Source organism: Dendrobates tinctorius, unplaced genomic scaffold (assembly GCF_039654945.1).
Source record: "Dendrobates tinctorius isolate UK_male_01 unplaced genomic scaffold, ASM3965494v1 ptg000051l, whole genome shotgun sequence".
Classification (NCBI taxonomy): domain Eukaryota; kingdom Metazoa; phylum Chordata; class Amphibia; order Anura; family Dendrobatidae; genus Dendrobates; species Dendrobates tinctorius.
Genome location: NW_027361719.1, coordinates 6650388 through 6938745, shown reverse-complemented (window position 1 = coordinate 6938745; position 288358 = coordinate 6650388). Strand labels below are relative to the sequence as shown.

Sequence of the window (288358 nt, the reverse complement as noted above, 5' to 3'; positions counted from 1 at the left end):
AGTTGCTGGACAGCTTGTCCAGACGGTCAAAATAGCACAGCGTGCTAGGCCGCAAAATGTCTTCCAAAGTAGGAAGAGAGCAGTGTGGCACTTTTTTGAACAAAATCCTCATGATCAGACCAAGGTTATCTGTAAGAAGTGCGCACAGACCTTTAGCCGAGGGAAAAATCTGAAAAATTTGAATACCAGTTGCATGCTTAGACATTTAACCAGCATGCACTTGCAAGCGTGGACACAACACCAAACCTCAAGTACCACATGTGCAACTGATCACAAAGAAGGTAGTCAGCAACGCTACATTGTTTCCCCCACTGTAAGTCCACCGGTTAGCACAGCAGCAAATGTTGAGGTGTCGTTGCAAGGCCAAAGCAGTCAGGGAATCCCACTGTTATATGAACGAAAGACTGAATCTAGGCCATCAGAAAGAACACCAACTCCATCAACATCATCAACCCTCTCTCAGTCCGCCCTGTCCACCGCTAGTTCCACCATATGCAGCTCTCAAGTCCAGCTCACCCTCCCAGAGACTATGAGTAGGTCAAGAAAGTACTCAGTCTCTCATCCACGTACACTGGGTTTGAACGCCCACATTGCCAAACTAATCTCGTTAGAGATGATGCCCTAATCGGTTGGTGGAAAGCGCAGCTTTCCGCGAACTCATGGCCTATGCAGTACCACGCTATGACCTACCCAGTCGCCACTTCTTCTCTCGCAAAGCCATCCCAGCCCTCCACCATCATGTGAAAGACCGCATTGTCCATGCACTCAAGCAGTCAGTGAGTGGGAAGGTGCACCTCACAACAGATGCATGGTCCAGTCGGCATGGCCAGGGCCGTTACGTGTCCATCACTGCACACTGGGTTAATGTGGTGGATGCAGGGTCCACAGGGGACAGCGGCGGTGGGACAGTGCTGCCTAGCCCACGGTATAGGAAACAGTTGGCTGTAGGCGTTCGACCCTCCTCCTCCTCCTCCAGAAGCGAAAGCTCGTCCACAGAGCGCAGTCGTACGAGCACTCCATCTGCAGCTGCCACTGTTGCACACGAGGTGTCCCCCTATCGAGCAGCTAGTGGAAAGCATCAGCAGGCTGTGTTGCAGATGATGTGTTTGGGCGACAGACACACCGCGGAGGTGCTGGCCGAGTACTTTCAGCGACAAACTGAGTCATGTCTGGGCAGTATACATCTTGAGGCAGGCAAGGTAGTTAGTGATAACGGCCGTAATTTTGTGGCAGCCATAGCCCTTTCAAAACTCAGCCACATACCTTGCTTGGCTCACACCTTGAACCTGGTGGTGCAGTGCTTCCTCAACAATTATCCGGAGTTAACAGCCCTGCTCCAGAAGGTGCGAAGACTGTGTGCGCACATCCGCCGGTCGCCTGTACACTCCATTCGTATGCATAAGCTGCAGCGATTGCTCCACCTTCCCAACCACCGCCTCATTATCGACATTGCAGCAAGGTGGAACTCCACCCTGCACATGGTTGAGCAGCTGTGCGAACAGAGGCAGGCCATAATGCATTTGTCGGAGGATACACGGCCAGGCACTTTGAGAGCAGACATGGAGTTGACAGGTGTGCAGTGGTCGAAGCTGAAAGACCTCTGTAAAGTCCTTCAGTGTTTTGAGGAATGCACACGGTTGGCAAGCGCAGACGACGCCATCCTAAGCATGAGCATCCCACTTATGCGTCTGCTCATGCAAACTTTGACGCACCTTAAGGAGCAGGCGTCTGCAGCCAATGTTGACAAGGAGGAAGAGGAGGAGTGAATCCTTGATGACATTCAGCCATTGTCTGCTCAGGGACCTCTCCTGGATGAGGTGGAGGAAGAAGAGGAGGAGGAGGATGATGATGGGGATGATTACTTAGGGGAGGAGGATGCATCTCGTGGGACAAGTGAAAATGTTGGCGTGGCAAGGTCTGGTACAGGGTTTGTGCGTGACTGGAGGGATGTGGATTTGCCAGAAAGTGCTCCTCCAACCAGCACTCGCAGTGCATCATTGACACCGGGAACATTGGCCCACATGTCAGATTATGCCTTGCAGATCCTAAAAAGGGACCCCCGCATTGCCAAAATGATGAACGATGAAGACTACTGGTTGGCCAGCATCCTGGATCTACGCTATACAGGCAAATTACAAAACATTATGCCACAGGAGAACCTTGACCTAATATTGGCTAATAAACAAGCAACTCTGGTAAACCGGTTGGTTGAGGCATTCCCAGCACACAGCAGCGATGATGGTTCTCACACGAGCCGTACGGGCCGGGGGCAGCTTGGCAGAGGTGTTCGTGGTGTACACAGCAGAAGTGGCGTTGGAGACAGGCATTTCATGACAATGTTGTGGACTGATTTTTCAAGTACCGCTCACACAACTGGTAATACTGCATCGATGGAAAGTGACAGGAGACAGCAGTTGTCAACTATGGTTACAAACTACTTTTCCTCCCATATCGATGTTCTACCGCACAGGTCATTCCCCTTTGACTATTGGGCCGCTAAACTGGACACCTGGCCTGAATTGGCCCAATATGCCTTACAGGAGCTCGCTTGCCCAGCTGCAAGTGTGCTATCGGAAAGAGTCTTCAGTGCAGCTGGATCAATCCTGACAGAAAAAAGGACCCGTCTGTCAACCCAAAATGTGGATGATCTAACCTTCATTAAAATGAACCATGCATGGGTTTCCAAGGATTTTGTCCCAACTTCCCATGATGACACATAGGTTGCCAGAAAAATGGCTTGCTTTGGTCCTCCTCCTATTCCGCGAACTTGACCTATTTTTCCTTTTGCAGCAGCTGAATGTCCCACATCAACATATGCCACTTTGTAAACCGCCCTAACTGGGCTGCCCCCCCCCCATGGCCGGGGTCACCACCTAGCGCACAAAACCGTGCGAGTGCCGTTGCCCTGGACAGGTGGGTAGGCTGACTCTTGGGCGCGGGCTCTCGCACAGGGTCCCTCATAGTGCAATCAAGTGTCTCTGACGGTGGTGGTGCACACCCGCTGTCAGACACACCGCCGTACTATGAGGGGCCCAGTGCCAGTACCGACGCCCACGAGTGTGCCCCCCTTGCTTGGGCAGGGCCCCAGCATTTGCAATGTTTACCTCTCCCTGCTCCTCCGCTGTGTAGTCTGGGCTGTCAAATCCTTCACTGGGAGTGCCACTACAAATTGATTGAACTGAAAGATGATGGTTAAGATGTATATAGATTATAAGATGTATAAGTATATAGTTGTGTACGCCTCAAATGCATTTCCTTTTTTCCACTTTTTAGATTGCTGTGTAATCCATACTGAGAACACGGAGATTTTACATGTTTAAACTATGCTATATATACCTGCTATCCAGTGATAAAGTACCCTTTCTCAACTTTGTACAATCTGGTCAAATCCATACTGGGCCTGAGAACATCTGAGTCTGCCTCCTGATCTATAGACATATATTTTTAATGTGTAAGCTAAGCTACATATACGTGTTATCCGGTGAAACTGTACCCTTTATCAACTTTCTACAATGTTGTTGAATCCATACTGGGCCTGAGAACGGCTGCCGAGCTGTTAAGCAAGCTACAGCACCTGTGGTTTGGACACGTAATTTTTTCAGGAGTGACGGTTAGGCCTAACTCCGGAATTGCGGTTGACCTGAACTTACTGGGAAATCATCGTTCGCGGGGAATAATCTGAATCCCAGATCCCCATCACTAACGGAGTTCAGCAAGTTATCTGCACCTGTAAGCGACAAAAGCTGGTCCTTTAAGTGTAGCGTGCATGCAGCCCTGGACATGTACGGGAATGCTAGACCTGTTATTGCTCGATCTCACGTGCCAGAGCCTCGCTTATCCCTCTAGTAAGCTTGACGCGTACTGCGGGGGCATGCCAGAGTCTCGGTTGTTAACGGAATAAAGCTGAGAAATCGCTAGTACAACTACAAACACACATACCACACCACACACAGAATCGACAAAGCTTTCAAAGTGTGCATCTTTTCTTTAGGTGGCATGGTTGTGGTTTCCCGGGTGGAGTCCAATTAAGCCACAGGCTCTACTCCTGGTGGTGCCCTTTTGGACATTCCTTTAAGGTTCAGCTTTGCAATCATACTGCCCCCGGAAACCAAAAACTTTGCCTTCATGGACGCTGTTTGGAGGTTCGTGGGAATAACGCCGCCCGATCAGCAGTCGGCATATGGGTCGCCCTCCCAGGGCTGTGGGGTACTCGGTACCGGGCCGGTGTCAGTGGGATGTGTCACAGCAGCGGTGACCCGGACGGTGGCCCTGGGCGCCCATGTAAATGGCGTGGTATAATGGTAAAGAGTTTATATAGATAGTTTGACGCCACCTGTGGTGTTCGGCAACATAGATGTTAGGCCGACGCTGCATGCAGATCCTCTGGGACTGATGGTGTTGTGCAGCAAAGATGGTGAAGCTCCCCACAGGTGGAGCTGGAGTCCCAGGGAAGTGTAGATGTAGTGATGGGGGAAAGGCACAGGCAGTGTAGGTGCTGGTACCCAGATGTAGCGGTGCTGGAATAACTGTAGGACAACAGAGCGTGCAGTTCCAAAGCTTTACTCACAGTCTGCAGGTTACACAGATGCCTGCCTCCTTGCTGAGTCCTCCGGGTCAGGACCTCAGCCAACCTCCGGGACCAAAATGGAAAGCTCCCTTCCAACACTCCGCCAACATGTACCTTCCTGAACGTCTCCTTTCTAGCGCTTGTGGGGGAAGCACTCACAGGACCGTGGTTCACTGAAGCGCCTCCTGTCTAACAGATGTTCCTCAGACTTTACTTGTATGGCAGACAGCTGTAGCCTTTTCCTTTTGGCTCCCACACGTCGATGCTGAGGCCTCCGAGCCTTAGTTGGGTACAGAGCATTTATAGCTGCTACTTCCCCCGGTTTCTGCTGCAGGAACGTCAGTGTCCCTACAAACTCGGAGACCGGAATCGGGACCATGCGCTCCAGCTAGGAGTGAGCCTTAACTCTGCTCATCCTCCAGCTCCCTTTCTCACGTCAACACACTTCCCCTTCCCTGCACAGAGTGCCCTAACTTACCTCCTCCCGACCACAGAGAGCAGCTCCTCAGCAGTCAGGTTCAGAGGTCTCCCTGCTAGCCTGGAGTGGGAAATGTGTTGTGTGTTGGTTTCACTGCTAGAGAGAGCCTTCGTTGCTCCCAAGCTTGACAACACACTCCCTAGGAGAAAGGTAATGCCACAGTGGCGACCGTACTCTTGGGGACGCCACAAGTGCACTGAGGCCCAGCCACTGCTGGATGATGCTGCTGGTACATTGACCCAGACCACTACATTCCCCTCGCACTCTACACTGCCAGAATCTGACCCAGAGGAAACTCAGGTTCCCCTTCCCACATACTATACCACCTTACACGGTGACAAAGAGGAAGGTGCAGATGAAAGTGCAGGTTCCTTGAGCAGGTGGGGGGGGCATACTCATGGGCAATGGCACTGGCACAGGGCACCGCATAGTACGCAAAAGTGTCTCTGCCGGTGGGAGGGCCTAAACAGTCAAGTGCAGTGAGATGGAAGATGGGGACGACAAGGAGTTCGGAGTAGTGCTGGGATTCCCTAGCAAGGAGACTTATGTAATTGTTTTCAATGTTAGGACAGCAATTTTTGGGGAGCACTATACTCTGGTGAATGATATATGGGGCCCACCATACACTGGAGCATTCCAAAGGTGGACATGAGACACTGGAGCAGCATTTACAGGGCCCATTATACACTAGAGCAGTAGAAATGGGGCCCATTATATATGGAGCATTATTTAGGCCCATCAGACAGTGGAGCTTCATCCATTGGGACCAACATATACTATAGCATTATGTGGAGCTCATCATATACGGTTTGAAACATTATATGGGATCAATGATTCCTTATGGAGAAATATATGGGCCTCATTACTCTGTATAGCGCACTAAGCGCTGGCCATAATACTGTATGGAGTTATATACTGTCCGTTTTTGGAGGTATTGGAGAATTTAAAATGGATATCAGTCATGAGATGTAAGAAGTGAAGTATTTTTCATTGTACTATACTGCTATTTCTCTGCCGTATCGGAGCATCATGAGTTATGGTATGTGTTAAAGGGGTGCTCTTTGGCCCTGGGCCCACGAAAACCTGGAGCCAGCCCTACCCCCCCCCACAACTGTGGCCAAATAACCCCCATTTTTCAGTGCGTAACTAGTATTATGAAGTAAATTAAGGTTGACAAGCTTAAGTAATAAGAATTGATGCTTTTGGCATTCAAATGGGCACTGTAGGTGTGTTTCCTGTCCTCCTCTCAATGACGACTTTAATTCCCCATTAACTTACATTGGGTTTCGTGTTTCGGTCGGACCCCCGACTTTTCCCTATAGTCGGCCGATTTTGCTCGACCCGACTTTTGGAAAAGTCGGGTTTCATGAAGCGAAACTCAACCCTAAAAAACCAAAAGTCGCTCAACTCTAGTAATTTGAATTGGATACGCTGAGGGAGTGGGAGCCAGTGAAGAGATTTGCAAAGGGGAGAAGCGGAGGAGTAGCGAGGAGAGAGACGAATTAGTCGGACAGCAGAGTTAAGGATGGACTGGAGAGGTGCGAGGGTGTTAGCAGGGAGGCCACAGAAAAGTATGTTGCAGTAGTCGAGATGGGAGATGATGAGGGCATGCACAAGCATTTTAGCAGAGTGAGGGTTGAGGAAGGGACGGATTCTGGAAATATTTTAGAGCCTGAGGCAGCAGGAGGTGGAGAGAGCTTGAATGTGCGGTTTGAAGGACAGGGCAGAGTCAACGGTTACTCCAAGGCAGGGGACCTCCGGTACGGGGGAAAGCGTGATGTCGTCATTTGTTATAGATATTTCAGATAAGGAAGATCTGTGAGGTGGGGAAAAGATGATCAGTTCAGATTTGTCCACATTCAGTTTGAGGAAGCAGGAGGAGAAGAAGGAGGATATGGCTGATAGACACCCCGGGATTTTGGAGAGCAGAGAGGTGACATCTGAGCCAGAGAGGTAGATCTAAGTATCATAGGCATAAAGGTGGTACTGGAATATGTGGGACTTTATGAGTTGCCCCAGGCCAAGTGTTAAGATTGAGAAGAGTAGGGATACTAGAACAGAGCCTTGGGGGACTCCAACAGAGAGAGCGTGGGATGAGGAGGTAGTGTGGGAGTGGGAGACACTGAATGTGCATTTGGGAAGGTATGAGGAGATCCAGGATAGGGCGAGGTCTTTGATGCCAAAGGAGGAGAGAATCTGTAGTAAGAGGCAGTGGTCTACTGTGTCAAAGGCAGAGGACAGGTCTAGAGGGAGGAGTATAGAGTATTGTCCATTTGATTTGGCTGTAAGTAGGTCGTTAGTAGTGTTGAGCATTCCAATACTGCAAATATCGGGTATCGGCCGATATTCGCGGTATCGGAATTCCGATACTGAGTTCCAATACTTTTAGCATATCGAATACTGGAATCGGAAGTTCCCATAATGCTATGAGCCAGTTTGATTTGATTCAGCCAATGAGGAATCCTAAGAAGTGTGGGCACATCCTGTTAGGCATGTAGGCATGTTAACTAATGGCATGGCTGTGATTGGCTGCTGAAATGATGTCATGATGCACTATATAAGCCGCCGCCGCCATTTTGGGTTCACTATGCTGTGAATTCAGTTAGGGACAGGATGCTGCTCTTCTGACTCTGAGGGACAGTTAGAGATATCGATTTGCTATATTGTGCTTTACCCAGGCTACTTTAGCAACCCCTGTGTGAAGCTTTCTTTTGCCTTGCAGTGCTGTTCACAGCTGTCTGCAAGGTCTGTGTGTGTGAGTGCAGCTCACGGTGTAGTGTGTTCTGCAGCCACCTCTGGTTGTAGGCCACTCAGCGTGCGTCACTGCCTCATACATATTTTTTTTTTTACTGCTGCTCATTTTTACTGATTTCTCCTATTAGTGTGCATCCATCCGTATCCATCTACATTGGTTGCAAACACTATATAGGAGTAGATAGCGGAGCCTTTCTGCAGCCTTTCAGTGCTAGTGCACAGTTCTCTGCACTGTTCACGGCTGTCTGTGAGGTCTCTGTGTGTGAGTGCAGCTCACGCTGTAGTGTGTTCTGCAGACACCTCTGGTTGTAGTCCACTCAGCGTGCGTCACTGCCTCATACATTGTCCTTTTTTGCTGTAGTGCTGCTTATTTTTCCTGAATTTCTCCTATTAGTGTGCTTCAATCCGTATCCAGCTAGATTGGTTGCAAACACCATATAGGAGTAGATAGAGGAGCCTTTTTGCTGGCTTGTGCCCTGCAGCCCCAGCCAGATTAGTATTAGCCTATTTTTTGGAGCCTCATCTATTGCATTGTAGGTTACCTTCCTGCATTATAATAGCTCCAAAACGTTTGTGATACTATCGCTTTTACATCTTTGGTCACATCCTTTTAGTTTTTTTGAAAAAAAAACACGTAAATAAAGTTCACCAAACAATCCTAAATAAAGTTCACCAAACAATCCACTTTACAGTTGTGTAGGCCACATTAGCTCATATTAAAGTGTAGTCCACACACTTTATAAAATTAGTGTTTCTTATACCTGTTAGCAGCTGTTCAGGAATAAGCACACTAAGCCCTTAGTACTTTTCTGCCTATCTTTATCAGTCTACCAAGATGAAGAAGGCAGGCAGTAAGGCACGTGGCCGTGGGCGTGGAGTTTCAGCAGGGAGAGGTCGTGGGTATTCTGTGCCTGCTGCGGGCACCAGTGACTCAGCATCCCCCAGTTTTAACAGGGAACAGTCCTTTATGCGCTGCTTTGTAGGAGCTCGCCGCACCCCACTGCTGCGGGAGGAACAAATTGAAGCCGTTGTCGGATGGATGGCAGCTAACACATAGACTTCAATTACTTCCACATCCTCTCAGGTCCAGAGCACTGAAGAGCAACCATCTGCCAAATTCACCACCTGCCAAATTGCCCAGGCAGTCAGAGAGCCCTGGACAGGAGCCATCTCATTCTCTACTTCTGTTCTCTGAATCTCTTGGCTTGGAAAGAGGGGGCCAGCCAAGCAGCATTCTAGAATGCGAAGAAAAAGGATTAAGCAGTGATGCGCAACAGCTTTGTCTCTCTGAATCTGAAGAGGCGGGTGGGCCAGTGCCTATGGTCAGCACACCTCATTACGCATCTGATGATGAGACTCAGGTGTCACTTTCTGGTGCGTACTGTGCTGGCGAGACTACCCAGGAGAAGCAGGTGTTTGAAGAGGGTAGTGTAGATGATGAGGTCCTTGATCCATCATGGCGTGAGGAACAGGAAGGTGGTGGGAGCAGCTCTGAGGAAGAGATTCCCTGAATGGCCAAGACAGGAGGGAGAGGGAGGGGGCAGACTTGGTTGCCTGTAGCCTCCACTTCAGCACCCATTACGAGCATTCCTCTTCTAAAACCCAAAATGGGCGCTCCCAAAATTTGCAGTGTGTGGTCCTTTTTTTGACACAGTTGCAGATGACATTTGCTTTGTCAAATGCAAGCTGTGTAATCAGAAAGTCAAAAGAGGGAAAAGTGTCAGCAACCTCAATACCACAAATATGTGGAAACATGTGCGGACCAAGCACGTGGTGGAGTTACAAAGACACACTGAAGACGTAGGCCAACCTACAGCACCACCTACCACCTCTTCAGCTCGTGTTGTAGCCTCTTCCTCCAGCTCACACACAGCTGGTTCGGCTTCCTCACAGGATCGCCATGGAAGAAGCTCTGGCACTGTTGTACAGAGACCCAGTGTAATTACACCCACAGCACCACATTCCCTGTCATCCTCACACTCCCAGGCCACTCTACAGCCATCGGTAGCACAGGCATGGGAGAAAAGGCGGCCATACTTGGCAAACCATCCCAGAGCACAGGCTCTGAATGCTGGCATTGCAAAACTATTGACCCTTGAAATGCTCTCATTCAGGCTAGTGGAAACTGACACCTTCTGTAGCTTCATGGCATTGGCAGTCCCACAATACAATGTGCCCAGCCGCTTTTATTTCAGCAGGCAAGCCATCCCTGCCCTGCAAAAGCATGTGGAGGGAAAAATTAAACATGCGCTACTAAACGCCGTCAGTAGCAAGGTCCACCTGACCACCGATGCGTGGACCAGTAACCATGGACAGGGACGATACCTTTCCCTCACTGCCCATTGGGTAAATGTTGTGGTGCCGGGTACAGATCTTGAGAGTGGCGCTGTACGTGTTCTGCCAACTCCAAGGATTGCAGGAATCCAGTCTGTACACATTGACTCCTCCTCATACTCCAGTTCCTCAGAATCAGCGCTGCAGGAGCCATCACAGTCTACCTCCACATGGACCTGTGAACGCTTACCTGTTATGACCGATATGAGCACAGCCGTGGCCAAACGTCAACAGGCCATACTGAAATTAATTTCTTTGGGGAATCAAAGCCACACAGCGCAGGAGCTCTGGAATGCCATCAAGCAGGAAAGCGACGTGTGGTTTGTGCCAGCGAATCTCCAGCCAGGCTTGGTAGTGTGTGACAATGGCCGAAATCTGGTGGCAGCTCTGGGCCTAGGCAACCTCACTCACATCCCATGTCTGGCACATGTGCTCAACTTGGTTGTGCAGAGGTTTTTGAGGAACTATCCGGATCTTGATGCACTGCTGCACAAGGTCCGCATAGAGTGCGCTCACTTGCGGCGTTCCAGCATGGCAAGATCGCGCATTGCAGCTCTGCAGCGCCGATTCCGCCTTCCGGAACATCGCATCATATGTGACCTACCCACCAGGTGGAATTCAACGTTACATATGTTGGAGCGGTTGTGTGAGCAGCAGGCAGCAGTAATGGAGTACCAGCTGCATCAGGCGCAAACAAGTCGCACTGCACGCCGTTCATACTTCACCACCACTGAGTGGGTCTCTATGAAGGACATCTGCCACGTTTTGCGTGCCTTTAATTATTCCACGCAGATGGCGAGTGCAGATGATGCACTAGTCAGCATGACTGTCCCCCTTATCTGCCTGCTTCAAGAAACACTGCAAGCACTAAGGGAGGAGGTTTTGGAAGAGGTGGAGGATGAGGAGTCACAAATGCCATCTGCTTCTGGACAATCTGCGCAATGTGGTTCCTCACAAAGGCCTAGGCAGGGGACACTTTGTGAGGAGGATGAGGAGGAGTCAATGGAGGAGGAAGACATCTCTCCAGAGGAGGGAGGTACACAATGCTCTAGTAGTCAGTATGTAGAGCGAGGGTGGGGTGATGCAGAGCAGGCAGAGATGACGCCTCAAGCAGGGGACAGCGTTTCTTGGCCAGTTGGGAGTCTGCAGCACATGGTTGATTTCATGCTGCAGTGCCTGAGAAACAACCGCCGCATCGCCCACATTCTCAACACGGCTGATTATTGGGTGTACACCCTCCTAGATCCTCGCTACCGGGACAACTTACAAAGCCTCATAACACCGTTGAACCAGGAGCATAAAATGCGGGAGTACCAAGACACACTCGTGCATTCCATCATGTTCTCCATTCCACCCAAGAGCAGTGCTGCTAGTGCTTTACAAAGCAGCTCTGTGCGTCGAGGCAGTGGAGGAAGCTCTGCACAAAGAGGGAGCAGAGGCAGCGCCTCAGCAGAAACCAAGACCAGTATGGCCCAAATGTGGCAAAGTTTTGTGTGCCCGCCACAAATGTCTACACCATCACCGACGGCTCCAGTCAGCAGGAGGCAACATTTCCGACAAATGGTGACAGACTACATGTCTTGCCCTCTCAGTGTACTCCCAGACGGCTCTTCCCTCTTAAAGTTTTGGGTCTCTAAGCTGGATACATGGCCAGAGCTTAGCCAGTATGCATTGGAGGTGCTGGCTTGCCCTGCTGCTAGTGTATTATCGGAACGCGTCTTTAGTGCCGCAGGTGGTGTACTAACAGACTGTCACATGCGACTATATTCCGATAACGTTGGCCGGCTTACTTTTCTGAAAATGAACAAGGCCTGGATCTCGCCGGAATTTGCCAGTCCTCTTCCAGATTAAATAATTGGTTGGCAACAGTATCCAGGTCTCCTGTTGTGTTCATGTTTCTACCACCTGAACTGTAATCCCTGGGCTCCAACACCGCCAGTTGCTGCTTAGAAGTGCCGTCTGCACAGAGAAAAACACTAGCTCCAGTGTTAGTGGGGTTCAGTAACGCCAGCTGCTCCTCTGCTGTGTGTCCGGCAATATCTCCTGCTCCCTCCACATTCATCCCAACATCAGATATTAAAATTGCTCCAATTAGGCCTTAGCCTACACCATGATTGACCCTGTGCTACAACACCGCCAGTTGTTGCTCAGAAGTGCCGTCTGCACAGAGAAAAACACTAGCTCCTTTGTTAGTGGGGTTCAGTAATGTCAGCTGCTCCCCTGCTGTGTGTCCGGCAATATCTCCTGCTCCCTCCAATTTCATCCCAACATCAGATATTAAACTTGTTCCAATTAGGCTTTAGCCTACTCCATGATTGACCCTGGGCTCCAACACCGCCAGTTGCTGCTCAGAAGTGCTGTCTGCACAGAGATAAACACTAGCTCCTGTGTTAGTGGGGTTCTGTAACGCCAGCTGCTCCCCTGCTGTCTGTCTGGCAATTTCTCCTGCTCCCTCCACATTCATCCCAACATCAGATATTAAACTTGCTCCAATTAGGCCTCAGCCTACTCCATGATTGACCCTGGGCTCCAACACCACCAGTTGCTGCTCAGAAGTGCCATCTGCACAGAGAAAAGCACTAGCTCCTGTGTTAGTGGGGTTCAGTAACGTCAGCTGCTCCCCTGCTGTGTGTCCGGCAATATCTCCTGCTCCCTCCACATTCACACTACAACTGATTTTAAACTTGCTCCAATTAGGCCTCAGCCTACTCCATGATTAACCCTGGGCTCCAACACCGCCAGTTGCTGCTCAGAAGTGCCGTCTGCACAGTCAACATATGCTCCAGTGTTATTGGGGTTCAGTAACGTCAGCTGATCCCCTGCTGTGTGTCCGGCAATTTCGCCTGCTCTGTCCACATTCACACTACTCCAGATTTTAAACTTGCTCCAATTAGGCCTCTGGCTACACTCTGTTTCTACTGTAATCCCTGGGCTTCAACACCGCCAGTTGCTGCTCAGAAGTGTTTTTGGCACAGGTACTCTCTCCTGCCCAGCCTGATTCCAGCACCCCAGCTGTTTCCGGTTAGTGTCAACGTCACTTTGGCACCAATACATTGTCCCGTCGTGTTGCGGTCGGGTTAGCCGACTCTACGGTGCCTGCAGTTTAGGTGCTTCCTTTGTGGGCTGCGGTTTCTGGCAATAAAGGCTCGTTCCGTAGTGCCAATAGGACAAGCACCCCCTGTAGGACTGTGGGTTTCGGTAACTGCGGCCGGCTCGCAGCCTTGCAGCATTGTTTTTCAGGGGTACTTTCTGCTACCCATCCGGGTTCCAGTACCGTCAGCTGGTTCTCGGCAGTGCCATTTGCTTAGGTGCCTCCATCTCGGTATCCGAGTTCCAGCAGCGTCTGCTGGTCCTTGGCAGTGCTTTCTAGCACAGGTACCTCCTGCTTAGTAACCGTGTTCCAGTACCGTCAGCTGGTCCTCGGTAGTGCCATTGGCTCTTGTTCCTTCTGCTGCCCCTCCGGTTTCCAGCACCGTCAGCTGGTTCTCGGCGGTGACTTTGGCTTAGGTGCCTCCATCTCAGTATCTGAGTTCCAGCAACATCTGCTGGTCCTTGCTAGTGCTTTCTAGCACAGGTACCTCCTGCTTAGTAACCGTGTTCCAGTACCGTCAGCTGGTCCTCGGTAGTGCCATTGGCTCTTGTTCCTTCTGCTGCCCCTTCGGGTTCCAGCACCGTCAGCTGGTTCTCGGCAGTGCCTTTGGCTTAGGTGCCTCCATCTCGGTATCCGAGTTCCAGCAGCGTCTGCTGGTCCTTGCTAGTGCTTTCTAGCACAGGTACCTCCTGCTTAGTAACCGGGTTCCTGTACCGTCAGCTGGTCCTCGGTAATGCCATTGGCTCTTGTTCCTTCTGCTGCCCCTCCAGGTTCCAGTACCGTCAGCTGGTCCTCGGTAATGCCATTGGCTCTTGTTCCTTCTGCTGCCCCTCTGGGTTCCAGCACCATCAGCTGGCTCTCGGCAGTGCCTTTGGCTTAGGTGCCTCCACCTCGGTATCCGAGTTCCAGTAGCGTCTGCTGGTCCTTGGTAGTGCTTTCTAGCACAGGTACCTCCTGCTTAGTAACCGGGTTCCAGTACCGTCAGCTGGTCCTTGGTAGTGCCATTGGCTCTTGTTCCTTCTGCTGCCCCTCCGTGTTCCAGCACCATCAGCTGGTCCTCGGTAGTTCCATTGGCTCTTGTTCCTTCTGCTACCCCTCCGAGTTCCAGCACCGTCAGCTGGTTCTCGGCAGTGCCTTTGGCTTAGGTGCCTCCATTTCGGTATCCGAGTTCCAGCAATGTCTGCTGGTCCTTGGTAGTGCTTTCTAGCACAGGTACCTCCTGCTTAGTAACCGTGTTCCAGTACCGTCAGCTGGTCCTCGGTAGTGCCATTGGCTCTTGTTCCTTCTGCTACCCATCCGGGTTCCAGTACCGTCAGCTGGTTCTCGGCAGTTCCTCAGCCTTCTTGTACTTTCTGCTACATTTCCAAGTTCAAGCTTTTTGAAATGGTTTTTGGTAATCACTCTGGATCTCCCTGACCAGACCCTGAAGACCACCCCAAAGAAGACTAAAAAGATGACCCTGAAGAAGATGACCAAGAGGACAAAGAACATGAAGACAACCACCAAGATACAGAACAGCAAGATACAGAAGACCAAGAAGCAGAAGAACAAAAAGAAGAAGAACATTAAGCATAAGACTAAAAATCAGAGCAAAAGATATCTAAATTATAAGCAGAAGAAGACTAAGCAGTGTATGGGGGTGAGTCCGTTCCTCCTCGTGGTGCCCCTGGAAAATGCCTGCTGCTGCAGGCCAAACTGAACGCAGACAAATCCTGATGTAAATCTTTTGTGACAGGCAGAACGGAAGGTGTAATCTTCAAACTTTTATAGATAACAACTACAGGAATGCCTGTCATAAATAAGAATATGATGAAGAAGAGGAATAGGAAGAAGATGAAGAAGTAGAATATGAAGAAGAATAATAGTTGAATAAGAAGTATATGAAGAATGTAAAAAAAAAGAATAATAGGAAGAAGGTGAAGAAGAAGAAGATGAATAAGGTGAAGAAGAAGTTGATGAAAAAGATACTGCTGCTGCTAAGGATCATGAAGGAGAAAGTGTGGGAGAGTAAAAAAGAAGGTGAAGAGCATGTAAGTAGTGAAACATGCATATCTGACAAAATATAACAAAGGTTAACATAGTCAATATCTTTGTAACTCCGAACGTCTTAAAAAAATATATATATATTCCTGCTATTCCATTTGATTGGGCTAAACCTCTATGCCTTTAATGTCTCCTCCACCTCCCCCAATACATTCTACATTATTCTTAGTTGTTTTTCTTCATGTAGAATCAACCTACAAGGAAAGAAAGGGTTTATTTTAATTCCGATATTTCTGTCCCATTGACTTGCATTGGTTTCCTGTATCGGAATCAGCGATATCCGATACTTTTTGGGTATCGGTCCAATCCAATCCGATCCGATATTTCATGATATCGGAAGGTATCGCTCAACACTAGTTGTTAGTAATTTTGGTCAGGGCTGTCTCAGTGGAGTGATGGGGGCAGAAACCAGATTATAGATTGTCAAAGAGCAGGTTAGATGAGAGATGGGAGGAAAGTTCAGCGTGGACGTGCTGCTCCAGGAGTTTAGAAGCGAATGGGAGCAGCAATATTGGGCGATAGCTGGACAGAGCGGTTGGGTCGAGAGTTGGCTTTTTGAGGATAGGCGTGATTCTAGCATGTTTGAAAGCAGAAGGGAAGGTACCAGAAGTTAGTGATAGGTTGAAGAGGTGGGTTAGAGATGGGATAAGAGTGGTTGGTGAGGTTGGGGAGGAGGTGGGATGGGATGGGGTCAAGTGCACAAGTGGTGAGGTGTGATTTGGAGAAAAGATAAGCAAGCTCTCCTTCAGTGATGTTGGATAAGGAGGTTATGGGGTTTGGGCATTGGTCTGGTATACAAAGGGGTTGTGGTGGCTGAATAATAAAGACTTGCCGTTTTTGGTCTGTCTTGTTTTTGAAGTGCGTCGCAAAGTCCTCAGCAGAGATTAGGGAAGTTGGAGGGGGCAGTGGTGGGCTGAGGAGGGAGTTAAAAATATTGAACAACTGTTTGGGGTTGTGGGATAAGGAAGATACAAGGGATATAAAGTAGGCCTGTTTAGCAGAGGTGAGAGCTGATTTGAATGCAAGTGTTGCTTGTTTGAGTGCAGTGAAGTCGTCTTGTGAATGCGTTTTTTTCCAGCGCCATTCAGCAATTCTGGATGCTTGCTGAAGCTTTTTAGTGGTGTTATTGAGCCAGGGTTGTCTATTGATTCATCATACTCTGTTATGCATGACAGGGGCAACCGAATTGATGGCTGATGCAAGAGTGGCATTGTAGAAACTAGTGGCAGTGTCTGTGTTGTGAAGTGAAGATATGGAGGACAGTGGTAGGATAGAGTCAGAGAGTGTGGGAGTGTCTAGATGTGCAAGATTTCTGTGGGGGTGCACGTGTTGCTGGACATGAGTGACAGGTGAGGAGGACAGTGATGAGAAGGAGAGTATATGGTGGTCAGATAGAGGGAGAGGGGAGGTTGTGAAGTTGGATAGAGAGGAGAGACGGGTGGAGACCAGGTATAATGCGTGTCTGTCTGTGTGGGTGGCTGAGGAGGACCACTGAGTAAATCCAAAGGATGAAGTAAGGGACAGGATTTTTGGAAGCTGCCGACTGGTGGGTGTCAATGGGGATGTTGAAGTCACCCATGATGATGGTGGGAATGTCAGCAGAGAGAAAGTGAATGAGCCATGTAGAGAATTGGTCCATGAAGGCAGAGGTTGGGTCTGGAGGTCAGTATATGACAGCCACTTGGAGGTTGTAGGGAGAGTAGATGCGGACAGAGTGGACTTCAAAAGAGGAGAGGACAAGGGAGGGAAGAGGTGGGATTGGGTTGAAGGTGCAGTTGGAAGAAAGGAGAAGGCCCACTCCTCCACCATGTCTGTTGCCAGGGCGAGGAGTGTGGGTGAAGTGGAGGCAATGGTAGCATAGCACAGCAAGGGAGGCGGTGTCGGATGGTGTCAGCCATGTTTCAGTGAGGCCAAGGAAGGAAAAATTGCGAGAGGTAAAGAGGTTGTGAATCACATGGAGTTTATTGCAGACGGAGCGGGCATTCCAGAGTGATCCAGAGAGAAGGAGCTGAGTGGTGGGCGTCAAGGGCACGTATTTGAGGTTGAAAAGATTTCGGGTGTTTAAATTGGATTGAGAGCGATAGAAGGGGGTAATAATGGAAGGTATGAGCTGTGGATGTCCAGGATTAGGAGATATGTCGCCAGCAGTGAGGAGAAGCAGAGGGGCAGAGCAGGTGGGAGAAGGAGAGTGGGCGATTTGTTTTGTTTGTTATTAGGAGAGATCTGAGGTTGAGGAGCAGGTGAGCAGAGGAGGTCAGGTGGGGGGGCAAGAAGAAAGGAGAGATTATTACTTGATTAGAGGGTGCTGGGGTCTGTGGATTGTGAAGGAGAGTTAGGAGTAATGGAGGCAAAACCATTAGAGCATATGTCAGCATGGTAAGAGTAATTGTGGAGCTAACAGAAAGAAATGTAGTAATGTAAACAGAGTTTAGGCATACCTTCTGGTCACTTCTGGATAACTTCTGGCATATTTCAATTGTTATCCTTAAAATGACAGACTAGGACCAACATATGTGGGGACATCTAGCGAGAGTGGCTGTGGCAGAAGTTGCACAGTAGAAAAATATGACTGATCAGGAAATGAGAAGTCTGGCAGTGTAGGGTTAGCAATGGATGCCCCGGCAGCTGCAGCACAGTAGAGCACATGAAATTACACATTCCTCATCAGATGCCAATGGTGATGATCACAAAGTAACCTACTCTGCAGTTCAGTTGCTGCATGATTTAGTCTTTCACCTGTTTATGCTACTTGTACAGATGCTCAAATGTGTACCGCGTTGAAATCCAGCGGGTTATTACATCACAAATAAGGGGTTGTTTTGGCAGGCTGTTCTGTTTTTGCAAAGCCAGAATGACATGCTTTGGCACATAACAATGGTTAAAGTGAGAAAACACTTCTCTAGCCATAACCACCACCTACCTCAATTGATTATAATCCTCAAAGAAACATTGCACAGTTAAATTCAGGACGTGTGCTGTGGTGGAAGCGTGACTTACATTGCCCAACTGTAAGACAGCCAGAATGTTTTGGGCATTACAGGTCACAACAATTCCCAGCTATAGTTGAAAGGGAGTAAAATGAGATTTTCCACTTGAAGCTCCAGACTCCAATGCACAGGAGTATTTTAGATATATGACGTAGCCTTTATTCCATCCTTAAAATCACATAGTGAAAATACAATATATTAGGTAGACGGTTTTGGCCCTAACAAGCCTTTATCAAGCCAGAAATTCAATAGAAATTACATTACATTATTGTATTTCTGACTTGATAAAGGCCGTTTAGTGCCGAAGCGTTGTACCATCTCGGTCATTTTGGTATTGTCACTAAGCAATTTTAAGAATGAAATAAAGGCTACACATCTTATCCCCAAATTATTCTCTGGTACCTTGGTATCTTTGGAACTTCTACGGTTGTGGACCTTGTGGTGGGTGACACCGAGCTAGCACGAAGCTACCAATGCTGCATGAGAATCACTCACAGAACTAAATAAGATTTGCCACTTGACCCACAGCAGCAACTCGTCCAATGTATAACCTTTGTCCCCGGTGCTTTCAAGTGGTAAAACCACTTGGCAATGTTTTAACTTGCATGATCAAGAAAAATGAAGGTGGTATGTGGAACCAATGTTGCACCCTGTTGCTGTTGGAGATAGGTTAATATCTGCTGGGTAAGATGTGTAAGAGTTTTTTCTGGCAGTTGTGGTGTAGTAACCACTGTGTCCGCTAGGAGGAGCTGTGTGGAGGTCCCAGGAGAAGGGATGAATGGCAGAGTGTTGAGTGGCCGTTATGTATCTCAAAGTGGGTGGCCTTGAGATGAAGACTTATGTATGTTTGATCAGCAAAGACATTGCTGAGGTGCTGCGTTAATATGTGAGGGAGAAGTCTCCAGGTAACTAGAGAGTTGGGGGGGCCTGGTTACCTACAAACCCACCCAGGGGGTGCGTTTAAAGCACAGTTGTAAAGAGTGTGAAAATGCCTGAAGGACCTGTGATGAGGTCCGAGTCATGTGACCCAGTGGGCGTGGCCATGAACAATATAATGCGGCCAGGGTGAGTCACAAGGGGTGAATGCAGGGACCTGGTTCGTCCAGAGCGGAAGGTCCTGTGAGGAGAGTTGTCTCCTGGCTAACAGCCTGTGGAGTGGCTGTGTGTAATGGCTGCCAGCGTCTGAGAGTCCCTGAGAGGAGAGAGTGGATGTCTGCAGCATGGAGCAACAGCCATGAGGAAACCCTGACGTGGGTGAGATAATGATGAGGCTGAAGAGCCTGTGTATGCTGGACATTGCTAACAGAGGGGAACTCTGTAATGGACGCTATGCTGGTGAAATGAACTGCCTGTTGCTGTGATGGTTTATGCTGCATAATAAACCACATGGACTGCTATGTTTTGTTGGAAAACCTGTGCCGGATGTGATTTGTTCGCTGCCTAGCGAGAATCTCCTAACTGAATAACAGCGCTAACTCACACAGTCGAAACATCTCTGAGACCCAGAGACTTCATAACCTATTCCATTTGGGTTAGTGCATCGCTACCGCTCAAAACATTCACTTAGTGGGCAGTAAACTGATGTCTTGTTCCTGTCCATAGGAGCTGTTCCAGGTGTCTACTGTGCAGCGTACTTTGGAGCTCAAAGACAAGTTGAGAGGGCGACCCACGTTCTCATCCATGTGAGAGCACAGGGTGGGTACCCCTGCCTGCAAGATATGGATGAACTCTTTATGCATCAAATGGCCAAGTTCTCCAAAACATATAACATAGTTGTCATGGGAGATTTCAACTACCGAGACATTTGCTGGGAATCTCTCTCAGGCAAAACTAACAGGTCAAGCAAATTCTTATCCTCTCTTGCTGACAACTTTATCTTCCAAAAGGTAGAGGAGAGATCAAGGGGAACTGCTACCTTGGATCTAATCCTTATAAACAGAGAGGAAATGGTTGAGGAGGTAAAAATGGCTGGGACCCTAGGAGGTAGCGACCATGCTATTTTAGAATTTTGGATAACTGGAGGAGAAAGACATGTGAAACTCAAACTTCAAGGTTAGATTTCAGAAAGGTAGATTTTAAGGGATTCAGAAAGAGAATCGGAGGGATTCAATGGCTGGATATCCTTAACCCCTTCATGACCCAGCCTATTTTGACCTTAAAGACCTGTCCATTTTTTGCAATTCTGAACAGTGTCCCTATATGAGGTAATAACTCAGGAACGCTTCAATGGATCCTAGCGATTCTGAGAATGTTTTTTCGTGACATATTGGGCTTCATGTTAGTGGTAAATTTAGGTCGATAATTTTTGGGTTTATTTGTGAAAAAAATGGAAATTTAGTGAAAATTTAGAAAATTTCACAATTTTCAAAATTTGAATTTTTATTCTGTTAAACCAGAGAGTTATTTGACACAAAATAGTTAATAAATAACATTTCCCACATGTCTACTTTATATCAGCACAATTTTGGAATCAAAATTTTTTTTTTGTTAGGAAGTTATAAGGGTTAAAATTTGACCAGCGATTTCTCACTTTTACAACAAAATTTACAAAACCATTTTTTTAGGGACCACCTCACATTTGAAGTCATTTTGAAGGGTCTATATGGCAGAAAATACCCAAAAGTGACACCATTCTAAAAACTACACCCCTCAAGCTACTCAAAACCACATTCAAGAAGTTTATTAACCCTTCAGGTGCTTCACAGGAGCTAAAGCAACATGGAAGAAAAAAATGGACATTTTAATTTTTCCAACAAAAATTTTGTTTTATCATCAATATTTTCATTTTCACATGGGTAACAGGATAAAATGGATCCTAAAATTTGTTGAGAAATCTCTCCTGAGTACAGCGATACCTCATATATGGTCATAAACCACTGTTTGGGTGCACAGCAGGGCTCAAAGGGAAGGAGTGCCATTTGACTTTTTGAATGGAAAATATGCTGGAATATTTAGCGGTTGCCATGTCGCGTTTGGAGAGTCCCTGTGTGCCGAAACATTGGAGTACCCCCACAAGTGACCCCATTTTGGAAACTAGACCCCCCAAGGAACTTATCTAGATGCATAGTGAGTACTCCGAACCCCCAGGTGCTTCACAAATTGAGCTGTAAATATGAAAAAGTACTTTTTTTCCACAAAAATTTTCATTTAGCCTCAATTTTTTCATTTTCACATGGGCAACAGGATAAAATGGATCCTAAAATTTGTTGGGAAATTTCTCCTGAGTACAGCGATACCTCATATGTGGTCATAAACCACTGTTTGGGTGCACAGCAGGGCTCAAAGGGAAGGAGTGCCATTTGACTTTTTGAATGGAAAATATGCTGGAATATTTAGCGGTTGCCATGTCGCGTTTGGAGAGTCCCTGTGTGTCGAAACATTGGAGCACCCCCACAAGTGACCCCATTTTGGAAACTAGACCCCCCATGGAACTTATCTAGATGCATAGTGAGCACTCCGAACCCCCAGGTGCTTCACAAATTGAGCCATAAATATGAAAAAGTACTTTTTTTTCACAAAAATTTTCTTTTAGCCTCAATTTTTTCATTTTCACATGGGTAGCAGGATAAAATGGATCCTAAAATTTGTTGGGAAATTTCTCCTGAGTGCAGCGATACCTCATATGTGGTCATAAACCACTGTTTGGGTGCACAGCAGGGCTCAGAAGGGAAGGCACGCCATTTGACTTTTTGAATGGAAAATATGCTGGAATATTTAGCGGTTGCCATGTCACGTTTGGAGAGTCCCTGTGTGCTGAAACATTTGAGCACCCCCACAAGTGACCCCATTTTGGAAACTAGACCCCCCAAGGAACCTATCTAGATGCATAGTGAGCACTCAGAACCCCCAGGTGCTTCACAAATTGAGCCGTAATTATGAAAAAGTACTTTTTTTTCACAAAAATTTTCTTTTAGCCTCAATTTTTTCATTTTCACATGGGCAACAGGATAAAATGGATCCTAAAATTTGTTGGGAAATTTTTCCTGAGTACACCGATACCTCATATGTGGGGGGAACCACTGTTTGGGCGCACGGCAGGGCTCAGAAAGGAAGGAGCGCCATTTGACTTTTTGAATGGAAAATTAGCTCAATCGTTAGCGGACACCATGTCGCTTATGGAAAGTATGTAGTGTATGTCAGGTTGGTGTGTGGTGTCATATAGACCACCCACACACACGACAACAACATGATGTACACTATATTACACCACACACCAACCTGACGTACACTACGCCACACACACCAACCTGACACACTACGTCAGGTTGGTGTGTCTGGTGTAGTGTACGTCAGGTTGGTGTGTGTGGTGTAGTGTACAGCACACATACTCACCAACCTGACATACACTAGGCCATACACACCAACCTGATGTACACTACACCACACACACCAACCTGACACACTACGTCAGGTTGGTGTGTGTGGTGTAGTGTATGTCAGGTTAGCGTGTGTGGTGTAGTGTACATCAGGTTGGTGTGTGGTGTAGTGTACGTCAGGTTGGTGTGTGTGGTGTAGTGTACAGCACACATACTCACCAACCTGACGTACACTAGGCCACACACAGCAACCTGATGTACACTACACCACACACACCAACCTGACACACTGCGTCAGGTTGGTATGTGTGGTGTAGTGTACATCAGGTTGGTGTGTGGTGTATTGTACATCAGGTTGGTGTGTGTGGTGTAGTGTACAGCACACATACTCACCAACCTGACGTACACTAGGCCACACACACCAACCTGATGTACACCACACCACACACACCAACCTGACACACTACGTCAGGTTGGTGTGTGTGGTGTAGTGTACATCAGGTTGGTGTGTGGTGTAGTGTACGTCAGGTTGGTGTGTTTGGTGTAGTGTACAGCACACATACTCACCAACCTGATGTACACTAGGCCACACACACCTACCTGATTTACACTATACCACACACACCAACCTGCCACACTACGTCAGGTTGGTGTGTGTGGTGTAGTGTACATCAGGTTGGTGTGTGGTGTAGTGTACATCAGGTTGGTGTGTGTGGTGTAGTGTACAGCACACATACTCACCAACCTGACGTACACTATGCCACACACACCAACCTGATGTACACTACACCACACACACCAACCTGACACACTACGTCAGGTTGGTGTGTGTGGTGTAGTGTATGTCAGGTTAGCGTGTGTGGTGTAGTGTACGTCAGGTTGGTGTGTGTGGTGTTGTGTATGTCAGCCTAGTGTGGGTGAGTTCTGTCGTGGAATGTCTGGATATGTTTAGTCCATGGACGTGTGATGAATTCTGAAGCATTCATTCAAACACAGTCCAGGTTTGTCAGGACACGTTTCACATTGGAAACGAGTCGTTTTTCTTGTCCCCCTCTTATAGCACACCCGGCACCTTTTTCTTGTTATCCCCTCACTGGGAAAATGTTGCCCTGGTACCATACGGGAAACTTGAGTTCCAGGGGTGCTGGGGCGCGCTCCGTCCTCCTCTCCAAAAATCATGGCCTTTATCACCGCCTCCTGGAACTGAAGGAAGGTGTGGGTCTTGGCCTGCACATCGTGATAGCACGCATGCATTATACAGTGCCATTTGTACGAGGTGCACAGCCAGTTTTCTGTACCACACCTTCGCCTTCCGCATGGCACTATAGGGCTGGAGGACTTGATCAGAAAGATCAACTCCCCCCATGTAATGGTGGTACGCCAGGACACAGTCCGGTTTGTGGACCGGTGCTGGGGTACCTCGAACGGTGGTGGCCGTGGTGCCGTGACCAAGACAAAGGCGTCTCTTTTGTCTTTGAACTTTACAACAAGCATGTTGCTGCTACATTGGGCTCAGCTCTCACCCTTTCGGAGAGGCTGCTCAATTAGCGGCAAAGGGAGACCCCTCTGGTTTCTGCGCATGGTACCGCAAGCGATGGTAGATCTGGCAGAGAGGGATTGAAATAGTGTGATGCTTGTATAAAAGTTATCAACGTACAGATGGTAACCTTTATCAAGCATTGGGTGGACCAAATCCCACACTATTTTCCCACTCACCCCCAAAGCAAGTGGACATTCTGGGGGCTGGATCCTACTGTCCTTTCCTTGGTAAACTCTAAAGCTGAGAGTGTACCCTGAGGTACTCTCACACAGCTTGTAGTGTTTTATCCTGTACCTCGCCCTTTTGCTGGTCAGGTACTGACGGAACTGAAGCCACCCTTTGAAGTGGATGAGGGATTCATCCACACAAATTTCCTTTTCGGGAATGCACACTTCAGCAAACTTGTTGCTGAAGTGTTCGATGAGCGGCCGAATTTTGAACAGTCTATCAAAATTCGGGTCATCGCGGGGAAGGCTTTCAGTGTTGTCCCTGAAATGGAGAAATTTATGAATCGCCTCAAAACGTTTGCGAAACATAACCATGCCAAATACTGGAGTTTGATATAAAATATCGGTACTCCAGTATTGGCGAATTTTTGGTTTCTTCACAATCCCCATGTCAAGGACCAGTCCCCAATATTTAATCATTTCTACAGAGTCCACGGGACTCCAAGTAGAGAATGAAGAAATCTGGTGTTCGGCCAAAAATTGCTGTTCATGCAAGTTTGTTTGCTCCACCATGAGACTGACGATTGACTCAGAGAAAAAGACTTTGAAAAAGTCTATTTCCCTGAAGTTGGCAGTTTCAAACTGGATTCCTGATTGGGGAACGAAAGTAGCAATCAGTAGCAATGGATGATAGAGATGATTGGATCAGTCCATGACTTTTTCTACCTTTCGCCTTTGGCAAAATTAACACTAATATAAATTGGATACACTATTGAGGGATGGCAAAATGTTCTACACACCTTTCATGGCAATTGGAGCACTTGAGATTTGCTTTCAATAAATTTGTTGCTAATCAACTATTTTTGAAAAATTTTCGCTGAACCTGGTGAATTTTTATTTCAAAAAGTTTGATCATCTTTAGTGGATGACAATAATAGTGATGATGACACTTACTAGGTAATACATGAGCATGTGGTATATGGCTAACAGAAAGATGAGTGTGAGGAAAATGTACTGATTTCCTTGCCCCTGTACCCCCATATCTTTTTCTTACAACTCTAGAGGTATTATTATTTCTTTCTTATTTTTTTTTTTTTTTTTTTTTAAAGTAGTAGTAATTTTCCTCTAGCAAGCATATGACTGGAAAGAAAGTAGAAGGCATAAAGGAATAAATGTGACATCACTCTTCTTAGTTACAGCAAGATGATGTTACTTATGAGAGCAACACCATCAGCTTCAGTCAGTGAAGCATTTCTGCTCAGTCCATCAGAACACTTAAATGGAATTTTAGTTCAGACAATGACACTTTTTTTCTATTTATCTCCATAGTCCCCTAACCCACAGCACCCTGTTGGCTAAGGAAGATACTTCACCAGAACAAGTGAAAGATGAAAGACATTTTAAACTCCTAGTTGTGTTGCTGATTTTGTAAAGGTGCTGTCACACTTAGCCATGCACCAGCGATCCTGACCAGCGATATGACGCGGTCAGGATCGCTGGTGCATCACTACGTGGTCGTTAGTGAGCTGCCACACAGGCAGATCTCACCAGCGACATCGCAGGGGTCGGGGGTCGCTACTTACCTGTCAGACACGGCGATCCTGATGTCCTCCCGCCCGTGTCCACGCGTCGCTCGTCGGCGCCACAGGAAGTCCAGCAGGAAGCTGACGACGAGAAACGGTCCAGGACGTTCTCGCGCTATCAGCGATAACCAGCGGGGAGCCGGTCAGAGATAAGTATCAGACATAGCGATATTGCTAGCAATATCGCTGCTACGTCACAAAAACCAGTGACGTTACAGCGATATTGCTAGCGATATCGCTTAGTGTGACGGGGCCTTAAGACATGGTGATAGTGTCACTATCAGCGGTAGTAGCCTTCTGAGGGAGATGTCTGATTAAGGGAGAGATATCTTCCAACAGTGCAGATAGAATCTCCTCTACCTACGTACTGCGCAGCCATGGCTCACCGCAATCAGACAGTATTTAAACTAATATGCCTTGGACATCGCAGTCATACAGCTCAAGAGTTGTGGACTGGTATCTAGGCCAAGGTAGAGCAATGGCTGTTTCCACTAAACCTGGAGCCAGGGATGGCCGTGTGCGTTAACGGTGCAAACCAGGTGGAGTCCCTATGCTGAGGCAACCACACACATGTGCATTGCATGGCTCACATCTTCATCCTGCAATAAGCAATTTCTGTGAGTCGCTTAACACATTTTTTAGACCAGCCCGTGCACTAGCAGAAGTACAGGTCTGTCACGTTGTGAACGACTGGAGAGGATGGCACATAAGATAGAAATATTAGCATAATTTTTTGAGGATATTGTACTCCACTTTACTCTTATAAGCCCTCTATCTTTTATTTGGTGCCAATTTTTATTATTTCCAAACTTATTTAGGCATGTGATTTTCTGCCAGAACTATGCACTTTAGTATTTCTATATATAAATTTGGTTATCTTTATCATGTATTGATTTTGCAATAAGGGGATCTCATGTACCCTTTATTGGTGATATTAGGCTAACCGTTGCTCCTGTATGTAAGGGTTACCTTCTTTGTAACCATTTCTGCATTTTAAATGTTTTTCAAATCCCTATTTTTGTGGTTTTGTGTGTACCAATGAAATAAAATTTGATATTTTGTATGGTGATCCCTGTTTTTTTGTATGCCTCTTTGTTCTTGGTTGTTACTGGTTTAATTTTGGACATACTGCAGGTGGATCCCTTTCAGATTAAAATAATATAATATATGTGATGGTGCCCTCTGTTTTTGCAATGTAGGGTTTGTGACTCTCACAACCCTCCTGGTGAGCATAAATCGTTTTTAATCTCCCTATTTTCTACTTGCATGAGACCCTATTGGGTTTATTGTCTTTCCAGTTTTCCTGTGCTCGTAGTACCCCTTGATTGTCATTGCTGAAACATGTGATGTGTTAGTTGCAAGGCATTATGGGGAAACCTGCGCGGATTCACATGATGTCATGTAAGCCTGCTCTCTCTTCAGCAATTTGTGGCATGGCTTTGTCAAAGCTTGTTTTTGCCGGTATTTATGTATTTCAGGAAATTTGACTTGCAATTTTCAGCATATAAATTCAAATATTTCTATTAGAACCCCTTCCGCACTACTGATATATCCTTTTGTTTTGCTTTGACAGGCCTTGTACATGTCCAATCTTGTTGCTGAGCAGAGGTTTTTGTCTGTCTGTACATTCTGAGAGGCTAGATCCAAGTGTTCTGTAGATGGGATATCTGACATTTGTCCGTGTAGGAAGGCTACATGTGTAGTACGGGATTGATATTCTCTACCTGCCCTTCAATGTGTAGTGTGGGGACAGTCACTCTCTATGTGCCCTTCCATGTGGAGTGCATGGTCTACCACTCTCTATCTCTCAACTATGTGTAGTGTGGGGCCTATCTCTCTTTAACTGCCCTCCAGGTGTAGTCCAGGGACTGCCATTCTCCACCTGCCTTCCATGTGTATTGTAGGGTCTATCATTCTCTACCTGCGCTTCATGTACAGTATATGAACTCTATCTCTTTACCTTCCCTCCACGTGTAGTGCCTGGTTTACCATCTCTACTTGCCCTTCATGTGTAGATTAGAGTCTCTTTAGAGTACTGGACTGTGCGGCCATTCTCGGGGGGTTTGGGAAGTGCGGGCTGTGCTTTATACTATGTGGGCTGTCTTATATACTATGCGGGCTGTGCTATATACTATGCGGGCTGTGTTGTATACTATGTGGGCTGTGCTATATACTATGCAGGCTGTGTTATATACTATGCCGGCTGTGCTATATACTATGTGGGCTGTGCTATACACTATGTGGGCTGTGCTATATACTATTGGGGGTATATTATATTCTATGGGGGAGGCTCTGTTATATACTATGGGGGGTATATTATATTGGGGGTACATTATATTCTGTGGGGAGCTTGTGTGATATACTATGGGGGTATATTACATTATATGAGGAGGCTTTGTTATATACTATCTGGCTGTGTTATATACTATTTGGGGGTACATTATATTCTATGGGGGAGGTTGTTATATACTATGGGGGTATATTATATTCTATGGGGGAGACTGTGCTACATACTATGTGGCTGTGTTATATACTATGGGGGGTATATTATACATTATATTCTTTGGGGGAGGCTGTGCTATATACTATGGAGGTACATCATATTCTATGGGGGAGGCTGTGTTATATACTATGGGGGATGCATTATATACTATGGGGAGGTGGGCTGTATTATATTCTGTGGGGAGCTACATTATATTTTATGGGGGCTGTATTGTATTTATATTCTATGAGGGGTGATTGCATCATACTCTATGAGGGGGCTACATTATACTATATGAGGGGGCTGCATTACTGTATATTCTATGGGGTGGTTGCATTATACTCTGCGGGGTGGCTGCATTATGCTCTATGGGGTGGCTGCATTATACTATATGTGGGCTGCATTATACTGTATCGAGGACTATGGGGAATACATTATACTATGTGGAGGACTATGGGGAGTGCATTATACTATATGGAGGACTAAGCAGTGTATTTTAATATATGGAGGACTATGAGGAGTGTATTATATTGTATGTAAGACTATGGGAAGTGTATAAAACTATATGGAGGACTTAGGAGTGTATTATACTATATGGAGGACTATGGGGCATAATATATGGAGGACTATGGGGTGTGCATTTTACAATATGGAGGACTGTGGTCTACATTATAATATATGGCGGACTATGGGGTGTATTATACTAAACAAGCAAAATGCTGCCTATTCATTGAGTGAGTGGATTGTTTATGCCGGAACAGAAATCATTGTTCTCAGCAGCACATTGCCAGTTTAAACTGTAGATGTGCTGCTGATAACATGATACTGTATGGGGACAGATTGATCTAATAGTGATTGTTCTGTCCCCATCATTCTATTTCAGATGGTGGAAAGAGGCCGGGAAACAAGTGTTGAATGATTTCAATATTGTCGATCACACTCATTTAGCATCCTGAACTCAGCGCATGTAAACACAACCGAAATGCTTCTGTGATGTGCAATATGTTAGCATTTGGGGCCCCATTTTAAACTTTGCCTAGGACCCCACTTTGCCTAAAACCGGCCCTGACTGTTGACATGGATAGTTTTACTTGTGCACTGTCTTTTACCTGTAACCTGCTATTGTAGCATCCTAAGATGACTAAAGGCAATCGGTCAGGTAATTCAAGCTGGCAGAACCGAACTGGCAGAAAGAATCAGAGACAGGTTCCCTAATTGCAGTTTTCTATGTTTTCTTTGAACCACTGAGGCGTTTCAGAGTATGCTTAAACAGAAACTGGGAACAAGAAAACGAGTCACATGGGCAGCTTCCCGTCTGCTTCTCCTCACCGGCTCAGTTAGAAAAATAGGTCTCTATATGTGTGAATAGACTCACATTGCTGATGACTATTTCATTTTCTTGTTCCCATTTTTAAAATAAAACTTTCATACCTGTAGTTGTGGAGCCTGTCCCTAAATCATGCTGCCGGTGGTTCAAGCAGTGTGAATCACTACGCGACAGGTTTTTTTAAACAAGGGATAGGGAACCTTCTTTTTTGTGCCAAGGGCCATTTGGATATTTATAACATCATTGGGGGCACATACAAAAATTATCAACTTGAAAATGATCCTGCTATATTTGGTCAAACGATTAACTACCTCATCCATTATGTGATGGCTGGAGCTGCTTCTCTTTGGTGATTTTAGGCGATAGTGATGATGTTGCTACTTGCAACTGCTTTTCCAGATTTGCACCGATCTGAAGCACAGTCAACTCCTTGCGATAAGTTTTGTAATGAACTTGCAGCAGTAAGTTGTTCTGAACACTGATATGCTCCTTAATGTTGGAAATTCAGCACTGCTTACATGGGATTGGTGCATATACATCACATAGGATACAAACTGACTTGAGTATATAAATCACAGGAGAGACTGGGGCTGGAGTATATAGAATAAGAGACATTGGGGCTGGTGCTTATACATCACAGGAAGCATTGGGGCTGGAGTGGACATCGCAGGAGAAGTTGGGACTGAAGCATATATGCATCACAGGAGACACTGGGGCTGAAGAATATATATATCACAGGAGACATTAAGACTGGAGTAAATATGCATCACAGGAGACATTGGGGCTTAAGAATATACATCACAGGAGACATTGGGGCTTAAGAATATACATCACAGGAGGCATTGTGGCTTGACCATACCTCACAGGCAGGAGACTTTTGGGGTTGGTATGGACATTAGTGATGAGCGAGTATACTCATTGCTCGGGTTTTCCTAAACATGCTCGGGTGATCTCCGAGTATTTGGATGTGCTCGGAGATTTAGTTTGTGTCGACGCAGCTGCATGATTTACGGCTGCTGGAAAGCCTGAATACAAGTGAGGAATGCCTGTTTGTTAGGGAATCCCCGCATGTATTCAGGCTGTCTAGCAGCCTTAAATCATACAGCTGCAGTCAACAGAAACTAAATCTCCGAGTACATCCAAATACTCGGAGATCACCCGAGCATGTTTAGGAAAATCTGAGCAATGAGTATACTCGCTCATCACTAGTGGACATCACAGGAGACATTGGGGCTGGAGCATATATACATCACACAAAACATTGGGACTAAATAATGTTAGACAAAAGAAAAGTTTCAGAGGTTGCTAGTCTTTTATTTTATCTGCAATGTATGATATACAATTATGCATGCATGATGTCCTATAATACTTTTGCCTTTGATATGTTTCTTCAAATTTTACACATTCTGAAAAAAAGAAAAATATATGTATTAAGTAACCTTGTCCTGTAGGGTATTGAAGGTAACATGAAGGCTTAAAGGGGTCATCAAAATCTAACATTGATTTTAATTCTACATGTCTATCAATTTATTGTAATAATCTAATTGCTTTTTTAATATACTTTAATTAAAAAGTCTCTACCAGTCACTCTATGATTTATGTAATTGGCTTATTTATTTTTTTTAACCTACTTCTCTTTTGATGAGATTTTGTTTGAGAATACCCAGTGCATGCTAGGATACTCAAACTGGACATGATCTGGGGGCAGAAGCTTCGGTCACTGCTGCAGCTGCTGTCCCTAATCTGAAATGAAGGATCACCAGTGATGTCCTAATTTGGGGTTAGGCTAGTTTCAACTCTAGTGAGCATATGACAGCTTGTCAATTCCAACATATACTCAGTATGAATTCCCTTTTCACTGTGCAATATTTTTTAATGCACAATGACAGTGCGCTTTCTCGCTGGCTCTAATGAGAAGTGATGACACTGATCAGCAGGCAAGAGAGTGCACAGGCAAGAGAGCAAAAAGCATCCTTGCTCCCGAAAGTGATGTCTTTTTCTGGAGAGGGGCTGACAGATAGATATGTAAGATTAAATCAATAGGATTAAAATCAAATCAGACCATCCCTTTAAGAAATTTCCATAACAAATAGTGCATCAAAACAAATCACAAAAATGATGAACTTTATATACAGCACATGACATTTTTGTTTCTGCTTGTAATAACTTCTACTAATTTGAACATATTACGGTAGGTTTTTTTCTGTTTCCATTTTGAGTGTTGACTGCAGGTTGGTCTATATTTGTGAATTTTGAAATTTATTCCCAATTTACAGCTACCAACAACTCCAATATTTCATTACATTACAACCAATAGTCTTCTAAGTGTCACTGTTTTTAGCACTTTGAACTTACTGGCAAATATAATAGCAAATGATAGTGAGAAAATGTCTAGGAGCCTAATTCATTATGGATTTGAGACTTTTTGGCTCTAATTTTGGTGTTTTAGCCTGTTTTTGACCTGCACCAAATTCTCCTTTTCTGAAGTCTCAACATTTGTTTACTTGTTTCTTTATGTTCGCCAATGTGGTTGTGGTTTTGTTTCCTTCCCGATCTTGGCGACTGATTCATCAGTTGCAACTTTTTTTTGCTTTTAAAAAATCACTTGTCTGCTTATATGTATTCCAGTTTCCCCGGAAGAATCTTATGTACGCCTGAAATTTTAACAAAACATAGGACTTTTTTGCTCTAAAAAAAGTGCAAAAAATGACAGACAAAAATAAACATCATTTTTTTGCACAAATTTTTTTTAACTATGTGCACCATTTTGAAGATTTTTGTGCAAAAAAAATTCAATAAATAGCACATGACAAAAAAATAAAATAAAAGTGACATTGAAAAAAATATACAAGTGATGAGCTGGGCCCTAAGAAGGAGGTGTCTATTATCCACTAGTAAGTAACTAGTAATTGATTATAACAATGAGATGGAACTTACGCTGTTGATCCAGGAGATGTATGCAGACACTCTGGTGAACACTGTGGGTTTCCGTATAGCATTGCATCCCGAAGAAGACACAAAGCTGGTCACACCATGGACTTGGTAGGCACCACTGACGTAGCAGTTCAGAGGTCCACCGGAATCTCCCTATAAGATACATGGTGAGTTCTGGCAGCATTTGTGCTACATTTCAGATTCTAGTCATTTGTATAATACATTATAATAGTATTATAGCTGGAATATTAATATTACAGCAAAAATAGTGGCACTTATTTCTTTTTCATGTCTATTTATGTGCATTATAAATTCAGCAAATGTTACTTAATATCCAGTCTTTTCTTTTCAATTCTATTTCCTCGCTACATTATTCCGAGAAAGCACTTTTTTTTCAAATTCTGTACAATCCCTTATTTAAACATTGAGAAAATAAGATAAATAGCTACAAAACAACGGCCAGACTTACATTGCATCCAGCTTGGGCTCCATTACCACCGGCACACACCATGGTATCCTTGACAGTGCTGCCCCAGTAGGAGCTGGTAGAGCAGGTGGAGTGGGCTACGACGGGCAGAGGGGCCTGCTGGAGGATGGATGGCAGAGAGCCACCAGCTTCAATAAAAGAGGAATCATTGTTAGTATTGTTTAGCTGACACACCAGGCGGTTTTCCGTGAGCACTTTCAGGATATTTTTGATTAGAATTCAAATCCAGTTTAATATCTGTCTTTATAATGCATATCCAATGGTTAGCACGGTTGCATTGCAGTCCTGGAGTTCTAGGTTCAAATCCCACTAAGAGCAACATCTTGCAAAGAATTTGTATGTTCTCCCCGTGTTTGCGTGGGTTTCCTCCGGGTGCTCCAGTTTCCTCTCACTCTCCAAAGACATACTGATAAGGAATCTAGATTGTGAGCCCCAATGGGGACTATGATGACAATATCTGTAAAGAGCTGAAAAATGTGATGGCGCTATATGTATAAGTAAGCATCATAAATAGATAAATGCATATGACTTATTTGGTGCAGGTTTTGTATTTCCAGACATACTGGTTTCATAAGTAATAGACGTTTCAAAAACATATTCGAAACTACAACTTACTGCTGGTTCTTCCCCATCCAGTAATGGTGCAGTCGTGGTTGTTGGCAAGGACGGTACCACTTGCTGGCAGTGTGGCCAGTTTCACATAGCTGTTTATAGTAGCACTGGCTGCCAAGTGGAGGACAGCAATATCATAACTGGGAAAGGAAGCAAGGGATGAATAAGAGTCTTCCATAGATGCCATAAATCATACACAATAAGAATTGACCAAACATTTTGTTTTATTATTCTTTTAGGGGTCATGCTAACCTCAGGACCAAACAGTTTAAACTTCTACCCCCAACTATTAAGCCCTTTAAAAGATAAGTAAATTGATCCTTCTATGACTCCAAATAGCAGTTGCAGAAAGAAATCGTGTTTTAAGATTTAGTATACATGAGGCTGGACTAGCAATGGGGCATTACGATGCACTTCCAACTCCTCAGCTCAGACTGTATTCCATACCTAGCACCATCCTTCTTTAGCTGATTGACAGATCATTGTTATTGGTCATGTTTGTACCAAAGCAAACATCCTGCACTTTAACCATAGGAGGGTGGTAGAATGCCTGGAATACAGCGTGAGGTTAAAGAGCTGGAAATGCATCGTCACGCCCCAATGCCCTTCCAGAATGATGTATACAGAACTTCAGAATGTGATCTCTTGCTGCTGCTGCAACAGCTTTTTGGGTGGTCATTAATGGATCAACTGACTTATTTTTAAAGGGCTACATCATTTTCTGAATGTAACAAGCTACAATATGTCTGTACCAGTGAATTAATCGGTGAAGCCCATCAAAACATAATAAAGATTTTCCAGTGGACATAGTCACAGATATATGAATAACATATCCAATAAAGGAAAAAGACATAGGGGTACCCAGTAATAACAGTGAAATATAGTCATCTATAATTTTGTGAATGGTTTTGTGGGAGTAGAAGTTTCTGATAGGTCCCCTTTAGCTCCAATTTGCTTCTATAATTCCTTCCTTTCCAGTGGTTGAAGTTGTTGAATAAGGGTCTTTCTTCAACCATGAACATAAACAATGTAATAATCATTATACCTATATCGGACATTGTATCATTTTATATGAATAAATTGAAGGTTTTGACAGCTCTAATTCTTCCCTAATGTTGCCTGATGTGTATTCTCATCAGCCTCTAGTTTCCATCAGATACATACCCAGCAGCAACATTGTTGGTGTTCCAGCTTGCGTGGATACGAATTCCTGACACTGAGATTGTCTGTTCGGTGCCATCATTAGAGCTCAGGTTGTGGTCACCCAACACCACGCGGAATGTGTAGCTTCTAATCAACAGATATGAATAGACAGAGACAGGTGTAAGGAGGCATGCTATGTGTATACTGAAAATACCAGGGATAGAGACAGTAAACAGTGACGTACCAACAATTAAAATCAGTGATAAATGCATATTCAGGAAGCAGATATTGGCTTATACAGAGTTATGTCTAGTAGTTAAATTGTAAGTTGTCAGTACTGGTAGTTTTTGCTAAATATAACATACAGATAAAGTTTAATTGGGTTGTCTCCTGATAGACAGCTCTGGCATATCCACATGATATGTCATAAATGTCTAATAGATGATGGTCCAATGACCCGACATCTGGACCCTGCACCTATCTCCAGAAGGGGGTTCCCAGATGTCCCATTCCAGCAGGACACACGCATGTCTGTCTTCATCTACTGTTATGAGAGCTTCAAATGCGGATGAATAAGTGGACTCGAGACCTCCCATATCAGTGAATGGAGAGAGACACGAATGCGTGGCCACCTCTCCTATCACCGCAGTTGGGTACCAGTCGGAATAAAGGATCTAGCAATCCTTTTCTGGATATATGTCCAGGTCTCAGAGGTAGGACCACCATCTATCAGACATTTATGTCAATTCTGAGAGAACCCCTGTAAATGTGACATTTAATAATTCGCAATCCATTGACTATGTCAGGTTAAGGCTTCCTAAATCATGATATGTAATACATTAAATGTCATGTTAAGATTAGGTTCTTTTCACATATCATCCATTTGTAATAGATGCAATATTTACAGGAAAAAAAAAAAGATTCTTTACAAACAGAGCAGAAACAGATGCAAATTGGAAACCAAAGTTTTCATTTTTGAACGGATCCATTTTTTTTTAGTAAAAAACAAAAAAGGGATTTGTTTAAATGAGACACTTTGGTTTCCGTTTTGCATCAGTTTTTGCTCATTTTGTAACTGATCCGTTTTTCCTAGCGGTGTCTCTGAACTCCTCTAATGAAAACAGATCCGATAACTGCTGATATAACGGGTGACCATCTGTTATGATCCGTTTTATATTAAAAAAAGGATCCATTTACTATGTGTTTTTTCACCAGACAAATAAGTTATACAGAATATATTTTTTTTTGCTCAGGCTAAAACTAAATAGCAGCTGGAAGAGCGTGAAATGAAACAGATTTTATGACTCTCCTTTTCCTGTTCAAAAGAATGGGTCCCGTACTGGATCACTTTATCTACGTTGTTATGATCCCAATATAGAAATAACAACAGAGTCTACATTACAGAGGTGGTTCCTGAGAGTGGATATTACCTGTCTACGCAGTGAGCAGCGGTCAGCACACGGTTGGCACGGATCAGGGAGCCTCCACAGGTGTGGTACCAGCTGCTACCAGACAGATACTGGAGAGTTACCTGTACGATGATACACATAATAAAATATATGTTGTGTCATTAAGATTTAGAAGCCTTCCTGCCATGCAACAATAGAAATATATGCCCCATAAGTAGAGGGTTTGATAGAAGAAAGTAGCCTATGGCTTCAGGATCAGACTGTAATCATGGATCCTCATACATTTTATGCATAAAACGCTTAATTTTAAGCATTGAGAGCATGCATCCCACCGATCATAGCACTGTACTATATTGCTGAGGGTGCATACACTCTGTAATCTGACCTGTTGGGTGCAGGTAATGTTCCACTCTATGGGTCTGTGTATGTGTGAATAGCCCCATACCACCCTCTTCTGGCTTCTGCTATGTACTCTCCAACTTTTATATATTGTTTTATATGACCTGATTGCAGATAAAGAAAAGATTATTTTGCATTTACTCCAGTTGTCTGATTTGTTGTTGATGCATGGTTCAGGATAGTTTAGGAGAACATGGTAGCTACTTGATAATTTTCCAATAGGTGCTGGGTATTTACAGGTATTTTATATGTTGCTTCATGATAAAATCTTGTTTGACTACAGCAGCACTTCATAGGGACTTCTACTACTACTCTCAAGCTCAATAATGTATGCACTGTATGCTGTAAGCTACTCTGGTGGTCAGATAAAGAATGCTACTATTGCAATGGTTATTTGGCAGAGCAGAGATGGAAATTGCCTTTTAAAGACAACCTGTCACCTCCATAAATTCCATTTACCTGCAAATATAGTGGTAATATTCAAGTAAATAACAAGTAAAAACTCCCATGTAGCTGGCTTACTGGAGCAGCGGCTGCAGAGAGAAGTGACATTTTATTCTCCCTGCAGCCACTTTCTTCCAGTAAACTGACTAGTGCAGGGGCTGTAAAGTCATCGATCATTACAGAGTGACTGCAGCTGTAATCACTCCCCATCTACATTGATTGACAGTCTACTTTACACATATAGACTCTACACACATACACTGCTGAGCAGTGATTGTAAGGGTATGTGCACACGTTGCGGATTGCTGTATGGAATTTTCTGCGCGGAATCTGCTTTTTTGGCAGAATCCACAGGTCAAAATCCGAGCGTTTTTTATGCGGATTTCCTGCGGATTTTGTGCGGATTTGGCCTGCATTTTTACAACTGCGGCTTCCTATAATGGAATGGAAAAACACTGCGGAATCCGCACAAAGAATTGCCATGCTGCAGAAAAAAACCCACTGGGTTTCCGAGTGTATTTTTCCGCAGCATGTGCACAGCGTTTTTTTTCCCCATAGAATAACATTGTACTGCAAATCACTTGCGTTTCTGCAGCGGATCCGCAGCAAATCCACAACGTGTGCACATAACCTGATAACTCCCTACACCCCCACAGTGACTGGAAGTGAACCCCTGCAGCAAGCCAGCCACACAGGATTTAGATGTGATTTACCTGCAGATTACCGCTATATCTGATGGCAAATATCTTCTCTGTATGCAACAGGTTTCTTTTAAAGGTAGTCAGCACAGAATTACTGTTCAAACCAAGTATCAGAACTCAGTTCACACATAGCATAGCGAAAAAGTTCAATACATCTTCCCACCTACTTGTTTTCCCTCTATCTCCTGCTCCTTCTTATTTGGTTGACAGCTCTGGCTTTATAGAGCCAGAGAAGGGCAGAGATAGATGGAAAACAAGCAGGTGGGAAGGCGCACTTAAATGTTTGATCACACCAATGGTGAAGAGTCACTTTGTGCTGAAAGACTCACTTTAACAATATTTCCCTTTCTTTTGTAAACTGTTACAGGATGGATGGAGAGGTTCTGGACGATAGGAAACTGCTCTTAACACCCCTCCTCCCCCTCACTTACCTCCTTTCACATCTTACATCGGCTAAACATGAAAATTACTGTTGGGCTGACTATCTTCCATTAATTCTTTTCTAACGCTTACAGTAATTTTAGCATCACTTACCTGCCATGGCCAGGCGTTTTTGACTGCATTTGATCCTCCTACTACACGTGCATTGTCTTCAATGTCTTCAAGGTAGCTTGGGTTATCTTTGCAATGTCCTTGGGTAAAGTAGAATTTAAAAACATAAATTAATGTTGTAATATGTTAAGATTTTTATCACTTACCATATACATTAGTGAAGAGGACCATGTTGCTTTATTCCAGAGAAATCCACATTTTTCTTAAAGGGAACCTGTCACCTTGTTTTTCAGCTATAAGCTGCGGCCACTGCCTTTTGGGGCTTTTCTACAGCATTCTAGAATGCTGTAGATAAGCCTCTGATCTAACCTGAAAGATAAGAAAAATAAGTTTTATTATACTCACCAGGGGGGCGGTCCAATGCGGTCTGGTCCGATGGACGTTGCAGGTCCGGCGCCTCCCATCTTCATACAATGTCGTCATCTTCCTTGCTTCGTGTCGTGGCTCCTGCACAGGCGCGCTTCTGTGTCCTGTTGAGGGCAGAGCAAAGTACTACAGTGTGAAGGTGCCGGGAAAGGTCAGAGACCCAGCGTCTGCACACTGAAGTACGCCTGTGCAGGAGTCACTACATGAAGCAATCAGGATGACGACATCGCATGAAGATAGAAGGCGCCAGACCTGCGACGCCCATCTGACTTGACCGCACCCGGGTCCGTATAATAAAACTTGTTTTTGTCATCTTTCAGTTTAGATTGGGGGCTTATCTACAGCATACAGCATGTAGAATGCTGTAGATAAGCCCCTAAAGACAGTGGCCGCAGCTCATAGCTGAAAAACGAGGTGACAGGTTCCCTTTAATATGCAAATGAGCTGTAATGGTCTATGGGCCGGACACTGATCTCCCCAAGAGTCTACCTCCAGACCATATTTTAACCGAAAGAGACCGATAGTCTGCTCTGCTGATCTACATGTCTCATTCTGGTAACTCTCCCTGTCATTTATAATAAGCTCTGGAGGCAGATTCTAAGGGAGATCGATGTCCGGCCCATAGATCTTAACAGCTAATTAACATATTAAGAGAAACGTGGATTTTTCTGGAACAAGACAGCAGATTGCAGATATCAAGGCATCATTTTATTCAGCTTCCTATGACCTCCATGCCCATATAAACAGATAGGCATGGTCCTACTGACAGATTCTCTTCATATTTATGGGATTACAGGGCCAGTGGTAGACATCAGATGGTAGATGATGGCATATCTTAGATATTTTTGATTGATCTCACAGAAATATTACGGCTCCTGAGAACAGCAGGCAGCTTGGAGGGTGCATAGCATAGTCATAGATGTGTTGCAGTAAAATTAAAGAATATGTCTTACCACCAAGGACAAATGCAGCAAGTAGAAGGAATGTTAACATCTTGGATCCGTTGTAGTTTGTTGTACAGGACACAAGTAAGTCTCTACTCCCATTTATATTGCTTGCTGCCCTAAGCTTCATGTGGTGGGAAGATTGTCAGATGTTTATATCTTTATCTGTTATTTCATTTTTTGTCAAGGACACTTGGACTAATTGAGTCAGCAGTAGTTATAATAAACAAGTAGATAGATTATATTCCAATTATTTCTGGGAATCTATTGTGCTATACATTTCCGGTTGTAAGGGTGAAACTATAGGGTTAGGTATGTGGTTACACCTGGTGCCATGGCCAATTTTTCCAATTCTATTTTCTTCTTTTCCAAGATTCATATCTTATTTTTCCATCGACATAACTATATGAGGACTTGATTTTTTGCAGAACGACTTATAATTTTGAATGAAACCATTAATTTTGCCATGTAATGTAGTGGAAAGCTGGAAAAATTACAAGTGCAGTGAATAGTGAAAATAACACAATTCTGCCCTGTTTTTGGGGGGAGGGTTGTTTTTATATTGTGCATTGCAATGACCCGTCAATATGATTCTTCAAGTTACAGTAATATGGCTACGACAATTTTATTGGTGATAAAAAAAATCAGAAATTAAAAAAAAGTTTGTGTCACCTTTTCTAAACCCATAGTTGACATTTTTTATTGAAAACATTTTGAGGTACGTATATAATATTTCAATCGCTTTTGTTGCATTTTTGCAAGTAGGCGTGGTGAATAAAAAATAGCAATTCTGTTTTGTTAGCTTTTGCTTTATGGTAATTATTGTGTGATTGGAATAATTTTGAATTTTGATAGATCATACTTTTACAGAAAAGGCGAAGCAGAATGTTTATTTTATATGCCTTTATTTTTAATGGGGGAAAAGTTGAGTGATGTCAATTTTTAGTTTTTTCATATTTTTAAAAAGTTTTTTATTGTGCCTCTTATGCCAGGATCACACATGCGACAAACAGGACCAAGTCTCGCATGTTAATACCCGGCACTGCCGCCGGCACTCGGGAGCAGAGCATGCGGCTGCCTGTATTGCTATGCGGCCACAAGCTCGGCTCCTGAGTGCCGGTGGCAGTGTCGTGTACTAACATGCGAGACTCGGCCATATTTCTCGCATGTGTGATCTCAGCCTTAGGGATTTAAACTCGTGACTGTCTAATGCCTCTTTCTACAGACTAATTCAATGGTATTACACTCTATATAAGCAATCAGCCTGCAAAAAATGATAGTCCCATATAAACAGCAACAATCCAACCTATGAAACTGTCCCACTAGTTAACCCCTTTAGTGACCATCATAAAAAAACAGGCAAAAAACAATGCTTTATCATCATATTGCCAAACAAAAAATGGAATAACACACATCAAAAAGTCAAATATAAATAAATATGGTCCCGTCGAAAATGTCATCTCGCAAAAAACAAGCTCCATCAGCAGAAAAATAAGAAAGTTATACCTCTCATAATAAAGCGATGCAAAAATAATTATTTTCTCTATAAAATAGTTTCTATTGTGTAAAATAGCCAAAACATGAAAAAATGATACAATTGTGGTATCACTGTAATCATACTGACGCGAAGAATAAAACTGCCTTATTAAATCTACCACACGTGGAACAACATAAACCCCCCCAAAAAAAATTCCTGAATTGCTATTTTTTGTTAATTTTGCCTCCTAAAATTCAGAATAAAATGCAATCAAAAAATGTAATGTGTCTGAAAATGGTACCAATTAAAACGTCACCTCATTTGGTAAAAAAACAAGCCCTCACATAACTTTGTGTGCCGAAATATGGAAAAATTATAGCTCCCAAAATATGGTGATGCAAAAACTAGTGTTTGCAATAAAAAGCGTTTTTTAGTGTGTGGCAACAGCCAAACATAAAACCCGATATTAATCTGGCATTGCTGTAATCGCACTGACCCGAAGAATAAAGTTGCCTAATCACTTATACTGCACAAGGAACAGCGTAAAAAATAAATAAAACCAATTGTTTACCTGATGATTTATTCATTCTGCCTCCCAAAGATCGCAGTAAGGGCTCATCCCCATTAGCGAGAAAAAAAACGGTCCGTTTTCTGGATGAAAAAAAAGGACCGATTCTATGCAATTGTCATGCGAGTCTCATGCGATTTCAGTGTGATTTTTCAATATGACATGCGTATGACATCTGTATGTAATGCGATTTTAACATGAGGTTTTACATAGAGCAGTTCTCTCCATGTAAAAACATAATATATATGTAACATAATATATATATATATGATATATATATAATATATATAGTTACATATATATATATATATATCTAATATATAATATATTACTGTATATATTTGATATATTTAATATATTATATATATACATATATATATATAATATAAATATAATATATATATATAATACATATATATATATATATATACACATGTTAGTGACAATTGCAATTATTCTAATGTTGGCTCTATATTATGTATATGTATTTATTTAATACATGATTATTTCAAGGAACAAAATGTTTTGGGGTCCAGCTATTTATAGACAGCAACACTATACTACGGCAATTGTATATGTCTCTGACATACATATATATATATATTTTATACGTATAGATTATATATATAGTATGTATCTTATATATGTATGTATATATATATATGTATATATATATTGCATAGTAATATTGAACAAAAGCCGCTAATTCAATTGCCGGGCTTCTGTAAAATCAATACAAAACCCGACATGAAATGACACATGGTTTACATACAGTAAACCATTTCATTTCATCTATTTTTTTTATATGTCCCTGACTAATAATTAGATTAGGGTTCGTGTGTAAAATTTGGGAAGCCGGCAATTAACGGCTTTTGATCAATCTTATTGTGCAATATATATATATACTAGATTAAGGCCCGATGCTATCGCATCGGGAGGATAGTGATGTAGCGTTGACCATGTGTTGTGCGGCACTGTGAGTAGCACACCTTGAGAAGGAGATGTGGTGAACAGCCATCCCGCCTATCTCTTTAGCTGTTCACAAGAACCCAGCCCTGTTAAAAGAGAAAATAACATATCTCAGCAGCAACTATGATGCTGGACCTTGACATCCGGGTTCATATCACCAAATGAAAGACTTTTGATGATTCACATCTCCCCTCTTATACTTAATGTGTGTTACAGTAATATTGAGAATTATGTGTAAATGTATCACACCTATGTTTATATGTGGATAGGATATTTACATAGTGAGCCTCAAAGAGGGACAGTATTACTGATGTATGTAAAGTGCTATTTAAATAATAGTACTCTGTAAATAAATAAAAAATTAATTATTATTACCTAAGTTATGTAGGTATGTGTTAGCTATGTAGTTGAAATCTACGTATGTGTGCCTAAATTTTTTTTGCCGTTGTTTTTGTATTTTTATTTTTTTTTAATCTATATATACCTATACGTATGGATGTTTCTATGGATTTAAATGTGTCTATGACATATATGTGAAAGAGATAATTAGTGTATGATATATCTATCTGCTTAGAATATCTATATATATAACATATATCAAGCTATGTATAGAAGTCTTAGAAGTCTATTATCTATTTAGAATGTAACTATCATTTATATATCTATATATCTATCCATTCCAGGACCAACTTAAATAGTTTAAAGTAAGACATTTTTGTAAACGACATTTCTAGTGAAGATTTTTGGGCTATTAGGTAGCAATTGTCCTTGAAGTGGTGCATCCACCACTTTGACCCTAACGTTGCTGCGTTGCTTTACTCGGGAGAATGCAACATACAATTGTCCTTGGGCAAATACAGGTTGGAGCAAAAATATGACAACTCGATTGAGGGTCTGTCCTTGGGATTTGTTAATGGTCATAGCAAAATGACTTGTTTAACCTATATTTTCTCTCTTCAGGGTTAATCTCTTATTTTACTATCTGTGTTTTTAAGGGTTAACTATATTGCATTTAAATCTTGAGGTGTAACTATATTCACAAGGGGTTAATTAAGGGTGGGTGTTCATACAGTAATTAAGGGTTTATAAGGGGCAGCTGGTTGGGGCTCAACTCCTTTTGGAAGTGCATTGAGCAGCAAGGTGGTGTGCTGGTGAAAGGGGAAAAAAAAAAAAACAAAAAAAAAGCTCTTTTAAATCTTCTTCCTGAGCGAGTGTGAACGAGCTGAGTGTGACCTGAGCGTAAGTGCGAACTGTGGTAAGTGTGTGACTTGAAATTCAGTGAATTTAGATTCAGGGAGTTTCCAAGGGAGGTCTTACTGAATTGCTGTTATATTAATACTTTTTTTTTTTTTTTATTTATTTTTGCTTATCTTATTGTCTGGTGCAATCCCCATTAGGATGTGCTCCACTATTGCCAATGCCATCCAGTGCACGTCTTGCCGCATGTATGAAATCCTTGAACAGTCGGTCGAGGGTGCATACTGCTGTGCAAGATGTGAGCACGTTGTGCATTTGGAAGCCCAGATACTGGATCTAAATGTGCAGCTGGCAACACTGAGATCCATAGACAATATAGAAAGGAGTCTTCTGCTCACTGAGCAGACGCTCAATGGGATAGATGAGGGGGGGGATGCTAGGTTGGAGCTGCAGGACAATGAAGCAGCTAGCTGGGTGACAGTTAGAAGGCGGGGTAGAGGGAAGAGCACCAGGGAGGCTAGTCCTGATCTGGCACACCCCAATAAGTTTGAAGTTTGCTAAGTTGGCAGATGAGGGGAGTGTTAGTGCAGGAGTAGCACTGCTGCAGCAAGGCATGTCCTCTGAAAGCCGGAGGAGTGGCTGCTCCAGTAAGGGGGGAAATAGGAGAGCAGGGCAGGCCAGACAGGTTCTGGTAGTGGGAGACTCAATTATTAGGGGAACAGATAGGGCAATCTGTCACAAAGACAGGGATCGTCGAACGGTGTGCTGCCTACCTGGTGCTCGAGTCCGACACATCGCTGATCGGGTTGACAGATTACTGGGAGGGGCTGGAGAGGATCCAGCGGTCAGGGTGCACATTGGCACAAATGACAAAGTTAGAGGTAGGTGGAAGGTCCTTAAAGATGATTTCAGGGAATTAGGCTGTAAGCTTAAAGCAAGGACCTCCAAGGTGGTATTTTCGGAAATACTTCCTGTACCACGTGCCACGCCAGAGAGGCAACGGGAGATTAGGGAGGTTAATAAGTGGCTCAGGAATTGGTGTAGGAAGGAGGGGTTTGGGTTCCTGCAGAACTGGGCCGACTTCTCAGTTGGCTACAGGTTCTACGCTAGGGACGGGCTGCACCTCAATGGGGAGGGTGCAGCTGTGCTGGGGGAGAAAATGGCTAGAAGGTTGGAGGAGTGTTTAAACTAGGGACGGGGGGGAGGGTATTCCTTTTATAGGAGGGGAAGACAGTGCAGATAGAGACCTGGGCACAAATAATGACATTGGGGGTGGAGGTGGCATGGGGGGTGGGGTTAGAACAGTTAATAATTTAAGAAAGAATAGAGGTACAGAGAGATACATAAAGTGCATGTATACTAATGCCAGAAGTCTCGCCAACAAAATGGAGGAACTGGAATTAATGTTGTTGGAACATAATTATGACATGGTGGGGATATCTGAGACATGGCTGGATGAGAGCCATGACTGGGCTGTTAATTTACAGGGATATAGTCTGTTCAGAAATGACCGTACAAATAAGCGAGGGGGAGGCGTGTGTTTATATGTAAAATCATCCTTAAAACCCATCCTTCGTGATAATATATATGAATCTAATGAAAATGTAGAGTCCCTCTGGGTAGAGATAAGGGGAGGGGGGAAAAATAATAAATTACTGATAGGGGTTTGTTATAAATCTCCAAAAATAATGGAAGCTACAGAGAATATCCTCATAAAGCAAATAGATGAAGCAGCGACTCAAGGAGAAGTCATTATTATGGGGGACTTCAACTACCCTGAAATACATTGGGGAACCGAAACCTGCAGTTCCAGCAAGGGTAATAGGTTTCTGACAACGATGAGAGACAATTACCTTTCACAACTGGTTCAGGACCCAACAAGAGGGGGGGCACTGCTAGACCTAATATTAACCAACAGGCCAGACCGCATATCAAATGTAAGGGTTGAGGGTCACTTGGGTAATAGTGATCACAAATTAATAAGTTTTCATGTATCCTTTAATAAGATGTGTAGTAGAGGCAGGGCCGGATTAAGGTTGGTGGGGGCCCCTGGGCAGAAAATCTGGTGGGGGCCCCCATATCATTAACATTTTAGCCATAACAGTAGAGCGCGAACTGTAGCACTTAGATGTTCAATCTAATCTTATCCTCTTGTTCTGCCACATTTCCACCACCACCATCATTGCATTCTCACCCACCACCCCATCATTGCCCTCTCGACCATCACCCCATCATTGTCTTCTCCCCATCACTGCCTTCTCCATCACCCCATCACTGCTTTCTCCCCATCACTCCCATCATTGCCTGCTCCATCACCCCATCACTCCCATCATTGTCTGCTCCATCACCCCCATCATTGCCTGCTCCATCACGCCATCACTCCCATCATTGCCTTCTCCATCACCCCATCACTGCGTTCTCCATCACCCCATCACTGCCTTCCCCCATCACTCCCATTATTGCCTGCTCCATCACTCCCATTATTGCCTGCTCCATCACCCCATTATTGCCTGCTCCATCACCCCATCATTGCCTGCTCCATCACCCCCATCATTGTCTGCTCCATCACCCCATCATTGTCTGCTCCATCACCCCATCATTGTCTGCTCCATCACCCCATAATTGCCTGCTCCATCACCCCATCACTCCCATCATTGCCTTCTCCATCACCCCATCACTGCGTTCTCCATCACCCCATCACTGCCTTCCCCCATCACTCCCATCATTGCCTGCTCCATCACTCCAATCATTGCCTGCTCCATCACCCCATCACTGCCTGCTCCATCACCCCATCACTGCCTGCTCCATCACCCCCATCACTGCCTGCTCCATCACCCCCATCATTGCCTGCTCCATCACCCCATAACTCCCATCATTGTCTGCTCCATCACCCCATCACTGCCTGCTCCATCACTCCCATAATTGTCTGCTCCATCACCCCATCATTGCCTGCTCCATCACCCCCATCACTCCCCTCATTGCCTGCTCCATCACCCTATCACTGCCTGCTCCATCACCCCATCACTGCCTGCTCCATCACCCCCATCACTGCCTGCTCCATCACCCCCATCACTGCCTGCTCCATCACCCCCATCATTGCCTGCTCCATCACCCCATAACTCCCATCATTGTCTGCTCCATCACCCCATCACTGCCTGCTCCATCACTCCCATAATTGTCTGCTCCATCACCCCATCATTGCCTGCTCCATCACCCCCATCACTCCCCTCATTGCCTGCTCCATCACCCCATCACTGCCTTCTCCATCACCCCCATCATTGTCTGCTCCATCACCCCATCACTGCCTGCTCCATCACCCCCATCATTGCCTGCTCCATCACCCCATCACTGCCTTCTCCATCACCCCCATCACTGCCTGCTCCATCACCCCATCACTGCCTGCTCCATCACCCCATCACTGCCTGCTCCATCACCCGGCCCCATCACTGCCTGCTCCATCACCCCCATCATTGCCTGCTCCTTCACCCCATCACTGCCTTCTAGACCATCACTCCCATGTCCCATCACTGCCTCTGCCTGCTCCATCATACACACAGATATACACACACACAGACACAGACATACATACATACATACATACACTGATACACACATACATACACACACAAGACACCACCTCTCTCCTCTCACCTGTCCTCCACAGCATCGCCAGCGCTTCCTCCCTCACACAGCAGCGGCCGCTGAATGATGACGTGTGAAAACAGGAAGCGCGGCCTCCAGGCAGGAAGCAGGACGGACCCTTGCCGGCCGCTCCGTTCCTGCTATTCACTGACGGCGTCTAATATTTATCCTCGCGCTGCGTTGGCGGTCGCTGCCCAGTGGTGGGGGCCCCCTTAGAAGCTCTTGTGGTGGGGGCCCCGGGGCTGAAGCCCCGCCTGCCCCTCCTATAATCCGGCCCTGAGTAGAGGGGTTACAAGGACACTAAACTTCAGGAAGGGAAATTTCCAACGGATGAGAGATGATCTTGGTGCAATTAACTGGGACGATATCCTGAGACATAAAAATACACAAAGAAAATGGGAGACGTTTATTAGCATCCTGAATAGGACCTGTGCACAATATATACCGTATGGGAATAAACATGCGAGAAATAGGAAGAAACCGCTATAGCTAAATAGAGCTGTAAGGGCCGCAATAAGAGATAAAAATAAAGCATTTAGAGAATTAAAGCAAGTAGGTAGTGATGAGGCATTAAATAAATACAGAAGATTAAATAAATTCTGTAAAAAGCAAATCAAGACAGCAAAGATTGAGACAGAGAGACTCATTGCCAGAGAAAGTAAAAATAATCCCAAAATATTCTTTAACTACATAAATAGTAAGAAGCTAAAAAATGATAGTGTTGGTCCCCTTAAAAATAGTCTGGGTGAAATGGTGGATGAGGATGAGGAAAAAGCCAATATGCTAAATGACTTTTTTTCAACAGTATTTACACAAGAAAATCCCATGACGGATAACATGATCAGGGATAAAAATTCTCCATTAAATGTCACCTGCTTAACCCAGCAGGAAGTACGGCGGCGTCTACAAATCACTAAAATTGACAAATCCCCGGGCCCAGATGGGATACACCCCCGAGTACTGCAGGAATTAAGCACAGTCATAGATAGACCACTATTTTTAATCTTTAAAGATTCCATAATAACAGGGTCTGTACCACAGGACTGGCATATAGCAAATGTGGTGCCAATATTCAAAAAGGGGACAAAAACTGAACCTGGAAATTATAGGCCAGTAAGTTTATCCTCAACTGTGGGTAAAATCCTGGAGGGTTTTCTAAGAGATACTATACTGGAGTATCTGGAGAAGAATAACCTTATGACCCAATATCAACATGGGTTTACAAGAGACCGTTCCTGTCAGACTAATCTGATAAGCTTTTATGAAGAGGTAAGTTCCGGACTGGACCAAGGGAATGCAGTGGACGTAGTGTACATGGACTTTTCAAAAGCTTTTGATACGGTGCCACACAAAAGGTTGATACATAAAATGAGAACAATGGGGATAGGGGAAAATATGTGTAGGTGGGTTAATAGCTGGCTCAGGGATAGGAAACAAAGGGTGGTTATTAATGGAGCACACTCGGACTGGGTCACGGTTAGCAGTGGGGTACCACAGGGGTCAGTTTTGGGCCGGCTTCTTTTTAACATATTTATTAATGACCTTGTAGGGGGCATAGAGAGTAGAATTTCAATATTTGCAGATGACACTAAACTCTGCAGGGTAATTAATACAGAGGAGGACAATTTTATATTACAGGAGGATTTATGTAAACTAGAAGCTTGGGCTGATAAATGGCAAATGAGCTTTAATGGGGATAAATGTAAGGTCATGCACTTGGGTAGAACGAACAAGTTGTATAATTATGTGCTTAATTGTAAAACACTGGGCAAAACAGTCACTGAAAAAGACCTGGGTGTATGGGTGGACGACAAACTCACATTTAGTGGCCAGAGTCAAGCAGCTGCTGCAAAGGCAAATAAAATAATGGGATGCATTAAAAGAGGCATAGATGCTCATGAGGAGAACATAATTTTACCTCTATATAAGTCACTAGTGTGACCACACTTAGAATACTGTGTACAGTTCTGGTCTCCGGTGTATAAGAAAGACATAGCTGAACTGGAGCGGGTGCAGAGAAGAGCGACCAAGGTTATTAGGGAACTAGGGGGTCTGCAATACCAAGACAGGTTATTACACTTGGGGTTATTTAGTTTGGAGAATCGAAGGCTTAGGGGTGATCTTATTACAATGTATAAATATATGTGGGTACAATACAAAGACCTTTCTAATGATCTTTTTACTCTTAGACCTGTGACGGGGACAAGGGGGCATCCTCTACGTCTGGAGGAAAGAAGGTTTAAGCATACTCACAGATGCGGATTCTTTACTGTAAGAGCAGTGAGACTATGGAACTCTCTGCCATATGATGTTGTAATGAGTGATTCACTACTAAAATTTAAGAAGGGACTGGATGCCTTTCTTGAAAAGTATAATATTACAGGGTATATACACTAGTCTCCTTAATATTGCGTTGATCCAGGGAGCTAGTCTGATTGCCGTATGTGGAGTCGGGAAGGAATTTTTTTCCCCAATGTGAAGCTTACTGTTGCCACATGGGTTTTTTTTTGCCTTCCTCTGGATCAACATGTTAGGGCAAGTTAGGATAGGATATGGGTTGAACTAGATGGACTTAAAGTCTCCCTTCAACCTTAATAACTATGTTACTATGTAAAAGCAGGTTTTAGAGGAAACTGTCGACGTTTTAATTCAAAAGGTAACCCAGTTTCTGAAGGACACAAATCGATGCGTGGAATAAATACAATGTCTCCTTCAGCTGAGCCAGTAATCACTTTAGCCTGTATGATGTTGTGGAGTAAGGTAGTGACGATGAGGCGAGTGCCATTGCAGACACCTTTCTTGGTGTTGAGGTTTCTTAATAGCATCACAATGGTGCCAATTTTAAGTTTTAAGAGATGTGATGGCATTCCTGATGGTGTCAGAGAGTTTAAAAATTCAACTGGGTAGTTTTCACATTCCTCTGCCTCATCAGCATCGACAGAATCATCGCTTGTATATACAGTATAATCACCACTGATGCGATCCATTACTTTACAGTTCAGAAAATCGACGTCATCATTTTTCGGACATAGTATAGCATGTGATGCAGCAGTGTCGAGGCTTTGTTGGTCATTAACATCAATGCAAATATGGTCTCCAAAGATCTCGGTTACTATAGAGCCAGTGCAAAGCATGTCTGGAGGAATTTCAATGACATCCTCTCCAAGGTTATGTTCATTGGACAGCTCACCATTTCCAAGTTTAAGCAGCCAAGTGCTGTATTCAGGATCAGTGGAGCGCATGTTGTTGATTAGCGGTAGTCTGGTAAAATGTTGCCAATGTTGTGAATATTTAATGCAGGAATCTACAATGTCTATTCTTGTTCCATGAGCGATGACGGGAAGACATTGTCTGAAGTCTCCTCCAAGAACAATAACTTTACCTCCAAACGGTGTTTTTTTTTTTTCAGCAACACTTGTTGTCATGATGTCACATAGAAGTCTATCTATCACATTCAAAGCATGTTTTTGGACCATAGTGCACTCATCAATAATGAAAAGTTTTGTACTCTGTAAATGTTTTCCTGCATTTGTATCGTTTTTAATCTTGGAAACGGATGTTTCGTTGATCGGAATAGGTATGCCATATAGAGAGTGGATTGTTCAGCCTCCTTGTATCAAGTTAGCTGCTATTCCTGTAGTCGCTGCAGGTGAGACAATTTCTCCTTGTCCTCTTAAATGATGTGTAAGTAGATGGTATAGGTAGGTCTTTCCACTGCCACCAGGTCCATCGAGAAAAAAGCACTTTGGTGTTAAACTGCTATTTTGTAAAGCTTCAGTAATAACATCATAGGCAAAAAGTTGCTCCTGATTAAGAGTTACTTTCATCTCTGCAGCTTTTTTTTTAACTCATAATCCTTATCATATTGTTTAAGAAGGTGTTTAATATTTTTTGCTGGGCGTGGTAAATTGAAATCAGCAAAAGTTTTTCCATGGACTATGAGGACATCTTGGACATCTTTCATAGCATATCTTTCACAATCGATACACTCTTCAGTGTCACTGTGGTATGTATGACAGTAGTCTTGTAAAAAATGGTCCTTAAATTCATTCCACAATTCAAGTGGATTACTGGGGGGGCCAAAAACACAGATATAAGCAAACATGTCTCTAAGTTGGGAAGGCATGTTAAGAATGCAAGCATCTCTTAAAGTATGTCTCCAGATGCTATCATCGAATGATAATCCGAGTGCTAACGCAGCATCCTTAAAGGTTTCATGCTTAACTCCATTGACGGTTTTAATGCTGTCAAAACTGGTAGCAGCTTTTACATGCAGTAGCAACAAACGTAAATAATAGCGTTCTTGGTCTTTCACACTAACAGTATACATTCTTCCAATAACCGTGAGACCCCCTCGTTTTCTTTGTTTCCATGTGCCTTGTTTCCAAACGTAGTGTTCTGGAATTTCGCGGTAGAAATAGTTATGTGCATTGTGGTCGATCTTATTAAGGTTGAAATACGCCATAAGTGTAGAATTGGAATTGAGCTTTTGATGGATGTTGTCTGCAGAGTCATTCTCATGAAAATTGAGTGGTTGAGAATTAGGCAGATGAACGGCTAGGTGAATGATGGCATGAGATTTTTTATGCATAGGAAAAGCAAATATCTGCCACGCAGCCTCAGGTGCACTAACATATCTGGAATCCCTAAATTGGTGTGTTTCATCATGTTGGATGTTATTTTGGGAAATTTCAAGGTTGACTTTGTCATGTCCTTTGTAAACGTATTTAAATAAATATTTAACACTTTGAATGGAAGCACATATTTCTACATTAATATGGCACTTGTATTTGGTGAGTAAAAATGGGTTATATGGAACTACCCATGAATTGTCAATCGCCTTAGAATTGTGTTCATATGTTTTGCCAATGGGTCTGCGGTAAGTGGGATAGCCGTCATTTTCTTTGAAGGTATATGGTTGGTATTGTTTAGGGAAACCTTTGCTACACTTTCCAAGATCCATACAGGGAGAATTAGGATTGTGTTCTCCACAGGGACCATGAATCATGTGTTGAAGAACAATGTTATGGAGCTGAGGGTAGATTGTTTCATCAGGTATTTCAGCCCAGACTATATTGTCTATGTCCGCCTCAGTCCGTAATTTAGACAGGCTGTCAAGAATAATTAAAAGCGTGTGGGAGACCACGCTTCTGAAATTCAATGACATGCACCATTGCGGTGACGTTTCCAAATAATCCACTGCTAATGTCTTTTAAGAGGGATTCCAGTTTAATTTTAAAGACGCGTGCAACCAAGTCTGGTCTGTGTTCAACACGCTGCCCCGGTTCTAAATGTGTAGTAATCTCACTCCACTTAGGATTACATGTCATGATAAATAGATCTGGTCGACTATACTTCGTAACAATAGCCATAGCATCCTTGTAGCGCTGCTGCATGTTTCTTGGACTGCCTTCAAAAGAAGATGGTAAAATGATGGTTTTTCCAATAGGGATGCCCTTTTGAATCGATTTTTTGAGTAGATGTTCTTGAAGGAGGCAGTAATCCTCCACTTTTAAATCATTTTGGTGGTTGCGGATGTAATGTAGGCGATTAGCTTCGAGGAGTGGATTAAAGTAATTTCTGACAGATAACATATAGCAATAGTATTGGAGTTGTGTGATCCTCCGCGGACTTTTGCCTTGTTGTTTGAGTCCATCATGCCATCCTTGGTCTCCATAAGGGAAAAATATTGGATAGAGGAGGGCATCCAAATTGCTATGGAGAATGCTAATTTGTTGTGTTTTTGGAGCTAAAGGGTTGTGGGGATCAGGTTTTAAATGAATTAATATGTCTCTATCGAAAGGTGGCTCACCATTGTAATTTTGAAACACGACTGCTACTTCACTGACAGTGGGATTATTGTAGCGTCGAGGGTCTTGAGTACGACCTTGTTTAATAGCCATAGTGATGTTTGGCATGACACTTCCGTTTTGTAGAGATTTAATTTTTTCTTGTTCCTCCACATCACGTAACATTTGATAAGCTGCCACAAAAGGATTAATAGTTTGGATTTGAAGGGCAATAATGTTCATTAATGTAGGATGACATTTTTGATTTTCTTTACATCGTAAGCGTTGTTCGTTTGCGGTAGCGGTATCGAGAATGTAAAGTTGGGCAAATGCGCGCTGTTGGTCATCTGAGGGATGTAGTGTTCCAGTTCTATGATAGATCTGGCCATGTATGCGAAAACAGTATGGGCCATATCCAGGAGGTGGTGAAATATTTGCACCCATGGAGGCAAAAGCAAAGGAACTGTTAATACTTCGAATATTATCCATGAAATTTTTGCTAAATTCACTTTGCCCTTTCAGCAAATGTGTAAAGATGTCAGGATATTGTAGTATGGGTACATGGACTTTACCCTTCTGACAGCAGAGCGTAAAGTTGTTATCAGAAGGTATCTCTGCTACAAAATGCAAAGCTTGGCAATGCTCACATACATGGGTCATGTCACCACAGCTGTGTTCAGTAATACTATTTTCATCATTAGTGAAAATGTGAGGTTGTAGTAGAAGTGCATGTCCAAATGGGGGGTTGCGCCTAGTTTTGAGACCAGGGCCGCCATCAGGGCATTACTGCCCTTACTACTGTATGGGGCCCCATGAACAGTAGCAAAAAGAGGGGCCCGGATGCGCTGGCAGCCCGGGCCCTTCACTCTTGATACTGCTGTTTGGGCTACAGGAGCAATAGTTCATGGCCGATGCAAAAAAGAGACATAACAACACTGCGGTGATTTAAAGATAAACCTACAGTGTTGTTAGTGAATGCGGCGGCCAGAAATTGGTGCTGTACCTTTAAAGCAGCAGCAGGACCAAGTGCATCATGGTCCGGATCCTGGTCAGGTGACAGGCTGCGCGCTCTTCTTCATTCTCGAGCAGAGCAGCAACATGTCACGTTTCTGGGAGGCAGAAGATGCTGAAGTCGGCGATGAGGCAGAGGAGGCGGGCAGTGTGTGAGGACTTGGAGGAAGTTGCAGAGGGGAGTGAGGTGAGGAGATGGCAATCTGCTGATGTGAGTGAGAAGTTGGGAATCTGCTGAGGTGAGGAGATGGGAGGCTGCTGAGGTGAGGAGATGGGAGGCTGCTGAGGTGAGGAGATGGGAGGCTGCTGAGGTGAGGAGATAGAAATCTGCTGAGGTGAGGAGATGGGAGGCTGCTGAGGTGAGGAGATGGGAGGCTGCTGAGGTGAGGAGATGGGAGGCTGCTGAGGAGAGGAGATGGGAGGCTGCTGAGGAGAGGAGATGGGAGGCTGCTGAGGAGAGAAGATGGGAGGCTGCTGAGGTGAGGAGATGGGAGGCTGCTAAGGAGAGGAAATGGGAGGCTGCCGAGGTGAGGAGATGGGAGGCTGCTGAGGTGAGGAGATGGGAGGCTGCTGAGGTGAGGGGATGGGAAGCTGTTGAGGAGATGGGAGGCTGCGGAGGATAGGTGATGGGAGGCTGCTGAGGAGAGGAGATGGGAGGCTGCTGAGGAGAGGAGATGGGAGGCTGCTGAGGAGAGGAGATGGGAGGCTGCTGAGGTGAGGAGATGGGAGGCTGCTGAGGTGAGGAGATGGGAGGCTGCTGAAGAGAGGAGTTGGGAGGCTGCTGAGGTGTGGAGATGGGAGGCTGCTGAGGTGTGGACATGGGAGGCTGCTGAGGTGAGGAGATGGGAGGCTGCTGAGGTGAGGAGATGGGAGGCTGCTGAAGAGAAGAGATGGGAAGCTGTTGAGGAGAGGAGATGGGAGGCTGCAGAGGAGAGGAGATGGGAGGCTGCTGAGGTGAGGAGATGTGAAGCTGCTGAGGTGAGGAGATGTGAAGCTGTTGAGGAGAGGAGATGGGAGGCTGCTGAGGTGAGATGGGAGGCTGCTGAGGAGAGGAGATGGGAGGTTGCTGAGGTGAGATGGGAGGCTGCTGAGGTGAGGAGATGGGAGGCTGCTGAGGTGAGGAGATGGGAGGCTGCTGAGGTGAGGAGATGGGAGGCTGCTGAGGTGTGGAGATGGGAGGCTGCTGAGGTGTGGACATGGGAGGCTGCTGAGGTGTGGACATGGGAGGCTGCTGTGGTGAGGAGATGGGAGGCTGTTGAGGTGAGGAGATGGGAGGCTGCTGGGGTGAGGAGATGGGAGGCTGCTGGGGTGAGGAGATGGGAGGCTGCTGAGGAGAGGAGATGGGAGGCTGCTGAGGTGAGGAGATGGGAGGCTGCTGAGGTGAGGAGATGGGAGGCTGCTGAGGTGAAGAGATGGGAGGCTGCTGAAACGACCAAAAAAATTCTAGACTTCCACTTTTTTTTTCAATTTCACCACACTTTGATTTTTTTTTTCCCATTTTCCAGTACACTGTTTGATAAAGCCAGTCATGTCATTCAAAAGTACAACTCGTTCTGCAAAAAACAAACCCTCACATGGTCATATTGATGGAAAAATAAAAAGTGGGTATATATGACTGGGAAACATCTTTATTTGGGAAATTGTTCTACGCTCGCACTGCAGTGCATGGATTGGGCGCCGATCTCCTGCTCTTCATCCTCATACATGCTGTGAGTCTGCTGAGCTCTAGTCAGGAAACCCGCAGTACGTCCATGCACTGCGGTCCGAGCGCAGATCGATATCCACCGACAGCTTCATACATGTACAGAAAACAATAAAATAATCTGCAACAGAAATACAGATTATAAAAGAATGTCACAATCTGGTATCAATTATTTTAAAAAAATGTATGTGACTCATTTCCTTAAAGAAAAAGAAAAATATACCTAAAAAGAGTATTGGGTATTTTAACAAAAGATTAATAGGATACAGTACAGTAGACCTCGGCCAAAAGAGTTTACCTTGTTGTTGTGGCAGCAATTCTTTTGGCCAGAACAAAAGCTGATGGCTATATGTATGATCTGGGAAATGTTAATTTGTGATTAGTGAGGATGTGGTGCAGAAGTGGAGTTTTTCCAAGAGTGGGCGGTGGGACTCTGCAAGATTTGAGGGGTGGAGGCAGGGCTGGGGTGGAGCCTGGATGGAGTCTCAAGGGGGCCCAAAATTTTTTACAGTATGGAGCCCTGAAATTCCTAATGGCAGCCCTTTTTGAGACCAATGTATATTGGTCTTGGTTGCACTTTCTGCGGGCTAACTGTTGCAGCTTGTATGTGAAGAAACTGTGCGTCGGTATTGACTAATGGTGGTATTGATAGGGCAGAAACAGATTGCTGATTAGTTATGTCAGTGAACGGCATATAGGATGAAGTGTGGTAGTAACTTTTTCCACATGCTGATGTGGAAGCATCCTGTTGTGAGTCTACTAATAATAATGAGGAAGAAGCCGTCTGTTGTTGGCGGTGTCGGCGTGCAGAGGCTTCTTCAGCCAATCTAATGGATTTTGAGTTAGGGGATTCGTGTGTGAGACGACAGCGTTTATAAGCCTTAATCTTGTCAAGGCGATGCTGTTTTTCCTCAGGAGTCTCATTAGCACGGCGTTGTTTTTGACGTAGTGCTTAAGCGGCTTTCCTTTCACTGGCATTGCCATACTGTGCGTCGGTATTGACTAATGGTGGTATTGATAGGGCAGAAACAGATTGCTGATTAGTTATGTCAGTGAACGGCATATAGGATGAAGTGTGTTAGTAACTTCTTCCACATGCTGATGTGGAAACATCCTGTTGTGAGTCTAATAATATTGATGAGGAAGAAGCCGTCTGTTGTCGGTGGTGACGGCGTGCAGAGGCTTCTTCAGCCAATCTAATGGATTTAGAGGTAGGGGATTTGTGTGTGACACAACGGCGTTTATAAGCCTTAATCTTGTCAAAGCGATGCTGTTTTTCTTCAGGAGTCTCATTAGCATGGCATTGTTTTTGACGTAGTGCTAAAGCTGCTTTCCTTTCACTGGCATTGGCATACTTTTTGGTATGACTCATGTTGGCATAGGTAAAGGAGTCTACTTGGCAGTTATCTGGCAGTGAAGAAGGCGTCCTGGAGAATTGTAGTGTAAACAGATACTTATAGTACTTATAGTCTTCTTATAGAAGTGGGGTACAGCAACACAGGGCATGTAAACGGCGTAAGATAAATGACTTATTAACTGGTGTAATTATGCAGAAGACTTAAACTGGGGTCCTCCTGTAGTTATGCTTAACGTTTGAAGAAACTGGTGTCCTCCTAGTCGAGGAAAAATTGGCCCTGTAATTTCCCACCAGTAGTTATGAAGTGGTAGAGGCAAATTGGCCCTGTAATTGCCCAGCAGTAGTTATGAAGTGGTAGAGGCAAATTGGCCCTGTAATTAGACACCGGCAGTGAACAGGCAGAGGAGCAATGCAACACGTCCGCACAGCAAGTTGGCGTGAGGTAAATGATGAAATTCCGCGGGATCCAAGATGGCGTCGGCGAAGTCTCGCGAGATTTCACCGACGCCATCTTGGATCCCGACGTCTTCCACGCCGGCGACATGTTCTTGCGACGACGCCATCTTGGATCGACGAAATCCCGTGATCCTCAAGATGGCATTGGCGAAATCTTGCGAGATTTCGCCGACGCCATCTTGAGTATCGCGGTGTTTCGCCGATCCAAGATGGCGTCGCCGCAAGAACATGTCGCTGGCGTGGACAACGTCTGGATCCAGGATGGCGCCGGCGGAAGAAGATGTTGGGGATCGTGCCGATGCCGACGGCGATCGTGGAGCAGCGGCGATGACGGCGTGAGTATGAGAGACGGAGTGAGAGAAAGGGTCGTATGTGGAGTGAAAGAGAGGGGGGACGTGAGTGGAGATGGTGAAAGGTGAGAGGAGTGTGTGTTGAGGAGGTGTGTGTTGAGGAGGAGTGTGTGTTGAGGGTTAACATGGCAAGAGGTATGTGGTGACGGCTGGCATGGTGAGGAAGGTGTGTGTTAGGAAGGTATTTGGTGTCGGGGAGTGTGCGGGGGGCAGAAGAGGCACAGTGCTACCGCCAAAGGCAGCTTCTGTCTGGATGTGACGTCACCAAGTTACAACCGGACAGAAGCTTCGTTACAACCGGACGGAAGCTGCTTAGCGCATTTATTATTATAGATATCTGTAAAAGATATATATTAAAAGATATATATATATACATATATATTCAAATTCAAAGAAGCTTTATTGGCAGGACTAAATACACATTAGTTTTGCCAAAGCAAGTGTACAAAAGGGAATAGGGATAGGGACTGGATAGTGACTGTAGGGATGTTGGGTAGGGGCTGTAGGAAAGGTGGATGGGGGCAGATCCAGGATGGGGCTATAGAAGTCCATTGCATAGGGAAGGTGGATGAGGGGATGGGGCAGATCCAGGATGGGGGCCATAGAAGTCCATGGATATCATAGTTCTCTTTCTTGCAGTCTATGGCATTCGCTCACATATTGCGCTGCTGTCTCCACTGCTCTCTCTTCTTCCCCCAGCAGGATATATGTTTTCTCTTCCTCCTTCATGGTGATGAAATCCGGGAAGATATGTGAGAGTCTCCTGAAGTGAGTGTCCCTCACTGCTGAGTATTTGGGGCAGTGTAGCAGGAAGTGGGTCTCATCCTCCAGGGCCTCCTGGTCACAGTGTTGGCACAGTCTTTCCTCCCTGGGCTTGTAGCTCTGCCGGATTCGATGGCCAGACTGTGGGCACTGAGTCTGTATCGGCTCAGGATCTTGCGGTCTCTGGGGTCTGGGAGTTTCTCCAGATATGGGGCCAGTCTGTAGTCTCTCTGTAGACTCCAGTACATGGTCAGTTTCTGTGATCTGATGATGTCATTCTTCCAGTCACTTACGTACCTCTCCTGGCCTTCGTCTACCATCTTCCTGATTCTGGCTTTTGTCAGGTTGTTGTGATTGGTGTTCTGGTCAGGTTGGGTTTTGGTGAGCTGTTCCAAGGGTCCTGGTTTTTCTGTTTCACCTACATGTGTCAGGGCTTTATGGTGATGGGAGCTTGGATTGCTCCTACGTAGGTGAGCCGGAATGACAGTGCCCTCTTTAGAACCATTAGGTGTAGAGGGAATCTGCCCAGCTCGGCCCGGCAAGCACTGTTGGAGGTGCTCTGATGGACTTGGAGAAGGTGCTTGCAGAATTCCAGGTGGAATATTTCTGTTGGGCTTGAATCCCACCTTGACCAATCTGGGTAGGTGTGAGGACCCCAGACTTCGTTGCCATACAGGAGGATTGGGGCGATGATAGAGTTGAAGATTTTTAACCAGACCCTCACTGGTTGCTTCAGATGGTAGAGTTTCCTTTGTATGGCATAGAAGGTTTTGCATGCCTTGTCTTTCAGGGTCTCTATGTCTTATTTGAAGCTCCCTGACCAGTGAATCTCTAGGCCCAGGTAGGTATATTTGTTCGTTCCTGTAAGGGCGCAGTTGTTGAGGACAAATGAAGGGTGCTGGTCCGATTTTCTCTTTCTCTTCTGGAACACCATGATGTTGGTTTTCTTTAGGTTGACCGGTAGTGCCCAGGTGGCGCTGAATTTCTCTAAGATTTTCAGGTTGTCTTGGAGGCCTTTCTCGGTTGGTGACAGAAGCAGCAGGTCATCTGCATACAGAAGGAATTTCACCTGCGCATCGTGGAGGGTGAGACCTGGTGCTGTGGAAGATTCCAGAGTGGTAGTCAGCTCGTTGATATAAATGTTGAAGAGCGTTGGGCTTAGGCTGCAGCCTTGTCTGACTCCCCGACTATGCTGGAAATAGGCCTTTCTTCTGCCGTTCACACTCACACTGCAGAGGTTCTCGGTGTAGGAGCTTTTGATAACATCGTAGGTCTTTCCTCCTATTCCACTCTCCATCAGTTTCAGGAATAAGCCTGGGTGCCACACCGAATCAAAGGCCTTCTTAAAGTCCACGAAACAGGTGTATATCTTCCCGTTCTTTGTATTGTGGACGTGTCTCTGAATGAGGCTGTGCAGGGTGTAGGTGTGGTCAGTAGTGCGGTGGTTTGGCATGAACCCTGCTTGGCTCTTGCTGAGGATGTTGTGCTCAGTGAGGAAACTGAGGATCCTCTTGATCAGGATGCTGTTGAACAGTTTTCCCAGGTTGCTGCTGACACATATGCCTCTGTAGTTGGCAGGGTCATACCTGTCCCCATTCTTGTGGATGGGTGTGATGTGGCCTTGGTTCCTGGTACGAGGGAAGTAGCCGGCACTTAGCACAATATTGAAGAGTTTAACCATTGCCGCCTGTATTTCTGGTGGGCTGTACTTCAGCATTTCTGGTAGAATTCCATCCAGGCCACCGGCTTTTCTACATCTTATGGAAGAGATTCTCTCTGCTACTTCCTGTAATGTAATATGTGTATCCACGGGATTTTGGACATTTTTTACTTTTTCCTCCATTGCTTTTAGTTTTGCCAGTATGCTTTCCTGTTCTTGGCTTAGTTCTTCCTTTGGAATGTCTTTATAGAGGTCTCTGAAGTACTGGAGCCAGATGTTGCCATTTTGGATATGGATGTTGTTTTTCTTGTCTTTTGTGCCCATGTGGTTCCATAGTTCCCCGAAGGAGTTGTCTTGGTGGGCATCTTGGAGTTGGTTAACTTTGGTGGAGATGTAACTCTGCTTCTTCCTCCTGAGGATGGTTTTGTACTGCCTTTGTAAGGTTTCATAGGCTTCCCTTAGACCCGAGTGGTGGGGGTCTCTGTGTTTCTTGTTTGAGGCTGTTCTCAGGGTCTTCCGTACGGCTTTACATTCTCTGTCAAACCATCCGTTGATCTGTTTTTCTTTTGGTATCTTGTAGTTGACTTTTTTAAGGTCCTACAGTCTGGCCATTGCATAGAATATATTGTTGAGGTCTTTTGCAGATAGACTCACTCCCTTTGGGTTAGGCTGGTACTCGTAGTTGTAGAAGTGGTGGAGCATCCGCTGTATTTCAGGTCTGCTGGGAGCCTCTTTATACTTTAATGCCGACATTTTGTGCAATTTATAGGATGGAGGCCGTGTGAAGAGGCAGCTTTGCTGAGGCTTTTGAGTGGATGGTTTCTCTGTAGATTTCAAGTACAGAAAAAGTTGACTGTGGTCTGAAAGGTACGTTTGTGGGGAGATTATGAAGGTGCTGCTATTTGCCATGTTCATATCTGTAATGGCATAATCTACTACACTTCTCCCTACATGAGAGTTTAGTGTACACCTCCCTAAGGAGAATCCTTTGGTTCATCCATTAAAAATATGAAGTCCTAAACTTCTACATATGTTCAGGAGCTTTTCACCACTTTTGTTGACCATCATTCTCTGCTCCAAATATGTAGATGTTCCCATCCGTGGTCAGGAAGTCATTTTCTCTCCCTGTTCTTGCTTTGAGGTCTCCAAAGATGAGAACTTTGCCCAAGCCCTGATAGTGGGCGGCTTCTCTTTGTAAGATCTCGAAGCAGTCTGGATTGAAGTAGGGTGACTCTGGTAGTGGTATATAGGTGGCGCAGAGGTGGATATCAGACTGAGAGGTGAGGATGGAGCTGCTGCTCCTGATCCATATGTGGCTGCCTCCTCTCTTCACCGGTTTGATGTACTGGTGGAGCTCCTCTTTATACCAGATCAGTATTCCTCCTGAGCTCTGGCCCTGTTTGATGTTTTTATTTTTCAGGGCAGGGACAGAGATTTCCCTGTGTCCGATGGGCACCAGAGATTCGTTTTCGGCTCTGGTCCATGTTTCCCGGAGGATCTAAATGTCTATATTTCTCAGTCTTTGTATAAAGTCAGGGTCATTTGTTTTACATCCAAAGGCCGAGGTGTTGAGACTCTGAATATTCCAGCTGCTGATTGTAAGTGAAGTCATTTTTCTATATATATTGGGTTAAATACAAAATACCCCAAACACTGGTAAATATAATCAAAGGCTCAACTCACTGAAAATGTAATAACAATAAAATCTCATAAATGAGCTATTAAGCACAACAAGAGATCAAAATAGAGTTTTTCAAGCTGAATATAATTTAAGCGTTAAATGTAAACAAAGTAAGGACTGCCTGTACAAAATCCAAAAATGGAATAGAAGGGCTGCATTGTAGAGTAACACTTACATGTGATGTGAATGCCGCTGTCAAACCTGCCGCCCCTACGCACGTTACGCCACAGCTTCCTCAGGAGGCGTGAGGAAGTCCTTACTTACTTTGTTTACATTTAACGCTTATTAGGCTTATTAGTACAAAGCACTTATGCATTTTGTATTCAGTATCCTACCCTGGGCACTGATTGTATGTAACACCCTATTTGGGTATACATATTATTTAAATAGGGAGTTTGCTGTTTATTGTGCATTCTATTTGTGAAAAAACTGCTTGTTTTGCACAGAAAAAATCTTTTTAAAATTTTCAAGATGCTGGTTTAATTATACAGTGTTTATGTCTGCTGCAACTTGCATTAGCATTTATGCTCTGTTCATTATTATTCTAATAAATTATATTCAGCTTGAAAAACTCTATTTTGATCTCTTGTTGTGCTTAATAGCTCATTTATGAGATTTTATTGTTATTATATATATTGGGTGTATATACCTTGTAATGAGTATGGCTGTGTAGGACACACCGGATCTCTGACTGATTTATATGATGTCACGGGTGACTGGATACTCCGCCTCCTGCAGGGCGAATTTCTATGACACCCGTGACCCTGGATACACCGCCTCCAGCAGGGCGGATTTAAACAATGAAATGTGCAGCCGGATACACCGCCTCCAACAGGCGAATTTCAATAGTTACACGTGTATCTGGATACCCCGCCTCCAGCAGGTCGAATTTACAGAGATAAGGGAAACACCAGGGAAACCGATACAATGGAGGGCCCTGCAATAGGGAACGGGGACGTGGAGACCTCCTGCACTCCCCTGAGTCAGTGTCTCTACACTCCTGATGGTCCCTAGGCAGGTTCCGCACCTGGCGTAGAGCAGGATACCTAAAACCCCTAACTCGCCCTGCACCTATCCCTTTCTAATGAATTGGATGGTGTAGAAACTAATCTTACCACTGCACTAAAACACACATAAGGAAAGCTACAAACAGGGAAAAACCACTCAGCTTTGCTCTGTTGCTCTTGCTCCAAGCAACAGGGTAAAGCACCTGAGTGCAGCTTTCCTCCTGAATAGCTGCTACTTCACCAAAGGTTTGTCAGAGCTGCAAGGAACTCCTCACTGTTGCTCCTTCCACACCAGGACTCGGAGCTGCAAGGAACTCTTCTCTAGCTCCTTCCTCCACCAAGGATGGTTGGAAATGACCAATATCACCAACAGTGAGTGAGACCACCTGACTCTCCTTTATAGGTAAGAGCCAGAGCCATCACACCTGCTAATGATTCCCGTGTAATAATACTAGCCACCACCGGGGGAAAAACTAGAATTAAAGACACCACTGTGTAATGACCCTAATGGCCACCAGGGGGCTAAACTAGCTTTAAGCAAACAGCTTAAAGGAAAAAAAAGGTTACTTGTGCTTTTATCTGTCACAATCCTGCATGGATCGTGACAATTTATTAATGATGTTGGTTCCGTCCAGTCACATTAGTTTCCTGCACACTCTGTTGAGCAGAGTCTTTATCTCCTCCATATCTCTGCTCTGTATGTCTCTGCTCTGGATGCCTCTGTTTTTCATGTCTCTGTGTGAGGTCGGTGAACTCCTCCATGGTGGTCTCCTCCTCTGATGGTCCAATTTTGGGTGAGGGTGTATGTTTTCAGCTTCCTTTCATATAATTGCTGTTTCTTTCCTTCTTATTGTCGGGGTTTTTTTTCACAGGATTCTGGTTGGTGTTGGATCCAGGCCTAGGGTGGTCCCTGTTTAGTACAATGTCCTCCAGCTCTTTGGCCAGAAGGCTGACCCCTGATTTGTTCAGGTGCTTACTGTCATAGAGGTGATGGTGATTTATGGAGGGGTGTTGTGCCAGAATCACTCCTGGCATATATATATATATATACAGTATATATATATATATATATATATATATATATACACTCACTGGCCACTTTATTAGGTACACCTGTCCAACTGTGTGTTAAGACTTAATTTCTAATCAGCCAATCACATGGCGGCAACTCAGTGCATTTAGGCATGTAGACATGGTCAAGACAATCTCCTGCAGTTCAAACCGAGCATCAGTATGGGGAAGAAAGGTGATTTGAGTGCCTTTGAACGTGGCATGATTGTTGGTGCCAGAAGGGCTGGTCTGAGTATTTCAGAAACTGCTGATCTACTGGGATTTTCACGCACAACCATCTCTAGGGTTTACAGAGAATGGTCCGAAAAAGAAAAAAAATCCAGTGAGCGGCAGTTCTGTGGCCGGAAATGCCTTGTTGATGCCAGAGGTCAGAGGAGAATGGGCAGACTGGTTCGAGCTGATAGAAAGGCAACAGTGACTCAAATTGCCACCCGTTACAACCAAGGTAGGCAGAAGAGCATCTCTGAACGCACAGTGCGTCGAACTTTGAGGCAGATGGGCTACAGCAGCAGAAGACCACACTGGGTACCACTCCTCTCAGCTAAGAACAGGCATCTGATGGCTACTTTCAGCAGGATAATGCGCCATGTCATAAAGCTCGAATCATCTCAGATTGGTTTCTTGAACATGACAATGAGTTCACTGTACTCAAATGGCCTCCTCAGTCACCAGATCTCAATCCAATAGAGCATCTTTGGGATGTGGTGGAATGGGAGATTCGCATCAGGGATGTGCAGCCGACAAATCTGCGCCAACTGTGTGATGCCATCATGTCAATATGGTCCAAAATCTCTGAGGAATGCTTCCAGCACCTTGTTGAATCTCTGCCACGAAGAATTGAGGCAGTTCTGAAGGCAAAAGGGGGTCCAACCCGTTACTAGCATGGTGTACCTAATAAAGTGGCCAGTGAGTGTGTATATATATATATATATATATATATATATATATATAATATACATACATATCATGTATATAAGATATATAATATATATGCATATAATATATAAACTGTATATATATATATATAATATATACATATAAAATATATATTGTTAAAAAAAATATATATATATATGTCAGTGACAAATACAATTAGTATAGTGTTGCTGTCTATAAATTATAGGGGGACCCTACGCCATTTTGTTCCTGGAAATAATCATTTATTTAGTAAATACTCGCCCATAATTTAGAACAACACTATACTAATTGTATTTGACACTAACATGTGTATATATATACATATATATATATATATATATATATATATATACTAGCTGAAGAGCCCGGCGTTGCCTGGGCATAGTAACCAACTGTGGTTAGTTATAACAAATTATAATGATTATATTGCACATAAAAAACGTGCATCTAATCCTATCCTGTGTGATACTGTCTGCTGAGCCGTGTATCTAATCCTATTCTGTGTGATACTGTCTGCTGAGCCGTGTATCTAATCCTATCCTGGGTGATACTGTCTGCTGAGCGTGTATCTAATCCTATCCTGTGTGATACTGACTGCTGAGCTGTGTGTCTAATCCTATCCTGTGTGATACTGCCTGCTGAGCCATGTGTCTAATCCTCTCCAGTGTGATACTGACTGCTGAGCTGTGTATCTAATCCTGTCCTGTGTGATACTGACTGCTGAGCCGTGTATCTAATCCTATCCTGTGTGATACTGGGCTCCCCCTGCAGTCTGTGTCAGAGGGTGGTCTGTGTTGGCACGGTAATAAATTGTGTTATTTCAAGCTTTACAGAAGGATGATAACACCATAGAAATGATAAGAATAATAGGCCTCAGTTTCCACAATTGTCTACAAAGAAAACTGTTGCTGATAGCAACCAATCATAGCTCATTTTTTATCTTTTAACCACTTCACTACCGGAGCTTATTTTGATTTTTCGTTTTTCGCTCCTCTTCTTTCCAGAGCCATAACCTTTTTATTTTTCTGTCTATATGGCCATATGAGGGCTTATTTTTTGCGGGACGAGTTGTACTTTTAAATGACACCATTGGTTTTACTATGTCGTGTACTCAAAAACGGGAAAAAAAATTCCAAGTGCGGTGAAATTGCAAAAAAAGTGCAATCCCACACTTGTTTTTTGCTTAGCTTTTTTGTTAGGTTCACTAGATGCTAAATCTTAACTGCCATTATGATTCTCCAGGTCATTACGAGTTCATAGACACCAAACATGTCTATGTCCTCTTTTATCTAAGTGGTGAAAAAAAATTCCAAAATTTGCTAAAAAAAAAAAAAAAAAAAAAAAAATTGCGCAATTTTCCGAGACTCGTAGAGTCTCCATTTTTCGTGATCTGGGTGATAGCTTATTTTTTTAGTATATTTATATTATATATAATATGTATATATAAAATATTAATATATTGAATATATAATATATATTATATATATATATTATATGCATATATATTCCCTATATCTTTAATATAATATATTATATATATTATTTTGTGTGTATATATATATATATATATATATATATATACAGTTAGGTCCATATATATTTGGACAGAGACAACATTTTTCTAATTTTGGTTCTAGACATTACCACATTGAATTTTAAACAAAGCAATTCAGATGTAGTTGAAGTTCAGACTTTCAGCTTTCATTTGAGGGTATCCACATTAAAATTGGATGAAGGATTTAGGAGTTTCAGCTCCTTAACATGTGCCACCCTGTTTTTAAAGGGACCAAAAGTAATTGGACAGATTAAATAATTATAAATAAAATGTTCATTTCTAGTACTTGGTTGAAAACCCTTTGTTGGCAATGACTGCCTGAAGTCTTGAACTCATGGACATCACCAGACGCTGTGTTTCCTCCTTTTTGATGCTCTGCCAGGCCTTCACTGCGGTGATTTTCAGTTGCTGTTTGTTTGTGGGCCTTTCTGTCTGAAGTTTAGTCTTTAACAAGTGAAATGCATGCTCAATTGGGTTGAGATCAGGTGACTGACTTGGACATTCAAGAATATTCCACTTCTTTACTTTAATAAACTCCTGGGTTGCTTTGGCTTTATGTTTTGGGTCATTGTCCATCTGTAGTATGAAATGACGACCAATCAGTTTGGCTGCATTTGGCTGGATCTGAGCACACAGTATGGCTCTGAATACCTCAGAATTCTTTCGGCTGCTTCTGTCCCGTGTCACATCATCAATAAACACTAGTGACCCAGTGCCACTGGCAGCCATGCATGCCCAAGCCATCACACTGCCTCCGCCGTGTTTTACAGATGATGTGGTATGCTTTGGATCATGAGCTGTACCACGCCTTCGCCATACTTTTCTCTTTCCATCATTCTGGTAGAGGTTGATCTTGGTTTCATCTGTCCAAAGAATGTTCTTCCAGAACTGTGCTGGCTTTTTTAGATGCTTTTTAGCAAAGTCCAGTCTAGCCTTTTGATTCTTGATGCTTATGAGTGGCTTGCACCATGCAGTGAACCCTCTGTATTTACTTTCATGCAGCCTTCTCTTTATGGTAGATTTGGATATTGATACGCCTACCTCCTGGAGAGTGTTGTTCACTTGGTTGGCTGTTGTGAAGGGGTTTCTCTTCACCATGGAGATTATTCTGCGATCATCCACCACCGTTGTCTTCCGTGGGCTCCCAGGTCTTTTTGCATTGATGAGTTCACCAGTGCTTTCTTTCTTTTTCAGGATGTACCAAACTGTAGATTTTGCCACTCCTAATTTTGTAGCAATTTCTCGGATCTGTTTTTTCTGTTTTTGCAGCTTAAGGATGGCTTGTTTCACCTGCATGGAGAGCTCCTTTGACCGATTGTTTCCTTCACAGCAAAACCTTCCATATGCAAGCACCACACCTCAAATCAAATCCAGGCCTTTTATCTGCTTAATTGAGAATGACATAACGAAGGGATTGCCCACCTGTCCATGAAATAGCCTTGGAGTCAATTGTCCAATTACTTTTGGTCCCCTTAAAAACAGGGTGGCACATGTTAAGGAGCTGAAACTCCTAAACCCTTCATCCAATTTTAATGTGGATACCCTCAATTGAAAGCTGAAAATCTGAACTTCAACTGCATCTGAATTGTTTTGTTTAAAATTCATTGTGGTAATGTCTAGAACCAAAATCAGAAAAATGTTGTCTCTGTCCAAATATATATGGACCTAACTGTATATAAAATGTATATATATATATATGTTATATATATATATATATTACATATAAATTATATATCTATATATTATTTTATGTATATATATATATTATATATATGTGTGTGTGTCACTGAGGCTGGTTTCACACTTGCGTTTTTTGCGCTGTATTTTAGCGCTAAAAACCGCATGCGCTTTTTTTTCCTATATTTTGCATGGGATGCGCTTATGTGCGCATACACATGCGTTTGTATGCGTTTTTACGCGCATGCGTTTTTTTGTGGTGTGCACTCGGGTGCACAAAATGCATCCTGTTGCATTTTTTGGGCGTCCGACTTGCCTCAAAAAAACACATGCGCACGCAATGCGTTTTTTTTACAGCAAGACACCCATTATAAGTCTATGGGTGCGCATATGTGCGCATTGGCATGCTCATGTATGCGTTTTTCTGCACATGCGTTTTTTTGTTGACCATTGGTTAGACAATGGAAATTAGGGGTTTGGGTTAGAGTTAGGGTTAGTTAAGGGGGTTAGGGTTTGGGTTAGGGTTAGTATGGTTTGGTTAAGGGTTAGAGTTTAGGGTTAGGGTTAGGGTTTGGGTTAGGGTTAGTAGGGTTTGGTTAAGGGTTAGGGTTAGTATGGTTTGGTTAAGGGTTAGGGTCAGGGTTAGGGTTAGGGTATGGTTTGGTTAAGGCTTAGGGTTAAGGTATGGTTTGGTTAAGGGTTAGGGTTAGTAAAGTCATGGTTTAGGTTAGTGTGAGGGGCCAACTAATGTTGGAAAAAAACGGAAACGTGGTAAAAACGCACTAAAAACGCATACAAACGCATAAAAACGCTGCGTTTTTTTCATGCATGCTCATAAAAATGCTTGAAAAAAATGCAGCATTTGTATGCGTTGTATGCGTTTTTTCCATGCGTTTTTTGCGGGAAAAATGCACTGCAAAACAAAGCAAGTGTGAAAGTAGCCTGACGTGTATATATGTATGTATTGTATGTGTTTATATCTAGTGTTTTGTGAGCTGTCATTGTGATTTTCCAAATATATATGTATATATAGATACATCTATTCTATGTGTATACATGTATTATATCTTTTGTATTGGAACATGTCAGTGTGATTTTACTGTATAGCCGCATATGAATTACCAGCTTTTCTCCTATCTATCTATCTATCTATCTATCTATCTATCTATCTATCTCTCTCTGACATGTATATATCTGTGTATTCTATGTGTACAGGGGTTGGACAAAATAATGGAAACATCAACAAAAGTTAGTTTAATAAGTTGTAGGTCCATCTTTTGCGGCGATTACATCCTCAATTCTACGAGGTATGGATTCATACAAGGTGTGAATTGTTTCCAAAGGAATTTTAGCCCATTCTTCAGGTAAAACACCCTCCAGTTCTTTGAGCGACGATGGTGGCGGAAATCGACGTCTAACTTGAATCTCTAAAATCGGCCATAAATGCTCAATAATGCTGCGGTCTGGGGATTGTGGGGGCCAGATGAGATGCTCAACTTCATTACAATGTTCCTCGTGCCATTGTTTACTGATTCTAGCTGTATGAACTGGTGCATTATCATCCTGAAAGATGGCGTTCCCCTGCGGGAACAGTGCTTGAACCATAGGATGCAGTTGGTCACCCAAAATGCCTAAATAATCGCGGCTGTTAATTCTTCCATGAAGGGATATCATTGGCCCGGCGGATCTCCACGAAATAGCACCCCAGATCATCACAGAACCTCCGTCATGTTTTACGGTTGGGAGAAGGCAGTCTGGATGGGATGCTTCTTTCGGCTGTCTCCAAACATACACACAGCCGGAGGTCGGAAATAGGGTAAACGATGATTCGTCTGAGAATATCACATGTTTCCACTGCTTGAGGGCCCAATTCTGGAGGTTTCTACACCACTCTAAACGCTTGGAAACATTTGTCATTGAGAGCAGTGGTTTTCTAATTGCAGCTCTTCCGTGGAATCCAGATTTGTGCAGCTCCCGACGAACAGTTTTCGTGGAAAGTGGGTTCTGTAGGTGTTCATTGAGCTCAGCAGTGATTTTCGGAGCCGTGGTCTTGCGATCCTCTCTCACAATTCGCTTTAGAGTCCGACGGTCTCTCTCAGTCAACTTCGACTTTCGGCCGGACCTGTGCTTTGCTGCAGACGTTTTTCCTTCTCTTTCAAACGCAGTCATTACTTTGGAGACAGCACCTCTTGACACGCCAAGCATTCATGCACTTTCTGTTACACTAGCGCCTGCCATATGAGCACCAACAATTTGGCCTCTTTGAAACTCCGAGAGGTCTGCCATTGGTATCAGGTTTGCAACAATGTTCTTACAATTAGTTTGATATATCCGGTACTATGGGTGATCATCAATTTCCATAGTCCCCAAAGGGGATGGGCCACTCTAAGCATAATACAGAATTCACACATGGGAAGAGCATGTTGCCCAAAGTAAATAACCGTCAAAGAAGAATGAGATTAAAAATTACTTTTATTAGACATCACATAAAACCACAAAATCATAGTAATAATAAATGAAGTAATCAGTGTTTGGGAGACAAAAACAGATTCCCCAGAACTAATTCATAGCCAAGGCAAAAACAAGCTGCACCATAAGAAATATTCCTAAGAAGAAGGAGGGCAGAAAAATGCCCATGTCATGACCTCTCCCCATGTATACAATGACACGTCTCTTAGAATCCCATAAATGTTCAGAATATATACATGTCTAAATGCAAAATACAGAGACTGCAGGTAAGACAGCACTATGGTCAACATGCATGGAGACGCCTGCCAGTGGGGCTGTGCCTTCCCTTCTAAATAAAGTGACGGTGCAGATCAAAGTGCCATATCGTGCTTACCCATGTGGGTGAATATCTAAGTTCCAGGAACGTGCCTGGAACTTAGATATTCACCCACATGGGTAAGCACGATTTGGCACTTTGATCTGCACCGTCACTTTATTTAGAAGGGAAGGCACAGCCCCACTGGCAGGCGTCTCCATGCATGTTGACCATAGTGCTGTCTTACCTGCAGTCTCTGTATTTTGCATTTAGACATGTATATATTCTGAACATTTATGGGATTCTAAGAGACGTGTCATTGTATACATGGGGAGAGGTCATGACATGGGCATTTTTCTGCCCTCCTTCTTCTTAGGAATATTTCTTATGGTGCACCTTGTTTTTGCCTTGGCTATGAATTAGTTCTGGGGAATCTGTTTTTGTCTCCCAAACACTGATTACTTCATTTATTATTACTATGATTTTGTGGTTTTATGTGATGTCTAATAAAAGTATTTTTTAATCTCATTCTTTTTTGATGGTTATTTACTTTGGGCAGAATGCTCTTCCCATGTGTGAATTCTGTGTAATGTTCTTACAATTCTGCAAAACAAACAGTTAATTTACATACACATATCACACAACACAAATAATCAACTACAAAACATTACCATATGTCACGGTTTGCATGTTTATAACATGTTCAAAGATTATGATGCCAAAACGTTAGGTGTTTCCATTATTTTGTCCAACCCCAGTATATATCTATTCTATTCTTTTCTGAGCTGTCAGTGTGATGTTACTGTACATCGCATATGAATTGTCGGCTTTTCTCCTATCTATCTATTATCTATCTATCTAATATAAATACATATATACATGTCAGTGACGCACACACATATATATATATTTATATTAGATAGATCGATAGATCGATAGATAGATCGATCGATCGATAGATAGATAAGCCGGCAATTCATATGCAGCTATAATCACACTGACAGCTGAGTGACAGACACAAATATATCTGTGTATTCTATGTGTATATATCTATACTATCTATTCTATTCTAACATGTCAGTGTGATTGTACAGTAGCCGCATATGAATTGACGGCTTTTTTCAAAGGACACCGGTGCGTATAATTCAAGTGCTGTCAGATATTTTATCACACACATTGACTTGCATTGGCGATTTTCACCTGAAAATCGCAGCAAATCGCAGCATGCTGCGATTTTTTTCTCAGTCCGATGTCTTTAATTTCTGTGAAGCACTTAAAGGGTTAATATGCTTCTTGAATATGGTTTTGAGCACTTTGAGGGGTGCAGTTTTTAGAATGGTGTAACTTTTGGGTATTTTCTGTCATATAGGCCCCTCAAAGTCACTTCAAGTGTGATGTGGTCCCTAATAAGACAGTTTTGTAAATTTTGCTGAAAAAATGAGAAATTACTGATAAACTTTTAACCTTTCTGAATCTTATCCCCTCATCTCAGGGTTAAGGCCCTGAAAATCTTTGGGTACCTGCCCAGCGAGACCACCCTGAGCTATGAGGACATCAAGCAGGCTCTTGTCCGGTAGTACAACTTGACCCCTGAGACATACCGGAAGAATCTTCGGAGTATGTAGCTGGGTCCTGCAAACAGCTGGGCCAATCACATGTGGGCCCTACTGAGAACAGTCAACCAATGGACAACGTGATTGGAGCTCGCCACAATCCAGCAGCTGAAATCGCTCATCACAACTGAGCAGTTTTTGTGGAACTGCCTGGAAGACCTCCAGCAATATCTCCGTGAAAGCCAAAGGAGGCCTCTGCCACAGCGACACTGGCCAACGAGTACTCAAAAAACAGGACTCAAGAATTAAAAGAAACCTGGCTGGAGAGGGGGTGAGACGAACGCGGTGCCTGCTGTCCCTGCCTCCAAGCCCAAGGGGGCACCTGCCCATTCTTCTCTCTCCATGTCGGTGGGGGAACTCTGACTATGTCATCCATGCGAACAGCCGGGACACTACAAAACTTTGCATCCCCAGTCCAGAAGGACCCGTCTCAGAAACAGTTCAATATTGTGTGGGTGTGGGTGGTGGGAGGTCCCTTGACAATATTCAGCCTGTCACCTGGAACTATGAGACACCAGCAATGAGATTGCAGGGAATGCCCTGTCTTTCCTGAGCTGCACAAGATTTGGTAGCCAGGAAAACCCTTGCTGTCTCCGGGATTGGAGGAGTTGAACCGGCGCTGCCTGTCGCCAAAGTGCATTTGGACTGGGGCACCACGATGGTAGTGCGGGAGGTTCGGGTAACCTTGAATATTCCAACGAGTGTTTTGCTTGGGACAGACTTGGGGCAGCTAGTGTCCCATGTTGTAGACTCTGAACCCCCAAGGCCTGATGCTCAAGACAACAACGTAATGTCCACCCCTATTAATGTCCATGTGATTAACATGCCTACTGATGGGGATGTGGGGGTGGATGATGTACTGTGTCCCTCTCCCCTTGAGGGGAAGGTGATCAATGCCTTAGAGTGTACTAATGCCTTTGAGTTACACCAGCCAGCACATTGGAACCAGTTGTCCTGTGAGATTGTCATGGAAGGGACAGACAGAGGGCAGATAGCTGAGCATGCAATTGAGTGCAGGGTTGTCACAGGAGAGGTAGGGCTCCCAGGCAAGACCTCATTGCAGGGTTCCTCCATGACTGAGATATCAGAGGGCCAGGTTAGTGTGAACAGGTACCAGCCAAAAAAGCGTAGAACTTGAAAAAGGATAAAGGTTGCATCATGATTTACCAAGAATGATTACTCTAGAACATTGAAACTGCATTACTGCCATAGAAAATTTGAAAAAAGTAAAAAAAGCGCAATATAATGTTTAAATGAAATATTCATCTGCAAAATTGCAATGAAAATACAGTCAAAAAGAAGGTACTTAGCGCATAGATTGGCCAATATATGTGAGCCCAGCTGCCATTTCAAGGTGTCCTTCAAAAGTTGGGTCCCTGTCCTGACATGTCACCTCTCCTGGGCAAAAATGCCTACAATTTATGATGCAGGAATGGACCAGCTAACTACTTAAAATCACTTGTGGCTGATGGGAGTGGGAGTGCACATGTCCAAAAAGGGGTTGATACAAATAGAGAAAAAGACTAGCACATCCAAGCTAGTGTGAACAGGTGCCAGCCAAAAAGGCGTTTAACTTGAAAAATAATAAAGGTTGCACCATGATTTACCAAGAATTATTACTCTGTAATGTACAAGTATATATGAAATATTCATCTTTACATTTTTACTGTATTTTCATAGAAATTTTGCAGATGAATATTTTATTTATATTATATAGCACTTTTTTTTGTCCTTTTTCCCATTTTCTATGGTAATAATGCAGTTTAAATGTTCTAGAGTAATCTTTCTTGGTAAATCATGGCACAACCTTTATCATTTTTAAGAGGACCAGGTTAGTCAGTCTGGACTGGCGACTTGGTCAGAAACAGAGAAGTGGGCACTACCCATGGTTGCAGCGGCCATGGCCACTGTCACGCTGTCATGGGTAGCAATGGGAAAACAGGAGATATGGAACCTGGGCCCCTAAACTGCCCCTCAAGCTTGGGGTGCCCTGTCTTTACTTAACTCAGGGGTAGCCTTGATGGTAGGGAGGCCCGAGTCACCGACCTGTACCTATCTCCTGTCCAGCCCTTAGCTAACGCCCAACCCCCACCCCAGGAGGTGAACTGTAAGAGAAACAACAGATAAAGACTGACAGGGATAAAGAAAACTGCACCACAACGCAAATTATCAGGATGACAAAATATGTGTGTAGGGAAAAACACAATACAAAATAGGGAAATGAGCAAACAACAAGGTATACCTCACCAGCAACATCTACTACAAAACAGGACCAGTATGCAAGAGGCACACAAATGCTATAGTCGATATCCAGGAATGCTCTGAGACATACTTAAAGGGAGAAGGCATTCCAGCCGCCTCAGCCACTAATCAAAGAGTTAACTCCTGCCAAGCTGAACATCATTGAACAAACCACCACCGATGCTGAAACTCAGACTGAGCAAAAGGAAGGTCTAAGACTGCACATCAGACTCTCCAGTGTGAACAGAGTCTGAAGCTGGCATGACACACGCACGGTGGTAGTGCTGGGGCCCCTCGAGGGTCTGATGACTTCCTACCTTCTGACCAAGTGGCTGCTGGGTCAGACGAAGGCCAGGAGACAGGTCCCGGGGAACAGACAGAAGACGTGGCAGTCTCTTCTATTCTGGCCACGTCTAGTCAGTGGTTTCTGTTGGCATTGGACCCTGATGACAGCCTGAAAGTTCTCAATGACCAGGCAGCACAGGTTCCCGCACACTCAGACACCGAGCGTGTGGTCTAGGAACAAAGATGGCTGTACTGGGTAACGGTCAAGCAGGGTACACCGAAGGTGTTGCCTGGGGATCGACAGTTGGTGGCACCCTATCCTTTCAGGGTGTAGGTGTTGCATATTGCACATGAGATTTTGATGGGTGGACATCTAGTAATCACTAAGACCAAGGCCAGGCTAGCCCAGCATTTCTACTAGCCCAGGATGTGGCTGCCTACTAAAGTTCGTGCTACACCTGTCAGAGGGTGAGGAAGACGGGGAGGTGCCCAAAAACTCCACTGGTAACTATGAGCATTATTGAAGAGCCTTTCAGGAGGGTGGCTGTGGATGTGTTTGGCTCGATGGCCACTCCCAGAAACTCTAGGAAATGCTTCATACTGATGGCACTAGACTATGCCACTGTTACTTGGAAATGGTAGCCTTGTCATCCATTTAGGTCGACAAGGTGGCCATCACTTTAATGGAGATTTTCTGCTGAGTGGGTCTTCCCCTGGAAATGCATACCGACCGGGGAACCCAGTTCCTGTTGCAGCTGATGGAGTCCCTATGTAACCAGGTAGAGGTACAACATCTACTGACCAGCCAGTGCCACCCACAGATCAACTGCCTGTGCGAACAGTTTAATGGCACCCCAAAGCAGATCCTTAAGATGCTGGTCGACCCCCACAGGTGCAACTGGGAGTGGTACCTCCCACACCTGCTATTTGCCCACCGAGAGGTTCCACAGTTCTCAACGGAGCTCTCCCCCTTCGAGCTCCAGTATGGGCAACGTGTGCGAGGGGCCGCTGGCTCTGGTAAAAGAGGTCTGGGAAGGAGACTTAGCCACTACTGGAGTGTCAGTCATTGAGTATCTTCCATGACAAGATGCTGGCTTGGTGCAGCTGATGCACAATAATATGACGTGAGCCCAGGCTGACCAGAAGTGATGGTATGACCAGAATGCTTTTGAGAGGACCTACCATGTGGCTCAAAAGTTGTGGGTACTGGTCCCTATACTCCAGGACAAGCTTCACTCGGCGTGGGAATGCCCATACCTGGTGCACCAGCAGCTCAGCGCCGCAACATACCTGGTCACCCTGGCCTACGCCTTAAGAATGTCAAAGAGCCCCGGCACCTGTGCACTGCAGTACTTTGCTTTGCCCTCAGCAGGGCAGAGAAGTATGCCTGAACAGGAGTGCGGTGCCGAGGATTTTGTGAGGATGACGCAGGGACACGTGATCCACACAAAGCAAGCAGGAGGGCGTCATCGCAAGAAGATGGGAGGCGCTGGACAAAGACCAGTGACTCCCATCGGACCAGACCGCTCTGCAGGTGAGTATAGTAAAAGTTATTTTTCTTCTCTTACAGGTTGGGTTGGAGGCAGATATACGCAAAACACAAGCCGCGGAGACACCATCACATGTTTCTCAACGCAAGCAATGACTAGCCAGGTCTTTCCCCGGGAAGGAACAACCATGGGAAGAGCAGTCTCCACGCCAAAACATGGTATCCATCCACAGACAGCTGTTTTGGGGTATTGCCCCTCTTCAGTGTGGAGTAGGAAACTGGCCAGTAGGAGCAATGCCTAGTAGAAGACTGTGAAAAATGAGGATGAATGAACTCATGGAGATCAACATCCAACACTGCGGAGACACCATCACATGTTTCTCAACGCAGTGATTCTAGAGCATTGCCCCCATCCCTTATGGGAAATATGTAAAAATATGCAAAACACAAGCCGCGGAGGCACCATCACATGTTTCTCAATGCAAGCAATGACTAGCCAGGTCTTTGCCCGGGAAGGAACAACCACAGGAAGGACAGTCTCCAATGAAGGAAACCACCTATGCCAAAACATGGTATCCATCTACAGACAGCTGTTTCGGGGTATTGCCCCTCATCAGTGTGGAGTAGGAAACTGGCCAGTAGGAGCAATGCCTAGTAGAAGACTGTGAAAAATGAGGATGAATGAACTCATGGAGATCAAGATCCAACACTGCGGAGACACCATCACATGGTTCTCAACGCAGTGATTCTAGAGCAATGCCCCCATCCCTTATGGGAAATATGTAAAAATATGCAAAACACAAGCCACAGAGACACCATCACATGTTTCTCAACGCAAACAATGACTAGCCAGGTCTTTGCCCGGGAAGGGCAGTCTCCAATGAAAGAAACCACCAATGCCAAAACATGGTATCCATCCACAGACAGCTGTTTCGGGGTATTGCCCCTCATCAGTGTGGAGTAGAAAACTGGCCAGTAGGAGCAATGCCTAGTAGAAGACAGACATTCCATAAAGTTGAAAAGTGGCACTTTAAACTCCATTTAGCTAGATCTAATTATATGCTTAAAAAAGTAAGCATCTGCAAACTGTCTCTCTAATCAGGAAAGACTCAATTAGTTTCTGGAGCTCATAAGATTCCTGGGTTACTTTCCCATCTAGGTGCATCACCATCAAGTTGCTGATCCTTTGAACGCCTTCTGCAACATATTGGAACTCTCTGTGGCTATGGTAGAGTAGGTGGCCAGTTAGATCACATGAAGCTGCTCTGAAAAGCGCTGACGTCAGTAATGTTACTGCTCAACATAGTCACCTAGTCACGCTGCCCTCTGTATAACCCTCCGACTCATCTTTTTTTCCAGAGTTTTGTTCCTTTAAATTTCACACACTAGCGGCTGCAGCGGATCCGTCCAAAACACGGATCCATTGCATCCGTTTTTAGCAAATCTGCAACGGATCCATTTTCTCACACTTTGACGGTTTGGAACTGACGTCAAAAGACTGAAGTGTGAAAGAGGCCTTACAGTAAAAAAAAGTGTTTGCCTCCTTCCTGATTTCCTATTAGTTTGCATGTTTATTACAAGTTTTGATCAAAAAGCTTTGTGACAGGCTTTCCATGCATGTGTTGCAACTGTCACAAAGCCGCGACACATGCAGCTGCGGTGCTGAACAGCTGATTAACGGGAGCAATCCAGGTATTCAGGTTTCCAAGGCAGCTATTCGGTAAGCACTATAGCTATTCGGATAAGTGTTTATCCAAAACTATTCGTTCTACACTATTTTACACTTAAATGTTTCAGATCACGAAGAAAATATACACTGCTCAAAAAAATAATTGACCCTCCTGACCTTGAACAGGCATGCTCCCTCTCGTACGCCTCTACCATTTCCTTATCACTACAAGAGACCCACTTCAAACTTTTAACAAGATGGTATTATACCCCTGTAAGACTCCATAGAATCAACCCTGACAATTCTGCGCTCTATTGGAGGGGTTGTGGAAGGCCAGGAAATATTTTGCATGTATTTTGGCAATGTCCCAAAATTGTTCCCTTTTGGAGAAAGGTTTCAAATCTTATTGATTTTATATTAAGAACGCGACTTATTTTGTCTCCTCGTCTGGCCCTTCTTTCTCTAGACGCTGACAAAATTGACCCTACTAACAGGCTGTTGAATATGAGTCAACAGTGTGATGCAGCAGCAAAAAAGGCAAATGCAATTCTAGGATGTATTAACAGAAGCATACAGTCTAAATCACGTGAAGTCATTATTTCCCTCTACTCCTCTTTGGTCAGACCTCATCTGGAATATTGTGTCCAGTTTTGGGCACCACATTTTAAAAAAGACATCAACAAACTGGAGCAAGTTCAGAAAAGAGCGACCAGAATGGTGACCGGTCTGCAAACCCTGTCTTATGAGGAAAGGTTGCAGGATTTGGGAATGTTTAGTTTGCAAAAGAGAAGACTGAGAGGAGACTTAATAGCTGTCTACAAATATCTAAAGGGCTGTCACATTGTAGAAGGATCAACTTTATTCTCATTTGCACAAGGAAAGACTAGAAGCAATGGGATGAAACTGAATGGGAGGAGACACAGATTAGATATTAGAAAACACTTTTTGACAGAGTGATCAATGAATGGAACAAGCTGCCACAAGAAGTGGTGAGTTCTCCTTCAATGGATGTCTTCAAACAGAGGCTGAACAGACATCTCACTGGGATGATTTAGCGAGTCCTGCTTTGAGCAGGGGGTTGGACCAGATGGTCCAGGAGGTCCCTTCCAACTCTGCGATTCTATGATACTATGCACATTTTACTAGTTTCCAAACACAATATCGCTTTCCTTTGGAAAAATCCAAAACCTCCACAAATTAACGATATTATATACAAAATTAGCCTTCATCATTCCTTTGAACTGACATTTGCACATGTGCATGATCAATTTGCCAAACATGCTAGGAAACGGTCTAGATGGCTGGAGCTGTTCTCTTAAGGTCTTCAACCAGAGTGCGCCTGCCTAGGCCCCTTTGGGGTTAGGTCTTTGGCTTGGAACAAATTTAATATATTATATGCTTAAATACTTACCTTTGTAATAGTTCATTGTACAATATGCTTCTGCATTAACATGTTACATTTTATGTATTCTTTACATTTGGACGTTGTTGTCCTTCCTCTTTTCCTTTTCATCTTTCCTTCCCTCCCCTACACCTTCTTCTCCATTTATTAAAACTCCAATAAAACGTTTATTTTTGCAAAAATAAAAATGCAGAATATTTTTATATGCATATTTTCTGATATTTATTTAGAGGAAACTTGGAACAAATTCAAATAATTAAAACATGTCTAAACACTATTGTGAATTATAAAGTTACAGAAATTGCACTACAAAATGCCGTCCTCATTCAGTGACAACGCTTTTTTATTTGTCTCTTGCACTCTTGAATCTGATCATCTCTCATTATCCTTGACATCTTGTCTCCATAGCCGTAAAATCTTGGTGGAATATGTGCTCATCGCTCACTGCTCCACAGTTTAGTTGAAAAAGTGTATATATGCGAATGTAAGAAATTATTCTTTCCGGACATGTTACAGCCGAGATCCTTATATGTTTTGAGGAGATTTTCCATTAACTCGACACTGTTACCTGCTCTTAAATTTCCCCAGAAAATTAGTTACTAGTGATGAGCGAGCACTAAGATGCTCGGGTACTCGTTACTCAAGTCGAGAAAATCGTAATGATCGGGTGCTCAACCTGAGTCACGAGTATAATGGAAGTCAATGGGAAACTTGAGCATTTTTCTGGCGCTCCCCCAGAGGTCTGGAGGGTGTCTAAAAATTGCTAAAAACTATGTAAACAGTGCTGAAATGGCTTGAGAACAGCATGGGGAAGACCCCTGGAAGCATCTCTGAATCCCAGGTTGGTGCTATCGTCAGAGTATTACACCACTTTTACAGATTGACAAGAAAACATACAAAACTGAAGATAAAATGGATTTGACTGGAAAAATGTTAAGAAACATTATTTCCAGGAAAATGACTTGTATATAAAGCAAAATGTGTAATAGAAAAAAATGCTGCTCCACAACGTTGGCTATGTTCACACGCAGTGGTATTTGCTGCGTTTTTGCATGTCTGCATTGCTTTCAGTGGTGAAAAAAACATTCAACAGGAAATGTAATGTTATCATTTTAATATCTTATCTGGCCATGTGGTGTGTGAGACATGATCAGACCCATTGAAAGTCACAATTTTTTTTTTCAGGGCCATCAGCCGGCCACCATTATTTGTAGAGGACCATCAGGCGACACTTTATATTGCTAAATGGTCAGCAGGTGTCTTGTGGACAGATGAGAACAAGATAACGGTTTTTTGGGGTAAAATAGATAATTCCACTGTTTACTGTTACCATCCACTTTTCGTGTCTAACTTTTTTTTTTCCTCATAGATTGTAAGCTTGCGAGCAGGGCCCTCATTCCTCTTGGTATCTGTTATGATCTATGTGATTATAGTTATGCTGTAATGTCTATCGTCTGTACAAGTCCCCTCTGAAATGTAAAGTGCTGCGGAATATGTCAGCGCTATAGAAATAAAATTTATTATTATTTATTATTAAATGAGGCCTACAAGCAAAAGAACACAGTAGTTACAGTTAAATATGGTGGAGGTTGTTTTGCTGCATCTGGCCCTGGGTGGCTTGAAATGTGAAGATTCCCGAAGGATTTTGGTTCGCAATGTAGTGCCCGTGGTTAGAAAGCTGGGCTTGCTTCATAGTAGGCCATGGGTCTTGCAGCAGGAAGCACCCAGAAATAAATGGAAACAAAGCACTGGAGAGTTCAACTGAGAAACTGAATGGACACATTAAATCAGTTAATTATGCCTGCTTTGATGAATTTCTAAGTCCGGATCACAGTAAAAAAAAAACATGAATCGGTCAATGAGTGCAAATAAAGAAGCAACAGCAAAGTTTAGAATTTATAAGGCAATAATGCCTGACTAGATGCCTGTAATACACTATGCCTACTGCAACACCTCACCAAAGACAAATTGCAGGTAATAGAGGTATTATTGTAGAATATAGAACTGGCCCTGAAAATATATTTTTTTGTACTTGGCAGCCACGAAGTTTGGAGGAACGTAAATAATACTTGCAGCTTTGATGAATCTCTGAGTGCAGATTACCATAAAAAACATGAATCTGTCAATGAGTGTATGGAAAAAAACAACAGCAAGGCTTAGAATTGGTAATTTTTTTAAATAATTCTTCAACTAGGGCCTTTTGGTAGAGCAACATTTTATTAGACCTCTCCACCATGAGAAGGAGAGATGTTAAATGCCACTTGCAGCATGGGTCTAGAACGGTGACCAAAAGCAATTAGTGTTAGTCAAAATGTGTACAACACGTAGGTAACAGAAAAGGCATCAGATCATAAACTCAGCCAAGCCCCGCCCCCTGCCCGCCCCATCCGGTTATTGCCTCCTACTATCGCACACGGCTGCATGCGATCTGCGCACCCTATCTTTATCATAGGGTGCGCAGATCGTGCACTGGCCGTGCGCTAGTAGGATTTTGTCGTGCGCTGCGCACTTTTGAAGGCGCGCCGAGCGCGCCAAATTGCAACATGGTGCATTCGGCGCACACCGGCGCACCTTCAGAAGTTTGCAGCGCATGCCAAAATCCTACTGGCGCACGGCCAGTGCACGGTCTGCGCACCCTATGCTAAAGATAGGGTGCGCAGATCGCATGCAGCCGTGTGCGATAGTAGAAGGCGATGACCGGATGGGGCGGGCATGGAGCGGGCAGGGGGCGGGGCTTAGTGGCACCGTGCGAAATGTGCTAATGTGAAACCAGCCGAAAACTTCCCTGTCCCCATCAAGAGGGTAACTGTCCATGTTATCCTCCTCTTCCTCCTCCTCATCCTTACTTTCCTCCTCGTCTTAAAGCCATCCATGCTGAACAGATGGGATGAAGTTGGTGTGGGTAATAACGTCTGTTGAGCAGGCAACCAGCTCCTGTTCCTCCTCATTACCACCCAATCCGCATTGAGAAGATGAGATGATTCTGGGCTGTGTAGGATCACCCAGTATAGTTTCTTGCTCCATCTCAACTTGCTCCACCTGCAAAGCCTCCTCTTTAATTGTGAGCAGAGAGCGTTTTGGTAGACAGAGAAGGGGGATGGGGACGCTGATTATGGCATCATCGCCACTCACCATCTTGGTCAAGTCCTCAAAGTTTGGAGAACTGCACAGATGTCATACATACATGCACACTTCTCAGCTCTTATGTGTGGAGGCTGACCAGAATACTGACGCGCATGGTGTATCTGGTGTTCAACTACTGCCCTCTGCTGCTCACAAAGCCTTGACAACATATGTAATGTTGAGTTCCAATGCTTGGTGATATCACACAATAGTTGCTGAGCTGGAAGTTACTAATGCTGCTGCAGCACTGCCAGGGCGACTGCAACTATAGCTGACATGCAGAAACGGGCACACACAGCAGCATACTTTCACAAGTAGCTAGGCAGATCTGTTTTTGTTTTGAGAAACTGCTGAACAACTAAGTTAAGCACGTGAGCCAGCATGGTATGTGTGCGAGGTTACCAAGCTTCAAAGATGCCACCAGGTTATGGCCATTGTTACACATGACCATGTCTGGTTGTAGGTTCAGGAGTGAGAGCCACAGATCAGTCTGGTCTGTTAGACCTTTCAACCGATAATTTCTGTAAAGCGCTGTGGAATTAATGGTGCTATATAAATGAGTAAAATAAATAAATAAACAACTCCGCGGCGGTGTGAGGTTTGTCACCTAAGATTAGCTTCAGCAGAACTTGTTGCCGCTTGGCTGAGGCAGTGCTCCAGTCTTTTCAGCTTGTGACTGATGTTGATGTTTGTGAGATGGAGGGTTGAGAAGGAGGTGCAGAAACATCTGCCATGTGGTAGACAGGGTGGTGCTGGAAAGAGACTGGAAGCATTATCTGCTATCCATCCAACAACCTTATAGCAAAAAATTGGAGGAAAATAAAATAGTCTTTAAAGGGATATACTGTATATACAGTGCCTTGCGAAAGTATTTGGCCCCCTGGAACTTTTCAACCTTTTCCCACATATCATGCTTCAAACATAAAGATACTAAATGTTAATTTTTGGTGAATAATCAACAACAAGTGGGACACAATTGTGAAGTTGAATGAAATTTATTGGTTATTTAAATTTTTTGTGGAAATTCAAAATCTGAAAAGTCGGGCGTGCAATATTATTCAGCCCCTTTAACTTAATACTTTGTTGCGTAACCTTTTGCTGCGATTACAGCTGCAAGTCGCTTGGGGTATGTCTCTATCAGTTTTGTACATCGAGAGACTGAAATTCTTGCCCATTTTTCCTTGGTAAACAGCTCGAGTTCAGTGAGGTTTGATGGAGATCGTTTGTGAACAGCAGTTTTCAGTTCTTTCCACAGATTCTCGATTGGATTCAGGTCTGGACTTTGACTTGGCCATTCTATCACCTGGATATGTTTCTTTGTAAACCATTCCATTATAGATTTTGCTTTATGTTTGGGATCATTGTCTTGTTGGAAGACAAATCTCGGTCCCAGTCTCAGGTCTTTTGCAGACCTCAACAGGTTTTCTTCAAGAATGGTCCTGTATTTGGCTCCATCCATCTTCCCATCAATTTTAATCATCTTCCCTGTCCCTGCTGAAGAAAAGCAACCCCAAACCATGATGCTGCCACCACCATGTTTGACAGTGGGGATGGTGTGTTCAGGGTGCTGCGCTGTTTTTTTTCGCCAAATATATCGTTTGGCATTGTTGCCAAAAAGTTCGATTTTGGTTTCATCTGACCAGAGCACCTTCTTCCACATGTTTGGTGTGTCTCCCAGGTGGCTTGTTACAAACTTTAAACAACACTTTTTATGGATATGTTTGAGAAATGGCTTTCTTCTTGCCACTCTTCCATAAAGGCCAGATTTGTGCAGTGTACGACTGATTGTTGTCCTATGGACAGACTGTCCCACCTCTGCTATAGATCTCCGCAGTTCATCCAGAGTGATCATGGGCCTCTTGGCTGCATCTCTGATCAGTCTTCTCCTTGTTTGAGATGAAAGTTTAGAGGGATGGCCGGGTCTTGGTAGATTTGCAGTGGTATGATACTCCTTCCATTTCAATATGATCGCTTCCACAGTGCTCCTTGGGATGTTCAAAGTTTTGGAAATCATTTTGTATCCAAATCCAGCTGTAAACTTCTCCACAACAGTATCACGGACCTGCCTGTTGTGTTCCTTGGTCTTCATGATGCTCTCTGTGCTTCAAACAGAACCCTGACACTATCGCATAGCAGGTGCATTTATACGGAGACTTGATTACACACAGGTGGATTATATTTATCATCATTAGTCATTTAGAACAACATTGGATCATTCAGAGATCCACAATGAACTTCTGGAGTGAGTTTGCTGCACTGAAAGTAAAGGGGACGAATAATATTGCACACCCCACTTTTCAGTTTTTTAATTTCCACAAAAATTTAAAATAACTAATAAATTTCATTCATCTTCGCAATTGTGTCCCACTTGTTGTTGATTCTTCACGAAAAATTTACATTTGGTATCTTTATGTTTGAAGTATGATATATGGGAAAAGGTTGAAAAGTTCCAGGGGGCCGAATACTTTCGCAAGGCACAGCATATATATATATATATATATATATATATATATATATATATATACATACACACACACAATTACAAATTGGGGAGAACCCCAAATAAACCCCCCACAAGAAGACCATAAAATTTAACTTTTACTTAAAATGTAAAATATGAACAAAGGATATAAAATGTTTTTGTCCCTAATCTGCCTCTATTAGTGCGATTAAATTTAAGCAGTGTACCTGCTACTTTGTATTATTGAGGTGTATAGCACCCGTGATGCCAACACATATCTGACAGAATAGGACTGTGAATTTTAGCATCAGCGCCCCCCCAACATGTTTCACCGCGCTAGTGGTGTCATCAGGAGATGGACATAGACTTGAATAGTTCTCAGCCAAGATGGCTACAGTATTACAATGACTGGCAAGCAACATGTTCACTGGCTGTTTAAAAAGTGCCAAACATACAGGGTGGGGACTCAAGTTCCCGCTCGAATATTAAAAAAATACTTGTCAAGTAACAAGCAACTCGAGCGAGTAACGAGCATGCTCGCTCAACACTAATCCTTACTAATGGTAAGGAGATGCTGGGAGTTGTTACCAGCCATCATCAGACTGACGACTATACAGGAACCACAGCACTGAAGAGACGTATTCTGTATCACAAATAAATGTTTGCATCCAGGTACCTTAGAGGTGACTCAAGTTGTTTCCATCTCTTTTGTCTCTGTGTAGTACAAACACCATGATGAGATTTTTCAAGCAGAGCAGGTTCCTGCAGATTTCCCTCTTCTCTGTCTTCAGCAGCAGATCCTGAGATGGTGCTCTTAGAAACAAAATATATCATTATACTGCCCCATAAATATAAAATATCTCCTGTGCTGCGCCCCTGAATAAATAATTGCCCCTTACTGTGCTTCCTGTACAAAATATTCCCCTTACTGCCCTTCTCTATAGTGTTCCCCATACTACCCTCTCTCCATAATGTCCCCCCAAATTGCACCTTTCCAAAATATTTCCCCACACTTATTCTCTGCTTAATGATCCCATTCACAACCCTCCTAAATGCCCCATAATGTCTCCATTGCCCAATAATGTGCCCCATTGCTCCATAATGACCCTATAGTGTCCTTCATTATGTCACCCATTGCCCCATAATGGCCCCATAGTGTCCTCCATTGCTCTATAGGGTTCCCCATTGCCTCAAAGTGCCCTACAATGGCCCCCATAGTGTCCTCCATTGCTCTATAGGGTTCCTCACTGCCTAAAAGTGCCCTACAATGGCCCCTATCGTGTCCCTCATTGACCCACAATGTTCCTCATCTCCCCCTAATTTTCCTAATTGGCTCATAATGTCCCCCATAATGGCATCCATAGTGTTCCCATTGCTCCATAATGTCCCTCAGTGCCCCATAATGTTCACCATAGCCTCATCATTATGTTTCCCATAATGACCTCCATAGTATTCTCCATTGCCCCGTAATGTTCCCCATAGCCTCACAATGCCTCCCATAATGGCCTCCATAGCATGCCCCATAATGTTTCCCAGTGCTCTATAATGGCCCCTGGAAAGTAACACCAAACACTAAGCAAACAATTCATCTTCGACCCCTGAAATGCTTACCGGTGCCCACCGTGTCCTCTGCACCTCTGCAGCCCAGCACCAGCAGTAGTGTGATGATGTCACCAGTGTGCTGACCTCATCACTCTGCTGCACGTCGGGTCCGGTACAGACTAGTGCTGCTCTGCCGCAGTTTGCAAATGTATTCATGTCTGAAAGACTATATGAATTTAGAAAGGAGGGAGCGGCTTCTCCCCGGCAGCACAACATACTTTGGCAGGCCGGATGTTCGGCAGGCCTGTCATATACTATACATTAAAATGTACAGAATATTTATTAGTGTTCATTCAATAAAGTGCTGTTAGAAATCATCAGCACCACTCACTTTTGCTGGCGACATTACATTGACAGATGCCCACCAGGACATATGCTGGTATAATGCACCTGTTTTATTAAGTAGAGTAAAACATGATCCTTGCTGGCTATGCAAACGTTCCGGCAGGTACTTTTCAACACAACATCATTAGTGCCAAACAGCTCTCAATGAAAAGGTGAGCGGTGCCTGGGAAACCCCTTTTTGGAATTACAGTTGAGTGATAATTCTGGATGATTTTGCATATGGCAGCAGGTTTGGAGATATGTTTGAGTTGTCGTGGCTATAAAAAGTTGTGGCACACGCTACCCCCAGATAAAGGTATGTGGCTGAAACGCATGTCAGGGCCTTGTCACCATACCACCCAGACATATCATATGTATTACAGGGTGGGCAATTTATATGGATACACCTAAATAAAATGGGAAAGTTTGGAGATATCAACTTCCTGTTTGTGGCACATTAGTATATGGGAGGGGGAAAACTTTTCAAGATGGATGGGGAACATGGTGGCCATTTTGAAGTTGGCCATTTTGAATCCAACTTTAATTTTTTCAATGGGAAGAGGGTCATGTGACATCAAACTTTTTGAGAATTTTACAAGAAAAACAAAGGTGTGCATGGTTTTAGTGTAACTTTATTCTTTCATGAGTTATTTACAAGTTTCTCTTTCTTTACAGCCATTGACATGTTGCAGAGGTTAACAGGTGAGGAGCAGATAGAAATTGTGTTGATGTCTGGTGAACGCAGTACCCGGGTCATTGCAGCAGATTTCAATGCAAGACACCCTACGTAAGAAAACTGTCACGATTCCCATTTTATTTAGGTGTATCCACATAAATGGCCCACCCAAAAAAGTTTGCCTCATCACTGAGAAGAATGTTCTGTTTAAACTTAGTGTCCTGTTCCAATTTTTGCTTTGCCAATTCTGCAAATTCAGCGCGCCGATCTGGGTCAAATTGTGGGACAAATTTTAGTTCCATTTTTACCCATTTCCCAGCGTGAAAATGTAAAACGTGGGGCTTACATACAATCTTGGTGGTAAAAATGTAAATTATTTTTTCTTCACTGCCCAAAAGTCTGTGACATACTTGTGGTGTCAATGTAATCACTGAACCCCTAGATGAATTCATTCAGAGGTTTAATTGGTAAAATGGGGTCACTTATGGGAGTTTTGCTGTTCTGGCACCTCAGGGGCTCTGCTAATATAACATGGTACCCTCAAACAAGTGAAGCAAAATCTGCACTGTATTATGGAGCTACTTCCCTTCTAATCTTTGCACTGTGCCTCAAAAGTAGTTTTCAACCACATATGGGGTATCGATGAACTCGGAAGAAACTGCACAGCAAACTTTGGGATTCATTTTCTCCTTTTGCCCTTGTGAAAATACAAAATTTGTAGATAAAAAAAAATTTTGTGGGAAAAATGTGATTTTTTTATTTTCGCGGCTAAACTTTTTAATCTTCTGTAAAGCACCTGGGGGTTCAAGGTGCTCAATACACATGTAAGTAAGGTCTCAAAAGGGTCTAGTTTACAAAATGGTGTCATTTGTGTGGGGTTTCCACTGTTTAGGCACATCAGGGGCTCTCCAAACACGACACGGCATCCGCTAATTATTCCATCAAATTTTGCATTCAAAAAGTCAAATACGCTCCTTCCCTTCCAAGCCCTGCCATTCACCCAAACAGTAGTATTCCCCTACATATGGGGTATCGGCGTACTCAGGAGAAATGTTACAAATTGTATGGAGCAATTGCTCCTGTTGTCCTTATGAAAATGCTAAATATGGAGCTAAAAAAGATTTAATTGGGAAAAATTAGATTTTTTATTTCCACGGCTCTACGTTATAAACTTCTGTGAAGCACAAGGTGCTCAATACACATCTAGATGAAAACCACAGAACAGAGGAAAAAATCCTCCAATATTTGAGAAAAAAAACAAAACAGGCAGAGATGCTTACCTGTATAGACAGGCCTCAATACAAATGCACTATCAGGGTGCAGCGGACCCAAGTAGAATGGCAACTGCACAGGTGCAATAATACCTAATGAAACAGCCAGCCTACAATCAGGGATTGGCCGTGTGGCAAACCACTGCAAAAAAATATAATCCGTATGTGGCAATGTTCACACAGGGAATGTAGAGCATATGGTTCACAGCCTCTTAGTAAAACCATATAGGGGGGCTGCCCAGTAGAGTTGAGCGATACCAGCCGATACTTGAAAATATCGGATCGGAATGGATCGGCCGATCTTAAAAAAAAGTATCGGTATCGCCGATTCCGATACCGGGAACCAATGCAAGTCAATGGGGCCAAAATATCGGAATTAAAAAAAACCCTTTCTTTCCTTGTAGGTTAATTCTACATGAAGAAAAACAACTAAGAATAATGTAGAATGTATTGTGGGAGGTGGAGGAGACATTAAAGCCATAGAGGTTTAGCCCAATCAAATGGAATAGCAGGAATTAAACTTTTTTTTTAAAGATGTTAGGAGTTACAAAGATATTGACTATGTTAGCCTCATTTATATTTTGCCAGACATGTATGTCTTCTTCTTCTTTCTTCTTCTTCTTCTTCTACTTCCTTTTTTTACATTCTTCTTCTTCTTCTTCTACTTCCTTTTTTTACATTCTTCTTCTTCTTCTTCTTCTTCTTCCTTTTCTTACATTCTTCATATTCTTCTTATTCAACAATTATTATTCTACATATTCAGCTTCTTCATCTTCTTCCTATTCTTCTTCATCATATTCTTGTTTGTGTCAGGCATTCCTGTAGTTGTTATCTAGAAAAGTTAGAAGTTTACACCTTCCGTTCTGCCTGTCACAAAAGATTTACAACAGGATTTGTCCGCGTTCAGTTTGGCCTGCAGCAGCAGGCCTTTTCCAGGGGCACCACGAGGAGGAACGGACTCACCCCCATACACTGCTTAGTCTTCTTCTGCTTATAAATAAGATAATATCATTTGCTCAGAGTATTAGTCTTATGCTTAATGTTCTTCTGCTTTGTTTTTTTTATGCTTCTTTGTCTTCTCTCTCTTGTTGTTCTGCATCTTGGTGGTTGTCTTCCTGTTCTTTGTCCTCTTGAACCAGCTGACGGTACTGGCACCCGGAGGGGCAGCAGAAGGAACAAGAGCCAATGGCACTACCGAGGACCAGCTGACGGTGCTGGAACCCGGTTACTAAGCAGGAGGTACCTGTGCTACAAAGCACTACCAAGGACCAGCAGACGTTGCCGGAACTCGGATACCGAGATGGAGGCACCTAGGCCAAAGGCTCTGACGAGAACCAGCTGACGGTGCTGGAACCCGGAGGGGTAGCATAAGCTGCAAGAGCAAATGGAAATAGCGAGGACCAGCTGACAGTGCTGGCACCCGGAGGGGCAGCAGAAGGAATAAGAGCCAATGGCACAACCGAGGACCAGCTGACGGTGCTGGAACCCGGTTACTAAGCAGGAGGTACCTGTGCTACAAAGCACTACCAAGGACCAGCAGACGTTGCCGGAACTCGGATACCGAGATGGAGGCACCTAGGCCAAAGGCTCTGACGAGAACCAGCTGACGGTGCTGGAACCCGGAGGGGTAGCATAAGCTGCAAGAGCAAATGGAAATAGCGAGGACCAGCTGACAGTGCTGGCACCCGGAGGGGCAGCAGAAGGAATAAGAGCCAATGGCACAACCGAGGACCAGCTGACGGTGCTGGAACCCGGTTACTAAGCAGGAGGTACCTGTGCTACAAAGCACTACCAAGGACCAGCAGACGTTGCCGGAACTCGGATACCGAGATGGAGGCACCTAGGCCAAAGGCTCTGACGAGAACCAGCTGACGGTGCTGGAACCCGGAGGGGTAGCATAAGCTGCAAGAGCAAATGGAAATAGCGAGGACCAGCTGACAGTGCTGGCACCCGGAGGGGCAGCAGAAGGAATAAGAGCCAATGGCACAACCGAGGACCAGCTGACGGTGCTGGAACCCGGTTACTAAGCAGGAGGTACCTGTGCTACAAAGCACTACCAAGGACCAGCAGACGTTGCCGGAACTCGGATACCGAGATGGAGGCACCTAGGCCAAAGGCTCTGATGAGAACCAGCTGACGGTGCTGGAACCCGGAGGGGTATCAGAAGTTACCCCTGAAAAGCAAAGTTGGCATGCCGCAAGCTGGCCGCAGTTACCGAATCACACAGTCCTACAGGGGGTGCTTGTCCTACTGGCACTATGGAACAAACCTTTCTTACCAGAACCCGCAGTCCACATAGGAAGCACCTAAACTGCTGGCACCCTAGCCTCGGCTAACCCAACCGCAACACGACATGGCAACTTGGGGTGGCAAACTGACATTGACACTTCCCGGAAACAGCAGGCAGGGCTGGAACCAAGCTGGGCAGGAGGGAGTACCCGTGCCAAAGTCAGTTATGAGCAGCAACTGGCGATGTTGGAGCCCAGGACAAGCACTTAGCAGGCTGAGGCCTGATGTGCTGTCAATTGGGAGGCAGCAGGACAGATTGCCATCAAAACAGCAGGGGAACAGCTGACGTTACTGAACCCCACAAACACAGGAGCTAGTGTTTTACTCTGTGAAGACGGCACTTCCGAGCAACAACTGGCTGTGTTGAAGCCCAGGGACAAGCACGGAGCAGGCTGAGGCTGCATTGAAGAAATTTTAAGATCGGTTGTAGACTACTAATTTGAACCAAGCTCCACTTAGGCCTGTGGCTCCACTGTCTCTCGTATTTCCCCTGTCCTCCAACCCTGCCAGTTACAGCTCCGAAGTGGCGTCTGCACAATCCACACTTGTTCCTGTGTTACAGGTGTTCAGTCCGGTCAGTTAATCCCCTGATGTGTGTCCGGCAATGTCGCCTGCTCTGTCCACATTCCCATAATGGGAATGTGGACAGAGCAGGTGACATTGCCGGACACACATCAGGGGATTAACTGACCGGACTGAACACCTGTAACACAGGAACAAGTGTGGATTGTGCAGACGCCACTTCGGAGCTGTAACTGGCAGGGTTGGAGGACAGGGGAAATACGAGAGACAGTGGAGCCACAGGCCTAATTGGAGCACGGTTAAAAATCAGTAGTGGTACGACTGTGTAGGCAGCAGGAGACTTTGCCATCCACACAGCAGGGGATCAGCTGACATTACTGAACCCCACTGAGACACGGGAGCAAGTATCTCTTTCCGTGTGGACGGCACTTCCGAACTACAACTGGCTGTGTTGAAGCCCAGGAAATAGGAGGGTGTAGGCAGAGGCCTACTGTATTTTGAATGAGGTGACAGCAGGAGAGACTGCCATCCACACAGCAGGGGATCAGCTGACATTACTGAACCCCACTGAGACACGGGAGCAAGTATCTCTTTCCGTGTGGACGGCACTTCCGAACTACAACTGGCTGTGTTGAAGCCCAGGAAATAGGAGGGTGTAGGCAGAGGCCTACTGTATTTTGAATGAGGTGACAGCAGGAGAGACTGCCATCCACACAGCAGGGGATCAGCTGACGTTACTGAACCCCACTGAGACACGGGAGCAAGTATCTCTTTCCGTGTGGACGGCACTTCCGAACTACAACTGGCTGTGTTGAAGCCCAGGAAATAGGAGGGTGTAGGCAGAGGCCTACTGTATTTTGAATGAGGTGACAGCAGGAGAGACTGCCATCCACACAGCAGGGGATCAGCTGACATTACTGAACCCCACTGAGACACGGGAGCAAGTATCTCTTTCCGTGTGGACGGCACTTCCGAACTACAACTGGCTGTGTTGAAGCCCAGGAAATAGGAAGGTGTAGGCAGAGGCCTACTGTATTTTGAATGAGGTGACAGCAGGAGAGACTGCCATCCACACAGCAGGGGATCAGCTGACATTACTGAACCCCACTGAGACACGGGAGCAAGTATCTCTTTCCGTGTGGACGGCACTTCCGAACTACAACTGGCTGTGTTGAAGCCCAGGAAATAGGAGGGTGTAGGCAGAGGCCTACTGTATTTTGAATGAGGTGACAGCAGGAGAGACTGCCATCCACACAGCAGGGGATCAGCTGACATTACTGAACCCCACTGAGACACGGGAGCAAGTATCTCTTTCCGTGTGGACGGCACTTCCGAACTACAACTGGCTGTGTTGAAGCCCAGGAAATAGGAGGGTGTAGGCAGAGGCCTACTGTATTTTGAATGAGTTTACAGCAGGAGAGACTGCCATCCACACAGCAGGGGATCAGCTGACGTTACTGAACCCCACTGAGACACGGGAGCAAGTATCTCTTTCCGTGTGGACGGCACTTCCGAACTATAACTGGCTGTGTTGAAGCCCAGGAAATAGGAGGGTGTAGGCAGAGGCCTACTGTATTTTGAATGAGGTGACAGCAGGAGAGACTGCCATCCACACAGCAGGGGATCAGCTGACGTTACTGAACCCCACTGAGACACGGGAGCAAGTATCTCTTTCCGTGTGGACGGCACTTCCGAACTACAACTGGCTGTGTTGAAGCCCAGGAAATAGGAGGGTGTAGGCAGAGGCCTACTGTATTTTGAATGAGGTGACAGCAGGAGAGACTGCCATCCACACAGCAGGGGATCAGCTGACGTTACTGAACCCCACTGAGACACGGGAGCAAGTATCTCTTTCCGTGTGGACGGCACTTCCGAACTACAACTGGCTGTGTTGAAGCCCAGGAAATAGGAGGGTATAGGCAGAGGCCTACTGTATTTTGAATGAGGTGACAGCAGGAGAGACTGCCATCCACACAGCAGGGGATCAGCTGACGTTACTGAACCCCACTGAGACACGGGAGCAAGTATCTCTTTCCGTGTGGACGGCACTTCCGAACTACAACTGGCTGTGTTGAAGCCCAGGAAATAGGAGGGTGTAGGCAGAGGCCTACTGTCTTTGTAATGCGGAGACAGCAGGAGAGACTGCCATCTCCACAGCAGGGGATCAGCTGGCAATGATGAACCCCACTAACACTTGAACGAATGTGTTTGGCTCTGTGGAGACGACACTTCTGAACACCAACTGACGCTGTTGGAGCCCAGGATTAGGCGAGGAGCAGGCTGTGGCCTACTGGATTTTGGCAGGTGAAGGCAGCAGGAGACTTGCCATCTCCACAGCAGGGGAACAGCTGGCAGTGCTGAACCCCACTAACACTCTAACGAAGGTGTTTGGCTCTGTGGAGACGACACTTCTGAACACCAACTGACGCTGTTGGAGCCCAGGATTAGGCGAGGAGCAGGCTGGGGCCTACTGGATTTTGGCAGGTGAAGGCAGCAGGAGACTTGCCATCTCCACAGCAGGGGAACAGCTGGCAGTGCTGAACCCCACTAACACTCTAACGAATGTGTTTGGCTCTGTGGAGACGACACTTCTGAACACCAACTGACGCTGTTGGAGCCCAGGATTAGGCGAGGAGCAGGCTGTGGCCTACTGGATTTTGGCAGGTGAAGGCAGCAGGAGACTTGCCATCTCCACAGCAGGGGAACAGCTGGCAGTGCTGAACCCCTCTAACACTCTAACGAATGTGTTTGGCTCTGTGGAGACGACACTTCTGAACACCAACTGACGCTGTTGGAGCCCAGGATTAGGCGAGGAGCAGGCTGGGGCCTACTGGATTTTGGCAGGTGAAGGCAGCAGGAGACTTGCCATCTCCACAGCAGGGGAACAGCTGGCAGTGCTGAACCCCACTAACACTCTAACGAAGGTGTTTGGCTCTGTGGAGACGACACTTCTGAACACCAACTGACGCTGTTGGAGCCCAGGATTAGGCGAGGAGCAGGCTGGGGCCTACTGGATTTTGGCAGGTGAAGGCAGCAGGAGACTTTCCATCTCCACAGCAGGGGAACAGCTGGCAGTGCTGAACCCCACTAACACTCTAACGAAGGTGTTTGGCTCTGTGGAGACGACACTTCTGAACACCAACTGACGCTGTTGGAGCCCAGGATTAGGCGAGGAGCAGGCTGGGGCCTACTGGATTTTGGCAGGTGAAGGCAGCAGGAGACTTGCCATCTCCACAGCAGGGGAACAGCTGGCAGTGCTGAACCCCACTAACACTCTAACGAAGGTGTTTGGCTCTGTGGAGACGACACTTCTGAACACCAACTGACGCTGTTGGAGCCCAGGATTAGGCGAGGAGCAGGCTGTGGCCTACTGGATTTTGGCAGGTGAAGGCAGCAGGAGACTTGCCATCTCCACAGCAGGGGAACAGCTGGCAGTGCTGAACCCCACTAACACTCTAACGAAGGTGTTTGGCTCTGTGGAGACGACACTTCTGAACACCAACTGATGCTGTTGGAGCCCAGGATTAGGCGAGGAGCAGGCTGGGGCCTACTGGATTTTGGCAGGTGAAGGCAGCAGGAGACTTGCCATCTCCACAGCAGGGGAACAGCTGGCAGTGCTGAACCCCACTAACACTCTAACGAAGGTGTTTGGCTCTGTGGAGACGACACTTCTGAACACCAACTGACGCTGTTGGAGCCCAGGATTAGGCGAGGAGCAGGCTGGGGCCTACTGGATTTTGGCAGGTGAAGGCAGCAGGAGACTTGCCATCTCCACAGCAGGGGAACAGCTGGCAGTGCTGAACCCCACTAACACTCTAACGAATGTGTTTGGCTCTGTGGAGACGACACTTCTGAACACCAACTGACGCTGTTGGAGCCCAGGATTAGGCGAGGAGCAGGCTGTGGCCTACTGGATTTTGGCAGGTGAAGGCAGCAGGAGACTTGCCATCTCCACAGCAGGGGAACAGCTGGCAGTGCTGAACCCCACTAACACTCTAACGAATGTGTTTGGCTCTGTGGAGACGACACTTCTGAACACCAACTGAAGCTGTTGGAGCCCAGGATTACGCATGCCGCATGCAGAGGCCAATGGGCAGCGGTTTTTATGGAGGTTGTGGACTACTACTGATTCTAACCATGTTCCACTTAGGCCTCTGGCTCCACTGTCTCTACTATTTACCCTGGCCTCCAACCCCGCCAGCTACATCTCTGAAGTGGCGTCAGCACAATCTACACTTGTTCCTGTGTTACTGGTGCTCAGTCCCGTCAGTTGATCCCCTGATGTTTGTCCGGCAAGTTCGCCAGCTCTGTCCTCATTCCCACTACTGGTTATGGGAATGTGGACAGAGCAGGAGACCTTGCCGGACACACATCAGGGGATAAACTGATGGGACTGAGCCACAGGAACACAGGAACAAGTGTAGATTGTGCTGACGCCACTTCAGAGATGTAGATGGCGGGGTTGGAGGTCAGGGGAAATAGTAGAGACAGTGGAGCCAGAGACCTAAGTTGGGCACGGTTAAAAATCAGTAGTGGTTTGAATGTTGATGGAGCTGGTGACTTTGCCGTCCACACAGCAGGGGATCAGCTGGCATTACTGAACCCCACTAACACAGGAGCTAGTGTGTTTCTCTGTGCAGACGACACATCTGAGCGACAACTGGCTGTGTTGAAGCAAAGGGATTATAGTTCAGGTGGTAGAAAAATGAACACACCAGCAGACCTGGATACAGTTGCCAACCACTAATTTAGTCTGTAAGAGGAATGGCAAAGTCTTTGGAGATCCAGGCCTTGTTCATTTTCAGAAAAGTCAGCCGGTCAACATTATCGGAAGATAGTCGCGTGTGACGGTCTGTTAGTACACCACCTGCGGCACTAAAGACACGTTCCGATAATACACTGGCAGCAGGGCAAGCCAGCACCTCCAATGCATACTGGCTAAGCTCTGGCCATGTATCCAGCTTAGAGACCCAAAACTTGAAGGGGGAAGAGCCATCTGGGAGTACAGCGACAGGGCAAGACATGTAGTCTGACACCATCTGACGGAAGCGTTGCCTCCTGCTGACTCGAGGCGTCGCTGATGGTGTAGACAATTGTGGTGGACACACAAAACTTTGCCACATTTGGGCCATAGTGGTCTTGCCTTGTGCTGCGGCGCTGCCTCTTTGTGCAGAGTTTCCTCCACTGCCTCGACGCACAGAGCTGCTTTGTAAAGCACTAGCAACAATGCAGTCGGGTGGAATGGAAAACATTATGGACTGCACCAGTGACTCTTCGTACTCCCGCATTTTACGCTCCCGGTTCAACGTTGGTATGAGCCTTTGTACGCTGTTCCGGTAGCGAGGATCTAGGAGGGTGTACACCCAATAATCAGCCGAGACGAGAATGTGGGCGATGCGGTGGTCGTTTCTCAGGCACTGCAGCATGAAATCAGCCATGTGCTGCAGACTCCCAACTGCCAAAGAACCGCTGTCCCCTGTTTGAGGCGTGACCTCGGCCTGCTCTGCATCGCCCCACCCTCGCTGTACATACTGAGTAGAGGTTTGTGTACCTCCCTCCTCTGGAGAGATGTCTTCCTCCTCCATCGACTCCTCCTCATCCTCCTCACAAAGTGTCCCCTGCCTAGGCCTTTGTGAGGAAACACGTAGCGCAGACTGTCCAGAAGCAGATGGCATTTGGGACTCCTCATCCTCCACCTCTTCTGAAACCTCATCCCTTAGTGCTTGCAGTGTTTGTTGAAGCAGGCAGATAAGGGGGACAGTCATGCTGACTAGTGCATCATCTGCACTCGCCATCCGCGTGGATTCATCGAAGGCACGCAAAACGAGGCAGATGTCCTTCATAGAGGCCCACTCAATGGTGCTGAAGTGTGAACGGCGCACAGTGCGACTTGTTTGCGCCTGATGCAGCTGGTACTCCATGACTGCTGCCTGCTGCTCACACAACCGCTCCAACATATGTAACGTTGAATTCCACCGGGTGGGTAGGTCACATATGATGCGATGTTCCGGAAGGCCAAATCGTCGCTGCAGAGCAGCGAGGCGCGATCTTGCCGTGCTGGAACGTCGCAAGTGAGCGCACTCTATGCGGACCTTGTGCAACAGTGCAGCAAGATCCGGATAGTCCCTCAGAAAGCTCTGCACGACCAAGTTAAGAACATGTGCCAGACATGGGATGTGTGTGAGGTTGCCTAGGCCAAGAGCTGCCACCAGATTTCGGCCATTGTCACACACTACCAAGCCCGGCTGGAGATTCGCTGGCCCAAACCACACATCGCTCTCCAGCTTGATAGCATTCCAGAGCTCCTGCGCTGTGTGGCTTCGATTCCCCAAAGAAATTAATTTGAGTACAGCCTGTTGACGTTTGGCCACGGCTGTGCTCATATCGGTCGTAACAGGCTCCTGCTCTGCTGTTTCTGAGGAACTTGAGTAGGAGGAGGAGTCTATGTGTACAGACTGGAGTCCTGCAATCCGTGGCGTTGGAAGAACACGTACAGCGCCACTCTCCAGATCCGTACCCGGCTCCACAACATTGACCCAGTGGGCAGTGAGGGAAAGGTATCGTCCCTGTCCATGGTTACTGGTCCACGCATCGGTGGTCAGGTGGACCTTGCTACTAACGGCGTTTAGTAGCGCATGTTTTATTTTGCCCTCAACATGTTTCTGCAGGGCAGGGACGGCTCGCCTGCTGAAATAAAAGCGGCTGGGCACGTTGTATTGGGGGACTGCCAATGCCATTAAGTCCCGGAAGGTGTCAGTGTCCACCAGCCTGAATGACAGCATTTCAACTGCCAGAAGTTTGGCAATGCCAGCATTCAGAGACTGTGCTCGGGGATGGTTTGCCGAGTAAGGGCGCCTTTTATCCCATGCCTGTGCTACCGATGGCTGTGATGGATGGGAACGTGCTGCTATGGGTGTAATCTGACAGGGTCTCCGGACAACAGTGGCAGAGGTTCTTCCTTGGCGATCCTGTGAGGAAGCCGAACCAGCAGTGTGTGAGCTGGAGGAAGAGGGCCCAACACGAACTGAAGAGGTGGTAGGTGGTGCTGTACGTTGGCCTACGTCTTCAGGGTGTCTCTGCAACTCCAACTCGTGCTTGGTGCGCACATGTTTCCACATATTTGTGGTATTGAGGTTGCTGACATTTCTCCCTCTTTTGACTCTCTGATGACACAGCTTGCATTTGACAAAGCAAATGTCATCTGCAACTGTGTCAAAAAAGGACCACGCACTGCAACTCTTGTGAGCGCCCGGTTTGCCTTTGGAAGGAGGAATGCTCCTAACGGGTGCCGAAGTGGAGGGTACAGGCAACCAAGTCTTCCCCCTCCCTCTGCCTCCTGTTTTGGCCGGTAGGGGAATCTCTTCCTCCGAGCTGCTCCCACCACCTTCCTGTTGCTCACGCCATGATGGGTCAAGGACCTCATCATCTTCCCTCCCCTCTTCAAACAGCTGCTTCTCCGGGGTTGTCTTGCCAGCACCGTACGCACCAGAAAGTGGCAACTGAGTCTCGTCATCATCTGATGCATACTGAGGTGTGCTGACCATAGGCACTGGCCCACTCGCCTCTTCAGATTCAGAGGGACAAAGAAGTTGCGCATCACTGCATACTCCCTCTTCTTCACATTCAGGAATGCTGCTTGGCTGGCCCCCTCTTTCCAAGCCAACAGATTCCGAGAACAGAAGTAGAGACTGTGATGGCTCCTGTCCATGTCTCTCTGACTGCCTGGGCACTTTGGCAGGTGGTGAAGAGACAGATGGTTGCTCTTCGGTGCTCTGACCCTGAGAGGATGCGGAAGTAATTGAAGTCGATGCGTTAGCTGCCATCCATCCGACAACGGCTTCAATTTGTTCCTCCCGCAGCAGTGGGGTACGTTGAGGTCCTACAAAGCTGCGCATAAAGGACTGTTGCCTGCTAAAACTGGGGGATGCTGATCCACTGGTGCCCGCAGCAGGCCCAGAATCCCCACGTCCTCTACCTGTAGAATCCCCACGTCCTCTCCCTGCAGAATCCCCACGTCCTCTCCCTGCTGAAACTCCACGCCCACGCCCACGCCCACGCGCCTTACTCCCTGCCTTCTTCATCTTGCAAGACTGCTTAAGATAGGCAAAAAAGTACAAAGGGGGGCCTTAGTGTGCTTATTCCTGAACAGCTGGTTACAGGTACAAGAAACACTAATTTTATGAAGTGTGTGTGTGTGGACTAGACTTTAATAGGAGCTGATGTGGCCTACACAAGTTCAAAATGTAGTGTTTGGTGAACTTTTTTTGTGGTTTCTTTGTTGGAAACAAACTCAAAGTATGTGAACAAAGAATTGAAACTGATAGTATCACCAACTTTTTGGAGCTATTACAATGCAGGCAGGTAACCTACAATGCAAAAGATGAGGCTCCAAAAAAATTGGGTAATACTAATCTGGCTGCGCCGGCAGGGCACAAGCCAGAAAAAAAGGCTCCTCTATCTACTCCTATATAGTGTTTGCAACCAACCAATGTTGATGGATACGGATGGATGCACACTAATAGGAGAAGAAAAAATGAGCTGCACTCAAAGACAAATATGTGTGAGGCAGTGACGCACGTTGAGCGTCCTACAACCAGACGTAGCTGCAGGACACTCTACTCAGCGTGAGCTGCACTCACACACAGTCAGAGGCCTCTCAGACAGCCGTCAACAGTGCAGCTAAGTGGGCACTGGCACTGACAGGCTGCAGAAAGGCTCCGCTGTGTACTCCTTTATAGTGTTTGCAACCACCGTAGATGGAGACGGATGGATGCACACTAATAGAAGAAAAAATGAGCTGCACTCAAATAAAAATATGTGTGAGGCACTGACGCACGCTGAGCGTCCTACAGCCAGACGTAGCTGCAGGACACACTACTCAGCGTGAGCTGCACTCACACACAGTCAGAGACCTCTCAGACAGCCGTGAACAGTGCAGCAAAGTGGACACTAGCACTGAAAGGCTGCAGAAAGGCTCCGCTGTCTACTACTAGTGTTTGTAACCAACGTATATGGATACGGATGGAAGCACACTAGATTGAAATTATGTAAAAAATGCAGCTCAAAAAATAAAAGATGTATGAGGCAGCAGTGATCACACTGGGTGGCCTACAGCCTGACGTGGCTGCAGGACCCACTCCACAGTGTGAGCTGCACTCACACAGCCCTTGCAGACAGCTGTGAACACTGCTGCTAGGGCAAAGAAGGCTACAGTGGTGGTTTATGTAGCCTGGGTAAAGCACTAGATGTTTGGTGGAATCGCTATTTCTAACTGTCCCTCACAGTCTTCTACAGCAGCCTGTCCCTAACTGAATTCACAGCAGAGTGACCAGAAATGGCGGCTGCGGTGGCTTTTATAGTGCATCATGACATCATTTCGGCAGCCAATCACAGCCATGCCAATAGTTAACATGCCTACATGCCTAACAGGATGTGCCCACACTTCGGAGGATTCCCATTGGCTTAATCAAAGCAAGCAGGCTCATAGCATGATGGGAACTTCCTATTCCGATTCCGATTCCGGAATCCGATATGACAAAAGTATCGGAACTAAGTATCGGAATTCCGATACCGCTAATATCGGCCGATACCCGATACTTGCGGTATCGGAATGCTCAACACTACTGCCCAGTGCTAACTATAATGCATCCCGTGTGAACAGAGGCCACAGTTTACAGAACCATTTGGGCCCAACTGCACCCTGAAAAGATAAAAAGTGCACAAAAAACATATCAATATATGTAATGTATTGAGTAATTCAATAGTTCATTAGTTCCCTAAGGGGTCTAGTTTCCAAAATGGTGTCATTTGTGTGGGGTTTCCACTGTTTAGGCACATCAGGGGCTCTCAAAACGTGACATGGCGTCCGCAAATTATGCCAGCAAATTTTATATTCAGAAAATGAAATGGTGCTCCTTCCCTTCCAAGCCCTGCCGTGCACCCAAACAGTAGATTTCCCCCACATATGGAGTGTCGGCATGCTCAGGAGAAATTGCACAGGAAATTGTATGGTTCATTTTCTCCTGTTACCCTTGTGAAAGTAAAAAAAATAGGTCTAAAGGAGAATTTTTGTGAAAGAAAATTAAATGTTTATTTTTTCCTTCCACGTTCCAAAAATTCCTGTGAAGCACTTGAATAGTTAAAAAACTTCTTGAATGTAGTTTTGAGTACCTTGAGGGGTGCAGTTTTTAGAATGGTGTCACTTTTGGGTATTTTTTGTCATATAAGTCCTTCAAAGTCACTTCAAATGTGAGGTGGTCCCTAAAAAAATGGCTTTGCAAATTTGTAAAAATGAGAAATCGCTGATCAACTTTAAACCCTTATAACTTCCTAACGAAAAAAATGATGTTGCAAAAATTGTGCTGATGTAAAGTAGACATGTGGGAAATGTTATGTATTAACTATTTTGTGAGATACGACCTTCTGATTTGCGGGCATAAAAATTAAAAGTTTGAATATCACAAAATTTTCAACATTTTCTCCAAATTTCAGTTTTTTTCACAAATAAACACAAAACATATCAAATAATTTTGCCACTATCATAAAATACAATATGTCACGATATAACATTCCCAGAATCATTGGGATCCTTTGAAGCGTTCCAGAGTTATGCCCTTATAAAGTGACACTGGTCAGAATTGTAAAAATTGGAAGGTAAAAGCAGGCTTCAGGGTGAAGGGGTTAAGGGACAACTGTATTGAACAAACTGACACTAAAGACAGTCGGTGAGAAATAAGTCTTTTAATAAAGTAGCATAGAAAGATAATTCCGCTGGTGTTAAAACAAAGTGATAAGATCATCTGTTCTGTATTTTCTGAGATTGTCCAAGTCCAAGTAGCAATTTAGATATTCTGAAAGAAAAAAAAAAGTCACATGTGAGAATAATTCCAGGTCAATTACTTCAGCCAGCAACCAGTGGTATCTGTGCCCCTTTCTGTAGAACTACATCTTTATAAAAATACCAAGCTTCATGAAATTAGTAAATGTCTGTTCTTATTGCTATTCATCCATATGACAGGGTTGCTTATTTTTTTCCAGAAAAAAAAAAGATGATTTTTCATCGGTATAACCATCCGGCCAATTCCGTACGCAGTTCTTTATGTCCTTTATTATACATCCATCCAAGTCAATAAATAAATAATAAGTCACAAACAACTTCATATCATAATTACTGTAACGCATCAGTGAAAAATGCATATACATATGGATGGTAACCCATTTGTAATCCGCTTTTCGCGCACCCATTGACTTATACACTGTATACACAATTATTAGACAAGTCAATATTTTGACCATATCATCATTTTTATGCATCTTTTCTGACTCTGAACTGTAGAACTTGAATATTTATTGGATGAAGCAGATCAGGTGATGTGTATTTGTTTAATGCGGGAGGACGCGTCTAAAGATCCAACACACTTTATCAAGGTTTGTAGAATTGTTAGGCAGCTTGTTTTCCTAAGGTGAAATGGGCCAAAAAAGAGATTTAATTGACTGTAAGACTTGTGGTATTCTTTTTCTTTTCAGGGGGATGAAGCACTCCTCAAATTGCTATGATATTGGGGCGTGACCAACGAACAATCAAAAGTTTTGTTGTAAATAGTCAACAGGGCAAAAAAACAAGTTGAGAAGGAAAGATTAATTAAGTATCAAAGATTTGAGAAGAATCAAACATGAAGCAACCAGGAAGCCGTTATCCTCTAGTGCTGTCATATTCCAGAACTACAGCCTCCTTGGAGAGCCCAGATGTACAAGGTGATCATTGACGTCACTTGCAGGGGCATCACTGGTTTCTGCACGCTAGATATTCTTCTTACAATGCACTCTCTTGCTTCTGATCTGAGCTGGCAAGAGAGTGCACTGTCACTATGTACAGTTGTGGCCAAAAGTATTGACACCCCTGCAATTTTGTCAGATAATACTCAGTTTCTTCCTGAAAATGATTGCAAGCACAAATTCTTTGGTATTATTATCTTCATTTAATTTGTCTTAAATGAAAAAACACAAAAGAGAATGAAGCAAAAAGCAAAATATTGATCATTTCACACAAAACTCCAAAAATGGGCCAGATAAAAGTATTGGCACCCTCAGCCTAATACTTGGTTGCACAACCTTTAGCCAAAATAACTGCGACCAACCGCTTCCGGTAACCATCAATGAGTTTCTTACAATGCCCTGCTGGAATTTTAGACCATTCTTCTTTGGCAAACTGCTCCAGGTCCCTGATATTTGAAGGGTGCCTTCTCCAAACTGCCATTTTTAGATCTCTCCACAGGTGTTCTATGGGATTCAGGTCTGGACTCATTGCTGGCCACCTTAGAAGTCTCCAGTGCTTTCTCTCAAACCATTTTCTAGTGCTTTTTGAAGTGTGTTTTGGGTCATTGTCCTGCTGGAAGACCCATGACCTCTGAGGGAGACCCAGCTTTCTCACACTGGGCCCTACATTATGCTGAAAAATTTGTTGGTAGTCTTCAGACTTCATAATGCCATGCACGCGGTCAAGCAGTGCAGTGCCAGAGGCAGCAAAGCAACCCCAAAACATCAGGGAACCTCCGCCATGTTTGACTGTAGGGACCGTGTTCATTTCTTTGAATGCCCCTTTTTTTCTCCTGCAAACTCTATGTTGATGCCTTTGCCCAAAAAGCTCTACTTTTGTCTCATCTGACCAGAGAACATTCTTCCAAAATGTTTTAGGCTTTTTCAGGTAAGTTTTGGCAAACTCCAGCCTGGCTTTTTCATGTCTCAGGGTAAGAAGTGGGGTCTTCCTTGGTCTCCTACCATACAGTCCCTTTTCATTCAGATGCCGACAGATAGTACGGGTTGACACTGTTGTACCCTCGGACTGCAGGGCAGCTTGAACTTGTTTGGATGTTAGTCGAGGTTCTTTATCCAACATCTGCACAATCTTGCGTTGAAATATCTTGTCAATTTTTCTTTTCCGTCCACATCTAGGGAGGTTAGCCACAGTGCCATGGGCTTTAAACTTCTTGATGACACTGCGCACGGTAGACACAGGAACATTCAGGTCTTTGGAGATGGACTTGCAGCCTTGAGATTGCTCATGCTTCCTCACAATTTGATTTCTCAAGTCCTCAGACAGTTCTTTGGTCTTCTTTCTTTTCTCCATGCTCAATGTGGTACACACAAGGACACAGGACAGAGGTTGAGTCAAATTTAATCCATGTCAACTGGCTGCAAGTGTGATTTAGTTATTGCCAACACCTGTTAGGTGTCACAGGTAAGTTACAGGTGCTGTTAATTACACAAATTAGAGAAGCATCACATGATTTTTCGAACAGTGCCAATACTTTTGTCCACCCTCTTTTTTATGTTTGGTGTGGAATTATATCCACTTTGGCTTTAGGACAATTCCTTTTGTGTTTTTTCATTTAAGACAAATTAAATGAAGATATTAATACCAAAGAATTTGTGTTTGCAATCATTTTCATGAAGAAACTGAGTATTATCTGACAAAATTTGCAGGGGTGTCAATACATTTGGCCACAACTGTATATTGCATAATGACAAGAATCTACTGAGCATACATCGGAATTGACAACCAACACATGCTCAATAGAGCGGGGAATAGCCTAGACCCTGAAATGGAGGTCACTGATGACACTTTATTTCAGGGAGGGGGAAGTGGCTGTGGCAGTGACACCAGCCTCTATTTCCAGAGGATGTTTCGATTCAGTATCCCAGCTTGCACTGGGATTCCGAAACAAAGCGTCATCAAAGAGGAGGTAGTAAAAAAATATATATAGCAGTTAGATAGTGTCGTGAGGGAAGGGTATGGAATTTCTAATTAAAGTGTATTAGAAAAAAGTTTAGATTATGACATTAAATAGATAGGGATTTAGGATTAAAATTAATTTGTGCTACAGACCACACTTTAAAGATGAAGGAATAATGATATGGCCCCTTCATCGCCTGACAACTATTGAGAACTTGTGGGCCCTTCATAAACTGGAGAGTAACTGTGAAGAAAAGCAGTCACCTCTCTGAGCAGTGACTGGGAGGCTATGGTTGGAGCTGCCCAAAAAGTTGATCAGCAGCAGATTAAGAAACTGACAGACTCCATGGATGGACGATTTGTAACTGTTGAACAGAAGGGCGGCTATTTTGGTCATTGATATTTTTTTAAATGACAGAAATGTATTTTTGTACATTTTGAGATATTTGATGTTATTATTCTCACTATAATGGATGAAAATAAACAATTGAAATGGGAAAATTTATGTTTTTTCATTTAGTTGCATAATAATTCTGGTCACTAATAGTTACCAATAATTCTACACACATAAATATTATCGTAAGAAAGACAAAATCTCACTTTTACTTTCTTAAATATTCAGTCTTCAGGTTTATTAATCTTTTGGATTGACCGACAGCACTGGAGTTGTTCAGTAGTAAAATTACTCATCAAAAGTCTAAATTGCCCAATAATTGTGCAAATTGTGTAGTTGATGAGTTTTAGTCTAAATATGCACCAAAGTACATCATGCTGTGATTTGTTTATACGCAATCAATTAGTTCCGGTGTAAAATTGTTGAAGTCAACTACCGCATTGACTTGTATTGGGCAGTGAGCTGTCCGTATGCTGTCAGTTTCGCATACTGACAGCACATGGACATTTAATGTTTGTCTAAACAAGTCCGAAATAATAGTGCATTGAAAATACAAGAAAATTGTGGACTTAACCCCAACCATGATTATATCTGCATTTTCTCCTTTAGGTCCTACCATTTTCCATGAATAGGTGAATTCGACCGTAGCCCACTAGTGCCAACTTCTGTGCATTTTTGTACTAAGATGTAGTAGAATTTAAAAACAAATTCAAGTCTTTTAGTGTGAACTCACGCTGTTGATCCAGGAGATGTAACCAGATACTCTGGTGAAAACAGTAGGTTTAAGGTAAGCATTGCATCCCAGGGAGGACACAAAGCTAGCAATACCGTGAACTTGGAAGACACCACCGACGGCACAGTTCAGAGGGCCACCGGAATCTCCCTAAAAAGAAAAGATGGATACATAACAATTATTTCTTTTGTGATAGATAATTCTATTAGGCTAAATCAGAGATGTAGCTTGAAGCTTCTTGTTTCCAATGCTTCGTCAGGGGGCGTGCCGAAACGTGCGCTGGGGAGGGCGCTTGTCCAGGAGACCAGGAGCACTTACTTTGCAAGTTACTTTCTAATGATCAGCAATATTATACATGTTTATAATTTTTCCAAACATACTTACTCCTTGGTCTTATAGAGTATGATGTGGATACACTGACACCCCTTTATTTTCCACTTTACCTATGGATTCTTTTCTAATAAATAACACTGTTTTATATATTTTTGATATACCTGTTGTTTACACACGTTGTGCAATTTTGCTCTTTTTATTAATGTATGTGCACTTTATATTGGATGTTTTTTTGAGACTTTTCTCTTGATTTTTATACACTTTTTTACTAAGATTTTTTTGTATTTATCCACATCATTTTATTACATGTAAATTGGACATTTGCGCTCTTATATAAGCATACTGATATTGTCTATAATTCATCTGACATTTGATTTTACATTGTTTTTAATCTGTGATACTAATAAAAATTTATATAAATTATGTACTATATGGACTGAGGATCGGCTTTTTTCTTTGGGTTTTTTGAAACTTCAAGAAAGGAAGTAACAGTCCAATGTGTGACTCAGCAAGAAAAATCTGGGGTCACATAATGAAGGAGAGGAATAAAGCAACTCTAGAAATGTCAGAAGACTGTGACCTGGAAGTATTTTAATGATTGATAATGGGTAGGTTAATTACAAAAAAATCCTGGAGTGATAAGTTAATTTCAGTGAACTTTCCTCACCCTGAAAAAGGTTCTACAAAAATGTCCACAAAATTGAACAAACATTTTAGCCTTGAGTCATAAAGACTAGTCTTGATAAAAAGTGTTTTTAAATTCTCTTAATATTGGCAGCAGTGAGATTTGATCCCACGCCTCCGAAGAGACTGGAGCCTTAATCCAGTGCCTTAGACCGCTCGGCCATGCTACTGTTTTTTTAAAGGTTTTTAAATTCTCTTAATATTGGCAGCAGTGGGATAAAAGTGTGCAGTGGAGTACGGCGCTAAATTAATTAAGAAGTGTGTGTCCCTTAAAGAATTTGGCGCATTTTTCAACTGCTGTGAGCAATGTTAAAAATGGACTTTTCTGACATAATTTATAGTAAATTTGCCAACCTAACTTGGCCATGCCCTCTCTTGGTTAATCCCTGCCTGTCCTTCAAAAAGTTGTCCTAGGAAGCAAGGACAGGCGTAAAAATGGTAAAAGTTGTCAATGGTCCAAATTGTGCAACAAATAGTTTTGCACTAGAATTATTTTGAAACCTGTTTGATGAATCGAGGCCTAAGTTCCGTTCGGTACACTGTTCATAGATTTAACCAATTAAACTATATGTAAAAAATGTAAAAATAAATGGCTGATCTTACATTGCATCCGGCCTGAACTCCATTACCACCGGCACACACCATGGTAGACTTAACAGTGCTGCCCCAGTAGGAGCTGGTAGAGCAGGTGGAGTGGGCGACGACGGGCAGAGGGGCCTGCTGAAGGATGGATGGCAGAGAGCCACCAGCTAGGAAAGTAAAGCAAAACAAAATAATTACTTTTGATCCCTTTAAAAACAGGGTGGCACATGTTAAGGAGCTGAAACTCCTAAACCCTTCATCCAATTTTAATGTGGATACCCTCAAATGAAAGCTGAAAGTCTGAACTTCAACTGCATCTGAATTGTTTTGTTTTAAATTCATTGTGGTAATGTCTAGAACCAAAATTAGAAAAATGTGGTCTCTGTCCAAATATATATGGACCTAACTGTACACTTGGCTAATCAGTGACACTGGCAGAAGGTTGGGCGGGATTATGGGCAGGGGTAGGGGTGAATATTCATTAAGCATATATACAGTGCTGTGCAAATTAATTGGGACAAAGCATTTTTTAAGTAAAGTCGTAAGTTGGATACCAGTCAGTGATTCAAACCAGTTTTAACTGCTTTGAACAGGTGTGAGTGCCTGTTCAAAGCAGTTAAAACTGGTTTGAATCACTGACTGGTAACCAACTTATGACTTTACTTAAAAAAATGCTTTGTCCCAATTAATTTGCACAGCACTGTACACTTGGCTAATCAGTGACACCAGCAGAGGGGTGAGCGGGATTATGGGCGGGGATAGGGGTGAATATTCATTAAGTATATATACCCTTTGCTAATCAGTGACACCGGAAGAGGGGTGGGCGGGATTATGGGCGGGGGTAGTGGTGAATATTCATTAAGTATATATACCCTTTGCTAATCAGTGACACAGGCAGAGGGGTGAGTGGGATTATGGGCGGGGATAGGGGTGAATATTCATTAAGTATATATACCCTTTGCTAATCAGTGACACCGGCAGAGGGGTGGGCGGGATTATTGGCGGGGGTAGTGGTGAATATTCATTTATCATTTCCTTATGCTTGATTTGCCGGCATGAGACAATAAATTTGTCCAGGGCTTACAGGAACAATGCTGCCATGTACAAAAATAAAAGTTACAAATCCTGAAAGAGCTGACCAAGCCCTATTTCAGGATATTATTAGTATACTACAAAGAAATGACCTCACAGATTCCCTTTAAGAGGGTAAAAATTTTGATGGGAGTGCTTCTTTAAACATGAGTTATTCATTCAGAATATTGCTGTAAATGTATTATTTATTTATTATGCTTTGCTTTTATAGCGCCATCATTTTCCACAGCGCTTTACAGACATTGTCATTGCTGTCCCCATTGGGGCTCACAATCTAGATTCCCTATCAGTATGTCTTTGGAGTGTGGGAGGAAACCGGAGAACCCGGAGGAAACCCACGCAAACACCAGGAGACCATACAAACTCCTTGCAGATGTTGTCCTGGGTGGGATTTGAACCCAGAACCCCAGCACTGCAGTGCTAACCACTGAGCCACCGTGCAGCCCACAAAGATTTTTACCAGTGATTTGTACAAAATGAATGAAAACCATCTCTCTGTACAATAACACAACGTCATATGCTAGTTCATCTTTGCCACTAGCTGGAGAGGGCATATTTAGCTCCCATAATAAATAATATTAGATTCTGCACTCTGCAAGTTATAGTGCCTGGAATATTATATATTGTTAAAAAAATATTTTTGGGGGTATGGAAAATACAGCTGCGTTTTTTTTTTTTGTCTACTTTCACATTCACTAAAAATTGGTGGAGAATGAGCCCGGACCACTCAAAATTCAGTAATTGTAAAAAAAAAAAAAAAGCTAAATGTTTAATTTGCCATCTAACATGTACTATTGGACTGTAGTAAAACTTACTGCTGGTTCTTCCCCATCCGGTAATGGTACAATCATAGTTATGGGCCAGGACATCACCATCAGCTGGGAGAGCAGCCAGCTGTACATAGCTGTTCAGGGAAGCGCTCGAAGACAGGAACAGGAGGGCGATATCATAACTGAAAGGAAAAACATGATAGCAAGCTTTAATCAGTAATGTTATCTGTCATTCAATCCTTACACTGTCATTATGTCATTAATTAAAGGCAATCTGTCACCAGTTCTTTCTACTCCATCTAGGAGCAGCATGATGTAGAGGCCGAGACCCTGATTCCAGTGATGTATCACTTATTAAACTGCTTCTTCTGTTTTATTTGCTACAGATCTAGCACTTCTCTGAATAACCCCACCCAAACCACTGATTGTCAGCTTTCTGTGACACTGTACATAGGCAGAAAACTGCCAATCAGTGGTGGCGGGGCAGGGTTATACAGAGCTCATGAATATGGAGGGCTAGATGGCAGCAGATTTGCTTGTTCTCTAGTCTAAATATCCTGTAAATAAAACAATGATTTTATTGAAACTACAGCAAGAAGCCCAGTAAGGAATCAGGGTCTCTGTCCCTACATTATGCTGTTCTCAGATTAGGTGGCAAAAACCTGCTGACAGATTCCCTTTAAGGCCTCTTTCACACATCAGTTTTTTGCCGTCAGGCGCGATCCGGCTTTTTTTTGTAAAACCGGATCCAGCAAAATGCAATGCCGGATCCAGTTTTTCCCCATTGACTTGCATTAGCGCCGGATGGCATTGCGTTTCATCCGTTTTTTGCCGGATCCGGCTACTTGTCTCATTCCGGCGTCTGGAAAAAACGGCTACTGTAACGTTTTTTGTCTCCGGCGAAAAAGCCGGAAGCACCGGATCCGACGCTTCCAGCTTTTTGCTACAATGAAAGTCTATGGGCGCCGGAATGCGCCGGATCCAGAAAAAGACGGATCCAGCCACCGGATCCGTTTTTTTAAGTCTGCGCATGCTCAGATCCAATTGGCCATCCCCCAGGAAACAGATATAACCTACTAGACGGATCCAGCAAAAAAACGGATCCGTTTCTACAGTTCTCCAAAATTTATGCCGGATCCGTTTTTTCTAAAAATAGCCGGATCCTGCCTGACGGCAAAAAACTGATGTGTGAAAGTAGCCTAAGTCTCATTGAGAATTAGTAAAGGGGCAGATGGGGACTTGTCAAGTGTTCCTCTATACAGAGACCAATATCTGGATAAATCTAAAGGGGTGTCTGTTTTTTATTAGTTGGTTTCCCTGACGTTAAGCTAATCACAAGATGTCCTACTGCTGAGGCTCTGAGCAATTAGCTGTAATATGTAAAGGAGCAAAGTATCTGGTGTCAAATCTCCTGCAGCACCACTAAGGGAAATTACACACTTCTCAGAGGAATCAATGTGCATAGACAATAAACAAGAATAAGAGTCAGGGTGAACTGTAACTTTATAACCTGCAAGCGGCTGCGACGTGTAAATTACCAGCAATCCATCATGTCAAGGTGACCATGCAGAGTCATGTAATCATGGCACCAAGTGCCAATATGTATAACGTTTCTGTCATCTGTGGACCTTGGTCACGGTCTCTCTGTAGCAAGGAGCTCATTCTGCAGTGCTGACCATTAGTGCAGTGCTTCTCTAAGTCTGCACTGTCTGCAGTATAAGCTCTTTGATACAGACAGGCCGTGACCAAGGTCCACAGATGACCGAAACGTTGGCCATTATACATATTGGCGCTTTATACTGAAGTTCAATAACGTTAAAATCCTTTTTCTGATTGCACCTCTTGGAGTGACATGTGGGTCGCCCTCCCAGGGCTGTGGGGTACTCGGTACCGGGCCCGATGAGCTTCAATGGGAGATGTCACGGCAGCTGGGACCCGGCCCGTGGCCCTGGGCGCCCATTGTAACAAAGGGGAATGTTCGGTGTGCTTATGATGATTAAAGTTTATGAATGAAAGAGTCGTGACGCCACCGGTGGTGTTCGGCAATGAAGATGTTAAGCCGACGCTGCAGACAGATCCTCTGGGACAGATGGTGTGGTGCAGCAATGATGTTATAGCCCTCCATAGGCAGGGCTGTAGCCCCAGGGCAGTGAGATAAAGTGACACGTAGATGGTGTATTGTCGGGCGCAGGGGAAGTAGCAGTGCCGGGCAGGTTGACGCTGGAATAAGTGGAGGGCACCAGGGTATGTAGTTCCCAAGCTTTACTCACAGTCTGTTGTGGCACAAGAGCCCGCATCCGTGCCGTGTCCTCCGGGGTCAGGAGCTCAGCCAACTTCCAGGCAAGATGAAGTACTCCTTTCCAACACTCCGCCAACTTATGTGCCTTTTCTCCCTCTTAGCGCCGTTAGTGAAGTACTCACAGTACTGAGTTACACTGGAGTTCCTCCTGTCAGATGTTCCTATGAACCCTACTTGTACGGCAGACAGCTGTAGCATGCTTCGGGGACTCCTTACTACCTAGTCCCGGCTCACTATCGTTGCTGTTGTGCCCCCAAGTCTGGTGTGGGAATAAAGCGGTGACAACTTCTATTCCTCTGGTGTCTGCTGCAGGACCATTAGTATCCATACAACCTCGGGGACCGGACCCCGGCCTTGCGCTTAGAACTTGGGAAGGGTTCTCCTCTAACCAAAATCCTTAGTTCTCTTCTTCTCCTCATGTTCCGTACTAATCCTTTCCTTCTTATGGAGAGTCAGGCTTTCTATCCAAGTTCCTTTCCTGTGCCAGCGGACCCAGGTCACTGAGGTCGGCTGCAGCACTTCCTTCATCCATCCCACTCAGGGGATCTTCACCCTTCCTCTGCCTCTGCCAGACTGACTAAATCCTAAACTCTTCCCGCTCTTTTGATGCAGACTAAACTCCACCCGCCTCCCAGCACGCTTCGTGTTCCAAGCATGGAGCCACCAAAGGGTGCTTTGCTACATTACTCTGTGGTGTGGGGTGCAGGTGATGGAGCATGGTCAGATGTCTCCACCTTACCTGGATGGTGGGGCACCACACCTCAGGAGGAAGTGCAGTACCTCTGTGGTGACTGAACCCTCAGGGGCGCCACAACATGAACCATGGTTATCTTCTTCCACATTTGGGTGGACTTCCATTACCATTGTAACCGCCTCACTGAACAGTCACTGCCCAACCATTATATCCACTGATCTTAATGTGACATGGTTCCCTTTCAGTCTGCTGTGATGTAGCGTTCTGTTACGGTGATCTTTGCCTGCTCAACATCTTATCACTCTGGCCAACGTTGGACAACAAAAGAAAATAGAGCCAAACTGAAATAACACATAATTATATACATTATAGGTCTGAGGGATGGCTAATTGATGGACCCAGTAATGTCTCACGTAATCTAGTAGTGGATTTGGCATACATAATAATATGGAAGAAAGGCAATTATATAAGGTCAACTACAGCTAGACAGGAGGCCTTATGTGCTTTAGGCCATGCTCACACGTTCAGTATTTGGTCAGTATTTTACATCAGTATGTGTAGGCCAAAACCAAGAGTGAGTGATAACTCCAGAAGTGGTGACGTGTTTCTATTATACTTTTCCTCTGATTGTTCCACTCCTGGTTTTGGCTTATAAATACTGAGGTAAAATACTGACCAAATACTGAGAGTGTGAACGTGGCCTTTGTCTGAGTTAGAACAGCACAAGAGTAGGCGCATGTATCGGTCAGACTGAGGTCACATACTGGAGTAGAGGATACAGAATCGACTCTCAAAGTAATCCTGTAAGGCTTTATCAGATGGACTCACTTAGGGAACATTGACACTGACAGACACGCGGGTGTAAACGACTACTGACTGCATGGGAGATGATTAGCTGATGTTTAGTTGCCAGTTTAGGCAGGCCGACCGTACTTCCAATGGAGCAGAGAGATCAGTAATAGACTGTTCAGCGCGCATAGGCTGCCATAGTTCTCGGTAACACATATTCTGTTTCCACAGGATGATGTGCTGCCAAGAACGATGATTTTTTTTAAGCAAACTAACAGATCAATTTCTCTAATGAATGAGCGATTTGCTCATTTGTTGGGTGATTGGCAGTCTATTTATACTGCACAATTATTAGGATATCAGGGTTCCTAGGACCCTCGTTCAAAATAACCTCGCAATGCAAATGCAACCTTACTTTGTTGGAGTGAATTGTCTACATTCTATATTCAATTTAATAGTCTAAATAATGATCTGACAACATGTAAGAAGGTAACCTCCTCTTACCCAGAAGCCACACTGTTGGAGTTCCAGCTGGCATGCTTCTTGATGCTGGACACAGCAATGATCTGCTCAGTACCTTCATTCACACTAAGGTTATGGTCTCCAAGTGCCACACGGAAGTTGACAACCCTGTTAAACAGCAAGCAGCATCATTTATTTTGGATATGATTAGAACATTTATTTAGGGAAATAAAATCAATATTGTCATTTTATTGTCCAAATTAATCTGAAGTAGGTCGCTATCACAAATCATAGTATTGAAAAAAATAATCTGTATGTGTATGTGTATAAACTAATGACTTCAATACCTGCTCTAGACTATGAGTTCTGGAAACTAAACAGTTACTGAGCCATTTAGGCTATGCACCCACGTTGCAGAAATGCTGCGGAAATGGATGCATTTTGCAAGCGTTTTTAGCTTGCAGAATGCTAGCGCTTTTCCAAGCGATTTGAAGCATCATTTGGAAAAGTGATTGACAACTGTGACTAATTTTTACTATTGATGCTGCCTAGTAAAAGATAGAATGTTAAAAATAATAAAAAATATGGTTATACTCACCTCCTGGCGGCGATCTCGGGTCCTCAACGGTGCTGCCTGCAAGTTCCGTTCCCAGGCGTGCTTTGCCAGAATGACCTTTGATGTCATAGCGGTCGCGTGGCCGGTACGTCATCAGAGGTCATTCTCACAAAGCACACCTGGGAATGGAACTTGCTAGCAGCGTCGCTGAGGACTCCAGGAGCCGACAGAGGGTAAGTAAATCCCTAATTTTTATTTTAATTCTATTTTTTACAGGAATATGGTACCCAGGGCATGGAGGAGAGTCTCCTCCAGAACCTGGGTACCATCCGCACATGAAGCGCTCACTTCACGCATGGTAGGTGTAGCAATTCTGCAAAATTAATGGACATGCTGCGGATTTTTCCGCTATGCGATCCCGCATTGGAAAAATCCGCAGCGTTGGCACAGCAATTGCGGAATCCCATAGGATTGCATGGTATGCGTTTTACCTAGCGTTTAAACATTTCCGCAGCAGCAAAAACGCAGCGGAAATGCTTAAAAAACGCAATGTGGGCACACAGCCTTAAAGGCCTTTCTTCACCAGGGTGAAAAATTAAGTTATCTGCCCTGTCCTTACAGTTGCATTGAAAATATTTCCACATTCATTGCAAATAAGATTTATTAGCAAAATGTATTAATTTCTTGCTGTAAACCAAAGAAACAAGACCAGTTATTTACCTGAGAACAACTAATATAACAAGTGGTTTCTCCAAATTCACCACAAAATGCCACTTTGCTGACTACTGCAGTGTCGGAATTATCCAGCCTTTTAAGTGTCATTAGTATGTAGTAGAGCATCTAAGGCTGCGATAACCTGCTGCAAACATGATGCATAGCGAGATACTAGCTTCTGGTATAGTTCCAGATGAATCTTTGCCTGTTCCTCATGGGCAATGGCTTCCATACAGAGGCTTACTATATTCATTATACCTTATAGTATTCTATTTACCTATATGATCCCAAAATATGAAAGTTTAAAGCAATACCTGTCAACACAGTGGGCAGCGGTCAGCACACGGTTAGCACGGATCAGGGAGCCTCCACAGGTATGGTACCAGCTGGAACCTGACTGATACTGGAGGGAGATCTACATGTACAGAGCAAATATATTACAATTCAGGTAAAAGTTATACAATATTTTTATCCCAGTATACTATGGGTTAATTTCATGTCAACGTATGGTTTTCAGGGGCAGAAGTGTTTTGGATGGTACTTGCTACCAGAAAAGCTTTTACAGAGGTGACCGGGGTATACACAAGGGTACACAAGGGTACGTGCATTGAGAGCAGTTATTAGGAAGCTTTGTGAATTTACAATAATAATAATTTAAGTCTCCAGGAAAATAATATTTATTATCACAAATTTACCACGACATAGAGGGTCCAGAAGACCACAGCGCCTGATTTCTCCTACTCCTGCACTGATTTGAAGCACTTCACCTTTTTATTAAACGGTGTAAATTTATTTTGGCAGTGCAGGGGTTATTCTGCTCTGTTGAGAGCTCCTGGAGCATTTAGGCTGTCAGCTGTGCACTGTTAGCCACTCCCATCTCCTATCTAAACTGGGCCCTGGCTAGCTCTCTTTGTCAGATATAGCTTATGCTGCATGGCTGGAGATTTTGGTGGTTATAATAGGAGAAAGGCGTTTGTTGGATTTATCTGTGAATGTTGCTAGGTTTTGAGTGTGCAATAATTCCCTTTCTTCTCCTACTGTGGTCTTACCCCACCCTCCCCTCCCGATGCATTCCTCTGTTATATGTGTGAGTGTATTTGTATTCTTGATATTTTTCATTACCCCTGTTCGTATTACCTTGTTAGTCTGGTTGGTGTACCACTGTACTCTACTACTACCCTCTTCCCTGAGTTGGAGAAGGGTACAGACTGAGTGCGGATTCAGGAACTAAGGCAAGGTATGTGGTCCTGGCATCTTCACCTTCAGACGTGATCCTGGGAGCAGGACGAGCTAGAGTGCACCCTAGCGTTAGGGACAGGGAAGGATCCCTTGGTCCTGGGACTACCGGCAGCAGAGCGGTGACAACTAGTAAGATCTGGTTGTTCTCAGAATAGAGCAGAATCACACTTTCAAGATATTACAATTGAAGAATCTCATAGAAATGATTAGGGTGGAGGAGTAGTCAATCAATGCTGACAATGCAATCACGTGTAAGTCTAGCGGCTGTATAGCTGATGTGTAAGTATACCAATACATACACAAGTTTTTACAATATTTTTGTTATCATATTTCCTCCTATAAACAAACAGGCTCCCTAACAAGAGAGCAAGACATCTGTGGGGATATCACATTCCTTGCAGCTATCATACAAGAGTGTACGCTGCTGTTATTACAGCTTGTAGTCAGCCTATGCTATAATAGATATAGACCGCAGTATAATAGCTTCCCTTTAATTCAATTGACCCTAAAATGAGCATGATATTCAGAAATGAAACGAGAATCTTCACTTTGCACTGAGGGGCAAGAACCCTTAAACAACTGTCTAAATAGAGGTGCTTTTCCTGTGGGAGAAGATTCTGGTTTGGTTGAATATACTAAGACATGTGGCAAGACTTTTTTGGGTCAACAGTGACTTATAGAATGCGCTAAGCGCCTCAGTACCTAAGTACCTACCTACCTTTTTAACATATAGGCAATGGAAAAAAGAATGGATTGATTCTGCGCTGCTGTAGGAAGAAGAATAACGTATTCCAATCTAAATAGTGATGTATTTTGCCAAATAAACCACTTACTATTAGATTGGCGTCCGTCATTATTCTTCCTACGGCAAAGCAGAATCAATCCATCTGTTTTTTCCATTGCCTATGCTTTATTTCCTTGGGGGTCTGCAGCAGTCTTAAGCACTTTTACTGCTTGTGTGTCCACAGCCCAAACCAGGTGAAAGCAATTGTGCTTTTTTACGCCACAACTATTTTTCCAGATAAGACCCTATTTGCGCTTTGTCTCTCTCTTGGATTTTTTAACATATAGCACTTCAGAGTGCAGCTGCATCTTCTTGGTTATAGTGAATAGTCGTGATGAGTTGTACCTGTTCACACTTGCCTTATTCATTTTGGAGGTGCTGATCAGTTTTTTGATTTTTGTTGTATACTCTTTTCTAGCTGAACATTTCTCCCATCAGCCTATAGCGATTTTAATTACGGATGGACTTAAGGCCTCTTTCACAGGTCCGTGTTTCCAGTACGTGTGGTATCAGTTTTTCTCACGATCCCGCATGTACCCATTATATTCTATAGTGCTGCTCACATGTTTATGTTTTTATACAGACCGTGTGTCCATGAAAAGCACATAGAGATGGCAGTATGGATGACAAGGGTCAATAGAAGTCTATGAGTCCGTGAAAAACAAGTACAACACACGGATGGCATCAGTGTACCATCCGTGTGCCATCCGTGTGCTGTACATGTTTAACATTGCAAAGTATAGGACAAGCTTTGTAATTTTCTCCTTTCTTTATCCATACCGGAAAAACACGGATGACACACTAATCCAAAGCACTGGTATCGCTTTTTCACGTACGTGTTTTATGCGGATGTGTGAAAGAGGCCTAAATTTGTAGTCTTACAGCCTGGGAGAGGCATATAAGGTTTATCCTATCAAAGATGTGCACCTCGTCATGGCTGATGGGTTCTCAGGAATAATTTGTGCACTAACTACCTTCAATTTTTAATATATTTTCTTTAGCAGTTCTAATTTCATATATTCAAGGTTTGCATATTATAACACTTCAGATTGCAGCTGTATTTTCTTGGCTAAACTTATATAGTGGCTATTTTAAATGGAAAATGATGACTAATGGCTTTTTAAGCTGCTGCTGGATCTATACACTTTGCTTATTCTCTTCGCTTCGTATCATCTTACTTGAGCATGTTGTTACCATTTCTTAATATAACTACAGACCTGCCATGGCCAGGCGTTGGGTGCGGCGTTGGAGCCTCCAACTACTCTTGAGTTGTCTTCTACATCCTCTATGTACTGCACAGAGCAGTGTCCTATGTTGAAGAAAGAAAGAAAGAACAGATAGAAATAGTTGATTTTCCCTATATAAAATATAAGATCTTATAAAGGCGGAAGGCTTCTCCTAAAGTGAGATATCTGTCTATGTAGCATTTCATTTGACAATGAAAGATTAAATATCATAAGTTATTAAAATACTCTGGAGACATTTCTTTGCTTCATTTATTTTTGTAATTATTGGCAAATATATAGAATATATTCACAGTGACAATGGTGCCTTATTACATTACATGAAGTCTGCGACCAAGTTTTTGCTACCTAATCTGAGAGCAGAATAATGTAGAGACAGTGATCCTGACACCAGCAATGTGTCACTTACTGGGCTGCTTGCTGAAGCTTTGATAGAAGCAGTATCCACAGCAGGAGATTATCAATAGGACTAGTAAACCTGCTGCCAGGTAGTCCTTCATATTCATGAGCTCTGCAAAACCCCACCACACCACTGATTGGCAGCTTTCTGTATACATGGGTAGAAAGCTGCCAATCAGTGGTTTGGTCGGGATTGTACAGAGCTCAGCAGCCAGAGGACTGCTAGGTCTGTAGCAGACAAAATCTGTTATCAAAATGGCATCAACTGAAATCAGGTTCTCTATCCCTACATCATGCTGCTCTCAGATGGGGCAGCGAAAATCTGTTGACAGTTTCCCTTTAATACTCGTACAATATATTTTATACATAACCAGATCATTTTGAGTTCATAGACACCAAACATGTATAGATTATTTTTTACTTAAGTGTGAAAAAAGAAATCCAAAGTTTGTAAAAAAAAAAAAAAAGTCACCATTTTCCAGACCCAAAGCGTCTCCAATTTTCGAGATCTGCGGCTAAGTTAGAGGCTTATTTTTTGCATGCCGAGCTGACATTTTTATTGATACCATTTTGGTGCAGATGCGATCTTTTGATTGCCCGTAGTGACGAGCGAGTATGCTCGTTGCTCGGGTTTCCCCGAGCATGCTATTTTATTTTGAATACGGCGAATGGGGGGTAATTTAAACTTATATTTTTATACTTTTAAAATAATTTTTTTTTTACTAGTTTCAATAGTAGAAGCTGTGATCTTCCGATTGCTTGTGCCACACACAGCAGGGCTTCGATACTCCCTTGATATGAGCACCGACCAATGGACGGTGCTCATAGCTATCTGGCAATCACAGCCGCGGGGGTTCCACTGCAAACTCCAGGTTGCCTTGCCCACTCATCGGCAACCCATGGTCATGTGGCAATTGCGCCAATGGGCGGGAATTTGTGACACACTTCTGATGCGATCATGTTAAAGGCTGTTGTCAGAGATTGACATTGACATGTAACATGTTAACAACCACAGGTGGATCACGATTCCACCTGCGGCTGTTAGAGGCACATGTTCCAGAAAAGTTGCAGGCTCATTGCCAAAACCCGCAGAAAACAGGGGGTGGCGTCCGATGACTGGTTAGAGTCATTTGTTCAGAGTCATACATATCAAAGAGGTAGATTTTATGGCTATTATGGGTCCCATTCAGAGACGGGTCTAGAGCTGATGATCACATCCCGGTAATACTTAATGAGACCCTGTGCAGAACTTCCTTCTTCAGAGTAACTGCATTCTTAACAACTCAGCATAATGGGGAAACTATTTTTCATATTTGCAATAAGGCTTCTTGTCATCTATGGATGCCACTGAGATTAAAGAGAATCTGTCAGTGCAGAATATCTTCCCAACTTCTCCTCTTTGATTTACAGCTCTGAATTCATAGAGCCAGAAAAGGGCAGAGACAGAAGAAAAAACAAGTAGGTGAAAAGGTGCACTGAACTCTTTGGCCACACCAAGGATGCACCAAGTGCCTGGGCTTGGTTTGAAAAGTCATTCTGTTTGGACAGACTCCCTTTAAACTCTCTCACCACAGGTAGATGCGTGATATTGCGCATAAAGAACAGATTATTTTAGATAGTAAAGCAAAGAAGTTGCAGAACAATGATTTCAGTACATATTCATATACTGACTAAAGATCCAGAGATGTTTTAGCAAAGGTCATAATGTATCTGCGTTTTTCTCTTCCTTGGAAAAAAAACACAATACGCCATAAAAGCAAAATACGCGATATAGAAATCTGTAATACATATGACTTACCGCAAAGGACAAGGACAGCAAGGACAAGAAGTCTCAACATTGTGATCAGGTTCTTGTGGTCTGCAAGGTGCCTTCATTACAAGCACAACTCTTTTATAGACCTGGAGATAGGTACTGGGAATTATTTTGGATGTGACAGGTGTTATGGTTCCTGCTTTTACTTGTGAGTCATTACATGGAAACAAAGACGATTTAGATAATTTTAGATGTAACAAAAATAGAAGCAACAGATTGTAGTAATAGTAATGGTTATTTCATCATCATAATATGTATCCACAAAGGAAGATTTGTAAATCTCTTTAATGGAGAGGGTTCCCTTACATTGAGGGATACACACATAGTGCCCGATACACCATTTGCATTTTTTTAAAGTCATTTCTCTTTTTTATATTGTGATATTCCTTGCCTTTTTTGTGCCATGTCCATCAAAATGATGCACATGGTACATACATTTTGCACAAATTTAGAAATGTTTTTTTGTCCATATTTAACCATTTTTGTGACTTTTAAATCAAAGTCACATGTATTTCAAAATGTCGTAAAAAATAGCTCAGAAATTCCAGGTGTGCATTAAATCATTCATGGGTTATTGGAATACATTAGTGACAAATTTTGCAACTTTTGAGTTGCCTATAGACCATGCTATTTTAGAATTTTTGATAACTAGACAAGGAAGACCTGTGAAGACTCAAACTTCAAGGTTAGATTTCAGAAAGACAGATTTTAAGGGACTCAGGAAAGAGAATCGGAGGGATCCAATGGCTGGATATTCTTAAGGACAAAAATGTCCAGGAACAATGGGAAATTTTGAAAAATGAGATTCTCAAAGCATAATAGTTAACAATTCCGAAAAGAGGGAAGAATAGGAAGCATTTAAGGAAACCAGGATGGATAAACACAGAACATGTGCTAAAAAGGAAGAAAGAAATGTTTAACAAATGGAAAGAGGGAGACATATGTAAAGAAGAATATAATGCTGTCTGCAGAACCTGCAGGGGATGCATCAGATCATCTCAAGCTGACAATGAATTAAGGCTTGCAAGAGACGTCAAAAGCAATAAAAAAGGATTTGGGCGATATGTCAAAAATAAAAGAAAAGTCAAAGATGCTATAGGATTTTTACAAGATGAAAATGATGAAATGGTAAGAAAGGATATTGAGAAGGCCAAACTTTTAAATTCCTATTTTGCATCTGTTTTCTCTCAGAAAGGAAATGTAACATCAACTGATCTTCACTGTCCTATTAAAGGAATAGAAGAATGCAGGCTATCTATAAACAGAAAGATAGTGAGGGAGTTCATAGCTAACATAAATGAATTCAAGTCTCCAGGTCCAGATAAATTACACTCCAGAGTACTGCAGGAGATAGAACCACTCTCCAGAATCTTTGAAAATTCTTGGAGATCAGGAGAAGTCCCAGAAGACTGGAGAAGAACAAATGTTGTTCCTATCTTCAAAAAGCAGAAGAAGGTGGACCCAGGGAACTATAGGCCAGTGAGTCTGACTTCTATACCAGGAAAGATCTTTGAACAAATTATTAAACAACATGTATGTACATACCTGGATAAGAATGAAGTGATTAACCAGTCAGCATGGGTTTGTAACTAATAAGTCATGTCAGACTAACTTAATTTCCTTCTATGACAGAATCACTGACTGGGTGGATCAGAGAAATGCTGTAGATATAGTATATCTTGACTTCAACAAAGCATTTCACAAAGTATCTAACACCATCCTTACTGAAAAAATGACTAAGTATGGAATGGACAAGGAAACTGTTAGGTGGATTCATAACAGACTTAGTGATCGGACCAAAGGAGTGGTCATAAATGGCTCACATCCAGTTGGAAAAGTGTCTCATGTGGGGTACCACAGGGCTCTGTTCTGGGCCCTGTATTGTTCAACATCTTTATCAATGATTTATATGAAGGAATTGAGGGTACACTGATTAAATTTGCTGATGACACAAAGTTAGGAGGGATAGCTAATACTAGAGAAGAGAGAGAGGATTCAAAAAGATATAAATAAACTAGAGTAGTGGGCAGAAACTAACAGAATAGTTCTTAACAGGGAAAAATGCAAAGTACTACATATGGGCAATAAAATTGAAAAAACATATACAGAATGGGAGGAATAGGGCTAAGCAACAGCACATATAAAAAGCATAAACTAAAACATGAGTCAACAGTGCGATGCAGCAGCAAAAAAGGGAAATACAATTCTGGGATGTATTAACAGAAGCATACAGTCTAGATCATGTGAAGTAATTATCACCCTCTACTCCTCTTTGGTCAGACCTCATCTAGAATACTATGTCCAATTTTGGGCACCACATTTTAAAAAAGATATAAAAAAATTAGAGCAAGTTCAGAGAAGAGCGACCAGAATGGTGACCGGTCTGCAAACCATGTCCTTTGAGGAACGGTTACAGGATTTTGGAATCTTTAGCTTGCAAAAAAGAAGACTGAGAGGAGACTTAATAGCTGTCTACAAATATCTCAAGGGCTGTCACAATGTAGAAAGATCATCTTTATTCTCATTTGCACAAGGAAAGACTAGAAGCAATGGGATGAAACTGAATGGAGGAGACACAGATTAGATATTAGAAAAATATTTTTGACAGTGAGGGTGATCAATGAGTGGAACAGGTTGCCCAGAGAGGTGATGATTTCTCTTTCAATGGAAGTCTTAAAACAGAGGCTGGACAGACATCTGTCTGGGATGATTTAGTGAATCCTGCTTTGAGCAGGGGGTTGGACCAGATGATTCAGGAGGTCCCTTCCAACTCTACCCTTGTATGATTCTATGATTTTATGATACTTCTTCCTCCCAGCAGGGATGCCAGAGTATTCACTTACACGTTCACGCTTCCACAGCATCAGTTTTGTTCCAGGAACTGCACACGACACGCAAGTCCCCTGGAAGTGTGCTTAGGGTGTGTTCCCCACCTCTTAATGGGGCAGAGCATGCGCGCTTCTGAAAACTTCCCACCCAATAGCTGGGAGACACCTGATATTGAAAGAACCTTCCTCTACTGGAAGGTGCCTTAGCAACTTTAGCAATCAGTGTGTTTTCTGATACCTAGTTGTAAGGTCCCAGTACCTGCACTCTCTGAATCTGATCATATCAGTCCTCTAACCTGTTCTTGAGCCCGTCCTGCCTCTACCAAGTCCAGAACCTGATCCATCTTGCCCACACCTATTCCACTACTCTCACTAGTCCAGTCTGAACCTGCACCTGTGATCCTGTACCCGAGTCCGTCGTATATTCCTGAACTTATCTTATTAGTTTCCAATCCAGTACCTGTTCTGTTTAACAGCTGTGAAGTTCTGATCCAGAATCTGTTGTGTGTGCTAACCGAATAGCTTCTTGTTAACACGTTCCTGGCTGGCTCTCCTTCCATTCCCCTTTAAGAGTTAGCTGCAGCGGCTCCGAGGTCTGTCCTGCAGTAGCCACATGTATCCAACTTGGTTCAAGTTTAACCACAGCATTAGGGACTCTAGTGTACAACCAGGTTGTCACTTAGTTACGCCCCTGTAGGCTCTCCCCAGACCGTGGCATAGTGGTTTCACAACCACGTGAGTAACAGAAAGTGAATGATGTCAATCAAAATTATATTGCATCTGAGAAAATAGCAGTCCCTCATATGACTATACTGACTTTTTTATATAAGTTTTAGAAGAAGGTGAGCACGAAAACATACAAAAAATGAAACTTGACCGTGTAAAGAAGAGGTGAAAAGCAGCAACCCCATACAATTCTGCAGATCCCTGAAATATCTGTCCACCATACAGACTGCAAGGTTCTCTCACAAATTACAGATTCGGATCCAGCAGAATCACGTCTTGTGATCTTCTAATTCTGATACTACGTGGTACATTTCAATGCATGCAAGAGCAAGGTCCAGGGATAACACCAGAAATTTCGGGGCCCCATACTGGCAACATTTTCAGGCCCCCTTGAGATTCCACCCAGGTTCCACCACAGCTTCACCTCCAAACGTTGAATCTTCCACATTCCCACCACCCTCTCATAGAAAAACTCCACTTCTGCACCACGTCCTCACCAATCACACATTATCAGTTCCCATCTAACACCAGATCACATACATAGCCAGCGGCTTTTGTTTTGGCTAAAAGATTTTTTTTAAGCTGCCACTATGACTAGGTAGACTCTTTTGGCCGGGCCGCACTCTACTCTAACATATTAAATATTTGTTAAACTATCCAATACTCTTTTTAGGTATATTTTTATTTATGTTTCTTTAAGGGAATGTGTCACATACAGTTTTTAAAATGAACAATAATACCACATAAAAGGGACAAATACTGTCACACCATGACCAGACCATATATTGCCACCACATAGTGACGGAATACTTCCACATACAAGAGACAAATACAGCCACACTATGGCCAGACCACATGCTACTACCGAATACAAGGGACAAATACAGTCACACCATGACCAGACCACATATTACAACCAAATAGTGACCGAATACCACAATACTGATCATTGATAAAAAAAAAAAAAACACAATGCTAATTTTATCATTTACCAGGAGCTTTGTGTATAGTACACAGTGTATTTTGTCAGTGTACAGGTAATACAGTGATCACCAATATTATATACAGAAGCTCTGTATATAGTGTCAGTGTACAGGTAATACAGTAGTGATCACCAGTGATATTATACACAGGAATTCGGTATATAGTGTCAGTGTACAGGTAATACAGTGATCACCAGTGACATTATACACAGGAATTCTGTATATAGTGTCATTGTACAGGTAATACAATTTTCACCAATGACATTATACATAGGAGCTCTGTATATAGTGCATAGTGTACAAGTAATACAGTGATCACCAGTGACATTATATAAAGGAGCTCTGAATATGGTGTCAGTGTACAGGTAATATACAGTACCCACCAGTAACATTATTATTATTATTATGCATTTATATAGCGCCATTTATTCCATGGCGCTTTACATGTGAAAAAGGGAAATATAGACAAGTATAATAAACATGTGTATGTGAATTTCCCCATGGTGGGACGATTAAAGGATTATCTTATCTTATCTTAAGACAAGGGACACACAAGTACATAAAGAGAGGGGACCCTGCCCGCGAGGGCTCCCAGTCTACAGGGATGGGTGAGGATACAGTAGGAGAGGGTAGAGCAGGTCGTGCGGTGGTTCAGTAGACCGAGGATCATTGCAGGCTGTAGGCTTGTCGGAACAGGTGGGTCTTCAGGTTCTTCTTGAAGGTTTCCGTTGATGGTTAGAGTCTGATGTATGTATTGTATGCGGTTGTGAGAAGAGATAAGGGGGAGTAGAGAAGGAGATCTTGAGATGTATGTAGGAGACAGGTTGTGGATGGCTTTGTATGTCATGGTTAGGATTTTGAATTGGAGCCTCTGGGCAGTAGGAAGCCAGTGAAGGGCCTGGCATAGGGGGGAGGCTGGGGAATAGCGGGGAGACAGGTGGATTAGTCGGGCAGCAGAGTGTAGTATGGACTGGAGTGGAGCCAGAGTGCTAGAGGGGAGGTCAGCGAGTAGGAGGTTGCAGTAGTCGAGGCGGGAGATGATAAGAGCATGCACTAGTGTTTTTGTGGTTTTGTGGTTGAGGAATGAGCGGATCCGGGAAATATTTTCGAGTTTGAGGCGGCAGGAGGAGGTGAGGGCTTGGATATATGATTTAAAAGAGAGCGCAGAGTCAAGGATCACCCCAAGGCACCGAGCATGCGGGACTGGGGAAAGAAAGCAGCCATTGAAATTGATGGATAGGTCTGGTGGAGGGGTAGAGTGAGATGGAGGAAAGATGATGATTTCTGTTTTGTCCATGTTCAGTTTGAGAAAGCGAGCAGAGAAGAAGGCTGAGGTAGCAGACAGACATTATGGGATTTTAGTCAGTAAGGAGGCGAGGTTGGGTCCAGATAGGTAGATCTGCGTGTCATCGGCATAGAGGTGATACTGCAAACTGTAGGATTCTATGAGCTGTCCCAAGCCAAAGGTGTAGATGGAGAATAGTAGGGGTCCTAGGACAGAGCCTTGAGGAACACCAACAGACAGGGGGCGAGGTGAGGAGGTGGTGTGTGAGAGGGAGACACTAAATGTTCGGTCTGTTAGGTATGATGAGATCCAGGATAGGGCCAAGTCTGTGATGCCAAGAGATGAGAGAGTCTGTAGCAGGCGGGAATGGTCTATGGTGTCGAAGGCAGAGGACAGGTCGAGGAGAAGGAGGACAGAGTAGTGTCGCTTGCTTTTGGCGGTTACTAAGTCGTTAGTGACTTTAGTTAGGGCAGTTTCAGTTGAGTGATGCGGTCGGAAGCCAGATTGAAACTGGTCAAAGAGGGAACAGGAGTAGAGGTGGGAGGACAGTTCAAGATATACATGCTGTTCCAGTAGTTTTGAGGTGTAAGGGAGAAGAGATATCGGGCGATAGTTAGACACAGAGGATGGATCAAGGGAGGGCTTTTTGAGGATGGGTGTGATTGAGGCATGTTTGAAGGATGAGGGAAAGACACCATTTGTAAGTGAAAGGTTGAAGAGGTGTGTTAGAGATGGGATGAAGACTGTGGCCAAGTTAGGGATGAGTTGAGACGGGAGTGGGTCGAGGGCACAAGTGATGAGGTGTGATCTTGACAGAAGGGTGGAGAGCTGATCTTCTGTCATGGTGGAGAAGCTGGCTTTTGCAGAACATGGCTGAGCGGCTAAGAGGGGCATTGGGGGCTGCGGGCCAAAGTTTTGTCTGATCATGTCGATCTTCTGCTTAAAGAAGGAGGCAAAGTCTTCAGCAGAAATGAGAGGAGGGGGGAGGAGGTGCTGTAGGATGGAGTAGAGAATTGAAAGTGTTGAAGAGTTGTTTAGGGTTGTGAGACAGGGAGGATATGAGAGATGCAAAGTAAGTTTGTTTAGCGGCAGAGAGCGTGGACTTAAAGCTGGCGAGGGACTGCTTGTATGCGCTGAAGTGCTCAGTAGAATGGGTTCTCTTCCATCTCCGCTCAGTGGCCCTGGAAACCCGTCTCAGTTCTTTGGTCAGGCTGGACAGCCAGGGCTGCCTGTTGATTGTACAAGTTTTGCTCTGCCTGAGGGGGGCAGCCGAATTAAGTGTTGCTGTTATTGTGGTGTTATGAAAAGTGGCAGCATCTGTGTCATGAAGGGAAGCTATGTTTGTAAGAGGGAGAAGGGACTCAGAGTGATTGTAAATTGAGGTGTTTGAGATTCCTGCGAGGGTGAGCGAGTTTATGGAGCGGGGATTGCGCAGTAGGAGAGGAGAGGAAAGAGAATGTCAGTAGGTTGTGGTCAGACAGGGGCAGGGGTGAGTTATTGAGATTAGTGAGGGAACAGAAACAAGTGAAGATAAGGTCCAGCGTGTGACCATCTTTGTGAGTGGCTGCAGAGGACCATTGAGTGAGGCCAAGGGAAGCTGTGAGCGATAGAAGTTTAGAGGCAGCTGGAGTGGAAGTGTCAATAGGGATGTTGAAGTTGCCCATGATGATGGTGGGGATGTCAGCAGAAAGGAAATGGAGTAGCCAGGTGGTGAAGTGGTCGAGAAAGGTGGAGATGGCTAGTTCTGGGGGGCAGTAGATGACAGACAGTTGGAGGTTGGAGGGGGAATAGATGTGGACGGAGTGCTCCTCGAACGAAGGAAGAGTAGCGGAGGGTGGCAAAGGAATTGGGGTAAAGGAGCAGGTATCAGGCAGGAGCAAGCCAACTCCTCCACCACATTTGTTGCTGGGGCGAGGGGTGTGAGAGAGATGGAATCCGCCATAGCAAAGCGCAGCTGGAGAGACTGTGTCAGAGGGAGCGAGCCAGGTTTCTGTGATGGCAAGGAAGGAGAGTTTGTTGGTGATAAAGAGGTCATGGATAAACGATAGCTTGTTGCAGACAGAGCGTGCGTTCCATAGTGCTCCAGGTAGGGGGACCGGGGGAGTGGGGGCTGGATGAAAAGATATGAGGTTATCATGGTTGCGAAAAAGTGTTGAGGATCGTGGCAGGATGTTAGAAATGAGTGTGGGGATGTGTTGAGGAGGGCCAGGATTTGGGGATATGTCGCCAGCAATGAGGAGTAGTAGACAGAGCATTAGAAGGTGGGAGCAGGATAGGACATGATGTGGTCGTGTGTGTCTGGAGTAAAAGGATTGTATGTGGAGGAACAGTTGTGACGAAGATGTGAGATGGCTGGGAAGGATGGAGGGGGAAATGAATAGTTCCTTACTGGGTGGAGGGATTGCAGGAGTTAGGGAGAAATAGAGTAGTATGGGGGTGATAGTAAAAAGAAGGCGAAACATTGTAGTCGTGTTATAGTTCGTTACCTTACAGTCAATTCCAGTCCAATTCTAGTCCAATTCAGAGTACTTAGAAATCTGTACTTTGAAATATGGATTTTGAAATTGATGGAGCCAACTACGTCTGGAGCAGACCCATGGTGCTGAATATATGTGCAGCTAAACACAATCAGCTGTGAGTGAAAGTGGAGTGTGACTGCCCAGGCCAAATGCACAGAGTTAAGCAAATGTCATAAAAGGGGGAAGGGGTTATACAGACCACTTAGATGTGTGGCAGAGATAACAGGAATGGAGTACAATTATGGATACAAGAAGATGGGTAAGCAATGCATACCATACAAAAACACAATGCAGTTCACATGGGGCATTCAGGAGCATGGGAGAGAGGGGTGGAATTCAGCAATGCATACCATATAAAAAGACAATACAGTTCACATGGGGCATTCAGGAGCATGGGAGAGAGGGGTAGAATTCAGCAATGTATACCATATAAAAATACAATGCAGTTCACATGGGGCATTCAGGAGCATGGAAGAGAGGGGTGCAATTCAGCAATGCATACCTGTGGGAACAGAAGAACATCTCGGTCAGATGGTGATGATGACAATACTGTAGGGGTCATGAGTTTGCCAAATGCATTCTAGAATTCTAGTCTAATTCAGAGTACTTAGAAATCTGTACTTTGAAATATGGATTTTGAAATCGATGGAGCCGACTACGTCTGGAGCAGACCCATGGTGCTGAATATATGTGCAGCTAAACACAATCATTATACACAGGAGCTCTGTATATAGTGTCACTGCACAGATAATACAATTGATCACCGGTGATATTATACACAGGACCTCTGTGTATAGTATACAGTGTATAGTGTCAGTGTACAGGTTAACACACTGACTCACCAGTGACGTCTCTAGTTGCAGACCTTCATCTTCACTTTTCTTCATCCATCACAGATCGCCATCACTTCGTCCAGCCAGGACTCATCTCTGCCGAAAATAACACAGTTATCTAGAGCACATTCCCCAATTTTTCCCCAACCTCTACACTACGCCAGATGAAGAAAAAAAAGCAACTATGTCGCCCTGCACAGAAACAGTACCTCTCCTCCCCCACACTGAAAACAGCATCCTTAAAAAATAATATCCTTTAATTAGCACCTACAGTAATAATATTAAACATTCTGGACCCTCCCATACAGCCATGTGTCTCCATATTGCCCCATAGTCATCCATAATAGTAAAATGCATCCTATTGTCATATATAGTAGTATAATGCACCCCCGTAGTCATAAAGTATAATGAACCCCCATAGTCCTATATAGCAGTAAAATGCACCCCCATAGCAGTATAATGGACTCCTATAGTAGTATAATTCACCCCCATAGTAAAATGCACCCCATAGCAGTATAATGCAGCCCATAGTAGTATAATGCACTCCCATAGTCATATATAATATAATACATCCCATAGTAGTGTAATGCACCCCCACAGCAGTATAATGCACCTCCATAGTAATAATGCACCCCATAGTAGTATAATGCACCCCCTTAGTAGTATAATGCACCTCCATAGTCATATATAGTATAATGCTCCCCCATATCCGTATAATTCATCCCCATAGCTAAATAATGCATCTCCATAGCAGTATAATGCATCTCCCTAGGAGAATAATGCACCCTCATAGTAGTATAATGCACCCCATAGGAGTATAATGCACCCCCATAGGAGTATAATGCACCCCCATAGCAATATAATGTACCCTCATAAAAGTACAATGCAGCTCCATGGTAGTATAATGCACCCCCATAGCAATATAATGCACCACCATATTGAGGTTTTGCGAAAAAAAAAGGTTTCTCCCTACCTGGCCGAGTAAAAGTCAGTGTGCTCAGCAAGATTTAACTGAGGCGCCACTGTCGTTCCGGCGTACGACAGTCATGTCATACGCAGGCCTGTGATTGGCTGGTGGCTGTTAATCTCCGCACGGCAACATATTTTAACTGAGTGTGCATCTAAGGACGCACATTCAGATACTGAAGCGGCAGCATTCTGCAGCTGGGGCACGGTGAGCAGAAGAGAGGGGGCGCACTGCGGGCCCCCTCTGCTCACCGGGCCCCATACAACAGTAAGGCCCAGGCAAGGTCACGCATCACCATCCCGAGCCTAATCAGAGCCACAAATCCCAGCCTTTCGTGAAGAGGCTGGAAGATCTGGCAATCACGGCGGTGATTACGAGATGTGATTAAGACTAAGGGAGGTGAGCATTGAGATGCGTATAAGTTTTTTATTTTTGCATCCTACGCCTATTATGCTCTGAGGTGTAAAGAGAGTAACGACTCTGTGTAATTGAATTCCTCAAGAAAATCCATGTGAGCAGGAAAATTTAAATGTTAACTGATATGCTCATCTCTACTAACAACCATAAGATGATATACTATATGAGTCTGATTCATCAAACCTTTCTAGCCAAAATTCTGGAGTAAAAGCCTTGAAAAGTGGCAACATTTAGTCTCAACTTAGAGAGGTTCCTAAATTCTGTAACTTCTGGTATCTTCACACAAATTTCTCTCAACTCTGCTGGGGCTGGAGTAGGATTTGTGGCGAGATGCATACCAAGGTGGCACATTGTCTGGCGCTCCTGATTCATCAAGGGACTTTGGTACATGTGCAAAGGCAAACTTCAATATAATGGAAGAATGCTGTTTATTAGCTGCTGTCTTACTTTACTCCCCTACACCAGTACACACTCTACCCCTGCCCCGTCCACTTTCCCGCCATATGTTAAACATTGGGAAATAAAAATTAATTTCATCTGAATTGCCCCAAACCATAATTCCAGACGTATTTCTATTCAGGAAAATGGCTACGGAATCTCATTGGTATAAAACTTCTATAGGATAGGATAACCTATGCTGGAGGTTCTTGAATGAGGAGGGGACTTTATATATGGTGGAATAGTAAGAAAATCAGGTGATCATTCACAGAAGGACTTTGATCTCTGGGACGTTACCTGAGATTGCCATTCTGTGCCCTGTCTCTAAGAATCAGCGCACTGAAATCCCTACTTTGCAGTCCAACTGGGCTTTTTGCCAAAGTCTTCTCCCCCTTATTTTCAGATGCAGTCAATCATGGCTTAGCTGTTGATCTAGCAGCCCAAGAGAAGACTGAAGAAATGTGCAGTTGGACTACGAAACAGATTTCATCTACTGTACTCCAGAAGGAACAAATATGAATATCTCTTCTTCAATGTAGCAAGGTAGCTCAAAAAGAAAACAGCAGAATCATTGGAGACCTAGGAGGTTTACAATGTTTTTTTTTCAGTAACTGAGAGGTCCTCTTTAAATAATGTGATGAGAGGTCATCAATATAAGTTCGTAGGGGGTGCGACACCCACCACCTACACCTGTTAGCTCTTCAAGGTGATGGCAGAGGACGAAAGTGATCAGTTGCTGAGTGGAGCTATAACAGTGGACAGAGCTGTGTAGTTTTGCTCCTCAACCGATCACATCTAGCTGCCGCCAGCACCGAGAACAGCTGATCGATGGGGCTGCCGAGTGTCACCCAAACCCCCAATCAATCTGATATTAATACCCTGTCCTAGGGCTTGTGTACATTTGGGAAGCGTGTGATCAGATAAAACATCAGATCGTACTTGGACCAATGTTATTCTAAGGGGTCATTGCACAAGTTCCATTTTTCCTCGGACAGAGTTTGAGGGAAAAATAAAATAGCAACATGCCTGAGTTTGATCCTATATTCAGATCACACATGGCTATGTCAATGAGCGTGTGGAAAAAAATTCTGATTTTCATTGATTGACAAAATGGAGAAATTTTGTACCCATCTTTTCCTCTGAGAAAATCAGATCACACTCTCATCAAATTCCGAGTTTTATCACAGTGCGATTACCATAATCGGACCAGTTTGTTTGGCTAGATTTACCTTCAAGTTGTAATGACAGCCAGATCTTTCATACACATTATGATACACAGTTCTTATTCTATAATCATCAGGCATGGTAAAAACAGATTTCTTTTTAATCCAAAAAGAGGAAATACTTGTTATAGGAACTGAAACCATTTCCTTTTGTGGTTACTAAACTTCTTTGTTGGCCTGTGAAACAAAGTAAAGAAATGTGCGAAGAATCACCTGCTGTAGACCTTTTAGCCACAAGGTCACCTACAAGTGGAATTAAGATACCGGTGATTACATTAGATTCACAACACCTGTTAGATTGACGAGACATTAATAAAGTCATTCCACTATATAGATTGTAGAACTGCGCTTAATAAACATTACATTTGTGTTGGTCATACACATTTCTATAAATGGCAATAATAATTTTATTTCTATAGCGTCAACATATTCCGCAGCACTTTACATTATAGAAGGGACTTGTACAGACAATAGACATTACAGCATACCTATAAACACATAGATCAAAACAGATACCGAGAGGAATGAGGGCCCTGCTCGCAAGCTTACAATCTATAAGGAAAAAGGGGAGACCCGAAAGGTGGACGGTAACAACTGCTTTTATTGCTAATGGCAGATGTAAACCGTGAGCATTTACATGATTCTTACACGATACCAGCCAAACTATGTTCTAAATTTATGTATGTAAATAGCCTCTTTAGAGCACAAGAGGACAAAGACTCTAGGACTGGATGTGGCAATCCTAAAAGTAAATTTCAAGTCTTGCCACATGACCGAAAACTCTAATTTCAGACATCTGTTTCCCAGTTTTTTCCACTCATTAGTTCACAGGACGACAACTTATTTGGCTCGGTGAGAATTCATGTAACATGACCTAGCAATTCACCAAGCTTGACCGGGTGAAGCCATTTTACAGCTTTATTACGGTAATCTGGTAGCCAATGGTTAGTAGTTTACCACTGCAAACCTTGATGTTCAAGAGCACACTTTACCTGTCATCTTTGCATTATTAGTGTCTACATGACAGAATGTTTCCCAAAATAAGGAGAGTCTTCTTGAAGTGTTTTTGTTAATCTAGCTGAAGTTTTAGAATAACCTGCTTTGTACATGAAGATTTGGTGTTGGCATCACTGCTAACAATAATGGCTGGTCACTTGATATTGTTACAAAGCATCAGACAATGGCATGTCAACCTACTTATGTTACAATATCACCCCATCAATGGCATTTAACCATATTTGGTTCACAACTGATCATATGGTGGACTTCAATGACCTTTAAATGTACATTGCAACTTTTTGGGAAAATTCCTGAAAGATTTCATGGCAGAATTCTCATGTAGAAGCTTTGAAAAGTCGTAAAATGTAGGCAAAACTCAGAGTTGGCATTTTCACCACAGTTTCTATCAGCTGACATAAAATGGGCAAAGCTGGGGCAGGACGGGGGGCATGAGGCCACAGCTCATCATACTCATACTCCTAAGCCAGAAATTTCACTCCAGCACCTGACTGGAGTGGATTTGTTGAGAGGCACATGCCCCTTGTCATACACTCCAAATTCTTGAATAGGTATGCACCTCTTTATGAATTCGGGGCTTCTGACTCCAGCACATGCCCTCATCAAGACCGGTGTGAACACCACCAGTCTTGATTAAATCGGGTCCAAAGTTCTTTGATGTTCTATGTTTTTGAGTAAATGACTATCCACTACTCTAACTCTTTAACTGCTTTTGGCATAAAATACCATAACGCCATAGCCCAAACACGTTAGATAACTGTAATACAGATTATATCTACTGCATACCAATATATTCTGTTTTGTAATCTTTGCTTCCATTCCAAAAGTAATTCCTTATCCAATTGCTATGCAAAAGAGGTGCAAGTGCAGGGGACTTGGCCATGCACTTACAGTTCTACTTGCTCTTTCCCAGCCCACTTCCATCCAAAATTCTCTGACTGACAGCTCACTTGTCTAAGTAACCTGCCAGCTCACTTGTCCAAGCAACCTGCCTTCCCATCCAAAACTCGAGAAGGCCCCACCACTCCCTGTGTCGGTCGTTTTCTCAGAGGGGGTGACATGTGCAGAAGCATAGTCTTGATCGCGATGCCAGGAATAACAATTCCTTTTCACCTCAGGTCACTGCTTGTCACATGTCCATGATGTTGTAGGGAGATAGACCGGACCACGGGTACCTGCATGCCGGGTCCAGAACTGAAAGGGCTGCATCCTCTGTTTACGGGGGAAAAGCCTGAGAGGACCTTCCCCTGCTGCATTAGGGAAGCATTAGTGATATGGAGCTTCCTGCTGATAAAGGAGGGCAGAGAGTGAGTGGGGAAAGCGAGCACAGCAGCAGATGTATAAGAGCAGAAAGTGCGTGCTGCAGGACAGTTTATAACAAACGCAGAGCAGCTCGGAATGCAGCGCGCTCTGCCTCCCCTTCCCTCAGAGTACCAGCGCTGTGACAGGCCACATAGAGAGCCCGTCGCCTGCAGAGAGAACTGTGTAGAGCAGAGCCGTGCATGCAGAGCAGAGCCAAGTCTGGTGCTGCAGAAATCACAGAGGAGTGCTCCGTCAGAGGAGTGCTCCCGCCATCAGAGGGGACAAGAGGAAAGGAGACGTACAGTGCGTGCCCGGTGACCGCCATAAAGTCAGGTGCCAGACGCTCCAGGAAAGTGAGTACCGCATGCGTGCTGCTTGAAAAGAGACCGGGAGCGTGACCTTCAGCTACCCCTGACTGTTAATTAATAGCGGCCCAGACACGCGTGACCTGACTTAACCAGAGGTTATAGTTTTGGAACTTCTGGTCCATTTACCTGCACACGCCTCAGAGAGCAGAGCTACAAGCCGGCAGTTCCCCACACTGGACTATGTACCATGCTAGACACCTGTAACAATGGAAATCTACTTGCTTCCCAGAGACTTTGTTTATAAGTCACGTGCTGCTGTTGTCGGTGCCACCGTTGGAGCACCGAGACGCTGCAATCAAGAAGACTACAGACTGTTAAGTTTTTCCCTTTTCCTTCTGAACTATCGCTCGTCCCTGTCCTACTCCGTTCTAACTCTCTGTCCCGTCCTTTGTCCTATTATACCCCTCCGTGCCCTATTATACCCCTCCATGCTACTCTCTGCGAGGACTATATTTGTTGTTAATAAAATCCTGTTAACTCTTGATCTGTCTCCTGTCATAACATACAGCGATCTGCAAGACCTGGCCTTGGAAGCAGTGACGTACATAGGAATCATGACGACCCATAGCAAAAGTCCTAATTGAGCCACCCAAAAAAAAAGATGCTTGATGGAATAGGCAGAGTCAAACCTTTCAACTTTTAAAGTCATGGAGGGACACGCTTTATTGCAGGCACATAGTACTGAAGCAGACACTGAAACCCCTTAGAGTTCTCACCCATTATTATACCCCTTTCGTAGCTCTTACAGAGTATAAAGTCTGCAAATTTGTCCCCCATACTGCATGATCCCACCATAGTGAATTCCCCCCATACACAAAATATAATGACACAACAGGACCTCCCTCACAATTTATGATGTTGCCAAATTAACCCCAACACAGTATACCTACCACAACACAGTGCTTCTAAAGTGCCCCTACACAATATGATGTCTTCAAGCCCCCTACACACTGTATAATGGTCCCCACAGGCAGTATAGGGGTCCCCACAGCCCACTCACACAGTATGATGACCCCCACAGGTACCACAGACTGTGAGGGCCCTCCACCCACAGAATATCATCCACAGCCCCCCCAAAGTATAAGGGGCCCCAACAGCCACCCACACATACAATACAAAGTCCACTATAAACCTAACATACAGTATAAGTGCTCCCACACAGTATAAGGACCCCAACACACAGCTTGATAGCTCCGCAGCCCGCTCACTCTCAGTGATGCCTCCACAAGGCATTATCCAAAGTACAGACAATAAAGGGAAAAAAACCAAACTACTCACCTTCTGTCATTTGCCTGTTGACTGCTCCAATCAGTAGAAATGAGCGAATATGTACAGAAAAACGATCGCCGAATCCGAATGTGCAATATTCATGCCAAATTTATGTTTGGCGATCACTTACGAACATTCGCTCATCTCTATTCCCACTGACTCCATAGCATTCGGCTATGTCTGGCAAATACTGCAAATTCGGCGATCGTAATCTGAACAGAATATTGAAAACAGGATTTTGGTTGCTTACCGTAAAATCTGTTTCTCAAAGTCTTCATTGGGGGACACAGGAACCGTGGGTGTGTGCTGCTGCCACTAGGAGGTTGACACTATGACATGAAAAAATATTAACTTCGCCTCCGCAGTATACACCCCTCCGACTGGCTGTAGGACAATCAGTTAGTGAAAAAGCAGTAGGAGGAGACATTATCATAACTCAATCATATAATCATTACAGATTATAAAATCATGGGAGAGCACTGTGTCCCCCAATGAAGTCTCTGAGAAACCTATTTTAGGGTAAGCAACTAAAATCCTGTTTTCTCTTTCGTCTCATTGGGGGACACAGGAACTGTGGGACGTCCAAAAGCAGTCCCTGGGGAGGGAGAAGACAAATTTCCTTCAGGTCAGAGAACTCACCACCGCCGCCTGAAAAATTCTTCTGCCTAGGCTGGCGTCCACTGAAGCATAGGTATGGACCTTATAGAACCTTGAGAAAGGTATGCACAGATGACCATGTAGCTGCCTTGCACAATTGCATGGCTGATGCTCTATTGTGTACCGCCCAGGAGGCGCCCACCGCTCGAATTGATTGAGCCTTGACCCCAGCAGGGGACAACCTGTTCTTCACCCGGTAGGCTTCAAGAATTGCCATTCTGATCCAGCGGGCGATTGTTGCCTTAGAGGCTGGCAGGCCTCTTCTCACACCATTAGGAATAACAAAGAGCGAGTCTGCCTTCCTGAAGGGAGCGGTCCTGGCCAGAAAGACCCTTATCGCCCTGACCAGGTCTAGCTTATTCAAAGAACGCTCCAGAGGATGGGTTGGGGTGGGGCACAATGACGGAAGGATTACATCCTTGTTCAGGTGGAAGGCCGATACCACCTTGGGAAGAAAGGAAGGGGGAGGCCGCAAAACAACCTTGTCTTGGTGCATAATCAAAAATGAAGGGCGACAGGACAGGGCCACCAGTTCTGAAACCTGCCTAATAGAGGTGATGGCTATGCGAAATGCCACCTTCCAGGACTACAAGGACATGGGAGCTTCCTGGAGGGGTTCAATGGGTGAATCTGTCAAGGCTTCCAAGACCAGGTTAAGATCCCATGGAGCCACTGGGGATCTGTAAGAAGGAGCTGTATGCGCCACCCCTTAAAGAAAGGTTTTAACCTGCCGGCGGGAGGCCAAATTTCTTTTGAAAAAGAATAGAGAGAGCAGATACTTTGCCTTTCAAGGAACTTAGGGCAAGGCCGGCATCTAATCCTGCCTGGAGAAAAGCTAGGACAGGTGGTAGGGAACAGGGCATAGGTGTGATGTGATTAGACGCACACCAGCCAAAATAGGCCTTCCAGGCTCGATAATAGACCCTGGAAGAAGATGGCTTCCTAGCCTGGATCATTGTATTAATGACTCAGTCCGAAAATCCCGCTGCTCTCAGTATTGTAGTTTCAACGGCCATGCCGTCAAATTGAGCAACCGAGAATTCGGGTGGTAAAACGGCCCCTGAGCCACATCATGTCTGTTGAGGAGTCTCCAGGGGGTGCCTGCGAGAAGATTGATAATTTCTGCAAACTAGGCCCTCCTGGGCCAGTACGGGGCGATCAATATGACCGGCACCCCTTCCGCCTTGATCTTCTTTAGTAATCTGGGCAGGATAGGAAGGGGAAGGAACAGGTAAGGGTGTCTGAACTGTGTCCAGGGAATGACCAGCGCATCGACCACTATTGTTAGAGGATCGCGGCAGCTTGGGACAAACTGTTGGACCCTTCTGCTCTGTTGAGACGCCAGAAGGTCCACATCTGGAGTCCCCCATAACCGGCAGATCTGATGAAACACGTCCAGATGTAAGGACCATTCTCCTGCCGTGAGCCCCTCTAGACTGAGGAAGTCGGCGGCCGTGTTGTCTGTGCTGGGAATGTAAACTGTTGAAATTGCAGGAATCGCAGTTTCCGCTCAGTTGAAGATTCTGGATACCTCGGCCAATGCCCGGGGACTCCTGGTTCCCCCTTGGTGATTGATGTATGCTACCGCTGTGGCATTGTCCATTTTAATCCGGACTGGCTGGTCCTTGAGGTATCTTTCCCAATGTAGGAGTGCTAGAAAGACCGCCCTCAGTTCTAGAATGTTGATTGATAGTGAGCATTCTCGCCTCGACCATCGCCCCTGGACCGTCAGGTGACGGAACACCGCACCCCAGTTTGGGAGACTGGCATCTGTAGTTACCACCTGCCAGTAGACAGGGGGAAAGGGCCATCCCAGATGAACGAGGGGGGAGGTCAGCCACCACTTGAGGGACTGCCTGGTTTGAATGGAAGGGAGGAAGGGGCGATCCAGTGAAGAAATGGACCTGTCTCACTGAAGGAGGATGTTTCTCTGCAGTATCCAGGAGCAGGACAGGGCAAAAGGTATTGCCTTTGAGGCTGCCACCATCCTCCCCAGGACTCTCATGGCAGCGCGAAAAGATAGGAGTCTGGATTTTAGCAGAGAGTGAATTCCCTGCTGGAGAGTAATCCACATTCTTTCGGGGAGAAAGACCCTCGAGTGGCGGGTGTTGATTAGCATCCCTAAGAACTCTAGGCATTGTGTTGGCATAAGGCGGGATTTTTCCCTGTTGACGATCCAACCAAACCGGGACAGCGTGTTTAGAACCACCGCTAGGCTTTCCTGGGCCTGGGCGAAGGAGGGGGCTTTGATGAGAATATCGTCGAGATATGGTACTAATACTATGCCTCTGACCCTTAATATAGCTACCATCGCTGCCATAATTTTGTAAAAATTCTGGGGGCTGTTGCCAGCCTAAATGGCAGGGCCACAAACTGGAAATGCTGCTGTTGGACAGCGAAACGCAAAAACCTTTGATGTCCCCGAAAAATGGAGACGCGCAGGTAGGAGTTCCGGATATCTATGGAACATAGGAATTCCTGATCCTCCATAGAAGTAATCACTGACCGAATCGACTTCATCCTGAAATGGCGTAAGTGGACCCATTTGTTTAACCTTTTGAGGTCTAGTATGGGACGAACTGAGCCATCCTTTTTTGGTATCACAAACAGGTTTGAGTAAAAGCCGGTAAAATGTTCCTGCTCGGGAACGGGGATGATTACTCCTGCGCTGAGGAAAGAATCGATTGACGCAAAAAAAACCTAAGGCCATGGCAGTGTCTTTTGGTGGTCGGGAAAGAAAAAAAACAGTCTTGCGGAAGCGCGTTGAAGTCTATCTTGCATCCTGTGGATACCACCTCCTTTACTCAGGCATCCTCTACCGAACTCCGCCAGACATCTCTAAAGAGGAGAAGGTGGCCTCCTAGTCTGGGAGAGGGACTGGGAAGGGAGCTGGACTCCCTGCAGGTGTCAGGCTGAAGAGACTCTGCCTGGCCCTGACCTGGTAGCTCTGCTGCTGTAACTGCAAGGGTGCCCTGAAGGGGTGGCCCGAAAGGATACCCTCCTTCTATTTCTAGGTTCTTGTGACCTCTGTGGGCCCTGAGTATAAGCGCCTATCGCTGGGGCACAACGAAAGGGCTGAAAGGATTGGGCCTTACGTTTGAAAACATATCGAAGAGGCTTGGCCTGAGGGAGAAGGGAGCTTGTGCCCCCCGTTGCATCCTTAATGATTTGATCTAACATTGACCCAAAAAGTCGGGAACCCTGAAAAGGCAGATTGGTCAGTGATTTCTTTGAGGACAAATCAGCCTGCCAAGCCTTTAACCAGACTGTCTGCCGGATGGCTACTACGTTGCTGGATGCTTGAGCTGCGCAAGACGCGGCGTTCAGGGCTGCTTATACCATATACTTCCCGGCCTGAGAGATTTGATCTTCGAACTCCGCTAGTTCTGCGGGTGGGGCCCCAGCCAATATGCCCTGTTTAAGCTGTTTGGCCCATTCCGTAACAGACTTAGCTATCCAGGCTGAGGCAAAGGCCGGACACAATGTAGCGGCTGCTGCCTCAAAGGCAGATTTTGGCAGGGATTCTATCCTCCTATCATTGGGATCCTTTAGGGCTGCCCCACTGGCGAGTGGGAGGACTGTATTGGTAGAGAGTCTGGACACTGGTGGATCCACCACAGGGGAGGAGGTGCAGTTGGCGTTGAGATCTGGAGGGAAAGGATATAAAGTCCCAAAACGGCTTCCCCTCTGAAACTCCCTGGTTGGGTTTTCCCTTTCCCTGGCCAACACTTCCTCAAAATCCCTGTGGGAGGCGAAGACCCTGTAGGGGGACTTATGACGCTTAAATGAAAACGCTTGATCATTAGGTTTCGCTGTGGCATCTCCAATGTTAAAGGTTTCATTGACTGCGGCAATGAGGCCCTGAACCATATCCTTGACGCCCTGGGACTGTTCTAGCCCATATTCAGAACCCTCCCCTGAGTGTGTCTCTGATAATGCCTTGCTTGATTCCAGGGAGGAGGACCGGGAGGAGGCAGACGGCCAGAGGAATTCTGGCGGTGAGATGGAGTGAGAAGGGGACCTGGGTTGGTCGTCCTGTCTAAACCTTTTACGGCCTCTAGAAGGTCCAAAAAGGGGCTCCTTCAATGCGCCTTTGTCCACTGGAGTCAGAAGTGGCAATCTGTCAAGCACCGTTACCAAGGTCTGTGATACCTTGGTAAGGTCGGCCACAGACTTAGATAAGGAAGAGGCCCATCCAGGACACTCACTGTCTCCAGGGGCGATGGATGGCCCCTGGGCGGCAGGCAGGGCAGCTTCATCTTGCTCCAGGGATAATGCGGGAGCTCTGGCAGGAAAGGCGGGGGGGCTGCACCTGCTCTCTAGCATAGATAATACCGTAGGTCTGCTGCAATCTTAGCAGAGTAGGGAGGACTGACCCGAAAGAAGCCTGTTATTGCATTTGGTACATACAAAATATTTAAGCATGGTAGCTGAAGCAGATGAGGAGCGGGAATGCTCTCCCTTGGGCATACTGACAGGCTTTTACCTGGTGCCGACCTTCGGGGGTAAAAAGCGGAGTGAGGGAGCAACCTGTAGTGCAGTACTCACATACCCACAACCTGTGTCCCCGCCACAGCTGCTGCCCAAAGGCTGATGGAGAGAGAGAGAAGGAGAACAGCCCTGCCGCTGCCTAGAAGCGTTATGACATCCCCGCCCGGAACCGGTGGGCGGGGCCCTGCTCTGGCTTCCTGGAGCACAAAGATGGCGCTGGTACCGGAAAGGAAGTGGAGGGGCGGAACCTACCCTGGACGCCGGGATCTGGCGTCGGCCACGCTAAGCTCTGAAGCCGGTCAGAAGTCGCTGGAGCCCAGGAGCATAACAATACCACGGGAGGAAGCTGGAAGGCACTGCACCGCCATGCTTGAAAGTAAGTACTGGCTCTTGAAATAAGTTAGAGCCATTGGCTGCAAGCCAGTGTAAAATGCAGGAAAAGGAGAGTCCCTTTCCTGATCAGAGGGGTCACTTTCAGCCTAGGGCGGCTGGTGATCAAAATATAAATGCTGTAGCCTCTTACCTCCAGCTCCCCCAGTAACAGGGGTCGGTTATCTGCATGAAAAGATTGCTGTCCCAACCCTTTTCTGCAGGGCGTCTCTCTCGAGCTTCAGGCTCTGGAGGGCAAGTGATGGGAGACGAAGGCCAGGACAAGGAGTGGTCACCTGAACATGAGTCCGTGTTAGGAGTTAGGGTCCTGCCCATGGGATCTATGAGGATGCGGGGTGGCAGTACACGCCATACTCATAATCCCGGTGTGGGAATACAGATGTAGCATATCTACTCTGTATCCCTCCATGGTTATCTGAAAAGGAACCGACGCACATTGAGGTAGGCATGGGTCTTGAGAGTCCCCAGTACACCTCCTGCTGACACTAAGCAAAAACTGATTGTCCTACAGCCGGTCGGAGGGCTGTATACTGTGGAGGCGAAGTTAATATTTTTTTCATGGCATAGTGTCAACCTCCTAGTGGCAGCAGCACACACCCACGGTTCCTGTGTCCCCCAATGAGATGAAAGAGAAATATTTACTCAACTCTACCGATCAGTATGTGGTAAAGGCAGGTACGTGGGATGCAGTGACGAGGCGTGAGATGGATCAAACTTTAAGGTGTAACTTTTATATATATATATATATATATATATATATATATATATATATATATATATATAGATGCCGGTAGGGCCTATCTTGAGCAACCAAACAGGGTAACAACAGTTGTCCTCGCTGGGACCAATCACAGAAATACACGGGTAATATGAACACGACTAACCCGGCGAAGGCTGGTCACTATAGGGCCGCGGTATGGCCGACTATGGGTCCTTAGTTACAATGTGTCACTTAGCCCTCCTGACGTCCGACGGCGTGCTGTTCGATGGTGCTTCGGCATCGCAGCTGCTAGGCCCAGCCGTCGAGGATCTGGTGAAGTCTTTGGGCATTCCTACATCCAGGCGAGGTGAAGGCACAACAGGCCCCTGGAGAGTTCGTTGGCAGCGAGATACCGCCTGGGAGCAGGAGAATGGAGGCCGCAGTCCCCGGACAGGGAAGGCCAGTGGTGATGCTGAGAGGCGGCAGGTAGGTGACCACGGAGGGCGGTGGGCAGGCTGCAGCCGCGGGCTGGAGTGAAGCAGCAACGGCTGCGGGCAGGCTACAGCCGCGGGCTGGAGTGAAGCGGCAACGACCGCAGGCAGCAGTGGGCAGGCCACAGGCTGGAGTGAAGAGGTAACAGCCATGGGCTGCAGCGGGCAGGCCGCAGCCACGGGCTGGAGTGAAGCGGCAACCGCTGTGTGTGGTGTTCCTCTGCTGGACGGCTCGGTACCGGCTCTGGCTCTCAGGTGCCCTCTCGGTCTCCTGATTCTTCTCCCCTGGTCTACTGACTCACTCCTGCTCCTGTCTCCCGCCCCTTTTATATAAGCTCCTCCCCCAACGGTTCTGGAAGCATCTGCGGTCCACCCTCTTATTCTGTCCCCCAGAAACAGTCCCCCTAGGAACCTTGGTGACGGTCCCCTTGGTTCCGGCCCAGACACGCGGCGGGGGCCCCTCCTACAAGTACACCTCCTTTGCAGACGGAGGCTCCGTCCACACAGGAGCTGCGATCTAATGATGTAATTGTGCCTGCTGTGCAGAGTCACTTCCAGACACATAGGTTGAATAGCACAGCAGGGAGCTAACGACTCCCTCCTGCACCACTCTATTCAAAGGCACCTGCATCCCATGGGCAAAATACCATTAGAAATCATGACAAGTGTGCAGGGTTGGAGGGCTCCCCAGTGGCTTTGTGGTCTGCTGCTATGTATAGTACATCTCAGCATGGAAGGAGGCCCCATACTAAAGAGGACAGTCAGATAGATGTGGATGGAAGGCAGCAACCAGCAAAGGGGCCGACAGCTGAGCAGTTAGAATGCGTTTTTTTTGCTTTGTTTTTTTTTTTTTTTTTAAAAACCTTTGAAGACCATCTGCAGTTCAACAAAATGGTGGCCAGTGCAAAGTGAATTTGCAACAATCTGTATTCTATAAAATGCAGTCTATTTTAAATATTGGTGTAGAATTCAATTCCACTCAAATAAATGTTCTCATCTCTAGTGTACATGTTAAGTGATGAAAGGCACCAAAATCCTCCTGGGAGACCAATTGTTTCTAGTAATGAAGGTCTTTGCGAAATTATCTGTGATGTTGTGGATTACTTTCTGAAGCCATTGGTCCAGGAGCTGCCTTCATGTATTAAAGATACAACAGCGGCCTTAAACCATTTTAATCAGGTTCAACTGAATGATAACATGCTATTGGTAACAGCCGATGTGGAGGCGCTCTACTCTTCTATTCGACATGAAGATGGTATTAGGGCGGTCCAATGGTTTCTGAGATCGAGCAACATTCCGAAACCCATGGTTGAATTGCTTATTCAACTATTGGATTTTGTACTTAAACATAACGTTTTCACATTTAATAAAAAAATCTATTTACAAACACAGGGGACTGCGATGGGGGCCTCTTGTGCCCCCTCGTATGCCAATTTATTTTTGGGGTTCTGGGAGCGGGAGATATTCCTTGATGATGCTATACAAGGGATGAAGCAGATCCATAATTGGATCAGATTCATCGATGACGTTTTGTTTATTTGGGAGGGCTCCTTGAATGAATTGAATGAGACAATGAAGGTCCTTAATACCAATCCATATAATATTCATTTGACACATAAGTTTGGTCGAAGTATTGAATTTCTGGACATTTTCATTTCAGCATCTGATGGAGAGCTTTCTACGACTGTATTTCGCAAAAAAACAGCTACTAATTCCCTCTTGCACGCGGAATCCTTTCATCCAAAAACTTTGATACAAGGAATTCCGATTGGCCAATTTTTACGTATTAAACGCATTTGCTCAGATGACCATCAGTTCGAATTACAAGCCAAAGAGTTATCACAACGTTTCAGAGAACGCAACTATAGCCATAGGAGTATTCGCAAAGGTTACAATAGAGCAAAACAGACGCCGAGGGATTCTCTGTTGTGTAAGGCACAGAATAATCACTCATCAGGGAACAAGGTGAGGTTTATAACCACTTTCCATGATCAATGGAGTCAATTGAGGAATATTTTAAATAAACACTGGAATGTTTTATTGAGTGACCCGACCTTAAGTAAAATTCTGGATCCATATCCTTCAATGGTAGCCAAACGCTCGCGGACATTACGTGATTGTCTGGTGCATAGCCACTTTGAATCCAACAAAAAGATTAAATCCACTAGGTGTGATAATCCTGGCTTTTTTCCGTGTGGTGTATGTAAGGCTTGTGCTAATTTGATCAGGGCTAATACTTTTAAGAATTTCAATGGTTCTAAATCTTTTGAAATCAGAAGACATTTAACATGTTCAAGTAAAGGGGTAATATATCATGCTACATGCCCGTGTAATAAAGTGTATGTGGGCCTAACCACCCGTGAATTGAAAATTCGCACCAGAGAGCATTGCTTAGATATAGAAAAGGCCAAAACAGTGGAAGATGAGAGTGTTCTCAAAACATTACCGAGACACTTTAAAAGATACTATGGGTGCAAGGCACAGTTGCTGAAAATTAAAGGTATTGACAGCATTGTATTAAACTCTAGAGGGGGGGATTTAGGTAAAGAACTTGCCAGATTGGAGTGTAGGTGGATATTTAAATTGGGTACTTTGCAACCTCAAGGTCTTAATGAAAATGCTGGTTTTGGTGCGTTTCTATAGGATATTATTGGGTTTTCTCCTGATCATTTTTAGGGTTTGGGTGTTTTTATTGTTTCTGTTATTGTTGTACTTACATTTTTCTGTTTTATTTTGGGTTTGTTGGTATGAGCCTCATCCATGACGAAAGAAGAGTTTGGTGTTAAAACCAATAAGCAAGATATCGGAATCCATCCGAGTGCAGCCATGCTAAAAACGGCATTTACACAGGATCAGTTACGCAGAATTTCTTCCTGCTTTGATATGAGCCTCATCCATGATGAAAGAAGAGTTTAGGTTTAAAACCAATAAGCAAGATATCGGAATCCATCCGAGTGCAGCCATACTAAAAACGGCATTTATACAGGATCATCTACGCAGAATTTCTTCCTGCTTTTATCTGAGCTTTATCCATGACGTAAGAAGAGTCTGGGAAAAATCTACAAGCAAGATATCGGAATCCATCAGAGTGCAGCCATACTGAAAACGGATTTATACAGAATCATCTATGTAGGATTTCTTCCTGCTTTTTATATGTGGTGGACCTTGATTATTTTTCACAACGGTTTTGTTCAGAATATAGTATCTTGGGATTTCCAGACATTTTTTGTCGGTAGTTTGGTGATTGGTAATTTTGTACATTCTTTGTAATAATTATGCACATTTAGTATGGGGCATATTTTGATGGACATTTTGAAGTGTTATGCATGTATATTTGTCTTTTCGAATTTTGTGAGAAGAGTTAGTGGGTATTTCCGCGACACTTAACAACATATTTTTATATCAAATACTTTCATATTGTGAAATCCCTTTGCTCAGGTTATTATAGTGATTATGTTTACGCACAATGATCATTTAGGCTTTACAATGACTAATATACTGAATTTCGCTTCAACCGTTTAGTTATGTGGGCCAATGGTATGAGCAGTTGGGGTTGGAGTGCGCATGTGCGGTTCGGCACCCTCCTGACATGCATGCCGTGGGCAGTTACACTGACGTTGTTCGTCCCTCATCATCAACTGGATGATGGGGGATAGGAGGCTGTTCATTATGACCGCGGCAGGATGTCTTTTAGTGAAGTGGAGTGGAGCGCGATCGGCACATGCGCCATACAACCATCCCTATAGTGCTTTTTGAAAGGGTTTGATTCATTGGCTGAAGCATGGAAGACAGATTCTTTCTGATTGGCTGAGGCTGGTATTTAAACTCAACACACCCATTGCTTAGACACGCCCCCCGAGGAAGCTGGGAGCGAAACGTGCATGTCGGGGTGGAGGGATTTTTCTCCCAGGGGACTTCTATTAATGCTGCCAGGATTCAGGTAATGGCCTCAGTAGCTTTAATGCTAACTAGTTTACATAGGTATACCATGGATGTTATTATATAACTTTGGTTTATCTGAGCCGATGAGCTTGTGCTGTGTAGTCATTATACTCTGCATGTTTGAGTAAACAGCAGACATTTATAGTATAGCTTTCCAGGAGCATACATCAACTGATTGCTTATTAGCTATGAGGTTCTATACCATGCAGCAGAAAAATACATATAATGGGAGTTGCAGGTCCCTCTCTTTTTGCACTGATCTTGGAAACTTGTATGTCTTTTAATGTTTTGATATTTGTATTAATAAAAGTAATTATATTTTACCATTTGAAATGCTCTGGTGTTGATCTGTACTCCAATTGGAGGTGATCTTGGATTTTTGTACTTAATTTGTGGTGAGCATTACTATTGATAATTTGGCTAGGGTAGTAGTAATCCCCATACTTTGTCAGATTTCTCTGCACACTCTCTGCCTTTGGGTCGCCCTCCCAGGGCTGTGGGGTACACGGTACCGGGCCGGTGTCAGTGGGATGTGTCACAGCGGCGGTGACCCGATCCGTGGCCCTGGGTGCCCAAGTCAATGGTGGTTGGTGATATAGTTTATGTGATAGTTCGTGACGCCACCTGTGGTGTTTGGCAAGCAAGATGTTAAGCCAACGCTGCGTGCAGATCCTCTGGGGCTGATGGTGTGTTGCAGCATAGATGGTGTAGCTCCCCACAGGTGAAGCTGTAACCCCAGGGCAGTATAATGGCAAAAGATGAGAATAGGCGCAGGCAGTGTGAGGAATGCTGGTACCCAGATGTAGCGATGCTGACAGTGTTAGCGCACAAATGAATGGAAGACACCAGGGTTTGCAGTTCCAAAGCTTTACTCACAGTCCGTGGTACACACTGGTGCCCGCCTCCGTGCCGTGTCCTCCGGGGCAGAGACTCAATCAATCTCCCGGGCAAGTCAGGATTCTCCTCTCCAACACTCCGCCAACATGTACCTCTCCTGAACGACTCCTCTATTGCGCCTTAAGGTGTGAAAAGCTCCAGTACTGTGGTACTCTGAAGTTCCTCCTGTCAGATGTTAACTAACAACTCTACTTGTATGGCAGAAAGCTGTAGCCTCTCTCGGGGACTCCCTTCTCCGGAGTCCTGGCTCTCTATTCAGTTGCTGTTGTGCCCCAAGTCTTAGATGGGAGTAGTGCATTTACAGCCAACTACTCCACCGGTGTCTTCTGCAGAACCATAAGTGTCCATACAACCTTGGGGACCGGGCCCCGGCCTTGCGCTGAGAACCTATAGGCAGGGTTCCTCTTCCGACCCACAATTCCTCTCTGTTCTCTCTACTCCTCTTTCCTATGGAAGCTTAGGTTGCAGTTCTACGTCTTTCTCCTTCTGTTCCTTTCCCGTGCCAGCTGGCTCAGATCACTGAGGCAGCTGCAGCACTCCTCTCCCTCTTCTAGGGATCTCCTTCCTCTTGGACCAGTCCTCAGACTCTCCTGACTGCCTGTCCAGACTGAATTGTAATTCTAAACCTTTCCAACCTTTTATATGGATCTCAACTCCACCCACCTCCCAGCTCATCCAGTGTTCCAAGCAGGGAACCACCAGAGGCACTCCTAATGTCTAGGAGGAGAAAGAGCCCTCAATGTGATCGTGCTGAACTACCCTGTTGTGTGGGATGCAAGTGTTGGAGTGTGGAAAGGAGTTCCCAACTTACCTAGTTGGTGGGGCACTACACCTTAGGAGAAGGTGCAGTACCTCTGTGGCGACTGAGCCTTAGGGGCGCCACACCTTCATGTAGAATATGGATTAAATTATCCTATGGAATTGACCCAACTTTTCCACCAATAGAGCATTCAATACCCCATTGTGCAAATAACACCTATTTCTCTAGGAGTGGTCAAGCTTTTTCAGCATAGAATCTCCAGTTTATCCATCAGGGACGATCACATGTGGCACACAAAAGTATGTAATTATTGTGTGTGCTGTTTATTCTTTTTTACAGTTGCTTCACAACAACTTTGGCAGACATCTGTCCGGCGGACAAAGTTCACTACTTGTTGGTGCTACATTGCAATACAATAGAAGGGAATGGGGTGGTATTGTGACCCCTAGAGTATTGTGGTTGACAAGCAAGTTGCAAACAAATCCAACTCCATTGGATGTCATAAGATTTGCTTTTCACAATCGCAGTAACCTTAGGCTCGCAACCTCACCCAATTTACTTGCATTGCGTTGTGATGTCGCAGTGACATCTAGCAAACTTTGACGGCCCATCAGGTGTCGCATCCAACGTCACCTTGTAGCCCCTAACCCTACTCTTCATCGTTATTTGCGCTTTAGCTGTCTGTTACAAAAACAGTTTTTTTCCTCTGTCCTTGTTGTTCGTTCTTTGACATCCTAAGAATGCTAGGGACCGCTTACATCATTAGTGGATCCCCAGTCACTTGTGATTTTAAATAGTTTTTAATTCTGACCTATATTTTTTTTTTTTTTACTTTTTTGTGAACTGCTCTAGAGTTTAGCTGTGCACACTTAATGTGTTTCTGTGCGTTTTGGGTGTAGTTGAATCTTCTTTCCTCACTACATTTTATTATACCGTTCTCCGCCAAAAGACAAAACACAAGAAAACATAACTCAATGAAAATAGTATTTTATTTTAACTAACAGACCGGAGCTGTAACCAATTGCCTTAATGCTTTTAACATTTTGAACACAATGATCTCAAAATTATAAATACACAGAATCCCGTAGGACATTCTGCTCTGTTTGAAGGAAGCCTAATTTAGGCATAGTCCTTACTGTCAACTTAACTAATCATAGAGTCACAGTGATTCAGCCTCATATTTAGCATCAACCTCCCTAAAGAGGAAACAAAAAAAAAAAAATAATAAACCCTTCATCCTAATAGATAGTTAATAATAATTAAAAACAAGACAAAATTAAAACTGGGCATTATGCAAAAGAAGCTGCAATTCTGACATATCAAGTGTCTCAGCTCATGGGGAGAAAAATGATAGAAGCGCCAGTTGTACAGAGCACCTGTCATTATCGGTTATGATAAACAGTAGCAACAAACCGGCATCATGGTTACAGTAGCAACAAAACGGCATCATGGTTCAACAGATGTATGGCATTACCTAAATTTTTGCCTCCAGTGTATATATGTGATAAATTGTCTTTAAATTATCACGTACCATCATTATTAAAATTATACAGTAGTATTGAAAACTGCTCTCACTTGGAAGAGCTTTCATTTCTTTCTAAAAATTGAAAAAGGCAATTATGTCGTTCTCATATTTCATATAAATAAAGAAAAAAACTGGACAATGAAGAGGATTTTTTTTGTTAAGTATGTTGGGCATTAGAAAGCTTAAAGGGTTGTAGATGCGTTAAAGGCTGCCTACAAAAGAAAGGAAGGACAGTGTGGCCCAGTGCATTTCAGGTTGCAGATGCAGCTCTTCTCTTCATGGGTGGAACTGTTGAACCCGCAGTTTTTCTTTATCTCATGCAGAAGGAAAAATTCACTGGTAGAGTATCACTAAACCAGAGCAGGACTGTCTTTTAAATGTCCTTAGGAGATAGATTGTGTAATCCAGTGTAAAAAACCCTCAGAGTGACCATACATTCAGAAAGGACACCTTCTTATGCCCTCGTTATACCTTTTGTGGATTCACGGCAGGTGGAAACCCAGAATTAAAAATTGACTAGGAGACCTAGGATTTTGCTACAAAGAAACAAAAAAGCAGCATGTTACTTCACAGAGGAACCTCATCAAGACTCCAATCACATGATCAGTAATTGTATATCGCACACGTGTAGTGTATAAAAGAGCAGCTAGTGCAAATCAACCATGTTCATACCCTCCAAATATTAAGTTAAGGGGAACCCCAGTACCCAAATTGTTCTGAAATGCCCCACTTATTTCAGAGCTTAGCTTTATGAATGAAGTTTAATGATGTCCTTTTGTTGTTTTTTTTACTCTTCCTTCAAGGCACCGTTCTAAAATGTAAACGAATCAGTGGAAGACGAAAGTTAAAAAGGTTTTTCTGGCTTCTTTGGTGACCTTTATCTTCAGATTTCTCAGCAGGGTCAAGTAAAATGAAAGGCACTGAAGAGCCTGAGCCATCACTAACAGTCAATATCTAATGGGATTAGCTGAAGCCCCATCGCTGATGTACATCTCCAGGATTGCATTCTGCGGTGGCTGGATGTTCTCCTCGAGATGTTAAACACAAATTTGAGCCACCGTTTTTCAGTAATCGCTCCTGTTTAGAAAAAAACAAAAGATAACACATTTACTATACATTTCTCTCTCTTTTTTTTTTTTTTTTTTTTAGAAAAATTAACTGGACATGGAGGAGTTTCTAAAGCAGTCAAATATTATTTATTGTTCATTTAGAGGCTGTGTGCAATCCAATGGTTGCATACTTTTCTGAACTCTAAATGTACACAGGTATTCCTCATGTGTTACTACTAGGGAAGAGAATTATCATACACACAATGCCCAAAGGAACCATTATGACCATGCATGGGGTTGGTGGTGGCCATGCACCTCCATGCTTGGGAGCTGTAAGGCTGGTTTCACATTAGCGTTTGGAGGCACAGCCAACGCTCGCCGTGAATCTCCGCACTCTGCCGCGCCTCCTCCGGTCAGCTCCGCCTATGGGCGCATGATGCTGCATGCGGCCTGCATACCCTATCTTTAGCATTGGGTACGCAGGCCGTGCGCAGGTATGCTTTTGTATTTTGCGTGTTGCATTTTGGTGTGATCGCCGCACCGTCAAAAGGACGCATGCGGCGGCAAAAGCATACCTGCGCACGGCCTGCATACTGAATGCTAAAGATATGGTACGCAGGACGCATGCAGCGTCATGGCCTCATAGGAGGAGCTGACTGGAGGAGGCGCGACAGGGGGCGGAGCTTCACGGCGAGCATCCGCTGCACCTCCAAACGCTAATGTGAAACTAGCCTAAGCTCTTTGTATCTTGCCATACAGACTTTGTGCGCATGTCTTTGTCCTGTACATAAGCCCTTATATGCACATACACCAAATGACTACTTTATTAGAGACACACATCTACTTGTACATTGGGCCTCCTTTGGGCCTCAGAAGCACAGCAATTTGCTATGCCACACGCTCCATTAATTGTTAGAATCGGGGAGGTTATTTTTTTTGTAACAGTCAAATAGTATTGTTCAGAGGCTTCAGGATGGAAAGATATATGCAGTCCAATGGTAGCCTGCTCAGAATTGCAATGAATCAAAGTGTAACATCTGGATGGGCATTATCCCACACGGACCAGGTGAACACAGTGACAGCTTAGGAGAAAATATGTACAAACAGAAAAACAAACATGTTAAAACAAGGTGCTTCTAGCGTGAGAGACACAGGGACGCACTTTCCAACACCTGTGAGTACAGGCACCATATAGTGAGAGCAGGATTTGTATTTTATATATCCTGACTTCATTTTAGTTTCTTTCTACATGTATTTCTTTCCTTCCAAGATGTCCAAGATCAGATAAGGGGGCTAAGGAATGCCATTGTGTAAAGACATAAAAATCAGACAAAGGAAACTTAGAGGCTAGTAAGACCCTAAAAGGCCTGTCACACTAAGCGATATCGCTAGCAATATCGTTATAATGTCACTGGTTTTTGTATCGCTATGTCTGATATCGCTATGTCTGATATCGCTATGTCTGATATCGCTATGTCTGATATCGCTATGTCTGATATCGCTATGTCTGATATCGCTATGTCTGATATCGCTATGTCTGATATCGCTATGTCTGATATCGCTATGTCTGATATCGCTATGTCTGATATCGCTATGTCTGATATCGCTATGTCTGATATCGCTATGTCTGATATCGCTATGTCTGATATCGCTATGTCTGATATCGCTATGTCTGATACTTACCTCCGACTGGCTCACCGCTGGTTATTGCTGATTGCGCGAAAACGTCCTGGACCGTTTCTCATCGTCAGCTTCCTGCTGTGACGACGAGCGACACGTGGACGCGGGCGGGAGGACGTCAGGATCGCCTCGTCTGACAGGTAAGTAGCGACCCCCGACCCTGCGATGTCGCTGGTGAAATCTGCCTGTGTGGCAGCTCACTAGCAACAACTTAGCGATGTACCAGCGATCCTGACCGCGTCATATCGCTGGTGCATCGCTAAGTGTGACAGTACCTTTAAACCACAAGCTGGGAGTTAACAGTATTAACTTAGACAATTAGAAGTATGTATGCTAATGCCAGCACATATTTAGAGATAAGAGGAGACATTTATATTGTAATAATGCATGAATACTAATAACCTATATAAAGAGTGACCGGATGATGTAATAAAAAGATCTGCTTTGATTCTTAATGTATTAGAGTCTCCTTACTAAGAGTAAACTGTACTGTCAATGATGCAATGTATTAGTATAAGAGTTGGTATAGATCCAAAACAAAAAAAACTGGACCCAGAATAATACTGTCCAATACAACAATGAGATAGTTAAAGTGCCTATAAGATCAATAAATAGTGTAATCCTATGGTAAGGAAAAAACAGGTGTATTCTCTGTCACTGATTGGCATGGATGGGGGAGTAGTAGAGATAACAATGGATAGGATATTATACCAGTGGGTAATCACTGGTTTGGGAGCCGCTACATGTGGTGCCAATGTAAACAAGCAAGTGTATCAGCTATTTAGCCTAATGGAGAGTTATGGGTGGTAAAATACATCCTCAGAGGAAGTGAGGACGAAACGTGCGCCAGGGCAGAGAGACACTGGATGCATCCAGCCAGTGGCACTAATACTAGTAAGTGCTAATCTTGTCTTGGGGCATTTTACCACCCATAACTCTCCATTAGACTACATAGCCAAAGTCTGACATCAGTGGACTCAGATAATGTAGAAGACTGAGAATCTTGTTCTCTTCCTTCTCCTCCCCTGTGATATGATTCTCTCATCTTCTTTCACATGAAAAAAAATCAACACTCGTGTGAGAGCCTTTCTACTGATTTTTTTCCCCTCACAAAACTATATATCACCCCACTTAGTTCCTCCTACTATAGAACATGGTGTCTGTGGATTGGACTGTATTTTCCTGGTGACCGGTTGCTTTTAAGATCTTCAAATCCAGGAGGATACTTTCAGGACAATACATCATGCCGCAAGGGATATAAACAGCTGCCATAAAGAGTCAACGACAATGCTTAGGCAAGTCTTACTGCTGCTCTCAAACTGCAATGGGACACAAATGGGATGTCTGCTGGCTTAGCCCATCAGTGCAAAGGAGCAGTGGGGCAGCAAACCGTGCGTTTGGACACCAGGATTGCATTTCACTGCAATATTTTCAGATAATATTCTCGATTCTGCATCTCAGATCTATTCGTGACATTCTCCTCAAACAAGTCATTAAATGGATGAGGCCAATGTCCGTAGGATTTCTGCTCTGGGGGTAGATTTCTCTGCATACGCTCAATATTGATGCATGACAAAGCCCCACAAGGTTGGAAGGTTTTAAAATACTTGCCTCAGCTAGCCAAGCACTAATAATGACCATGCATAATTCTAAACAGCTCTGATTGATTATTTTTTATCATTTGAATTTACACTAAAACTGATTCATAGAAAGCATGCTGGCTCGATGCTGCACCCAAAGTCCATGTATCCATTACAAACACTAATTTTGGTTGGCGAGCCTTATTTTTTTCATATAGCTGTATCTCATTAAACTCCTAGAAATAGGCCTGATGCTATCGCATCGGGAGTGCGGTGAAACATACACATCACTGCTATTCCCCACGTAGGTGCAGTAACAGCCACGGGTAGAGCGCGCAGTTGTTATTGTTACTGCGCATGCATGGGAATAGCGGTGATGTGAATGTCACTTGCGCAGGCGCAGTTTGTGGCTTTAGGGCAAGTGACACTGCCGCGGTGCCTTATGGGATTCGGGGACAGCGGCCGGAAGTCCCAACTGGCGATTATGTTATAAGATAGTCAATTTTGAGTACCCCTTTAATGTCTGATGCCGCAGCACCATCTAACTGGAATGGAAAGCAGGAATCCTCTGCAGAGAACCTTGACTGCTCTCCTCATGGTGGTGTAGGTTTCCATACTGATATCTGCACGTTGGCATCCATGCCAGTGTAAGACTCCAGGGCTGTGGGTGATCTCAGCAGCCCAGCCTCCAGCTCATGTCAGTTTTCCTCTCCACCCAGCATCTCCCATACACTGCAGACTGCCAGGAGCTGCTCTGCAGATCACTACTGGACGAAGACAGGAAGGTCATTAATGCCCACACTGCAGCAGGCACTGCTGCCACCCTGCCCGGCTCCTACCCACACCGCACCACCTAGGAGGAAGGTGTCTGAGGGGGATCTTAAACTCCCTGTCTGCGTTCCAAGCCTCACTTCCACTGATGGCAGCTGGGTTGAAGGACCTGTGATGACATCAGGACCATGTGATGTGTGGGCGGAGTCTGACTTCTGGCTGTGCTGCTGTACTGTATTCAGCAAGTGGCACTGCCGCGGTGCATTATGGGAATCAGTGACAGCGACCAACTGGTGATTATATATGTAGATAGTTAAATAATTCTGGTGAATCTTAGGTGAACATTGTGTACCTTTGTGAACTCCCACTCTTCATTTCCTGGTACAGTTGTCCCTTTTCCCTTGAACTGGCATTCTCTGAGCTCTACCTGGCTCACGCCGTATTTGGAATATAAGCATAGCTGCTTTGCAATGTTGTGGCGCAGCTCCTTTTGTGATGAATATTCAAAATACTGAAAAACATGAACAAACCAACTCAATGACAAAGAAAATAATTATAACACGAGAACAAGTTGCTTACATTTCATAAAATAAACAGCACTTTGTTAAAATAATGTCTACAAGTTATGTAGAGCCAGCACTCCAATTTCCTTCCACTTCAGCACTAACCCCCAAGACAGCGCCAATAATTACTTTTGGATTGTGGAGCAACCGACATCTCCGTGCTTTGGAAGACTTCATTCATCTAAATTTTGCTTAATCATCCCCATAATGCTACAGGCTTAACACAGGAGCGAAGATTAGGAAACTATCATATTGAAGATGGTCTGATCTGACTGCTGGATGTTATGGAGCAGAAGATGCTGATTAGATTGATATATATATTTGAGAAAAGTTTCAGAAAACCTTGCATTGTATTCGCTGACATCCCTGGTGTTTGAATAGAACCGCCCCTCTGGACTCATGCATACAGTGAACTTCAGGACTCAAGATGCGACCGTCCCGGCTGAAAACCCATTGGTGAATGAGCTGCCGAGAGCAGCATCATTCGCCAGCGGTGATATCATCGAGGCTGGGCTGAATCATCACTGGCATTTTCCCACGGTCCTGAGGTCACCGCAGTTCAGCCCGGCCTCGATGATGTCACCGCTGGTCAACGATGCTGCGGTCTCAGCAGCTCATTCACCAGTGGTTTCAGCCGGGACGATCGCATCTTGGAACCGTCCAGGTTGAAAACTATTTAGCCCCCAGACATGGATTATGGCATGGGACACAATGACGGACAGGTATGGTAATTTGCATTTTTTTTTTTATTTCACTTTTATTACAGGAGATCGAGGGCTTCGATGGAGTTAGGCGATGCAGCAAGTATGGTTTAACTGAGATTAATAAAGGAGTCTGTGTCATTTTTTTCAAGTAAAGGACTTTATTCTGGCTGTGTCTTTAACATATAACTATAGGATTAGTAATGGAGAGGTGTCAGACAAAAATAGTATTTACTAAATACCCTATGTTAATTATTTAATGCACTTGCTTTTTTTACTTATTTTCATTAGGGTATACGCACACATTGTTTTTTCTTTGGTTTTGCGTGTTTCCATGGCCAGTGTGAACATGCTTTAACATCATGCATGTTTTCAAGTCATACTCCTGCTCAGTTTTCTGTTTTTTGTTGTTTTTTTTTCCCTCATGTAAACAAATAGTATGGATTTCAATTAAGAAGATACAAGTTATACTGAATTTTCACTTTAAAAAAAAAAAAAAAACACTTATAATTTTGTTCAGCTTTTCCTTCTCTATGCCATATTGTCCACAGATGGAACTGCATGTTCAACATGACAGGTTCTCCTAATGCTAAATTTGTCCTATAATTCGACCTGGCCTGTGTGATGCATTTAGAGTTACATTCAAGCAGCCTGTAGATGGCGATGTTGCTACACAAACTGTAGAAGACATTCAAAAGTCGCATAAAAGCTGTAATAAGAAGCAATATTCACAATGAAAGTCTCCGCTAGTTTCACTCCACATTCAGGCAATACATTTTCAGCACATGTACAACTATATGCTCAGCAAATATTAATACGATGTGAAATAGCAAGTTGCTGGTTAATGGTTGCTCTAACATTTAACTAAAAATGCATTAAAAAAAAAAAAAAAAAAAATTCTCCTGCTTCTTTCTTCTAAATCTACGGACCACGAGTTCGTAAAATATTAAGTATATTTTTGGAGGTAAAAGGCAGAGAGGGAATTGCCTATACATCAGTTACATAATGTGGATTATTAAATAGTGTAAGCCAAGCTTGTTTGCATTTTTTGCCCATTAGAATTATGTGGATGGTATAAAATAAATAAAAAAAATATCAATAATTGCCATTTAAGTATGCTTAACAATAATTAAAAAGTAAAATAAATTGTTAAACATAAATGAGGACAACGTGGTTTTCTGTCTGTACCTGGTTTCCTCCCATTCCATGACAAGGGTACATGATTAAGGGTTTTCCTCCATGGTTATTTTCCCCCACATCTAAGCAGCTCTGAGATCCTTCATTTTTAATCTAGAACATACAAAGACAGAATCCAAATAAAGAAACGTGACTGTGCATCTCTGAGTCAGTGGAAAGTACGGTATGTTAAATGGAAATGGTCGCAGGAGTATAAAACCATTCTGCCATCACTTACCGCTCCGTAATGTGTGGGCGAAAGGTCTGGTATGAACATCTCGGGATAGATATTCTGAAGGTACCATGAAAAGTTCTTACACTTCAAGTCTTCCTTCAGCCTCAGTCTCGGAGAAATATCTCCGTAGTTTCTCTGCAATAAGAAAAGCGTGTATCAGCAGGCTCAAGTCGTGCCCTAAGCTATATAGATATTGGTTAGGTATTAGGCGTAGGATAAAAAATAAAGATCTAGCAATAAAAAAAAATTGATTAAAATTCAAAAATACATATATTTGTTGGGTTGAAGAACAGAGACATTGCATTATTTTCATTGTGGAGAATCCTTAAAAGCCAATTTGTGGATGGCTAAAAAGTGGAAGCGGAATTGGCTCCTTTGGTGAACGATTGGCTAAATATAGTGGAAAACAGCAGGAAAATTGTAAAGACTGTGGATCAAAATCAATGACAGATTCTTAAATCCAATAATATTCGGTGTTCGTGGGTAAAATATATTAATAATGATTTGCAATTTTTTTTGTGTTGCTTCTCCTGCAGTAGGATATTTTGGAAAAATGATTGTGCCCAATAGTGTATACAGGTAGATTTAATAAATGCTGTTTCTTATAAACCTATCCCATAAAGTTTCCTCCATTTTTCGGTCTATGCCTCTATCTAGTTTCACATGGCAGTTTCAAAGGCAGGTGAATATAATGGGAGTCTCTTTCCTTTGCCTATGTATAATATTGCAAAGAACAGTCTGGAAACTGCTGGCTTTGATAACAAATGTACTGATAGCATCAGACTCAACAATAGACTAGAGGATTATTTGGTGGAGCCAGACTCTGCCTCAACAATGGGAGGAATGGACAAGGTCATGAGTAAAAAAATTAAATAGGGTACATTGTTTGGGTGGCTGCTGCACTTGGGCTCTGGAGTCTAAAGGTACTGTCACACTTAGCGATGCACCAGCGATCCAGACCAGCGATATGACGCGGTCAGGATCGCTGGTACATCGCTAAGTGGTCGCTAGTGAGCTGCCACACAGGCAGATCTCACCAGCGACATCGAAGGGGTCAGGGGTCGCTACTTACCTGTCACACTAGGCGATCCTGACGTCCTCCCGCCCGGCTCCACGCTCGTCGCTCGTCTCTCGTCTCTCCGCAGGAAGCTGATGACGAGAAACAGTCCAGCCTGTTCTCGCGCGATCAGCGATAACCAACGGGGGAGCGGGTCATAGGTAAGTATCAGACATAGCGATATCGCTAGCAATATCGGTATAACTTCACAAGTTATAGCGATATTGCTAGCGATATCGCTAAGTGTGACAGTACCTTAACAGGGCCCACAAGTTCTCCTTTGCTAATAGAACACCAACACTATTAGAGATCTGTGATCGCTTTTTGGGAGCCCCATTAAAGGGTTTAGCATTGGGGTCCACAAGCTTCAGGTTTCATCACTGAAAATTTACACAAGACAGATGTAGCAGGATACTGTAAATAGAGAAGCATGGTGGGTCAATATGACCCCAGTCCGGCTCCATGCATCCATTTGCACATTTATTATTGCTCAGTTTATACTTTAGGAGTGAATCTGAATATAGATTTTCAAGTGTTTAGGGATAGTCAAACTGAGAAGAAGAAATGCCAATTCCTGCATTTTTTTCTAATATACAGAACGTCACTTTATATTTTTGAAGCCGTTAGTCAGAAAATTAGAAAAGAATATTTGAGAAATTGCTATAATTTTTTTTATGGTTATTGCACTTCAAGAGACTCCCCAGTAGGCCGGTCTCACACGTCTAGATAATTCCGCTATCGGAAAAAAACGGTACCGGAGCTATCCGTGTCCGTGTGGATGCGTGCCACACGTGTGCCGCATCAGGACCACACGGACAGCTGCCGGGGAAGAAGCGCTACAGTAAGCAGCGCGCACAGGTTCAGTGACGGCATCGCTTGTTACTGAGCATGCGCCAGCTGCTTCCATTCATTCCCCAGTAGTTTACAGTCGGAGCGGTCACATTAGCAGCACTCCGCATGTAAACTGATTAACCCCCAGAGATGGATTTACGCCATGGGGCTTGACTGAGCACCGGTCAGGTATGGATATTGTTGGTTTATTATTTTATAATTTTTTACAGGAGAACGATTGCATCGATATGGAATTAGGAATATAATAAAGCTTTAAACACTGTGTGTGGTGTATTCTTTCATTAAAAGACTTTGTTCTTTATGTGTGTGTGTGTGAGTGTGTTTGTTTAACCCTTCAATAACTCTAGAATTAGTAATGATGTGTCTTATTGACACCTCTCCATTACTAATCCGGGCTTAATGTCACCTTACAATAGAAAGGTGACATTAATCCCTTATGACCCCACTTGCCACTGCTACAGGGCAAGTGAGAAGAACATGATGAAGCTCCAGAATAGGCGCATGTAATAGTTGTGCCTCTTCTGGGCAGCTGCGGGCTGCTGTTTTTTAGGCTGGGGGGGCCCCCCCCCCCCCAAGAACAATGGCCCCTTACCAGCCTGAGAATAGCAGCCACAAGCTGTAAGCTTTGCCAGGTTGGTTTACAAACAGAGGGGGACCCCACGTTGGGTTCTCTTTCATTCTTCTCTCCTGCTCGCTGTTGCCGGCAGAGCAGGAGAGAAGAATGACAGCCGCATTCAGCACCAGCCGCCGGGCAACAGCAGCTTACAGTAGCACTTCTTCCCCAGCGGCCATCTGTGTACACGGAGGACAGAGTGAACTGTTATCCGTGTGCAGCACGTTTTGCAGACCGTGCGCGCTCCCACATACACTGACATGTCTCCGTGTTTTGCACACCATGTGTCCGTGAAAACACGCCATGTGCAGAGACACATTCATTTTAATGTGTCTACCTGTATCAGTGTCTCCGGTACTTGAGGAAACTGTCAGTACACGTACCGGAGCCACCGACTTGTGAAACCGGCCTTAGGCATGATGGATAGTCAAAGTGTACGCTTCACTGAAGGACGTTACGTAATACAGAGACTTGTTCAGCTTACCTCTTTGACCATTTTGGCAGCTTGTTGGTTTCTTCGGTAATAAATCTCCTTATAGTCATCCATCCAAACTTCAGCCAAACGTACCTGGTTTCTAGTAATCACCTGCGTACCTTTAGGGAATGAATGAGGGCTTTTAGTGCGGAAGACATGGCCAACAACCGAGCAAGGTATGATCTCCAGCTGCCCACCACATTGCCAGACCTAAAATGAGAATATATTAATATATGAGTCAATAAAAACTTACTCTGCAAATACTGAACTCTAATATGTGTGTGCCAATAGATGTACACACAAAAAATATAAAATGATAAGTTTGTACAGGACATGGGAAGTTCATCTTTAATATACGAGACTAGAGTACTAAGAATATAGATCAAGGACCCTGATAAGTTGAAAGAGGGTGACCACTTTATCTTTGTTTTAACAAATGAGTTGGGGGCATTATTTTGTAGCAATCACTAATATATATTAGTATTACAGGTTGTCCTCCTGTAGCAGTTACTGCCACCTTCCGCAAGGACAGAACAGCTGTCAACTACATTGATGCTGATGGAGAGACTTGTGACCACACCTGCTTCAATAGAAAGCACTTCACATAATAAAACAGTTTTTCTATTGGAGGAGGCCAATAAATAGGTCTGGTCACATGCCCCTCTATCAGCAGGGATGTAGTCGACAGGAGCGCTGTGCAGCCTGTGAGGAGGGATGCACTAAGACATATAGGAGGAGAACTTGTAATACTTCTATATTAGTGCCACAGAAACATGTCCAACATTTGTTGAATTCAGGATTAAATGGCAAACCCATTTAATGTGTACTTTGCTAAATCAATGCTCTAAAAACTCTAAATTTATTATGAAGTCCTGCGACACACAACTTGTATCGCCTGTGCTCCCTCTGAGGTGCGGCATCTAAAAAGCATCTCAGCCAGCTGGCCAATACCCTGCTATGTACTGATGAGGTGCAACCCCCCATCCCCCAAAGAGAGTGCCATTTACAGCTGGCTCGCCGATTTGTCTGATGTGAGCTACTGTACATATTATTCCCATGAAACTTTGCTGTCAAAATAAGTTTCCATAAGTTAAACAGTCTGAATTAGACATATATTTTTTTTATTTTTCTTTAAGGGGAGGGGGATGAAAAGGGATTCTTACCATAAAAAGGACTTACCCTAAAAGACATTTCTACGTTTTCACCTCCCCAAATTTCCATCTGATCATCGTAAGAGCCAATGTGTTCAAAGTAAGACTTGGAGATAGAAAAAAGACCTCCAGCAAAAGTTGGTGACCTGGAAGAGAAAAAGTAGAAGAAATTTTTTTTTAATGAAAAATAAAAAAAAAAAGTATTTTTTCAACAGGTATTACATATGCTTTTACTATTAGTAGCACAGATAAAAATGTTTAAAGTTGCTCTCATGTAGACAGCAGCTGGTCTCTAGCAGTCAAACTCTCAGCTGGTGAACTCCACTGATGCAATTTCATGCCATAGCAGAAGACAGGGGTGAGCAGCACACACACAATGTAGATCAAAAATATCACATGAAAACAGGGCAAGGCCAGGAATATAATATATTAGAAATGCATGTACGGTGTCAAATACCCAAAAAGTGCAAATATTAGCTGACCAGTTACCCATCTTTGTCAGATTAATTATTGGAAGCAAATCGCTCATGGTGCGATTTTTTTCCCCTCGGATCGAGAAAAAACAAATATAACTCAGATATGTACATAGCCTCATTGAATAACATGGGGATGAGTGCTATCCGTCAAAATGATAGCACTCGCCCAATTTTTACAGTGCATGAGCCCTAACAGAAGGCAGAAATCAGGCTAGGTGTGAAATATGCTGTGGTGTTAGCATGAAAGTAGAAAATGTTTCGCCAACTGTCTCTGAAGAAGACTAAGAGCTCTAAATGAAATTCCCATGGTACCTTGTCGCCTAGCTATGTGAAATTCTGTTGGGTAGGAACTTTGACAGCTCCGTTATCCACATCTAATACTGGACCACTCAAAAAGTGAGCCAAATTCAGATATTCAGTAATAAAAAAAAAGCTACCACACTGCCCAAAATATTTACTAATTGGTAAAAGCTGGCCTTCAAATAATTTACGGTATATGGCAGTGTATTATAGTCAATTATTTTAATCACAGATGTTCCTACAAGAAGGTATCTACTTGCCTAATTTTAGGGATGAGTCAGACTGCCGTATAACTAGGACAGGCAATGCTCGGACAGGCAGTTGCCTCTCCGGACCCGAGCATGACAGCTGCATAGAAATACACGTGGGTCGGGAGAGCCAACGGCCTATCCGAGCATTGCGTTGCGATCCTTGTCCTAGTTATACGGCAGTCCACTCTTCCCCTTAAAGAGACTGAACAAGATTGATATAACACAATGGCTGCTTTCTTCTAAAAAAAAAAAAATGTAACACACGGCTTGTATATGATATTGAAAGCTCACCCAAGCGATACCATACACAAACCATGAACAGGCGAAGCCGGCCCTTTTTTTTTTGTTTTTTTAACCTTGTATGCCCCATTTACTAGGCTGTATGGTCAGAATGTAAATTTTCTTTATTACATGATCTTTGGGCCGAGATGCAAAACCGGGCTTTATTATAATTCTAAACTATTGGTATAGGATCTTGGAGATGGGAATAACCCTTTTAAGTTGCATTTGCAGGTCAAGATGTACTTTCCTGCCTCTGCTACCTATGAAAAGAACCGAACACCGTGTATCTGTATAATCATGGTGTTGATCTATATCTGGGTGCTAAGCATGTATAAGTCACTTACTTAATGAAGCTAGAGATGATCCATTACTTGTGTGAATAGTGACAGAAGCCGGGTCCAGCTATGTGGCCAGGATGACGTACGCACTTGCACTGCCAACAAGCGGTGTTATCTTAGCTAATTAGAACGGGGTGAATCATTGCTGCCACACCCTGCCTTCCCTGACCATTACACCACTGTGACATTCTCACTTGCTAAGTCTAGAAACACAGTTACAGCCCATTAGAGAGGATTTGACTAATGGGTCCAAAACCTGAGAATTCCCATTACTTTTATTTCATGTGAAGCACCAGAAATATGAATGTGTAATAGTTAAATGTGTAAATTTAATAATTTAATTTAAATTCTTTATTTTTTTTTTGTATCACCAGTGTAGTATATAAATTATAATACTTAAAGCCCGGTTTTGCATCTTAGCCTAAAGATCATGTGATAAAGAAAATGTACATTCTGACTATACAACCTGGTAATTAAATGCGACATACAAGCTTGTACAAAGTTTAAAAAAAAAAAAAAAAAAAAAAAAAAAGGGCTGGCTTCACCTGTGCATGGGTTGTGTATGGTATCACTTGGGTGAGCTTTCATTATCATATACAAGCCGTGTGTACAAGTGGGATACCATTTTTTTTTTTGGAAGAAGCAGCCATTGTGTTACTTCAATCTTGCACAATCCCTTTAAAAGGGAGGAGTCAGGTTGTCAAACAACTAGGACAAGGATCGCAACGCAATGCCCGGACAGGTCGCCGGCTCTCCCAACCCACATAGAATAACATCGGTGAGAGACTGGCATCCATTGCAACCACGGACAGCACTCGTCCGATTTAAACAGTCATCTGCATGAGACCTAAGAGTTAGTGAATATTAGAAGAAAAAAAAAGTTTTAGACAGTCCATCTACTTCACGATGAGAAAAAAAAAAAACTGATGGAGGCAAAAAAAAAAAAAAAAAGAAAAAATTGAACATTTTACACTGGTGCAAAAGTAGACACAAACGTGTGAATTAGAGCAAGAAATGTGCCAAATAACTTAATAGGAAGAAATGGCGGACTTATACACAAATATACCACCATATTAATAAATATTCCACTCCTTTAGACAGAATATCAAATTGGTGAACAAAATGGAGTATCAGATTCAGAAAATAGTAAAAAATTAATCAGCAATTTATTAGATAACAATCATATACAAATAGAGTACAAATATAGCATGATAGCAAGAAACACAGGACATAAAAATAGATGGATGTAAGTAACCCATGCAGAGAGCGCTCATGCCTATAATATATATGAAAAAATACAAGCCACACAATGTGGCAGTCTTTTCAAAGGTAACATAATAGACTCCCCATAAGGAACTCCCCTTGAGAAAGCGACCAGGTGTGGATGCAAAACGCGCGTCGGGGACCTTTATCCTTCCTGTGGGTGCCCGTGCATTAACCATTGGTAAGCGCCACATGCTTGCAGTGCAACTTTCCCTATTAAGGGTACACTTGTATGACGGTTGCGCGCCTGAGAGATATATATTATTTATATATATATATATATATATATATATATATATATATATATACACACACACACACACACACACATATATACATACATACATACACTCACTGGCCACTTTATTAGGTACACCATGCTAGTAAGGGGTTGGACCCCCTTTTGCCTTCAGAACTGCCTCAATTCTTCGTGGCAGAGATTCAACAAGGTGCTGGAAGCATTCCTCAGAGATTTCGGACCATATTGACATGATGGCATCACACAGTTGGCGCAGATTTGTCGGCTGCACATCCCTGATGCGAATCTCCCGTTCCACCACATCCCAAAGATGCTCTATTGGATTGAGATCTGGTGACTGAGGAGGCCATTTGAGTACAGTAAACTCATTGTCATGTTCAAGAAACCAATCTGAGATGATTCGAGCTTTATGACATGGCGCATTATCCTGCTGAAAGTAGCCATCAGATGTTGGGTACATTGTGGTCATAAAGGGATGGACATGGTCAGCAACAATACTCAGGTAGGCTGTGGCGTTGCAACGATGCTCAATTGGTACCAAGGCGCCCAATGAGTGCCCAGAAAAAATTCCCCACACCATGACACCACCACCACCAGCCTGAACCGTTGATACAAGGCAGGATGGATCCATGCTTTCATGTTGTTTACGCCAAATTCTGACCCTACCATCCGAATGTCGCAGCAGAAATCGAGACTCATCAGACCAGGCAACGTTTTTCCAATCTTCTACTGTCCAATTTCGATGAGCTTGTGCAAATTGTAGCCTCAGTTTCCTGTTCTTAGCTGAGAGGAGTGGTACCCAGTGTGGTCTTCTGCTGCTGTAGCCCATCTGCCTCAAAGTTCGACGCACTGTGCGTTCAGAGATGCTCTTCTGCCTACCTTGGTTGTAACGGGTGGCAATTTGAGTCACTGTTGCCTTTCTATCAGCTCGAACCAGTCTGCCCATTCTCCTCTGACCTCTGGCATCAACATGGCATTTCCGGCCACAGAACTGCCGCTCACTGGATTTTTTTTCTTTTTCGGACCATTCTCTGTAAACCCTAGAGATGGTTGTGCGTGAAAATCCCAGTAGATCAGCAGTTTCTGAAATTCTCAGACCAGCCCTTCTGGCACCAACAATCATGCCACGTTCAAAGGCACTCAAATCACCTTTCTTCCCCATACTGATGCTCGGTTTGAACTGCAGGAGATTGTCTTGACCATGTCTACATGCCTAAATGCACTGAGTTGCCGCCATGTGATTGGCTGATTAGAAATTAAGTCTTAACACACAGTTGGACAGGTGTACCTAATAAAGTGGCCAGTGAGTGTATATATATATATATATATATTTATTATGAGCATGAGCGCTCTCTGCATGGGTTACTTACCTCCATCTATTTTTATGTCCTGTGTTTCTTGCTATCATGCTATATTTGTACTCTATTTGTATATGATTGTTATCTAATAAATTGATGATTCATTTTTTACTATTTTGTGAATCTGATACTCCATTTTGTTCTCCAATTTGATACAAACGTGTGAATGTAGCCTCAGGCCGGTTTCACATGCATGTGAAACATGGACCTTGCCGACATCTTCAATGCACAGCCCAACTGCTGGTTCTCCTGATCTGGGCGACTAACAGAGGTGACAGAGTCTGTACAGCTCAATACACTCACCCACATCACAGGTGGCGCTTAGTACCATGGACAAGACTAGGACATGACCGGACAGCACGCAATATATCCCTCTGAACACACCCTTTCATTGCAAATGTCCACTAAATAACAAAGCCCCTCAGAATTATCTGTCCTTCTCATCAGCCAGCCTGTATATATTGATTATAAGAGGACTGAAGCGATTTATTAATGCTTCAGCTTCCAATCATTTGTGAAAGAAATCCTTAGATTAACAAATAGTAGTAAAGGTCAGAGGAACTCTAAGCTCTAATAAGCTTATTCACTATTTGTCCAAGTAAAAGGAGCGTTAAGGGAGTGTCACCACCTTGGCAGCTGGGTTAGCTAGATAAGGTTTTAATGAAGCATGCAATTGCTTATGATACATTTTATAGCTGTGCAGTTATTAAATATACTATGAATTGTACTGCAACATACAGTACATACACGGTGGGAAAATCATATCATTGTAAACCAAGATCATAATAGTGACAAGGATATAACATGTGAATTATTTAAGACAGATGAATCCAAGGATTACAGAGTAGGAGAAGGACTTGGGTATGGTTAAGCAGCAGTACTCAATGTCCGGCAGCAGCTACAAAAGCAAACAAGATTTTAGGGTTTAAGAAAAAATCCTGCAACTCCAATGTGTCATTACTTCTCTATAAGTCACATGTGAGGCCACATCTAGAGGACGGGATCCAGTTTTGGGCTCCATATTTTAAAAAGGATATTGGGAAGTTAGAGGCAGTTGAAAAGGTGACACCTAGATTATTTCATTATGGGAGAGGCCTTCCATTTCATGAGAGGTTGGAAAAGTTGGGAGTGTTTAGCTTAGAAAAAAAAAAAACACACCTTTTTTTGATCACTTCAAAAGGTGTTGATGAAACCGCAGTACTTCCATCCTTGTGTCCTGGATCCTTCCTGCGGGATGGCACCAACAGCACAGAAAAACCACCTAATATTCCTCTGCAGATATCATGTGGCTTTGCGACCAGTGGTTCAGCAGCAACTGGTCTATTAACGCTCTGTAATCGGTGTGTGGGATATACAACCTTATCAGGCAAGCGAGCACTCCCTACTAAACACACCTGTTGTTATCAGTTAGGACCCCATTACACTTTCTTGCTTCCAAGCTTCTGTTGGTATATCAATACAAAGGACTGGCATATGACTTATTCCTTCCTAAGACCTTACAAAAGGACCAAGGAGCATTTATTACATGTGGAGAAAATGTGATTGTGGCGGCTAAATAGGAAATGATTCTTTACAGTTAGAGCATTAAGACTGTGGAAATCCCTTCTGTAAGTAGTAGTAATGGCAGACACTAGGTCAGCATTTAGAAAAGGGTTGGATGCTTTTCTCACAGTAAATGGCTTTGTGGGTTATAAATCTAGCGTTACAGAATGTATAATTGGTGGAGAAAGGATGAACTTTATAGACCTATGTCTTTTTTCATCCTATATAACTATGTAACCATGGTCTGAAAGGGACGTGTCGCCAAATTGTCATGTTTCCGCCTTTATGAAATGTGACTTATTGTTTGGATACACTAAATAAAATGTAACCAAAGTCACATAAGTAACAGAGCAAATACAAATGACAACAAAACAACCAAAGAAAACCATTTCATTATGCAGATGTGACAACATGGAGCTCTAGAATAGAAGATCATCCAAATACAAGACTTAGGGTCCCGTTTCACTTAGCGATGCACCAGCGATCCCGACAATGATACGACCTGGTAAGGATCGCTGGTACGTCGCTAAATGGTCGCTAGTAAGCTGCCAAACAGGCAGATCTCTTCAGCGACGCAGCAACGATCCGGCGATCCATACAGTGACCTCGGCGGTCGTTGGTACATTGTCACAGCAGCTTTTCTGACGATTCCCGACTTTGTGCCTGTGTTCTGCATCGCCAACGAGGTTGCTCGTCAGGGTAAAACACAGCGATGCGTGCTGGCCAGCGGGACGCCGACAATGGAAAAATGGCCCAGGATATTCGAGCACGTTCAGAGATATCCAGCGGGGGGGCTGGACGCCGCTGCGTGTCACATGTAGTGAGATCACTGGCGAGGTCGCTGTTGCGTCACAAAATCGGTGACGCTTCAGCGATTTTACTATGTGAGACAGGGGCTTTAAAGGGAACCTGTCAGCAGGATTGTGCACAGTAGCCTACAGACAGTTTCAGCTCGGCACTGTTCTAAAGATTAAAATGATACCTGGGTGATGAAATCCGTCTTGTGGTTGTTGTTTAATCTTTGTCAGTTTTGAGTTATATAGATGCTCGTCCCCCAGGGCGGCCTGTCGGGGGGGGGGGGGGGGGGTCTTCATGTGGTGCTCTGATTAGGTATTCACCAGTATGGCTTCTGACAGGTCATTGATCCCTCACTGACCTGTGCTACCTAGTTTACATAATGAAAAAAAAACACAAACAAAAAAAACCCTTCTACAGGCATAATCGCATATGTACTAGGTTTATAATTAATGTGGTTGAGGTTATCCTGATATTTCCAAACAAAAAAAAAATCCATTTGAAAATGGCGCCTGTCGTCCTTGCACAGTAACAATTATCAGTATATATAGAGGTGATCCGATAGCTGCTATTGTGCCATCTTGGTAGAGAAGAAAAAAAAAATTTGGTCCTACAAGATGGAGCCGCGGGCGCTTGCGCAATAGCAGCTATCGCATCACCTCTATAGACAGATGCCTGCGCAATAGCAGCTATCTTGGAGGAGGAAGGGTTGTTTTTCTTTTTTATTTCAGTCTGTACATATAATATAGGGGGCAGGTAAGTGAGAGATCAGTGACCTATCAGCAAGCTGCATTATGAATACCTAATCAGAGCACCACATGAAGACCCCCCCAGGCTGCCCCAGAGCATGAGCATATCATCAACTCAAAACTGAAAATAAAGATTAAATCCGTCTTGTGATTGTTGTTTAATCAACCAAGGTATCATTTTAATCAGTATAAAAGCGCCAACCTGACAGTGTCTGTAGGTTACTGAACACAATCCTGCTAACAGGTTCCCTTTAAGGTATTCAGATTATTCAATTTCTACCAGGTCTTATTTTACAGTGAGGACTATAGATCTGCAGGTTCTCCATATGTATACTGCAATCCTAAAACCAAGGCTACATAACCATGTGGGGTACCTGACAACAATCAGCTGAAAAGTCAAAAGACAAACACACATTTACATCAAAATCTATGGCAAATGCGTTGTGTGCGAATTGCGAACAGCGGCAGAAAGTCCAACACATTTGGAAACGTTTGTGACTGTGTTGCTGTATGTCACAGGTCGCAACGTTGCACCATAGGAAATCATATCCAATGCAGAAATGTGTCGCTGCAATTTCAGTGTCGCGCAGTACATCATTTTACCTTTAGCCCTACAAAAATTTTAAATAGCGCATAACTATTGTAAAGACAACAACTTTATCAGAATAAGACCTGTATATACAGTATTTCGATTTTGGATTCCTGGACAGCATAGATAGAGGATACTCATTATAACACCCTTTTATAAAACGCTGGCAATACACACTAGATGCTCATAGCTGAATGATGCTTCTGAAGATCGTTTGGCTGACAACCATCTGAGCAGTCCCTCCCATACAAAGGAGCACTCACTCAGCCAAGCACTTTTGTTTTCTAAATGATGTCTCTGCCAGCAGGTTATCTCTGAGAGCACAAAGTGATCGGCAGTCTAAAATCAGACATGCCTGATCACCTTCTTCCTTGACGGTCAGTTGGCCCGGAAACCCCATTCGCTGAATATGGCTATCCAATAAATATCTGCGGGTTTGGCCAACATTAGTCTTATGTGTATGTGACACACCAACCAGGGCCGTGGGGTACTCTGAACCGGGTCGGACAGTTTTTGGGGAAGTCACGGGGCTGTGACCCGACTCTGTGGCCCTGGCTGTACGTAAAATGGAGAATATGTATATGGGATTTAACGTGACGCCACCTGTGGTGTTCGGCAACGGATGGCCAACGCTGCTAAAGGAGACTGCTGGGGCTGATGGTGACGCAGCTGGCATGGTTCTGCTCCCCACAGGTGGAGCGTGGCCCCAGGGCTACCTGTTCCGTTTAGGTCAGGCTTCATGTACCTTTTGGTGCAGGACTCAGGTCGCAAGAAATCAATGGAGGACACAAGGGCTGTAATTTTCTTTTCCTTTTCTTGATGGTTGATAGTACAGACCGAGGCACTGGTAACAGATCGTAATGGAGAGCCGGGCAGCCTGGAAGCAATTTTGGATACACCACGCCAGGTAGGTACGGAGGCCTTCCTTCTGCGCTGTCCTCTCTTTCTCGGTGCTGCCCAACAGCTCACTCTCCTGCTGCAAACTGTCTCTCTCTGTTTTTAAAAACAAACAGTTGTCCGCATGGCAGGAAGCTTGAGCCTATCACAGGTGCCCCCTCCTTTGGGTTGGCTCCAAGCTCTGGTATGTTTAATCACAACTCCACTCCCCAGGTTCTGCTAGACTTCTCTCCTACTGACACCTGGTAAGGGGACCCCCCTCCTTGCTTCAAGGCAATGCCACTGTGGCAACCAGACTCCTGGGGTGCCACATATGGGAATCTTAAGTCATGGATAATAGATACAGTTGAGAACAGCCTGGAAGTTTCAATGGCCAGATCTGTGTATGCGCTCGGTAGGACTTCATTTATAAGTGTTTTTCCTAAAGGTACAAATAGCTCCAAAAAGAAGTTACTGTGGTCAGTCTGTCTTCTCTGCCGAGGTGGAAAAAGTTTTACTAATCTAAGGGGCAGGTCCCCACTGGCTTCTCCCCCGCCCAATTAGCTGGACCAATGGACCTTTCCCTATACACACACACGTAGGGAGACACCTGTCAATCTAGTTGAGCATGCAGGGAGAATCCCATATTATGTAGTAGGTCAATAGAGTAACCATTCACAGAGAATTGCCCCCATTATATCACTATCAATGTACAATATAGATAAGTCCTTACATAGTTGGATTATCTCAACTTTTGCCGATATAGGATACCATGAATAGCTATGCATAGGATTTCAGTGGTCTATAACATATGCATCTTCAGTTGTTCTGAAAACACAACTTCCAGTATGCCATGATTTGTAACGTCACAGTAACAATATATGTAGGTCAGATCTATCAGAACACTTACTTAATAGGGTATGTTTCATCCTTTCTTCTTTCTTTCTCATGGGCTGGAATGGCTTCCCAACCAAACGTCAAGCTCCAGTCAAAGTTGCCTCGACTGTGATGCTTTCCATACTGCACTGGTTTAGAAAACTCAAAACTGTTGAGGTCAATGGTTGCAATATCCGGGCTCACCACAGCAGTGTTGTCTTCAGCAATTCTTGATAACAGCGGTTCCAACCAGCCATGGAAACATTCACCTGTCCAAAAGTAAATTGAAGGATACAGTTGAGTATTAGACGTCACATACATTAAATACCTTACAGAGGAGTTGCAGAAATGGAAATGTCTCATGGAAGGAAATTCCCTGTGTGTGTCCACCTTGGACAACCCATTCTCATACCCCACGCTTAGCCCCGAAAAAATAAAAGCCTATAATCTGCTTCCGTGCCGTCGCTATTCCCACGGTGTCAGCACTCACATTCTGGGGGCACTTGTGCGGCCGCATGACACGTGGTGCCCGGCGCCCAATGGTGTCAGTGTTCCAGTCTTAAGACAAATTGAACATGAAGAGAAGGTCATAGATTAAATGCAGCCCAGACTTCCTCTTCATGTTCAATTTGTTCTAAGGTTGGGACAGTGTGCTGAATGGGAGTTGGGGTCACGGCTCAACAACCACAAGGGAGCCCCAGGGAGAGAGAGTGCCGACACCACGGGAACAGCGCCGACACGGGAGGAGAGTATAAGCTTTTTTATTTTATCGGGGCCAAACGTAGGGTATGACAAGGAGTTGTCGAAGTAGTGGACAACTTCTTTAACTTATTTTAGACTCATCGCTTTAAATTGATCTTTTAGTAGGCATCACATAATATCCTAGACAATTATAATATCTCATCGCATTGTAAATCAAACCGTTTTGTAAAATAGTGATAATGCACTATTCTACACAGAAACAACAAACTACTGAAAAGCAAACAAAAAGGTCCAAATCTCTAGTGTTAAAAAATTGTTTATTCTTTTATACCGGTGTCAAAATATTTTTTGCTTTTGTGTCCCCATAATGACATTTAGTGTTAAGTGTTCTGGTACTGTTGTCATAGGGACAATACCTAAATCCAACTATCTCAAACAATAATATCTATAGTGGTGCTTAAAAGTTCCCGAGCCCTTCAGAATTTCCATATAGCTGCATGAATTTGACCTAAAACTACATAAGATTTACACACAAGTCTTAAAAAAAAAAAAAAAAAAAAATTAAAAAAAGAACCAAATCAAACAAATGAGTGAAATATTTGTCCTTTTTTTTTATTGAATACAATTATCCAAGATCACATGTCTGTGAGTGGCAACATCATGTGAACCTTTAGGATTAGCAGACAATTTGAAGGCGAAATTAGAGTCTGGTGTTTTTAATTAAAGGGATGACAATCAGGGTTTTAGTTCAAGAACAGGAGCCTATCAAAGTTTGATAATGGAAGGGTATAACAAACATAGGAGATTTCTTGGGTCCTCAAAAGAGGAGTTGTTGATGCTCATCGGACTGGAAAAGGTTACAAAATCATCTCTAAAAAGAGTCTGGACTATCAATCCACAGTCAGACAAAAATGGGCTAAAATTCTTCAAAGTTGATGTGAAGAATGACCTGAAATGTGTAGATGCAGTTATTACTGTACAAGATGTGCGGTCACACCAGATACTGAAAGAAAAGGTTCACATATTTTATCCATGCAGACGTGATATTGGCTCACTCAATTAAAAAGAAAAAAAAATAGAAAGTTGAATATTTTTGACTCATTTCTTTATACGGTTTGCTTTATCTACTATTTAGGCCATGCTCACACATTCAGTATTTGGTCAGTATTTTACAAATACTGATGTACAGTACTGAACGTGTGACTAGGTCACATTTCTGTGTGCTCATGTTGGTCTAAATAAAGCTATGAATTTTATACAGGTGTGCTTATTTCTGTATTGCTCTTTTTTTCTTTTACTGTGAATGGGAAGTGTGCATGAGCAGGCTTGGACTGTCCCACAGGAGAACAGGAAAATCTTCCGGTGGGCCCCAGTGCAAGAGTGGGCCACCACCCTCTTATATGAGCAGTACTTGTTGAGAGGAACAGAGGCCGCTATCTGCAGACCGGATATAACTTGGAAAATGTGCTGTCTTCCAGGTGCAAAAATTAAAGATGCGTCTGACAGGATATCAGGACTCTTCAGACCTACAGATGACTACCCATTGCTGCTACTACATGTGGGGACAAATGACACCGCAAGAAACGACCTGGAAACCATCTGCAGAGACTTTGAAGTCTTAGGCAAGAAAGTGAAAGAACTGGGAGCGCAGGTGGTCTTCTCTTCCATCCTCCCAGTGGATGGACATGGAACAAGGAGGTGTAATAAGATTCTGCAGGTGAACAACTGGCTACGTCTATGGTGCCGTCAGCAACGATTTGGATTTCTGGATCACGGAGTGAATTACCTTTACGATGGACTACTTGCTAGAGATGGGGTGCACCTTACGAAGACTGGAAAGCATGTATTTGGAAGTCGCCTTGCCACACTTGTAAGGAGAGCTTTAAACTAGAACAACATGGGAAGGGAAGCAAAAGAACAGAAAAAGCCATACACCTGACAAATGCTATTGAGAACTCTGCTATTAGAAGTGGAAAGGAAGAACAAAGACAAAAGAATCTAATTAATAAAGATATTGGAGAAAGAGAAAACAGTCACAAACTAAAATGTTTCTATACTAATGCACAAAGCATGGGCAACAAACATGGAGAATTGGAACTACTAACACAGGAAAAGAAATGATGTCATTGGAATCACAAACTTGGTGGGACAATACACATGATTGGAATACAAGGCTAGAAGGATGCAACTTATTTGCAAGAAACAGACTTGATAAACGAGGAGGAGGTGTTGCATTGTATGTTAGAAACGCGTATATCTGCACAGGGATTGAAGCTTCAGAGACTGGGAGTTCTGTGGAAACTGTTTGGGTAAGAATACAAGGACAGAACAATGGAAAGGACACCATTGTAGGCATTTACTACAGGCCGCCTGTGCAAGCTGAAGATATGGATGAACTCTTTATGCATCAAATGGCCAAGTTCTCCAAAAATATGACATAGTTGTCATGGGAGATTTCAACTATCCAGACATTTGTTGGGAATCTCTCAAGCAAAACTAAGAGGTCAAGGAAATTCTTATCCTCTCTTGCTGACAACTTTATCTTCCAAAAGGTAGGGGAGAAAACAAGGGGAACTTCTACCTTGGATCTAATCCTTATAAACAGGGAGGAAATGGTTGAGGAGGTAAAAGTGGCTGGGACCCTAGGAGGTAGCGACCATGCTATTTTAGAATTTTGGATAACTAGAGGAGGAAGACCTGTGAAGACTCAGACGTCAAGGTTAGATTTCAGAAAGGCAGATTTTAAGGGATTCAGAAAGAGAATTGGAGGGATCCAATGGCTGGATATCCTTAAAGACAAAAATGTCCAGGAAGGATGGGAAATCTTGAAAAATGAAATTCTCAAAGCACAATTGTTAACAATTCCGAAAAGAGGGAATAGGAAGCATTTAAGGAAACCAGGATGGATGAACACAGAACTTAAGCACATGCTAAAAAGGAAGAAAAAAAGGATTATAAAATGGAAAGAGCGAGGCATATCTAAAGAAGAATATAATGCTGTCTGCAGAACCTGCAGGGCACAAATCAGATTACTAAAGCTGAAAATGAATTGAGGCTTGCAAGAGATGTCAAAAGCAATAATAAAGGATTTGGGGGATATGTCAAAAGTAAAAGAAAAGTCAAAAATGCTATAGGATTTTTACAGGATGAAAATGATGAAATGGTAAGACAGGATGTTGAGAAGGCTGAACTTTTAAATTCCTATTTTGCATCTGTTTTCTCTCAGAAAGGAAATGTAACATCAACTGTTCTTCACTGTCCTATTAAGGGAATAGAAGAATCCAGGATATCTATAAGCAGAAAGATAGTGAGGAAACACTTAGCTAACCTAAATTAATTCAAGTCTCCAGGTCCAGATGAATTACACCCCAGAGTACTGAAGGAGATAGCAGAAGAAATTTTTGAACCCCTCTCCATAATCTTTGAAAATTCTTGGAGAACAGGAGAAGTGCCAGAAGACTGGAGAAGAGCAAATGTTGTTCCTATCTTCAAAAAGGGGAAGAAGGTGGACCCAGGCAACTATAGGCCGATGAGTCTGACATATATACCAGGAAAGATCTTTGAACAAATTATTAAACAACATGTATGTCAGTACCTGGATAAGAATGAAGTGATTAAACAGAGTCAGCATGGGTTTGTAACTAATAAGTCATGTCAGACTAACTTAATTTCCTTCTATGATGGAATCACTGATTGGGTGGATCAAGGAAATGCTGTAGATATAGTATATCTTGACTTCAGCAAAGCATTTGACAAAGTCTCTCATAAAATCCTTATTGAAAAAATGACTAAGTATGGAATGGACAAGGCAACTGTTAAGTGGATTCATAACTGGCTTAGTGATCGGACCCAAAGAGTGGTCGTAAATGGCTGCACATCCAGTTGGAAGAATGTCTCAAGTGGGGTACCACAGGGCTCTGTCCTGGGCCCTGTATTGTTCAACATCTTTATCAACGATTTAGATGAAGGAATTGAGGGTAAACTGATTAAATTTGCTGATGACACCAAGCTAGGAGGGATAGCTAATACTAGAGAAGAGAGAGAGGATTCAAAAAGATATAAATAAACTGGAGAAGTTGGCAGCAACTAACAGAATGGTTTTTAACAGGGAGAAATGCAAAGTACTACATCTGGGCAATAAAAATGAAAAAAGCATATACAGAATGGGAGGAATAGGGATAAGTGACAGCACATGTGAAAAAGACTTGGGTATACTAATAGATCACAGACTGAATATGAGTCAACAGTGTGATGCAGCAGCAAAAAAGGCAAATGCAATTCTAGGATGTATTAACAGAAGCATAGTGTCTAGATCACGTGAAGTCATTATTTCCCTCTACTCCTCTTTGGTCAGACCTCATCTGGAATATTGTGTCCAGTTTTGGGCACCACATTTTAAAAAAGACATCAACAAACTGGAGCAAGTTCAGAAAAGAGCGACCAAAATGGTGACCGGTCTGCAAACCCTGTCTTATGAGGAAAGGTTGCAGGATTTGGGAATGTATAGTTTGCAAAAGAGAAGACTGAGAGGAGACTTAATAGCCATCTACAAATATCTCAAGGGCTGTCACATTGTAGAAGGATCATCTTTATTCTCATTTGCACAAGGAAAGACTAGAAGCAATGGGATGAAACTGAATGGGAGGAGACACAGATTAGATATTAGAAAAATCTTTTTGACAGTTAGAGTGATCAATGAGTGGAACAGGCTGCCACGAGAAGTGGTGAGTTCTCCTTCAATGGAAGTCTTCAAACAGAGGCTGGACAGACATCTGACTGGGATGATTTAGCGAATCCTGCTTTGAGCAGGGGGTTGGACCAGATGGCCCAGGAGGCCCCTTCCAACTCTGCGATTCTATGATTCTAACAACTCGGCTAGTAAGTATTTTCGGCCGGCAACCGCTTGTCCCCAATAACAGCTGTACGGTGGGGGTGCCAGGTGTAGGATGAATGCCGATCATACATTGATGACCTATCCTAATGATGGGTCATTAATGTAAAGTTAGTGGACAACCTCTGTCCATACACATTAGAAGGTTGTCAGCTGAATGATCCTCCGGTCAACAGCCATCTCTGGCAACTTTCCCGTACACATGCGCTCATTTCGCCGAGCACTCCTCTCTTCTCAGTGAGAAAGTTGCCAGCTAACAAACTGGTCAGAAGCTCGTCTTCAGGAGAAAAATGTGATTGGCAGTCCGTAATCAGACATGTAAGTTCAACATCTGTCCTGGCCAGTACCCACATAAAAATTAGATTGTCAGCTGAATTCATTGATATCATCAAGCTCAGCCAGTATGGGGGTCTTTAGTGTAAAATAACCTACTTGGTGCAAAAAGACGCTTTGCCTGCTTAGTCAAGTATTAAAAAGAACCTGATCTTTTTGGTGAACAGAATAAGCCAATATTGTTACGACAGTAATGATAGGCAATCTCTTGGATAACAGCCATCACAGGCTTATGTCACATTTATGTCACAGGGGATAAAGGAGTGGTTCAGAAACAGGGAAGCTGTTCGGTTACGTGGCATTTTCAGTCTCTGCCCTCATTGTTCTATTGTCCAACCAAGCAACAACTCACAATATTACGGCAAGGAAGACAAATCTCAATGACTAAACTTATCCTGCGTTGTTAGGCAACAAAAAGAATGAGGAAACACAATTAAAAAGAAAAACAGGTTTCACTATACTGAGTACATACAAAAACCATTTGTCCCCGGGCAATACATAAAACGACTCCCTCCCCCGTCCTTACACAGGTAATCTTGTAATATACCACCATTTACATTTAGACAAATATTGACTTCTTCACAAATTACCAACGCATGGAAGATAATTACGGTAATCATACATATGCAATCTGTCGTATGTCTACGTTTTATGTTGATATTTAATTAGTGTGAGCCCTAAGAATCAAACAACTTACCATGGGGAAAAAAAAAAAAAAAAGTCAAAGCAAGCATGTCATACTTTACCATTTAATATACCTTGCTGACTTAAAAGGGGGATCCGATTTATACAAGTTATCACTAGTGTTGAGCATTCCGATACTGCAAGTATCGGGTATCGGCCGATATTCGCTGTATCGGAGTTCCGATACCGAGTTCCGATATTTTTACAATATCGAATACAGGAATCGGAAGTTCCCACAATGCAATGAGCCAGTTGTGTTAGCCACGTTAACTAATGGCATGGCTGTGATTGGCTGCTGAAATGATGTCATCATGATGCGCGGTCTGTGCGGGCCTACGGGGGGTCTGTGCGGGCCTACCGGGGTGGGTCTGTGCGGGCATCGTCCGATGGGACTACAAGTCCCATCGGGCGATGCCTGCTACAATGACAGTGATTGACACATTAGCTAATGATGGGACAGTAGTAGTCCCATCATCCGGCTATTGTGTTGAATGAAAAAAAAAAAAAAATAAATAAAAATAAATAAACATACGTACTACATACATACAACATTCATACATACTACATATATAGCACATTCATACTACATTCATACAACATACATACTACATTCATACCGCATACATGCATACTACATATATACTACATACATACAACATGCTACATACATACAACATGCTACATACATACAACATACATACTACATACTACATACAATACATATAACAGAGTACATACTCACCATCACTTGTCACTTTGATCCCCGAAGCCAGTGTCATCTCACTGTAAAAAATATTAAAACAACAAACAACCAATATACTCTCTGATTCGCAGAAATCCACGAGTGTCCCACGACGATCTCCTGTAGTGCATCACTGAGAGGTTACTATAGTTCACTGGTCTAACTTTATGGGAACTTTCTCACACAGCAATGCCAAAAGTGAGACTAGGGACTATTTTTTTACAGTGGCAGAGGAATACAGTGCAGAAGGATACCTACCTCCCATCATTGTATTCCTGGAGCCCCTAGAGAGCTGTCGCATCAGCTGATGCTGCTGTTCTCCACGGGAGATCGTTGTGGGACACTCGTGGATTTCTGCGGATCAGGGAGTATATTGGTTGTTTGTTATTTTAATATTTCTTACAGATGACACTGGCTTCGGGGATCAAAGTGACAAGTGATGGTGAGTATGTACTCTATGTTATATGTACTGTATGTCTATATGTATGTATTGTATGAGTGTATTGTATGTAGTATGTTTTATGTATGTACTATGTATGTATGTTGTATGAATGTAGTATATATGTAGCATGTATGTAGTATGTATGTATGTTGTATGAATGTAGTATATATGAAGTATGTATGCATGTTGTATACATGTAGTATGTATGCATGTTGTATGAATGTAGTATACATGTAGTATGTATGTATGAATGTAGTATGAATGTAGTATGAATGTACAGTTGTGGCCAAAAGTATTGACACCCCTGCAATTCTGTCAGATAATACTACGTTTCTTCCTGAAAATGATTGCAAACAAATTCTTTGGTATTATCTTCATTTAATTTGTCGTAAATGAAAAAACACAAAAGAGAATGAAGCAAAACATTGATCATTTCACACAAAACTCCAAAAATGGGCCAGACAAAAGTATTGGCACCCTCAGCCTAATACTTGGTTGCACAACCTTTAGCCAAAATAACTGCGACCAACCGCTTCCGGTAACCATCAATGAGTTTCTTACAATGCTCTGATGGAATATTAGACCATTCTTCTTTGGCAAATTGCTCCAGGTCCCTGATATTAGAAGGGTGCCTTCTCCAAACTGCCATTTTTAGATCTCTCCACAGGTGTTCTATGGGATTCAGGTCTGGACTCATTGCTGGCCACCTTAGAAGTCTCCAGTGCTTTCTCTCAAACCATTTTCTAGTGCTTTTTGAAGTGTGTTTTGGGTCATTGTCTTGCTGGAAGACCCATGACCTCTGAGGGAGACCCAGCTTTCTCACACTGGGCCCTACATTATGCTGCAAAATTTGTTGGCAGTCTTCTGACTTCATAATGCCATGCACATTGTCAAGCAGTCCACTGCCAGAGGCAGCAAAGCAACCCCAAAACATCAGGGAGCCTCCGCCATGTTTGACTGTAGGGACCGTGTTCTTTTCTTTGAATGCCTCTTTTTTTCTCCTGCAAACTCTATGTTGATGCCTTTGCCCAAAAAGCTCTACTTTTGTCTCATCTGACCAGAGAACATTCTTCCAAAACGTTTTAAGCTTTTTCAGGTAAGTTTTGGCAAACTCCAGCCTGGCTTTTTTATGTCTCGGGGTAAGAAGTGGGGTCTTCCTGGGTCTCTTACCATACAGTCCCTTTTCATTCAAACGCCGACGGATAGTACGGGTTGACACTATTGTACCCTCGGACTGCAGGGCAGCTTGAACTTGTTTGGATGTTATTCGAGGTTCTTTATCCAACATCCGCACAATCTTTCGTTGAAATCTCTTGTCAATTTTTCTTTTCTGTCCACATCTAGGGAGGTTAGCCACAGTGCCATGGGCTTTAAACTTCTTGGTGACACTGCGCACGGTAGACACAGGAACATTCAGGTCTTTGGAGATGGACTTGTAGCCTTGAGATTGTTCATGCTTCCTCACAATTTGGTTTCTCAAGTCCTAGGACAGTTCTTTGGTCTTCTTTCTTTTCTCCATGCTCAATGTGGTACACACAAGGACACAGGACAGAGGTTGAGTCAACTTTAATCCATGTCAACTGGCTGCAAGTGTGATTAAGTTATTGCCAACACCTGTTAGGTGCCACAGGTAAGTTACAGGTGCTGTTAATTACACAAATTAGAGAAGCATCCCATGATTTTTCGAACACTGCCAATACTTTTGTCCACCCTCTTTTTTATGCTTGGTGTGGAATTATATCCAATTTGGCTTTAGGACAATTCTTTTTGTGTTTTTTCATTTAAGACAAATTAAATGAAGATAATAATACCAAAGAATTTGTGTTTGCAATCATTTTCAGGAAGAAGCTGAGTATTATCTGACAGAATTGCAGGGGTGTCAATACTTTTGGCCACAACTGTATGTTGTATGAATGTTGTATATATGTAGTATGTATGTAGTATATATGGTTTTTTTTTTACATTCAACACATTAGCCGGATGATGGGACTACTACTGTCCCATCATTGGCTAATGTGTAAATCACTGTCATGGTAGCATAGCCCGATGGGACTTGTAGTCCCATCGGACGATGCCTGCACACACACACACACACACACACACACACACACAACCCCCGGCAAGCCCGCACAGACCCCCGGCAGGTCCGCACAGACCCCGCCCGCACACCGCCCACACTCTTCCCCCATCCTGAACTGGATGTGCAAGGAAAGAAAGAGTTTATTTTCATTCCAATATTTGTGCCCCATTGACTTGCATGGGTTTCCGGTATCGGAATCGGCGATACCCAATATTTTTGGGGTATCGGTCCGATCCAATCTGATCCGATATTTCCTGATATCGGAAGGTATCGCTCAACACTAGTCATCACCCATCTTTAGGATAGACAATAATGTCTAGATCGCTGGCGCTCCATCTGCTGCAACCAGCAAAGATTGGCAGAAAAGGGAACTTTTATTATGGTTAGAATACAGCAGTAAGGCCGGTTTCACATTAGCGCTTTTTAAGCGCACGCACGGCCGGGGGTAGCTCCGCCCCCGAGCCGGCTCTCTGCCCGGCGTGCCCGCCCCTTGCTTGTAGCGCCGCCTACTAGCGGACAGCGGCGCCTGCGATCGGCGCACCCTATCTTTAGCATAGGGTGCGCAGATCGTGCGCAGGCCGTGCGCTAGTTGCGCTTTGACCTGCGCTGCGCACTTTTGACGGTGCGCCGTGTGCGCCAAAATCAAACTTTTCGGATTTTGGCGCGCACGGCGCACCGTCAAAAGTGCGCAGCGCAGGTCAAAGCGCAACTAGCGCACGGCCTGCGCACGATCTGCGCACCCTATGCTAAAGATAGGGTGCGCCGATCGCAGGCGCCGCTGTCTGCTAGTAGGCGGCGCTACAAGCAAGGGGCGGGCACGCCGGGCAGAGAGCCGGCTCGGGGGCGGAGCTACCCCCGGCCGTGCGTGCGCTTAAAAAGCGCTAATGTGAAACCGGCCTAAGGCAGATGCTCGACCGCCACTCCATTCACTTGTTATGGGGCTACAAAATGCTGTACTTGGCATTTTCCAGTAGCCCTATAGAAAATATTGTAGTGGCGGCAAGTTTCTCTTCTGCCAATCAATGCAGGTCCCAGTGGTTGGACACCTACTAATATATAAATTATCACCTATTCAGTGGTCAGGTGAAAATTGTTTTAATATTACAACCCCTTTAATGTACAAAGTGTTTGTCCGACTAGGAAGTCACAAGAGACAGATTACAATTAGAAATGGGCGGATATCTGGATGTTCGGGTCCGGCGGATTCAGCCGAATGGTTACAAAAAGTTCGGGTTTGGGTACCAGAACAGTACTTGGACCCGAACCCGACCTGAACATGCAGTGCTTGCAACACTGTCATGTGCATGGCAGCGTGTCAAACACCGTTTCTGATCGGCGGTGAATTCATCCCCGCTAGTCAGAGCCATGGTTCGCATGCTGTCAAAAGACAGAGTGAGTGCTCAGCTGTGATCGGAGGTATAAAGTTTACCTACGGTCACTGGTGTCAGCTGACGAGACTACCGCTCCCATCAATGACACCTGCTGCCGCTAATAACAGCGAGAGCAATAGCGGCTGATGGGAGTATTCATCAGCCGGCTCCTAAGCTGTAAATAAATAAATAAAAATCACAGCATGCAACCCTCAGCTGTCAGCTTCAACAGGGCTGGTTATAAATAGAGGGGTCCCCAAGCAATAATTTTTTTAATTATTTAAATAAATAATTTTAAAAAATGGCCTGGGGTCCCCCCCATTTTTGACAATAAGCCTTGCTAAAGCAGACAGCTGTGGGCTGATATTCTCAGGCTGGTAAGGGGCCATGGACATTTGTACCCCCTCAGCCTAAAAATAGCAGATTTTGACATTTTGCTCGGCTGTCCCCACTTGCCCTGTAATTTTCCTCACTGTGTTAGTGGAGATCTCACTGAGGTCACCACAGTTCAGCCCGGCTGGGAACACAGCCTCAGTGACCAGAGGTAACCGCAATGACGTCACCACTAGTCACTGAGGCTGCGCTCGCTGCAGTTCAGTCACCAGTGGTTCGCAGTCTGGATGGTCGCATCTTGGCACCATCCAGGTTGCAAACTATTTAAAATCCAGACATGGATTACGGCTTTGGACAGAACGATAGATATGTGAGGGATATTGTTGTTTTTTATTTTTGTTTTCCTACAGGAGACGAGGGATTCAGTGAAATTAGGCGGTAGATGACTTAGGGTATGTGCCCACGTTGCAGTTTTGAAGCAGAATATTCCTGAACGGAAACGCACATCCTTTGCCGGAAAAACGCATGTGTTTTTTGACGTGCTATTGTAAGCTTTTTTGACGCGTTTGTGAAGCGTTTTATCATGCGTTTTTGCAATACAAGTGTATGTATGCGGATCCGCAAAATTAATGAACATGTTGCTTTTTTTCTGCTAAGCGTTTCTGCAGCAGAAAAAAAACGCACCACATTAGCACAACATGTGCGGAATCAATGATAACATGGGATGCTTTTCTTAAGCGTTTCTGCGGCAGAATCGCGTGTCTAAAAGCGCCGCGGAAAAGCTTAAAAAACGCAACGTGGGCACACAGCCTAAAGCAGTGTTACTATTTTTAAATAAAGTAAAAGCGTGGTTTTTTTCATTTCAAATAAAATATTTTTTTTCTGGCTGGTGGTTTATTTACCGTACAACTTTAGGATTAGTAATGGAGAGGTGCCTTATATACACCTATCCATTACTATTCCATAGGCTTGATGTCACCTGATAATACAAATGTGACATCAACCACATAAATATAAACCCCACTTGCCACTGCTACAGGTCAAGTTGGAAGAGCCGGGCAAAGCGCCAGAAATGGCGCATCTAATAGATGTGTCTTTTCTGGGTGGCTGTGAGCTGTTACTTTTAGGCTAGGGGGAGCAGATCCATGGCCTCTTACCAGCCTGAGAATACAAGCCCCCAGCTGACTGCTTTAGCAAGGCTGATTGTCAAAAATGAGGGGGACCCCAAGCAGTTTAAAATTATTTATTTAAATAATAAAAAAAAAAAAATAACAGCGTGGGGACCCCTCTATTCTTGATAACCAGCCTTCCTGAAGCTGATCGCTGATGGTTGCAGTGTGGGAACCACAGCTCTCTGTCCAGCGGAGATGATTTCACCGCCGATCAGAATAAGTGTTTGCCACGCTGTCATACACATGACATCGTGACAACCCCCCGGTGTTCATGCAGCCGAACCAGAACAGTAACATGAACTTCCTGGTGTCAGTGTTCGGTGTCCGTGCCTGAACAGTAGGTGTTCGGTACGGACGCCAAACTTTACTGTTCGGGTTCGAACATCTCTAATTACAATAAATGGGTTATAATCAATTTAAATTTTGTTGTTTGACCCATTTTTTGGAGATGTTGCAATTTTGTATGGGCAGCTTTTATGTTTTTCTTGCTGAAGGGGACAGGGATAATACAGCAGAAAATAGAGGAATAATACTGCAGTTCATCCTTAGGACACAAACAATTTTTTGTTTTTTTACATTTCAATTTTTTTCCTCTTCTTCCAGGAATCATACTTTTTATGGTGTTTATTGTATGATAAATGTCAGACATGATTTTTCAGGTCAGCATCATTACATCAATTCCAAATTTATTTATTTTTTTATAAATTATTTTAGTGGCTTAAAAAATTCAAAACTTTGTAAAGGGGTTGTGTTTAGTAATTGGCAGTGGCAGTTAAATGGGTAAACAGCAGAGATCGGAGTTTGCTCCAATTACTGCTGTTAGGTGCAGATGCAGGCTGTATAACACAGCCGGCACTCATCCTGTGTGGAGGGGGGGTTCAGCCTGGCCATTATGAGTAGAATAGCTGATACAATTTGACTTACAATGAGCATCCAAGAAGGTCAGCACCTCACCAGTGGCAACACTGGCACCCAGTAACCGTGCAGTGATTAAGCCTTTCCTCTCCCGCTGTCGCACAACTTTTACGATCTGTAGGGACCTTACATAGATGTCCAACTCCTCCTTCAGATAATCTGTAGATGGAAAGATGTTAAATAAGTTACATACAGGTCTTGAAATCAAACCTTCTTATGGACTATGTGAACTCTATAAAGAAGATGCATATCTTTTTAGAACCATATGAATAATATTCCATGTAATTTTCCAATATTGCATCATTTCCAAATACTACAGCACAAAAAAAAAGGTTGAAAATTGCCTTCAGTATTATCTTGTCGACAACAAAGTTTACAAATTTAAGTATTATATAAAATTAAATCCATCTGGAAACAGAAACGACTTTCCGTTCATTATGTTGTACGGGGAAGCAAAATTAGAAAATGAAGTCTTTTGTCACCAACTAATTCTGGAAATAGGATAGCTTTAATCATCTCAGGTACACTGGCTGCTAGATAAACCTCGCTTGTCAGAGAGGCCCTGGCAGCCCTAGAGGAGTCATTCACTTCATTGCAAACGTGAGATAACCGTATCATTCATGGAGTTCCCAGTGATAAAATTATACTAAAGTAGCAGCAATAATCAACTTCTAGGTTAAATTACATTTTGCAAGTTAGGTCGCATTTATGGTTGCCGCACTGCATGATTATCGGGAACGTACATTCCTAGTAATGTTCTTTTTTACGATATTCTTGCAGTATAAACAGGTTGCCGATCATGCAACAAATGAACAAAGCACTCTTTCATTGGGTGAAATGATCTTTTGGTTTGCCGAAAAGATCATAATTTTCAGCAGCACATGTAAAGAGGACTTGCACTGCCGAGAACAGTGGCAGCCTATGCGCACAGAACAGTCCATTACTGATCATTCAGTACACATATGAAGTGCAGTCTGCCTATGAAATACCAGTCGAACATGTTACTGGTCGGCAGCGGATTCATTTTAAATGCGCACTTAGGCTGGTTTCACATTAGCGTTTTTTAGCGCAGCGCAACGTGCGCGTCCATGTGCCCCCAAGTTTAACATGGCGGGCGCATGGTCTAGCGTTTGCACGCGTTCATATGTGTTTTCGTACGCATGCGGTTTTTCTTTTGTAGTGTGCACCTAGGCACGCCCGACGCCAGCTGTTGCATTTTTGGGTCCGTCCAATGGCGTAAAAAGAAAAAAAAAAAAAGAAAAAAAACGCTTGCGCACGGAATGCGCAAAAATAACACATTACAGTCTATGGGTACGCAGGCATGCGCCCGCCTGCGTTTGAAATAGCATACATTTTAAGAGTTAACATGGCTAGAAACTGGTTAAACGCATGCGCCTAAAAAACGCAAACGCATGCAAAAAGCATGATGCGTTTTTGCATGCATTTATTGCGCATGAAGCGCAGCGCTAAAAAACGCTAATATGAAAGTAGCCTTAGACTGATGGACAAGACTGTTAATTGACTGCTGACTGTCTACATGCAAGCCAATCAGTGTTTTATTTTTTTTTATGGCCCGTTTAACCAGGCCAACCACAATAGCAGAACTGATTGGGTTATGGCAGCTTCTAGTCTACCATAGAGACTATTGAAGCATGCAAAAAGTACAAAAAAAAAAATGTTTTTAAAAGTATTCAAAAAATATTAAAGTTAGTTCAAATCACCCCCCTTTCGCCCAATTCAAAATAAAAGTTAAAAAAAATCAAAAACAGACATAATTGGTATCGCTGCGTTCAGAATCGCCCGATTATTTATATTGACCAGATCGCTAAACGGTGTGACAAGAAAAAAAAAAAAAAAAACGCCAGAATTACTTTTTTTGGTCGCCGCTACATTACAACAAAATGCAATAACGGGTGTTCAAAAGATCGTTTACACACCAAAATGCTATAATTAAAAACGGCAGCTCGGCGATTTTTGTTTTCACCACTTAAATAAAAAAGAACCTAGACATGTTTGGTGTCTATGAATTCATAATGACCTGGAGAATCAGAATGGCAGGTCAGTTTTAGCATTTACTGAACAATGCAAAAAAATAAAAATAAATAAAAAATACAACTGTGGAATTGTAATTTTTTTTTGCAATTTCACCGCACTTATAATTTTTTCCCCCCCGTTTTCCAGTACCTGATATGTTAAAACCAATAATGTCGTTCAAAAGCACAACTTGTCCTGCAAAAAACAAGCCCTCACATGGCCATTTTGACCGAAAAATAAGAAAAAGGTATGGCTCTTTTAAGAAGGTGAACAAAAAAACGAAAAAAAGTCTGGGGTTAACATGTTCACTATATGGCAAGTCTGGAGCGAGCGCTTAATTTTTGCGCACTGAGCTCACGTTTTTAATCGATACCATTTTGGGGTAGATACGATGCTTTGATTGCCTCTTAGTGTAATGTTGCGGTGACTAAAAAACTAATTCTAAACTAATTCTTGTGTTTTATATACAAAGCCCACTGGCGCTTTGATAAACTCCTGGGTTTCTAGCTGCTATGTTTGGGTGAGAGTAACCACCTGCAGTCAGATAAAGCAGAGAAAAGACAAAGGTATATTTCAAACAGCGCTCAGAAATGGGAGAGAGGAAAAAAAAAAAAAAAAAAAAAGGGAGGAAGATATGTCCTCCTGCAGGGATTTGCGGTAAGTATACAACAAAAAACTCAGTGGGAGTGTATACTTACCACAAAACCCTGCAGGAGGACATATCGTCTCCATTTTTGAGTGCTGTTTGGAATATACCTTTTGTCATAATTCTTGCGTTTTGATTTTTACTCTTGTTATGCAGTTTACCGATCAGATTAATTTTCTTTATATTTTTATAGATTGGACATTTCTGAACACTACAATTCCAAATGTGTATTTTTTATTTTTAATTATGCTATTTTTAATGGGGCAAAAGGGAGTGATTTGAACTGGATCATCTCTAATAACCACTTACAGTGCCTTGCGAAAGTATTCGGCCCCCTGGTACTTTTCAACCTTTTCGCACATATCATGCTTCAAACATAAAGACACCAAATGTAAATTTTTGGTGGAGAATCAACAACAAGTGGAACACAATTGTGAAGTTGAATGAAATTTATTGGTTACATTTTTGTGAAAATTCAAAAACTGAAAAGTGGATCGTGCAATATTATTCGTCCCCTTTAACTTAATACTTTGTTGCGCCACCTTTTGCTGTGATTACAGCTGCAAGTCGCTTGGGGTATGTCTCTATTAGTTTTGTACATCGAGAGACTGAAATTCTTGCCCATTCTTCCTTGGCAAACAGCTCGAGCTCACTGAGGTTTGATGGAGATCGTTTGTGAACAGCAGTTTTCAGCTCTTTCCACAGATTCTCGACTGGATTCCGGTCTGGACTTTGACTTGGCCATTCTAACACCTGGATACGTTTATTTGTGAACCATTTTATTGTAGATTTTGCTTTATGTTTGGGATCATTGTCTTGTTAGAAAACAAACCTCCGTCCCAGTCTCAGGTCTTTTACAGACTCAACAGGTTTTCTTCAAGGATGGTCCTGTATTTGGCTCTATCCATCTTCCCATCAATTTTAACCATCTTCCCTGTCCCTGCTGAAGAAAAGCAGCCCCAAACCATGGTGCTGCCACCACCACAGTGGGGATGGTGTGTTCAGGGTGATGAGCTCTGTTGCCTTTACGCCAAACATATCGTTTGGCATTGTTGCCAAAGAGTTTGATTTTGGTTTCATCTGACCAGAGCACCTTCTTCCACATGTTTGGTGTGTCTCCCAGGTGGCTTGTTGCAAACTTTAAACAACACTTTTTATGGATATCTTTGAAAAATTACTCTTTTTGCTACTCTTCCATAAAGGCCAGATTTGTGCAGTGTACGACTGATTGTTGTCCTATGGACAGACTGTCCCACCTCTGCTGTAGATCTCTGCAGTTCATATCCAGAGTGATCATTGGGCCTCCTGGCTGCATCTCTGATCAGTCTTCTCCTTGTTTGAGATGAAAGTTTAGAGGGATGGCCGGGTCTTGGTAGATTTGCAGTGGTATGATACTCCTTCCATTTCAATATGATAGATGCACAGTGCTCCTTGGGATGATTAAAGTTTTGGAAATCATTTTGTATCCAAATCCGGCTTTAAACTTCTCCACAACAGTATCACGGACCTGCCTGTTGTGTTCCTTGGTCTTTATGATGCTCTCTGTGCATCAAACAGAACCCTGAGACTATCACAGAGCAGGTGCATTTATATGGAGACTTGATTACGCACAGGTGGATTATATTTATCATCATTAGTCATTTAGGACAACATTGCATCATTCAGAGATCCACAATGAACTTCTGGAGTGAGTTTGCTGCACTGAAAGTAAGGGTATGTGCACACATAGTTTTTTGTTTCTGCGGATTATGTAGAGAAAACCGCAGGAAATCCGCAGGACAAAGTGCTGCGGTTTATCTGCGGTTTTTCTGCGGTTTTGCCCTGCGGTTTACACCTCATAATAGATGAGGTGTAAAACTGCAGCGTTTCTGCACCAAACAATTGACATGCTGCGTTTTGAAAACCGCAGCAAAACCGCGCGGAAAAAAACGCAGCATGTGCACAGCTTTTTTTTTATTTCCATAGGAAATAAAGGTACTGTACAACGCAGCAAAATCTGCTGCGTTTCTGCAGAGCCAAAAACGCTGCGGAAACGCAGCAGAAACCGCAAAGTGTGCACATACCCTAAAGGGGCCGAATAATATTGCATGCCACATTTTTCAGTTTTTGAATTTCCACAAAAATTTAAAATAACCAATAAATTTCGTTCAACTTCACAATTGTGTCCCACTTGTTGTTGATTCTTCACCAAAAATTTACATTTGGTATCTTTCTGTTTGAAGCATATGTGGGAAAAGGTTGAAAAGTTCCAGGGGGCCTAATACTTTCGCAAGGCACTGTATAATACTGGCCATGGAGAATTCTAACAAAATGGGAAACAATGTTTAATATACCAACTTCATTGGATTCACACATGTAATGGTGACTAATCAGAGTGGCAGTAGTGACTTTACTTACCATCGGTACTTGCATCATCTACTAGAATGACCTCTTTCAGAAGAATGGCAGGGGAAGAGTGTAACACACTGTACACTGTGCGGAGGAGGGTCGACCAGGCCTCATTATGAAATACTATAATGACACTGGTGGTTGGAAGTGGAGGACAGCGCTTGAATTTCTGCTCAATACACCTGAAATAGAAAAGGTTAAAAATGTGAAATTACTAGAGAGAAATTACTTTTAAAAAATAAGCTGATCTATATCATAACCATCTCAATACTGTATCGTTAACATAGGACACTGCTCACGAAACCTTGAAGGGAAAAATCCCAACGAAGGGATTGTACTGTCCTCGGTGGGGCGGCCACACTGCACAGACTGGTTTTTCGCTTTTCAACACCAGGGTGAATGATTCTTTTACAGGCCACATACCTCAATCCCAACTTCAAACAAGGGAAATGTTCCACATGAGAGCTCAGGTTTTCCTGCTGCCTTCCACAGGAACAATGATGCTCCTTTTATTCCGCCTGCTGACCAGCCATGGAGACAGCTGTTACAGTTTTGAGATTTTTTTTTCTTCCAGTTTTCCAAAGGGGAAATTGTTAAAGAAGGGGTGACTTCCCCACGTCAATTTAAATTGGTTTAGACCCTTTATTCTCTCATTTGCTTTATTGAAAAGCATTCTTGCGCCGGCAGGGATCTTACTTTTTGCCTCCATTGTCGCAGACACACCTGCCAAAGGCGAGGACAGACACCCGCTGTGGAATATGAGCTTTCCCAAATCTTTCAGTTACTGGAGAAAAAGCTCCCACAGATACAGCAATTGTTAAATGAAGCCTGATGACCCACTGTAGCATGTAAAAGTGCAGTTAGAAGATCCAAAAGAATACCGGGTGGCTAGTTCACCGAGTGCATTTACAGAAAATTGTGATGTCAGGCTTTAGTCAATGCATTTTTTTTTTATACTCCAAACACAGCAGTACAGCAGTCACAGTGCAAACAGCGAGAGATTCAGTGCCATTCACAAGAAGCTGAAAGCGGTACTGTACTCACTCCAAACTGTAGTTATACACCGTAATCAAGCCAGTCCCAATTCATCATTCGTCATGAAAATTCTGCACCTCTCGAAAATGGCACACCCTATTAAAAGGGACTGTGAGCACAGAATGACTGTTCAAACCAAGCACAGGCGTTCGGGGCTTCATGGCGGGACCAATAATTTATATACATCTTCTCACCTATTTGTTTTCCCTCAATCTCCATCCTCACTATTATTTGATTGACAGCTCTGGCTTCACAGAATCAGAGAGGGGAGGATATACACCGCTTAAAAAAAATAAAGGGAACACTAAGGCTGTGTGCACACGCTGCGGATTTTGCTGCGGTTCCGCAGCGGTTTTGGCCGCTGCGGACCCGCAGCAGTTTTGCTGCGGTGTACAGTAGCATGATTCCCTATGGGAATCAAAAACCGCAATGCAGACGGTGCGGAATTTTCCGCGCGGATTATCTGCGGTTTTCAATCCGCAGAAAGAATTGACATGTCAATTCTTTCTGCGGATTCCCCTGCGGTTTGCCATCTCCTCCATTGAGGAGATGAAAAACCGCAGGGCAAAACCACAGAGCAATCCGCAGGTAAAACCGCAGGTATTTTGACCTGCGGTTTCACCTGCGGATTTTACAAAATCCGCGCGGATGAATCTGCACCTAATCCGCAGCGTGTGCACACAGCCTTAAACAACAGAATATAACTCCAAGTAAATCAAACTTCTGTGAAATCAAACTGTCCTCTTAGGAAGCAACACTGATTGAAAATCAATTTCACATGCTGTTGTGCAAATGGAATAGACAACAGATGGAAATTGGCAATTATCAAGACACCCTGAATAAAGGAATTGCTCTGCAGGTGGGGACCATAGACCACATCTCTGTACCAATGCTTCCTGGCTGATGTTTTGGTCACTATTGAATGTCGGTTGTGCTTTCACACTCGTGGTAGAACGAGACGGACTCTTACAACCCACAAAAGGGGCTCAGGTAGGGGAGCTCAGCCAGGATGGCACATCAATGCGAGCTGTGGCAAGGAGGTTTGCATAGTCTTTCAGCATAGTATCCAGAGGCTGGAGGCGCTAGCAGGAAACAGGCCAGTACACCAGGAGATGTGGAGGGGGCTGTAGGAGGGCAACCTCAGCCTTTGTGCAAGGAGGAACAGGAGGAGCACTGCCAGAGCCCTGCAGAATGACCTCCAGCAGGCCACAAATGTGCATGTGTCTGCACAAACGGTTAGAAACCGACTACATGAGATGGTCTGAGGTCCACAGATGGGGGTTGTGCTCACAGCCCAACACTGTACAGGACACTTCATATTTGCCATAGAACACAAGGATTCGCAAATTCGCCACTGACGTCCTGTGCTCTTCACAGATGAAAGCAGGTTCACACTGAGCACATGTGACAGATGTGAGTTTGGAGATGCCGTGGAGAGCGATCTGCTGCCTGCAACATCCTTCAGCATGACCGGTTTGGCAGTGGGTCAGTAATGGTGTGGGGTGGCATTTCTTTGGAGGGCCGCACAGCCCTCCATGTGCTCACCAGAGGTAGCCTGACTGCCATTAGGTACCGAGATGAGATCCTCAGACCCCTTGTGAGACCATATGCAGGTGCAGTTGGCCCTGGGTTCCTCCCAATGCAGGACACTGCCAGACCTCATGTAGCTGGAATGTGTCAGCAGTTCCTGCAAGATGAAGGCATTGAAGCTATGGAGTGGCCCGCCCGTTCCCCAGACCTGAATCCGATTGAGCACATCTGGGACATCATGTCTCGCTTCATCCACCAACATCACGTTGCACAACAGACTGTCCAGGAGTTGGCGGATGCTTTAGTCCAGGTCTGGGAGGAGATCCCTCAGAAGACCATCCGCTGCCTCATCACGAGCATACCCAGGCATTATAGAGTAGGGAGGTCATACAGGCACGTGGAGGCCACACACACACACACACACAATACTGAGCCTCGTTTTGACTTGTTTTAAAGGACATTACATTCCACTTTAATTTTGTGTGTGACTCCAAATCCAGGCCTCCATTGGTTAATAAATTTGATTTCCATTGATTTTTGAGCAATTTTGTTGTCAGCACATTCAACTTTGTACAGAACAAAGTATTCAATGAGAATATTTCATTCATTCAGATCTAGGATGTGTTATTTGAGTGTCCCGTTTATTTTTTTTTTTTGCGCAGTGTAGATAGAAAGTAAGCAGGTGGGAAGGTGTATATAATGATCGGACCCGCCATGAAGCACAGAGCGCCTGTACTTAGCTGAACAGTAATTCTGTGTGGACAGTCACTTTACAGCTGAAACAGAGTGGACCTGTAGTTCTCGAATGCAATATTTTGGGGGAAGTTACAGGGGAGCAGCATATAGAGCTGAGTAAAACTGGACTTGGCTTTCTCTGAGCTAGTGGGTGGAGACAAACTGCTATAGACAGCACATGGAGAGAGGAGAACCTGCTCTCCTCTCTATAACACAACATCATAAGCAGATGTAATAGCATACAGCTGCACTGGGATGAACTGAAACACTTCCTTGAAAAATCACAAGCTGCATCTCACCCCGGCAGCTTCCTTCTCATGTTTCCCCCTCTCCATAGACTTCAAATGGGATCTTTAATCTGATAATACGTTTAGTCTCTAGAGCTAGAGATGGATTTTTGGGGAAATTAGGTGGGGAGAAGTGGCCCATAGGTGAAATAGAAGATTTTTTTCTATAAGATTTTTCAGTTCTACCAAGCCACAAGATCAGCGAATTCCCAGAAGTCAGACCTGCGCCGATCTAGCAGTCACTTCTCCAGCAGATAGTCAATTAAGGTTTGCAGCTAGGAGACCACTTTAAAGTGACCAAATAGACATAAAACATAGTCTGTTTTCTCATCAAGGCATCAAAAGGACAAAAACATTAAACAATTGAACTGAAGCTGAATAACACATTAGCACTTACTATAGAGGATACAATTTCAAGTTTGTTTGTTTTTTTCTTTAAAAAAAAAAAAAAAAAGTGCCGAGAGACAAGCACTGGTGTAACTTTAGGGCTCATACTCACATGCGAGAAACTCGGACGAGTCTGGCATGTCAATACCCGGCACTGCCGCCGGCACTCGGATGGGAATGCTCAGCTGCTTGTATTTCTATGTAGCCGCACGATCCGCTCCCAAGTGCCGGCGGCAGTGCCGGGTATTGACATGGGAGACTCGTCCGAGTTTCTCGCATGTGAGTATGAGCCCTAATCATCGGAGCACACATTGAGAATGCAGCAACTGTACGGATATATTAACTGGTTTAAGTATGAATATAAGGCTCTATTTTTTTCTCAGAAACCGCACTGTTCTCATACATCAGCTTTATGTGTCTAACATTACTGTCTCTCTCAATAGAATGGTAGAAACCATAAAACATACAGACACACAAAAGGCAGGAACATCACCCGCTCTGTGGTCATAAATAACCATCATTGTGCATCAGCAGTCGCCAGGTTCTGATGAGGGCAAACTGTTTTATACCAATTTAAGGAAACTGAAATCTAAAAGAATTGGAAATTCAGTTATGTGAAGTCATTAACACATATTTAAAGGATGTCTGCAGCACAAAGTGACTGTTCAAACGCAGCACAGGCGCTCGCTGGACACTTACATGGCCAAACCATTTAGTGCACCTTCCCACCTACTTCTTTTCCATTCATCTCCATTCAGCGCATGTGCTTGGTTTGTACAGTCATTTTGTTCTGACAGACTGCCATTAATGTGCTGCGTACAACTTTAATCACTTAACACATCATTGCATGCAACCCATGTCAGACATTGTCTATTGAGACTAGAACAAAATGGTGACATTAGGGACATTAACAGAATTGTATACTGAGTAACTTCTACCTTAGCCTCATCACTATTTGTAGATTACACCGAGACACTTCATTACTCTAACTGACAGGTAAAATAATGAAGTGTCTCAATAATGGTAAAGCAATGGGGTTAGAGTGATGAGGGAGGAAGTAGGGGAACCAGGTGTTTGTAACGGTCACAAACAACTTGTATGATAATGTCCTAGTGCGGTTCCTTTTTTCCCCACAAATGGCACTACTTGAAGCGAAGATCTGGTGGTGTGCCCGAGCCCTTACTTTACAGCTCTAAGCCCCTAGGGAACCTTCCCTTGGACCATACAGCCACTTTAATTGCTGTAAAAATTGCAATAATGTCATCAACGCTTGCAAACCTTGAAACTGTGTGACTATCGTGACAATTAGTGTATGTTTACTTAACTAAATAGCCTTTTTCTTTCACGCAGTGTGCACACATAGCATAAATGCTGATTATTATTCTGCAGATGTTCACACCATAATATTGAATAATGAACTTGATTTTTTAGGCATTTTTTCCTCTTGTTTTATGCATTTTTGGAGCAGTTTTGAAGCAGCATTTTTCAATAAAGAAACATTTAGACATTTTGCACTTACACTCTGCTTGGACAGTTAAGCACAGCAGATTTTCTACCCTAAAAAGAATGCAGTGGAACAAAAACAAAAAACACCCCAAACAAACCGTATTTATGGTACGTGGCTTTAGAAATTCTTGTAGCCATTAGCTGTGTAATACTCACTCTGGAGGTCGAGTATCAGGTCCCAGAGATCTGTGGAGTGAGATTTTTTCACTTGCGTAAGCATTAAAGCAATGTTTGGTGAAGCCATCCTCCTTTTGTTTGGTTTCTTCAGGTGACCACGTGTCCTTTTTAAAGGCTTTTCCATCAGTGCCAGGACTGTTCGGATCCTCTGGAGGTCTCTCCATAAACAACTTGAGCTCCGCTGGAGTGTAATAGCCCGGTAGGCATGACTTGACTTTCTGTTCTGGTTCTTCTTGCTGCACCGGGGCGTTGATCTGCAGTTTTGGCATGGAGTCCCTTATATTGTTCACTGCTCCCATCATCATATCAAGCATCTGATCCTTTCTTTCAACAATGTTCTTTAACCAGGGCTCATCCTTACTGCCATCGCCAACGTCTTTGTGCATAATGAATACGAATATCACAAACACTACACCCACCATGGCAAGTTTCAGGGGCCCATTGTGTCTCCGCAACAACCTCATTTTGGAGAATTATTAATATCCTTCCAGTACAGGTGGGAATTATGTGGTCAATTACGTAAAATTATTCCATTAGCAAAGAGAGCATTTGTTCAGGAACCTAGGAAGCAAAAAAAACACAAAACGTCATGTTACCACCAATTAACTTTATTAATTAGAAATATTTGCCTTCAGCAAAAAGCATCCATTTAATGAGCAGTATGGTTCTAAGGATCAGACAGCCAGTTTATCTCCCAAGAAAAACAGTCTGTCCGATTCGGATAGTTTGATCAAAATGTGATCAGATTTGAGAAAAAAAAAAAAAATGTATCCACCTTCTCAATTAGGTCAGTCCGTGAAAAATCGGACAGCCTCTGATGTCAAAGTGAACTCCAAGTAATTTTGTGGTCCCATAGACTTAAATGGGTGAGTAACATGATTTTCAGAGGCAAAAATTGATCTTAGTCTGAGGAAATAAAATGGACATGTGGACAGTTCCATAGAATAACATGGGGATGATTTTTATATCCGATGTTTTCCAGCCAGGGCAGGGCTAGGAAACAGCCGGAACAGAGCTTGTAACTTTTAGGCTAGGACTACACAACAACTTTTGTTGCATGATCCTCAGTGGACTTCATGAGGCAGAAGAGGTTCAAAAGATATTTCACTTTTGTGGAACTTGTTACTTGTTCATGTTCCTCATCTAAATTAAAGTTAAGCTGCAAGATGGACACGCATCTTCCATTGAAATGAATGGGATGTGACAGTCACACAACTGCAACTAAGCCTCCCGTACACATCAGACTACAGTAATGTCAACTATACTCACCAATATCGACAGGTCCAGCCACACACTGAGGGGGAAATGGGTCAACCGATTGTCAGAGGTGATGTTGATCAAGCACGTCTGCCAATTGCTTTGTTGTTCTGGGGATAAGCCGCCGGCGGAGGTGAAAGTCAGCAGCTTTCTCCTACGGAGCACAGGAGCACTTGGCTGATAGAGCCGGCTGGGATGGCTGCCGGCTGAACGATTAACCGAAGCATCATTCAGATGACCGCCAATGTGTATGGGAGTCTTTAGTTGCAATAAGAAGAAAGAAGTGGCATGACTCAGTGCTATTCTATGGAAACGTCAGCCATGTGGCTATACATTGCATCACCAAAGGGGCCATGAAGCCCTACAGAACAATCAAAATCTATGTCAATAAATTTGTAGGCTTTTGGAAAGATAGTCAACAAATCTGAAGGAAGGACCTACCAGGTGAGCTGAAGCTATAAAGCATTATGGAGATATTCAGAGCGAGGATCTAGCATGTGGAAATAGCTAGGCAATGGCTGAGTGAGTAGCTGGAGATTACAATACCCTGTAAAACAGGAGGAACTTCAGAAATACACAGTTTCACTACTTCCCACCCAAACAGCCCTTTTACCGAAACAGTTACTGTAAATGTAAAGGAAAAAAAAAGTTATGATTGGTAAGAATATAATGTTACACTATTGCTTAAAAAGAAAATTACCTTTTGTTTAAATATGTTAAACTTTTAGAAGGAATTTTTAAAATTGAACTATTTATATTGAGAATTAACTCTGAAATTGAGCTATTTCTACCGAGCCATGACATGCAGGCACGTCCTGTTCTAGAGATCAGTATCATCACAGGCAGAAATCCTATAATAGATAGTTTTGCAGAGATCAATGTACAGGAACAGGTTGTATGTGAAATGTGTCCATTATAATATAATTAATATATACACTCACTGGCCACTTTATTAGGTACACCATGCTAGTAAGGGGTTGGACCCCCTTTTGCCTTCAGAACTGCCTCAATTCTTCGTGGCAGAGATTCAACAAGGTGCTGGAAGCATTCCTCAGAGATTTTGGACCATATTGACATGATGGCATCACACAGTTGGCGCAGATTTGTCGGCTGCACATCCCTGATGCGAATCTCCCGTTCCACCACATCCCAAAGATGCTCTATTGGATTGAGATCTGGTGACTGAGGAGGCCATTTGAGTACAGTAAACTCATTGTCATGTTCAAGAAACCAATCTGAGATGATTCGAGCTTTATGACATGGCGCATTATCCTGCTGAAAGTAGCCATCAGATGTTGGGTACATTGTGGTCATAAAGGGATGGACATGGTCAGCAACAATACTCAGGTAGGCTGTGGCGTTGCAACGATGCTCAATTGGTACCAAGGGGCCCAAAGAGTGCCCAGAAAAAATTCCCCACACCATCACACCACCACCACCAGCCTGAACCGTTGATACAAGGCAGGATGGATCCATGCTTTCATGTTGTTTACGCCAAATTCTGACCCTACCATCCGAATGTCGCAGCAGAAATCGAGACTCATCAGACCAGGCAATGTTTTTCCAATCTTCTACTGTCCAATTTCGATGAGCTTGTGCAAATTGTAGCCTCAGTTTCCTGTTCTTAGCTGAGAGGAGTGGTACCCGGTGTGGTCTTCTGCTGCTGTAGCCCATCTGCCTCAAAGTTCGACGCACTGTGCGTTCAGAGATGCTCTTCTGCCTACCTTGGTTGTAACGGGTGGCAATTTGAGTCACTGTTGCCTTTCTATCAGCTCGAACCAGTCTGCCCATTCTCCTCTGACCTCTGGCATCAACATGGCATTTCCGGCCACAGAACTGCCGCTCACTGGATTTTTTTTCTTTTTCGGACCATTCTCTGTAAACCCTAGAGATGGTTGTGCGTGAAAATCCCAGTAGATCAGCAGTTTCTGAAATTCTCAGACCAGCCCTTCTGGCACCAACAATCATGCCACGTTCAAAGGCACTCAAATCACCTTTCTTCCCCATACTGATGCTCGGTTTGAACTGCAGGAGATTGTCTTGACCATGTCTACATGCCTAAATGCACTGAGTTGCCGCCATGTGATTGGCTGATTAGAAATTAAGTCTTAACACACAGTTGGACAGGTGTACCTAATAAAGTGGCCAGTGAGTGTATATATATCTAGTTTTTTTTTTCCTTCATTTTTTCTTTATGGACAAATTAATATATATATATATATATATATATATATATATATATATATATATATATATATATATATATATATATATATATATATATATATATATATATACACAAATACAAATACATACAGTGGGAAAAAATGGTATTTGATACACTGCAGATTTGGCAACTTTTCCCACTTAAAGAATGAAGAAGTCTGTCATTTTTATTGTAGGTACACTAACTGTGAGAGAGAATCTAAATATAAAACCACATTGTATGATTTTTACATAATAAATTTGCATTTTATTGCATGAAATGAGTATTTGATCACCTACCAACCACAAGAATTCTGTCTCTCACAGACCTGTTTTTCTTTAAAAAAAAAAAAAAAACCTCCTACTCTGCACTCATTTCCTGTATTAATTGCATCCGTTTGAACTTGTTTCTTGCATAAAAGACACCTGTACACACTCAATGAATCACTCTCCCAACTTGTCCACCATGGCCAAAACCAAAGAGCTGTCTAAGGACACCAGGGACAAAAAATTGTAGACCTGCACTAGGCAAGCAACTTTGTATGAAGGCAACAACTGTTGGTATAATTACTGGAAAATGGAAGAAACACAAGATGATGTCAATCTTCCTTGGTCTGGGGCTCCATGCAAGAGCTCGTCTTGTGATGAAAGGAGGATTCTGAGAAAGGTCTGGAATCAGCCCAGAACTATACGGGAGGACCTGGTCAATGACCCAAAGAGAGCTAGGACCACAGTCTCAAACATTATCATTAGTAACACTACGTCATCATAGATTAAAATCCTGCAAGGTACACAAGGTCCCCTGCTCACACCAGCAAATGTCCTGGCCTGTTCAAAGACCAATGACCATCTGGATGATAAAGAACTGGCGTGGGAGAAGGTCATGTGATCAGATGAGACCAAATTAGAACTTTTAGGTATCAACTCCACTCACCATGTTTAGAGGAAGAAGGATGAGTACAACCACAAGAACGCTGTCCCAAACGTGAAGCATGGTGAGGGAAACATACTTTGGGGGTGCTTTTCTGCAAAGGGGATACGACAACTGCACCGTATTGAAGGGAGGATGGATGGGGTCATGTATCGCAAAATTTGAGTCATCAAACTCCTTCCCTCAATAAGAGCATCGAAGATGGGTCATGGCTGGGTATTTCAGCATGACAATCACCCAAAACACAGAGCCAGGGCAACTAAGGAGTGGCTCTGTTAGAAACATTTCCAGGTCCTGGGGTGGACTAGCTAGACTCCAGACCTGAACCCAATAGAAAATCATTGGGAGGGAACTGAAACTCAATGTTTCCCAGCGACAGCCCCAAAACCTGAAAGATCTGTAAGGCAGAGTGGGCCAAAATCCCTGCTGCACAGAAAAACGTCTGACCTCTATAATTGCAAACAAAGGTTTCTGTACCAAATATTAAATTCAGTTTTTCTATTGTATTAAATAATTTTTTCCATACAATGAAATTAAAATTAATTATCTAAAAATCATACAATGATTTTCTGGATTTTTTAGATTCTGTCTCTCACAATTGAAGTGTACCTACGATAAAAATTACAGACCTCTCCATTCTTTGTAGGTGGAAAAACTTGTAAAATCGGCAGTGTAACAAATACATACATCACAAGCCTCCTGCATACAGAACAAAATTATAGAAAAAAAATTCCCATTTCCCAATTCAGGTTTTTTTTATTTTTTATTTTTTTTTTTAAGAGTAGACAATTGTCCAGACCCAATTTTAGCCATGCAAATGAAATTCTGATTAGAAGCCGATAAGATTTACAATGTGGGGGAAAAAAACGGAATTTTCATTTTGGCAGGTCACAATATGATGTTCAACCTGACTGGAGGCCCTGCTGTTCATCCTAATGTTACGGCTGCACTAACTGACTGCAAGCTACTTGTCCCAAGACAATCTTATTGAGAACAATGTTATCCTTGAAAGATAAAAAGGTTAACTCCTCTACAGCAAGAGGTTTGTTCAGCTGATCTCCATCCAGTGCAGCATCTTGTACTTTTAAAAAAGGAGTGACCTACAGGTTTAGGGAAACAAAGACGAGATTCTCTGACTCCAGTAGATGAGGCCAAGCGTTTCCCTTTTCATAGGGAGCATGCCAGGAAAGCTAGAATTAAGCAATGGTGTCCAATTCCACTGGAGAGCTTTGTCAGAACCATTTTCAAATGCAAAGACGACATTGTCTATCTACTCCAAGTCCTTCCAAAGTCATACAAATTTCTCCTCTCATTGTGGACTTATTTATAATATGGGGTCAACAATATGAGCAAAAAGTAGTAATAAATTCCATTTTGATCATTATCGGCAGTCGAAAAATGAATTCAATATAAAAGGGCCAAAGATGAGAGAGTACATATTACTACAGTTCTTACCTAAAAATGATGCACATAATTCATTGTGCTTATATAAGGAGGAATACCGGGGTGCGGGAACCTGTACTGCGCCGGGTCCAGAATTGTCGAGGCTGCGTCCCAAGTTGTCTGGGGGAAAAAAATAGGGGAACGGACAAAACTCTTCACCTCAAAGCAGGGGGCGTGGCAAGGAGAAAAGTGTGCATAGCGACGGGCAGTTTCCCGCCGGCAGCGACACAGCAGGTGTGCGCAGCGTGCTCTGCTTGGTGTGCAGCAGCACTGCAACATACCGCGGACGGCTACACACAAGCATGCCCAGCAGCACAGGAAGGTCCGTGGGCTCCGTTAAGCTCAGTGCCGAGCGCAGGCATAGGAACGGGGGCCGTGTTCAGGACTGTTCGTTGTGGCCCTCTTTGTCGGACAGCACACTGCAGACTGCCCTCAGCAATAGACTGTATGCAGCTCCTCTGACTTTTGCTGCACAAGTTTATAAACGGATAAAACCAGAAACAGCCCGTTGCCACCTGAAGATATACTGTGAGCTGTGGAGTCTCATCTGAGGACTTTGCACCGGCCATTACCGGGACTTCAACCCTCATCGGATCATCAGCGGCTGAGGAAGCCATGAACACGATAAGTTTGAGTGTGAACTGATATCACATTGTTGCGGTTTATTCCCCTATCATTTGAAATTTAACTATTCATCTCCCTGCAAGGAGTATCTTTACTGTTCAATTAAATTGTTAACCCTTGCTCTGCTGTTCTTGAGTCACTGCATCCCGCAACCTGCTTACACTTACATAACCCTGGTTGCTGCTACGTTAGGCTTACATCTCATTGAGACGACTGTGTGCATTCCAAGCTACAATATAATGCATAATTTATAGCCATAACATTGAATTCATGATGTTCAGCAAATCAAACAAACAATTTTCAATTCACTCTGTGCGTATTGCTAAACATGACCATTGTCCTTTTAGTCATATAGAAGATTGCATCTGTCAGAGATGGCCAACATGACCTTGTGACTGGGCTTCAATATAATACCTTACACCTTTCACACTGCATAGTAAAGGACATACAATCAAGGGGATCTATCAAAGCCTGTATTAAAACAGAGGCAAGGAATGAAGCAGCTACTTTGGGGTGAATTTGGCTAGTGAGAGAATGTCACAGCCCAGCAATAAAGATAAGGAGAGAAGGCCAAAAAACGTGAAATTCTACAGATAGTTTATGGCAGCACAGTAGTGAAGAATGGTTTTACCATCCATTTACCCATTTGTGATAAACTTTGAAATCAGTTTGACATTGACAAAAGCTGCATTGCATTAAAAAGCTTGAATGGGGTAAAATACAGACCTAAGAGACCTCAGTTTCATAAGTTTTTTAAGGGCAATCAGAGTTCTTGTAATTCACAGCAAATTGATTCACAGTGGAGAAAATTTCTTGTAAAAATCTGGCACAGCAGGCGAATGAATTTGCTGATCTGCAATTTTTTAGGGATTTTTACTTTTGCAAATAGTTTACCTTTAATACACTAAGGCTAGTTTCACACTAGCACTTTGGAGCGCAGCGACGGCCTGCGCACGGCCACCGCTAAGCCCCGCCCCCTGTCGCGCCTCCGCCGGTAGCTCCGCCTACCGGCGCATGACTCTGCATGCGTCCTGGGTCCCCTATCTTTATCACTGGGGGCGCAGGCCGTGCGCAGTATGCTTTTGGCGGCGCGCCGACCTGCGCCAAACGCAACCTGCTAATGTGAAACTAGCCTAAATCTGTTTTAGTGTCACACCACAGCTGTCGGGTGATCCGGGACCAGGGGTTCTTTCCTGGTCCCTTACACTACGGGGTGCTCTAGCTCACCCTGCTCCCCAGGATACTTCAGATGGCGAAGATGACGGGGCCTCCCACCTTTGCCTTCTTTCCCAAGTTAGCCTTTTGTGAATTCTCTTCCCTCACCCAGGGAAGAGGGGGGGCGCTACTGTGCACTGTAGTACATCAACTAAACAAACAAGACTACACAGACAAGGGATAACTGAAATCTCCAGGTCTGCAAAACATTCACTCACATGTAACAGAGGAATGCACTGGGGTGTGAAGGTAGGGGAATAAACAAAAACAAAGAAGGATAAGGAATTACCACACACAGAGACTAGGGAGAATGATGTCATGCCTGTGTAGGGTCGGTGGGCCGGACTGGGGGGTGGTCCCTCTGTATACCGCGCAGTAACTTACAGAAACAAAATGGAGGCAGTTTTCGGGTGCAACAGGTCCAAGTTTATTTACTGCCGTCCAACTGACGGCTCTGACAAAACACCGCAATTCTTTCACGGCCCTCCGTTTCCAGGCCCCGGTACACACACACACCGTACTTTCACTTGGGACGTAGGATACACACACCATCCCTTTCTCAGCCTAGTGACGTTCCTACCAGTTTGGACACTGTGGCCGCCTTAGGCCTGTACACCAACAGTAATTTTACTGGTCAGCTGTTGTCGTCAAATTCGGTATGCTTTCCCTCGGTACCTCGTCTGTACTGCGGTACTTCATGTCAGGACCACCCCCCTGACTTCTCTCCTCAGTCCCCTGGTTGAGCTTTCCTCACAACACCCACTTTGCCACAGGCTCCTCTCCTCTTGAGCTCCTCCCGGGGACTGGAACTTTCTGGAACCCTCCTGTCAAATTTATAACTTTCCCGGTTCCCTGTAACTCCACCCCCCCCATGACCAACGGTTTCAAAAGCCCTAAGCTGCTGTCAAGTCCTGAACTCACACTCCTCCCTGCCATCTTGTGGTCAACCCCAGGTACTGCACATCAACACTTTCCTAGCTGTTTTCCCACTGTCATAACTGCTATCTGCCTAAAATGTGCAAACCCTCCTTCCTACTTGCTGACAAGTCCGTCCGTCAGGTCACCTTCCCTACACCTTAAAACAAAGAGAGGGTCTCTTTATCAGGTAGTTCCAGCACACAACACAGTTCCTGCTCCAGGCCAGCAAAGGGAGCTCTAAACCTGACTGCAGAGGAGCTGCTCTCTCTGGTCAGGAGGAAGTTAGAGTGTGGAGAGGGAAGTGAGAGGATGCGCGAAGGAGAGCTGGGGGCCTGGAGCTATAGAGGAGCTCACCCCTAAAGCTTAACCGCTAGAGACCGGACCCCAGAGTCCGAGGCTCTGTGGATGCTAAAGGTCCCACAACAGAATCTGGAGGACAAGAGGCCATAGATTCTCTGTCCCTGAGACTCGATGACACAGCAGCACATGTGAGCCAGAGACGCCATTGGAAGTGGTTCATGAAGGAGGCTACAGCTGCCTGTCATGTGATTGGAGTTCTGAGTAACAGACAGAAAGAGGGACTTGAGTAGAGTTCATAATGGCTACTACCTCAGAATAGAGCTAGAACGGAGACCTCACAACCCATCTGCATAGAGAGATTCCCAAATTGCTTTCAGGCTGACCGACTCCTGTACTATTGCAACAGCAACCCTGGACTGTACCTACAAAGCACAGTAAAAGGTAATGGAAACTTCACTCTGTTGTGTCCTTTGAACTCTTCCTGCAAAACCCTTTGCTAAATACTACATCACCATCTTCCTCAACATCTTTCATCTGCCCTGGGACGACAGCTCTGCCTGTGGAGAGCTATACCAACTCTGCTGCATCACACCATCCGTCCCAGAGGACCTGCACTGCAGTGCTGGTCCCCTTCTGATCAGACACCACAGGTGGCGTCACGAACACTTCATACAAAAACTCTATTTTCCATTCCCTTGTAAATATCCCCCTTTTATTGGGCGCCCAGGGCCACCGCGGCAGTGACACTGTCCCTTTACGAAGTGGCCCGGTACCGAGTACCCCACGGCCCTGGCGGGCGCTCCACATACAGTGGTGCTTTTTGCTCTCTTCTCGTTACATTTAGTTTTGCCTCGGCCCAGGAATCCGTGAAGCTTTAGTTTTACATATAACACAGTCAGGTTATGTGCAGGTTTTTTGCTACGTTTTCGGAGCCGAAACCCCGTTTTTGAGGAGTCTTGAGATTTGGAGATTTTCTGCTTTCAAAACTCCTTGAAAAGCTGTGCATGCGCCTAACATTAGGGAGATTCTTAGGGTATGTTTCCACAGTCAGTATCCGGCAGCACTTTGGAAGCAGCACATGTCCGCTCCGTCCAAAGCGCTGCCGGCTTTTGCACGCAGGTGACTGTCTTCGCAAGATAAATAGACATGTGTGGCGCCCCTGAGGCTTCAGTCGTCACAGAGGTACTGCACCTTCTCCTAAGGTGTAGTGCCCCACCATCCAGGTAAGGTGGGAACTCCTGACCACGCTCCACACCTGCATTCCACACACACAAGAAAGTTCAGTGGGGCCACCCAACAGCTTCATGCTGGTGGTTATCAGAGCACCCCTCATGGAACCCTGCTTCCTAACACGAGATGTGCTGGGAGACGGGTGGAGTAAGTTGATACAAAAGAGTGGGAAGAGTGAAAGTTGTTAGTTGGTTAGAGAAGAGAGAAGATGGGTGTCTGAGGGACGTGCTGCAGCAGGCCCCAGTGATCTGGGCTGCTGGCACGAGAAAGACCAGAGAAAGAGACTGATAAGATTGATAACCTAACCTTCCATAAGAGAGAGAGAGAGAGAGAGAGAGAGAGAGAGAGAGAGAGAGAACAGATCGGAACAAAGGAGAATAGAAGGACGGTGGAAAGCAGGTTGAGAAAGAGAGAGAACCCTTCCAGTCCAGAGAGCGCAAAGGCCGGGGCCCGGTCCCCGAGGTTGATTGGATCTTTATGTCGGGCAACATACACCGGAGGAGTAATGAGCCGCTAACGCCTTGCTCCCATCATAGACTTGGGACACAACAGCATCTGAATAGAGAGTCGGGACGCAGTGAGGAGTCCCCGAAGCAGGCTACAGCTGTCTGTCATATAAGTAAAGACTAGGAACACCTAGAGAGAGGCATTCCAGGGTAACTAAGTACTGGAGTGCTTCGCACCTAAAGGCGCATTGGTGGAGTCGCTCATTAAGGTACATGTTGGCAGAGTGTGGAAGGGAGAATCCTATCCTGCCTGGAGGTTGGCTGGAGCCCTGACCTGGAGAACACAGTACGGAGGGAGGCAGTTGTGTGAACTGCAAACAGTGAATAAAGCTTTGGAACCGCATACTCTGGTGTCCTCCAGTTATTCCAGCACCACTACACCTGGGTACCAGCCTCCATACCATTCTGCGCCTCACCTCATCCATTGCACCTACACTGCCCTGGGACTACAGCTCCACCTGTGGGGAGCTATACCATCTCTGCTGCACCACACCATCAGTCCCAGCGGATCTGCATGCAGCGTTGGCTTACCATCTTACTTGCCAAACACCACGGGTGGCGTCACAAACTATTCATATAAACCTTAACATCATTAACATCACCGCCATTGATATTCGGCGCCCAGGGCCACGGACCGGGTCACCACTGCTGTGACACATTCCCGCCTTGACACCGGCCCAGTACAGAGTACCCCCGCTGCCCTTGGTGTGTGAGGGCGACCCACATGCTGCAGTCTGGAAAGACGCGCCACATGTCTAGTTACGCAAGGAAGCCGGAAGCGTCCCTGCATGCATAGTGGAGATGGGATTTCAAGAAATCCCATCCACTATACTGTAACATCTAGCCTCTGCGGGTTGGATGCTGCAGCTGCAGCGCAGCATCCAACCCACAGCATTTACAGACTATGGAAGCACCCATAGAAGGCAGTAATAATTGTTGGGACTCTTCAAGACAAGATTTTTCTTAGAGCTGTTGCAAAAAAATCCCTATTGTCTTTATAGTTAATTCTTAACATACACCATGATTGGAGCGCTCAAAAATTTAATAAAAGGAAGTTGTGGTTAATTCTAAGTTTTTGGTAACTTCCGTTAAGCCTCTCATTGCTGACTAACATCAGTAAAACACAATTGCTGTAAAACTTATATGCATTTTACCAGGACCATGCATTAATTTATATCACATTAGACCCGATCTTCACCTGTCTCTGTTCTCTATCTAACTTCACAACCTCCCCTCTCCATCTGACCACCATCTACTCACTTTCTCATCCCTGTCCTCCATGTCCAGCAACATGCGCACCCCCGCAGAAACCTCGCATACCTAGACACCCACACGCTCTCTGACTATTCTACCACTGGCATCCATATCCTCACTCCACGACACAGACAGTGCCACTGCTATCTACAGTGCCACTCTCGTATCAGCTATTGACACGGTTGCCCCTCTTGTTCATGGCAGAGTGTGACGTATCAATAGACAACCATGGCACAATAATGTGGCGCCCCTGAGGCTCAGTCGCCACAGAGGTACTGCACCTTCTCCTAAGGTGTAGTGCTCCACCACCTAGGTAAGTTGGGAGCTCCTTTCCACGCTCCAACACTCACACACCACACAAAAGGGTAGTTCTGCACAACCACATTGCGGCTCAGTGCTTAGAGAGTAGCAGAGCACCTCTGGTGGTTCCCTGCTTGGAACATTGGATATGCTGGGAGGTGGGTGGAGTTGAGATCCATATAAAAGGTTGGGAAGGTTTAGAATTGCAGATCAGTCTGGAGGTCAGGCGAGAGAAGGACAGTCAGTCAGGAGAGTCTGAGGACGGGTCCGAGGAGAAGGATTGCTGCAGCTGCCTCAGTGATCTGAGCCAGCTGGCACGGGAAAGGAACAGAAGGAGAAGGACGTAGAACTGCAACCTAAGCTTCCATTGGAAAGAGAGACAAGAACGGAACGAAGGAGTAGAGAGAACAGAGAGGAGTTGTGGGTTGGAAGAGGAACCCTGCCTATAGGTTCTCAGCACAAGGCCGGGGCCCGGTCCCCGAGGTTGTATGGACACTTCTGGTTCTGCAGCAGACACCGGTGGAGTAGTTGGCTGTAAATGCACTACTCCCATCTAAGACTTGAGGCACAACAGCAACTGAATAGAGAGCCAGGACTCCGGAGAAGGGAGTCCCCGAGAGAGGCTACAGCTGTCTGCCATATGAGTAGAGTTGTTAGGAGCATCTGACAGGAGGAACTTCAGAGTACCACGGTCACCGCTGCTGTGACACATTCCCCTGACACCGGCCCGGTATAGAGTACCCCACAGCCCTGGGAGGGCGACCCAATAACATCACTAAAAAGCTCCGGCAAGTGTCCAGGGTTGCAGAGCGACGACGGAAGAAAACAAATTTGCAAGATGATTTCACTGTAGTCAAACAAGCAACACTTGCTTTCAAATCTGCCCTCACCTCTGCTAAACAGGCCTACTTGACAACCCTCATATCTTCCCTATCCTACAAACCCAAACAGTTATTCAAAACTTTTAACTCCATCCTCTGCCCACCACTGCCCCCTCCAACCTTCCTCATCTCTGCTGAGTACTCACACCTCACCACTTGTGCACTCGACCCCATCCCATCTCCTCCCGACGCTCACCACCACACTTATCCCATCCCTAACCAACTTCTTCAATCTATCACTAACTTCTGGTACCTTCCCTTCTGCTTTCAAACATGCTACAATCATGCCCATCCTTAAAAAGCCAACCCTCGACCCAACCACTATGTCCAGCTATCGCCCAATATCACTGCTCCCATTCGCTTCCAAACGCCTGGAGCTACATGTCCACGTTGAACTTTCCCCCCCACCTCTCATCCAAGTTGCTCTTTTTGACAATCTACAATCTGGTTTCCATCCCCATCATTGCACTGAGACTGCCCTGACCAAAATTACTAATGACCGACTTACAGCCAAAGCCATCGGACAATACTTTATACTCCTCCTTCTAGATCTGTCCTCTGCTTTCGACACAGTTGACCACTGCCTCCTACTACAGATCCTCTCCTCCTTTGGCATCAAAGACCTCACCCTATCCTAGATCTCCTCATACCTTTCCAACCGCACATTCAGCGTCTCCCACACTACCTCCTCATCCCATCCTCTCTCTGTTGAAGTCCCCCAAGGCTCTGTTCTAGGACCCCTACTCTTCTCAATCTATACACTTGGCCTGGGCCAACTCAAAGTCCCATGGATTCCAGTACCACCTTTATGCTGATGCCACTCAGATCTACCTCTCTGGCCCAGACGTCACCTCTCTGCTGTCCAGATTCCTGGAGTGTCTATCTGCCATATCCTCCCTCTTCTCCTCTGGCTTCCTGAAACTCCATGTGGTCAAATCTGAACTTATCTTTCCTCCATCTCACAGATCTTCCTTACCTGATCTACCACAATTAATGTAATCACGCTTTCCCTCGTACCGGAAGTCCACTGCCTTGGATTAACCCTTGACTCTGCCCTGTCCTTCAAACCGCAGATCCAAGCTCTTTCCACCCCCTCTGGCCTCCAGCTCAAAATTATTTCCAGAATCAGTCCTTAACTCTGCTTCTCGACTAATTCATCTGTCGCCTCGCTACTCCTCTGCTTCTCCCCTCTGCTGCAAGCCCCCAACCTACTGTCTCCTTCCCCACCATCCTGTAGAATGTAAGCCCGGCAAGGGCAGGATCCTCTCCCCTCTATCAGTCTGTCATTGTTAGTTTGTTTACTGTAAGCGATATCTGTAATTTGTATGTAACCCCTTCTCATGTACAGCACCATGGAATCAATGGTGCTATATAAATAAATATCACACAAAATATAAGGTTTTTTTTTGCATGGTCTGCATTAAAGAGAAAAAAAAGGAGGCGCGCTTCAATGGATGCTGTACCTCAGTTCTCCCGCTAGAACCTTTGATTTTTCTTTGAGTCAATTAGGTGGACACTATTCCAAGTTACAGACACTTTCATTTATCTCTTGGCAACAAATGAGTGTGAAAGAGACTTAACTAACGGGTTTACCTTGCTCCAGTCTCTGACAAAAGGAACTATATTTATTCTAAGCAGGTTTGTTTTCCAACTCACTGGCCACCAACAACGTGTCACCAGGACACAATCGCCTGAACATCCTGTTCTTATCTAAACAGCCATTAAAATACTGGAACTGAACTTAATATTGAAGACTGCAGACTTGGAAACCCAACAATATGCCTACAATGGATGAAAAAGGGATTTGCAATCTTTTGACTTGCATTTTAGCAGGAACTTTCACATGGTACCATGAAGACATCAGTAGATGTTGATAGCTTTTTCAGGATTATGTCCAATGTGTATGGTGGCCTTTAGGCTGAAGCAGTAGACCCAAGAGAAGTTAGTGACACATCTATCTTTTTCAGTAATTGCAACTTCTCATTCTTTTATCCTTGATTGTGTACAAATATTGATTTCTGAAGAATAAATTTATATTTGCGCTAAAAATAGTACCCTAATAAATATTGATCTCTGGATTTTCCAGTTCCTATTGGTTTAGTTATTAGATCCACATGAATTGCCAGAAATTTCAAAAAGATGCACGCGTCTTTTGTACCTCTCATCCATTTACAAAAGGTGGGTCCACCCCCACACCCCCTACCCAGCCGGCTAAGGTTTGGAGTAGGGGAGATGGTCATGCATTTACCCCTCTCTCTAAATAAACGTATTTTTCACTTTGTAAGACGCACTTTTTTCCCCCCAAATATGGGGGGAAAATAGGGGTGCATCTTACAATGCAGATATACCGTATTACAGAGCACGGTGACAGCAACACTGGGGACACAGCACAGCGGCAGCATCGGACACCTGCAGCAGTGCGCCGCACATCAAAACACCCCCTCATCCCAGCAGCAATGTTCCACTCCTGCCTCTTCCAGCAGTAACCCTGGGACTCCACTTCCCACCACCCCGGTAAGCAATAAGACGCCTGGATTATAAGAAGCACCACCATTTTATTAAAAAAAAAAAAAAAAAAAGAAGTTTTTTCCCTCAAAATTTGGGGTGCGTCTTATTATCCGGAGCGTCTTATAAAGCGAAAAATATGGTAACTTTTATAGAAACAGACAGGCTTGCTTTCCAACTCAACAAATAAAGGGTGCAGGAAATGGATTTATTCTGCCTTGTTTCTGCTTTATACATTAAAATATGTGTAGATGTCTGTATATTAAAGAACTTTATTATGCTTGATTTTTTTTTAACATATGTTATATTTTGACATTTCCTCTAAACTAACCCTTTATGCTCCAGAGATCTGCAGAATTCTGATTCCAAGTCTTATCTGTATTTCCATGTTCAAACCAAATAAATGATAGCCATAACTTTCAGAGCAGTCCAGGTGACAGTGCGTACTTTTCAAAGTAGACAGCTATGCTTTGCAGCTCTAGTTTTTGGTTCATGGTATGACTCACAATATCAGGGCAGTTTGGCCACTGGAGTTTGATTGCTTCTTTACAGGATTATCCTTTTTTAAAAATTCTCTTTTTTTTTTCCTAAGTACTACTAATGAAAAAAAATTACACTTTAGCATTTCGATAACCGATAACTGCAATACGTTATACGCTACCAGATTATTCTTTTCTCTGAGACTTATGACGTTGTGGCATAAAGACCGGAATACTCTGTACAATTAAAAAAAAAAAAAAAATCTTGCCGCTAATACATTACAAAACTAATAAATGGAAACAACCCATTTAAACCCTTAACTACCTGGGGTATTTTTGGTTTTGCTTTTCATTTTTTGCTCCCCTTCTGCCCAGAGCCATAACTTTTATTTTTTTGACAAAATGGCCATTTTTGCGGGACTTTTGAACGACACCATTGGTTTTACCATATTATGTAAAAGAAAACGGGGAAAAAATTCCAAATGCGATCCCACTTGTTTTTTAGCTGTTTTTTTTTTTTTTACTAGGTTCACTAAATGCTAAAACTGACCTGCCATTATGATTCTCCATGTCATTACGAGTTCATAGACACCAAACATGTGTAGGTTCTTTTTTATCTAGGTGGTGAAAAAAAAATTCCAAAGTTTGTAAATAAAAAAAATAAATAAAAACAGTTGCCATTTTCTGAGACCCATACAGTTTCTATTTTTTGGGATCTGGGGCTGGGTGAGGGCTTATTTTTTTTGTGCAACAATCTGACGTTTTTATTGATACCATTTTGGTGCAGATACGTTATTTTGATCGCCCGTTATTGCATTTTATTGCACTGTTGCAGTGACTAAAAAAAAAACGTAATCCTGGCATTTCAATTTTTTTATCATCGTTACGCCATATACCGACTGGATTAATTCTTTTTATATATTGACAGATCGGGTGATTCTGAACGCGGCAATTCCAAATGTGTATATTTTCTTTTATCGTTTTATTTTGAATGGGGCGAAAGGGGGGTGATTTGAACTTTTATATTTTTTAATAATTTTTAAAAACATTTAATTTTTACTAGGTACTTGCTTCAATAGTCTCCATGGGAGACTAGAAGCTGCACTTGTCCAATCGCCTCTGCTGCATAGAGCAGGGCTGCAGCCCAGCTCTATGTAGCAAATATGCTCACTTGCCATGAGTGCCAACCACCAAGCAGCGCTCATAGTCATCCAGAAATGACAACCACAAGGGTCTCTTGCTGACCCAATGTTGTCATGCCAACCCATCGGCGACCCGTGATCATGGGAGGAGGTAAAGACGCGTTTCCTGCACGTCCATGTTAAATGCCGCTGTCAGAATTGGACAGCGTCATTTAACATGTTAAAAGCTGCGGGTGAATCTCAATTAAACCCGCGGCTGTTCCAGGCACATGTCAGCTGATCAGATCAGCTGTCATGTGCCGGAAAAGGTGCGGACTCATCGCCGAAGCCCGCACCAAACAGGGGGAGGCGTCCCATGACGGATTGTGTCTGTCATTGGATGTTAAGGGGTTAATATACAACAAACAATTATATGTAAACTTTCTGAACAGTGTAATGACGCACAGCTCAAAGGTCTACTTATAAAAATGCCAACAAGTTGTAAGAATTCCACCACACCCTATTTGTAATCAGAAAAATGTACAAAGGCCAAAATCTGAAGAGTATTCCACACTGCCAGGAACACTTGATTTCCAAGTAAAATATACAACTCACGATTAGGAAAATACACTGATGAAAAAAAAAAAAAAACTAAAAAAGCACATCCTAGATATAACTGAATGACATATTCCAGTTGAAATTATTTATTCATTAAAGAGTGGAATGCGTTGAAAACAAAAAAACTAAAATTATCAATGTTAATCAAAATTAATACCCCATGGAGGTCTGGATTTGGAAGAATACTAAAAATCAAAGTGGAAAATCAAATTACAGGCTAATCCAACTTCAGTGGAAATGCCTCAAGACAAGGAAATTATGCTCAGTAGTGTGTTTGGCCTCCACATGCCTGTCAGACCTCCGTACAATGCCTGGGCATGCTCGTGATGAGGCTGCGGATGTTCTGAGGGATCTCCTCCCAGACCTGGATTAAAGCATCAGTCAACTCCTGGACACAGCCTGTGGTGCATGTTGGAGAATGGAACGAAAAAGGATGTTCCAGATGTGCTCTATTGGATTCAGTTCTGAGAAGCAGGCAGGCCAGTCCATAGCATCAATGCATCCATCATGCAGAACTGCTGACACACTTCAGTCACATGAGGCATAGCATTGTCATGCATGAGAAGGAACACAGGGCCCACTGCACCTGCAAATGGTCTGAGGATCTCATCCCGGTACCTCCTGGCAGTCAGGGTGCCTCTGGCGAGCACATGGAGGGTTGTGCGGCCCGCAAAGAAATGCCTCCCCACAGCATTACTGACCCACCGCCAAATCGGTCATGCTGAAGGATGTTGCAGGCAGCAGAACTTTCTACATAACGTCTCCAAATACTGTCACATGTGCTCAGTGTGAACCTGCTCTCATCCATGAAGAGCACAGGGCACCAATGTTGAATCTGACAATCTTGGTGTTCTCTGGAAAATGCCAACAGCCCTGCACGGATTTGGGCTGTAAGCACAGCACTCACTTGTGGACGTCGGGCCCTCATACCACCCTCATGGAGTGTTTCTGACAGTTTGACCAGACACATGGATGTTAGTGACTCGCTGGAGGTCATTTTGCAGGGTTCTGGCAGAGCTCATCCTGTTTCTCCTTGCACAAAGGAAGAGGTAGCGATCATGCTGCTGAGTTGTTGACCTCCTATGGCCCCCTCTACATCTCCTGGTGAACTGGCCTGTCTCCTGGTACCTGTTCCATGCTCCGGAAACTGTGCTGACAGACAGCTACTCTTCTTGCCAAAGTTCACATTGATGTGCCAACCTGGATAAGCTGCACCACCTGATGAACTTCTGTGGGTAGGCTACTGTACCTCTAGGGGTGAGCGCAATGACAAAATGCAGAAGTGACCAAAACAACAGCCAAAAAGGATGATAGAGAAATGGTCTGGTTTACCCCCTTGCAGAACCACTCCTTTATAACGGTTGTCTTGCCAATTGCCTATAATTTCTACTTGTTGTCTGTTCCATTTACACAACAGCAGGATAAATTAATTCACAATCAGTGTTGTTTCATAATGGGACAGGCTGAGTTCACAGAAGTGTGATTGACTTGAAGTTACACTGTGTTGTTTAAATGTTCCCTTGATTCTTTTGAGCAGTGTATATTTATACAAACCGATACAGAAAGGTCACCATCTTATTGGGTCCACTGCACCTTGTTAGTGCATTTGTTCTGTGGCCTGGGCAGGTAAGTATCTTTGTCTGTTTGCTGGTGGTTTTTGTCTAACTTTTTTGGTGTTTTTCTTGTTAGAGTAGGGACTCGCAAAAGTGGGGACCTTTGACGTAGGTTGCGAGCTTACGTATTGTGGCCATAATAAAAACTAATACGTCACATATATTGCTATGTGTTTTTTGCACTTTATATCTTTTCAGGATGCAGTTGGGCCCAGATGGCTCTGTAAACTGTGGCCTCTGTTCACACAGTATGCATTTTTTTTAGCACTGGCTGGCACGCCTGATCTAATAGTTTGGGCGTCATTAATAGGTTCAGCCAGATGCTCTGCATTTTCTGTGTGAACACTGCCACTACAGGTTCTAGTTTTCACAGAAATACCAAGTGGCCATTTTCTGATTGTAGGCTGGCTGCCTCATCAGGTATTTTTGCACCTGTGCCATTTAATTGGGTCCGCTGCACCTTGTTAGTGCATTTGTTCTGTGGCCTGGGCAGGTAAGCATCTTAGCCTGTTTGCTGGTGGTTTTTGTCTAAGTCTTTTTTGGTGTTTTCCTTCATACAGAAAGGTGTATATTAACATACACATTATATATAGACTAGACTTGGTGGTCTAAAACTATGACAGTCATCCAACATACTGATGAGCGAAAGTGCTCGGATAAGGTGTCAACGGCAGTACTCTGAAAATTCTCATTTCGGACACGAACGTGCTCGGAAAAAAAAAAAAAAAGTGCTTGAGTCACTGCCTGTGCTCGTCTCACGGCTGTTCGACAGCTGCAACACATGCAGGATAGCCTGTCTATTAGGTAATCCCTGCATGTGTTGCGGCAGCCAAACGACAGATAGCGGTGGCGACGCAAGCATTTTTTTTTTTTTTTTCTCCGAGCAGGCCGAAAATATTCAATTAGGACACAAGCGTGCTCACATAACACCTTATCAAAGTACTGCCAATGCCTACCTGGCTTCGCATATCATTAGAATATGTGAAAACTAGACAAACAAACCTCAAAAATGGTAATGCGCTCATCTTATATTATGCCCTTTCCTGTGACATGGTCCTCAAAATTACTTTATGCATGAACCTAAGCCTACAGGAGCATCCACCCTTGGGCTAATGCATCCCCAAATCCAGAAATGGCCTGACTTTTAGATGTTCTTCAAATCACAGAAAGATCAAGGATGTTACATATCAATAACAACCAATTAACCCCTTATTGACAGAGCCAGTTTGCAGCTTAATGACCAGGCCAATTTTTACAATTCTGACCACTGTCAATTTATGAGGTTATAACTCTGCAACGCTTTAACGGATCCCGCTGATTCGGAGATTGATTTTTTTTATGAAATATTGTACTTCATGTTAGTGGTAAAAAATTTTCGATATGACTTGTGTTTATTTATGAAAAAACGGAAATGTGTCAAAAATCTTGAAAATTTTGTCATTTTAAAACTTTAAATTTTTATGCCCTTAAATCAGAGAGATTTATCACACACATTTCTTAATAAATAACATTTCCCACATGTCTACTTTACATCAGCACAATTTCGGAAACAAACTTTTTTTTTTTTTTGTTAGGAAGTTATAAGGGTCAAAATTTGACTAGTGATTTCTCATTTTCACAACAAAATTTACAAAACCAATTTTTTTTTTTTTTTTTTTTTTTGGGACCACATCATATTTAAAGTCATTTTGAGGGGTGTACATGACAGAAAATACCCAAAAGTGACACCATTCTAAAAACTAGATCCCGCAAAGTGCTCAAAACCACATTGAAGAAGTTTATTAACTCTTTACGTGCTTCACAGGAAATAAAGCAATGTGGAAGGGAAACAATTAACATTTAACTTTTTTTTGCAAAAAAATTTACTTCAGAACCAATTTTTTTATTTTCACAAGTGTTAAAAGAGAAAATGAACCACAAAATTTGTTGTGCAATTTCTCCTGAATACGCCGATACCCCATATGTGGGGGTAAACCACTTTTTCAGCGCACGGCAGAGCATGCCATTTGACTTTTTCAATGCAGAATTGGCTGGAATTGAGATCGGATGCCATGTTGCGTTCAGAGAGCCCTTAATGTGCCTAAACAGTGGAAACTCCCAACAAGTGACCCCATTTTGGAAACTAGACCCCTTAAGGAACTTATCTAGATGTGTGGTGAGCACTTTGAACCTTCAAGTGCTTCACAGAAGTTAATAACATAGAGCCGTGAAAATTAAAAATCATTTTTTTTCCACAAAAATGATCTTTCCCCCCTCAAATTTTTATTTTTAAAAGGGTAACAGAAATCATACCCCAACAGTTGTTGTGCGATTTGTCCTGAGTAGGCTGATACCCCATATGTGGGGGTAAACCACTGTTTGGGCGCACGGCAGAGCTCAGAAGGGAAGGAGTACCGTTTGACTTTTTCAATGCAGAATTGGCTGGAATTGAGATTGGACGCCATGTCGCTTTTGGAGAGCCCCTGGTGTGCCTAAACAGTGAAAACCCCCCACAAGTGACACTATTTTGGAAACTAGACCCCTTAAGGAACTTATCTAGATGTGTGGTGAGCACTTTGATCCCCCAAGTGCTTCACAGAAGTTTATAACGCAGAGCAGTGAAAATAAAATCACTTTTTTTTCCTCAAAAATGATAATTTAGCCCGCTGTTTTATTTTCTCAAGGGTAACAGGAGAAATTGGACCACAAAATTTGTTGTGTAAGTTGTCCTGAGTACGCTGATACCCCATATGTGGGGGGAACCACTGTTTGGGCGCATGGGAGAGCTCGGAAGGGAAGGAGCGCCATTTTGGAATGCAGACTTTGATGGAATGGTCTGCGGGCGTCATGTTGCGTTTGCAGAACCCCTGATGTGCCTAAAGAGTACAAACCCCCCACAAGTGACCCCATTTTGGAAACTAGACCCCCCAAGGAGCTTATCTAGATGTGTGGTGAGCACTTTGAACCCCCAAGTGCTTCACAGAAGTTTATAACGCAGAGCCGTGAAAATAAAAAAAAGTCTGTTTTCCACAAAAGTGATTTTTTTAGCCCCCAATTTTTGTATTTTCCCAAGGGTAACAGGAGAAATTAGACCCCAAAGTTGGTAAATAGTGTAAACCCCTCAATTCTTGCTCCAACCCTAATCCCAAGACACCCCTAACCCTAATCCCAACCCTAATCCTAATTCTAACCCTAATCCTAATTCTAACCCTAGCCCTAATTCTAACCCTAGCCCTAATTCTAACCCCAATTCCAACCAGAACCCCAATTCTAGCCCTAACCCTAACCCAAATTCCAACCCTAACCCTAACGGAAAAACGAAAAAAAAAATAATATTTTCTTTATTTCATTATGTTTGCCTAACTAAGGGGGTGATAAACAGGGGGGGGGGTGTTATTTACTATTTTTTTTATTTTGATCACTATGGTAATTTATCATAGTGATCAAAATGAATGAATGGATCTGCCAGCCGGCAAATTCGCAGCATTCGCCCGCCATTTTCTTCCGGATCCAAGATAGCGGCGCCCACCGGAGGATGCCGGCAGGACAGAGGACTACCAGGAGGGAATCCAAGGCCACCGGGAGGTAGATCGGGGACCCTATTTCTCTCTCCTCTGATGTGCGATCACATCAGAGGAAAGAGAAATTAAATGCAAAATCGGCTTTTTTTTGCGGTCGCCGTTATAGGGTTAATAACGGCGATCGCAAAAGCGGGGTCGGTAAAAACCGACCCAATTCATGTTCTCTGGGGTTTCGGCTACCCCCGGCAGCCGAGACCCCGGAAAAAATCTGACACTGGGGGACGCCATTTACTTTCTCCACAGCGCCGTGAATTAACTGCGCTGTGGTTTAGGTGGCCTTAATTACCGCCGTTAAAAGGCGTATCGGCGGTCGTTAAGGGGTTAAATCCATCCCTATGCAACATATTAGATAAGGCAATTCAAAATTATGGTATGAATATCCATAACACAAAGGCATGAACATGAAGAGACAGCATCTGAGTTTTATATACTACTAGTTGTAGGTGCACAAAGCCTACTAGAAACAAAAATGAGCAAAAGTGCATTTAAATAACACTGAGTTCTCAGTAATACTGTTTTTGATCAAAAATAGCATAAAAGTCATCCCACCATCGTCAAGGTGCCCTAATCGGAACGGTCATTGTGTTATGTTCTCTCAGTCATAGAATCATAGAATCGTAGAGTTGGAAGGGACCTCCTGGGCCATCTGCTCAAAGCAGGATTCGCTAAATCATCCCAGTCAGATGTCTGTCCAGCTTCTGTTTGAAGACATCCATTGTATTAGAACTTACCACTTCTCGCGGCAGCTTGTTCCACTCATTGATCACTCTGTCAAAAAGTTTTTTCTAATATCTAATCTGTGTCTCCTCCCATTCAGTTTCATCCCATTGCTTCTAGTCTTTCCTTGTGCAAATGAGAATAAAGTTGATCCTTCTACAATGTGACAGCCCTTTAGATATTTGTAGACAGCTATTAAGTCTCCTCTCAGTCTTCTCTTTTGCAAACTAAACATTCCCAAATCCTGCAACCTTTCCTCATAAGACAGGGTTTGCAGACCGGTCACCATTCTGGTCGCTCTTTTCTGAACTTGCTCCAGTTTGTTGATGTCTTTTTTAAAATGTGGTGCCCAAAACTGGACACAATATTCCAGATGAGGTCTGACCAAAGAGGAGAAGAGGGAAATAATGACTTCACGTGATCTAGACTGTATGCTTCTGTTAATACATCCTAGAATTGCATTTGCCTTTTTTGCTGCTGCATCACACTGTTGACTCATATTAAGGCTGTGATCTATTAGTATACCCAAGTCTTTTTCACACGTGCTGTTGCTTAACCCTATTCCTCCCATTCTGTATATGCTTTTTTCATTTTTATTGCCCAGATGTAGTACTTTGCATTTTTCCCTGTTAAAAACCATTCTGTTAGTTGCTGCCCACTTCGCCAGTTTATTTATATCTTTTTGAATCCTCTCTCTTCTCTAGTATTAGCTATCCCTCCTAGCTTTGTGTCATCAGCAAATTTAATCAGTTTACCCTCAATTACTTCATCTAAATCGTTGATAAAGATGTTGAACAATACAGGGCCCAGGACAGAGCCCTGTGGTACCCAACTTGAGACATTCTTCCAACTGGATGTGCAGCCATTTACGACCACTCTTTGGGTCCGATCACTAAGCCAGTTATGAATCCACCTAACAGTTGCCTTGTCCATTCCATACTTAGTCATTTTTTCAATAAGGATTGTATGAGAGACTTTGTCAAATGCTTTGCTGAAGTCAAGATATACTATATCTACAGAATTTCCTTGATCCACCCAATCAGTGATACCGTCATAGAAGGAAATTAAGTTAGTCTGACATGACTTATTAGTTACAAACCCATACTGACTCTGTTTAATCACTTCATTCTTATCCAGGTACTGACATACATGTTGTTTAATAATTTGCTCAAAGATCTTTCCTGGTATAGAAGTCAGACTCACTGGCCTATAGTTGCCTGGGTCCACCTTCTTCCCCTTTTTGAAGATCGGAACAACATTCGCTCTTCTCCAGTCTTCTGGGACTTCTCCTGTTCTCCAAGAATTTTCAAAGATTATGGAGAGGGGTTCAAAAATTTCTTCTGCTATCTCCTTCAGTACTCTGGGGTGTAATTCATCTGGACCTGGAGACTTGAATTCATTTAGGTTAGCTAAGTGTTTCCTCACTATATTTCTGTTTATAGATATCCTGGATTCTTCTATTCCCTTAATAGGACAGTGAAGAACAGTTGATGTTACAGACAGATGCAAAATAGGAATTTAAAAGTTCGGCCTTCTCAACATCCTCTTAAAATTTCATCATTTTCATCCTGTAAAAATACTATAGCATCTTTGACTTTTCTTTTACTTTTGACATATCCCCAAAATCCTTTATTATTGCTTTTGACATCTCTTGCAAGCCTCAATTCATTGTCAGCTTTAGTAATCTGATTTGTGCCCTGCAGGTTCTGCAGACAACATTATATTCTTCTTTAGATATGCCTCCCTCTTTCCATTTTATAAACATTTTTGTCTTCCTTTTTAGCATGTGCTTAAGTTCTGTGTTCATCCATCCTGGCTTCCTTAAATGCTTCCTATTCTTCCCTCTTTTCGGAATTGTTAATTGTGCTTTGAGAATTTCATTTTTCAAGATTTCCCATCCTTCCTGGACATTTTTGTCTTTAAGGATATCCAGCCTTTGGATCCCTCCAATTCTCTTTCTGAATCCCTTAAAATCTGCCTTTCTGAAATCTAACCTTGGCGTCTGAGTCTTCACAGGTCTTCCTTCTCTAGTTATCCAAAATTCTAAAATAGCATGGTCGCTACCTCCTAGGGTCCCAGCCACTTTTACCTCCTCAACCATTTCCTCCCTGTTTATAAGGATTAGATCCAAGGTAGCAGTTCCCCTTGTTTTCTCCCCTACCTTTTGGAAGATAAAGTTGTCAGCAAGAGAGGATAAGAATTTCCTTGTCCTGTTAGTTTTGCCTGAGAGAGATTCCCAACAAATGTCTAGATAGTTGAAATCTCCCATGACAACTATGTCATATTTTTTGGAGAACTTGGCCATTTGATGCATAAAGAGTTCATCCATATCTTCAGTTTGCACAGGCGGCCTGTAGTAAATGCCTACAATGGTGTCCTTTCCATTGTTCTGTCCTTGTATTCTTACCCAAACAGTTCCCACAGAACTCCCAGTCTCTGAAGCTTCAATCTCTGTGCAGATATACGCATTTCTAACATACAATGAGACACCCCCTCCTCGTTTATCAAGTCTGTTTCTTGCAAATAAGTTGTATCCTTCTAGTCTTGTATTCCAATCATGTGTATTGTCCCACCAAGTTTCAGTGATTCCAATGACATCATATTTCTTTTCCTGTGTTAGTAGCTCCAATTCTCCTTGTTTGTTGCCCATGCTTTGTGCATTAGTATAGAAACATTTTAGTTTGTGACTGTTTTCTCTTTCTCCAATATTTGTATTAATTAGATTCTTTTGTCTTTGTTCTTCCTTTCCACTTCTAATAGCAGAGTTCTCAATAGCATTTGTCAGGTGTTTGGCTTTTTCTGGTCTTTTGCTTCCCTTACCATGTTCTAGTTTAAAGCTCTTCTTACAAGTGTAGCAAGGCGACTTCCAAATACATGTTTTCCAGTCTTCGTAAGGTGCACCCCATCTCTAGCAAGTAGTCCATCGTAAAGGTAATTCACTCCGTGATCCATAAATCCAAATCGTTGCTGACGGCACCATCGACGTAGCCAGTTGTTCACCTGCAGAATCTTATTCCACCTCCTTGTTCCATGTCCATCCACTGGGAGGATGGAAGAGAAGACCACCTGCGCTCCCAGTTCTTTCACTTTCTTGCCTAAGTCTTCAAAGTCTCTGCAGATGGTTTCCAGGTCGTTTCTTGCGGTGTCATTTGTCCCCACGTGTAGTAGCAGGAATGGGTAGTCATCTGTAGGTCTGAAGAGTCCTGATATCCTGTCAGACGCATCTTTAATTTTTGCACCTGGAAGACAGCACATTTCTCTTGAAGTTATATCCGGTCTGCAGATAGCGGCCTATGTTCCTCTCAACAGGGAATCCCCCCATGACCACCACTCTCCGTTTCTTCTTCACAACGTTTTTCTTTCTCCATCCAGGAGGACTCTGAAGGCAAACAAGGTTGCTGTTTGTGGGCAAAGACTTATCCTGATGTATCTTTTCAGCGTTTTCCTGCGTGAGAGCCTGGTACTGGTTCCTGAGAAGTATGGGTGCTGACTGCCTCCTGATCCTCCTGCTTCTCTGGGTCACATGTTTCCATTCCTCTGTTTCTTCAGGCGCACTTCGAATTTCTTCTCTTTCTGTAACATGAAGAGATAATTCTGCTCTGTCTAAGAACTCTTCACCTTCCTTAATGATCTTCAACGTAGCTAACCTCTCTTCGAGATTTTGCAACTTTTCCTCCAACAGGGACACAAGCTTGCATTTGTGACATGTGAAGTTTGGCTTTTCCACTGGTAAGTCTGTGAACATGTAGCAAGATGTGCAGCTCACCAAATGGCTCCTGGCCTCTTCCAAATTGAGATTGCTTAAAAACGATTAAAGATGAGCCAAAATTTCCGATCTCCTCAAGACTCTTCCCCTGGTTTTCCGATTTCCTCTTTTCAGCTGCAACGGCCAAAACCCAGTGATCGTTGAGCTCGCGGAGACTCTTCACTTATCCCAGTCATGAATACCAAGGCCATAACTTTGCATCATTGTTTAATCACCCTGTAGTCACCATCAAGATCTCCACCATAAAACGCCAAATTCTATATATGGCATGTCCCACATCTATCCTGCTGCTCAGCTCTTTCTGTAAGTAAAGCATAGGTCACCTCTCTGTTTACCCATCTTGCCTGGCAGAATGGAGGTCAGGAGAAACCTGTACAACAGGTGGAAGTTCTGGATTTTGGACCTTCACCTATCAGACTTAAGTCCCAGAGAGGAATGCCTCTACATTACATCTTTCATTCCAAAGATGAAGAATGTACAGAATTTCACTGATATACATCATTATAACAACTTATTTTATCAGGAGTGTCCTGGCAGCAAAAACAGAAGACATAAGAAAAAAAAAAACAAAAACACTCACTGTGCACCACAATCCAAGAAGACAGCAGAATGCAGGCAGCCAAAGCTCAATTTCTGTGATTTTAATCTTTTTTTTTTTCTTTTTTGAGGGGGTAGGGAAGGTTGCGATTCAGATAACCGTAGTAATGCAGAGATCGGTTTTACGCATATTTTCAGCATTGTTTTTCCCCTTATCACATCACCTTGTGGTTACAAGTTATCAGATGTGACACATACTTATAGCGTACATGTGGTGTTGACAGGAATAGTAAGGAGGCACCCAGGATGGATCTGTGCTAATCACCAAATATACCATTTATAAGGCTAGACCTGGGTGGGCCATTTATATGGATACACCTACGGTAAATTAAATGGGAATGGTTGGTGATATAAACTTCCTGTTTGTGGCACATTAGTATATGGGAGGGGGAAAGTTTTTCAAGATGGGTGGTGACCATGGAGGCCATTTTGAAGTCGGCCAACCAGGTGTATCCATATAAATGGCCCACCCTGTACATGTACAACTTAGAAGGCTTTGATTTTTCCTACAGCAATGTGGTGTTCTGCAAGCCCCAATAAAATGGATGGCACAGTTGCAAAAAAAAAAAAATAAAAAATCTGTGACAGATCTCCTGTGTGTCAGGGATCTCCTTTTACAAGGACCAGATTATCCAGAACATGTCTTTAAAAAGGAGTTATTAAAACCACACACAGGCAAACTCACTTAGAGATTCCCATGGTCCACCATCAGTATCCTCTTTTTCCTCAGTCTGTGTTCGACACATGACCACAGCAGCTAATCAGTGGCCGAAGTAATAACACATTGGTCATGAAATGAAAGAGCAATAGAGGGGACCACCTGGGGGCCTGGGTAGGGGCTCAAGGGAGAAGTAGGGGAGTACATAAAATATGTACATAAAACTGTTTTTTAAATCATTTCTTGCAAATTCTATCTTCAGAGAGGAAGAGGACTAGTACTTCAGTGCCACGTATGGGAAGTAGCAATCCTACAAGTCATTGTCGACCCTCTAACGAGCCTTGTCACATGACTTGGGATAAAAGCCAAAACCATAATCTCAATTTGTAGACACTATTTAGGGGTAATACCCTTGGTCAGTGCAAAGTGCGAGATCTGGTTTGGCTGCGCGAAAGGTGTCTGAGCGGGATCCAAGGAGTAACGTCTCTCCTTGTAGAGAGTGACATATCAAGGCTGACATGCCAAGCTGAGGAGACTTTTAAGTCACAATGCTGTCTCTTATAAGGGCACATTCAGGCCTTTTGCAACATAAAATAAGAAAATAGGCTGAACAACCACTTTAATATTACGATTACTTATAACCACACAAGAGCTTTTAGCCTTCATAGGGAGGAGCTGGCACAATGGAACTCACCCCCAACTTCAGCTAATCATTGATCTGCTCCTCTTCTGTTCACTGCCAGCTCATTATATATGTATCCCTTTAAAATTATACCATGCACTCAGAAGAAACTTTTAAAGTGTACCTTTTTTCATGGAAATCCAGAGAAAAAGTATGGTGTTGTTATCCTCTTCACATGTTTTTGGTTTATATAGTGTAATGTGTGCAGAAACTGTCCAAATTTTCTTGCTCTAGAACTTGCCAATTACTGTTTTTGAATGACGGTAACTTTTCACCAGCATTCTGCCAGCAACATAGGTGCTGGAACATCCTTTTCCTGGCTTCCCAGCAAACACTCTGCCTGCCAGTGTTCAATGCCTTACCTAGTCCATACTGAAAAATTGCCTCTCTGTTAAGACTGTATGCAATTTAATAGACACCAGACACTAATGTAAGCAGTCTCCGCATCCCTACTAGTCAAGAGAAATATGCTGGGTGGCCAGGAGTTTGGAGTATTTTTTTTTGCGGTGTATTACAGCCTTAGGCCATGATCACACATTCAGTAAGTATTTGGCCAGTAGTTTACATCAGTAAGTATCTGTAATCCAAAATCAGGAGTGGGTGAAAAATACAGAAATGGTGACGTGTTTCTATGAAACTTTTCCTTTTATTAGCTTCTGGTTTTGGCTTACACATACTGACCAAATAATGAACATGTGAATGAGGCCTAAAAGGAAGAGAACGTGACTTGTATATTCGCTATTTATCACACTATTAAATGAGAACAAGGTTTCTGAAATTAAAGTTACGATTTAAAGGGAAGCTATGGATAGATATATCTATGGACAGATATAGATATATGGATCAATACATCTACCGTATCTATCGACATATCTATCGATAGATATACTGTATAATAGCAAGGCCGATGTTTATTAATGAACAATGTTTAATTAAAAAAGAAAAAAAAAAATATGGCGTGGGCTCCTGCAGTGCATCTCTGATGGTTACCAGAGTTCAGGTTCTCACTTTACAGCAATGCTGCGTGAGCATTAAGGTTAGGGTTACGGGACCTCTTTCCCGGCGGCAGAGGTATACATTGCGGAGGATTACCTCCGTCTATCAGTTAATCGTGGGAGCCCCTGTAGAGCACTGACACACGGGAGATTGTCGTTGGACACTTGTTATTAACTAAACTATGGCGGTAAGGTAAACATAGGTTGGTCTATTATTTTTATTAGGAGATCGAGGGCTTCAGGGACTAGGTTATTGGCGAGTATGCACTCTATGTTATATGTACTGTCCGTAATGTATGAGTACAGGCGCCCATCTTGAGCAGAGTCTACAGGAATGAGGAGTGTATAAGTTTGTGCTGGAGAGGGATGTGGTGAAATTCCCTCGTGACAGCATTAGTCTGAGTAAAGCGCAGCGGCAGGTTGAGGATTAACTGAACAGGTATCCAAACCTGTCCGGATGCAAGAGAATTCCTGCTGTAAAAGCTGTTAGAACAACAGAAAGGACCCGGGACCTGTAAAGTGAAAGGTGCCGCATCAAGCACAAGTCTTCTCGGTATTGCTGACTGGCTGGAAGCGCTCTGCATCCATCTGCCGGGCCTGATTGTGTCGTTCAGAGCAGACTCGGCAGTAGGAAACGCTAAAAGCCCACTGCGACACTGCAGTAAGTAAACGTACACGCAACACAATAAATTTGGCGCCAAGAGATACAAAGCTGCAACTAAGCCATTAGTTAGTTAGTTAAGCATACTGGCTCAACGGACCACGTTTTCCTACTGGAATCAACGGCCAGAAACCGTAAATTTGTCACTACAGTTTCATGCTGTTCAGTAACTAAGGATCCTATACTACATATACATTTGGTTTTTCTTTTGACTTCGGTTTTTTCCTTTTGTTTTTATTTGATTGTGTTTCCGATCGTCCAGGTCCATTTTTTTGCCTGTGGTGCTTCAGATTTGATTCTACATTTTCTATAATAAAATTATATTATATTATATTATATATATATATACACACATATATATATATATATATATATATATATATATATATATATATATACATATATATATATATACATATACACACACACACACACACACACACACATACATACGTACATATACACACACACAATTTTGGCACTCCGGGCTTAAGTTCCCCGATTCTTGTAATTGATTCCTTACATATACATTGTGTACGGAAAGTATTCAGACCCCTTTAAAAAATTTTAACTGTTTCATTGCAGCCATTTGGTAAATTCAAAAAAAAAAGTTCTTTTTCTCATTAATGTACACTCTGCACCCCATCTTGACTGAAAAAAAAAAAAAAAGTAGAAATTTTTGCAAATTTATTAAAAAAAAGAGAAGCTGAAATATCAAATGCTCATAAATATTCAGACCCTTTGCTCAGTATTGAGTAGAAGCACCTTTTTGAGCTAGTACAGCCATGAGTCCCCTGAATTTGGGGATCCTCTGCCATTCTTCCTTGCAGATCCTCTCCAGTTCTGCTACGTGGATGGTGAACGTTGGTGGACAGCCATTTTTTTCAGGTTTCTTCAGAGATGCTCAATTGGGTTTAGGTCAGGGCTCTGGCTGGGCCGCCAAGATTGAGTGGCTTCAGAACAACTCTAACCATAGTCGCGGACGGACTTTTCCCTCTCGTTTCTTGCATTTATACGGGGAATATATATTATATTTCTCAACCTAACGTTCCCCTCTTGTCCCCATATAGACGCAAGAAACTAGAGGAAAAGCCCATCCTCGACTATATGGAGAATATTACAGAATTAAAATTATATATAATATTATATATATATATATATATATATATATATATATATATATATATATAGTGAACCAGTGTGCTAGACCACAGGCGAGTCCATGCTTTGCACTCAATTAATCCAGTTTGCTCTCAGGGTATGGGGCAACAGATGGGCACTCCAACAGGTAAATTCCCATAGAGCAGAGGTCCCGGCCTGTAACTCAGGAGCCACATGTGGCTCATGGTCCTATGAATTGTGGCTCGCGGTCCTATGAATTGTGGCTTGTGACTGTCTGCCAGCTTGGTGCATTAGGTCCAAGTCTAGAAAGCAGGTATAAAAAGAGTACATCTGAAAATGGTGAATTTTGTGAGTAGCCCTGCACAGAAGTGCAGATGTGGATGCACATTTACTGGTCTTAAGGTTTTAGAGATGTTTTAGGTATGGTATGCTGGAGGATGATGCTACCTGTTAGAGGAGGTGCTCAAAGCTGGATGTGACAGTGTGTTGAGAATCCTTGATGGGAAAATACTGAATTGGAGCATTGTGGGAACCCCTGGATCTCAGTGTACTGCTTTGGAGTGATTTCTGTGAAAAAGCTTTGGTTATGATTATACTTGTAATGGGGCTTCGGTTGTCATTACTTTGAAGGGGGTGAGAGCTGGATGTGTCTCACGACCCTCTCTCAGTGCTGAATGTGGCTCGCGACCCTCTCTCTCTAAAGCCCCCGTTACACACTGCGATATCGCTAGCAATATCGCTGTAAAGTCAACGATTTTGTGATGTTACAGCGATATTACTAGCGATATCGCTGCATGTGATACTTACCTCCGACCGGCTCCCCCGCTGGTTATCGCTGATCGCGCGAGAAGCTGCTGGACCATTCCTCGTCGTCCACTTCCTGCGGCGCTTCCTGCTGTGACAACGAGCGACGCGTGGAGCCGGGTGGAAGGACGCAGGATCGCCGCGTCTGACAGGTAAGTAGCGATCCCCGTCCCCAGCGATGTCGCTGGTGAGATATGCCTGTGTGGCAGCTCACTAGCGACCACCCAGCGATTCACCAGCGATCCTGACAGCGTCATATCGCTGGTCGGGATCGCTGGTGAGTTGCTAGGTGTAACGGTACCCTCAGCTGATTGTGGCTCTCAAGGTCAAAAAGGTTGGGGGACCACTGCCATAGAGTAAATAGCAGAAACCGTTCTCTTGGGTGCCCAGCTGTCCAGGACAGTGGATAGAGCCTTTTCGCTAAGTTATTGCATAATGTGTTTTTCGTTTTGAAGTAAAATAGTTGCTGACAGTGGGCTGTGTGGAAATTAGTTATTTTCTCATCTGCGACTCCGCTATATCTTGAACACCACCCTCGGTACGGGATTTACACTGAATGTATGGCTCCCAAGAGAAAATAAACTTATTTGTGTGTCATTTGTTGTGAGTGGCGGGTGTGCTGGCTCATGGGAGGTATACAGTTCCTTTTCTCCCGGATGCCATGCTTTTGGTTCAGTGGCTGGGCACCTTTTTAACCAACAGATTAACCTTTCTCTGCAGGCTAATAGCATTGTCCGATGTGACAGGGTTCTCTTTAAGTCAAGCGATCAGTATATGAATAATCAAATATTGATTTTAGGCACAATACAAACACGAGAAAAAAAAAAAAAAAAACACAATGTATTAGAATTAATTTCACTTGTCTTTTATATGTGCTGAAGAATTAGTGACCATTGTTCAAATACAGTCCCTCCCAGGATAGTGACACGGATACATGCACAGCAATCAACAACCGCCTCTGTAGTTTATTTGACTGAAGATATTTAGTTTTCTACCTTTGGTTTAGTCTTTATAATGAATTAGAGGTGGAGGTTGGAGACATGGCAAATAATTGGGGGGTGGTATGGGAGAGAGGACATTAAAAGTATAATAAATTGGGGGCGAGGACATGTAATTATAACGATTTGAGAGGAGCACAGTGATGGGGGTTGAGGATACAGGAGAGTAACCGGTAAATCAATTTGGGGAACTAGTATAGTGACCAATTATATTTTTATTTTATGGGGTAAAAGTAGATACCGGTAAGTTAATAGGGTGCAATGTACTGGCTCATCAATTTTGAATAGTGGGTGGCACAATGGCTAAACGGTCCATATTTCTATTCAGCGGCTCCATGTTGGGGATTTTTTATTCCAGAAACAAACGTGCAAATACATGACCGCATATGGCTACTACAGTTTTTCCTTTATATTAATACCTACCCAGCTCCCAATATTCCCCCCACTCCTAAAATAACGCACACTACAACTTTTTAATTCTTTGGATAATTTTGGCCACAGCGGCCAATTTTATTAATGAACAACAACATTAACAATAAACATCAAAATATTAATCTTAATGCAAATAATAATACGAGGGGAGGGTTCTTGGAGCTAAAAGATCTGGCTATAAAACCTCAAAATCTACCACCATGTTACCCTCAGCCGTCCAGCCCAGCTCGAGGGCACCGTAACTCCCGTTCCGGGAGACTAACCACCAGAGCTCCCGAGGTAACAACCCCGTCCAGAGCCCATCACCAAAAGCCAGATCCCCCATACCCATTTAAATTGTCGGGAATATTACTTCCAACTCCTTCCCCGACCAATCACCGCCAACTCCAAGAACCCCACCCCCCGCCAACCACGAACAGCCCTGACCACCTCAGGCTCGTGAGTGCCCCAAAACCACCAAGGCCCTCTCAATCCCCTCCTGGATTGCCAATGCCCACAAATCCACACCAATAGAATTTAAATGCACTCCATCGGCCAGCCAAAAATTACCAACACCTGCCTCCAATTCAAAGTGCCTAACGCTAATTCCCCCATTTCTAGCCACAAACCCTGACACTGCCCGATTCAGTTTTACCCTAGCCCGGTTAATCCCCTTTAAAGACCTCACTTGTCTCCACCTCTTTCTAGGAACCACGTCCGACCATACAGTCACCACATTCGGGAAAGATGTCCACAGTCTTAAAAAATCAGCACGTATATCCCTTATTAGTTCCCTCACCGGTCTGACCCCTAAATCGTTACCCCCCCGCGTGTATTACAATAACATCGGGGGTTCTGTCCAGACGTGCGGACTTAGCCAATTCCGGTAGCACCCTGCTCCACACCAACCCACGGAAACCCAACCAACGGACCAGAGCCTGCTCCCTCCTAAAGCCCAATTGCCTCCCATCTGGCCTTGCATCAGCCCGTAGCGCACCCCAATACACATACGAGTGTCCAAATATCCAGGCAAGAAAGGGGGCGCCACCTGAAAAAAACATAACAGATTACGGAAAAAACACAGTCCTGGACATATAACCAACACAATTAACGCCGAACATAAAGTAAATAACGATCCGACTGCCATCTCCCAATGCCCTTGATCGCCTCCGCCCCCAGGCCCAGACTGTCCGCTTCAGTTGCAGCCCCGATCCTAAAAGAATGGGACCCATACCTGTCCAGGGGAAGGCCCAATTCTAACAATCCCTTCTTCAAGACCGCAATAAACTGGAAGCGAGACAAATAGGTGCCATCCACATGGCACAACAGTGGACCCGCCCTACCTGCCCACACTTCCCAATATGATTTTAAACAACTGTATGGACACATGACTGCCCCTCCGACTCGGCCCAAAACCACTCGTCAGCCCCTACCCAATTGATCCGTTTTTGAACGCCGAATCCAGAAAACAATGCCCCCCGCCCAAAAATCCACGTCCTCAGCTAACACCCCACCGGCTGAAACCTTGCTGCCTGACACCACCTCACCAATGCGCATTGCTCCAAAAAAGGCCAAAGAGAAAGCCAACCTAAAAAGCGCCAATTCGAATTCAGAAGTACAAATACCCTCCAGTACTTTTCCTAAACTTTCCAACATACTAAACGAAATAGGCCTTCTCTTATCGCACACCTTTTTACCCCTGCGAAACCCCCTCAAAGCCTGTCTTATCAAGAAAGCTTTGGTCACATCTGTCATTCCCTGTAATTTAAAACCAAAAGCCAAACCCGCTACAAACTTGTTGACCTTAGCAGCAGACCAACCGCTGTCGGCCGCCCTCCCAATTAAGAACAATACCGCTAACACCCTATCCTCCTCGCTACTAACCCCACCTCATTCCACCATCCAACTCTCCCATATTCGCCACGAAGATTCGTAGGCCGACCATGTCTGATGTGATAACGATTCCCGAATCAGTCGTCCCGCTCGTCCATAATCACCTTCCACAGATGAGAAGGGCATTCCACGCCCGTGATATCCACTCCTGGCGCCAGCTCTCGAAAACCCCCCACTGAAAACGAGACACAGAGTCTGCTATTGAATTCGTAACACCGGGCACATGCACTGCGAAAATCCCTGCATTCAACTCCAAACAACGAAGCACCAAAACCCTAACCAACCTGATCACAGGGGGAGAAGAGGCAGTCAAACTGTTAATCACCGCCACTACACTTGCGTTGTCGCAATGGAAACGCACTTTCCGATTCGCGAACATGGGACCCCACACGAAAACAGCTACCACTATAGGAAACAGTTCCAACAATGCCAAATTTTTTGTAAAACCCAACAACTTCCACGATGGAGGCCACCGCCCAAAGCTCCACCTTCCTTTGCAGTAGGCGCCGTAACCAGAGCCGCCCGCTGCATCCGTATAAATCTCAAAATCAAAATTGCTCAAAGTCTCCTCCTGCATCAACGACCGACCATTGTACTCCTGCAAAAAATTCTGCCAAACCATCAAATCCTCCCTATGCTCCTTATTCAACCGAACATAATGGTGCGGAGCTTTCACTCACGTCGTCGCACCAGCCAGGCGACGAGAAAAAATGCGACCCATAGGCATGATCCTACAGGCAAAGTTCAATCTCCCCAATAAAGATTGCAACTCCTTCAGGGTCACTTTTCGCAACTTTGCAACCCTATCCACCTCCTGCTTCAACACCAACAGTTTGTCCTCTGGCAAACGACACTCCATCCTTTCTGAATCAATGATGATGCCCAAAAAACTTATAACGGTCTTAGGGCCTTCAGTCTTTTCTGATGCCAACGGCACCCCAAAGCGCTCAGCCACCCAAAACATGGCTGCCAATGCGTTCCTACACAACGGCGAGTCCGGGGGACCAATGAAAAGAAAATCATCCAGATAATGAATGATCGATTGTGTGCCTGTAACATCCCTCACCACCCATTCCAAAAAAGTACTAAACATCTCAAACAATGAACACGAAATCGCACAACCCATCGGCAAACACCTATCTAGGTTGAAGCTCCCATTCCAAAAACAACCCAAAAGCGGGATACTATCTGCATGAACTGGCAGTAACCGAAACGCAGACTCAATGTCTGTCTTTGCTAGCAAAGCACCTGAACCATACCGACGCACCCAAAGCACCGCCATATCAAAAGAGGTATACTCCACGGAACACAACTCTCTATCAATACCGTCGTTGACTGACAAACCTTTCGGATATGACAAATGCTGAATCAAACGAAACTTGTTAGGCTCCTTCTTCGGAACTACCCCCAAAGGGGAAACAACTACACCCGCTACTGGAGCCTTGGGGAACGGACCCGCCATCCTGCCCAATTCCACTTTTTTTTAACTTCGCGTCCACCACCTCTGCATGCATCATTGCCGAACGCAAATTCTTGAATGAGACAGGAACCTCATGGCCAGGAGGTGGAATCTTGAAGCCCTCAACAAAACCATCCCAAATAACCCTTTCCTCCGCCCGAGCTGGATACCTATTTAGAAAGGGGGCCATCTCTCGAACTCTCACCGGACTCTCCCCCTTGACCGGCACCCACGTTTGGCTTACCCTTACCTTTTTTTTTTTTTTTTTTTTTAAAACATTTTGACGCCCCGTGCGAATTGCCATTGCAGTGTGAGCACACGTGCTTGAACTTGCAACTGTTCCCGTACTTACATTGCCCATCATTAAATTGCCAGCAAGTACCCGACTTTTCTCTTCCTTGGGTTGCCTGACCACCGCTTCCGTGACCTGCTTGCTGACTACCACCCCCCCCCCCCCCAGCTCCCGTGAAAGGACTGGCCATACCTCACCGGAGCCATCACCTTCAGCCATAGCCCGATATCCTTCTGATCCCACTTTATCTCTGGCCTTACTGCCTTCCTCTGTCTAAACTGCTCGTCATACCGCAGCCATGCCTGCCCCCCATAAACCCGATGCGCCTCCCCAATAGCATCTGAATAACAAAACAAACCAGAACAATTGTCCGGAGACTTTTCACCTATGACACTTGCCAAAATAGCAAATGCCTGCATCCAGTTCACAAAAGTCTGCGGAATCAGTCGCCACCTCCTCTTTTCCTCCTCTTCCATTTTACTATCGTCCTTCTTCCCCTTATCCAGGTTAAATTTTTCCAACGGAAGAAGGAAAAATATCTCCACGTACTCATCCCGCCAGATCTTTTCTTTTACTTTTTTTAAATGGGCGCCCAAAGGCCCCTCAAAACACACATAAACCTCCCCTTTTGCCCTATCGTCCAATTTAATTTTATCACCCTTATCTGTCTCTGTCTGCACCGAGACAGTTACCCCCGCCGATGACCCCACGTCGCATTCGACCGAGCGCAGTGCCTCACCTACTGGCTGGTTCCCGGAACCCCGAACCACTAACCATGCCCCCGCCGGGGATGGAGCTGCTTCCCCAACTACACCCCCCTCCAATCTCCTCAAAAATAGTGACATATTGTCTAAAATATCCCTCAACCCGGGCACCTCAGCCCTGGTAGTCCCGCTAAGCCCCCCTAGCTCCCTAGCATCTCCCCTCCTACCCCCAACATCCTGCAATACAGCCCCTGCGGGCGACACACAAGACACAGAGCCATACTCACATAGCTGCGCGGGTGCTGTGTCCCCGCCAGCTGGATATCCAGAATCCTGATGGGCGCTTCGCTGCTCAAGGCCCGCGCCCCTGGCCTCCTCGTCACCAGGGGGGACCCAAGCTCGCGAAACCCGGTGCTCACTTGAACTCCCGCCGGAGCAGGACCTGCGACGGTCCCTGGACCCGGACCAGCCTGACCGGCCCGCACCACCCTCCGGCCGACTGCCGGGCATCATCTCTTGACTGCCCGCCGCAACCTCTGTACCCCACGATGTGCTGGGACCAGGCAGGGCATCCTCGCAGCAACTGCGCTGCATAAGGGCCAGGCAAGGAGTCCTCTCGCTGCTCCCTCCCGCTGATTCCTCTTCAAAGGATGATGAACTGGGGCCAGGCAGGGCGTCCTCACTATGCCCCCCCCCTGCCCGTCGCACTCCCCCGTCTGGCTCTCCGACTGCCAGGCACCCCACGACGATCCTCTTCACCTGGGGCACCTGCCGCGTCACCCATCGCTGAGCTTCCTGGCGCCGCCCGCTGTCGTCCTCCCCGATGTGACAGGGGCATGCCTCGGCCTGCTTCTTCTTCCTGGAGCCGGCCAGACGCTGCTGCACCCCGCGATACTTCGGCTCCCGCCCGCGACGTCACATCCTCCCTCGCCTCTTGGTCCTGTGCGGCTCCCGGATCTCTGCTGCGAGCGCTGGAAGGCCGGCTGGGCGGATTCCTGCCGGGACGAGCACTGAGGTGGGGAGCGGTAGTGCTGCCCGCAGGGTCCCTGGAGGGGCTCCGCAGCAGTCGCCTGGAGCGCGGTCACCTCCGGTGACAGCCTTTCAGGGGGCCGGGTCCGTCTTCCTCGCCTGCTGGTGCATGGGGGATCCGCTGCCCTGAGGAGGGATGACAGCTGTGTCCGGAGCCAACCTCCCCTTCTGGAACGAGCAGCATCCTGAAGCATAGAAAAAAGCTGCTCCACGGTCTCCATCTTCTTGACAACTTGACAGGTGGGTCTTCTTCTCCTCTGCTGATGATGAAGTGACCTTCTTCCCGCACTTTTTCCACACCAGACTGCCCCCCCACCCCGAACCCCTCCCCTGCCCCCTTCCAGCCAATCATTTTAAAACTGCCAACAATTCAAAACATGCCCGCCAATTGCAGTCATGGGGGGGCTTCCTCTAGGTTGTGCCCTCCCCCGCCCCCTTCTTGAACTTTTTATTTTCAGGAGAATAGTGATCAGTGTGGCAAACTGCTGTTTTAAGACTTCAACATGAAGGATTGACAAGATGGCGAAGAAAAAGGTTCTCTTAAAGATCAAGAGCTCATAGGTTGCCATCGTTCTTGGCAGTGCGAGTCCTGTTTCCACAGGATAATGAGCTGCTGAGAATGATGATCTTTTGCGCCACACAAGAGATCATTTCACCTGATGAAAGAGCATTTTGCTCTCATCAGGTGATTGCAGCCTGTTTACACTAAAAGATTATTGTGAAATGAGTTAAGAACTCTTGTTCACAATTATCTTTGTAGAGAGATGGGAATAACACTCTTGGCTGTAAAATAAACTTCTTTATTAAGTACAGTTCCATCCCCTAGTATATAATGTCCTCTCCTTACATATAGCACAGTCCTTTATTACACAGCATTCCCTCTTATGTACAGAGCCATCACTTCTTAAAAAGCATTCTCTTGTGATGTATAGTGCTGTCCCTTATCCCCTCATATACATTATATCCGTCAATCACCATCCATTATTATAGTGTCCTCTATTCCTATGTATAGCACTGTACATAAGGGAAATTATTTGGCGCTATGCGTGCCCCTTTCATCAGCAGATGCGCACCACAGCACCTGTGTGTTTATCACATGACCTCCCAAAAATATAATGTCACATGATAAAATGAGAGGGAGAGAGAGAGATATCAGCAACCTACTAATAATCACACTTTCAATTTGAACTTCCTGCTATTCTATTTAAAAATTAGAATGATAAGGATTAACCAAGGATAAGGACTTTAAAAGGTGTAACCCACCCAGTTCGATTCTCCCAATGCTCACTGGCTAATTTTGCTTTTGTTTTAAGACAAAGTTGTGACTAAAATTCAGCTTCATTGATGAACTATATCAATCTCTGTGCACATTAAAGTCTGTGCCCTCTCCGGCATATCTCCGGATTATTGTCCAATCTATGTCTCTGACGAAGCTAGTGTAAGGGTACCGTTACACTTAGCGATGCACCAGCGATCCCGACTAGCGATATGACGCGGTCAGGATCGCTGGTACATCGCTAAGTGGTCGCTAGTGAGCTGCCACACAGGCAGATCTCACCAGCGACATCGCTGGGGACGGGGATTGCTACTTACCTGTCAGACGCGGCGATCCTGCGTCCTCCCGCCCGGCTCCACGCGTCGCTCGTCGTCACAGCAGGAAGCTGATGACGAGAAATGATCCAGGAGCTTCTCGCGCGATCAGCGATGAGCAGCGGGGGAGCCGGTCGGAGGTAAGTATCACATGCAGCGATATCGCTAGTAATATCGCTGTAATGTCACAAAATCGGTGACTTTACAGCGATATTGCTAGCGATATCACAGTGTGTAACGGGGGGCTTAAGGGTATGTGCACATGTTGCAGATTGCTGTGTGGCATTTTCTGCATCTCTTGGCAGAATCCGCACCCCTAAATCCGTGCATTTTTTAGGCGGATTTGGCATGCGTTTTTACACCTGCGGCATTCTATTATGGAATGGGTGTAAAAATAACAGATTTGGCATGCTGGGGAACAAAAAAAAAATATATATATATATCATCGCTGCCATTCCACACGGATTTTTCCGCAACATGTGCACAGCAAATTTTTCTCTTCCATAGGTTATCAATGTACTGTAAATCACTTGCGGATCTGCAGTGGCAAATTCACACTATTTTGTCCTCCATTAGGTGAAAAGTGCCCTATGGATATATTTGTAGAGTAAGGCTAGTTTCACACTAGCGTTTTTTAGCGCTGCGCTTTGTGCGCAATAGAATCACATGCAAAAAGTGCATCATGCGTTTTTGTATGCGTTTGCTTTTTTTAGGCGCATGCGTTTTAACCAGTTTCTAGCCATGTTAACTCTTAAAACGCATGCGATTTTAAACACAGGCGTGCACATGTCCATGCGCATGCCTGCATTCCCAAAGACTAATGTGATTTTTTTTGCCCATTCCGTGCGTAAGCGTTTTTTTTTGAGACAGGTCGGACGGACCAAAAATGCAACAGGTTGCGTCTGGCGCGCCTAGGCGCACACTCCAAAAACGCATATGAACATGTGCATACGCTAGACCATTCGCCCTCATGTTAAAGATAGGGGTGCAGGACACATGCGCATGGATGCGCATAAAGCGCAGCGCTAAAGAATGCTAGTGTGAAACCAGCCTAAGATGGGATCTTTCACAGAGTACTGAGCAAAACGAGCAATCAAGCAAGAACATTAAAGCTATGTGCCCACAATCAAGAATAACAGCGCCGATTTACTGCATTGTGTGTATATATATATATATATATATATATATATATACACACATACATACACACACACACGCATAGTATATATAAAATTTATTGGTTACATAAATAACACATATTGTGCAGACTCACAAAAGGCAAAACCGTATCCAAAAGCTCGTGTGTCAGGACACACAAAACACTGTAATAACAGTATGGGCAAAACTCACTATCCTCCATGAAAAAAAATTGCACAAAAATTAAAGTACATATCTACACCGAAAAAGGCTAGGAAGAAAGTGCCTAGTGCATATAAAGTGCAAACATGATTATAAAGTGATCTCCATGACTGTTAAATAGTTAACACCAGAAAAAAGTAATGTATGCCAAACAGAGTCACAGATAAGGAGGTGCATGTCTTACCCATTAGTAGCTCTCAGTGTATGTGCCCAGCAGCAGCCCCGACGCGCGTTTCGAGTGGGCTTCCTCGGGGGGCTGTGCCTGTGTGCACCACTGAGACGTCTTTTAAATGGGAGCCACAGGTGTTGAAAACCATCAGCGCCATAGCGGTGAATGACTGTGTGAAACTACGCAGCGGAGACTAGTGTCTCCAGTGCAGATAATTGACACGCTGCGGCTCGTAAACCAGTGCGGATGAGATTACGCAGCTTTAGGAACACAGTGGGTTTATGGTGCTGATGAGGAGTATGACTTCAATTTTTGCCAGATTGGCTCTAGTTTCTGATATATTTAATGTTTAATTACAGTAGAATTCTGGCTTCAAAAAGTTGCTTTATAGTAATGTAAGCCTACAGAGTGAAATACAAAATAATCACATGGGATATTTCATTACCTAAGACACTGTTAAAGAGTCAAAGGACCAAAAGCTAGTGCATTTGTTATCACACACAAGTTACATTTGGGAAATGCATTATTTTCATGGATGAATGATCTCAATAATGAAATGAAGAAAAGTAGTGGGATTTTTTTAATTTATCGCCCTTAAAATACCCAAAATCCATTCAAAAAACCTTGGCACCTGAAAAAAGAAAAAAAAATTTTTAGACCTGTGTTATATATCTCTCAGATATCTATCTAGCTATCCATCTACCCCATATCTATCATCTATTTACCCAATATCTATATCTTTGCATCTCTTTAACTCCTAAACTTCTGTAAATTCTGTTCCAGTACATGTCACATCGCCATCACATGGATGTCACGTGTGTGGTACATATAGTCATCCTTGCTGTTGGAAAAAAACGGTCATGTGAAAACACAGATTATAACGAGCGTGCGTCTGAAAAATGACACCACATGTAAGTGAAACACGGAGGTGTGAAGGGAGCCTAAAGGACGTAGGGTAAAGTCACAAACAGTGGTGTGTCCAATAGGTGGGAGCGAGATATGGCCATGTTCCGACATTCGCAGTGGATGTCAAATGGATTATAGAGAAGTCAGTATATATGGATTACTTATTAACCCCTTATCAACCACTGCCAGGCAATAAAAAGACAGCTGTTATGGGGAATAACTGTATAGCGCTGCCTCACGGTTGAAATTCCTGCATACGACAGCTGAAATCCTGCAGTGTTGGTCCTGGCTGGTTTTGGAGCTAATCAGGGCTGATTAAACCCTTAAATGTCACTGTCAACCATTACAGTGGCATCCAATTGTTAAAAGACCCTATGACAAGATCGACCTTCCGCAATCGTAATAGTTGGTGCCAATCATTGTCATCTTACCCTGATGACACCAGCTACAGTGGCCTGTGAGATCCAGCTATAAGGCCTCTTCAGTCTTTTGACGTCAGTTCCAGTCCGTCAAATTTTTAAAAAACGGAGAGATTAAATTCCAACGGATCCGTCAAAAAACGGATGCAACGGACTACCATCCGTCACAATCCGCCGTTATTGTAAGTCTATGAGAAAAAAAAAAACAGATTCCGCCACAAAAAAAAAATGATCCTTTTTTTCTAAAAAGGGCGAATTTCAACTGACGTCAAGAGACTGAAGTGTGCAAGTGGCCTAAGCTGTACACGAATAGTGCATTGCATAGGACCAGCAATCAAAGTAAAAGATATTCTTGTGTCACAGTGAGCATTAGTGTAAAAAAAAGTTAAATAAAATGTGGGGGGGGGGGGGCAAAAAAATTACAAAAAGCCATTATTACACATAGTTGGTATTGCCACGTCTGTAGTGACCCGATCTATTAAGCTTTCAGTTATTTATTCCATACAGTGAAAACTGTTATAAAATGAAAATAAAGACAAACGCCTAAAATGTTGCTTTTTCACCTTACTGACAAAATAAAGTGAATAAGAAGAGATGAAAAAAAAAGGTACATGGAAAAAAAATAAAACTAAAAAATAAAATGTTAGATATAAAAACACTCCCACTCCTCCATTGCTGGCGTAAGTGGGAATCACACTGCACTCGGGTGATATCCGAATGCAGTGGGAGGTTTCACATGTACCCATAGATTTGCATGTCAGCATGCTAGCCGAATTTTGCATGCAATTGCTGAATGCTGCGCTCTCTCTTTTTTTTTTTTTTTTTTTTTCCTTCTTCTTTCTCAGTCCAATCTAGATCAGATCGGAGAGAAGATTAAAAAAAAAAAAAAAAAAAAAAACCCAACAGATGAGCACACAATCGTAGAATAATATTGGTCTGAATGCAATCCGATTTCACTGGCCAACACAAAAAGAAAAAAAAGAAAAAAACCCACAAAATCAGCAAAAGTAATATGTCTGTTTAAAGGAGTTTGATGTGCTGATTCCAGAAATATGCTTAGTTTTCTCTATCACAAAGTTTCTGAGATAGAAGTATTTTTGTTATTACGTTATTTCTGCATTTGCAATGTATGTGATTTTTCCTATGTTATTCCCGTTTCTTTGCTTGTCTTACTTAATTGTGAATTTTCTTACAGGGAAAACATCAGTAAAAGGCATTAGTGAGCTTTATGGGAAGGAGTATTGACAGTGCAGTCAACCGATGACTGCTTCTTGGAAAGTCACATGTTAAGGGGTGGTAAGATTTTAGTGAGTCAGAAAAGGATGGCGATGGCAGCAAGGATTGGTATGTGACAGGAGACCGGCCTCTATAGGGATCTGAGCCCTGCCACAGGGAGATAGAAGGGAAGGCAGCAGACAGCCGCCATTGTGAGAGGATTTTCACTGCATTTATGGGAGGGCAAGTCGCCTCAGAGGGAAGAAAACAGCTCAACCACTGAGGTGTAACTGAGTGAGGGTCTCCACAGAGAGAGAAAGCAGCCAATATCACACGAGAAACTGCCTCTTTGCAAATGTTCATCTGTAAGGAACAGGCTGACCCGTTTACCTCACAACCGTGTATAGTTATCTACCTCCAGTAACATCAGCTCTAAGTACAAGCGGCCTCTGTCATCTCAGGGGAAATATCTACATTTAGGTGGTAGGCTCACCACTTTTTTTTTGTCCCTCTTCGAGTTTGTCCCCACCATTGAACTGAACTTACTCTACTGTTTGATCTGATGTAAAAGAGAAAAATGACCCGTCAGTGTATCAATCATCCGAACAGATTCTGCTGTGTGTGTGGTCCTTTTACACCAAAAGGCCACGTACGTTCAATTAAAAAGATGTAGCAGATGTACAAGTGTCCACTTGGTGATCAAGACATAAGCTGGGCCCCTCATGTGATATGCTCAAGTTCAAACGGTCTTCGTGACTGGGTGAATATGAGGAAAGTGGCTGTGCCATTTGCTGTTCCCATGATTTGGAGAGATTCCAAAAATCATAGTGATGACTGCTACTTTCGTTTTGCCAAACTGAAGGACTTTTCTACAAAGAACACACATAAGATTAATTACCCGGAACGTGAATCTGCGATCAGGCCAGTTCCACATGATTGCACTTTGCCAGTTCCTGTACCATCGTTGTCTGGATTGGATGAAAATTAAGTAGAATATGAAGACTATGGAGCTGAAGCTACTGGCGAAGACATAGAGACCTCAAGTCAAGATGAGTATGTACCTGATGGAGCAGCCAGAACGCTTTACACAACGTGAAATAAATGATCTCATCAGAGAACTTTCATTGTCAAAAGATAAAGCTGAACTTCTTGCATCTAGGTTGAAACAGAAGCACCTTCTTCATGATTTCGTCAGTGTGTTATTATCGAAACAGAAGTGACACTTTAGCACAATTTTTCACAGTTGATGGACCAATGGTGTACTGGAACAATGAATGGCCTCTTTGAAGAACGGAATCAAGATTATTTTGTTGCAGATCGGCGATTGTTTATTGACTCATCCCAGAGAAGTTTGAAAGCAGTGCTGCTTCACAATGGAAATATGAAACCATCAATCCCTGTTGCTCACTAATGTCGTCTAAAGGAAAGTTATGAAAATCTGTCAGTTGTTTTGGATGTTATACAATATAAGCATCAATGGAATATCTGTGGAGATTTGAAAGTGATTGGTCTGCTAATGGGAATGCAAGGAGGTTTCACAAAATATTGTTGTGTTGCTTCTTGTGTTTATGGGACAGTAGAAATAAAGTAGAGCATTATGTTCGTCGTGATTGGAGACAGAGAAACATCTCTGCTCCAGGTAGAGACAACGTTCTGCATAATTCTTCAGTTGCTCCAACAAAAATTTTTCTTCCTCCACTACATACAGTAGCATGTAAAAGTTTGGGCACACCTGGTCAAAATTACTGTTATTGTGACCAGTTAAGCAAGTTGAAGATGGAATGATCTCTAAAAGGGCTAAAGTTAAAGATGACACATTTTCTCTGTATTTTAGGCCAAAAAAATTATATATTGTCATTTTAAAAATTACAATAAGGAAAATAGGCCAATGCAAAAGTTTGGGCACCCTGCATAGTTAGTACCTAGTAGCATTCCCTTTTAAAAAATATCACAGCTTGTAAACGCTTTTAGTAGCCAGCCAAGAGTCTTTCAATTCTTGTTTGATGGATTTTCATCCATTCTTCCTTGGAAAATTCTTCCATTTCTGTGAGATTCCTGGGTCGTCTTGCATGCACTGCTATTTTGAGGGCTAGCCACAGATTTTCAATGATGATCGAATCGGGGGACTGTGAGGGCCATTGAAAAACCTTTAGCCATCGCCTTTTGAGGTAGTCTATTGTGGATTTTGATGTGTGTGATCATTATCCATTTGTAGAAGCCATCCTGTTTTTTAACACATGGTGTTATGCTTGCATCAAGAATTTGTTGAAATTTCATTAAATCCATTCTTCCCTCTACCTGTGAAATGTTCCCTGTGCCATTGTCTGCAACACAACTCCAAAGCATGATTAAGCATGGGGATGGATCAATGGTTGGAGAGATGTTCTTTTCCTTTAATTCTATGCAATTTTTTCTCTGCACATACCTTTGATCATTGTGACTAAAGAGTTTTATTTTAACTTCAACGATTCACAGGACTTGTTTCTAAAATGCATTGGGCTTGTTTAGATGTTCTTTTGCATACCTCTGATGCTAAATTTTATGGTGAGGGTGCAGGAGAGGTTTTCTTCTGATGACTCTTCCATGAAGGCCATATTTGATAAGGTGTCTCTGAACAGTAGAGCAATTACCACAACTCCAGAATCTGCTAAATCTTTCTGAAGGTCTTTTGCAGTCAAGTGGGGGTTCTGATATGCCTTTCTAGCAATCCTACAAGCAGCTCTCTGAAATTTTGTTTGGCCTTCCAGACCTTATCTTGACCTCCACTGTTCCTGTAAACTGCTATTTCTGAATTACATATTGAACTGAGGAAAGGACAGCTTGAAAACGCTTTGCTATCTTCCTATAGCCTTCTCCTGCTTTGTGGGCCTCCACCATTTTCAGAGTGCTAGGCAGCTGCTTAAAAGAACCCATGGTGGCTGTTTTTTCGCACAAGGTTAGAGTTAGTGTTTCTAAACCTGTGGAATCTGCATCAGCTGGCCTTTCCTAACATTGAGGGTGAACAAGCCACATCCCTTAGAGGCTAATTAAGGTCTGAAACCTTGGTCAAAGTTATCTGATTATCTGAGCACACAAATCTCCAAAGGTGCCCAAACTTTAGCATCGGACCATTTTTCTTTTTGTAATTTTTAAAATGTGAAAAAAATGACAATGTGTATTACTTTTTAGCCTAAAATACAAAACAAATGTGTCATCTTTAACTTTAGGCTTTTTAGAGATCATTTTTATCTTCAACTTGCGTAACTGTTCACAATAACAGTAATTTTGACGAGGGGTGCCTAAACTTTTGCATGCCACTGTATAAAGTTGGGATTGAATAAAAACGTTGTGACAGCCATGGCAAAGACAGAGTCATAAGGGTTCTAGTACATTTCACAGAAATTCTCCAAAATTTCAGCAGCAAAACTGAACGAAGGGGTATTTGTTGGTCCTCAGATCAGAGAGCTTATGAGAGATGTACGGGTATCAGAAAATGTCGTTTTTTTTTTTTATTTTAACAAAATTTGGAATTTTATTTCATCACTTAGATAAAAAAAGAACCTAGACATGTTTTATATCTATGAACTCGTAATGACCTGGAGAATAATAATGGCAGGTCAGTTTTAGTATTTAGTGAACCTAGTAAAAAAGCAAACAAAAAAAAAAACAAATGTGGGCTTGCACTTTTTATTGCAATTTCACTACACTTGGATTTTTTCCCGTTTTCTAATACGCGACATGATAAAACCAATGGTGTCGTTCAAAAGTACACCTCGTCCCACAAAAAACAAGCCCTCACACGGCCATATTAACAAAAAAAAAAAAAAAAAAGTTATGGCTCTGGAAATAAGGGGAGCGAAAAACGAAAATGAAAAACCGAAAAAAAAGCTCTGAGGTTAAAGGGGTCTGAATACTTTCCATACCCACTGTCTCTCTCATCATTCTCTTCTGCTTGCGCCGATCGTCGGCAGAGCAGGGGAGAATGATGAGAGCTGTCTTCAGCATCTGCTGCTGGGGAACAGCGCTTACTGTAGCGCTTCTTCCCCAGTGGTCGTCCACGTGGTGCTCCCCGTGTGCCCCATCAGTACATGGTTGCCACACGTGTGCGGCAAATATTACACACACGGACATCTCCGATACCGGTTTTTCCGGTACTGGAAATAAACGGACATGTGAAAGAGGCCTTATCCATGATTGTTTCATTAGTGATGCTCTCATTTGCCAAAATAAAGAAAAAATATATATATTGTAAAGCTCCTCCACTCTATTCGAATATTAAAAAAAAAAATAAAAAAAAAAAAAATTGTACGCCGACTACACGGAGATGCTGCGCTGTCAGTGAGTTTTCACAAACCGATAGACGTTTTCCCATCTAAACAGCTCCATTGATTGAATGTATCTGCAAAAATTACGGGTATAACAAACAAAAACCTAATGATATTACCATAAGGGTAATATTTGAGCTGTTACTATATTTTTACACTAGCTAAATTATAATAGACCATTTAGAAGGTTCGGAGCGCCATCCTCTGAAAAGCATTGACTGCGGTAACAGTACCCTAAATCACAGACTGTCTTCAGCTTTCTATCACAGAGGTCACACTGAACTCTGGCACCTTCTCTGTTGAACATTGACAATTAGTAGCGCTGTAATTGATGTCATGAAACCGTTTAGAGGATCGGAAATAGAACAATCAAGTAGCTCATATCTCTCCTACAATGAGGACGGAGAGTCCGGCACGAACTCACACTTGGATTTCTCTCCAGTGTATTGTTTGCATTGCAGGGTGGTTGTACCTTGTTCTGGTAATAAGTAGCGAGCATAAAACGGTAGGTTTTTAAAAAGGGAACCTGCCATGTCCCCAGGGTTAATCTGCAGGTAAAAAGCGCTATAATACTGAAAGCGCGGATAACAGGAGAAAATGCACTTGATACCTTCCGAGAACCATATGTCCTGACCGGCCACAGTCACCAATCTGTATACAGTGAGCCATAGCTGTATACTAGCACTTTGGTCTGTCTTCTGAGTAGTGAATGTTGTCTCAACGGCTCACCTCCATGACTGAAAGCTGGCGGCTGCCAGGAGGAATAAAGTTTGCTTTCTCCTGGTAGCCAGGCAGCTCCATATCTGCAGGCTAATAGAGTTGGGGCCCATCACAGATCCCCTTTAAATAAGGAGAAGGAAGCAATGCTGGATTTATGGCTTTATCAATGGACATGGGATAATTTTGATCCGTCACAGCTACAGCCACACGTCTGGACCCCGAGGGCGTCATAGACTATGTTGTGAGGCAAAATTTTAACCCCGCGCGTTCCAATTCACCAAACAATTTTTCCCCATTATGTAGATAGGGGCAAAAGTGTATGTATTGGCATCTGCACCGTCGTAGCTACAGCCACAATCTTTATTAATACGCAAATTGCCTCTTTAGAGAGAAAACGGACTTTAACTCTATATAGCGCCTCCTGTTGGTAGTAGCGATCGTACAAGTCACAATCAACCCTTTAACGAGTTTTGCAATGTGACTTAGGATAAAAGCCAAAATCAGAATCTTAATTTGCAAACACTGTTTCGGGGTATTGCCTCTCATCAGTGCAAAGTATGAGAACTGATTTGGCTATGCGAGAGGCTCTGGACTGAGGTCTAAGGCTTCTCCTTTTATCCTAAATCATATTGAAAGACTCGTTTAGGGGTTGATTGCGACTTGTAGGATTGCTGCTTCCAAAAGGTGAAGCTATAGAGAGTTCAAGTCCTCTCTCTCTTTGAAGAGGCAATTTGCATATAAAATTTCCCTAATGTGGTTAAAAGAAGTGACCTGCTCACTCTGCACAAGAGAGCGGGAGATTATTGGGACTAGGGCAGTCAGTCTGAGGAGGAGTCAGAGAGAGGATCCCCTGAGTGGCATAGATGAAGGAAGTGCTGCAGCAGACCTCAGTGACCTGGGACTGCTGGCACAGGAGAGAGATATTCAGAAAGCCTATTTCTCTATAAGAAAGAGAGATTTGTATGGAACGTAAGGAGAAGAGAACTAAGGATTAGGGTTAGAGCAGAGCCCTTCCTCAAGTTCTAAGCGCATGGCCGGGGTCCGGTCCCCGAGGTTGTATGGATACTAATGGTCCTGCGACAGACACCGGAGGAATAGAAGTTGTCACCACTTTATTCTCACACAAGACTTGGGGGCACAACAGCAACAAGAGTGAGCCGGGACTTAGTAGCAAGGAGTCCCCGAAGCAGGTTACAGCTGTCTGCCGTACAAGTAGAGTTCTAAGAACATCTGAAAAGAGGAACTCCAGTGTAACTCAGTACTGTGAGTACTTCACTACGAGCGCTAAGGAGGGAGACGTTCAGAAAAGGCACATATGTTGGCGGAGTTGTGGAACGGAGTACTTCATCTTGCCTGGAGGTTGGCTGAGCTCCTGACTTGGAGGACACGGCACTGAGGCGCGCACCTGTATGCACAACAGACTGTGAGTAAAGCTTTGGAACTACATGCCCTGGTGTCCTCCACTTATTCCTGCGCCAACACACTCAGCACTGCTACATCGCTGTGCTTGACTCCGCACCATCTGCGTCTCCTCCCTATCTCGTCAACTACACTGCCCTGGGACTACTGCCCTACCTGTGGAGGGCCACAACATCATTGCTGCACCACACCATCTGTCCCAGAGGATCTGTCTGCAGCGTCGGCTTAACATCTTCATTGCCGAACACCACAGGTGGCGTCACGAATCATTCACTAATAAACTTTAATCATCGTCCACACATTTAACATCCCCTTTTACAATGGACGCCCGGAGCCAAGGACCGGGTCACAGCTACCGTGACATCTCCCATTGAACTCCACGGGCCCGGTACCGAGTACCCCGCGGGCGCTCCATATGCACATCAGTTGTCGGGGCGGGGTTTAACAGAGCTCATGAATATGGAGGACTACGCGGCAGCAGGTCTGCTAGTCCTCTAAATATAAAATCACTGTTTTATCAGTACTAACTACACCAAGCACCCCAGTGGGTGACACACCGCTGGAATTAGGGACTGTCTCTACATCATGCTGCTCTCACTTGTTATCAACAACCAGGTGACAGATTCCCATTAATATTTACTACTACTAAAGTAGATCTGTCACACTTTCCAAATGTAAAGGCAGACTATTAGGGCTACAGATTTACACCCCAGCAACCTGTGGATTATTCTCCCTTTGACTAATAGGAGAATGTACCTTTCCACCCTTTACCAGTGGCCAGCATGTAACCAGTGGCTGCAATGGTCAAGTGCTGTACTTTACTAGAAATACTTAGGATTCATTTGCAAGTTGCATATTTTGCTGATAGCTTTCCAAAACTGTGGCAAAAGAAGAGAACAAAGAATGTACAGATTTTTTTTTTTTTTTTTTAGCAAAAGTTGAAGCTGATGACTAAACTCTCAGTTCATTTCCTATTTTTAGGGATACACAATATTTTGGCTACAAAAAAAAAAAAAAAAAAAAATTGCAAATTTTGCCTCAAACTCAAAAGTGTGAGTTTTACCGATGCAAGTCACCTTAGGGAAGAGTCAGATGACCGTATAACTCAGACGAGGATCGCTATGCAATGCTCGGACTGGTTGTTGGCTCTCCTGATCTGAGCGCGACAGCTGCGTTGCGATCCTTGTATATGGTATACGGCCATCTTAATCTTCACTTGTACTAAGAAGGAACAATACAGTATAAAGGTCGATCTCAATGAATCAGAATTTGAAGTCACCCACCTTCCTGAAGAACCAAGAAATCAGCAGTTTAACTCACACATACAAGTAACACAGCAACAATTTGTGGGGCAACTAAATTTGGCAGTGGTCCATAAAGCTCGGGTAGGTTCACATCTGCTTTGGAGGATCAATTAGGAACCTTCTTTAGGGATTTAGTAAAAAAAAAAAAAAAAGCGAGTAAAATTAAAGTGCAGCATATTGCGCAATTTTTTCTTCCCCGTGAAATGGAAATTATAACAATAACTTTAGAGACCCCATTATAGTTAAGGTGGTCCATCAGGAGCAATGTCATAAGACGGATCAGTCATTGCAAATAATTCTGTTTTTATGCCCTCATGACAGAAGAGAAAAGCAGAATTCCAAGTGTTAATGTTATTCACTCTGTGATGATTCCGTAAAAATATCATAATTCGAGGCTATAATTGTGCGAAAAAGTAGTAAATGGTTCCAAGACTTCAAAATATGGGGAAAAAAAAAAAATTATAGATAAATAGAGATAAAGCAAGTCCTTACATATTTCAGACAGAAGGGACTGCTGAAAGCTTAAGGCCATGTGCACACGGTGCGGATTCTGCTGCGTTTCAGGCTCTGCAGGTCCGCAGCAGATTTAGGTGCGCTGTACAGTACCAGTGTTTTCAATGGTAAATTCAAAACCGCTGCGGATTTTTCCGCGCGGATTTGCTGCAGGTTCAAATCCACAGCATGTCAATTCTTTGTGCGGAATCCGCAGCGATTTCACACCTTCTCCATTGTAGAGGTGTGAAACCACAGGACCAAAATCTACATGTGCAAAAGGCGTATTTCAATATATAGATGATCATTTCTACTTTGGCTGGGTCCCTCACTGATCGCCAGATCATGGCGCATTTATCTGGAGCAACTGTGCACATGCTCCATTGATGTGACATTCATTCTCTATGGGACCACCAGAGAAAGCTGGGTATAGCACTTCAGCAGTCTCATAGAGAATGAATGGAGCAGCGGTAAAAGCAAACACACTGACGATCCATTTTAATTGTGCAGACAATCACATTTTCGGTCCAAGTGCGATCCGAGAAAACACTGGATCGCACCACTGTTATTCTAAGGGGCTGTGCACGTGTCTGATATTTTCGTTGGAAAAACTATTGTAACCTAAATATTGCAGCATTTCAGAGAAAGACATAATTTAATAGCTGCCTGGGTCAAAGTCGTGCTATAGACTAGTTGGATAAGGGGATGGCTTTTCCCCACCTGCTGCCCTGGAATGACAGGTCTGTAGAGATAGAGACCTGACAATCCAAGGTAGCGGGCAGGGAGAAGTTGGCAGAGACCGGTCTGGATGACTAGTATACAGCGCGGCATAAGTATCTTTCGCTAAGATGCCGCAGCCTTTCAGAGTCTATACAGCCAGTGTCCTATACATGAGGCCCGCGGAATACGCAGCACGGATCAGCGGACACGTTCCCTTTAAGGCCAGCCTTAATGGAGGGACCATTGTACTTGTGTTATCAGTTTCTGGGAACAACTAACACTGCTGTCATAGCAGTTTCTATATGGAATTTGAGAATGACAATTCAGTGGTCACAGATGGATATTTCCTCCATATATTTCATTAAGGGCCTAAAAGGCTTTGCTGGCAATCCCTGAGCGAGTTTTCCCTGGAGACCATACTAGCTGCTCACTGGTTTGCTCATATTAAAAAAAAAAAAAAAAAAAAAAAAAAAAAAAAAGGATATAGTTAAAATGAACAAAGTAACATAAAAAGGAGATTATAATATATTATAATATATAAAAATTTTGCATGGGCCAAGCTAGTGTGTGTATATATATATATATATATATATACACACACACACACACATACACACACTAGCTTGGCCCATGCAAAATTTTCACACATTGGTCGTCAGGGGCGCAGGCAATTTCAGAAAAAGCAAGCTGGTCTAATGTAAATGTATTTCATGAGCTGATGAACACAGACAGATATTTATATATGTAGATGGGTAATACAATAAACTGGTTTGATAAGTAGAGGCCAAAAAATGTTGTCCGGTTGAGGTGCTACCTGCAGGTCATTGTGTCTTTCTGCAGGTGAAAATGAATGTTTAAACTATTTTGTGATCAAATCGTGGATGTGTGGTCTGTTTGGCTCTTTTCTTGCTGAAGGGAGCCAGTTTACCTTTCAAATGGTGTATCGTGTGTGTGTGTGTGTGTGGGTGCAGTATGAACGGTGATACAAAGGAATCAACGAAAAACAGTGTTTAGAAATAATAGAATAGATATATAAATCCAAAGACCTACTGATAGGGATCCTAGACTGTGAGCCCCATCGGGGACAGTGCCGATAGAGTCTGTAAAGTGCTGTGGAATTAATGGCGCTATATAAGTGAGTAAAATAAATAAAATATATGGGTTTTTTTTTTTTTTTTTAAGGGAAATGTAACAGATTATGGCCATGTGCACACAATGCAGATTTGCAGCGGTTCCGCAGCGGATTTTACCGCGCAGAAACGCTGCATATCCGCATTGTGATGTACAGTAGCTTTAAAATGAATGAAAAAAAAAAAAACGCTGTGCAGACGCTGTGGATTTTTCCGCGCGGTTTTCCTGCGGTACAAAATCCGCAGCATGTTACTTCTTTTGTGCGGTTTTCCATCTCCCCTGTCACCAAATCCACAGGGGGAAAACCGCAATGGAAAGCCGCACAAAAACCGAATGAAAACCGCGTGAAAAATGGAAGAAATCCGCAGGAAAAATGCAGGTCATTTGACCTGCGGTTTTCTTCCATTCTGCACGGAAAAATCCCCAGGGCTCAAAACTCCGTCTGCACTCAGCCTATCAGTTCAGATCATCTGGTGGATTGATATGCGTCATATTAGGAAAGAGCGTAGATTGATACTCTAGAAAAACTGGTATGGTAGCCACAAAAAAAAAAAAAAGTTTCACACCAGAAAAGGACAAAAAACCCATTTGGGTGTGGACCGGATAAAAGCGAAGCACAGTTTCTACAGTTACTATGTATTGTATGGTGACCCCAGGAGTCAAGACGTGAATCAGACTTACACAAGACTCAGTATGTACATTTATCCGTTAATAAATTAAGATTAACCTTGACAAAGGTGATGATATAGCCCTACATTTCACACTACTGAAATAATGGGGAAAAAAAAAAAAAAAATCAACAGTAATTCCCACCAGTTCCCATAACGGTACAGTGTAGCGGTAGGTGAAGTCATAATTGTTGAAAAAATGTAAAGTTTGTCGCCATAAATTTGCATTTAAAACCGTAGGACATCTTAGAGAATACACACACTATCCTCTGCGATGGCCGATAGCTGATTTTCATACAGTATGACAGGATATTGGGAATTTTCTATGCTGACCAGCAAAACTAGTTCACACATACAAAGCAGATCTTCCTTGGCAGAAATAAATACAAAAAAAAAAAAAGTTTACTCTCAATCTACAAAATCAAGGGTGTCCTACAACTTTATAGAATTTTATGTAGATTTCCAATTCATGACGGTTCATTTCTTAAGAAGTTATGTGCAGGTGTAAGCGCCATTGTGGAGACATTTAGTATAAACTGTAATCTGTACAGTTTCTATAGGAAAGTCCGTGTAGAATGAGCATGGCTGCTCCCTGCATTGTGCCCTTCTGTAGCTATTAAGTTCAAAGTCACCAAAGAAGCCAAAGCACAATGTGTCTGGCACTGGCTGCGGGTGATCTTACCTTTTGTCCTGATGTGCTGGGGGGGCAGCACTGAGAGCCCTCAGTGTGTCTGGAGGGGAAGACTTGGGAGCTGACAGTTACTTCTGCTGCTGCAGATCTTTCACCTCACACTTAAATCATTCAGGAAATGGTCTGCTGCAAGTGAGAAGGAGGGTGCAGCTCAGGAGGAGTCACCAGAGAGACAGGCTACAAGGAGGCAGCAGACAAAGCCTTACCTGCACAGGAGGGAGGGAGAGGCTGCCAAACAGGTGTATCCCAGCGGGAGGCCGGACATCTCCTCCCGGTCCTAGAGCCGGCCGCCCTGGTGACTGACACGTGCCCCAGGACTGTGTCACTGCCCCTCTGCCTGCGTCTAGCTGGAGGTTCACCCCAGCCCATTTACCGTGTGCATGGTTACTAAGGGTAGGTTCACACTAGGCGGTTTTTCAGCACCAAAACCTGATGTCTTGCCAGGAAATAAGCTGCAGAACAAAAAGCATGTTTCCTTGCTGCCGGTTTCCCATGCTAGATTTGTCTTTTGTGCCTGATGATAAAGTTTAATGTAGGAAAAAAAAGTCCTAGTCTATAGAGTGAGGTTGTGGCACAAAAAAACACAGCAGAGCCTGATACCTGCGTTTTTGGTGTGGATTTTCAGCATTTTTTCACCAAGCGGTCATGTCAATGGGGGCAAAAGGCTGAAAGCTGTGACATGCTCTATATTGTACGAAATACCAAGAAAAGCACAAAATCCCGATGACAAAAAGCCAAAAGGCAATGTCTGCGTGAGATTTCTGAAATTTCAGAGACTTTGCTGGTACTGTAAAACGCAGCTGAAAATTTGCATAAAAAAGCAGCAAAAATGCCCAGTGTGAACTTAGCCTAAGTCTTACTATATAATGATGACGTTCAACCAAATAGTTCCTACACTTGGTAATAATAATTTCTATATTCACAGCACAGGGACTATACAATGCTGTCATTGATCTGAATACCCAAAGCCTTACTATTATCACATTTCACATACAAACCTGCAATGACCACGGGACGCTCCAAAAAAAAAAACACCTATGATTATATGGCTGAAATCCCAAAAACAATTTAAGGGTGGTTTCACATTTGCGTTTAAGGCCGCAGCGTCGGCCTGCGCACGGCCGCCGCTAAGCCCCACCCCCTGCCGTGCCTCCGTCAGTAGCTCCGCCTACGGGCGCATGACACTGCATGCGTCCTGCGTCCCCTTTCTTTGGCACTGGGGACGCAGGCCGTGCGCAGGTATGCGTTTGGCGGCGCATGCGTCCTTTTGACGCTGCGCCAACCGCACCAAATTGCAACAGGTTGCGTTTGGCGCTGGTCAGCGCAGCATCAAAAGGACGCATGCACCGCCAAATGCATACCTGCACACAGCCTGCGACCTCAGTGCTAAAGATAGGGGACGCATGCAGAGTCATGCGCCCGTAGGCGGAGCTACTGAAGGAGGCATGGCAGGGGGCGGGGCTTAGCGGCGGCCGAGCGCAGGCTGACGCTGTGGCCTTAAACGCAAATGTGAAACCACCCTAAGACGACTGCTTGCTGTCAGTAAGGCTAGGTTCACACACAAGAGTCTCATTGAACGGCTTGCTGGAGTACGATGCGTTAAATTCATTACAGTGGTCCTCTGGGAACAGAAAAAACTAAACAACTAACGGAAATGTCATTATAAATAATATTCTAAATACATTTGATTAGCAGATCTCAAATGTTTTGTCTAGGGAGGTAATCGCGATAGTGTTAAAATGGCCGTCGTCTTTGTTCACTGACAGGAACATATGCGGTAGGAAGCTCTGCCCTCATGAGTGAACCAGGAGTGGACATATCCTTAGTGCAGTCACACAGGGGCCCAGAGATGAGGACAGACCTCCCAAATTTTGAAGAACAGAAAAGGGGATAAATTTTGATTACACCCATTTACCATTTCTTTCTCCCCTGGCAGGAGGAGTTGTCAGAGGGGCGGTGGTAATGAAGAATATTTAGATGCCTGAGACTGCAGGGGGTAGGCCCAAATCTGGGACTAGAGATGAGCACATTGGTTCAAGGGTCTGTGGTCCAGCATTTTTATTTTCTGTAGGTGTCCGCATGCGCAATAAAATCCTTCTCTGATTTTTGCTGCATTTTTTTTATGCCTTTCCCCCCTTATCTGCACCAAAACCACATCAAATATGAAGCCGTGTTTTTAAGTGCTTTTTTACAGAAAAAAAAAAAAGCTTTGAATCTGCACTTAAACAAGTAACTGCAGTTTTTTACATGGAAACCTCTACAGAAAAAAAATGATCAAAACCGCACAGTTCAGCAACGTGTTTATACGCACAGGGGGTGCAGTTTTCATGAAATCACATCCACTCTGCACAGGGAGGTGTTTAAGCAAATAGTGAACTATACAATAAACACAATAAGAGGGAAAAAGTGAAGGAAATGATTTTTCAATTGGAGTTCTTGTTGGGGAGTGGTTGGAACCGTTCCCGACGACGTCACAGTCCGTGAACAAAGTCTCTGGCTTGCTGTGAAGAAACGAGATGCACTGTCCCTTGACCTTGCCAAAGTATCCAGATCCGTTGGTCTTGGGTTCATTGATATTGGGTCCGTTGGAGAGGGAATACAGTTCCTTCTGTGGGTTTCTTAATTGTGACGTGGTACACCAGCAGCACACTGCCATGCAGGTCGCAGGGGTGACAAGACCTCGCACAGAATCACTACGCTCAGGAACGGTCGGAAAGTCTGCTATGTTACCCGTCACGGGTCTGGTTCGTGGAGGGGCATTGGGTAGCGAGTATAAAAGGAGAACAGTCGGTGAAGGACTGGCATCAGTGGCGGTGGTTAAGGAGAGGGAGTCAACTTTCGTCCTGCTCTGTCGTCGCCTTCCTGCCCAGGCCCTCTCCTTCCCACGTTCCTTTCAGTCAGGTGCTCGAGTTCTCCCCGCCCAGGCAAGTCATCCTCCTGCACAGTGATGATGGCCCCGATAGTACCGGCTTCAGAGCACGTCAGACCGATTACACCGTTCCTGTTCACCCCTTTACACTCTCCCTTTCCTTTCACTCGCCATTCCACGGGCGAGACATCCTGGAACATACTGTGTCTGTGTTGGTCTTTTTCAGCAACCTGTTGCCAAACGAATTGGTCCTGGTTGTACTGGTTGGGGGGCTGTCCAGCCGTTGTTTGTTCGGAACAACGTAGATTGGAAGGTGTAGTGGAGTCCTCAAGTGTGGTTGTAACCAGCTGTTTCGATGTTGTGGGAGCCAGGCCAGTGCCTGCCGTAGCATCCCTTTCTGGGGTTCCAGGGTCCTGATTCTCGGGCCCAGTTTCAAGCTGTTGTTCTGGACCCTCTTCATCTTCCTCCACTGTGGGAGAGAACACCTCAGGGACCTCAGGCCTTTCTTCCCCTGATACGGGATTCTTGGAGAGGCATGACTGGAGCATACTGCAGTGTACTACTCGAGTGGGGGCATCCTCCTCTCCTTCTGGTTGAATTTCATAGACGGGTCCTTTTCCACCGCCCCGACACTTCACCCGGTATTGCCGACTCTCCCATTGGTGCTCCAGTTTGTCCCCTGGACATTTTTCCCTTACCAACACCCAGTCCATGACCAAAGGATCTGTCCCTTGCAGAGAGAGTCTCTCAGGGTGCTCCAGCTTCTGAAGTCGAGATTGCACCAGCCAATGAAGGGTCTGCAGATGATGATGTTCTCGAACCCAGGTAGACACCCCTGTCCATGGGTAGTCCTCTCCCGGGTCCAATTCCAGCTTCGTGACTCCCTTCCTTTCGCAGCCGAACAACACAGAGTAGGGCGTTAAACAGGCGGTCTGGTATACTCGATTGTTACAGATCCATACCATTACCGACACATTCTCATGTCACCGAGCCTTCCGATCCTCCTCCAAGGTTCTCAACATTTGTATGAGGGTACGGTTGAATCGTTCACAGGCCCCATTTCATTGTGGATGGTACGGTGTGGTGTGAGACCGGTCAAACTGGTAGAGCTGTTGTAACTTATCTATGACTGTCCCTAAAGAAGCAGGCTTCCTGATCGGAGTGAATTTGTTGCGGGCATCCGTAGACTTGAATAAAGTTTTTACAGATGGCATGGACCGCCAACTCTGCCATTTGATCTTGTGTGGGTGTTACCACAGTGAACTTTGAGAAATGATCAATCATCACTAGACAGTGGTCATATCCCTGATGTGCCGGCCCGATGGTCAAGTAGTCAGCAGTTCTAGGGGTGCTGACGTCACAATAGTTTGTGTCGGGGCCCTTTGTTCTGGAGATTTGGCCAAGTCACACGCCCGGCAGTTTACAAGCTTCTTCAACCGCTGCTTTCAAGTGAGGATGGTAGACAAAACATTGTAGCCATTGGAAGGTTTTCTCAACACCAAGTGGACTCCTCTCTCGTGAGCTTCTGCGGCGACTTTGGACAGCACCGTCTCAGGGATCACCACCTGCCAAGAGGTTCCTAATTATTTCTGTAGCTGGATCTTGCAATACAACAGACCCATTTCTCATCTGGAGTCGTTCCCACTGTCGAAGTATTTTCAATGCTTCAGGAGTCAGAGTGCTTCTTTGTTCTTGCCTCGGCAGTTGTTTCGCAGTCACCCATTGTCGAAACAAAGCAAGTTCACCGTCGTCCTGCTATAAGCAGACCCATTCATCCCTGGACCTTCCCAACACTCCTTCATGCGGGAAGATCCAAATTTGGTACAGCGTAGCAGCCACCGTCCCAGCAGTCTTTCAAAATCGGGGAACTTCCTCATCCTCTAACATCTCATCATGGTTCTTTCCAGGTGTTGCATGCCTCGCTCTGGACAAGGTGTTGGCGTGGGTGTTTTCGGCCCCCCTACTGTAAGCGATCTTATACTGAAACTTCGCCATCTGGGATACCCAGCGTTGTTCGAGGTTCCCTAACTTAGCGTTCTCCAGATGCGCAAATGGATTATCAGTGCGCACCAACACTTCCGAGCCGGCCATGTATTCTGTGAACCTCTCCATCATAGCCCACACCAGTGCCAACAACTCCAGCTTGAAAGAACTGTAGTTGTCCGGGTTGCGTTCGGAGTCGTGAAGGGGACCGTCTAACTTAAGTGATCATCCTCTTTCCCGTCCTGCACCTGTGACAACACAGCCCCCAACCCGTGTAAGCTCCCGTCGGTGTGGAGAATGAACGGCACAGAAAAGTCCACGTAGGCCAGTAGTCAGCACCGTCAAGTCCCAAAAAGCTTTTTCTTGTTTCTCTTCCCAGTGGATGGGCCGGCCTTTTGCATTCGGGGGTACCCTTTTCAAGAGCTCCAGCAGGGGCTGCACCACTCGGGCAAAGTTCTTCACAAACCGACGGTAGTACCCTGTTAATCCTAGGAACGCCCGGATGTCCTTTACGGTCTCGGGTTGACCAGTCCTGCATCACCTTGATCGTCTCCTGGAACGGTTCCACACCATCCGCTGAAACAACATGACCTAGATACTCAATTTGAGTCTGGAACAAGTGGCACTTCTGGGGTTTCACCTTCAGTCCGTACTTCTGCAGGTGACTTAGCACTTGCTCCAGTCTCCGCAAGTGATCTTCAAACGAGGAAGCATACACTATGATGTCGTCCAGGCACATGAGCGTGACCTCAAAGTTCTGGTCTCCTAAGCACCTCTCCATCAAACATTGGAATGTACCGGGGGCGTTGACCAGACCGAAGGGCATTCTGTTGAATTCGAAGAGTCCCATAGGTAGAATGAAAGCCGTCTTCACCCGGTCCTTCTCTGACATGGGCACTTGCCAGTACCTGCTAGCGAGATCCAACATAGAGAAGAATTTGGCTTTTCCCAAAGCAGATAAGGACTCCTCAGTCCGAGGCAGAAGATATAAGTCCTGCACTGTGCAGGCGTTAAGCTTACGATAGTCCACACAGAACCTCAATGTCCCATCCTTCTTTTGCACCAGCATGATGGTCGCCCACGGATATTGCCTCTCCCTGATGACACCTGCCTGTAACATCTGACCGAGCATCTCTTGAACTTCCTGGTATAACTGAGGGGGAATTTGCCGATAACGCTTTCTGATAGGCGCTGTGTTCCCTGTTGGTATTTTGTGAGTGATACCTGTAGTACAGCCAAAGTCATCCTCATGACTCGCAAACACGGACCTGAATCGCCCTAACACTGCCTCCACTTGTTGAACTTGCGCAGGTGTGAGCTCGGACAGTTCGCCATGCATCTGTTCTAATATGCGGCCCCCCTCGTGGATGTATTGGGGCTCCGGTGTTAGAGACATGGTGACTGTCAATGATCAAGGGTCTTCCTGTTTAACTGACAAGTGTACGGCCTGGGGCAGAACGATTTCCTCAGGTATTCCCACCATCACTGCTACTTCACTTCTTGGTGGCAGTACTACTTCTTGATCAGTCAAGTTAACAGAGCGTACTAGTACAGTTCTATCTTGCACACCGGCCAGAGTTCGTGCCACCAACAGTCCGGCTGGCAGTGGTTCAGTCACGGGGTTCTAACTGTACCTCCACCCCCTCCAGCGGGGCATGGGCGCAAACAGGCAGGGTCAGTACGGTTTGCCCTGGTGGTAGGGTGAGTTTAGTGGAGTTCGGTACTGTCACCTTTCCCTACGTTTCTCCATGGCTGGATGATTCCTGGGCTTGAACGGCATGAAGCAGTCATTGAAATACTTGCCGTTGGGGAATATGAGTTCTCCATTGCTTCAGGCATAAGTAAGCAGGTTCATCCAGGAGCAATTTCCCGAATTCCTTTAGAGCCTTCATCTCCAGAGTGACAATATGACTGAGAATGGCTTCGCCCTGGGTCAACACGACTCCCTTCCGTCCAAGGTCTTTGCCGCACAGAGAAACTTGCATCCACACCACTCCTGCGACCAGGATGGGCAGGTGATTTGCAGTCATCAGCTTCACAACCAGGCCCCACTTGGGCCGTAGGGTCTCTGGAAAATGTCGATGGAAATGGGCTTCGGGCATCATGGTCACCTGAGACCCCATATTCACCAGACTACACACTGCTCGCCCGTCAAATTCAGAACAGACTAGCGGGCACATGGACACTGTTTGTGGGACTTTCACTACTCCTTCCTTTCCATTCTGGCTCCAGGCGATGTCCCCCAGGCTCGGAGCCCTTTAGTTTAATGACCGACGCGGGCGAGGTCCGCCCCGCCGCGGGCATTCCTGAACTAGGTGCCCTATCTCTCTGCAGTTGAAACAGGTGACTGACCTGGGACGGCGAGACCTTCTGGCTTCAGTACTGGTGCTCGGACCAGTTTCAGCTTGGTCCTTCATCTGAGCCAATTCCCCTTGGATATTCAGCAACTCTTTCCTCGTTTCTTCAACCCAGGGGGGGTTCAGTGACAGCATTCACTGTTGCTTCCCCCCTCTCTGGACCTTCTCTACTGGGACCGTCACCCTCTGCTCTTGTTCACAAAAGCGGGCTTCACTCCCTATGTCAGCAAAAGTGATGCGAGGGTCCACTCGTACCCGCTCCCACAGGGTCTGGTTGATCAGGACGTCCGGTAGGCCAGTCACCAACAAATCATGCAGCACGACATCCGTCGGTCCTATTCCCACTTCATCCTTTCTAACAAAAGTGATGTGCAACTCTTGTAGGGCATTCATATACTGCGTCACTGTCTCCCCCTCTTTCTGCATATGGCTAAATAGACGAGTCCTAAGTTCCCCTACGTCAGTGGGGTCCCCGTGGGTTACTTCCAAAATCTGCAGTACTTTGGTCAGCATGTCATGGTCCCGGGGGGGGTGCACAGCATCAATGAGTCCCTAGCCTCCCTGTCCAGGGCCATAATGGCCACCTCAGCCTCTAGCGTGGGAGTCATCTGGTGCATTCTTAACATTCCTCTCATGCGCTCAGTGTTATGAATGAGTCACCGAAGGAGGAAAAAACAAAAATACAAGCTATCGGATTGCAGACCCCTGATCCTATCCACAACAACTAACAGTAGCCGTGGGGGGTTCCTACGATGCCCTAGACCCCTCAAACACAGCCGGAGAACTAAATAGGCCTAAAGAAAGAAAGGGGAAATCTAAACTGCCCCAGAGCAGACCCCAAAGCAATAGGCAGCCACCAACATATAATGACGGTGAAGCAAGATGAAAACACTAACACAGATAGAAAGATAGGTTGAGCAAACGATGGGGCCCAAGCTAACTAAAAAGGACAGGATAGAAAAGCTGCTGTCTGCAATCCGTAAAAAAACCTACCAAAAAATATCCCAACCGTCTGATAGGAAAAACAGGCCCTGAAGTCGCTAGGACTTCAAAAAGACTATATCAGCACTCAGGTAAATTCTGAAGACAGAGCAAAGAGAAAAACTGATCAGAGACAAAAAAGGAACTCAGCACACCCCCGACCGGGGATGGCTGAACTAAAAAAAACAAGGTAAACAAAACTAATAAGTTTTTGCTCTGCTATTGAACTTATCTTTGGGAAGAAGGAATCAGACTGGTCTCCAAGAATCCAGCAGAGAAATCACCAGCGACTCAGAAGGGCGTCGGCTGCCTTTATATCCAGTCAGAATTTCCTGTTACCCAGTCATCATCTACCAGATCAGGTGTTTGGTAATCAGCCTCACTACCTTCCTTCACCAGAAGAGGGAGTTCATCAGACATCGACAGTGAAGGGGAAAATGAACTCACAACAGCTCGGTCCAACTCCACAGCATGGTGTTGGACCCCATGAATTTGGGCAAATTGCTTAACATGGCCCCCAAGGAGATACTGGTCCTGGGCCCAGCTACCTGTTCTGCCGACTCCATGCTGCTGGACTGCATCCTGCCGACTACTCCAAAATGTTAAGGTTCGTCAGATGCAGTGACCAGCAGGAGGCAGAGAAGGGTTTAACAAAAGTTTATTTAAGCAATTACTGTATATGAATTTAGGGAAAAACCTCAGTGCAGGGAGGTGTTTAAGCAAATAGTGATCTATACAATGAACACAATAAGAGGGAAAAAGTGAAGGTAATGATTTATCGATTAGAGTTCTTGTTGGGGACTGGTTGGAACAATTCCCAACGACGTCGCAGTCTGTGAACAAAGTCTCTGGCTCTGCTGTGTAAAAACGAGATGCACTGTCTTCTGACCACGCCGAAGTATCCAGATCCGTTGGCCTTGGGTCCGTTGCTCTTGGGTCCATTGGAGAGGATATACAGTTCCTTCTGTGGGTTTCTTAAGTATAAGGTGGTACACTAGAAGCACACTGCTGTGCAGGCCGCAGGAGTGACAAGGCCTCGCACAAATCACTACGCTCAGGAACGGTCGGCAGGTCTGCTATGCTACCCGTCACGGCTCTCGTTCGTGGAGGGGCACTGGGTAGCGGGTATGAGAGGAGAACAGTCGGTGAAGGACTGGCATCAGTGGCGGTGGTTAAGGAGAGGGAGTCAACATTTGTACTGCTCTCTGTCGTCACCTTCCTGCCAAGTCCATCTCCTTCCCACGCTCTGCTCCTTTTAAGTCTCCCATGCCCCTTTCAGTCAGGTGCTCGAGTTCTCCTTGGCCAGGCAAGTCATCCCCTTGCAACAGTGATTATGGCCCCGATAGTTCTGGCTCGAGCACTTGTCTGATCGATGACACCGTTCCTGTTCACCCCCTTACAATTTCATGAAATCGACGCCCTCTGTGCATGTAAAGACGCTGCTGTACTACTCAAAAATCATTAAAAGGGTGGCTTCACATCTGCATGAAAAATGCATCAAATAAGGTGGAACATGCATAAAAAAAAAACCCAGCAAACACTCAATAATCAGAGAAGATTGTTATTGTGTCGTGTGGTACAGACAGGTGTAGGAAAAAAAGCAGTAGAAAAAACACAGCATTTATGTTATGTGTGAATACCGCCTCAACATTACATTATTATATTTTTTATGGGTTTAGTAAAGAATATCAGTCATTCCATTTTTTGTGCCATCCTATGGGCATTGAATCCCTATTTCCCACAGCACTGTCACATGCAGAGAAGCATGTGTAATCTGTCTTAAGAAGGTCCTCTGGACCGAAATGTCACTGTTTTTGGATTATTTTGCCAAACGCAACATGTTGCATCTTTGTGTGGATGGCGGGCACGTCAAAACGGTGCATGCAGACGCATCCGCATACATCCGCATGTCCTGCATACCCAATGTAAAAGATAGGTACGCAGGACACATAGAAAAGTAGGCGGAAGTAGGCGGGCTTAACGGAGGAAGTACACAACCCTCCGCAAAGCACTGGTACTCTAAAATGAAACCAGCCTAAGGAAAAATTGTGTAACAGTTTGTGATTTCCATTTTCTATTATTACTCCTTGTCAAATAAATTGTGGGTTAAAACTACATTTTAGTGGAAAACATTTTTTTGGGCTTCACGATGATATAACATTTTGTGAAACGCCTGTGGTCTCAACATGATCACTGCACCCATAGATGAATTCATGCAGAAATGTAGTGTGCAAAGTGTGGTAACTAGAGTTGAGCGACTTTTGGTTTTTTAGGGTCGCGTTTCGTTTCGTGAAACCCGACTTTTCCAAAAGTCGGGTCGAGCAAGATCGTCCGATTATAGGGAAAAGTCGGGGTCGTCCCGAAACACGAAACCCAATGTAAGTCAATGGGGAATAAAAGTCGGCAGTGAGAGGAGGACAGGAAACACACCTACAGTGCCCATTTGAATGCCAAAAGCATCAATTCTTCTTACTTAAGCTTGTCAACCTTAATTAACTTCATAATACAAGTTACGCACTGAAAAATGGGGGTTATTTGGCTAAAGTTGTGGGGGGGGGGGGGCTGGCTGCAGGTTTTCATGTGCCCTGGGCGAAAGAGCGCCCCTTTAACACATACCACAACTCATCATGCTCCGATACGGCAGATAAATAGCGGTATAGTACAATGAAAAATACCTCACTTTTTACATCTCATGACGAGGCCCATCTATTTCTCCATACAGAATCATTGGTCCCATATAATGTTTGAAACAGTATATGATGAGCTCCACATAATGCTACAGTATATGTTGGTCCCCATGGATGAAGCTCCACTGTCTTATGGGCCCAAATAATGCTCCAAACATAATGGGCCCCATTTCTAATGCTCTAGTGTATAATGGGCCCTGTAAATGCTGCTCCAGTGTCTGATGTCCACCTTTGGAATGTTCCAGTGTATGGTGGGCCCCATCTATCATTCTCCAGAGTATAGTGCTCCCCAAAAATTGCTGTCCCAACATTGAAAACAATCAAATAAGTCTCCTCGCTAGGGAATCCCTGTACTTGTCTGGACAGGTGCTGTAGCTTGCTTAACAGCTCGCCAGCCGTTCTCACGCCCAGTATGGATTGCACGTGATTGCACAAAGGTTAGAAAGGGTACCGTATCCCTGGATAACATGTATGGATAGCGTACACATTCAAAATATATGTCTCAGGAGGCAGGCTCAGACGGTGTCAGGCCCAGCATGGATTGCACGTGATTGCACAAAGGTTAGAAAGGGTACCGTATCCCTGGATAACATGTATGGATAGCGTACACATTCAAAATATGTCACAGGAGGCAGGCTCAGACGGTGTCAGGCACAGTATGGATTGCACGTGATTGCACAAAGGTTAGAAAGGGTACCGTATCCCCGGATAACATGTATGGATAGCGTACACATTCAAAATATATGTCTCAGGAGACAGGCTCAGACGGTGTTAGGCCCAGTATGGATTGCACGTGATTGCACAAAGGTTAGAAAGGGTACCGTATCCCCGGATAACATGTATGGATAGCGTACACATTCAAAATATATGTCTCAGGAGGCAGGCTCAGACGGTGTTAGGCCCAGTATGGATTGCACGTGATTGCACAAAGGTTAGAAAGGGTACCGTATCCCCGGATAACATGTATGGATAGCGTACACATTCAAAATATATGTCTCAGGAGGCAGGCTCAGACGGTGTTAGGCCCAGTATGGATTGCACGTGATTGCACAAAGGTTAGAAAGGGTACCGTATCCCTGGATAACATGTATGGATAGCGTACACATTCAAAATATACGTCTCAGGAGGCAGGCTCAGACGGTGTCAGGCCCAGTATGGATTGCACGTGATTGCACAAAGGTTAGAAAGGGTACCGTATCCCTGGATAACATGTATGGATAGCGTACACATTCAAAATATATGTCTCAGGAGGCAGGCTCAGACGGTGTCAGGCACAGTATGGATTGCACGTGATTGCACAAAGGTTAGAAAGGGTACCGTATCCCCGGATAACATGTATGGATAGCGTACACATTCAAAATATATGTCTCAGGAGGCAGGCTCAGACGGTGTCAGGCACAGTATGGATTTGACGGCCCAGATTACACAGCGGAGGAGCAGGGAGAGGTAAAGATTGCAAATGCTGGGGCCCTGCCCAAGCAAGGGGGGCCCACTCGTGGGCGTCGGTACTGGCACTGGGCCCCTCATAGTACAGCGGTGTGTCTGACAGCGGGTGTGCACCACCACCGTCAGAGACACTTGATTGCACTATGAGGGACCCTGTGCCAGTGCCCGCGCCCAAGAGTCGGCCTACCCACCTGTCCAGGGCAACGGCACTCGCACGGTGTCGTGCGGTAGGTGGTGACCCCGGCCATGGGGGGGGGAGGCAGCACAGTTAGGGAGTTTTAGAAAGTGGCATATGTTGATGTTGGACATTCAGCTGATGCAAAAGGCGAAATAGGTGAAGTACCAGGAAGAGGTGGACCAAAGCAAGCCATTTTTCTGTCACCCTATGTGTCATCAGGGGAAGGTGGGACAAAATCCTTGGAAACCCATGCGTGGTTCATTTTAATGAAGGTTAGAGCATCCACATTTTGGGTTGACAGACGGGTCCTTTTTTCTGTCAGGATTGATCCAGCTGCACTGAAGACTCTTTCATATAGCACATTTGTAGCTAGGCAAGCGAGCTCCTGTAAGGCATATTGGGCTAATTCAGGCCCGGTGTCCAGTTTAGCGGCCCAATAGTCAAAGGGGAATGACCTGTGTGGGAGAACATCGATATGGGAGGAAAAGTAGTTTGTAACCATAGTTGACAACTGCTGTCTCCTGTCACTTTCCATCGATGCAGTATTACCAGTTGTGTGAGCGGTATTTGAAAAATCAGTCCACAACATTGTCATGAAACCCCTGTCTCCAACGCCACTTCTGCTGTGTGCACCACGAACACCTCTGCCAAGCTGCCCCCGGCCCGTACGGCTCGTGTGAGAACCATCACCGCTGCTGTGTGCTGGGAATGCCTCAAGCAACCGATTTACCAGAGTTGCTTGTTTATTAGACAATATTAGGTCAAGGTTCTCCTGTGGCATGATGTTTTGTAATTTGCCTTTATAGCGTGGATCCAGGATGCTGGCCAACCAGTAGTCGTCATCGTTCATCATTTTGGCAATGCGGGGGTCCATTTTTAGGATCCGCAAGGCATAATCTGACATGTGGGCCAATGTTCCCGGTGTCAATGATGCACTGCGAGTGCTGGGTGGAGGAGCACTTTCTGGCAAATCCACATCCCTCCAGTCACGCACAAACCCTGTACCAGACCTTGCCACGCCAACATTTTCACTTGCCCCACGAGATGCATCCTCCTCCCCTAAGTAATCATCCCCATCATCCTCCTCCTCTTCTTCCTCCACCTCGTCCAGGAGAGGTCCCTGAGCAGACAATGGCTGAATGTCATCAAGGATTCCCTCCTCCTCTTCCTCCTCATCAACATTGGCTGCAGACGCCTGCTCCTTAAGGTGCGTCAAAGTTTGCATGAGCAGACGCATAAGTGGGATGCTCATGCTTAGGATGGCGTCGTCTGCGCTTACCAGCCGTGTGCATTCCTCAAAACACTGAAGGACTTTACAAAGGTCTTTCAGCTTCGACCACTGCACGCCTGTCAACTCCATGTCTGCTCTCAAAGTGCCTGGCCGTGTATCCTCCCACAAATGCATTATGGCCTGCCTCTGCTCGCACAGCCGCTCCACCATGTGCAGGGTGGAGTTCCACCTTGTTGCAATGTCGATAATGAGGCGGTGGTTGGGAAGGTGGAGCAATCGCTGCAGCTTCTGCATACGAATGGAGTGTACAGGCGACCGGCGGATGTGCGCGCACAGTCTTCGCACCTTCTGGAGCAGGGCTGTTAACTCCGGATAATTTTTGAGGAAGCACTGCACCACCAGGTTCAAGGTGTGAGCCAAGCAAGGTATGTGGCTGAGTTTTGAAAGGGCTATTGCTGCCACAAAATTACGGCCGTTATCACTAACTACCTTGCCTGCCTCAAGATGTACACTGCCCAGCCATGACTCAGTTTGTCGCTTCAAGTACTCGGCCAGCACCTCGGCGGTGTGTCTGTCGCCCAAACACATCATCTGCAACACAGCCTGCTGACGCTTTCCACTAGCTGCTCGATAGGGGGACACATCGTGTGCAACAGTGGCAGCTGCAGATGGAGTGCTCGTACGACTGCGCTCTGTGGACGAGCTTTCGCTTCTGGAGGAGGAGGAGGAGGAGGAGGGTCGAACGCCTACAGCCAACTGTTTCCTATACCGTGGGCTAGGCAGCACTGTCCCACCACCGCTGTCCCCTGTGGACCCTGCATCCACCACATTAACCCAGTGCGCAGTGATGGACACGTAACGGCCCTGGCCATGCCGACTGGACCATGCATCAGTTGTGAGGTGCACCTTTCCGCTCACTGTCTGCTTGAGTACATGGACAATGCGGTCTTTCACATGATGGTGGAGGGCTGGGATGGCTTTGCGAGAGAAGAAGTGGCGACTGGGTAGGTCATAGCGTGGTACTGCATAGGCCATGAGTTCGCGGAAAGCTGTGCTTTCCACCAACCGAAAGGGCATCATCTCAAACGAGATTAGTTTGGCAATGTGGGCGTTCAAACCCAGTGTACGCGGATGAGAGACTGAGTACTTTCTTGACCTACTCATAGTGTCTGGGAGGGTGAGCTGGACTTGAGAGCTGCATATGGTGGAAGTAGCGGTGGACAGGGCGGACTGAGAGAGGGTTGATGATGGTGATGGAGTTGGTGTTCTTTCTGATGGCCTAGAATCAGTCTTTCGTTGATATAACAGTGGGATTCCCTGACTGCTGTGGTCTTGCAACGACACCTCAACATTTGCTGCTGTGCTAACCGGTGGGCTTACAGTGGGGGAAACAATGTAGCGTTGCTGACTACCTTCGTTGTGATCAGTTGCACATGTGGCACTTGAGGTTTGGTGTTGTGTCCACGCTTGCAAGTGCATGCTGGTTAAATGTCTAAGCATGCAACTGGTATTCAAATTTTTCAGATTTTTCCCTCGGCTAAAGGTCTTTGCGCACTTCTTACAGATAACCTTGGCCTGATCATGAGGATTTTGTTCAAAAAAGTGCCACACTGCACTCTTCCTACTTTGGCAGACATTTTGCGGCCTAGCACGCTGTGATCTTTTGACCCTCTGGACAAGCTGTCCAGCAACTCTTTTGATGTTTGGAACCTGTCTTTGGAGTGCTCCGGGCCTGCCAGATAACAGCTGTTGCGATGTCGATGTCTGCTGTGGATGCTCCTCATCTGAGCTATTGGAAGCAGCACCCTCTTCCCCCAATGGATGCCAATCTGGGTCAACAAATGGGTCATCCATCACCTCCTCTTCTATGTCATGTGCACCTTTCTCTGTGTCACCGTGTATGGTGGTATAGTGTGCGGGAAGGGGCACCTGAGTCTCATCAGGGTCAAAATCTGTCTCTGTACACTGCGAGGACAATGTAGTGCTCTGAGTGAATGTACCAGCAGAATCATCCATCAGCGGCTGTGCATCAGTGCACTCCATGTCAGATTCATCTTGGCCTGGGTAATTCACCATTTCACTTGATAATCCAGGCATGGTATGTGAAAACAGCTCCATGGAGTAATCAGTAGTATGGCCTGCGTCATCCTTCAATCTTGGTTGGGGTGAAGGACACAAGGAAAGGTGTGGTTCATGAACATGAGCCTCCAATGACGACTCGGTGCTTTTACTTTTTACAACTGAAGAAGAGGAGGCGATAGAGCTGGAGGCTGAGTCAGCAATGTAAGACAAAACTTTTTCCTGATGCTCTGCCTTTAAAAGCGGTTTGCCAACTCCTAGAAAACTAAGCGTTCGAGGCCTTATGTAGCCAGACGATGACGCAGGGTCAGCACCTCCTGCATTCGGTCCTATTTTGCTCTTGCCACTACCATCAGATCCACCACCAACACCATCATTACCAGCTGCCAACCCCCGCCCAATTCCACGGCCTCTTCCACCAGCCTTCCTCATTTTTGGTAGAAATGTAGACAAAATCCAACAAACTATATAGTAATGTAAAACAAGGTACAAGGTGTCTATAGGACAGGGGAGATTTAGAATTTCTGCACACACTTGTGGACAGTGGACACTTTTGGATTGTGTGAGGCCCACTGATATCTGAGCGCTATGTGACAGGCTCGATGGCACAGCTGCCTGTGACCAAAGTGACGAGAGGATAATGGAGATTTTGAGTCTCTGCACACACTTTTGGACACTGGACACTTGTGGATTGTGTGAGGCCCACTGATATCTGAGCGCTATGTGACAGGCTCGATGGCACAGCTGCCTGTGACCAAAGTGACGAGAGGATAATGGAGATTTTGAATCTCTGTGCACACTTTTGGACACTGGACACTTGTGGATTGTGTGAGGCCCACTGATATCTGAGCGCTATGTGACACGCTCGATGGCACAGCTGCCTGTGACCAAAGTGACGAGAGGATAATGGAGATTTTGAATCTCTGCACACACTTTTGGACACTGGACACTTGTGGATTGTGTGAGGCCCACTGATATCTGAGCGCTATGTGACAGGCTCGATGGCACAGCTGTGACCAAAGTGACGAGAGGATAATGGAGATTTTGAATCTCTGCGCACACTTTTGGACACTGGACACTTGTGGATTGTGTGAGGCCCACTGATATCTGAGCGCTATGTGACAGGCTCGATGGCACAGCTGTGACCAAAGTGACGAGAGGATAATGGAGATTTTGAATCTCTGCGCACACTTTTGGACACTGGACACTTGTGGATTGTGTGAGGCCCACTGATATCTGAGCGCTATGTGACACGCTCGATGGCACAGCTGCCTGTGACCAAAGTGACGAGAGGATAATGGAGATTTTGAATCTCTGCGCACACTTTTGGACACTGGACACTTGTGGATTGTGTGAGGCCCACTGATATCTGAGCGCTATGTGACAGGCTCGATGGCACAGCTGTGACAAAAGTGACTAGAGGATAAGGGAGATTGGATTGCTTTTAAAAAAGCAGTTTGCGGAGCAGTGGGTAAACAGCAATGCCAGCGTGTCAGGAAGCCTTAAAAGGCAGCCCAACAACCAACACCACTGATACACCACAATATAGCCTCCCCTTGCACTGCACACACAGTGACTTGTGTGTTGTGCAGGCCAAATCGCTAGTAACAGAAGCAGTTTTTTTGTCTTCTTCCCTGCCCAACGCTCTCCCTACAGAATCAGCAGCAACCTCTCCCTATACTAAGATCGGCAGAAGTAAGATGGCGGTCGGCGTGCACGCCCTTTTATACCCCCTGTGACGCCCACCAAAGCAAGCCAATCACTTGCATGCCCTTCTGAAAGATGGTGGTGACCCGTGCCTAGGTCATCACGTTGCCCACAGTGTCCGTGGATCCTGATTGGCTGAAAAAGAGCGCAAAACAAACTTTTGAAACGCGACTTTGGCGCGTAAGTCGCCGACCTCGTGGCCGACCTCATCCTAGGGTCGGGTTTCGTTTCATGAAACCCGACTTTGCCAAAAGTCGGCGACTTTTGAATTTTTTTGACCCGTTTCGCTCAACTCTAGTGGTAACGTTTGGAGGGATTCTACTATTCTGTCACCTCATGGGCTCTTCATGTGTGATATGACACCGACATACCATTCTAGCAAAATCCACACTCCAAAATAACTGTTTTTCCCTTCTGAGCCTTGCCAAGCGCCAAAATAAGCGTTAAACTGTAAAGCGCTGCGGAATAAGTTGGCGCTATATAAAGATTATTATTATATTATTAAAATATACAGGTGCATCTCACAAAATTAGAATATTATCAAAAAGTTAATTTTTCTGTTCTTCAATACAAAAAGTGAAACTTATATTATATAGAGTCAATACAAACAGAGTGATCTATTTCAAGGGTTTATTTCTGTTTGATTATGGCTTACAGCCAATGAAAACCAAAAAATCATTATCTCAAGAAATTAGAATACTTTATAACACAACATTGGAAAAATGATTTTAAAATCCAAAATGTTGGCTGACTGAAATGTATGTTCAGTAAATGCACTCAATTCTTGGTCGGGGCTCCTTTGGTATCAATTGGCATGGAGGCGATCAGCCTGTGGCACTGCTGAGGTGTTATGGAAGCCCAGGTTGCTTTGATAGCAGCTTTCAGCTCATCTGCATTGTTGGGTCTGGTGTCATTAATAGAAATAAACTCTTGAAATAGTTCACTCTGTGTGTAAAGACTCTATATAATGAGTTTCACTTTTTGTATTGAAGAACTGAAATAAATTAACTTTTTGATGACATTCTAATTTTTTGAGATGCATCTGTGTGTTGGGTACTGACAATACTCAAAGTAACTGTGTTTGAAAATGTTGTGATTCTTTTTTTCCATTACTGTTAGTGCAATTAAAAAAAATGTATAATACATTAGGAGTACAGAATCCACAATGGTGGGTTTCTGCAGGTTTGGCACCTCTTAATGATTCCAGTGTGTCTGGCAAGTTTTGTGCACCTTTGTGCGTCATGCCAAAAATATTGCTCAAGTCAGGGTCTGGAGTTTGATACCTGATGTAAGGAATGCCATAGGTTCATCATGAATTAGACCACGTTTGGTGTCCACCCCTTCCTTGCTCTGCCCATGTTGGTGGAGCTAGCAGAAACTAATGTGTTAAAAGGCAAAAGTTCAGCAAAAATGTTGTGATTTTTTTCAAAGCAATTTACACCAGAATTATAACAAAATTCCTTTGATGACTGGGAACCCTTGTGTTAACTTCTGTGACGCACATGAAGGGTTATAAAACTCCCTGATTGCAATTTTGAATTCTTTGAGAGGTGCCGTTTTTAAAATGGGTTTTGTTTTGTTTTTTTTTACTTATAGGCCTGTTTTATTCTCTTCAAAAATCAAGTGGTCTCTAAAAAAATTAGGATTTGAAATTTCGTTAAAAAGTAAAAAATGACTGCTAAATTTTTAAACCTTCTAACGTGGTAGCAAAATAAAAGGACTTGTGAGAAATGATGCTGACATGAAGCAGACATGGTTAATGTGTGCTGTGACTGTTTCGAATGCCTACAAATTTCAATTTAAAAAACTGTAAACTTTTTGCAATTTTGGACATCCATCGTATATTTTCATAAATAAACGCAAATCTTATCAATCTTAAGTACACAACAGAAAGTAGAATGTGTCAGGAAAAAACAATTTCAGAATCACGGGAATAAGTAGGAGTGTTCTAAAGTTACCAAAAAGTGACCCTTGTCTGATTAGTAAAATCTGTCCGGATCATGAAAGGTGAAAACTGGTCTTGGCCGGCAGGGTGCTAAGACTTGCTGTCATGTTACACCCGAGCCTTATTGCGTACAGTTGTGCTCAAAAGTTCATATACCCGGCATAATTTTTGCTTTCTTGGCCTTTTTTCAGAGAGTATGACTGATAACACCAAAATTTTATCTTCACTCATGGTTAGTGGTTGGATGAAGTCATTTATTGTCAAACTACTGTGTTCTCTCTTTTAAAATCCTAATGACAACCCAAAACATCCAAATGACTGTGATCAAAATTTTACATACACTGGTGATTTTGACCTGATGGCATGCACAGAAGTTGACACAAATGGGTTTGATTGGCTACTAAAGGTAACATCCTCACCTTTGACCTGTTTACTTGTAATCCTTGTGTGGCAATAAAAACTGAGTGAGTTTCTGGGATCCAGACAGACTCTTGCATCCTTCATCCAACCACTGACGTTTCTGGATTGTGAGTCATGGGAAAAGCAAAAGAAATGTCAGCAGATCTACGGGAAAAGGTAGTTGAACTGTATAAAACAGGAAAGGGATACAAAAAGATATCATAGGACTTGAAAATGCCAGTGTAAAAATTATGTAGGTACTAAGGAATCTGATAGCGTGGGATAAAACCAGTCTGAGAACAAAGCTGCAGAAAAAAAGCTGTATTTAAACAAAACAGAAATGCAAACAGAACTAACACAGCTATTCCTGCAATTGTATTGAGATGCTCTGCACAATATAGTAAACGACAGCAAACTGAATAGCGGGACGCGACCGCTAATACAAACCAGTCCAGCAAGGATATGACGCAGGAGTGTGCGAGACACTTAATTGTGAGGAAGTCCATTAAAGATATCAGTGGATATGCACACAGTACTTAAACAAGGGAGTCCAGAAGTAACTTCATCACATGTGGGTATGGCACTTGTTTGTGAGAGTCCAATAATACCTAGAAGAAGCATTGACAGAGGAAGGTCTCTAAAGGTACATTTAAGGGCTGACAAGTCCTGCTCAAGTCCCGCACCACAGCCCAAAAGATGTAGTCCAGAGATATGAAGTTACACTTCTTACTGACTGCAGCTGCTTCTGAGGCAAGAGGCAGCACCCAAGTATTCTGGTCAATAGGCAACCCCAGTCAGGATCCAGGTGCATGCAGAAAATGGAAGGCAGCTGAACAAGGCGAGGCAGACCACCGAGTAACGAGCAGCAGTAGCAGGGAATTCACCAGCCCAATGGGCAGGAGCCCTGGAGCCAACAGCACAAAATACTCAGGCAAGGAGGAACGCATGATCCGGACTTAAATAATAGGACAGACAGTAAGTTCCATGACAGGGCGAGATACCAGACTCCATCTTGGATAAGGGCACACAGACACAAAGGAAAGTCCGGAATCCTTAGAGTCAGTCAGCAGTGTTCAAACTGTGATTAGCAAATGGAAAATCAGGGGTTCTGTAAAAATAAAACCACGGTCAGGTAGACCAACCAAAATTTTGTCCACAGCTGCCAGGAAAATTGTTCAAGTTGCAAAGAAAAACCCAGAAAGAACATCAGCTGAAATATTAGACTCTCTGAAAACTAGCGGTGTGACTGTTTCAAGATGCGCAATAAGTAGGCACTGGAAGAAAAATGGGCTGCATGGTCGAGTCGCCAGAAGAAAGCCATTACTGTGCAAATGCCACAAAGTATCTCACCTACAATACGCGAAACAGCACAGAGACAAGCCTCAAAACTGCTGGAACAAGGTAATTTGGAGTGATGAGACCAAAATTGAACTTTTTAGCCACAATCATGATTGTTTCTTTTAGAGAGAGGTCAACAAGGCCTATGATGAAGGGAACACCATTCCTACTGTAAAGCACGAATGTTTTGGGGATGTGTGAGCTACGAAGGCACAGGAAACTTGGTCAAAGTTGAAGGAAGGATGAATGCAGCAAGTTATCAGCAAATACTGCTGTGCATGGAACATACTTGGACGTTACATCATGACAATGGTCCAAAACACAAGGCTAAGTCGACCTGTCATTGGCTACAGCAGAACAAAGTGAAGGTTCTGGAGTGGTCATCTCAGTCTCCTGACTTCAATATCATTGAGCCACTCTGGGGAGATCTCAAGCACGCAGTTCATGCTAGGCAGCCCAGGAATTTACACGAACTGGAGGCTTTTTGCCAAGAAGAGTGGGCAGCTTTACCATCTGAGAAAATAAAGAACCGCATCCACAACTACCACAAAATACTTCAAGCTGTTAGAGGGGGCAATACACCGCATTAAGAAGTGGGGTATGTAACCTTTTGATCAGGGTCATTTTGATGTTTTGGGTTGTCATTATGATTTAAAAAGGAGAAAACACAGTAATTTGACAATAAATGGCTTCACCCAACCACTAACCATGCGTGGTGAAAAAGTTTTGGTGTTATCATTCATATTCTCTGAAAAAACGCCAAGAAAGCAAACATTTTGCAGGGGTATGTAAACTTTTGATCGCAACAGTATGTTTCCACTTACTGACATCAAGTAAAGATCATGCTCGTAGTGAGGACCTGGAATGCGATGGTACATACATAAGTTTCATTACATTTTCCATACGAAGTGATTGCAAATTATTTCCTGCAAATACCAATATGAGAATCATGACCGCGCATGGTGAGTCCGGCTTCCTATTCGGCCGTCGACCCGGCAAGCCCCCTACCTATCAATAAAAACCGCACTCGCGCCAGAAATTCTTTTGGATAATTCTGGCCACAGCGGCCAATTTTATTGACAAAAAACATACAACCATGAATAATAATACATTCAATATGTAAACTATAGAAGAAAAGAGGGGGGATTCTTGGAGCTACAAGATATGGCTTAACAATTCGGCAACCCCCTTTTTTTTTTTTTTAAAACTCGACCGCCATATTACCCTCAGCCGTCCGTCACCAGCTCAAGGGCACCATACATCCCGTACCAGGAAGATTAACCACCAAAGCTCCCGGAGTAACAAACCCCGTCCAGAGCCCATAACCAAACCAGATCAACCAGACAATTTTTAAACTGTTAGGCATTTTACTAACAGTTCCTTCCTCCGACTAATCAACGCCAACTCCAAGAACCGCCCCCCCCCACTCCCGCCAACCACGAGCAGTCCTGACCACCTCAGGCTCGTGAGTGCCCCACAGCCGCCAAAGCCCTCTCAATCCCTTCCTGGATCGCCAAGGCCCACAAATCGATTCCTATTGCATTTAAATGCACACCATCCTCCAACCAATAGTTATCAATACCTGCCTCTAGATCGAAATGCCTGACGCTAAAACCTCCATTCCTGGAGACAAAAACTGATACCGCCCTGTTCAGCTTTACCCTAGCCCTATTAAGCCCTTTCAGCAATCGAGCATCTCTCCACTTCTGCCTAGGTACAATATCCGACCAAACAATTGTCATACCGGGACAGGACGTCCACAAACGCAAAAAATCAAATCGAATATCCCGTATTAGTTCCCTAACCGGCCTAACCCCCAAGTCGTTGCCCCCCGCATGCAAGACCAGGATATCAGAAGCACGATCCAGATACACAGCCCTGGAAAAACCCACCAGAACCCTATTCCAAATCATGCCTCTAAATCCTAACCAACGAATCAACACCTGCTCCCTACTAAAACCCAATTGCCTACCGTCCGGCCTGACGTCCGCCCGCTACGCCCCCCAATGTACGAAAGAATGTCCAAAGATCCAGGCAAGCATGGGTGTTCCACCTGAAAAAATACACAGATGATCAAGATTAATGGAAACACTTAGCCTTCTACTCCTAAAGCTAATGCCGCACATACGTCAAATATCGATCCGAACTCCACCTGTCGATTCGTTTTATCACATCTGCCCCCAAACCGAGGCTATCAGCCTCGGAAGCAGCCCCGATCCTAAAAGAGTGTGACCCAAATACCTCTGGGTTAAGGCCCAAAGCCATAAGTCCCTTCTTCAGGATCGCGATGAACTGGTAGCGGGACAAAAAGGCCCCGTTCGCCCGACCCGATCACAACTGCCAATAAATCTCCAAGCACCGTTTTGGGCACATCACTGACCCCTCGACTCAGCCTAGTACAACGCGCCTGCCATTACCCAACTGATCGGTTTTCGACTTTCTTATCCAAAAGGTAACTCCACCGGCCCAAAAGTCTGTATCCTCTGCCCACAATCCGCCGGCCCTCACCCTACTATAAGAAACGAGCTCGCCTATCCGCAATGCCCCAAAAAAGGCGAATGAAAAAGCCAATCTAAACAAGGCCAATTCAAAAACAGAACAACAAATGGCCCCCAACATTCCTCCAAGCCGCTCCAAAACGCCGAATGATATAGGCCTGCGCCTATCAAAACTCTGGTCACCTCTCCTAAATCCCTTCAGTGCCTGCATGACAAAAAATTTCTTAGTAACGTCTACCGATCCCTGTAACTTGAAACCAAAAGCCAACCCGGCCATAAATTTATTCAACTTAGCCCGTGACCAACCCAATTCAGAGGCCCTTCCGTTTAAAAACAACACCACCAGCATTTTTTCTTCATTGGATTCCACCTTTCCCCAACTCGATACCCAGCTCTGCCATACCCTCATGAAGATTCATAAGACAACCAGGTTTGCCTCGAAACCGACTCCCGAATCAGCCTTCCAGCTAATCCGTAATCAACTGCCACAGATGCGAAGGGCATTCCATGCCCGTGGGTTCCGCTCCTGGCGCCAGCTCCCGAAAACGCTCCCACTGGAAATGAGACAAAGCATCAGCTATTGAATTCTGTACTCCTGGCACATGCACTGCCGAAATCCACGCATTCAATTCAAGACAGCGAAGAACCAACACTCTAACCAACCTAATCACCGGTGGAGAAGAAGCGGACAAGCTGTTAATTACGGAAACCACACCCATGTTGTCGCAGTGAAATCTCAGTCTCCGATTCTCGAACATCCCACCCCAGACTGAGACCACCACAATGATAGGAATCAATTCTAACAAGGCCAAATTCTTTGTCAGTCCTGACATCCTCCATGCCTCGGGCCACTGACCTATACTCCACCTCCCTTTGCAGTAGGCCCCGTAACCGAATCCACCAGCCGCATCTGTGTAAATTTCGCAATCAAAATTGCTCACAATCTCTCTCTGCATCAAAGAACGCCCATTATAGTTCTCCAAAAATTGCTGCCAAACCATCATATCCTCCCTGTGTTCCTTACTCAAGCGAATGAAGTGGTGCGCTGATTTCACACCTGCAGTCGCTCCTGACAACCTCCGACAAAATATCCGCCCCATGGGCATGATTCTGCCGGCAAAATTCAATCTGCCCAACAACAACTGCAACTCCCTCAACGTCACCTTCTGCAGCTTTCCAACTCTGTCCACCTCCTGCTTAAGCAACGCCAACTTGTCCTCTGGCAACTGACATTCCATTTTTTCCGAATCAATTACTATTCCCAGGAAACTTATCACAGTTCTAGGGGACTCAGTCTTCTCCATTGCCAATGGTACACCGAAATGACCCGCCACCCACATCATGGCGGATAACGCGTTTTTACAAACTAAGGAATCCGGGGATCCATTAAATAAAAAATCATCTAAATAGTATATAACCGATTGTACTCCTGCAGCATCCCGAACTACCCATTCCAAGAATGTGCTGAACGTCTCAAACAACGAACACGAAAGAGCGCAACCCATCGGCAAACATCTATCCAGAAAATAACCGCCGTTCCAATAACAACCCAATAAAGGAATACTGTCCGGATGAACTGGCAGCAACCTGAATGCCGTTTCAATATCAGTTTTAGCCAACAGGGTACCCGCACCATACCTGCGTACCCACTGTACTGCCTCCTCAAACGAAGTATACTCAACAGAACACAAATCAGGATTGATACCGTTGTTAACTGACCTCCCTTTTGGGTACGATAAATGCTGGATCAAGCAAAACTTGTTCGGGTCCTTTTTCGGTACCATCCCCAGAGGGGAAGTGATCACACCTGCAACCGGAATATCCGGAAAAGGAACCGCCATCCTACCCAGCGCCACCTCTTTCTACAACTTATCGTCAATGATATCTGCGTGTAAAACTGCCGAACGCAAATTCTTAACCGTAACTGGAACCACGTGACCCGGAGGGGGAATCCTAAAACCATCTGCAAAACCATTCCAAATAACGGCAGCTTTGATTCGATCCGGGTACCTATTTAGAAAGGGGGCCATCTCTAGAAGCTTCACCGGACTCTCCCCCTTGACTGGAACCCACTGCGGGCTTGCCCTTTCCTTTTCTAAAGCACTTTGAAGCACCATGGGAGGTACCGTTACAGTGGGAGCACATATGTTTAAACTTGCAACTTCCGCCGTACTTGCACTGGCCCTCATTAAACTGCCAGCACGTTCCGGATTTTTCTTTTCTGCCTTGCGTCCCTTGATTGCTACCTCCGTGACCCCCTTGCTGATTTCCGCCGCCCCCATAAATGGACTGCCCATATCTTGCTGGTGCCATAACCTTCAACCAAAGCCCAATATCCTTTTGGTCCCATCTGATCTCCGGCCTCACCGCCTTACGCTGCCTAAACTGCCCATCGTATCACAGCCATGTTTGACCCCCATAAATGCGGTGCGCCTCCCCGATAAACGTCTAGATAGCAAAACAATCCTGAACAATTCTCAGGAGACTTCTCACCAATCATGCTCGCCAGAATAACAAATGCCTGCAGCCAGTTAACGAAAGTCTGCGGAATCAACCGCCACCTTCTCTTTTCTTCCTCCTCTTTTTTACTATCGTCCTTCTTTCCCCTATCCAAGTAAAATTTTTCTAACTGAAGGAGGGAAAATATCTCCATGTATTTGTCTCGCCAGATTTTTTCCTTCACCTCCTTCTTTAAATGGGCCCCCAGGGGTCCTTCGAAGCACACATAAACCTCACCTTTCGCCCTGTCGTCCAGCTTAACCATGTCCCTTTTTTCTGACTGTCTGCATGGACACTGATACCCCCGAGGAACCAGCTTTGACCACCTCCGCTGGACCCAAAACCCCGCTCCCTGACAGGCACCCAGATCGCTGCCTCGGCAACCATGCTCCAATCGGCGATGCTGCAGCCCCACCCTCCCATCTCATCAATAACTGCGACATATTCTGCAACATATCCCTAATTCCTACCAATTCCCCCTCGCTCTGACTGTTGTGAGTTCATTTTCCCCTTCACCATTGAGGTCTGATGAACGCCCTCTTCTGGTGAAGGAAGGTAGTGATGCTGATTACCAAGCACCTGGGCAGGATGATGATGACTGGGTGACGGGAATTACTGACTGGATATAAGGCAGCCGACGCCCTTCTGCCTTGCTGGTGATCTCTCTGAGGGATTCTAGGAGACCAATCTGATTCCTGCTCCTCAAAAGCTAAGTTTTCTGCTCTACTTTTTGCATTTGTGTTTTGGTTTTGCTTTGCATTGTTTTCCTTGATTTCTGCCATTCCCTGCTGGGGTGAGCTGAATTCCTTTTTGCTCTGTCTTCAGAAAATACCTGAGTACTGATATAGTCTTTTTGAAGCCTAGCGTCTTCAGGGCTTTTTTCCCTATCAGCTGTTGGCTCTTGTTTTGATAGGGTTTTGGTGGATTACAGACAGCAGCTTTTCTATCCTGTCCTATCTAGTTAGCTTGGGCCCCATCATTTGCTCAGCCTATCTTTCTATCTGTGTGAGTGTTTTTTCATCTTGCTTCACCGTCATTATATGTTGGGGGCTGCCTATTGCTTTGGGGTCTGCTCTGGGGCAGTTTAGATTTCCCTTTCTGTCTTTAGGCTATGTAGTTCTCCGGCTGTGATCGAGGGGTCTAGGGCACCGTAGGAACCCCCCACGGCTACTGCTAGTTGTTGTTGATAGGTTCAGGGGTCTGCAATCCGATAGCTGTCAACTTCTCTGGTTTTCTGGACTTGGCTAGTATTTCTGTTTTTGCCTCCTATGGTGACTCATTCATAACATCTGACTACTCGAACCTCCGGTCCCAGGCACGCCCACCTGACTCCCCCTTGCTTCCTGCATCCCAGCCCCTGCGGGCGACACACAAAACATGGAGCTATACTCACGCAGCTGTGCGGGTGCTGTGTCCCCGCCAGCCAGACCTCCCGAATCCCGTCGACTGCCGGCACCTCGGTCCTCGCTGTCCGAATCCGAATCGTCTGCACCACTCCTATGCTCCTGGCCCGCGCCCCCAGCCTCCTCGTCACTGGGGTGGACCGGAGCATCAGTTGCTTGGTGTGCTGGTGACCTTCTCCCGGACCTGGAACGAGCTCTGCTCCCAGACCCAGGCGCGCTGGTCTGGCCCGTTACTGCTTGCTGCCTGCCAAACCTCGCGCCGCCTTCCTCAGCTGCTCTTTTCGCTCTCTGATTGGCAGGGCCAGGCAGCAGGACCTGATCCCGCCGCTGCCCACCTGATGCCAGCTGCTGCCTCACGCTGCTCCCCCCTGAGTCCCTGGAGTTGCTCCCACGTGACACGCCCAGTCGTCCTGCTCCTGGATGCTCCGGCCGCCGCTCCCTGCCGTCCTCGTTCTCGAGCCCCCGCTAGTTCTGGGTCCGGCCTGGAGGCCGCTCGTGCCTCCTGTGCCCTGACGTGGCTCTGTAAAGGCCGCGTCAACTTTGCCGGCCTCACTTCCGGCCCGGCCTGCACGGCTCGCAGTACTCCGTACTCTGGCGCCTGCTGGCTGGCCCGTCAGATTCCTGCTGGTGCGGGCGCTGCTAGCAGGGGAAGAATCGTTGTGGCTGCCGCCACAGGGTCCCGGGAGGGGCTCCTCTGCCTACGCCTGCCGTGCGTCGCCATTTCAGGGGACAGTCTCTCTGGGGGCCTGGTCATCCTACCCCGCTGGCTGGTGCCCGCTCCCCCAGCCACCCCCAGGAGAGACGACAGCTGGGACTCCAGCCATCCACCCCTCCTGGAGCGCATGACCTCCTGGAGTCGTGCCATCAGCATATCTACGGATTCCATAAGCTTAGCTGTCTGATGTCCTTCTTCCTTCTGTCCTGCTTGTGAAATGGCGGCTTTTCCCGCAATTTTTTCACTACCTCCCACTATACTCCCCCACCTCCCCCTGAACCACCCCCTTTTTAGCATTCAAAAATCCTTCGACCCAATCCTATAACAAGCTTTGTTTTAAAAGCATGCCCGCCCAAACGCAGTCATGGGGGGCTCTAACTAAGGCTGCGCCCCCGTCCCAACCCCATCTTTCTCTTGAAGTCCTACTAACTTGGTGTCTTAGTCTATGGCAGCACACCACAGTGTCTTATGGTACGCTGTAAATCCAAGACATCCACTACTCTTATATATTGTAACTAGAGGTTTGCCCGATGCTATCGCATCGGGAGGGAAGTGTGAATGGGAGTACTTTATGTGTGCGCATGTGAGTACATATGTGTGTGTGTGTATGTGTCTGTGTGTCCCGCAGCTGCCTGCCCACCCACCTCCAAAAGAGGGTGGTTTGCGGCCTGTGCTGGAGATGTGTGTGTGTATATGTGAGTACGTGTGTGTACATGTGTGTGTATGTACATGGTGGGCAGGCAGCGGCTGGTCCAGTGGGGGGGTCCGGCGGCGTGGCCAGCAGCTGCGGGTCCAGCGGTGGCATTGGGGGGGTTCAGCAGCGGCAGGTCCAGCGGTGGGGGGGGAGTCCTGGTGGCCGCCGCCCGGCAGGAAAGACCCCGGCTTGCGGCATGTGCACAGGCCACAAGCCGCGGTCTTTCCCGCCGGCTGTGAAGGAGGTGGGTGGGCAGGCAGCGGCGGGTCCTGGCAGCCGGCCGGCAGGAAAGACCGCGGTTTGCGGCCTGTGCACAGGCCGCAAGCAGCGGTCTTTCCAGCCGGCTGTGACGGAGGTGGGGGGGTCCTTTGGCAGCGGGTCCAGCAGCGGCGGGGGGTCTGGCGGCAGTGGGGGGTCCGGCGGTGTTTCGCTGGTGGTACCAGGCCCTTCCACAGTACCACCAGCGAAACACTTGGGTATTTCAATATGGCGGTCGGCGTACTTGCGGTCGGCGTGGTGGATTGTGGGATTCGGGGATATCCAGACGGAAGTGGATGATGGACAATTTAAGGCAATTATATATACAGTGGGGAAAAAAAGTATTTAGTCAGTCAGCAATAGTGCAAGTTCCACCACTTAAAAAGATGAGAGGTGTCTGTAATTTACATCATAGGTAGACCTCAACTATGGGAGACAAACTGAGAAAAAAAAATCCAGAAAATCACATTGTCTGTTTTTTTTTCATTTTATTTGCATATTATGGTGGAAAATAAGTATTTGGTCAGAAACAAGCAATCAAGATTTCTGGCTCTCACAGACCTGCAACTTCTTCTTTAAGAGTCTCCTCTTTCCTCCACTCATTACCTGTAGTAATGGCACCTGTTTAAACTTGTTATCAGTATAAAAAGACACCTGTGCACACCCTCAAACAGTCACACTCCAAACTCCACTATGGTGAAGACCAAAGAGCTGTCAAAGGACACCAGAAACAAAATTGTAGCCCTGCACCAGGCTGGGAAGACTGAATCTGCAATAGCCAACCAGCTTGGAGTGAAGAAATCAACTGTGGGAGCAATAATTAGAAAATGGAAGACATAAAAGACCACTGATAACCTCCCTCGATCTGGTGCTCCACGCAAAATCCCACCCCGTGGGGTCAGAATGATCACAAGAACGGTGAGCAAAAATCCCAGAACCACGCGGGGGACCTAGTGAATGAACTGTAGAGAGCTGGGACCAATGTAACAAGGCCTACCATAAGTAACACACTACGCCACCATGGACTCAGATCCTGCAGTGCCAGACGTGTCCCACTGCTTAAGCCTGTACATGTCCGGGCCCGTCTGAAGTTTGCTAGAGAGCATTTGGATGATCCAGAGGAGTTTTGGGAGAATGTCCTATGGTCTGATGAAACCAAACTGGAACTGTTTGGTAGAAACACAACTAGTCGTGTTTGGAGGAAAAAGAATACTGAGTTGCATCCATCAAACACCATACCTACTGTAAAGCATGGTGGTGGAAACATCATGCTTTGGGGCTGTTTCTCTGCAAAGGGGCCAGCACGACTGATCCGGGTACATGAAAGAATGAATGGGGCCATGTATCGTGAGATTTTGAGTGCAAACCTCCTTCCATCAGCAAGGGCATTGAAGATGAAACGTGGCTGGGTCTTTCAACATGACAATGATCCAAAGCACACCGCCAGGGCAACGAAGGAGTGGCTTTGTAAGAAGCATTTCAAGGTCCTGGAGTGGCCTAGCCAGTCTCCAGATCTCAACCCTATAGAAAACCTTTGGAGGGAGTTGAAAGTTCGTGTTGCCAAGCGAAAAGCCAAAAACATCACTGCTCTAGAGGAGATCTGCATGGAGGAATGGGCCAACATACCAACAACAGTGTGTGGCAACCTTGTGAAGACTTACAGAAAACGTTTGACCTCTGTCATTGCCAACAAAGGATATATCACAAAGTATTGAGATGAAATTTTGTTTCTGACCAAATACTTATTTTCCACCATAATATGCAAATAAAATGAAAAAAAAAAACAGACAATGTGATTTTCTGGATTTTTTTTTCTCAGTTTGTCTCCCATAGTTGAGGTCTACCTATGATGTAAATTACAGACGCCTCTCATCTTTTTAAGTGGTGGAACTTGCACTATTGCTGACTGACTAAATACTTTTTTTCCCCACTGTATATATAGATATAGCAATATCTGAATATAAAATTGGTCTGTTCAATGCTGAGTTCAACACATGGAGCGCTCCTTGGCTGTCAATCCAGTAGCTAGGGCTGATTGATGAAAATCAAGAATTATTCCCCAGTGTCAATATAGCAAGAACATAAGTAATCACATTATATTCCCACAAAAAATGTTCAGACTTCTGCACATACAGTGGAAAGTCTGTCTTCTTAGGCCTCTTTCACACATCAGGTTTTCGCCGTCAGGCGCGATCCGGCGCTTTTGACAGAAACCGGATCCGGCGAAATGCAATGCCGGATCCGGTTTCCCCCCCATTGACTTGCATTTGCGCCGGATCGCGCCGGATGGCCATGCGTTTCATCCGGTTTTCGCCGGATCCGGCAATGTGTCGCGATCCGGCGTCTGGAAAAAACGGCTACTGTAACGTTTTTTGTTTCCGGCGAAAAAGCCGGACACGCCGGATCTGGCGCGTCCGGCTTTTTCACACAATGAAAGCCTATGAGCGCCGCAATGCGCCGGATCCGGTTTTTTGGTCTGAGCATGCTCAGTAGCTCTGCCCACAGGAGATATATAAAAGCAAGACAATGGGACCCTCAGCCACACCCAACATGCCACCCAAGCCAAGAACCAGGAGCAGGAGAAGGCAGCAGACATCTGCAGCAGCAGCACCATCAGCACCACCCCAAATGGAGCAGCAAATGGAACATGCTGAGGAGGGGAGTCCAGCAGCAGATGGGAGACGGTAATTATCAAATCCCCCATTCCTCCAAACTAGGGCCATGGAATATCAAGATATTCATTGGCCCTTTGTTTCTCTTTATTCAACAGCCGCCAAAGAGATGCAGCAGCAGCAGCAGAAATGGCATCACTGGCAGCAGTAACAGCAGCAGCAATACCCACAGCCATGGAGTCTGGCCATCAACAGGACAGCACATCTTCTTCTGGGAGCCCTCCCTCGCATCGTCAGCGTTTGACGGTAAGTTTTTATTTCCAAAATCCATCATCTCTGTAATATATGTCTATTCATTGCCTTTTATTTCAAAACAGGAATCACAAGATGAAGAGGAGCTCCCAGAAGAAGAAAGAAGGGGTGGACAGACACCTGGAGTGGGCTCACAATTGGTAAGTTTTTTGCATCAAACGCAGAAACACAACATCACACTACACACAACACATAGAAAACAATGTTCTGCAGACCACACACAGCAAACAAATGCCTACATCCAAAGACATAACATTTTTTGTTTTTTTCTCTAGTCTTCCCAATCTGGTGCTCTGCCAAGAGGTCCTCGCAGTGCCTCCCAGGGTCGTCGGCGACAGCAACGCGGCGGTCACCAGCGTGTAAGTGTAAATATTTTTGCTTTGTTTTTTTTGCACTTTTTATTTCATTTCTTTTGTGGAGGCTAATTATGTTATTTTTATCTTTTTCTTTAACAGCCTTCACAGCGTGCTCCCGACTCTGACGGTGAGGATGGAGGGATTGATGTGGACCGCCTCATCGATCTCGTCAGAGAAAGGGAGCCGCTCTGGAATATGGCTGACCGCCGCCACGCTGACCTGATCGTTACCCGACGACTCTGGGAGGAAATCTGTTCGCTCCTTGTGGGCCGCTGGGAGGACCTCGATGTTCGGGCCCAGATTAAAGAGCGTAAGTATATACAGTACCGGTTGCTTGATGTAAACCAGTGTTTCCCGAACTCCAGTCCTCGTGGTCCCCACGGATCATGTGTTCAGGATTTCTATTTACTATGGAAATCCTGAAAACATGACCCCTGGGGACCATGAGGACTGGAGTTTGTGAAACACTGATGTTGTATACTAACCACTCCTTTCTCGTTTCAGGGAACAGAATTGTGAATCGGTGGCGGTCTGTGAGGGATCGTTTCAAGAAGGAGTTCAATAAAGAGATGCGGGCCCCGAGTGGATCTGGAGGACGCAGGAGCAAGTACAAGTACGCACAAGCCCTGTCGTTCCTCCGGGAAACAATGCTCACCAGAAGGTAAATATTACACACCACATGTGAAAAAAAATGTTAGATGTAACTTTTTTTTTCAGCCAGGGCCATACCATGTCAGTATTTTAATTGTTTTTTTTTCTCTTTATTCCACAGCACGGTGAGCAGCACTCGGGAGCCTGCACGATTGGACCCTTCTGAGGCGATCCCTGAGGAGACCGGCACCGAGGGACACTTCGACCGCCCCGGTACATCTGCACCTTCCCAGCCTTCCCACACATTCGACCCATCTGTCCCATCCACCAGCACAGGAGCATCGTGGCCGCCTACATTACATGAAGCTGCTGGTGAGGAGATCGCTTTCCCTTTACCCCACCCTTCTGCCCCTGCCACCTCTAGTACACCTGCGGGTACTGGGCGGCAGCGGCAGAGGGGTCAGGAAAAGAGTTATGCGCCAGAGTTCTTGCATCTGAATGCATCTTTCCAGAACTGTCTAAAAGTCTTGTCAGAGCA

At 44.4% G+C, this 288358-nt stretch overlaps 3 protein-coding genes across 7 annotated transcripts; all 3 read right to left on the bottom strand.

Annotated features, from left to right (window-relative positions):
• Positions 1–30962: 30962 nt before the first annotated feature.
• On the bottom strand, positions 30963–39778 carry LOC141091385 (chymotrypsin-like elastase family member 1). The gene is made up of 8 exons (XM_073576940.1): positions 39670–39778; positions 38333–38430; positions 36276–36376; positions 34867–34992; positions 33706–33842; positions 33073–33218; positions 32607–32756; positions 30963–31075 (listed from the first exon to the last, which is right to left on the bottom strand). The coding sequence occupies exons 1-8, from the start codon at positions 39707–39709 to the stop codon at positions 31067–31069; spliced, it is 807 nt and encodes a 268-aa protein (XP_073433041.1). The 5' UTR covers positions 39710–39778; the 3' UTR covers positions 30963–31066.
• Positions 39779–102964: 63186 nt separating this feature from the next.
• On the bottom strand, positions 102965–121606 carry LOC141091384 (chymotrypsin-like elastase family member 1). Of its 2 annotated transcripts, XM_073576939.1 has the most exons (8): positions 121539–121606; positions 119315–119406; positions 116389–116489; positions 114847–114972; positions 110606–110742; positions 108720–108865; positions 107100–107249; positions 102965–103090 (listed from the first exon to the last, which is right to left on the bottom strand). In XM_073576939.1, the coding sequence occupies exons 1-8, from the start codon at positions 121576–121578 to the stop codon at positions 103082–103084; spliced, it is 801 nt and encodes a 266-aa protein (XP_073433040.1). In that variant the 5' UTR covers positions 121579–121606; the 3' UTR covers positions 102965–103081. The 2 variants fall into 2 exon arrangements, with proteins under 2 accessions (XP_073433040.1, XP_073433039.1); XM_073576938.1 differs by lacking the exon at positions 102965–103090 and having other exon boundaries at positions 107085–107249.
• A 29421-nt stretch (positions 121607–151027) lies between these two features.
• Positions 151028–254988, bottom strand: GALNT6 (polypeptide N-acetylgalactosaminyltransferase 6). 4 transcript variants are annotated; one of them, XM_073576726.1, is made up of 12 exons: positions 254889–254988; positions 254674–254808; positions 197807–198388; positions 192180–192352; positions 187112–187261; positions 173473–173707; positions 163513–163630; positions 162343–162543; positions 159340–159471; positions 159114–159215; positions 157014–157172; positions 151028–152658 (listed from the first exon to the last, which is right to left on the bottom strand). In XM_073576726.1, exons 3-12 carry the CDS (start codon positions 198289–198291, stop codon positions 152545–152547), a joined length of 1869 nt encoding a protein of 622 aa, XP_073432827.1. In that variant the 5' UTR covers positions 198292–198388; positions 254674–254808; positions 254889–254988; the 3' UTR covers positions 151028–152544. The 4 variants fall into 4 exon arrangements, with proteins under 4 accessions (XP_073432827.1, XP_073432829.1, XP_073432826.1 ...); XM_073576728.1 differs by lacking the exon at positions 254674–254808 and having other exon boundaries at positions 254889–254910; XM_073576725.1 differs by lacking the exon at positions 254889–254988 and having other exon boundaries at positions 254674–254882.
• Between the last annotated feature and the right edge of the window lie 33370 nt (positions 254989–288358).

Bases quoted from the DNA above. Each gene is read 5' to 3' on its own strand.
- GALNT6 (XM_073576726.1), bottom strand. From the start codon at position 198,291: ATGAGGTTGTTGCGGAGACACAATGGGCCCCTGAAACTTGCCATGGTG. The intron at 162,544-163,512 runs GTAAGTCCTTTT...TTCTCATTTTAG, and splicing joins ACGTAGAAATGTCTTTTAGG to GTCTGGCAATGTGGTGGGCA. The intron at 152,659-157,013 runs GTACACAATGTT...TTTTCTAAACAG, and splicing joins AAGAGTGGGAGTTCACAAAG to GAGCGATTACTGAAAAACGG.
- LOC141091384 (XM_073576938.1), bottom strand. From the start codon at position 121,578: ATGTTGAGACTTCTTGTCCTTGCTGTCCTTGTCCTTTGCG. The intron at 119,407-121,538 runs GTAAGTCATATG...TCTTCAACATAG, and splicing joins TGCTGTCCTTGTCCTTTGCG to GACACTGCTCTGTGCAGTAC. The intron at 114,973-116,388 runs GTATTGCTTTAA...GCTGTTTAACAG, and splicing joins GCTGCCCACTGTGTTGACAG to GGTTGTCAACTTCCGTGTGG.
- LOC141091385 (XM_073576940.1), bottom strand. From the start codon at position 39,709: ATGTTAACATTCCTTCTACTTGCTGCATTTGTCCTTGGTG. The intron at 38,431-39,669 runs GTAAGACATATT...ACTTTACCCAAG, and splicing joins TGCTGCATTTGTCCTTGGTG to GACATTGCAAAGATAACCCA. The intron at 32,757-33,072 runs GTAAGTCTGGCC...TGTATCTTATAG, and splicing joins GAGCCCAAGCTGGATGCAAT to GGAGATTCCGGTGGACCTCT.